The sequence below is a fragment of the Rattus norvegicus genome, chromosome 11 (assembly GCF_036323735.1).
Source record: "Rattus norvegicus strain BN/NHsdMcwi chromosome 11, GRCr8, whole genome shotgun sequence".
NCBI lineage: Eukaryota > Metazoa > Chordata > Mammalia > Rodentia > Muridae > Rattus > Rattus norvegicus.
Window position 1 is genome coordinate 88,484,709 of NC_086029.1, and position 288,358 is coordinate 88,773,066.

Consider the following 288,358-nt stretch of genomic DNA (forward strand, 5'->3'; position numbering starts at 1 on the left):
TAATTGCTGCTGCCAGGTTTTCTGACTCTAAGCACTCTTGACCAGGTCTCAATGACTTTGTTGGGAAGACGAGCAGCTCTTCCAGGACCCTCCTCTCCAGCTAGAATCACACTGGAACTGACATAGGGTGAAGGATGTGCTGATGCCAAGTCCTGGCTATGAAGGATGTGTAGTCTGTCAGGTTCATCTCCCCTCAATAATGTCACAGGACAGGTGAGGTTCCTACAGCATCAGCTTCCTCAAGATCTATCACTGTGCTGCTCTGTGGGCTTTTGAAAGCAGGAGGTTAAACTCCTGGGACTTTCCAAGCTTAATCACTTCCCAGCTATCATTCGAACTAATCATTATGAAATAAGTTGAAAAATGAATCACACTAAATTACTAAATACACTACAATAAATATTGAACACCCATCTCTCCTTAATTGTTTTGCTATCTATCATCAGTGTTCTTGAAATATGGTAGAATGGCTTAAAAGATAAAATTCTCTGTGAATTCAGTGCCATCCCTCTGAAGGAATGAACATTCCTTGGAGAATGTCTTGGAGAAATGTTTGATGGGCAACCATATACTGAGACTCCAGGCTGTGGAAAGCCAGGCTGAAGAGTTAATGAATGAATAAGTCATATTGCTTTTTCAGAAGTTTTTCCCATAGATGTGATTAATAAAGTAACTAAATTTTCCCCATTTTTACCCTTTATCACAGCATTTTGTACACAAATTTCTAATTTCCCCACTGGACTATGACCTTCTGAGGGGCAGAAAAACCAACACAGGTCGTTCCTTTGGGTTTAAGCTCTGCTTGTCTGCTGGTTGGCAGCAGAGCCTTGGTGTGGATTAAGGTGCACTGTGTATGGGGCCTGCTTTTCCAGTTTTGCAGAGGCCCTGTAGCCTCAGAGAGGAGAAGCAGGTTATTCTAGTTCACTCAGGCAGTAAATGATAAAACTGGGACTTAATGCGAGATTGTGTTGCTTCAAAGTCATGCCTTACTAAATTACACATATAATGTCTAGTTTTCATTCCCCATAAAACTTTGGAATCATGGAACTTTAATATTTAGGATATTATCATTAATGTTTTTAAAAACATAATGAATCTATTTTATCATAATAAGCATTCCTTATCACAATAAGCTTGCCAGCAAGATGGACATGAAATAGCATTGAAAAGTAGTAATGATAAGTGAATAATATTTCTAGATTGTTGGCCCACTTGTAGTCTCTTGATGCCACAGTAACTGCCATCCAAGACCCAACACAGAAGTCCTGGTGGAAGAAATATAACCTCTGTCATCTATCAGACTACAATCAAGGTATATTTAATAGGCTCAGAGGAGTCTGAGCTGAAGCTGGCCTACCAAGAAAAGATAAGAACAGTCCAAACCCTTCAGAGAAATGGACCTGGAGATAAAGAACTCTGCCAGGCACAGTGTGGGTGGAATTTCACTGCCAATAAAATCAGAATTATTACTTTCAAGGGGTTTAGGAGAAGAACTTGAACTCCATCTTTTCTCAGCTTGTTTTTAGGCACAAACAAAACAAAAGTCCCTGTGTCTGTAACAGAGCACAGGGAGAATCTTGAGTTCAGGTCCTCTTTCAGAATCTATTAGATATGTATTTTCTGGTCTTGTTTTGTCTTCTTTTTTTTTTTGTAATAAGTTTCCTTTATTAACTTGAGTATTTCTTATATACATTTCGAGTGTTATTCCCTTTCCCGGTTTCCGGGCAAACATCCCCCTCCCCCCTCCCCTTCCTTATGGGTTGTTTTGTCTTCTTACATAAAAAAAAATGAAATATATCTGGATACAGAGAAATCTATAACCTTTCTGTTCCAAGTCTGGTTATGTAGTAAATAAATTTATTTTCCAGTTTGGTTCCTAAGTTTTTTATAAATACAGGGAAGCCAAGTTTATAAACCCTGTGACATCACCAGCAGGAGTTGACATTCAAATGCACGGAGAGGGTCTCTGGATGGAGCTCTGCCCTGAGAGTATTCCAAAGGCCTCAGCATCATTCCAAAGGCCTCAGCATCAGTGGGAGAAAGCATGGTGAGGAATGGGAGTCTACAAAAATGCAGTCACCTTCTTTACTACTCAAGAGATTTTGATCACTCAAATTCTTGGGGAGTCTCCCCAACTCTCAGGTAAAAGTTGATCAAATTCTTAGGTTGACTTCTCATTCTAATATCTATGTATCATCTATCTATCTATCTATCTATCTATCTATCTATCTATCTATCTATCTATCCATCCATCCATCCATCCACCCATCCAATTCATTAAATTATTGGTTGATAGTTTCTTACCAACCTCTCTAGATCTTCTGTAAGATAGCCTTCTGGTTGGCCTCTTAAGCATTTGAGATCACAGAATTCCTTTTACGTTTTTTAATCATAAACCCTTTGAGTTTAAAATAAAATAAAATCTTTGAGTTCCTCTGTTATGATCATAATAGCACTATGAATATTAATGATAGTAATTATTAATATTTAGCTTTAAGGAGGCCAAAGAATACCTTGAAGCCTTCTGGGGCATTGTCTCTTTACTCTACCCACCAGACTCTAAAGGCCCCAAATGAATAAATTTATCCTTAGGATTGTACAAAATCAGTCTCTTTGAGCTAAGCTACTCTAAGTAAGTCCCATAAACATATTTGCTTCCTTAGAGGGCAATGTTTCTCTATCATCATGTCAAACAATGACCATGTGTCTCTTCTCACGCCATTTGTGATGGTGACTTTTGATTGTCACCTGAGCGGCTTAATAAACACTTAGGGGATTAGTGAAAGATATCTCAAAGTGTGGCTGAGATAGTATGTCTGAAGAGTCTTCAGGAGGCCTCTGGTCAATCCAATGGGTTAATATATTTTATATACATAAAGTTATATATATATATATATATATGATTTGTAATATAATTGCTTTATTGAGAGTCAATGTAAAGTATGAAGTGGGACATAGGTGAAAGGAGTAGGTTACTTCAGTATGTCCTAGAGCTAAATCTTGCTTTTTTTCTGTATAGTTATTTATTCTATGTGTATGTGCTATACATATATGTGTATACCTGTTCATATGTATGTAGTTATATGTGTGTAGTGTATGGGTATGTGTATCTACATGTGTGTGGAGGCTCAAGTCTGATGGTGGTGGTCTTCCCCAATAGTTCTTCACCTTGTGCTTTAACACAGTTCCTCTCTGTGAACCTGGAGTGCGTAGGTAATGCCTAGTCTAGTCACATTCTCTGTTCCTGTGACCTAGGAGCTGGGACGATATACATCCAGGCTGTAACTTTCACCTGACATGTACGTTCTGGGCATTTATTAGTCTTCCTATATGCCACTTGCTCAACCAGGCCTATCATCTGCTGAGCCATCATCCCAGTCCTGTATACCTAGTCCTGCCCACCAAGAAGAAAAGCCAGTCTCAGATGCTCCTGTTACCAGGGTACAATGCCAAGTAGCTTTAGAGAAAATGGCAACTCCATGACCTTCTTCCATAGGATTCTGATTCGAATGATTGATACACTGAGACTAAGTGCCAAATCAGTCACCTCTTGTCTCTGTCAGGTGTTCAGTCATGACATCAAGATGAGAATTTAACACATCATTTACTCTGAATCAGAATCCCACATCAGCTTTACTCTTACCAAACAAAACTAGAACACTAGAACAAAACTAGAACAGCAATTATAGCATGTCCTATGCCCCAATTTATTTCAACTTATCCTGATTTATGGAGCTTCATAATTGAAGGGATTCCTCCTACACGTAACCAAAGTGATTAATATTAGGAAGAATCCCCCATATGTCCATTTCTCCTCTAGTCAGTCATTCATCATAGCTGGTGGCTGCCTTTTCCTTTCAGAAGACTTGCCCTTTCCTAACACAAGCTTCCTTAAGGCATTTCTTCTCATTCCCTTCTTTCATGACCCTTCCCTGTGTACCCCAACCCTACATGTTTTTTTAGTTCTGTACACCAAAGGACAATTTGGAAACTGTTAATTTTAAGAGAGCACCCCTTTCTTCTCTCACGTTTCATAGCCTCTAACTTTCCCATTTTGGCTTCCCTTCCTGTCGTTGATGCTTCTACCTTGAAGATAACGTCTATTCCCTCTCTATAACTCCCCTTGTATACCATACCCATTAACACTTCTCTTTAATGTCATCTCACTTGCTGCCGTTCTCTCTCAAACTATGCACCTATGCGATGACCAGCCTTCCTAGCTCAGAGCCTGCAGTCATGGACTTAGTTCCCTCTTTGTCCTCATTCATTTAGGACTGGGGATATTCTTTGTCATTGTCACTAAGTCATTAGTGGGTTTTTCTTTTCTTTCCTGGTTAGAATGATACCTTATGCTGTAGAAGTTTTAGTAGGATTCAGGGATTGACCATTGGAGATGTTAGTGTTTCTGGTTGTACTTTTCAGTGAAGTAGCTGACAGAGAATAGGGGTCAAACTATTCTCTGTGCAAATTCTTGTCACATTTGATCAGTGGGCCGCAAGCATCAGTGCCAGGAGCTAGAGCCTAAAGAGCAGCTAACATCTCAGTGCTCCCATTAAAAAGGTGCCCATGGGGCTGGGGATTTAGCTCAGTGGTAGAGCGCTTACCTAGGAAGCACAAGGCCCTGGGTTCGGTCCCCAGCTCCGAAAAAAAAGAACCAAAAAAATAAAATAAAATAAAATAAAAAGGTGCCCACAATTTACCCAGAGAACATTGATCAATTTCATAATATCCTTTGAGGCAGATACCAACATTCTCAATCTTACAGATGACGCTGTGTGCCAGGTCATGTGAGTCCGGAGAATGAGGATGCTGTTTTCTAGGACACGGTTTCAGAGTCCCTCGACTGCCATTCTCATCACTTACTAACTGTGTGAGTCAGGGAGACTTTGGTCTTCATGAGCTAGGAAGGGCCCAACCCTAAGCTAAGAGGGTACTTAGCCTTTTCAGTAAGAAGCAGGGAGCTTCACATTTCAAAGGTAAAGAGAACCACTGAGAGTATGGTAAAAGCCAGTGTTTTGTCCTTCCCCTTGTAGCATTCTAATGCCAGTGATTACTGTAAGCCTGACCTGGCTCACAGGCCTGACAGGCAGGTTGAAGGCAGGAGGGCCTGAGGTTCAAGGGCGTCGTGAGCAATTTAGCAACACCTTTTCAGGAAATAAAAAGGAGAAATGGGACCGGAGCTGCATCACGAATGTAACTCAGCTCTGAAATGATTTGTAACAATAGATAAACAAACAAACAATACTTAGAAACATTGTAAAAAACAAAAGCTCATAGCTTGAGGAGTCAGCAAAAATTCAGACAAGTTCAGACTGCCTTGATAAAAATTAAGTTTTCTCTAAATGTCTATTCCAAAGTAGGCAGTGTGTCACAGCCATACTCGCTCAGCACTTTCCAAATGCTCTGGCAGCACTAGGGATTGAACCCTGAACCTCAGGCACGACTAAGCAAGTGCTCCACCACTGGGCTAAGCCCCAGTGCTCAGACACCAATTTAGCACTACACGGAGTAACAGAGTAGACCAGTTACAGTGGTGCATAGTAAGAGCTGCACGCTAAGCATCTTCTAAATATTTTTGGCTGTACTAGTTTGATCATTGCAACACACTATGATAACATTTCACTGTTCTAATCCCCACCTTAAGTTGAAGAAATGATGTCATGCTCAGCTGAGCAACTTTCATATAAGGATACCTGCATCATGATTGGGACAGATTCAAACTGAGTGAGCTAGCCTGTGGCCCAGGGCTCACAAACGCTGCTGACTCCTCCAGTCATGGGCCACGTAGAGGCTTAGACACAGGTCAGCTGCATGCCTACCCTTACTGCCCTCATGGAGGCTGTCACTGGTTGGGGGCTTGGGCAAGTGTCTCTGTCCTCTGGGCATCAAGCTCATCTTCAGTGATAGGAGTGAGTGCGCGACATAAGTTGGATTCCAAGATCCCTGGTCTGGAGACTCTAGGGTTCATTCTACTGTGCTATCAGGTCGACTAGAATCCAATGGTTCCTGCAGATATACACACACTAACACACTCACACAAACACACATACACACTCACACACTCAATCATACACACACAGTCACTCACACACACATACACACATATACATACACACGTAAACACACACATATACACACACAGTCATACACATAAACACACATACTCGTACACTCACACACACAATCATAAACACACATACATAAACACATATTATACACTTACATTCATACATACACTCACACAGTCATAAACACACACATATACACACTCATTCACACAACCACACACAAACACACATACAATCATACATACACAGTCACACACACAATCATACATACACACACACATATATATACAATCATACACACACATACATATACACACATGATCATACACATACTCACACAGTCACATACACACATGTTCACACATATACACACAACCATGCACACACTCACACACAATCATACACACATACTCACTCAAACACACATACTCACACACATATTCAGTCACACACACATACACACTCACATACAATCATACACACATAAAGACACACATATTCACATACATACACAGCCACACAGACATACACACGTACACACACAAACGCACACACACACATTACCCTATTAATTAATATCATTGCTATCTTCATCAGTCAATTCAAAGGACTCCTTTTGGAGTCATTTCACCTTGTCATCCCTTCTTGCTGAGAGAAACAAACATGTCATATACCCATAGCCTAGAGAGGGGGTTGATTTGTCTTCATGGAGTTCACTGTAACCTCTGCTGGTTTAATTTTGCCTGCCTCCCACACTGATTTTACCTGAGCTGACTGGAACCACCATGATCCCTGGAGCTCACCGGCCTCTGGCAGGCTCCTTTCCTCTCTTTAGCAACAGACACCCCACCACTAATTCATCCCTAGTATTCTCTTCTGCCTGTTCTTCTTACCTTCTGCCTTTTGCCATTATCCCACTCTAGGCAGAACCTCTCAGGCTTTCCTTACCCCTCATTTCTCAAACTGAGCAATACCTTACAACACTTAGGATGCATAAAAGAGCCTGACCCTGATCCAGTAAGTCCGTGTTTTGAAGAGTGGAATCTGGGGGAAAGGATCTTATTTACAAGTTTGGCATTCCTCAAGCAGTGCTAGGATGCGGGATGGTTGAGAAGCATTGTTCCTCAGCTGTGGTGATTTCAAACAGAGGGAATCAGACCAGAATCAGTCTGGCAGGTGGGCCAACCTTCCTCTGGAGAGGGGACTCTGGGCATGTGAAATAGACACACACAAGCTTCTCAGCCGCACAGAAGCAGCTTGAAGAAAAGAAGTCATAATTGAATGTCTAAGGCCTGTCACAGCACTGCCCTGTCTTTATCCTCTTCCCACCAACCTCTGGCTGCTCATGGGGACTGCCTCAAGTTCCTATCTAGGCACCACCCTGGACAGTGCCAGACCACGTTTTCTGTCTCAGTGTGCTCCGGCTGACGCGAGGATCATGGGAATCCCTGTGCCTCGTTAAAGGACATCGCCTCGTGTAAAGGTTATAGGATTAGTAAACAACGGCCATCTCTTCCCTATTCCATTATTCTGATATTTTAAGGCCTACAACCCATCATCCCTCACTATTCCAAAAGCTGTTTCTGATCTGCTAACAACAGGCAATTCCTAACACCTGCTGGACAAAAGCCTGGCAAGGTTTTCCCCTTGCCTGCTCTACCGAGAGCTAGCGCTCCTGTTTTGTGAGCAAAACCTGAGTCTCCACGAAAACCTTCCAGGGCACAGCAATGACAATTCCTTGTGACCGCAGCTCCTTTTTCAGTTTGGGGTATCTCACCTTCTGCAGACGAGTTTATGAATGGGCTCAAGGAGCCTGAGCTGTGCACTCCATCCTCTCCCTTCAGCCGCCCACTGACGCACACTGGGTAATTAACTGTGAAAACCTCAGCTGCGGAGAACTTTCTGTTTGCTTGCCTCTGTGAAGAGGTTCAGGTGGGGAGGTCTACAAGCCTGAGAGAGGCACTGCCCACATGAGACTGGAAACAGTGCGACCTCTCAGCCATGCAAACTGCACATGAATGCTTTTTCCCCCTACTTGCAAATAAATTAACAAAAGCCGACAGTGATAATAAAGACAGTATTCGATGGTATAAAAAGTTAAAGCCAGGGGTGTTTATGGGTTTTGATAGTCTTCCAGTGATCAAGATCCTTTGACTTCTGTATTGGAGAACAAAGGAGAGACCAGATGAAGGACACACTTAGTAAGGGGAAGTTTAGCTTAATGTCCTTCAACTGACATTAGGGCTCTGAGAAAACCGGTGGGGATAATATGAGAAATTGGTGGGGTTTGTATGCTGGGGAGTGGTGATTTGGATCAGAACTTTCTGAAGCAGTGAGGAATGTATCATGTCTGGCTGAATGGGAAGGAGAAAGAACAAAAGAAAGAAAAGCATTGTATGAGTCTCTAGTAGTCTCCAGACATAGAACACAGGAACATCCCAAAAGGTCTCCCCCCCGCCCCCCACAGCATAAATGCAATCCCAGTAATGTGACACGCTCGTTCCAGTCAAGGGCTCTCCACAGTTCAAAGCGTTTCAGTATTAAAGGCATTTATCTACATTTTGAGAAAGGTGTTGTGGTTGTTTTTGTTGCTTTTTTACTTTATGGGAAAAAAAAACTAGACACGTAGTACCATATAAAAAGACCGTCAGAGCAAATTTGCTGAAGAATGGAAGGCTGTCTTAAACAAGGGTCCACAAACTTATAGCTCCAGAAACTGCTCCTTGCTTAGGGAGCCACGGGTTAGAAGCTGTGACAGCCATGGATGGGGCAAGAAAACGAAACATATTTGTAGTCAGACTTTCAAAGAAATATATTAGCTCTAAAATAGAAGCATAACATTCATAGAATGGTTTAAAGTATAAAGGAGGGATTAGATATGTGGGCCGGTTGGTGTGCTATAATGCTAATAAATGGTATTTCATAGTATAAAAAGATTGCTGATAAGTAGATGTAAAAGTAGCCATAAGGGCTAGGAAAGGCAGGTCCATGACATCACTGGGATGTAGGGTAGACCTGGAATTCATTGAGGACAGAGTTCAGCTTCTCAGATGGCTGCGGGTCAGTCTGTAAACAGATGACATCCTTCTAGGGGTGACAGAAAGCTGTGCGGGTCAGAAGCGACCTAGATTCCTGAAGAACAAGTCCACTCACTTCCATAAAAAACAGCCCTGATTCTGGTTTCTGTGGACAGGTCACTCCCTCTGGTGCTTGGGGACTGCCACTTTTCTTGTTACCATTTGGGACTAGAGAAATCTTTATTGTGTTTTCACTTGGTCACAGGACTAGCTTCTCTAATTTCTAGTATCAGATTTATAGATCGTGGTAGCTGTCCCACAAACCACAGTTGTGGTTCCAGACTCACTAGCTGTGGCCTGGTTCTAACTATGCAGAGGCCTTTGGTATTAAGACCAGTGTGCAATTATACTCACAGTTTGCTGACGTGAATACACCTAATAGGTCTTGTGTTTATCAAAATGTATTTCCTCCAAGAAGAAAAACAGTCCTTTCATAGCGAAACAGGTAAGCCATTCCCAAGATCTTCATCCCGCAGAAGATCAGAAAAATGTTCACAGCCATCATCTTTCACACTTAGATTGCACTGCACTTAGTCATGTCTCAGTATTTTGATTAAGATCAAGTGTAAAACTCAATTACAAAACATAAGTGCTGTAACTCTAGCCCTGTCCCACCATCATACTCATGTATGTGTTAGTGCTAGACTTTGTTAGTCATTTATCTGACTTTTTCAACTTCTCCCAAGAAGTCAGGGAGTTCTAAGTTTTCAGAGATCCTTGGAAGCTGTGAAAATAAGTAGGGATGTTGTCCCACCAAGAGAACTCTCTTAAGACAGGTGCATCCCAGCAAGGGAGTTCTGGAGAGAGAAGCTGTTCAGACTCAACTCTTTGTCAAACATCTCAAAGATGTGCCGAGAGAAAATCTCCAGGCAGTGGACTATAAGCACTTCTTAACAAACTTTTACCAAACGTTATTTCTCTCCTGTTCATGTGGTGTTAATATTCCTGGATTGTTCTCTTCTATCTTCTATGCATGGCCAGTGAGACAGGACCACTTGAAGGAACTGCTTCTGGGACGATCCCAACCCTTTCCCAAAGTCTTGGCAGCTTTCAGGACAAAGACAGCACCAGCATTAGGAAGGAGTTCTGAGCACATGATCACCTTCCCACAGGTCACAAGTCAAGATAGCTGAAGGTGAAGCTTAAAGGCAGAAATCATTGGAACAGCATCTTCTCCAGATGTTCCGTGATGTAACATGCTACAACATCAGTGTCGCATACTAATACAATACTGGTTCTCTGGTGCCCTTAATTCACCTTCACATCATAACAAGGTGGTAATGCATGTAATTTGCAGATTTGGAAGCCCAAACTTATCTAAAATGTTGTTAGGTTTCACACATATTTATGTTAACCAGGAACTATTAATATGCAAAAATTATGCCTTGAAAACCATATAAAACCAAACTTTGACCACCTTTATCATCATTAACAAATGAGAAAAGATGTCTAATTGATCTGATATTATCTAATTTCAAATTTTCTTTTCTTTTTTTATTTAATTCTTTACATACATTACATCCTGACTAGTTTCCCCTAGCTTTACTCCTACCAGATCCCCTCTATCTCCCTGCTACCTTAGAACCACCGCCCCTCCATTTCTCCAAAATAAGTAAATGAATGGATAGATGATAGATAGATGATAGATAGATAGATAGATAGATAGATAGATAGATAGATAGATAGAAGCAGGCCTCCCAGGCCTAAAACTTGGCCTAAAAATTACAATAAGAAGAGGCAAACTCTCATAACAAGGCTGACTAAGGCAACTCAGTAGGAGGGAAAGGGTCCCAAGAGCAAGCAAAGGACTCAAAGACACCTCCATTCCTGCTTTTAGGAGTCACACAAGAACACCAAGCTATGCAACCATAATGAACATGGAACCTAGTTCAGATTCAGACTGCTTCTGTGATTGTCACTCTCTGTGAGCCCCTATGAGCCCTACTTGTTTGATTCTGTGGGACATGTACTCACGGCGTCTTCAACCCCTCTGGCTCCCAGAATCCTCCCTCCATTCTCTTTTGGGTTCCCCTGGTTTGCCTAGTGCTAACCACCAATTTTCAGTGTTATAAAAGATTAAGAGTTGGAATGGAACCTTTAGTGATATCTCAGTTGGTAAAGTGTTTGCTGACTAAGCGTGAGAACCAATTTGATCCCCAGAAGCTGTACAAAATATCTAAGTATAGTGGTATACATAACTAATCCCAGATCTATGGGACATAGAAATATGTGAAGGCACTCCATGGGCAGCCAGCCTGCTCTACTTGGCAAGCTTTAGACTAATGAGAGTCTATCTTAAGAAAGAAGATGGAAAGAAACTGAGCAATGGTTGAGTCTGACTTCCATATACATGTACGCATACCTAAAACATGTAGCCTCCCAACCATATATACGCATTTGAGTACACACACACACACACACACACGCACACGCACACACACCCAAACAATCAAAATAGCATAACTGATAATTACATTATTGGCTTGCTTGACACTATATAATATATATATGTATATATATATATATATATACATATCTGTAAATGCCTAACATTTCATAATCAATCACTTAACAATAAAAATTAAAATTACAAAAAGTATAAAAAATTCCAGAAAATATATACTCAGTAAACTGTTGGGGGGTAATTGATTGAGACTAGTAGTTATAAATGTTAATTTGTGATTCAATTATTCAACTGTAGCATTTGTAAGAAAACAATTTTTTTTGGCAAAGGTGTTTAAAAATTATTAGTCTTCAAGCTTCACTTACTGATTTTTTTTCTTCACACCTCAAAGAGCAAATAAATTAGGGAGGTGTGAAGATTCAGTTTCTGAAAGTGAAACCCAGATCAGAACAATCAGGATGTTTAACGCAGTTCCCCAAAGATTGGGTAAAGTGATCTTGAAGGAAACTCATTATTTATCAAGAATTGTATAATCAAAGGGAAGCCATCAAAGTTTGGCTTTCTCTCCTGCTGTGTGTGGATGACTCAAGCACTAAAACAGGTTCATCCCATTATTGAAACAACTTGATTTTTCATCTGATTATTCATCGAAACATTTACTGAATAGCCATTACTTGCTAGGCAGTGTGGTGAGTATCAGGAACACGGGACTAATAGACATCTCTATGTGGCCCAAAGGGGAGATGAAGGGAAGCTTGCTGGAGAAGCACGTACGGTCAGCTTTGCTCATCTCAGTTCATAGCTGATCCTTAAGTTCCATGCCCAGGATGTCTGATCCTCACATACTCTATCCTGTGGCAAAGCTATCTCTTTATTGAGCTTAAAGATACAAAGAGCCAACCCCCTGACAACCAGCATTTACGTAAGCCTATTCAGAGCAACCCTGTGCTTGAGATGTTTCTTTATTAAATTGGAAATCCAAACCTGTCGGTGTTACTGTGCAGACACTTGAAGAACTAATCTGAGCTCGTCAGGAACTCTTACTCCTATCCTTACCTTCATTTGTGAAGTAGTAGTTCAGTCTCTCCTTCAACTAAAAACAACCTTCCCCATTTAATTATTAGTGTGGTCTGAATGTCGATGCCCCTCTAAATTTATATTCTGAAATCTAACATCCAAGCTGATGGTGTGATGAGGGTGGGCTTTGGGGACGTAATGAAATCATGGAGACAGAGCACTATTGCATGATGTGTGTACTACTGCATGTATGTGTGGATGTGTATATGTTTGAGTGTGTGTGTGTGTGTGTGTGTGTGTGTGTGTGTGTGTGTGTGCGCGCGCACGCGCGTGTGGTGTACTCTCAAAAAGAGGTTGCAAAGAGCTGCCTTGTCTCTCCACTGTGAGGACATGTCAGAAAACTGCCATCTAAAAAAGGATATTGCTAACCAGGCTATTCTATGATTTTGACCTCAGTCTTCCCATGTTCCAAAACTGAGAGAAGGAAAATTGCCTTGCTGTATTTTGTGACAGTGCTCTGCATGGCAGAAGATGAGCAGCAATAACTTGGTTAAGTCTCATCTGACTTTAGAGTGTTCCAAGAATATTTCTTGTTCCTTTCCAGTCAAAAAATAGATCTTTCTCTACACTACTGTGGGGCTCATACTGTATTTTGTTTCACACAGTACTTGTATATTTATATGCTGGCCTTCCTCGTAGCTTGAAACAGAGGAAGCATGCTGTGCCCCAGGAACTGCCACTGCCTATGATGGTGTTTGTGGAGGGTATGTGCTGAATAAAACATGCCGGTTTGAACTACTCTGTTTTCCTTTTCCATACTGCTTCCTAAAACTCTCCAGAGGGGGCAGACCCTCCAGACACTCTCTCTTCATTGATTCTCCCATTACCTATGGATTCTCATGTCTATGGTTCTTCTGAAACCACTCTTCCATGTCCACCCACCAGCACCATCAGGAGAGCTTCCAACCACCTGGCTCTCACTTCCATTTTTCAAAATCAGTGTAAGAATCTAGCCAATGTCACCAAAGATATACCCAATGGGAGGGAAGCAAGCTATTTACTTTTTTAAATTTTACAAGTGAAAGAATGGTGGATGTCTAGTGATCACAGCACAATTTCAACACGAGGAACACACATTTTCAACGGTCTGTAGAACATCTTTTTTTCTTGGTACCTCTGTTTCATCTTCTCCTGCAGTCCCCATATATAGTTCTTTTCAACTACCCATCTTTCAAAGCCTGGACCCATGGTTATTTCCTTTTTGAACCTTCTCTCCTTCTCTCCTATCAGGAGTGATTCATTCTCTCTCTCTCTCTCTCTCTCTCTCTCTCTCTCTCTCTCTCTCTCTCTCTCTCTCCTGCATCCTTTTATTGTTGGATATTTTCTTTATTTATGTTTCAAATGTTACCCCCATTCCTGGTTTCTCCTCCAGAAACACCCTATGCCACCCTCCCTCCCACTGCTTTTATGAGGGTGCTGCCCCACCCATCCACGCACTCCTGCCTCTCTGCCCTGGCATTCCACTACACTGGGGCATTGAGCCTACACAGGACCAAGGACCTCTTCTCCCATTGATGTCTGACAAGGCCATCCTCTCCTACACATGTGACTGGACCCCTGGGTCCCTCCATATGTAATCTTTGCTTGGCTAAAGGTCCCTGGGAGCTCTGGGGGTCTGGTTGGTTGATATTGTTGTTCTTCCTATGGGTTGCAAACGCCATCAACTCCTTCAGTCCTTTCTCTTAACTCCTCTATTGGGGACACTATGCTCAGTTCAATGGTTGGCTATGAGCATTCACCTCTGTATTTGTCAGGCTCTGGCAGAGCCTCAGGAGACAGTTATATCAGGCTCCTGTCAGCAAACACTTCTTGGCATCTAAAATAGTGTCTGGGTTTGGTGTCTGTATATGGGATGGATGCCCAAGTGGGTCAGTCTCTGGATGGACTTTCCTTCAGTCTCTGCTCCACACTTTGTCTTCATATTTTCTCCCTGGAGTATTTTGTCTGCCCTTCTAAGGACTGAAGCATCCACACTTTGGTCTCCCTTCTTCTTGAGTTTTATATGATCTGTTGATTGTATCTTTGGTATTCTGAGCTTTTGGGCTAATTATCCACTTATCTGTGAGTGCATACTATATCTGTTCTTTTGTGACTGGGTTACCTCACTCGGAATGATATTTTCTAATTCCTTCCATTTGCCTAAGTATTTCATGAAGTCATTGTTTTTAATAGCTGAGCAGTACACCATTGTGTAAATTTACCACATTTTCTGCATCCATTCCTCCACTGAAGGACATCTGAGTTCTTTCCAGTTTCTGACTGACCGCAAGCTGTATTACAGAGTAATAGTGATAAAAACTTCATTGTATTCGTACAGAGACAGGCAGGTAGAGCAATAGAATAGAATTGAAGACCCAGAAATGAACCCATACACTTATGGTCACTTGATCTTTGACAAAGGAGCTAAAACCATCCAGTGGAAAAAAGACAGCATTGTCAACAAATGGTGCTTGTTGAACTAGAGGTCAGCATGAAGAAGAATGCAAATAGATCCAGTCTTACCTCCTTGTACAAATCTCAAGTGTATCAAGGACCTCCACATAAAAGCAGATACACTGAAACTAATAGAAGAGAAAATGGGGAAGAGCCTCGAACACATGGGCACAGGGGAAAATTTCCCGAACAGAACACCAATGGCTTATGCTATGCTCTTAGATCAACAAAAGACAAATGGGAACCTCATAAAATTACAAAGCTTCTATACAGCAAAGGACACTGTCAATAGGACAAAATGGCCACCAACAGATTGGGAAAAGATCTTTACCAATCTTACATCTGACAGAGGGCCAATATCTAATATATACAAAGAACTCAAAAAGTTAGACTCCAGAGAACCTAATAACCCCATTAAAAATGGGAAACAGAGCTAAACAGAGAATTCTCAGCTGAGGAATACCGAATGGCTGAGAAGCACCTAAAGAAATGTTCAATATCCTTAGTCATCAGGGAAATGCAAATCAAAACAACCCTGAGATTCCACCTCGCACCAGTCAGATGGCTAAGATCAAAAACTCAGGTGACAGCAGATGCTGCCAAGGATGTGGAGAAAGAGGAACACTCCTCCATTGTTGGTGGGATTGCAAGCTGGCACAACCACTCTGGAAAATAGTCTGAAGGTTCCTCAGAAAATCTGACATAGTACTACCTGAGGACCCAGCTATACCACTACTGGGCATATACCCAAAAAATGTTCCAACATATAACAAGGACACGTGGTTCAGTATGTTCACAGCAGCCTTATTTTATAATAGCCACTGCATCCCTATGTCAACTCGAGGATATCCTCTTCATAGCGGGCATCCCCCTGCCTCTGCTCATGACCATCAGTCTTGTCTCACTTCTCCTGACACTATTAATGCAGCCCTTGCACATAGAAATCCTCCATATGATGAATAAAATGCACATGCTGGTTGAATTACCCTGCCCAAGCAGAGAAGAAACTAGATCCTTGGTCCTAAATTCCACAGGACCATTTTTGAAAATCAAATCGGGGCGAGAAAAAAACAAAACAAACCTGTGTTTCTAGGATTAAGTGATGTTCTTCACCCCATGGAATGATCATTAGCTCTATCAATTCTATTATCTGATGACACGTGACACACACCGCAGTGCAGTAGAGAGGGGCACAGTCATTGGTCTTCATACATATTTCAAACTCTCCCAGTGAATGGGTAGACACAACAATTGATGAAAACACTCTTAATATTGGACTTATTTATAGTTTCCGAGGAGAAGCAGGCAGTCTGATCAGAGTGCTGTTAAAACTCCAGGAACTTGGCATCAGCCCGCCTTCAGGAATTCCCCCTGCTCTGCAGTTTAACGCAGATGTGATTTGTAGACATCACAATTTAATGAAGCCCACAGCTGTGCACAGAGAGCAGGAGGTGGAGCTTGGCAATTCAGAGCCAGCCAGAAATCTGGCAACCCCCATCCTCTGGAATTTCCCTAACTCTGTCAAGCCACCCTCCTTCCTTTACCTTCCTGCAGCCCAAGGAGAACCAGGCACTCTGAACATTTCAGTCAATCACATAAAAAAACCAGGCAAAGGCGGAAGTACGCCTTGCCCTTACACTCATCTTTAGCAAGTATATTTTTGCAAGTCCCAGAACTACAGTTGGATGGACCAGGAAGATAAAATAAGAAATGATACAAACCAGCAGCTAAAAGTGAAATGGAAACATTGCAAGGAGCTAAAAAGGATGCTCTTTGGTTAATGTTATAAATCATTTATCTTAATTAAATTAGCTCCACCCTTTCCTATTATAGCTGCAAACAGTAGTTTCCACAGCAGCAGATTGAAAGCTGAGAAACTTTTCTGGGGTCCTGTTCAGCTGAAGTTTGTAGCTTGATTCAGATCCTAGCTTGGTCATGAATTGGTCTCAGAATTCAAACGAGTTACTTCATTCCTTTAATAACATAGAGATAGTAACCACCCCAAATCTACATGCAAGGATACTCAGGGTGTATTTTCTCTTGTCAGTTAGCCCTTCCCCTAACACAGATCTCTATGAAACAAGTGTATATTCTAAATCTACTTTTCAAAAAGAAAAGAGAAAAAGAAAGGAAAGGAAAAAGAAAAGAAGAAAGAAAAGCTTACCTTGAAAAGTAGGACAAATACTCGATAACTGGATGTCCTATAACATGTGGGGTATTTTAGGGGACATCTATTACTAAGTAACTATCTTATTTTGTCTTTGTTTCAAGTGACTCAACACATTTACAGATACATATATGTGAGAAAGGAAGTGAGAACAAGGCTAAATTGTAAGACCTGCACCTAAAAGAGAACCACAGTACTTGGTATGCCATTCCTTAAAGTAGCTGTTCCTCTGGAAAATAGCTCACACAGGCACCTCCTCCTCTCTTAAGTGTGTCCATTTTAGAATTATAACTCAGAGGAGAGAACGATAATCCAGAGAAACATTCATTCGGGAAAACATGCTTTTAAAAGCGTCTGTATTTCTCAAAGAAAGCACACAGACATTTTCTTCACAACCCTTCCTAAGAACCAGTGGGGCTGGAGAGATGGCTCAGCTGTTGAAGAAAACTTATGATTCTAGAGGATCGAGGTTTGTCCAGCAGCTCATAAATATCTGTAAGTCCAGCTCTAGGCATTCTGATGCTTCTGCTGGCCTCAGACACACAAGCCTATACATAGTTTTTTAAAGGAGCATGACTCCTCATACTTGTAATTTTAGCATTCGGGAGTCTCAGAGCAAAGGGGACAAGTTTAGGCCAATCTGAGCTACATAGCAAGATCCCAGCTCAGAAATAAATAAGACTGATTCCTCTTCTTTTCAATCAAAGTAAGATTAATTATTGCCTTAAATATTTAGGAAATATGTTTCTGTTGACATAAATATAAACGTTAACATAAAACACATACATCATGCAGCAAGCTATTAGATCTTAAATGGAAAGGTGAAGTCTATATAACTACATGGGCAGGTTATAGTAACTTATTCCGAGGGTGCATGCAGATTGCTTTCTATAGGAACCGTAGACAAAAACATTGACCTGCTAAAGTCACTTACATACAATGTAAAGCTTTCTACTAGAAGGTCCAACATGAGCTGTCTGTGGTTATGAACATATCTATAAGGCGGAATTATATGTAAGAATTATGGAATTAGAAAGTTCTCCTTCTGTTTCTTTTTTTTTTCTAGTCTATAGAGCCTGAAGGAATAGTAAACAATGAAGGTTTCAGTAAGGGGATCCTGATTTTCAGAGCACCAGGTTCCTAGAGAATATAAGCCTCTGGTTATTCTATTCAAGTACACTTACAGAGCTGGCAAGATGGCTTAGAGGCAAAGACCCTTGGCACTAGGCCTGATCAATCCTCAGGTTCCACATGGTGAAGGAAGAGAGCTAAATGCCCCACATTTTCCTGTGGCCTCCCTACAGACACCATGACATGACACAGGCATCTACCCCACACAACCAATCACTCTAAATAAAACTTAGGACACTTCATTTACACGTGCGTCCATCCATGACTTGTTTGCTATGATAAGCCAACATATTTTCTGGGTTTCTTATGTGTTGCTAGAAATGCGGGCATGCCACACTTTTGAGATTTTACCTGTAAAGCGGAAGTTATTTGGGACAGAGGTGAAATTTACCGCCCACATCGAATGCTATTGTACGCCATCAGAGTTTACGTTTCAGAATAAAGCATATGGATGACAGAACAGTAACAAAAAAAAATCAAGCTTTAGCTGACAAAAGGAAAAAATTAAAAAGATAGATTGTGCCTTCTTGTATATTTTTGTTCAAAACAACAGGTTGTTTCCTGTAAGTGGATATATTCCTCATGAGAACGACAACTGGCAAAAAAAAAAAAAAAAATGTTTGCTCCAAATGTGAAGTGGAAAGATAGTACACAGTCATTTGAAGTCAATGTTGGTAAACACTTCCCAAGCACTAGATATTGTCACGCCTGCCTTAAGTCTATTTTCCAATCTGTTGATCCAGATCAGGAAAGCAACTTGGCAGCTCAGAAAACAAAGAGGAAAAACATGAAAACAGCCATGGATGCCTTTGAGACAGGATAAAACACAGTGTAACAGGACGACTAAACCAGAGCCCACTGCAAGGAGCACGGGTCTTTTTTACCTTATGAAACTCTGGGATTTATTCGTAGATAGACGCTTCTGTGTGCTTTGTTCCCGTGCAGCCAGAAAGTGTATTAGTTGAGCAAACATCATCTGTATTATAGCTAATATTAATATTAGAAACCTGAATTAAAAAACAGTTAAAATTTATTTTTGAATCAAGAGTACGCTTACATAAGCCCTTCTTATGTATTTATTTTTGAAACTTTTTAATGCATCTTCAAATTAAGCTCCAGGATATAGGAAATACTTAGGGGAGAGTCAACATGGAAGGTTCTTCCCAAATCTAACAACCTATACTGAAGGAAAGGTTAGTTGTACAATCTGATGCAAATATTACAGGTAAATCGATATGACAGAATAGAATTTAGTATACTGATCATATATTAAAATGATATTGCTTCCATACAAAACCCAATATGTAACTCAAATATAAGGAACACAGAGGAACAAAATTTTACTTTGCACATCTAAGAATCTGCTGTACGTTGGGCTTCTTCTTGGAACAACAGGATGTGGTCAATTTAGCTCACCAAGGGTCTTTTCTAAGATGGAAATTCGAAGTCAAGGGAGGTAAAATTAGCCTGAAGACACAGTTCTGCTTCTTCTCTTTCTACTAACATCTCACTCGCTAAACTAGATCACATGATCAAGAATATTGTAGCAGAGACCCACAACCCTCCATGCAGGAAAAAGAGCGTGAATATTTGCTAACCATAAAATAGGTTTCAGGAAGGATCAAAGGAAGGTTGTATAGATAGGCACATTGAGGAGACACGAAAAAGAGTTGCTATTGATTTTGATCTGACGCTTTCCCCAGATCAGTGAAGAGTTTCCAGGGTAGATACCTTGCCATTAAGAGAAAGATAATGGTAGTTATATCTGTTTGCTGTAGCTATAATTTAAACAATATGATAGACTGGTTGATAAACCCAACAGAAACTAGTTTTCTCCCCGCCGTGGAAGCTGGAGGTTCAATATCGAGGTGTCAGTGGAATATGCTTCCTCTGATGAAAACTGTGAGGTCTACAAATGTCCATCTCTCTAGCTACCTAGTTGGTCTGGTCCTTCTTTAAAAATACCAGTCATGTAGGTATTTCCCATTTTCATGTGTGCATTCCACCCAACTGGTGATTTCTGATTTCTACATATAATTCTTTGCCACCAGAAAGACGAGAAAATGAAACCTGGAATCGAACAGACCTAGGCTTTCCATCGATAGCTTACAAAGCACAGGAGTTGAAGGTACTCTGAGCAGTTTGCGTGGCTCTGCCTGGCCTTCCCTTCCCTCTCTCTGTCTCTCACCTCCTCTGCTTTGCTAAGAAACCATTAGATTCCATCCCTGAAGCTAGCCACCAACGTCTATTCCTTTGCTTGGCCATTTCTTCCTCCTGAGGTTGAGAGCCAAGGTCCAGCCATTAAAGTTTTGAAGTCCAGCAATCCAAAGCCTTCTTTGGCTCAACTATTAACTTACCCAATCGAATAGGCATTCGAGCCTATTTTAACACAGATCTCTCCCCCACCACCACCTTTTCACCTCTTAAAAATTACACCCACAAGGTCATTTGCTGCTGGGTTTTTTCCCTCCATCAGACAGCAGATATTTTAACTTTTCTTCCCTGCTTAATACAAGATCTCACTATGAAGACAGGTTTTTGAATATGATTTGTGTCTAATCTGAGGTGGTCTAGGAGGGAGCCCCCTACTCTATGAGGGCTCCCTTCATGAGTAGCACCTCCAGGTCCTCAAAAGCAACAATTTTATTTACAAAACTGGAGACTGGTAATATCAGCTTGGCAGAATATTTCGCAATGGCTTTTAGGAATGAACAAAACAATACACGGAAGAAACTTATCGCCTAAGACACAAATATTAAACAACCCACAGATAATTATCACCAATGTTTGTACTATTAAACATTTTAACACAGCAATTGTGCATACACACCAGATAATTCACAGTGGCTATTATAAAGCAGTGTGATGTGAAATTCACATAGAGGTACCAGGAAAACAACATAACATTGATTGGAAGCCAAGAGCAATGCCATGATGACTTTCAGAGCTACTCCTTTATGAATAAAAAAAAAAAAAAAAACAAGCTGAAAGACTTCCTTGGTCTTTCATTGAAAGAATCTTCTGGGCCATAATTTCATATTGCTAAACTGATTGGCAGCTGAAAAGCTGGGACACATGGAAATTTTGTGGTTTAACTGTCAACTTGGAGTCAAGATAAGCTATTGCTAGAACCCATCCTTTTTCCTAATAAACATGGCTCGCCTAATCAACTGACTTCACTCCTTTCTTTGATACGAGACCATTTTAAAATTTTAAATATAGGTTCTAAGTTTTTCTTCCTGATTTTAAATTTATTATGATAATGATTCTGGTACTTAAGGTATTAATATTAATATTTATATGTTAATTCAAAGGCAATTATTTCCTAGGATAACGAGCTAATTTCTTGCTAAATGAAATGTTATAAAATATGTAAAAGAGCAAAAATGTCATTATTATATAGTTATAAATACATTTTTATCCTCTGACACAGCAAACGTGGGATTATCTACAAAAGCAAATCTTTAAAAACCACAAAGTATACATTTGTACTTAGATGGCTATATATGTATTAACAATAACAAAATGGATTTAACTCTCTGAGACTGAACATCAAATATTGATTTTAGAATACTGGCTTAATATATTCAGATAAATCCATACAAGATGATATTAAATGTAGGATTAAAATGATCGCACTGGTAAATTCAGAAAATGTACTTGTAATGCACTTAAGCAATGTGCCCTTTTTTTCTGTCTCTGATTACAGATACACAGCATGACAGCATCTTGCTTTGGAGAGAAACAGGTAAATAGAAGTGTTTAATATGCCTGAATGAGAAAGTAGGTTTTTTTTTTTTAAAAAAAGCTACCTTTTTAGCTAATGTGGTATATCTATTACATATGATTACATACTTCTAAAATGCAATCAATGTTCGTAATAATTGTCAGTAAAGTTAAAACGTTTAATATGGATAAGTACTGTCAATGTCCTATGAAAGACCTAGCAAGAGAGCTACTTCAAGAACTGTGATTTGAAGAATAAAAGGGACAGTTACACATATGAAGGGTTCTATTCCCAGAGAGCACATTAAGCAGTTCAACTGAGATCTTTCCTTCTGGGTGTGTGGTGACTTCCATTTGTGGGTAAGGGTTTCGGAGTGAGCACTGCTGAGTTTAAGAATATTCCAAGTTCCTGTCTGGCTGTTGGTACCCAGCAAAGTTGCTCATAGCACATGGCCTTGTGGCTTCAGAGCTTGTCTTTCTGTTGTGTCTTTTTTTTTTGTTTTTTGTTTTTTTTTTTTGTTTGTTTGTTTGTTTTTTTTTTTTTGTCTTTTTTTTCAACCTAGCTAGGTATATAGGATCTAGTGACTATGGGAGCTGATTGACTGGAGAGACAGAGAAACCACAGGCGAAAGACAGAAGTCATGTTCAGAACACAACAAATTACGGACCACAGCAGAACAAAACAATATAATTATGAGCAGGCTACAAGGACAAGCTTTGTCCACTATTATTTTGATTTCTTTTGTGTTCTGCAAAGGATTAATGCTTTTTTATTATGGTTCCTTTGTGTGATAGTAGGTATAGGAGAAAGCATGGGGTTGGGGGTGCTGAGAGGAAAGAAAAGCCATTCATGGCATTTTATAGTTTGGCATGGAGACTTGAGGCTTTCTCAGTAGCTAAGATGTTGTGTGGGTAAGGGGGAAGAAGATGGTGCCTTTACAGAAAGTGGATCAAATGGCAGTCAGTTTTGATCACTATCTGGGCTCTTCCACTGCCATGAAGTATTCCAGCTTCTGTTAGAGAACTGCTTCCCAATCCACAGGGGACAACTATGTTCTTCTTAACATGATCAATTTCTGAGGACAGGGGGTCAGCTCTCCTTTCAGGTGTGAACTGGTGGTCTCTTCTATCAGTTGGGAACTAAAGGCTACATACCGATTACACCCACGAGACAATGCTTCTTCCAAGGAGAATTGTATCCTGCAATGAGCACGTGTTTAAGGACACTGCACCTTTTACTGCCCCCCTCAGTTTCTACCTTCACATGGGAATGTGAGCCATGCCCATGGTTGGCAAGCAGGATAGCTAGGAACCAAGATACAATTCCATGTACCAGAATAGCATGCATTACATATCATCCACCAAGTGGCCTAAAGAGGAAAAAAACCTGACTTTTTTCAATTGGAAAAAGAAGAAACATCCAGAAAGACATTTCTATGAAATTGGATACGGTATGGTATATGACTTTCTTTTAAATCTACATGTAAGTTTACATATTTCTAACCATTTTCCCAACTATAGTAGGCACTTAAAGTGTCAACCTTCAAATTTCCATGGCACAGACAGAAAAAGGGCTGTGGGTGAGAAATGACATAATTATTTATCTACTGTGCGTAATTATTTAATTCTTCTATTAGAATCACCTGGAAGGCCAAAGCAACTATTACCAGTGCAAGGGCTGTGCCCCAGACACACTGAATCAGAATGTGTATAGTTTGGGTAGGAATATAACTCTTTTTCACAAACATTGCTACACAATTCAAATGTTTTGTCAAAAATCAAATTGTTAGGTTCTTGGGTTCCCAGAGGTCAAGGGGCTTCAGTGTGCATCTTGTCTAATTCACCTGTGTTTCTTTAGCCACTGACGTCATGAATAGCATCTGCATGTACTCATTTAAGTTGTCCGCTTTCTAGTAGACAATTTAGTCCACTAGATGCAGTCCTAGTCTGCACTGGAAGCAAAAGCGGTCAAGCAAAGTAAAGGACAGATGTCATAGCCCAGATAACTGTCTCCCCATCGGAAGATGCAATGTCCAAGAGCCCAGTGTCAGCGATAAACAGAAGTCCCTGGTTTCTTTATCCTCTCTGTCCCATTCCCAGCCATGCATGGATGGCTGTTTCCAGATATAGGAATCCAACTGGAAGTGATTATGCCATTCATATAGTCTTTATATCTATACTTAAAATTAAGATTTTGTGGTATGTAATTAATTCAAGGAAAAATGAGATTTTTAGTGCAATTTTGATTAATGCATGCAGAAAGTAACACTTTAATGTTGGTCAAGACTTACAAATCTATGTCATAGCTTCTGCTTTTCTTTCATCACAGTATGAAAAAGCCCATAGTAATATTTTATCTTATTTGTTTATGTGGCTATTTATGGGTATTGGAAATTGAAGTATAGCCTTTTGCCTTCTGTGGACATGGTCTTCTGATGAGCCGTCTCCCAGCCATAAATCCTTTCATTAGTAAGAGTTGTGCTATTGTGAGAATATTTTATTGAGACCCTGAAATAACAAAATCCTCTTTGTTGTTGGTTTCTGTTCAAACTTAACACACACTGAAAACTACTCTATGCTATTCTAGTGACCGTTTCTGTTTACTCTCTGAGGTAGATTTCATTTTAAAACTACTTAACACATAGGGAAGCAGATTCTCAATTTTCCTGAAGGATCATTCTAGAAGAAGTTGCTGAGAAGGTAAGTCATTCTCAGGAAGCTCCAACCTTTTATGTCTACACCTCCTGTCTTCTCATAATACTAGGGCACTGGAATATCTTTCCCCAGACATTGAGTGAAGGATGATAGTGTGTAAAGAAACATTATGTGTGTCTGGACAATACGTGAGGGAAGTTATATGACTGAGTAGACATAATTTTAAAGTCATAACATTTTATAAATATGGAGCACTACATTTCTGGGAATTTATATTCTGCCTCTCGAGGAGAAAGAAGTGATAAGAAAATATGAATCTTTCTAGCTGGCTGACTGGATTTATTAGAATTTACAAAACTTCCATGGGTGAGAGATTTTACACTTTTTACTCATTCGAACTTTTTTTTTCTGGCACCTCCAAGTTTGCCAACAGTTTGCTAAACTCTAAAAGAGCGGAATTCAGCAGACATTTCAGCAGTGTGAGAGCCGCACAGAGCTCATAGCGACAGCTGCTCAGTCAGTGCAGGAATATAACCAAGGTTGGCTTTGTGCTGCACTAGGCCCCGAGTAAAGAAAGCTTGGACAAAGAGTCTTGTCTTTTCTTCAGCTTGAGGGAGACAGATTTCACGTCAGTCAAGCATAGCAATTACCATCGTGGAACTGTGACAAGTGCATGAAGAGAAAAATAGAAGGGACAAAGACAGCATCTATTAGGGGCCTAAACCTCGTATCAAAGTATGTTTCCCTGAGATGGTGACATTTAAACCGAGCTCTGAACAATAAGGAGATGTTATCTGAGTGGTAGGCTGTCTAGAAAGCTGGGGAACTACTTTGTAAGCTATGGGTGGCTTCGCAAGGGAAGCAGTGGAAACCGGAGGTTGAAAAGGTAATTCAATATTGTGTGGAGAACAAGAAAAAAAGAACATTCTTTTTTTTTTTTTTGGTTCTTTTTTTTCGGAGCTGGGGACCGAACCCAGGCCCTTGCGCTTCCTAGGCAAGCGCTCTACCACTGAGCTAAATCCCCAGCCCAAAAAAGAACATTCTTGCATGAAAAATAGCGTGCATCAATATGCCCTTAACACCCTTTGAGTATGAGCAGAACACACACAGAATCTTATAAACACATACGTACACACACACACACACACACACACACACACACAAATACACAACACATATGCAGCCTCTCATAAGTGCAAACACACATGCATGCACACACATGCAGACATATACAACTATTCCACCTTAGATATATTTCCCTAAATAAATGTCCTGCCAAATACTGTCCATATATGTATGATATTTCTAATATACCTGGGCTTTCTGATATTTCCATTTCTATCAATTATTTTAGATAGACAAGTAGGCTACTGGGAACATAAAATGTGGATAAAGAGTAGAATTGCTTCCCTGTAGGTTGGTGATCCATATGTGAACTCACTGTTCTCTGGGACAGGGACCAGGAAAGTCTTTGAATTCATATGTGAGATGGTGTCAGGTACCGGATGAGTGAGGTATTCTTAGAGATCTTCGGGGGGACAAAAGCAGTTGGCCAGTGTATAAGGGACTTGTGCTTGACCGCTCAGAAAGTGTGGCTCTGGATAAGTCAGTCTTAACCACTTCTGAGCTCTGGTTTCTTCTCATTACAGGAAGGGCAGTGCTCTAAATTCCTTCACGAAGCCCTGGCAATGATTCGCACACCTATTGAGTGTTGGTGTGCCTCACAGCCATTCTCTGAGTCAGTACAAAGATCCCGGAGTATGAGAGCTACTTTTTTGAAAATCCTCAAGGTCTCTGCCTCTCTCTCTTCTTTCAGGCACATCTCCATTCCTTTACTCGTGCCTCAGCCTCACTGGCAGCTATTTGCATCTTCTTTTACTGTTCCTGTGGGCAGACTTTGGTCTGACATCCAAAACTCCACACCAGCAAGCTGAGTTTCTGGATGCAGGTTATGGATGCTGGTATGCTACTTCTGCTGTAGCCCTCACCAGCGGTCTGGGAGTAAGAGTTCACCTAACCTAAGTTTCCCTTCAAATTGGAAGTGATGATGGCATCTACTCTAGAGGTATGAATGGATGTGAACTGTGCATGTAGCACAATGGTCAACGCATGCTGCCTGCTGATAGTGTATGCTTTAGTTTCTTGCTCTTCAACAGGTATCATTTCTTACAGTGTTAACAATAGTCCAAGGTAGAATTCGTTTCAGTCACTTTGTGGAAGAGAACACCGGAAAGCGCTACTAATTCCAAAGATTAGCTTTCAAATAATAGAGGCAAGATTTTCTCTCTTGTCCTCCTTCTTGCTTCATCGCCGTGTTTAAAACAGTCCAGTAGCTATGGCAACCAGCTGCAGGGCTTGCCCCATGGAAAGGCTCACACTTCTTTCTTGTGGCACATGCCTTACCCATCAAATCCTTGGCTGGTAGCCTTGAGAACCAGGCAGAGAATACTTTGAATAATGAACTGAGATTCTTAGTCTTTGAATGAGGGAAGAATTCCAGGCCTCAGGGAAGAGGTGACTTACCAATCAACGTCACCCCAAACTGGTCAAGAAACAATGGAGGGGGAATCCGTGAGGGCAAGTAAAACCCTTCTTAAAGCCTTGAAGTTGCAGAGAACATCTACCACGGTTACCACCAAGAATTTCAAGTCTCAATCATTTGAGCTTTAAAGGGAAGCTGGTTTCAAATTAACTTTGGAAAGTTGAGATTAATTCAATAAATATCCCCTGTCATTTCTGTCTGATGGGTCACATTCAACTAAAATATGGAACAACCCCCCCCACCCCAAGATATTTCCAAAACAGCAAAAGCTACCTAGAAGCTTAGTCACTAAGCCACTGATGCAGTTCACTCCAGAACCAAGAACCCTACAGTGGGACTAATAGTCAAAATGGCCCCCAGAGTGAATCCATTGTTCTTTATAAAGGATGTCTTAGGCGATTGGAGGTAATACACATGCCTTTGGAAATTCCAGACTTCCGTAAAAGCTACAAACTCAGCTTGCTAAGAATATGCTGTGTATGGAGGGTGGGGTATGTCTTCATTTACCTGGGAAAAGAAATAAAAGCTAGAAAACTGAATCAAAGCAATGTTACCTCCAATCGAGAAGTACCTCCAACCAGCCTTCCTGGAAGCAACATGTGGCATGCGTTATCATCCTGCTTGTACAAAGCAGAACACAGAACAAGGCGTCACCCAGCCAAAGCTGCGTTAAGACTAGAAATGGGGGATAGAGTTCAACGTGGGCAATTGCAGGTCTAGCTCTCCTTCTTTGCCCTTGGGGCTTAGCTCTGCGTCTGGCTCCAATGTCTTTCAAGCTTTAAAAGAACATCTCACTCTGGCCTCCCTTCAACTCTGCTCTCCAGCATCCTCACCTCTAGGCTCTTGAAGGAGGGTTTTGAATGCTCAGGCAGTTCCTCTGGCTTCTTACTCATGACGTTTATGTCTCACTTCCATTTCCTCCGTAATTTTTTCCATCTATTGTGGCACTCCAGAATTCCCACAGAGGAATCTCTACAAGCCTCATAGCCTGACAGAAATAGATTTTTTAAAAACATTTTTGGGTATTAAAGATTACAAATTGGGCAGACAACTCTGAAGTCAATGGTTTTCTTGGAATGTGATCTAAGAAAAACTGTAAAAATTATAATGATGGCCAATAAGAAGAGCTAGCAACATCATTGACTAAGACTTATTGTATGCTTGCCTCAAAAGGCTCCATCAATACTTGATTGGTTAATATTGACACTGACTACAAGGTCGGTATAATGCGCCTTCTCCTTTTCCTACTTAGGAACAGGGTCCTAGAAAGTTTGGAAAACTTGCTGGAGTAGCAGGCTGGTAGCAGGAGAGAAAGGGAGTTAAACTTAAAGTTATTAATAATAAGAACTTAGTTATGTGACTTCTATCAGCTAATGTGAAAAGAGAATAGTCTCTACGTTTATCTTGTTATTAAAGATAATTCTAATTCTTTATTTTTAAAATATTTTGTTTTAGGAAGCATGGAAGTCCCTCATAGGCCACAAAGTTCCTGTTTGCGCAGGTCATAATAATCAGACATATTACATATTACATATTAATCTTACATATTGACAGCATTTCTGTGAAGTGTCTGTCAAGATTTGACAGAGATGGATATGACCAAGGCTTCCTATGTTCCCAGCACAGAATATTTTGATTTACCCTCATTTTAATCATTCCAAAATTTACCCATGGAGAATTCTGAGAATTTAGAGGAGCACACAATCTCAACTTTAAGAAGTAGGGACCCAAACAACTAGCCACTTGTTTCTAGTTCTGCACCTCACTTCTCTCTGGTAGAGCGCATGTCAGTACAGGATAAAAATGGAAGATTTCACCTGAACATGTAAGGAGAGATTGACATCTGTTTTTTTTTTATTTCAGTTTCCAAATATAGTTTTTATTTTTATTTTTCACAATAATATTGCTTTCAGTTTGTACCAACAGTCCAATATTTACTTTTCACATTGTGATGTATAGTTTTTAATTATTTATTTATTTAAATTCCAAATGTTATCCTACCCCCTTCCTGGTCCACCCCTCCAGAGTTCTTTACCTCCTCCGTCCTCCCCTTTGCCTCTGAGAGGGTGTTCCCCAACCCCCACACCCTACCTCACCTCATCTCAAACCCTCCACATTCCCTGGGGCATTAAGTCTCTATAGGATTAGACACATCCTCTCCCACTGAGGTCAAAGCAGTCCTCTGCTACAAATGTGTTGGGGGAGAAAGGATAGGGACCAGCCCATGTATGCTTTTTAGTTCCTGGCTCAGAGCTCCCAGGGATCTCTGTTAGTTGACACTGTTGGTCTTCCTGTGGGGTTGCCATCCCCTTCAGTTCCTTCAATTCTTCCCCTAAGTCTTCCATACCGGTCTCCAACCTCTGTTCAGTGTTTGGCCTTACATATACCTGCAGCTGTCTCAGTCAGCTCCTGGTACAGCCTCTCAGAGGACAGCCAGGCTAGGCTCCTGTCAGAGGCATTGTCAACTTACTGTACCATAACTGCCCAGGTCCAGGAGTCCATGGTTTTGAATGTCAGTGGCACATTCTTGTACGGCGTCTGTCTATCTACCTATCTGATTTTGGAGTTACTGAACTTCAGTTGGAAATATGCTCTGTGCTGTGTTTTCTTTCGTCATGTTTGTTTCTGTTTCTTAAATATATTCTGGGCCAACAATTAGTGCTTAGGAGACAGTACTATGGTGAGAACCCAGATGAGGCAGTAATATTGGCCTTCTTCATAGAGAGACATTCAGTAAAGACCAGTTGAACTACATCTCCAAAGAAAGGCACCATATTTTCATATTTGAGTTACTCCACATGGGGCCATATGAAAAGAAAGCAACCCATCCTGTTACTCTTCCTGCTCAGCACAGGCTGCCTTACCAGCATGATTTAACAACCTCAATTAAAAAAAAAAATCAAAAGAATCCTACTTCGAAGCCTCTGGGAAGGCATTTCCCCTCCAGCTATTGCACAACCCATGGATTCACCAATTACCAGGCTCTCTGCAGGCACTTCAAGTGTCCAACGCAGATTAAACGGTGAAGGCCTCTAAAATGTACAGGATAATTTATCTACCAGTGCTGCAATCCAATCGGACAAGTGAATCCTCACCACCACACATAAGCTTTGTTTCTCAAACAAAACGGAGTCAAAGCCTACCTAACTTTAGTAACTAAAAGTCTGAGTTGGTAAACGTTCGTGTAAATAATTACTAGCAATATCATGTTACTATTTAAATGGGAAGGCTTCCTTTATACTTTTTAAGTCCAAGAAATAATTAATTCAAAATAATACAGAAACTACTTTCAACAAAAATCAAAGTTGCTATGAATAGTTTGATATCAGAACACTCATGATTACAGTTTCACAAATGCTGGGGTCTTGTTTTTTTATACATACATTCGTGCTCTCATTTTGTACCAGCTATCAATTTATTGAGTACAGGTGAGTCTGATTTTCTTAATGTTAATTCATTCTGGACTCTTTGCCTTTTAACTTTGTAGAGACATTTGACAATTAATAATAAACTGATAGTACTTGTATTAAACTCCAATACATTAGAGTCATCTGAATCTTGCCTCTTGGTGCATCTCTAACTCGAACACAAAATAGTAAGGATATGTCTCTCTTCCTTGTCACTGAACCCAGAGCCTCAGACATACCAAACATATGCCCTAGCAAGCAGTTAAGTACTCAGCTCTAGGTATGAACTTATTATTTTGATTTTTAATTCAAACTGTTTACAGAAAATTAATAAAATATTGTACCAGGTAGCATACTAACACGTAGAAGGTGACTGGTTGATTTGGTAATACAAAGCAAATTTGAAATGGTCTTAGGATTTTCATCAGCAAAATAAATGGATTAAGAGCAGCTCCGAGGGGTTACTGGAGTCTTAAAATGAGGAAGTAACTGGGCTCGCTTTGGCTAGAGGAGAGGCTTATCGTGTTACATGAAGAGTTGACAGCACTACTGGCTTCTCATATTCACAAGAGTAGGCTCTGTGTAAGCAGGGGTCATGATGTCCATTGTACTGTTGTGTGCCTACAGCTATATGGTAAGCATGGCATCATGATGCAAGGCAGCTCACATTGCTTTGTCCAGGAAGCAGAGTGAGAATGTCTGTGCTGATGAGCTCTCTCCCTTTCTATGTCTGGGCACCTTGCCTATGACATGCTGCTGCCCACCAAGTATGGCTGCTCTTACAAGTGCGCTCGCAAACATACACAGAGGTAAGCTTTCTTAATCGAGCTATTTTTCATTCCGGTCAACTTGGCAATCAAGAGGAACTCATCACTGTGTGTATCAGTCATTCCTCTTTATTCTGATATAATTTATGTGAGATAGGCATGGTAGCTACTACTTTACATTTCATAATATGATGGTCCTCTAAGTAAAAATGGAAATAAGTATTCATTTATGTCTAAAAACTACTTTAAGTGATAATTTCAATGAAAATCAGTAGACTTTTATTGCACTGTAAAAAATAAAGTACAAAGAAATATGAAGCTATAAATAATAACATTTATATAATTTACTACATGCTGATACTCTTTTAAGAACATCACATACATTAGCATACTTAGTCCTCAAAGAACGCAATCTATTATTAGCCTCTTTATAGATACAGAAAATGAAAGAGTAATCAGTATATGGTCTCATAGCTCATTAAAGAGTACAGCTGGCTTGGAAAGTCAGACATATCAAGCTTTGAAAATGTAACAAGATAGCTGGTGAGATGGTTCTGTGTATAAAAGTGCTTGCTTTGCAAGTCGGAAGGCCTGAGTTTGGATTGCCAGAACTCCCATAGAAGCTGAATACAATGACATCTCTAATCCCCACACATCCCTGTGAGAAGAGGAGTGTGAAGTCAGAAGAATGTGTAGAAGTTCATGGGCCAGCCAGCCTGGGTTATGTAGCTACAGAGAGACCCTGAAGGTTGTCCTCTGACATCCCAACATGTACCTTGCCATGCCCATGTTGGCATTCATACACATAACAAGCATTCACATCACACACACACACACACACACACACACACACACGCACGCACACACTCACGCACACATGTATGCACGCACGCATGCACGCAATCACCCTACATATATACCAATAAATAAAAAGATATCATTAACTACTCTGTAATGTCTCCTTTGGAGTATTAACCCATAACTGCTGTCTTAAAGGAAGGATTGACCATTCCCTCTGATTGAGTTAAAAGAAAGTAAGGAAATAGGATGAAAAGAGGAAAGAATGGGTTATTGAACCCCAAAAGATATTACATTATATATTCATTTAAAATGAAGGTTCTGCTGCTTCAAAGCCAGGTCATAGGCCAGTCCCTCTCAAAGATGCATTCTACTCTGAGATGGAATCTCAGTCTACGCTCTCCGAATTGCCTTGCTGCCTCTGCCTCCGCTGCTCTGAGGTGACAAGTGTCTTCTGCATGGCTGGGTTTCCAGCTCTGATTCCACTCTTACAGCCTGGTCAGAGTCTATTGAGTGACAAGGTACATCACGCCCCTTTCCAAAGTGAAACCTTCATTGAAATGGAACGGAAGGAGAGGAAGAGGAGGAACGATGATGAGGGAGAAATGATGAAAGGACCTGGAAGGGAAAGAAGGGACAAAGAAACAAACCAGAAAGAGAAACAGTGATGTCAATGTGCAAAGGAAAACACATAAGCACACAAACAAAATGCAAAATCCATCTTCCCAAAGCATTATGCGTTTGTAGAGGTCCCTACAAGATGGTGCTCATGCAGAAAGGAATTCAGGGGAGCTCATGAGGTAGTCACTGCTACTACACCCCCATTAGATGATAAGCCTTGGAGTTAGTCCACGGTGAGACAACAGCTGCTTTCAAAGCCAATACTAACAGCGTAACGTGCGTGAGATGAGGCAGAAAAGGAAGGGTTGGAGATCCCATACTTTAAGCTCAGTCATTATCCAAGGTAACCTTAACTGCCCACACTCTGTGCCACCTTGAATCCAAGCATGTCCGGCTAGGTGATGTAATGACCTATTCAAATGGTTCTGTTCTTGGTACAGTGCTGCATTGTTTCTCAGACATCTAATTGAGACATCGACTTGTTTATACAGCAAATGGCAATAAAAGCCCAGAGGACAAGGGCAGCAGCACACAGGGAGATGCCCCAAGCAGAAATGACTGCCGCTCTACACACTGGGGAGGCAGGACGGATACTCAGCCTTCTCAGTGAGAGGCATGCTTTCCTCTTACAGATGGTGACTAAGACGCACGCATGAAGAAACTATAATTTCCAGCCATTTGCAAATCTACAGCTATGTCTCTGCTTGACACAGCGAACACAATTTTCATTAGGGGAATATATTTTTTAAGAACATTCAAACTGCAGAAAACCATAAAAGGATCTTTCCTAACCCCCTCTTCTGAGTTAGAGATGAACAATCTGAGACCCAGAAAAGGATTTAAATTAACTCAGGTCCCAGGATGTACCCAACTGGCGTACACTTTGGGGATGTCACCACACACATCTGATCCACAAACACCTAGGAATTATTGACAGAACAAGTGCAGATAGAGAGATTTTTGTGGCAGAACAGGTTGATATTACTTCATGCATGTTCTTGGCCAAGTGAGATGCCTGGTGTTGTGATTTAAAGGATCTATTCCACTATTTAACACTTAGTGTCTGTAGTTAAAAGCGAGCGAGAAGCAGATTGTCAGTCAACACCCATTAGCTCTGGTGTATGAAGATTCTTAAGTCAAGGAAGAGTAAGATGTGTAATTCAATGTCAGCCTCTGCAATAAGCAGTCAGAAGTAGACTGACTTTTTTGAAGCGGAACTCTCCTACTCAACATACCTACATAGGCAGGAGAGCCTAGCGCTCAGGACTAAGTCCTAGGGCGTAGCATGTGAGGATGCACACACTGTAATTCTTTGGCTATCAGGTTTTCCATCAGTTTCCTTCCCAAGGCCACTGGCCATAAACCTTTGAGGCCTGAACCCTATCAGCAGTCACATCTCTTCTTGCAGTAAAGCAGACTGATAAGGTCTCAGAGATTCTGAAAAAGAATGAGGCAGGAAGTAGTTTCAGAGCCGGAGGACAAGGAACAGCTGTTTTCAGGACAGGGGCGGGGTGGCCAAGGCTGTCAAGTGTCAGAAGTGCTGGTGAACTGCATCCTCTTAAGGAAGAAGCATCTGTTTGTCCTGGAGGACCTTTCTCCAGGCACAAAAGCACTGGAATAAATCTGCCAGATCTTAGGGAAGAATCACAGCCTCTACTCACTTTTGCCTGTAGCAATGAAGTTTGGGACCTGACAGTGGAAGACTGGGTCAAATTATATCTTCTTTAAGGTCTCAAGTTACTCACTGCCCACATGTGTCTGTGAGAGAGGGGACATGGACAGGCTCAGTAGGATTCTGATTCTGAAGACTTTACTTTTAGTGCAGCTTTCTTTCTTTCTTTCTTTCTTCTTTTTTTTTTTTTTATTAACTTGAGTGTTTCTTATATACATTTTGAGTGTTATTCCCTTTCCCGGTTTCCGGGCAAACATCCCCCTCCCCACTCCCCTTTCTTATCGGTGTTCCCCTCCCCATCCTCCCCCCATTGCCGCCCTCTCCCCAACAATCTAGTTCACTGGGGGTTCAGTCTTAGCAGGACCCAGGGCTTCCCCTTCCACTGGTGCTCTTACTAGGATATTCATTGCTACCTATGAGGTCAGAGTCCAGGGTCAGTCCATGTATAGTCTTTAGGTAGTGGCTTAGTCCCTGGAAGCTCTGGTTGCTTGGCATTGTTGTTCATATGGGGTCTCGAGCCCCTTCAAACTCTTCCAGTTCTTTCTCTGATTCCTTCAACGGGGGTCCTGTTCTCAGTTCAGTGGTTTGCTGCTGGCACACGCCCCTGTGTTTGCTGTATTCTGGCTGTGTCTCTCAGGAGCTATCTACATCCGGCTCCTGTCGGCCTGCACTTCTTTGCTTCATCCATCTTGTCTAATTGGATGGCTGTATATGTATGGGCCACATGTGAGGCAGGCTCTGAATGGGTGTTCCTTCTGTGTCTGTTTTAATCTTTGTCTCTCTATTCCCTGCCAAGGGTATTCTTGCTCCCCTTTTAAAGAAAGAGTGAAGCATTCACATTTTGATCATCCGTCTTGAGTTTCATTTGTTCTAGGCATCTAGGGTAATTCAAGCATTTGGGCTAATAGCCACTTATCAATGAGTACATACCATGTGTGTTTTTCTGTGATTGGGTTACCTTACTCAGGATGATATTTTCCAGTTCCAACCATTTGCCTACGAATTTCATAAAGTCATTGTTTTTGATAGCTGAGTAATATTCCATTGTGTAGATGTACCACATTTTCTGTATCCATTCCTCTGTTGAAGGGCATCTGGGTTCTTTCTAGCTTCTGGCTATTATAAATAAGGCTTAGTGCAGCTTTCTTAACTCAAAGATCCCTCTTGAAATACAGCTCTCCTGATCTTTAGTTTTCCTTTCTGGGATGCAGTTAGTAACTTTATTGATGGTATTCAAAAGATTAGGGCTCCTTAAAACCCTCTCCTTATTCAGGGGTTCTGAGCTGAAAATTCAAGGGAGATGCTCAGTGTCTTGGGACAAGGACTCCTCAGCAACTCTCTCTCTCTCTCTCTCTCTCTCTCTCTCTCTCTCTCTCTCTCTCTTTCATGTCCTTGTTGCAGTAGGTGGTCCAGCTTCTTATTCCTTGGAGGCCACAGAGGCCATGACGTCCACCACCCTGTTGCTATAGGCATATACATTGTCATAGCTGGAAATGAGATTTGCAAAGTTGTCAAGTGTAATACCAGCCCCAGTATGAAAGGTAGAAGAGTGCTTGTTACTGTTAAAGTCCCAGGAGACAATCGGGTCTTCAGTGTAGCCCACGATACTCTTCAGTGGGCTGGCTGAAGCCTGATTCACTACCTTTCTGACGTGGCTATATTTCTCCAGGTGGCATGTCAGATCCACAACAAACACATTGGGGCAAGGAACATGGAAGGCCATGCCAGTGAGCTCTCTGTTCAACTCTCAGATGATCTTGCCCACAGCCTAGGTAGCACCAGCGGATGGAGAGATAATGTCTCCTTGTCATCATATCAGAGGGGCCAACCACAGTCTTCTGGGTGGCAGTGATAGCATGGACTGTGGTCATGAATCTTTCCTCAATGCCAATGCTGTCATGGTTGACCTTGGCCACAGAGACTAAGCAGTTGATTGTTCAGGAAGCATTGCTGATAATCTTCAGTGAACTGTCATACTTTTCATAGTTCATGCCCATCACAAACATGGGGGCATCAGCGGAGGGACTGAGATAATGACACCTTTGGTTCGACCTTTCAAGTGGACTCTGGTCTTCTCCACAGTGGTAAAGAGATCAATAGACTCCAAAACACACTTGGCACCACCATCAGCCCATTTGATATTCGCAGGATCTTGCTTCTGGAAGATGGAGGTGAGCTTTCCATTCTCAGCCTTGACTGTGCCATTGAACTTGTCATGGTTAGAGTCATACTGGAACATGTAGACAATGTCTTTGAGGTTATGGAAAGGTGATCAGTGGCATCAATACCCATTTTGCCAGACACGAAGGAAGCCCTGGTAACTAATTCCTTTCATTCCAACCTATACCATTGTACTTTGAGGTGAGGCTGGCTCACCCCAACAGGAGATGTGGCTGTTTCTGGAACTGCTTCTGTTTGAGGAGAGAAGCTCTCTGATCTAGTTAAATAGCCTGACTGAGCTTCCTTGCTATATCTTTGGAATAACTGCCTTGCCTTAACTCCATTGGAATTACTGAACTATATAGCACATGAGGCAAACTGACAGTGGAGATTTTTTGTTGTTTGTTTGTTTTGATTTATTTGGCTTCTCTAGAGATAATAAGGGTTTCTTTGAAACAAAAAAGAAGTACAGAACCTCATCAGAATCTTGCCTTGTTAATGACCCTTCTTAGTAGATATCCAACTGTTTTTCATCCTCATTGAGTTTTTAAACTTGTATTGTTTTACATGTATGCTACATTCACAAGCACTGCTGGTCAAAGACTGGTCTTAAGATGTTTGTGGTGAAGAAGCTAGGGGTAGCAGGAGCACAAAACTCAGGGTTTGTCTCTAGTATGATTTTAGCATTAGATGCCAATCAAAGGGCATCTCATTCAGGGGTTTCCTCATAGTGACCTCACTAACAGATTTCTTTGCTATTCTATAATAGCATCAATAATTATGAATCAGTATTTCTCAGAAGAGACATTGTGACCTTCGTTTAAAATATGCATTTCTTTTACAAGTATAAGTAGAAAATACATAAAGGCTTCATCCAGGGGGCTATCCGGGAGGTGGTCATTCACTCATGCAACAGACTGGAGTCAGTGATAAACTAGGAGTTGATTTCTGATACAGGAATTAGATTGATCAGATCAGGCAAGAGCTTTTGAACTCCTTGTTTAACTTTCACATCTTTGAAAGAAAACACTTGTACTAGTCCAAGAAAAGCTTTGCTCTTGTGTGAACACTAGCCTTGGAAATAGGAACTCTCCATTGTTTCATAAAGGTTGAGTCCAAGTAAATTACACCCATAAAGGATCATTGCTTCCTCTTTGCAAGATTCTAGCACTCCAGATTTTCCTGATCCGAACTCCTTCCTGACCATATGCAAGAGACACAGCTCAACTGTGCTCACATTCATACACAAACTTCTTTATTGTTCTATTGTCCTTGTACCTTCCCTTTCTACTACTTAAAAACCCAACTCAACTCTTCCCCTGAGTAAACTTCTCAGCAATATTGTTCACATATGTTGTGCCCTCTTATCTAGAAAGTCAGTAAACTCTGGTGTCAGGCTTTCTGAAGAACAAATATTTCAGCAGTTCTCAACTTGTGGGTCTTGATCCCTTTGGGGATGAATGACCTTTTCACAGGGTTTCTCTAATACATCTGGTTTTTATGTTATGATTCATAACAGTAGCAGAATTACTATGAAGTAGAAACAAAAATAAGTTTATGTTTGGGAGACACTGCAATAATAAGAACTATATTCAGGGTTCTTAGCATTATGAAGAGTGAGAACCACTGAACTATTTGAAGGTTGAGTCCACTTTCTGCCCTTTAAGGATGAGGTGAATGCAAAGATATAGCTTAAAACATTTGCACCATATTTCCTATTCTGTAGAAAAGCTATCTGAGAAAGCACTTTCTTTTCCTGTATTTTCCTTCCTACCCTTCTTTTCTTCCATTGAATACATGTTTATGGAGACTGACTGTAAGCCAGTTGTAGAAGTCTGTAAGATACCCATACTCCATAGAATTTCATAGGAAGTGGGCACTCTGGCAGAGCAACTCCTACAGGATTGCAAAGGAGCTAAGAAACCAGCCTGGCCTTAGGAAACAGAGTGTGTGATCCAGGAAGCCTGGGGAGCCAGGGAACCTGGAAGTCAGGCCTGAGGGAACAAAACCTGGGGCAAGAGCAAATATCAAGAACACTCCTTCTTGATGACCGAAAAAGAAAATCATGGAACTTTTCAAAACAGAGTGAGGCAAAAACAAGAAGTTAATCCTACAAAGAAACTGAAAATCAGTTATCTCTCGCTCATTGACTGGGTCTTTCCAATATCAACTCTTCTAAGCATGAACACCTCCCATCCAACCATTCCTCTGTTCATTTCCTTATAATCTACTCACCTTTAAAAAGGGTCCTAAGTAATGGGATAATCAACTGCTGATTCTGTTAGTTTTTTAATTGGCCACATCTAAAATAATGACATATGTTTAGGGGGAAATGTCAGAATTTTCACCAGAGCCCATTTGGATATTCCTGTTTCTACTTTCCCTGGGATCTGTCACACTTTTGGTGTCATGCTTTTGTTTACTATATTAGTCTATGTCACATTTGTTTGTCTAGTTCTCTCTTTCTCTCTCTCTCTCTCTCTCTCTCTCTCTCTCTCAGAAAATATATGTAAAAATGTAAAAGGCACAAATTACAGTGTGGAACATGAGTTACACTTTTATCTATGCCTCTATCCTTCTCAGAATTAGCATTATTAAGTTTTTTTTTACATACACGTATAGATTTCTTCTTCCTGAAAGGAGATAATAGTGAATACCAAGAAATTCATAGTTTAATACTTCATCCATATGATGCCAGTTTAATCTTGTCTCACATTTTACCCTTACTTCCAGACACATTAGTGGACCCACAGTTCTCGAATAGTCTGCTTTGTTCACATCACTATATCTGCATGAAATGGTTCATTTCTAATATTCTCTTTCTAAGTTCTTAAACCTTTGCAATGTAGAATCAGTACCTCTATAAGCTTTACCCTCAGAGTATTCTGTCTATCTGGTCATTACAATATTTATTGCATGCTTTGGAATCCATCATCTCTTCTCCCGGTAGGATCATAAGTATTTTGATACAATGAACTTATCAAGATGAACTCACTATTTCTGCATATAAGACAGCACCTGGCCTACTGGAGTTCTCGAGCGAATACTGACTTATTGCAGAAAAGAATAAAGGATGCAAGAAAAGTTTCTTCTGGGAAATCAAGTAACACAAACTTTACACGGTCTCTGTGATGCCGTGCATTTTTGTTTGTTGGTTACACCCATATTGTCGTCATAGTGATATTTCCTCCAACTGTCTCCAGGCGATTGCTGAGGCTATAAATGACTGAGATGCAATCGAACCTTCCAGTTTTGAATGTAAAACGTTGTGTGGCCCATTTTTCATCCTAGGTAACATGTCTGCATTCTGCAGATACCCTTCTGGTGAGAGCACTGTACCCTCTACCACGTTGAGAACAGGTGCTGAGCTGTTGGTACTCCGGGTCATTCAAGAGAGAAATTCTACAAATTCAAAAGCAGTGAGCAGGGGTCAAGCTGGCAGGCTACCACAATGACGTCATGTGTAAGCCTAAAGAGGAGACCAGTGCCCAACAAAGGAACAGCAGGTGAGGTCATCATGTTGGCTTTGTCTGGAAACGCAGATCTTTCTGCTCTGTAGTGAGACATTCAATATGTGGAATACGATAGGGGCTGGGACTGACTCACCGGAAACTCAGAAAGAAATAGAGCCCTTGGGTTTTAGAAATGGCATTTGTTCCTGATGCCTACTGTGTGTCTGCTGCTCTGGTATCTTGTACTTCAGCAACTGGGCTAACAAAGGTTTGTTTCCAAAAAGGAATGAATAAATGAAGTACATGTTATAACATGCTACAAAACCATCACATCTGCCGTGAAGGTGCCACATGTCAGAAAAAGAATAATTGTTATGGCTTCATTTGTTCTCTAACACTTATAGGACTTAGGCCTTGGGTGTCTTATATAGGGGTTCCATACCTGTCTCCTCTTTGTGCATGGGGAGAGTAATGGTGTCTTCCTCATGAAATTGTTGCTAGGCTTACCTGAGGAGATACATATAAAACACTGCTGACTCTAGCACAGGGTCTTCTAATACAAGTTAGGCACTGTTCTTCTTTTAGGCACTATCCTTGTGATCATTAAGTGTTTTATTCATAGACTAATACAAATCTGGCCTAATATTTCATATTTACCATTTACTAGTATACTGGCTGATTTTGTGTGTCAACTTGATACAAAGGAGCCTCCCTTGAGGAAATGTCTCCATGAGATGTAGCTGTAAGACATTTTCTCAATGAGTGATCATGGTTGGGTGGTGCTAACCCTGGTCTGGTAGCCCTGCGTTCTATAAGAAAGCAAGCTGAGCAAGCCAGGGAAGCAATCCAGTAAGCAGGACCCCTCCATGGCCTCTGTATTAGCTCCTGACTCCAGGTTCCTGCCCTGTGTGAGTTCCTGTCCTGACTTCCTTTGGTGATGAACAGCAATGTGGAAGAGTGAATAAACTCTTTCCTCTGAACTTGCTTCTTGGTCATGATGCTTTGTGCAGGAATACAAACCCTGACTAAGACAATCTACATAGGCAATTAAAATGTTAATTCAATGTTCACATCTGGACAGTAGGGACTATATTTTTGCGAAGCTAAATGGAAAATGGTACATGGAAAGGGCCTAATGTGGTGAATTTAATTGCGCCATAGTATCATTTACCGAAGGGTCATTCAGTCTCCAGGCTTGCAAAGACTCCAGCTTACTCCTTTAAAGAGGCTTAGTCAAAGCAGGACATAGTTTCAGGGTCTTCATCTTGAGGTAAGGGAGTAAAGGGCCACTCCCAAGTAGAGACCATCTGCACAAAGGTAGGATTGTTGTCTGCGGATATTTTGAATAGGAGATTTCAGAGTAGAAGAGTCAAACGGGTTGACTAAAAGCCACAGATGTTACTTTAACATTGATTTTCTTGGGTCGTCCTTGTCTTTATAAATAATGCTTCCGTGAACAACACTGCAAACAGTCTAAACCATTTTCCATCTTTAAGGCAGATTCCAGGAAATAAAACTTCTAAACAATCAATTTGTTGGGGGAGGAGCAACTCAAGGCTGGGTATGTGCCAAGAAAGTTCATCCCTCACCCCATGAGTGAATGTTTTTCCTTTTGCAAAATGTTACCACCCTATTTCTATTTGGGATGATGTAACAATTTAAAATTCTATAACTCTACACAGCAGTGGCTATTAACAGTACAAAGAGAAAATAAAGGTACCAATTTATCTATCAGAAAATGACAGGTTGCTTTTAATTTTGCTCTCTTCAATTATTGGCAAAATTGAGTGTTCTGTATATGCTTTTGACAACTGCATTCTTTCTTGGAGGAATTACTCATTAAGGGTCTTTGTGAATTTTCTTGGGACCTGAGATCTTATGCTTTACATTGGTGTGTTCCAATATATGTTGGAACATATTGGCCCTCTATCATGGACTGAGATATTTTTCCAGTATGCTTTTTAATTTCTACATGATGGTATTATTTCAAATTCTAGGCTGTTTGGGTACATTGTGTGAACATGTGTTTCTATCTGTCCTCGCCATCCTAAGGCATTCTTTGATTGGCTTTAATAAAAACAATGATGGCCAATTAGCCTCCAGGAAGTGAAGGGTGGGACTTTTTGAGAGGGAGAATGGAATATGGGGAAGAAGAAAGAGAAAATGCCTTTTGCTTGGAGTTGTGAGAGAAGACAGACATGGCTACAGACCTGGGAAGTCTAGCTGTCCACCTGGCTGGATGGGACTAACTTAGATGAGCTTGCTGTGAGTCTGCCTAGCTAAGGAAGACCTAAGACTTTGAAATACTAAAAGTCTCTGATTTGGGGAGGGGGAGCTAGTTAAGGAATAATTGTTGCCATATTAATTTCCAGCATTAATTAATATATAGAGAATTTTAATAATCCATAATCTACAGGAGGCAGAGAGAATTTTTCAAACCAAACCTATTGGTCTCATTTTTATGGCTTGCCCATTTCTCTTTCTGCTTAGTGAACATTTCAAGTTTGATAAAAGTCTACACAGAGCTACTAGGCTTTATTTTCTTCCTTTGGTTTTTTTCTTCTCATTGACACTGAGCACTAATTATCCCTCCTCAGCCCTCAGGCAGCACCAAGGTTAAGAATTCACTCTTTGGGTTCCTATGGTATCTCACTAATTTGGGGGATTATCTATTCTTGTACTCAGACTACTTTACAATTTTTATTATCATAAAATGTAATATGTTTTACTATCCAATAAGCAGATATCTCACTTTTCCTTTTCAGTTGTTTTCTAGGCCATTTATTTCTCCTGTTCTTTTTTAAACCCTAAAATTCTAGGAACAAAATAAAAAAAGTATTTCTTACCAAATATTTAGTATTTTCTTACCTAATTACAAACTTTAAAATTCATGTTAATAAACATAACATCAGCAAAGTGCCAAAACAGGAGAGTCCAGGTCTCACTCTTTCACAATGCAAACAGCTATTCACATAGAAAAGCATTTTCCAAGAGAGAAAAAGATCCAGGTAAGGGAGTATAGAAGCTAAATGCAGAACAAAAGCTAGAACAAGGCACCTGAGAGCGCAAAGGGGAATTTCATCAATACCAGTGTCACCCATTTTTCAGACACAGGCAGGCCATTGTGGAAAGTTCTACCATGCACATAAGGGAAAGGGAATCTTCAATTGGTTTGGGGACCTAAGTATTAGACCTGTCCTAACACATCCTAGGTTTACATAGCTCCTGGATCTTAGAACATGGGCTCTTGAAAGAGAGGTTCCAATCCTAACTTGGTACTATGTTGGCTATACAAGTTATGCTAGAGGACTAACTGTAGGCTGAATGCCCTTGAACTCATGCCTCAGTATAGCACATATTCACAGACATCACCAGTCCTCTCCAGTGAACGAAAGCTCCAGACCAGGCATTATAAAATTAAGATAGAAGTCTTGCTGTGGGGTCTAAGCCTCTAGATCTGCCAGTGAAAAGTCAGAATCTAGCAGAATGCCTGTAGACATCATAACAAGCCTGGTCCTTTCATCACACAAGCATCAGGCACATCTACTGAAGATCTCAGTAACAAGCCCAACACAGAACTGTGTGTACCTGCCTACTTACACTCCCTGGATAGACTGAATAGTAAAACGATTTTCTAGCTAAAGATAATGCATAAACTTTATACGTAAGAGGGGCTTACTTGTGCAACAGTATATCCACCCATAAGAATTCCAGGGCTCATAAACCATCCCAAAACTTGATACTATGTAAGGAATCCAACAATATGCCGGCATCTGATGAAGGAAGGGTGGGAGGAGGGAAGGGAGAGACGGCGAGAGAGGAGGAGGGGAAAAGAGGACGGATAGATATGTACTGCTTAAAATGAGTTAAAAATTCTCAGTAAAACTTAAAAAAAGTAAATACAAGAGCACATTAAAAAAATACCACACATGACCATAAAATAAAAATGTCAACGAGTTTGTTATGGACAGAAAGCTCTTCAGCAGAATAGAAACCCAGATGCAGCTGGAGCACGAATCCTAAAGTCCTACGACAGAAGCGACAGGACAGTTCAAAGCTTGAGGGACGTCTCAGCAGTTAAGACTGCTAGCGCCTTTTCCAGAGGACCTGGGTTTATTACCCAGCATCCACAAGGCAGCCTACTAATCTTTGTCACTCTACTTCAAGGGAATCCAACACTCTCACACAGACATACCTTCAGGAAAGAGGCACATTAAAAAAACACATAAAAATAAAATTTAAAAACACAGAATAGTTCTTATTCGTGAAGAAAACATGGCTGTCCAGAGGAAGCTGAAATAAATTCGAGTTCACGACCTATGAGATGCTCACTGATGTACATGATGATCAAATTCTTAATCGGCAAAGGACTGAAGAGACATCTGAAGGATGGAGAAGAAAATTCAAATAGACCTAGAAAGGTTATCCTCCTTCTCCGGTTCCAATCTTAAAGAAAAAGATTTCAATGTGTTGCCAACATGTCACGTAAAAAGTGCACGTACTTGCATAATTATGAGTCTTTATTAGGTTGAAGAGCTTTCCCTCTCTAACGAATGTGTCGACATTTGTATCATCAGAAGATAGTCTACTGTCAAATGCTCTTCTTCTCTTGGTCACGGGTATTACGCCTTTCATGATCTTATATTTGTTTCACTAGATTTTTTGCAGCATTTATGTAATTCTACTCCAAAATATCAAGTTCTCACTATATTTACTTATTTTTTAAATATCTTTGGAATTATTAGCATAATGCTAATATCTTAAAAAAATAAATGGTTTTATTTATTCCTTTCAGATTCAAGCTTCTTTTATTTCTTTGCATTTTTAAGGAGCGTGGCTGGGGCCTTCCTGCATTTTTAACCCACAGTGGGACATTATGCCAATTCAGTCTGGGGAGATGGCTCAGTGGGTAAGTGCTTGCTATGCAAGGATGAGGACCTGAGTTTGAATTCTCATAATATAAAAGCTTGGCATAAGATGCTGCGTCTCCAATCCCAGTGCTCTTATGGGGAGTTGGGAGGAGATAATATGCCATTGCCATGCCATGCCATGTTCACAGGCCCGTGGAACAGCTAGCCTGTCATGTACTGCAGTGACAAACAACAGATGCTGTGCCACATGGAGAAAGGTGAAAACCAACATCTCCAGTTGTCCTCTGACACATCCTTATGCTCGACCACACTCATACAAATGAACAAATGCACACACACACACACACACACACACACACACACACACACCACATCACACACTCGGGTAAAATAATTCAATAGCAAAGAACAAAACAAAATGAAATGAAAAAAATAACTGGTTGAAAATATGGACACAGGTCTTAAATAAACATTTCTCAGTAGAAAATTTACAAGTGTTCCTTAACCAAAATCTCCTCACCCAGCTGACAGCCTAACAGGGAAAATGCACAATAGTAAATTTTGGAAAAGATATGTAAAAAAGAGAAGGCCTGCACACAGGGAGATGTAAATTATGACAGCCATTCTGGACACCAGGGCGGAGGTGCCCCAAGAAGTGACACATTAAACTAGCATGGGATGGAGGTCTAGCAACTGAGGTCTGGTTATGTATGCAAAGTAAAAAGGAACCACAGATGCATCTGTGGGGACTTCTGCGCTCTGGTATTCAGTACCTATCAATAGCTATGGAATCAAGATAAGTCTCTGTCCATTAGGGGAGAATCAATGAGAAAGACGCTATGCACATATTGTTATAAATATGTTAGCCACCATTAAAAAGGACTCAGAACTTGAAACAATGTGCAGAAAGTTGGGAAATAAAGATGCTAACTCAGGGTTGCATATCACATAGCCTACATGGTGGATATCAACATTACAATTCATGATCGTAGCAAATTTACAATTATGAAGTGCAAGGAAAGAATTTTATCACTGGGGGTCACCAAAACCCGAGGAACTGTATCTGAGGGTCCCAGCATTAGGAAGGTTGAGCTCCACTGTGAGGGAAGGAAGATAAAAATGTTAACAGTCAGAAATGGAGGAATGGGCAGAAGTGGGGCAAAGATTCAGTCAACACACATGTTATCAGTTAGCCTTCAAAAATGACTTTTTCTTATCATTTTCCATTTTCAGTTACTTTTCAATTTTCTGTCACAAAATATCTGACAGCAGTAGGTTATCGTCGGTTTTATTTGTTTCATAGAATAGTGGGGCAGGCAAGCAGAATGATTTCATTGTGTGTGTTGGGGGCTGGGGTAGTGAGAGGTGGCAGCTGTTACATCTCACTGTTTGATAGACCACGGGACAGAGACTGCACTGGAAGCCTGAGACAAGGCTGTAACCCTCAGTGATCTGTCCTCAGTGGCATATGCCTGTCAGTTAGACCCCATGTCCCCAAACCTCCCAAAAGAATGCCACCAACTGGATTATTCAAATACACGAGCACGTGGGGACATTTAGAATCAAATCATAGGAGTTGTTTTGGATGAGTATATTCATGGCTCCAGAAATGTTGGAGAAAAGTGACTGTGGAAAGACATTCGATTTCTATTCCTTCAAAGTGGCTAACAGGCAGTGAACGCATCCTGCCTTAAATTGTGTGATATGATCTGGGCACGGTGGTAAAAGCCTGTAATCTCAGCACTTCCGAGGCAAAGAGGCAGAAAGAGCTCAAGTTCCAGGAGACTCCCTAACCTCTAAGTAAAAGAAGGAGGCAGTGAGACCAGGGACTTTGTCAGATGTTAGACTTCTGCCTTCAAGGGCAGCAAGCTGGGTTTGATCTCCAAAGTCACATGGTAAAGCCAGTTCCTGAAAGTTGCCCTCTTGACCATCATACTTTCCAGACCCACCTCATCTACCAGTTCTGGTTCTCAAGTCTGTGTGTGTCTGTGTGTGCGTGTGTGCGTGTGTGCGTGTGTGCGTGTGTGTGTTTGTCTCCTTGACACAACCTCTACATATCTGTGCAGAGGAATCGGCTTATAGGCAAATCTACAAGAGTATTTTCTTAATTAATGACTAATGTGGGAGACTTCAGCTCACTATGGGTCCTACCCATGAGCAAGCTATGAGGAACAAGCCAGCAAGCAGTTTTTCTTCCTGGAGTTGCAATTTCCTGCCTCAAGTTCCTGACTCCCCTCTAGGGTTGACTGGGACTGGGGCCTGTAAGCTGAAATAAACCTTTTCCTCTACAACTTCCTTGGTCAGTAATTGATGCTGGAGAGTCCAGCCTGCTGTGGGTGGTCCTCCTCCTAGGCTGGTTGTCCTGACAGATATTAGAAAGCGAGCTGAGCAAACCCTGAGGAACGATCCAAGGAGCAGCTCTCCACTATGGTCTCTGCCCCGGGTTGCTTCCTAGAGCTCCTGCCTGATTTCCCCAGATAATCTAAACTAAACCCTTCCCTCTCCAACGGGCTTCTGGCCCCAGTGGTTATACACAGCAGGAGAAAGCAAGAAGGAATAGCACGCTACTTTTGGAATCGGGGCCTCACTGGCTTACGAAAATGAGTTGGTGAATGTTCTTTCTTGTATATTTTGAAACGATTCACATAAACTTGACACGCCAGTTCTTGATTAAGGTTTCCAATAGAAGTACTAATGTATCGGGGCCTGATGTTTTCTGGGTCAAAAGGTTTTATTAAGAAATAAATGCATTTAGTAAATTTAGATAATTTTTTTTCTTTTTTCTTTTTTCTTTTTTCGGAGCTGGGGACCGAACCCAGGGCCTTGCGCTTGCTAGGCAAGCGCTCTACCACTGAGCTAAACCCCCAGCCCCATAATTCTAACTTTTACTTCTCTGTGTGACTTTTGGTAAGTTGTATTTTGTAAGTTACCTTTTCATGAGTGCCTATTTTATGTAGATTGTTTGCTTTCATGACATAAAGGTTTTCATGATGTCACAGAATTATCATCTGGCTGATATGTTCTGTCAGTATTATATGTAGTTCATATTAGTTCTACTCTTACCCTGATGCTCAATTTTATATTTTTCCCATTAATTAGTTTTAACCAATTTTCTTAATTCTACTTAAAAGCTCAGACACTGATTGTTTGATTTCTCTAACATCCATTTTCCTTATCATTTAATTTTGCTTATTTTGCTTATTGAATCCTTAATTTGCTCTTAGCAGTATTCTAATGTCAGAATTTACAACTTTTTACAAGCCTTCCTTTTCCTTGTACAGATATTTAACATGGCCCTGTCCTCACTGTTATATGGGCCACACCCTCAAATATCTGTCCCCTTCCATCTTCTGTTTCTTCAACATATTTTCTTTCATGATTTCTTTCTTCATCCACATTATTTATAAAACTATTGTTACAGTCCAAATATTTGGGGAGCTTTAAAAAAATCACATCATTCTACTGTATAACATAGAGCATTTTGTCAAAGAACATAATTTTTATGATTTCAATATTTGCAAGTATAGTGAAGCTTTTATAGCCCAGAATGTAATCAATCGTTAATGAACATTAAATGAATATTTGACAATAACATGTATTTTTCATGTTAGCTTTCAAAACACAAGACTGAGAAAATGCTCAGTAGTTAAGAGCATGTGTTGCTCTTCCAGGAACAGATTTTGGTTCGTAGCACCCATATACAGTGAGTTACCATAGCCAGAGTTTGTCCTAAGGTCTTAACTGATTCAAGTTAAGTGTCTTTATATGAGCTGAACTTGCTGATCACAAGAAAAAAATATTAGAATCAGGGGTTGGGGATTTAGCTCAGCGGTAGAGCGCTTGCCTAGCAAGTGCAAGGCCCTGGGTTCGGTCCCCAGCTCCGGAAAAAAAAAAAAAGAAAAGAAAAAAATATTAGAATCAAATAATAAGCATACATTAGAGACTTGAGAAAATAGAGACAAGATTCCACAGTTCTGGGAGACCATGATGTTCCAATGCAGCCAGAGTAGAAAAATTTAGTATGCCCAAGCATTCAGCAGAGTCCTGAAGAAGATCAGGACCTTATAATTGAGCAGAGGCCAGCATGTTTGTTTTATTTTCTCTAAAGAGTCGTAAGAAATATTTTGTATTCTTCTATCCATATACACCCTTGCATCTCCCTGCTCTGTCTTTGCAGTGCCAAACACTGTGTAGACAGTTCATAAATGAATGGGCATGAGTATGCTCTAATAAAGCTTTAATTACCAAAACACCAGGTGTCTGTCTAGTTTTGACCCACAGGCCATGGTTTGCTGACTCTGGTTCTAGAGTGAGGGCCATGCTACAGGTAATCATTAAAGCTTAAAGCTTGCCTTTGAGAATTTCCACAAGAGGAGTTGGTGCTCCCCATGTTAAAGATAGCCAAGAAAATTTAGCACCCTGCAGTAATGCTAACGTGTCCCAATGAAGTTCTCATTTTTTGAAGTAACGTTAGTGTTTATGTTGAGCTCTGTGTGTATTCTGACTTTCTTTCTCACAGCTTAGGGAACTTAGTCAGGATGTTGGAAATAATCTTGAGACTCACCCCTAGGTTGCCTTATTTTTAAGATTCAGAATCTTCTGCAAGATGTAAAAACAGCTTCTAAAATAATTGAGTCCAATATTAAATGACTAATTAAATTATGGTCATAAACATATATCCCTCTATTGTCCTTCAAACACAGTGAATCCCTGTCTTTGCAAATGTACATGATTTTTTGAAGATGTGGGTACATGAAAACACTTTACAGAGACCAAAGATGGTACCATGCTCATGTCATTGGGAAGGGTCCCATCTAGGTTTCATTAACACAGAACAATTCATAATTCAGTTGTACCAAGAAGTTTTTCGTCTGTGAGCTAGCATCTCATCAGCCAAATGAGCCAATATATCAGCTAATATCATGCTATTTTTATAGTTTACTTAATCATTGAACAATATTCATATATATGAATATATATATGATACATATATTAATTTTTTGATCATAATATAGTTACATCATTTTAATTCCCATTTCATTCATCCAAGCCAACCTATACACCCCTTCCTGTTACCTTTCAAATTCATGACACCTTTTATTCATTGTTGTTATATGCATATATACATATATATACACTCATATGTATATATATTCATATATATGAATGTTGTTCAGTGATATATATCCATCTCTCTCACCTATATTATATGTTATTAATACACATGATAATGTATGATATATAACCAGCCTCACCTATATTTTCTTGCCTCTTATCATTAGAATAGTACTTAAATTCAGGATGGAGGTTGACTTTGAACACTTCAAATGTTGTATATTTTGCTAGAATGTACAACCTCATGTTTGCAACAATCATCTCCCCCACAGTTCTCAGTTCCTCAAGAATAGCACCAACAGTTACTGTTTTTGACCTAGTTGCTGTAAGCCTCCTGTAACACTCTTCAGGGTCATGGACTTGCAGTCCATGACTCTTTCTCCTCAACAGCGTGACGTTTCTGTGTTAAAGAATCGTATGATAATAATATATTAAGGTATTTTACATTGCTTCTATAACTTCTAGAATTTCCAAGGAATTATAGTGATAATGTTTAATTAAATGTGACTCATCTGTTTCTAACTGGATATATACTTACTGATGATATATTTTATAAATATGGTATTAACAACCTCCAAAATTAATGGACTCTGCACACATTTCCAAGGCCGAATTGTAGCATAACTTCCTCTGCTAAAGAGAGTTCTATTTATTTTATGTTCTATATTAAGTATTCAACATGGTCTTCAGTGTCCATAATTATATGAACACACAGTCAGATTGTTCATACTCTTTAAAGAGTTCCTTTCTAGTTGCATTTCACATAAAGGACTTAGGTTCAAATAACACTTTCATATACTGGAAGCTATAATTAATTCAAAGTTGTACTTAAGATTAAAAATAAAAGAGCAGCTTTGAAAATAGAAGTGCTAATAAGACCTTATGTGAACTTTCCTAACTGCCCTGGCTGTAGAAATTATCTGACTTTTATCTATAAAAGGGTAATTGGGATATTAGTCAGGTTACCTTCAGCTACAAGAAATATACACCCCAATTAAATGTGGCTTTAAAATATGTCTTTCACATGACAAAATGCCTGAAGTGTGATTCTAGAGTTAGTTAATTCAGTCGCATGACCAGGAGCCCGAGTTCTTTCTTTTCAGCTTCCTCCTCCACCATCCTCAGCATGTTGACTTTGTTCCTCAGGAAGGCCTGCCAGTTGCAAAAACCCAAAAATTACAATGGCTGTCACAGGACATTTGCTTCACCTTTCAATTACTGAGACTGTACCCCACTTGAGAGTTCACACACAGTATCCCAAGCTCAAACCGGACCAGTACAGAATCAGCCTTCTAATCATAAATGGAAGGCAATAGCCTCCAACCAAGGCAGGCTGTGGGTAGTTCTCACAGATCAACACCCATTGTGTTCTCCTTTTCTGGAGGTCACCCTTAACAACTTCATCCCTAGGGGAAAGATCTCTGAATTGTGTCATTTGCAAGCATCTAGCTTATAAATATCCCAACCGTGGCCAATTTTAAATCATGAAAATGTTATCATTGAATGCAGAGTATAAAAGACATAAGTTTGGATTATAAATACTTTGTTTTATTATTTTAAGTCAAATATAGCTTATTTTTAAAATAATGACTAGATTTCAAAACTGATTTTGAACTGTAGTGCTAAGCTACATATCCTAGCACCAGAGCACCTGTATCTCCACCAGTTAACCCCTTCTGCTCTAGAGAAATGTATATTTTTAAGCTATATACACATGTAAAGGATTAAAGTTTCTTTAGGCATTGGAAAAATAAATACATCGCATTCACTATAAAAGGCCATGAAATATTGGTATACTTAATGTTTAAATAAAAACTAAACAACCTAGAATTGTCAAATTATTTCATGAAATAAAAATAAGGAATAAATGTTCTTCTTATTGTATTTTATTAAAACTTGAACACGAGAGAGGAAATTTATATGAAAAAATGGCATTGTCAGTAAGACATAGGATCAGAATTTTTCATTATTGGTCAATGATTTTTATCTTTCAAAACTGGTTTTGGAGAGAGAAAGAGAGAAAAAGTGGGAGAAAAAGAAAGAAAGAGAGAGATTGAGAAGGAATGAAAGGAAAAAGAATAATGAGGGTTGCGCATTTCATAAGTCTAACTTTAAAAGGGCCTATTAATGACATCATCCTTCAATAATTGGTGTCAGGCTGCATGACCAGTAATTCTGAGTACTTGACCATGGTTGCTGTTTACATGCCCTCAACCCTATATCTTCTAAGGCCAAATGTTATGGTAGGGTAGAGAAGTCTTAGAAGTTAGTTAGGTCTAAGTAAGTTTGAAGTTCAAAGCTATACAGAGTGTTAGCCTGTGTCTTGACCTCTCCTTTAGTTGAATCTTTGTTTTAGGTCATTTAACTGTTCTGAAGATGAATTAAGCTGTAAACAAACAAGACATTCAAAAGATGATCACTAATGTTTGTTTTTATAGCCAAAGAATCTAATATTGTATTTGAAAAATACAGGAATCTTATTATTGAAGTAAGTTATGGGTGAAAGAAAGAATAAAATAAAATACCCAGGCCTGGTAAAGACACTTAGCTCATTCTAATGCAGCTGGGCTCTATGACTTCAGAGGATAACATCAACACTAGAAGTTCAGGTTGTGGCCTCTACGATGTGCTGGGATTGTATTTCTCTAAATCTACTCTTCGGGGATATCCTCTGTTGATGAACCAGGATGAAGGTAGTATGAACTCTGTGTTTCACAGCTGCTTTGCACACCTTCTGGACTCCACTTTTAACTAGGGTTACTGTGAAACAGAGCTGGAAAGAAGTTTTCAAATACAGATACTTATATTTGCAAACATTAGTCAGAGGCACTAACTTTGGCTCCAAATAATGAATACTTCAAATACAAAAGTCGGTAGTTGCTGGGTCTAAGAAAAGCTGATGATTATTTTTCTACTTGTTTCTTTTTGTAAGACAGAGAAGAACAACCTGGAGGCTAAACTGCTACTGTCTCTAAATGACTTCCAAAGATTTTTACACTGCATCCATTTACACTTTGTTCCTATAAGCTAAAAGTACTTAAAAGAGAATCAGAAACATCCTTTTCAGTGTCCCAAACCTGTGGGACACTAAGCATTGTCTCCTGTTCTTATGCAGGGACTGATATCACTACAGAAGAGACTAATGGATTATAGCTTTTAGAACCACAAGAATGCATACATGATCTCCCCACTCAAGCATTACAAATAAAATGTGAAAGCTAAAATCTGGCTCCTTCACACTGACTCTTAGATTAAAATCCCTTCCAGCTGGCGAAGATGAACATGGAATTCACTGAGGGCATGACAGTGAGAAGTAGGATGGTCTGTCTTGGGAGAGAGGGATTGAGCCCAGGGATGTTGTATGGAAAGCCCAGGGAAGGATATTTTGGTTTACAGGAAGTCACAAGATTTCTAAGTCAAAGGTCAGCAGTAGATACAGGAAAGACTGTGGCGCACCCTATCTTTCAGTTTACTCTGCTGATCATTTATTTAACTTGTTTTACTGATACTAAGAGATTTCTAGAACATACCTTTTATGACATTGGAATACCCAAGAAACGCAAGGTAATCAATAGTGTATCTCTTCTACCAAAAAGCATTTTCGAAATGAATTTATGCAGAGATATTTTTTAAAATAAATTAAAAGTTTTTATAGCTTCTATCTTTTATTGAATTTTTGGCATAGTGAGACAAAATTGTTAGCACTCTAACAGCAAAGCCAGAGAACAAAATATTTATTTAAGCTAAAATTAAACTGATTTTATTGAACTATAACACATAGAAGAAAACACACTATTCTCTTTCACATCCATTTCAGTTTACTAATCTGTATTTTTCATTTTGCCACATCACCTGTCATTTTGAGTGTTTGGAAGGAAGACTATAAAGAAATATAATGTTAATATTATTTTAGCCAAGTATTTATTTTCCATAGTTTAGGAGTTAACTCTAAGTTTCATACTTAAAATATGTTACTGGAAAATAGGACACAATTTCCCAGTTTTAGCTAATAGGAACAAAATTCTGTCACAACTCAATAGGATGACTGGGTAGATAGCATTTACTCTGAAGAGCATAAACACGCAGCAGAGGAGCCACTGGTTCGAGTCTTTAATCTCTTCCACCCTTTTGGAAGAATCATTGAAATTCAAGAATTTCTCTCTCAAGCACAAAGAACTACAGGAAAAGCTTGAGATGCTTCTCCTTAACAAAATGTTCTGGTGGCAAAATGACAAAGCATAAGAAGTTACTGATATCTAGTCCCATAAAAATATAAAGATATTAGAGCAACAACAATAAAAGATTTTAGAACAACAAACAAGAAACTAAACATGCTTGGACAAAACAAAACAAAACTAAAAAGATATTAAACCTGGAAAGAGTTTTGTTTCATTATTAGAGCTTACAAAAGCTTGGCTGGCATACAAGGCCAAAAGGTATAGTTTCATGGCGGGGAAACAGAAACATTCCGAACGCTGGAGTGCTGTGATGCAAAAGTAGAGTGGTGGACAGTGACGTGACTTTAAAGAAAAAATATCTTGTTCTGATTCTGTCAGTCTAAATTAAGCAGTTTTGTGGATTAGAATTTAATGAAGATTTTAGAAGAGAGCTCATCATGATGATATATATAATTATGGTAACTTAGGACCAACGATAAGATTGGTTGTCCTTTTTAAGTGATTCTTTGTGGATCTGACTAAGACATCAAAGAGACAGAATGACAACAGTTCATATCTAGGATCAAGTCTGCAAATATATTAATCCAGCAAAAAGAAGGAAGTGCTAGTTGAGTTAATGGAAATATTGATAACCAGTCATGGTAGAACAATACCAAAAAGGCCGTAGATTCAGATTATAGGGTCTCTACTGCAGATCCAGTTTGTATATGTAAGGCTATGGCCTGCTTCAGAGTATCAGCTCTAGTTAGATCAGTGAACAAGATCAAAATACATAGCTGTCAGACATATTTGCATTGTGCCATATTCAGCCAGTATTATTTGGAATCAGATTTTGTCCCTTAAAAGGGCCTCCTGAGATAGACATCATAATACACAATGACCAGCTAGATTGGAAGATGATGTAAATGAAATGAAAGGTGTTAAAATTCCAGAGAGATATCCCCCGTGCCCATAAGAATAAGTTATATAGTGTTTTCAAAGGTTTTCCAAGAAAATGGTCCAAGGCCTCTAGACCATAGTGTGTAACATGTGTACCATAGGAAGGCCTGCTGAGTTGGGCTGTCTCCAGGTAAAGTTACTAACGTATGGCTTTTGTTAATAACTTTGGAAAACTGTTCCTCATCAAAATCAGAAACGTAAAATATGTATTACCTTCACACAGATTTTTCACAATTTTAGAAATACCTGGTGTTTCAGTGAAGCCTACAGTTTTAAGACTTGACTCAGCAAAGCAAAGACAGGAATAACAGGAAAGCCATTGTGAGTCTAACACCTTAAACTGAAGGACTCAAACCTTGATGTTACTGTCTGGGTCACAGTCATTACCATTGTGTGTGTGATAATACCCACCTGAAGGGTAGCAAAGAAATTGGAATCTATTTGTCAGAGCTCTTTGAGTTCTTGAAGGTGAGAAAGCTTCAGATAAAGACTATTATGTACACACTGCCTCTATTCAGCAAAGGAATCTATAAGATGATTCTGTCAAAGTCACATTAGTTACTTAGCCTGGCAGTTTCATTTCAAGATTATCAGTGGTTAAAACTGAATAACATTATTTGGGCAGTGACAACCATGGCATTCCCTTGTGACTGGAGAAGCCCATTTCGAACTCAAGCTTTCCCCAGTGTTCAACATTCCTACTATACTCTTACTACTTATTTTGATGTGGCAACCTAACTATACCAAAAATAAATAAATAAACAAATAAATAAATAAATAAACACCAAGATACCATGTCTAATCTCAAAAACAGATTCATTCACCTTTCTCACTTCCATGTTAAACTATATTTCACAAGATTTATTTTTGTTATTATGCAGAAACTAATGTCAATAGATCAGGGCCCAACTTTCTTACATTTTACATTTGTTATTTTAATGTGATATGCAGCAATATGTCATGGGTAAAAAAATGCCTGAGGGAACAATGGTAGAAAAATAAAAAAAAGTCATTCCAATGCAACTAAACAGTTAAGACTGGAAAATAATTTCCTCATATTATATTATAATTAAAAATGCTAAATATACCAAACAAAAAAAACATATTGACAGATACAGGAGTAACATCAAGTCACATACAAAGGCAAGCTCACCAGAATAACAGTTGATATCTTAACAGAAACTTTAAAAGCCAGTGCGACTTGGGAAGTTATAGTTCATACTCTGAAAGATAGTACTTACCAATCTACACCACTGTATAGAGAAAAACTGCCTGTCCCAATTAAAGAAAGACAACCTGTTTCCATGCTAAAAAGAGGTTGGAGAAATTTTTCGTTACTAAGACAGCTCAAAAGACAATCCTTGAAGGGAAACTTCAGTCAGAGAGAACCACACCCAGGAGAATACAGGAACTAATAATCAATATTAGAAGAGCAGTTAAGGAAAAGAAAAAAAAAAGAAAATACCAAACACTATAGAATCGGGAAAATAATAGAAACTAATATATATTTTTCATTACTAACCCAGAATATTAATTATCTCAACGTACCAATCAATAGACATAGACCAGCAGATAATTTTTAAAAACAGAGTGCCTCCATGCATTTTCTCTGAGCAACATACCACATCAAGAAAGAGGGATGTAGGCTGAGAATAAAAAATACAAATGGTATCGCAGTGCGTGGAACCAGGAGCTCAGCAGATGTCTTCTCCTAGTACCTGATAAACTTCACTTTGTGCAAATTCACTAGTGACCATTACGGAAGAAACAACACAGTAAGAAGATATTATGATTTTAAACATATAAGCACTGAACACGAGGGTTCCTGCTTCCTAAAGTAATGATGGCTATATGTAAAGGCAGAGATTAATTCTCCATAATCGTATTGGCTTATCTCAGTGCCCGGATTCCTAACCACTACTAACAACAAGGTAAAAACAGAAGAAAAATAGTGGCACATTTGAGATAAATTATATCATAGATCAAATGGACCTATCAGACACCTATAGGACATTTCAGCCAAACACTCAAGAAACACATTCTTCTCAGTAACTCATTTGACATTTTGTAAAACAGATCATATAACCATGTGCAGCATAAACCTTAAATACAGGAAAACTGAAATAATTTATGTTCTGTAGGACAATTATATAGCAGATTCATACGTCACATAGGAGATTCAACAAGATGCCACTCAGTGACGAAAAAGTCAAAGAAATCAAGAAGTAAATAAACACAGACTCCTAGAGTTCAATGAAAATGAAAACACAACAACCCCAAACATATGAAATATTATGAGAATAGAGCCACGAGGGGTGTTTATAACCATAAGCCCCTTTACTAAAAAATCTGAGGTATCTCAAATAATAACTCCATATTCTAAGGCATTGGGAAAACAAAGACAAACCAAAACCTTAATTAGTAGATGGAAAGAAATAATTAATTTCAGGACCAAAATTGATGTAATAGAAACAAACAGACAAGAACAAAACAATACAAAGAATCAACAAAACAAAGGCCTGGTTTTTGTCATTGTTGTTGTTGCTGCTGTGTTTTCAAAAGACATACAGGCCCTTAGCCAAACTCCTAAAAAGGGAAGGCTCAACCAAATTAGTGGCACAGGGGAAACATAATCCATACCAGTGGAATTCAGAAAACCATGAGGACATACCTTAAAATCTTTGATTCCACTAAGCTGGAAAGTCTAAAAGAAATGTTTGAGTTTCTAGATGCATATCAAAATTAAACCATCATGAGAAAAACAACTTAAAGAGATCTAAAACAGGCAAGATTCTTGAAGCGGTGATAATAATAATCTGCTAAAAGGCGCAGGCCCAGACATGTAAAGAGGTAACAACACGAATTCTTTTCAGACTATTCCATAAAATAAGGATATTGGAAGACTACTGAACTCCTTTGTGAAGCCTTGGTTTCAAAAGTATAGAAAGTCACACACAAGATGAAAATTATTGATTTATTTTATGCATATGAAGGCAAATATTCTTAATAAAAGACTTTTAAGCTAAATTCAAGAATGCATCCAAAAGATAATTCACCCAATGCAACACTCTTCATTCCAAAGATACCAGTATATGTGTAATTCAATAAATGTTCTGTCATACAAGTGGACTAAAAGACAGTAATTGCTTAACACTTTACCAGATTTAGGAAAAGCTATTAGCAAAACCAGCATACCTTCATGGAAATAGTCCCAACCTACAGACTTTACACAGCACAACTCTAACCAAAATTATAATAAGTGGTAGAAAGCTGAATATTTTCACTAAAATCTGGAATAATTCTGAGTATCTTCTCCCTTTATTTCTAATCAGTATGGTCCTTGAGGTCTTAGCTAAAAGCCATACCCCCTGAGAGGAAAATAAAAGGGATACAAATTGACAAAAAAAAAAGGGAGACAAAGTATCCTTATTTGAAATTGATATGATTTTATAAGTAAGAGATGCTTCCCACAGTAGAAAACTTGTATATCTAATATACACTTGAGGCAAAGTGATTTAATACTAAAGTAATATGCAAGTCTGCATTTTTTTTGAATCGAGTTCTTGTTGCTTAGAAAGTGAAGGCAGAAATTGACAAATGGGATTTTGTAAAATAAAAAGCTTCTCTCAAAACATAGTTTATTTAGTAAAGAGTTAATCTATAGCCTATGAGGAAATCTTTGATATCTATATATCTACCAGAAGATTAATACCTAGCACATTCAATGAACTAAAATAACCAAATAACAAGAAATCAAATAATGCACCAGAAGCAGAAGGATGAAATAACACATTGTGAAAGACAGAACACGGGTGGGGGATAACTCCATGATAAAACGTTCAACCTCACTGTCCATGAAAGAAATTCAAACTAAAAGTAATTCAGGTTTCCCTTCCATAAGAACACCTATGTTCAGTGTGTATGCAAAGCTGTTGGAAAGGAATACAATTTTGCCTCTAAAGGCTCATATCAGCTTGGCTGTATTTAATGTCCAGAATACGCTATAAGGATCCCAAGTCTTGGGGCAACATGTTCTCTTCCCGCAAAGCACACCGTTCTTATTATTTTAATTGATTTGAAAGCCTCCCTAACTTTCCCTCTATACTTTACTCATCCATCACCTGGGGAGGAGTCCAGCCTTGTCTGTTTCATTGAGATGAAGGTGTTTTTCCGGGTTGCCGGAAAAGCTGGATCTTACAGTAGTAGGAATGGAATAGGGATAAGACCTTTGGAGCTGAAGAAGCAGTAGAATGGTTAAAAAGTGTTGGGGGGGTGTTATCAGAAGAAAAAGTTTGAAAAGGGAAAAAAGCCTCAACACAGAAAAATGCTTTTTAAAGTTTCTTATTTTGCCATAAGCTTCAGTACGAGAATGTGATTTGTGAGATCCAGAAAACGTGCAGTTTTTCTGGAATAAACCTGAAACCACTTTTTTCTGGTTGTTGGGCTCAGTTAAATTATTATACTGGGGGGGGGGACAGCATATTGATAAGGAGAAAATGGGGGAGTGAAATTAACCTGATAGGGTTTAGAGTATGTAGAACTCAGCATATTTCAGAGGCTGAAGTAAGGATTTGGGGATTGATAGGGAGAAAAATTATTGCATTAAAATCAATTAAAAGAAGGGCCTCTAATGTAATCAGCCCCATGCTTCCAAACTAAGTAATTCCTGGCTTTGAAAATTGAAGCCCTGTGTGGGAGGTCTCTCTTATTCAGATAAAAACTTTTATTCTCTAGGCAGAAATAATTTCCCTCAATTTTGGCTCTGTGGTATTAAGTGAAAATTATTCCTTAAAATTCATAGTCTCTGGGGGTGTGGGCCACGTCCTCCAGCTTAGTATTAGAGTGCTTACCCAGCATGCACAAGGTCCTGGTTTCAATTCCTAGCACTGTGCGGAGCAATCTTAAAAGTCTATCTCCTCTCAAAAGATAGAAGAGTTATTAGATTTTCAGGTAACTGTCATAAGTTTATATAGACAAGTCAACCCTACTCAGCCTCTTTCCCATTTCACAGTGGATTCATCCAAGTCTTTCGAACTACAATTTCCTTCATTTGATGATCATCCTGAAATACTTTTTAAAAACAGCTCTCTTGCTTCTCCAGCTCCAAGAGATCTCATTTGTACACCATACCGATTCCTCACACATCTAGCTGTTACCAGCACACTGAAAACATGCCTCCATCTTTAAGTGAATAGACAAGTCTGGGACTCCACCAGGCCTTGGGTAAGTAGAGTCTAGAGGAAAAGTTAGGCAGGAGCACTGACCACACAAAATATAAAGTAGTAGAGATCAGGAGAATACATATATATGTCCAACTGGTCTACCCTAAGCAGGTTACATTGTGAGTAAAATCAAAATATATAATAAAATTTAAATCAGTAGTAATGTTATAAAATAATAACAATAAAAGTATCAAGCTGCATTGATAGGAAGGATCCTGAGGCAGGATCTTAAATTAGAAGTGTAAAGTTAACTACCAAGTAGAAAGTATTCGTAATGTTTCTAATCAATAAGAAATAAGATTCTGAGCTCTTAAAGTCTTCCTATTTTATGAATCTAGCACTTACTACATACTTACTAAACATTATTAAATACCTTTGTACTTTGTAATGAAATTGAGGTGTTCATGGTATCTTGTGTTTCCTTCGTTCCATTTCTTACAACCTCACAAGGTTTATCAGCCCACTTAAATATTTATTATTTACAAATCTCCTTGAAAATGTAGTTAGCAATCCAGAGTTGAAAAAAATCCTTTATAAAAACCAAAGAACATATAATTATTTTAGTTTCATTTCTCCATTTTTAGTTTTGATATGTTCTTATAATTCTTTTCTTTAGCTTAAGAAATGGGTGCAGTTTTATATTTGCAAATTAGAGCTTGAACTGATTAAACATTATTATGACATTATAAGCTATTTAATATACTTCTTGTATCATCAAAGTAATTTTAAAAAAATCATTAACTTAAGCAAAGGTCATAAAGGAGAAATGAGGGCAAATAGAAAAGGTTTTAGTCTTCTCTTTTGTAGAGTTTAAGGTATATCTATATCTATATATGTGTGTGTATGCATGTATGTATATATATATCTTAAAGTATTTAAGTATTAAGTATTAAAGTTTAAGGTATTTATATATATATAAAACTTAAGTAAGACCTCATCTACCAGAAGTACTCAACGGCAGAGAAGCACAGGAGGTTTTCACTCTAACTGTACAATACTGGATAGTGTCAGTGTATATGTCAGTCCCAACTGACGGCAAGCCATTTATTCATAACCCTAGGTAATGAGAAATCACAACAGAACTCACAACAGCCTCTATAGGATACAAAAGAAAAGCACACTCAACCACAACAATTCATTCATTTAGATTCTTCAGTCAAGATGTTATTCATTCTTCATTTTTACTAGCAGTCTTGTGGTTGCTAACAGTTTAGTTGGAAAAAAAGAAATACTATCAGATAATGCATTTTCATTCATTGGCTGAAGAAAAACAAGTTATAAAAAGAACCATGCTTCTTACTGTTTTCATATTAAGAGATGGGCACAATGTCCTAGAAAAACTGGAAGAAAGCAGGGCCTCTCTCTGAAAACTTATTTGTATACTCTAACTTGTAATTAAGAAGTACATGACACTGTTCAACTTGGTCAGGAAAATAGAAAAGTATCTGTGAACTAGGATAAGATGAGAAGAAAGAAATGCCAATGCTTATTTTAAAATAAAGGATTTTACATTTGCTATTTTAAATGATGGTCTAAAACCTGACCACACTGATGAAATTCCAAGCTAATTAAAAATAATCAACAAATTACAGGTGCAGCACACTATGTAGTATTAAAAACTAATATCTGTATCGCAATGTTCCTTCATGATCAATTTGTATTGTTTGATCATTTATTGCACCCCATGTTATTAAACATGTAATAAGAAGCTTATGTTAAAAAACTACTGTGGGTAAATATGGGGCCGATTAAATTATCACGCTTCTTTCTCTTCCATAGTTCTTGACTTAAGAGGCTTTCTCAGACTTACTATTTTAGTGCCACTAATTTTGCCTTCAATTATAAGAGATGCAACGAGTTAATGGAATTTGAGAATGGGAGTTTGCTGTTGGACCTGGCAAATTGTATTTGGTCATTTGAAATAAAAATTCCAAGAGGTAATGGAGATTTGAAAGTGGCAGGAAAACGTGGGTCCTCAGATTCTTGTTTCTCAGCATTACTGGCTTCAGGTCTCATCTTCAGAAAGTCAAATTTATAATTAAAAAGAGAGATAACTGAGAATGGAGAAGGTAAATAATACCAGTAAACATTAGAATGAAATCATAATTAGTTTTTCCCATCTAAATTATTACCCCAATTCTTATGGCTTAAGGTAAAAAAAATTTAATAACTGTCATTTCCAAAACCTTGACTAACCAATAAGCACACATCACTTGTGTCCGTTTCTCATCTTCTTTTGAATGGAACAAAGTGACTCTCAGAAGCCGGGAAATGCGTAATTACCCAGGCAGGAGCTGGTGGCCTTTGATCATAATTACAGTGCTTTATCCATCCATCACTGTTGCTGGAGGACTATCCTTGTGAACCCTTTAAAGGAGCTGGAAGCCCTGTCGAGACAAATTTGAGCTTCAAAACAGCTAATCAGAAACTCTGCTTTCTTGTCCTGCCTCACAGACTGCAATAGTCACTTTAATCTTACATCCATTTTTGCCTTTTAAGTAAAGTAAGACCATGCAGTACTGCTCGGGGAAGATTTATCCCAGGCTATATGCATCTTCAGGGGGAACTGGGTCTCAGGTTCTTTCACTAAGGTCGTGGTGCGCAAACAAGAGAGGCATCTGAAGTACTTGATAGAAATTCCGATTTTGCATTCCTTTAATGCTTGCTCAATTTCTCTATCTCAAATCTCAAACGAGTGAGGAGCCTCAGAACACAGGAAGCGCTAGAGCTGTGACTTCAAGGGTGACCCGATAACTAGGCAAGTCAAATCATTTTGGCATATTAACCAATTTCAAGACTCCAGCCAAACCTAGCCATCACAGCCACCAATTATGGATGGGACGTTTCTCTCCATACTTGGGAAAATTAGAAGTAAGCATATAACATCCCCATGTCTCCTGAATCTACATGGGGGCCTCAGACAATGGTACTGTCAAAAAGTCAATTCTGACTTCACATAAAACAAATTGGGAACTCTTAACCAACACGGTTAACAAAAGTCACTACTCCAGTTTGGTGGTTCTCTCAGATGGCTGCTTCCAGTTCTGACCCCCGACAGCCACTCATCTGCCCTTAAGCACATGTTTAACTGTTGTTATTAATAATGCAAGAATAACGAGGTTATTCTTGTGCTGTTTCCACACAGGTACCCCGAAATCTGGGAATGGGACGCATCTCATTTAGCTTCTACCTCCCCGACTCTGCAGCATAAACACTGACATAAGGAGACTGACTACTTATTGGTCAAATATACCAAACCAAGACAAAGGTTTTTTTGTTTGTTTGTTTTTTTGTTTCTATTTTTTGAGGATAAATATCTGGCAGTTGGTAGATTCATTTCTTACAGCTGTTGTAACGAGTTACCCCAAACTTAGTGCTGGAAAGCAACACAAATTTTATATGTTCTAGTTTGGGGGGTCAGAAGCCTTATATATCGGCTGAAATCCACAGTGTTGGCAGAGCTCAGTCCCCTCTGCAGAAGAATTTGTTTCTTTATGTTTCTAGCCTGCAGAAGCTGCCCGTCTATCTTGCCCCATGACTCATCCATCTTCAAAGCCGTAAGGTAGCTGTGCTATGTTATCTTTTTCATATTGTATCACTTTCACTTTTCTACTTTAAAGACTCTCATGATCACACTGTATGCCCATAGGTAATCCAAATTAGGCTCTCTTTCAAAGTTGGCTAATTGGAATCCTTAATTAGTAGCTGTCTTATTCCCTTTGGTCATATAATATAGTCTATTCACATAAGATGTAGCTTCTTATAGATGCCATCATACTGCCACCTTCCAAGTGGATCAGATACACTGAGAGACCAGTCTTATAAGGTCTTATATGAATCTAATAATATGACCTTGTTATTGATAAATGTGATTTTTGATCCGGAGCCTTGAATTTGAATGGGAGCTTTTTACATTTCCATCTTGTCTTTGCTAGTGTGTTGCTGGGGACGGGCAACTCAGCCCCTTTAAGGTCCGTAGTACTTAATTCTAAAGTGTAAACCTTCAGAGAGATGAGACAATGTTGAGACCTGTAATGATTCTTGTTTTAATTTACACACGATAAGGAGGAGAATGGTATGTAAAGTAGAATGTCCTTGTTTGTTACTGTACATTGAATAGTGTCCACGGTGAAAACACACATGTTTGTGGGACAAGAGCAGTCTAGCTCACTAGACACAAAAAAGCAGAAGAGAGCCGAGCAGGAAGGAGGTGCATTTTCAAGTCGAAGTGGCTTATGTGCGAACTATAGATTAGAGGTGTCAGCTTAAGAAATTCATGACAATCATATAATAAGATGCTCTTAAAGGTGAAACTGTGAACCAGATCTTTCATGCACTTTGTTGATAAATTTCCATGTCCCCAGAACATTCAAATGTGCCAGAAGTAACACAGAGAATTATATTAGCATTGGGTTAGGAACCTGAAGTACTTCATGATTACACCTGATGTGTATATTAGGCCATATAGATAAATTCTAAGTTGATATTCCTTTAATTGAAGGGATGTAATCTATTTGTTCCTGTCCTAGGGCTCGCTTCGTATAAGAACTGAACGTGGACAATATGAGCTCACTTCGATGTGTTGTACTTCTTACAGACCGTCAGCAAGATAAACATAGTCATTAGAGAAGCCCAAGTCTGATTTCCCCATCAAAAGATACACATACATTTGTTATCCAACACTAGAAATTGTATTATGTACTATTTATTTAGGCAGTCTTCCTAACACACAAAGAGTTTTTAATCTGTGTTTTTAATTCTAGCTGTAATTAGAAATAATGGCACTGTTGTGACTCCTTGGAATTAGCAATGTCTACAAGTGCTCATTATAGGGAACATTAAAGAAAAAGGCGACGGCAGTTGCTTCAAAACGTGAGTCTGTGGGAAGCTCTTCTTACTAGGCCTGCATGCCTTAGTAGGAAGCTCGACAAGAAGTCCACCAGAGAAAGTATAGTCTAAGTTCACTCTCGGTGAGCTGACTCTCTTCCTGATGTTCCCATTATCTGACATCAATACAAAAGCAGAGGGCAGAGGAACGGTCAGTGCCATCCTTGGAAGCCAGCTTTCCTGGTCACAGAGTAAGAAGGGTGCCAGTGCGGGAACAGACCAGATGATGATGGCCGTGTGAGACATGTTTCTGCTTTTTATGTGAGTTTTCTCACACAAAAGAAATGGTCTTCCTCTGTATGTGTTCTGTCACCACCCTTCCACTTACGATCTATTAATAAAGCAGAGTTAACAAAACCGACCTTTAAGCAAAAACAAACAAATAAACCAAAAACTCACTTATATGAGAAACAGTCTATTGATGTTCCAGCACCATGAACTGCCTTTAAAGAGAGGCTGACAGAAAGAATATAAATATTGTATAAATGGATCACATTGTAATGTTATCCACTTTTAGTTTTTTTACTTCAATTATCACATTATTTCAAAATGACATCTTTTTATTTATTTTAATTTTTCACAGGCTTATATTTTGAAATGGTATTTCAAAAGAATCGAATGCATCCCAGAATGGATTCAAAGTGTGCTTAGCAAACCAGATGCTAAGAGAAACTCGTGTAAAGGACACAATTTATATCATAAATATCAACTTTGAGTTTACATATTGATTACTACATTTGCTTTGAGTATTTGGCTAAATAGAGCAAATAGACTTACTGTGCATACGCTTTGTTTATTAGGAAATTAACCCACTGACTTCTTTGCTGATTTTGCACCATTTATTCTTGCTCTATTATCTTTGTTAGAATTGGATTGGGAATCGAATGACGGAGTTTGTAACTTTTAGCCATCCTTTCTTGTTTTGTGTAATTGCGAATTTCGCCAAACACAAAGCTGCATGGACATAAATGCCTTTCTTCTTTTCTGAAGAGCTTTTGCAAAGACTGAAGTAAATTAGTATTGATTCAGAACACAATCACATCCATAATATGTCAATATGTTCAGGTGGAAGGAAAGAAAAAGTGGGTGAAATCTTTATACTTCAAAGTACTATAGATTATAGTATAGGTTACTTTGAAATGTATATTTCAACTGTCCCTTTTTGGCTGGCATTAGTATTCATCAGTTAGCCATAATACATGCTGTTGACTCTATTCTATATAAGAAAAGGAAATTCATGAGTTATCATAGCAGAGTGTGAAAAATATCAACCTATCCTGTCCTTCTTTAATACAACACTAACAACTAAAGTCTTCTTTGAGCTTCTCTCAAAGACAAGGTCAGGAAAGACAAGTGTAAGTATGTAGATGACGATGATTGTGGAATGATTAAATTTGGTCTTTCTTAAAATAGATTCTGTAAACTGAGAACTACCAGAGTTGTCTGCTTAGAATAATCAACTCACACTATTCACCCATTGGACAGCGAAGCGAGCAGTGCTGGGCTCTTGTGTTCATATACAGTTTTCTTCTTTTTATTGAAGAAACATATTCATGCAATATAGTTTTATTTTATTTTCCCCTCCCCCATTTCCTCTCACCCCTGTAACATTTCACTTCCTTGTTTATTCATTAAGAAGAGTAACCTGTGGGAAACTAATCTAGTGTAAAAGTTAAGATATTTAAGGACTCATTGAATATCAAATACGTAAGTGTTATAGAGTTAATCAGATTTCAATAATGAACGCAATGGAATTTTTTTCTTCTCAGACAGGATCTCTGTAGCTGGCCCAGAATATGCAATCCTCCTGCCTCAGCCTCTTGAGTGCTGGGATTACAAGCATGATCCACCACACATGTATTCTCATAAACTTTTGTACACATATACCTTACAAGAGGAGGCTTAGTATACATAGTCCTTTCTATGTTATTTTATGGTTGTTTTTATAATAAATGAGGAAACATTTTAGCCTAAGAAAAATATTCTTATAAATCTTCCAAGACTGTGTCAATCGAGTCTCACAGCTCTATACACATTCTTGCGCCTTCTCCCAAGTTGGGAAAGCTATTGAAATAAAGGCACTCTAAAATTTCAAATCGTTTAAAGAGACTTTGATTATTTTGAATCTCTCAGTGTTCTGAGAACTTAGGTTCTGTTTAACCATGTGCGACAGGTCTTTAGGGATACATGAAAAACCATTTCTTTGCTTGTATGTATGGATGTGCCCCACCCACCAGCACACATGCCTGCAGAAGGATGTGTGAAGGAGGGAAGGGGCTCACTAGTCCATACTCTGAATCCAGCACAGCCTTCAGAAGAGGCCCAGGAGGGAACATGGTAAAGGCGACTGCTGACTCACAGCTCCGTTCTTAGATACATGAGTCTAGAAGCTACTGAATGGAATGAGTGATTTCTCTGATTGCTGGACGGTCTTTGAGAACTCAAAGTTGGGCATTCTGCTTTGTTGTCATTCCTGTCTCCAGCTCCAGATAAATTTAATGTTTAGGTCATCCGAGAAGATAGATTCTGGGTCCATTTGTTTTTGCTAAGACTGATGCTTGTAGAGAAAACAACTGAGGAGTTAAGAGACTATTTACATTTCACATTTCAACCTGGGAGATATTAACAATCTCTCTGTCTCTGGCTGGGTCTCTCTCCTTTGAGGTTGTAGTCTATCTTCTCTTTCTGTATTCCCCATTTCATGTATCTTTTCTCTTCTGTTTTTCCAACCAGAAAACCTCACAAAAAGAGAAAGAGTCATCCCGACAAGAGGGTGAATTATACTGATAGAAATAAATAGCCTTTCACAATCCAAGGCAATGCTATGGTAACCCGGTCCTGCCCAGCACTGGGACTCAGATTTTAGTGTGAGCCTCCAACAGGCACAGGTGGCAAGCGTCAGTTTAACCCCTTTCTCACCCTGCCGTTTTCAACACTCTAGATCTCTCTCATAAGTCTTACAAAGTACCAAATTCCACCTTCAAATCTCATGCCATTAAATTAACAACATCACAGTGCTTTGTGTGGTGTGAATGTTTCCCATAACTTTACACGGGAAACACTCTTCAGATTTCATTTACCAGTTTAAAAATAGCAAACTCTAATTTGAAACAGTCTCTTCCCCTGACAGAGGCACACTATTGTGAACTCTCGCTAATATTCCTTCTCAGTGCTAGGTAAATATTTTTCTACAAACACAAAAAAAAAAATCCAGTTTCATCACAGGTTTTAGAAGTCGTATTTGTCAAAAGATGATGTTTGTTTTGAAACAAATCAAAAAGAAAATATTCTTTAGAGCTAAAATGACAAGCCACAATCTGTTGCACATAACAATGGCTATCTAGTTTTAAGATATAAATCAAAATTTCCAGTGTTCGTTGACTTGAAGATTGCTCAATACATTATTATATCCCTGCCCAATGAAATTTCTTTTTTCTTGGGTGGGTGGGGACTGAGCATGGCAACTGGTACATTTTAATACTTTTTAACATCTTAAAATGGTGTGACATATTTTAAGTACCGTTTTAATTAATTCTCTGATAATGATTAATCTCATCCCCCCCTCCTCCAACCTACATCTCCCAACTCCTATCTCATCTTCTCTCTCTCTCTCTCTCTCTCTCTCTCTCTCTCTCTCTCTCTCTCTCGTCCAGTAGTGTGACAAATTTTTAAAAATGGATGCCTTCAAACTTTGTCACTTAGTAACTCAATAAAGTATAAGGTAACTGTAGAAAAGATGTCTATAAACCACTTTAAGTCCACACAAAGTCCAAAGTAGTATCATTATGCCCACTAAACAAGGAGGGCTTCTTTAGTAAACAGCAGAAACACTCAGAATACACAGGCACACCAGTTCAGTTTTGACAGACGTCAGGTCTGATTTAAACTCACCGCTGGATGTAAGGGTCAGGGCAGTACTGTAGGGTAGCACACCGTGAAGTTTCAAAATTCATTTCCTTCAACTCTCTTTGATACCAACAGATGGGGAACAATTCTATAAAATATACATATACACCTGAGAATATCTAGGTATATAGCCAGGAGGCTGAAAGCAATAGGGTCAAATGCCATCAGACATAGAAGTTTAGACACTTCCCCCCTTTACACAGATTTGCTAAGAGGCGGAGCATTTCTTCCTTTCAGCCAATCAGCGTCTTCAAGTGACCGGAGCATCATAAACAGTCAGCTCTTACCAGCTGGGCATCCTCTGTAAAGCTGTTCTTCCTCTCTGCCACAGTTTTAGAGCCCTTGACATAGAGTGGCCACACTTGTTGGCAATTTGTAGGCATCTCTGAACTTCTGGTCTTGTCCGTGATTGGGTGCTGGCATGAATGGCATCAGAGTTTAATCACGGGAGCCAGGACTTGTCACTGAGTTAATAAATGTCCCCCTTGTTCCAACTGAATAACATCTCCTTGTATCTGTATTCTGATTTGATTTGAGAGCTCCTGTCAGTGCTGCTGTGGCTAGACTGTTTGGCAGAGACGCTTAGGAGAGTATTTTTTCCCCCTCTTCTTCCCCTCCCAACCCCCCTTCAGCCTCCCTTTCAGCCAACCGCCTGTTGTGGTCACAATCTCAAATAGCAAAGACAGGGAAATTCCTTGATTATATTTAACCTAGAACTCACTCTTGGTTTCGACGAGAGAGAGAGAGAGAGAGAGAGAGAGAGAGAGAGAGAGAGAGAGAGAGAGAGAGAGAGAGAGAATGCCTATGTATTTAGAAATATTTTCTTCTCCAAATTAAAAAAAAATAGCCTGTGGTGATTTTTATCCATACAGATGTAAGTTATAGTATTTTAATGTGATATTAAAATAGGAGTTAATACGTTAATGTTTTCTTTCATAATGCTTCTTAATTGTTTTATTATTTGGATATTTATTTAGAATTATTTCAGATAGCCCGTCAATGGGAAAAATAAAGTTGACCTCAAACTCTATCAGTCTGTCTTATTCTCTTACGTCTCACTTTTAGTTGCTCTTAGTCTCCCTTGACTTACTCTACTCTAAAATCTGGCATTTGTTTATATAGTGAAGAATTAATATATTATCAGGCAAAGTCTCCATGATGATGAATTTGTTTCCTTTCTGAATGTAGGCCGTAAACCAATCCTGGTTCTGTGGATTTAGAAATTGAATGAAATATGATTCAGAAGCTAAATTAGAATAGAGTCCAAGAGGGAAATAGAGCCGTGTGCCCAAATGTCGCTGACATGCTAAGTACATATCTCCATTCATGCCGTAGTCATAGACACCTGCAAACTAGTGACATCAGAAAATGTCAAAGTTGTGAGACAAGCTGAAGAGAAATCTGACATTTTCTTGTAAGAAATTCTGGTTCAAAATGTGTTCATAAAGATGTTTTATTTGTTGTTCTAGCCAGGGAGAAGCTATTTAAAACTTGACATTCTCTTCCTTTCCTCAGACTGAGCGTGTCTAACATCTGTGAATTGTGAAACTCACACACATGGGGGCCTGAGCCCCAGCCAAATCAGAGAGCTTTTTCTAAAAAATGTGAAGCTTGAAGCAAAGATCATTTCACTAATTAATTATAGATTTGCTTCATTGGAATTGAAGTGTTTGACTTTCTTCTCTGAGCAAATACAGATGACCCGATTGCAAAGTTCTTAAATTGAGAATAACTAATGTCCTGTAGCTATGGCCTTGGAGGAGTTTCATTCCACAGGACCTGCCTGCTTCCAGTTGTAAGAGGAACCTCCTGAGGCACAGGAAGGATGCTCTCCTAGACACAGGCAGCCTAAGCTGTCCCCAAAAACACAAGAATAAGGGTAGAGTTTGTGGCAAAGCACATGTTTAGTATACAAAAGGTCCTGGGTTCAGTCCTCAGTCGTGAAAAATTAAGAACTGGGACTATGGTTTCACATGGAGAGTGTCTTACATTTTCATAAACCCGAGAGTCACTTGGAATTCTTGTCCATGCAGAATCTGGTTCTTTATTTCCAGAGAGGGGTTTGAGGTTACATTTCTTTTCTTTCCCACTCTCCATCACTTCTATTATGAAGTTCAAAATCTTTCACAGAAAGTGCATCTGCTTCCTGCCTAGCTCCTCAGTCTCAAAGTTCACCATTTTCCTTTCCTTCACAGTCCTGAAGTAAATTCTACGGAACCTTTCCCTGTTCCTTCAATGGACCATGAATTCTAAGTACAAAGCTGGAAGATTCTTTTCTCCTTTTCTGCTTGATGATTGCCCATTTTTGTTATTGCTATTTTTGTTTTGTTTTGTTTTGTTTTTTTGGTGGGTTGATGGGGGAGGTTACATTTCTAATCCTGTCATGACCATGCCACGGTGGTTGGCCCAAGGACCAGATCTGAAGTGGTAAGATCTATGCTCACCTCTCCTCTGGTATTTATAATTAAATGCTTGCTGAAAGGAAGAAAGAACTTGTGAAAGTATTTTACATCATGCTCCAAAGTCATAGAAGTCCACATAATCAATTCTCAAGCACTCTTCATGCATATTTTCATTTAAAAGTTAAATTAAGTAGAACTTAATTTAAAAGGTTTAAGTTTAAACTAATTTACAGCATATGCCATTACATCAACAGTTATTATAAAAAATAATATATTGGTTTGGGTACCGAAGGCAGATTATCAGGGGACTTGATTTTACAGAAATAATTATACAGGATATTGGTTCCTACTACTTAGTGGGAATAAACAGTTAACTTGACTTAGAGGAGAAAAGCAAACTCCTCAGGATCACAAAAGACATCATAGCGTATGAACATATGTGACCTGGGAACATGAGTGGCGATTACCCTGCAATCACTATACCTCTTCATAACTGGATTTCACCACTTCTAGACACTCCAGTTACTTCCTCAATGCATACATTTGTTTTTGAGATACAGTTGGAAAGCATTCTGAGAGTTTTAGTCTCTTAGAATGCATAGTGCAGTCGCTTACATGTATACAAAGGACTTTTCCAACCTACAAGTCTGAAAGATGCTTGTGAATGTACTTGATTCATATGAAGCCAGAATTAAAAACTTCAGAGAAATGGCAATGTTTTATATGTACAGTTCTTGACATAATGTCCCAGGAAGAAATATGCCTTCCTTCTCCACTTCAAGCAGCCAAGAATGTGCCCAGCCTGCCTCAGACATTCAGCACAGAAATTCTCTCTGAAATCTACGATGTTTATCGCACAACAACTAATAACTATGCACTTTCTGGCCTAGGCTGCAAACTTTTATCATTATTCTTCCGCTTCGGATCATATTTTGTTTATCACCATAGGTGTTTTCAAACCTCATCTGTGTGACCTTCAAAAATCACACGACTCCCTTGTGCCTTTAGATAACAGGAACTGACTTTTATCTCCTATCCTAAACCATTACATTCAACTGCTGTGGTATAAATTGTCGCTCACAGGCTCATGTGTTTGAAGACACATTTTGAGAGGTCTTAGGGCCTTTGGGAGGTGAGGCCTAGTAGAAGGAAATGATTCTCTGGACCACTGGCTTTAAGATTCATCACCTAACTCCATTTGCCTGTTGTCATACCTTTGGCTCCCACCCGATTCACCAAGATGCTAACAAGCAGGCCCACATTCCTGCCCCCTCAGGTCAAACAATTCTTTCTACCACACCTTAGTGCCTTGATTGTGAATCTCATTAAAAAAAGGAAAAGAGTTCTACCACTTGAGGAAAGAACTCTAAGTGTAGGGTGGTGTAAAACAGATGTTACTACGAGCAGCTTATGACCTTGTGTGTTCCCCCAGCCATGGTAGTTTGTGATTGTAGTCACTGTTTATCAGAGAAGCTGAGTTCAGAGCAACTGGATCTAAGCCTCTATCCTACTAGACAGTTCAATATGACCTATACCACTTCAGATTATGGGGATCAAAATGGAACCTTCTAGAATATAAGGTGGCCAACGTACCAAATGTCACACACCACAAAGCAACAGTTGAGTTTAACATTCTTTAGCACCAAATTCATTCAGACCACAGTCTCTACTTATTGAGGGACAAACTAAAGCTTGCCTTGGAAGAGGGACTTACTATCAGTATACGTAAGTTCTGGTTCTCCTTTTATTCTACTTAGATATCAGACTCTAATAATTATAAGGAATATGGAACGCAAGGTGCTGACATCTGAGTAGAGTAAAGGTACAACCAGAATCCATGTGTGCTGATAATGAGGAAATGCTAATTCACTGAAGAAGCATATACATTACTAATAGCTATGGTCTCTTGATCTGACCTTGAGCTTCTTACAGGCCCTACAATCCATTGCATGGAAATATTTATAGCTAAGCTAATGACTGGGGTCTATTTAGAAGAGAAAGCATTTCTGGGGTCTATCCCAATAAATGGGGATGTTTTGACTCAGGGGAATGCAAGGAAACACAGAAGCCAATTAGGCAGGGAAGAGATTGGCAGGTTCCCTAACAGACAAACCTGATACCCTCGAAGTCACACCCAGTGTCCAAAAGCAATGTGGGTGGGCTTCTCTTCCAGACATACCCGAACAGCTGTGTGGGGGATGCTCTTCCCTCCCACCGGTCCTTTGCTTAAAGTCCACGTGAGTGGAAGATAAATAAAGAAACACAGGAAGTCCTTATTTGGTACTGCCCAGATTTGTTTTCCGGAAGCATCTGTTAGATCCAAAGCAAGATGTGCCTTTCCTCTACACGTTTCACTGTGTTTCCCAAAGGAAGAAATCTCTTACATAATCACACTTCAGCCATAGAAACCACAAAATGCACATCCATAAAATATCTACTCTGCGTCCATTTCAAGTTGCCTGTTGAGCCAATTATGCCTGCGTAGTGACAGAAAATCCTGATTCACGCATTTCCCTGTTTAGTCTTTTTCTCACTGAGAACAGGTCCTTCAGTTGCTTCACGACACGGTTATTTGGAAAGATGACAGGCCAGTTGCTTAGTTTAGTTTTTGTGGATATTTTCTCCTGAGTAGATTCACTTACTTGATTTGGCAGAAACAGTATGAAAGCAAGGTTCAATACACCACTTCCGTCATGAATTGTGTGGCTTTTAAAATCCCTCCAGTGAATTTTCTCCAAATTTAAAGCTTTGAGCAGTAGACCATTTTAAAACTTTCACAGTAACTTCCAAGACCTCGGGAAATTCCCCTCTGGTTTATTTATAATATCATATATTTCTGTGTGATCTGAACTTGCGAAATATTTGTCGCTTTCTACTCTGTTTTCACATCTTCACCTCTCCAGCCACATGACCCTGAGAAGGGGCAGGGGATGGGTTTGAAGAGTCACACAAGGGCAATTTGAAGAGGCTGCATTTTAGATTGTGGTCAAAAAGACCCATTCAAGTGGCTTTCAGTTTTGCTTGTGAATAGTTAAATACTACATTTCATCCTCGAGTAATGAGTCGCTGCTGACCATGTTCCTCCAGCGTGCTGTGTGCTGTCACTGTAGGCTCAGGCTGGTGTTCACTTTAGGGATTGGCAGGGACATCTGAGGGCTACTTTATCAGGACTACGAAATGGTACAGGAAAATCAGTGACTTCAATATTTACTTACAGCTCGAAATGTTTTCTATTATCATATATGTATATTTATCTTTCTATCTAATACACATATATTCAGTATATGTGTATTATATGAATCAATATATGTATGTATAATAAAAATAAACAACTATACATATATTATACATGATATAGTGTTTTGAGAAGAATACGTGAAATAGAGATTATCTTAATTTGGATTGACATAGACAGAGAAACCTGTGAGGAGTCACAAACATTAGGTTTGTCTGTCAAATTTCTAGTTGCCACAATAGAAGAAAAGCTTATGAAAGATTCTTTTCAACTTCAGGAGTCCAAGACTCTATGGCTATTAACTTCTTAAAAGTCTATTTATATGTTTGATCCATGTGTGTATATACTGATATAAAGTCACTGCCTTACATAAATGAGATTATAAAATGCTTAGAGATTACAAAATACATTTGCGGTGTTACCAGAGTCTGGGGAGGAGGGGTGGTTTGGAAGTGGTTGATTAACATGTATTGGGTTTCAGTTTTGCAAGATGAAAACCTTGAGATCAGTTACATGACACTGTGTCTATATTTAGCTCTACTGAACTGTACATGTAAAAATGATTAAGGCAGTAAACAGTCTATATAATTTTGCATATCATATTTGAAAAAATAAAAATATGCATAGGTAAGTACTTAAATCAACTCAGCATAAACATCAAAGGTAAAAAACATAAAAGAAAATCAGAGAATTTCTTCTGAAATATTCAACATGTCTGTATGTTGCCTTGAATTTGTGATCTCCTAAGTAGGTTTTACAAGACTTTGTATCAAAGTAATATATTAGGCTTTTGTTATGTATAGCATTTGCTAGGCTAGGCAAAATCTGATTGCAGGCCTATAGCCTGCATGTCTCAGTCAGGTAGTAATGAAGTCCTGAGTTTGGTCCTCAGAACCAAGGTAAAAGGTTGAGCATGGATGTAGACGTTTCTAACCCCGATAAGAGAGAGATGGAGTCAAGATGATCTGTAGGGCTCACTGGCAGCCAGCCTAGTCTACTGGGTGAGTTTAAGGCCAGAGATCCAGTATAAAAAGGAGGAGTAGGGGTGGGGATGAACAGCACTTATGGTAGTGATGCCTAAGCCTCCAAACACATGTGCATACACATAGACAAGTAGAGAGAGAGAGAGAGATTGAGAGAGAGAGAGAGAGAGAGAGAGAGAGAGAGAGAGAGAGAGAGAGAGAATGAATCTGGTCGAAAGACTTTGAAAGGGATCATTCCTTTTGTGTAAGCAAGGAGCTTAAACGTCTAGTTTCTGAGTCTAACATATTTATCAGTTTGCACGACATGACATGAATTTCAGTGTTCTTAAGTGATTCTCTCAGACTGAGTGCTCATTTACTTAACAGCCAGTTCATAAACACTTCTTAAAGGTCTCCTTTATTATGCATCAATGTGTTAGAAGCTGCTAATATCAGCCAGATCACTAAGAGCCAATCTTGTGTCTAAGTGTCTCCCAAAGCACCCGAGAAGGACTTTCCCCCCTTTATATATGTTAAGCTTTGTAGCCAAAAGAACGGAGCTTAATACCTTACTAAGTTGGTATTCTCCATGTCCCATTTACACAGAGATAAACTATCCAAATGTTGTATGTGGTGCTCCTGTTTTTGTCACTGCATTTGTGGTACATCTCCCTCACAAAATTTTGTCCTAATAGATGTTCATGAAAGAAAAAACAATTGAAAAGGGCCAGAGAGAGATGTCTCAGTGAAATGATTAAGATCACTAGTGTGCTCTTCCAGAGGGTCTTGGTTGAGTTTCCGGCATCCACATAGCAACTTACTATTGTCTGTATCTGCAGTTCTAAGGGATCCAATGCCCTCATACAGACATACATGTAGGCATAACAGCAACGCATATAAATTAAAAATAAGTAAATCCTTAAGAGTGAGCAAATAAGGAGGGACAGCTATGGCACCGTCCTCTGATTTAATGATGGCCACTTGGCCTGCTGGAATTTTTTTCTGGGCCAAATGGTACCTGACAGGTACTTATGAGGTATGAAGATGTTTGCTAGGAAGAGAATGCAGAAATCTTAATTGTCTTTGTGAGACCAAGAGACCACCAGGGCAAGTCTTCACTCCAGATGGACATTCATTTATACCTGCTGCTTCAGTATTGTTCTTGGCGTGCATGGGGGTTGGGGAAGAATCATCAAGGCTGTGATTTCTACCCAGAAGAAAGATAGATATAAGCTACAATCTGTATATTACGAAGCCCATGGTAATATTATGTCTCGAGTATATGGAGTCCTGTCAAACAATATGTGTCTATAGAGACAACTATCAAAAAAGGGACAAGTCCTGAAGAGAACACCAACAACTCAGGATCTAAGATCAACAACTGATAAATATGACCTCATGAAACTGAAAAGTTTCTGGAAGACAAAGGAAACTGTCAATAGGATAAATCAGCAGCCTACAGATTAGGAAAAGATCTTCACTAGCCCTACATCTGATAGCGGGCTAATATCCAAAATATATAAAGAACTCAAAGTTAGACACCAACAAACTAAATAACTTAATTGAATGGGTACAGAGCTCAACAGAGTATTCTCAACTGAGGAGTCTCGAATGTCCAAGAAGCACTTAGAGAAATGTTCAACATTCTTAGTCATCAGGGAAATGTAAATCAAGAAGACTCCGAGATTTCGCCTTACACCAATCATAATGGCTAAGATCAAAAACTCAAGTGACAGCATCTGCTGGCAAGGACGTGGAGAAAGAGGACTATTTCCCCATTTTGGGTGGGATTGCAAACTGTTATGACCCCTCTAGAAATCAATCTGGTGGTTCCTCAGAAAATTGGAAATAGTTCTACTTGAAGACTCAGCCATATTGCTCCTAGACATATACCCAAAAGATGGCCCACCATACCACAAGGACAAATGCTCCACTATATTCATAGGAACCTTATTCACAATAGCCAGAAACTGGAAGCAAACCAGATATCCCTCAATTGAAGAATGGATATAGAAAATGTGGTTCATTTACACAGTGGAATACTATTCAGCTATTAAAAATGGGGACATCATGCATTCGGCAGCCAAAATGATGGAACTAGAAAATATTATATTGAGATAACTCAGACTCGGAAAGCATGCATGCTATGTATTCACTGATATGTGGACATTAGCCACAAAGTACAGAATAGCCAGGCTACAATCCACAGACCATAAGAAATTAAACAAGAAGGAAAGTCCAAATAAGGATGCTTCAGTCTCACTCAGAAGGGGGATAATCACCAGAGGCAGATGGAAGGAGGGACCTGAGTGGGAGAGAAGAGGGGAAGAGGGGGGTAGGATCAGATATGGGGCAGAGAGCAGAGAAGGCCAGAGGACCAAGAGAATTAATGGAAACATGCAGTTGCCAGGGCTTGGGTTTGGGAGGGGAGGGAACATCTAGAAAGTCCTAGAGACCTGGGATGTGAGAGCAGCCCAGAACTCAAGGTTGGTGACCTTCATTGAAATGCCCAACAACACAGAGATGGAATTTGAAGAGCCCCCCTCTAGTAGTTAGGCAGGGCCCACAGTAGAGGGATGGGATCACCAACCAATCTTCAAAATTTTGACCCGGAATTGTTCTTATCTAAAAGAAATGCAGGTACAAAAACGAAACAAAACAAAACAAAAAAACAGAGACTGAAGGAATGGCTCACCAGTAACTGGGCCAACTTGAGATCTATCCCATAGGTGGGCACCAAACCCTAACACTATTACTAATGCTATGTTGGACAGACAGGAGCCTAGCATGACTGTCCTCTAAGAGGCTCTACCAGCAGCTGACTGAGACAGATGCACATACTTACAGCCAGCTATTAACTAAGTTCGGGGACCCCTATGGGGGAAGAGTTAGGGGAAGGGTAGAAGGAGCTGAGGGAGATGGCAACCCCATAGAAAAACTAACAGTGTAAACTAAACTGGACTCTGGAGCTCCCGGAGGCTAATACAGGAACCAAAGAGCATGCAGGGGCTGGTCTTAGCACCCTTCCCCCCACATATGAGCAGAGGACTGACTGACTTATATTGCCCTAGTGGGAGAGAATTTACCTAATCCTATAGAGACTTGATACCCTAGAGAAGGCAGATTGGTTAGGGGGGTGGTGCAGGTTAGCCTCTCAGAGGCAAAGGGGAGAGGGATGGGATAAGAAGGTTGGAAGTGGGGACAGTGGTAGGGGACAACATTTGAGATGTAAATAAGTAAATCAAAATAACAAAGGACAAGAAACATTTATAAATTCCTATTTTTGAAAATTACTTGTATTCAAAGTTTAAAAGAATTTAGAGATAGGTAACATAAAGAGACATAAAATTTCTAGAAAGCAGAATAATTTTAAAATAATAAAACACTCTACTGTAGTTTATATTTTACAGGATACTCTCGAGGATGTTAGCTCATTTTACCCTTGTGACTCTTAGTGAAGTTGTGGCCAAGACAAGCGGGAGAATCAATTCCCTTTCGCTTGAGAAAACCAAGAATCAGAGTAGGAATCAATCTCAAAAGCATATCCTCTAATAACCATCAGTAATCCTGACCTATAATAAACCCAGACTTAAGACCATTTACTCAGGAAAATAATATTAATTAAATGGCCATGGTAGTCCTGATAGTATACAGTTCTTTTATATTTGCAAAATAAAGGTAAACAAAAACAGTGTCATTTACTAAATACTGTATGTTCATTGCCTACTAAAGGGAATGCTAAGAACCCCTGGGGATACTGTCACCACTTGAAAAGTGGGATGGAAAGGCTGGGGAGTGTGCATTAATTATTCTGTTCCCCCCAGATAGCAATGGAGCTGGAATCTGAACTCAAGTACAGCTGTTTCCCTAACATCACCACTACACTGCCATGCCCCTGGCAAGGTTCCAAATGCTTCCATATACATTTCACATCTTAGGGCCCTAATAAATGGATCTAGCACATGTCTTTTTCTGATCCACAGATCCTACAATACCCTAAGCCCCACAAATACCAGCCTCCAAATGAAGGCATGAGCTCATAGTGAGCACCCACATTTGGGCTGAGAGTCAAGAATGTTAACTCTGCTTATTTTGAAATTGGGCTGTGCACACTGTTCAAAGACGCGGAGGTGGGTGGACTGATAAACCACTTCTGTGGGGTGGAAATGATTCTCAGGGCATCCTTACAGGGATCCCATGCAATGACCCCAGGTTGGGTCTTGTTTACAGGAATAACTGCCAAGTTTCTTCCTGTTTTTTTGTTTTGTTTTGTTTTATTGTTTTTGTTTGGTTTGGCTTTTGCTGTCTGCTTTCTACTTTCCACACATTTTATTAAAGGGGGAAAAGCAGTGGTGGCAAATCTCTAGAACATTTCCTCATATTCCTTTCTTATAATGTGATATTTGATTTCCAAACACACGCCGGGATGGGATGCACCATCCTAACCAGGTAAGAAGCTGAAACCCTGAAGTATTTGTCTTCCAACTTCCTCCACTCTGTGGCCTTTGGATCAACTACAATTATCTGATGACTCTTATGGCTTTATTATGTTTTGTTTGTAGCTCCCTGAGCTCTTCTATATGCAAGAACTACAGAATCTGAACAGCTTCATTAAGAATCACATTCCCCATGCCAAAGGAAGAATATCATTGTCTAAAGCAAGAGGCAAGCCCTCTCTTGTTCAATTTGCCTTAGAAACTACATCTTGAACCAATTTGTGAATTGCCTTAAGCATTAACAAGCAATCATTACGACACCAAATCTAAAAGAAGTTAGCCAGAGTCATTACCTCAGCCTTAATATCTGCATCATTTACGTCCTGGTTGATCACTGGCTCTGCTCTTTCAGCTGCATTTTCAGTATTTCTCCTGTTATCAGGTACTAACTCCTTGTGGTTTTCAGCATAAGCTCCATATTCAAGTCCAGCAGCTAAAACAAGAAGCCAGGCAACTGCTTCTTGCTCATTCTGAATCTTGAAAAGACAATCAACATGTCTGAGATTAGAAGACCATGGGCCAGTCACTGCTGTGGTTGCTTCTCAAGTTAACCTTTCTTCGGTTTTGTAGTGTCTAATATTCTGATCTTCAAGCTAAGCAATCGTCTTTGCAATTGAAGTCAGCCAAGGGGTTGTGGTATTCTAACGCCATGACCTTGCGTTCAAAGACAGACCACCCACCACCAACCTCCAATCATGCTAGCATCCTGGATCTCTACATAGTAAATTATAAATCACCAAGGTAAGACCCTGTCTCCAAAAAATGTAGACTGTTTATTGAGGTATATAGAATATAGATAGAACCTAGATCTAGTTGAAGTGGAGAGCATAATTGCTGTGTATTTTACTGGTATTGACTTGGAAGACATCTATTGAAGAGGTAGACTCTCATAAGGTCTAAGTTCAGACACAGGTAAAACAATAGGGTTGTGGGGTTATTACGAAGGTGTAGGGGGGAGAGAGAGAGAGAGAGAGAGAGAGAGAGAGAGAGAGAGAGAGAGAGAGAGAGAGACCAAGTATTCCTATATGTCTAGTATGCAATTAAAAGTTGGAGTATAGTGGACAAATGGTCTCTTCGTCACTTACGAAGAGTCAAGAGCCTCTTCACAAAACCAAACAAAATGAAGCTGCAGGCTGAGTACCTAGTGTTTAAAGTCACAGAGACGTGTGAGCTCAGTGCAGAGCACACCTGTTACTCTGAAATAAAGGGAGAGTTGAGTAGACTCCAATGGTACTTGTTTGTTTAGAATAGAATCTCCTAACTCTCAGAGATTGTTAGAGGATCACTCTGCCCTTGTGGTAACTAAGACTTCCTCAGGCTGAAGGGTACTGCAGAAGTATCTCTGAATACTGCAGTGGATATCCACACCACGAGTGTCTTTGTTTCCTCCATTGGGTCCTAGCCTCCTACCTAAAGTTAAATTACAAAAGAACAAAGAGTGAACGAGTCTCTCTCTCTCTCTCTCTCTCTCTCTCTCTCTCTGTGTGTGTGTGTGTGTGTGTGTGTGTGTGTTTGTGTGTGTGTGAGAGAGAGAGACACAGAGAGAGACAGAGAGAAAGACAGACAGACAGAGACAGACAGACAGAAAGAGAGAGACAGAGAGACAGAGATAGAGACAGAGACAGAGAGATAGAGAGAGACAGACAGAGAGACAGACAGAGAGAGTGAGAGAGAGACAGAGACAGAGAGAGAGACAGACAGAGAGAGAGAGATAGAGAGAGAGAGAGATTTAGTCAGAATAAAGGGAATCAAAGTAACCTAAGGAGTTGGCAGTATTTAGTAGCATGTACCAATTGAAGATATGAAAATCACAAAAGTTGCATCCTGAGGTTACTTCACAGAAGGGACTGGAAAATAAGGAGTATATACACCTCACTGACTTGAGTACATTTTCTCATGGGCTCCAAGACCCTGGTAAGGACAGTCATGGACAGGTCAAGTCAACTGTCCAGATACCTTGCTCAAAGAAGTCTAAAGGAGATGGTAACCAATTTTGAGTAAAGATGAATTTCGTGAGTTTTGATAGAAGATAGAAAAAGAGCAATAAAGAAACGAGGTGAACTGAACATTCCAAAATTGATCTGTGAAGCCAAGAGATCCAACGGGAGTAGGGAGGATGTCAGAAGGGTGGGCCATCAAAGCCATCAGGAATACAGAAGGTAGAGTCGCAGTATCACTAAGACCTTCAGTATTACCTCTTTCCTTTAGGTCAGGCCCAATGATATGAGACATGATCAAAGTGGGGCTTCTTCCTATCTATCCATAGGAGTTGCACATTTCTACTCTCAAACGGTAAGGATTAAATGATAGTCTTTAGCTGCCAGAGAGCAGAAAGCTATAATTATAATAGTGACAAGCAAGAAAGGTGAGAGATGCAGCCAATGGGTTTGACCCACAAGGGGTTGTAGACATGTCCAGCCAAGACACGTCATTCTTAAAGATATCATAAATGATTATCAGTAAAGACTCCATCTTAACATGTAATGCCAGATAGAAGAAAGTGGACTATGTGAGGCCGTGAGATGTAGAATAAAAATAAACACACAATTTCTTGCTTCAATTCTTGGCCTAAGCCCATTCTTTTAGACCCACAATCTAAAAAAAAAAGTATTCTCTTGATCTCTAGAAAAAGGAAAATAAATGTGTAATAAATGTGTAGCAGGCATTTTTTACTTGACATTGCAAAACAATGATCTCAACCACAAAGTTCACACCAGGAACAGTAAAACTATATTACAAAAATATTTTCCCAAAACTCCCTCATAATGCTTTAAGTAAGCTTATAGCTTGCTTAAGTTGGAGGGTTTCAGTAGGGCATACATTTGTGCTCTACAAATGTATGCCATAATGATTGATCAAGACTTCTCTAAAGAAATCTATATGTAAGGATACTCAGAGATATGCACTGGGATCTATTCTTAAAAACTATTTTTAATACATAAATGGCTCCATATTCAATGTCTTGAAATATTTAAAATGAAATCCGTAAACGAGGTGCTTTACATTTTCTGTAAATGCAAATTATGTCATTATACTTGTTTATAGCATTTACTTGAAGTATGACATCGAATACAGAGGGTCTAAGGCAAGAAAGGGCTTCCTTGGGAGTCGAAGACGATGTGGCTACACAATAAAAAGAATGTTGATTAAAGTCTAACTAGTTCACTATATCTAGAGACCCACCCAGTGGTCATTTTCTGGTTTCCAAGTATCCTGTTAGAATAGTAAAATTAGCAGTGTTAATGCCACACTACAATCTTGGTTTTTAAAGTAAGAGCTTTCAGATAGGAAGAGACCATGCAGAAACCTCTTTATTTGTCCCCACTTGTAATCCTCTAGAGTTGAAAAGCAATACCATATTCTAGTGATGGTAGATATTAGCTCTTCCATAACAATAGCTGAGGAAGGTAGAAAAGATGCACAGAAAGCATCCTTGTTATGCCTCTGTTGACCCCCAAATACATCAGATGGATCGTATATAGGGTTTTATATTTCCACCTCGGCAGTTCAATAATACCAAAGCTGAGTAAAACTTCTGTGAGGAATAGTTTTGTTGTTTTGTTTTGTTTGGTCTGTTTTTTGTTTTTTGTTGTTGTTGTTGTTGTTCTCTAATTTGACAGAGAAGACTGACAAGTTTTCAAATTTATGTAGCCATTGACTTGAGGAATGCAATTTTGTTTAATCTTACAATAAAGGAAGATCATAACTAATTCACACTCATGTGGGATTGTGTAACAGAACTTATTTATAGTTTTACCTGAGGGTTATGTGAACTCCTCTCTTCTTTGTTATATTACACATTCAAAATATCTGAGTTGCTCATTCAACCCACAGGATGGCACACCATATGTACTGATGTTACTTCACACCAACAGCATGCTGATCACTCATAATGAAAAATAGATGTTTTTTTATGCCTGAAGTTTCAATAAGACATCTATAGGTCTATTTTCTTCAAAGGACAGAGTTGTGGTTTTCAAACTTCCTGATGCTCTGACCCTTTAATACAGTCTTCATGATGTGCTGACCTTAACCATAAAATTATTTTTGTTACTACTTCAAAGCTGTAATTTTGATACTGTTATAAATCATGATGTATTTGTGTTTTCCAATGGTCTTAGGAGACTCCTGTGAAAGGGTAATTAAATCCCCAAAGGGGTTGAGAACCACTGAAAAGAAGATAACTCCTTAAGAAGATTCAGAACCTGGAACTTTAATAAAACCTTTAGAAATTCGTGCTATAGGACTTTGTAGAATATGCCTCCTGAAGGAGGAGGAAAAGGGACCCTTGAATCCTGCATTAGCAGTATTAAGGAAATAGAGCCTAGCATCTGACCTCTGGAGATGGCATAACCAATTGCTATTTATTGCATTCTGGATCAAATGTGAAGTGAGAGTTTGATTCAGGTGCAGTGTGGCAAAAGAAACAGCATGGAGCCAAAGGAAACCCATTGGCATAGTCAAGATATAGACCTTGGCACACCAAGCAATATATACCAAAAAATGTAGTCTTCTGTTTAAGCTGTTTGTGGTGACACTGAAAAGTTGATTGTGAAGCAGTAAATGTGTGGAAATGCACATCACCAGAAGTTACTTTAGTTCTTCTGAACAATAATGATGCTACAGTGTCAGTCAACCAAAAGACAAATAGTATACCCAGATTGACTGAGCCTGTCAGGACCAGAGCCAGGTGCTTGGGCAGTCACCCATGTGTCCGCTATGCAATCAAGTTCACCAGGAATCCTATTCCACTGTCTACCCAAATTCAAATGAAGTAGATGGAGAAAGCTCTTCTATACGCTTCTACCAAAGATGACCAACTACGTGTATGGCAGTTTGGGCATTCCTGGATTTATCTTTTTAATATTTATCTACTTATCAGTACTGGGGATTGAATTCATGGCTTTGTATATGATAGGCAAGTGCCCTGCCACTGATTTATACTCTCTGAGAGTTTTACTTGTTACAGTGAGTAAGGATATAACCATGTAACTCCCATGGAGTATCTCAGTAGGACAATGTTACAAGGGGGTTACTTGTGTTTGTACTAAGTTATTTTGGGAAGAGTTCAATGGAATAATTGTTTTCTTTGTCCTGCTGCTCTGTGACTCGGTATCATAATCTAAATTATAAGACAGGATAGCAATCAAAGCTCAAATTATGGGCACAGGATGTAGTTTAGGGTGGAAAGTACTTACATAGCATATATGAATCTTGGGGATTGATCTTGTACATCCCATAAATGAGATGTGGTGTCACATGCCTATCATCCTAGTACTTGGGAAGTAGAGGCAGGAGAACCATATGCTCAAGATCACTCTCGGCTAAACAGTGAGTCTGAGATAAACAAGATTGTTTCAAAAACCAAACAAGCAAAAAACAAAACAAAAACAAAAAAACCCTAAAAATTGTATTATCCAGAGGTAAAGAGGCATCAGAAATAACCTTAGCTGAGGTAAGGAGGTTGAGGTAGCACCGCTGTTGTAAGTATTCATAAGAATTATAAACTGACATTATTTCATCTAGAGCCATCCCAGACCAGAGGGACCTTGATTGATGCTGACTAGTTTACTGTCATATCCATATATGATATGAACCATATCACATTAGTTCACTAGAATGACAAAAAGCTGGTCTGAGACTCTCACTCCAGCTCCTAGAACACCAGACTCGGCTGCAGGCACAGACCACTGCGGCTATCAGGAGCTGGTGGTTATCTCTTGGAAGGTTAGACTTGTCTGTGCCTGGACTGCCTTAGCATGTGTATGGAGGTGTCAAATGTCCAGCAGGAGTTTGGGACTTCTCAGGGTGGATCAATACAACAGAAAAAACATCTTCTAGAAACTATAAATAGTGAATCCGGTCATGTACTTTGTGAGGAAGAAAAATATCTCCCAAAGTAATAAAATCAACATAGTCCTAACAGTGACCAATGGCATGAATATGCTGTCAGTGGCTAAGACAGGAAGCAGGGTGGCTGGATCCAGAAACTAGATATAAAAACACAGAAATTCAATGTGGAGGTTTTAGTGTCAGTGACAAAGTAAATACATAAAATTATGTCAGCATGATATTTTCAGAACCTGGAGTGAGACAGAAATTATGTGAAATGAGAGGGAAGGGAGGAAATATGAGAATTTCTTGTCAAATAGCTAGGAAAAGCTTTTTATAACTTTATTTTCATTTTTATTTTATGTATATTAGAGTTTTGTCTGTGTACCACATGCATGCCTGGTACCCAGACAGGCCAGAAAAGGACATCAGCTTCCCTGGACCTATAGTTACGGGCACTTGTAAGCTTCCATGTCGGTGCTGGGAACTGAACCCACAACCTCTGGAAGAACTCTGAACCACTGAGCCACCATTCCAGCCTTTCTCCAAAGGTGATCTTGACAATGAGAAAGAGGGATTCATCTGAAGAGTAGGAGAAAGAGCATGATGGGAGAATGGAATCAGATAGGGCAGGGCTGGGTTAATGAGTTGAAAGCAGAGTTCACATGGGCCAAGGTGACTGAAGGAAGATGGCACCAGAGGAAGAACTTCTTCAGGAGACAGAATACACCAGGCTGAGAGCTTAGTCAAAGACCAATGGAAACAGTTTGGAATGCTCTAAGCAGATGTGTGACAGGATCCAATTTACGTATTTTTTAATAAAGATTTTGGCTTGCTTATACATCAGGAACAGGGGTAGGAGGATGAGGTAGGATAGCATCTGTGATAGCATTTGGGCAACAATTCAAGTCCTACAAGACCTCACCTGCTTTGTCAATGGGTTACATTGTCTGTCCCCGTGTAGGTAGTATCTGAGGAGGTGGATGACACATCCTTTCTCTTGCAGCTGGCATTTCACTGTCTGACACTGTGTGACCTACCCTTTCCCAAACACATGTGATTTAGAATGCTTCTAGTTCATCAAGATCAGTACTGGAGTAACATTTCTAGCCTATGCCTCTGCTGACATGACTACTATCGCACCCCCCCATCACATGTTTTGAAAGTCAAGTTCTATTAACTGCTATTTGTTTCTAACCTGAGACTGGAGTAAGGTCAGAGATGAAAGCAAGCAGGGGAGATTAGACTTCTACATTCACACGTAACCTATGCATTGGGTTTCCTACACTAGGTGAAACAAAGGACAAAAGAGAAGGAAGTCCTCAGTTGCCCTTGATCGGTAGACTTGCCCATGTACTATTAGCACAGGATAATATATGCCAAAGGAACACAGATGGTTAAAAGCCATCAGTGGGTGGCATTGACACACGATTTAGTGACCTTACTTTGGGAGGCATGAGCAAACATCTACTCATCCCAGATAGGACACCTATGGCAGAACAAAGAAATGAAGTTGTCCAACTCTGGCTGACTGAATCAGTGAGTTTATTGGGGTTACTGAAAGGAGTCTGAAGGTCTCGGCAGCAGCTGGGATAGAGAAAGTCACTCTACTTGGATGATCGCTCATGCGAGCTGAGTGGGTGCATGGGGGGCGTCCAACATCATGTATACACAGTGCATAGGCAACCTGCATGGAGGCAGCTTGGCTAAGCAGAGTCTCTTTCCATCCATACTTTGTTACTATTTATATGGCCTTGAAGAGCAACCATGTAAATCATGTAAGTTTCAGGAGCTTCATACTTCTTGTAAGTTTCATTATTTCTAAACATCATTAGTTTTACTTACTCCTGAGCCTTTCTGTGGCCTGTCTTTTCTGTTGCATGGAGAAGGAAGGGGATTTTTTTTCAATTTGGAAGAATTAGCTACACAAAGGATGCTTATCCTACTGGTGACATTATACCTTGAATTTTTCTTGTGCTTTACTAAGCTGCCAAGATATTAAATATTACCATTTTCCAAAAAGAGAAAAGCATTTAATTATGAACACTTGAGTCGCTATTTTCCTCATGCTACACGAAAGGTATTTGCCATTTATGTACAGAAAGACACCCAAAGGGAGTTTTAAAGCAATAATGGAAACAGAACAACGTGACTTCTCTTTTACAACTAGTGCTTTTGTCAGAGATTTTTTTCCCAGTTTTTAAATCAGAAAAGATAATAAATCTGAGGTATCAACCATCCTAGCAGGATCTCAACTAGATAATACAGAAAAGGAGCAAAGGAAAAAGCAGTAGTTACGTGGAGCCACCACACTTGTTCCCTGAACTATAGTTTCTCAAATGAATACCTCCTCGGTTAAGGGAATAGTTTAACCACCGAGCGCTTGCTTTCCAGCAAATACAAAGAAATGCATGAATAAATTTGTACTAATGGTTCAAACCTCAGAAGGAAGACTATTCAACAGACCAAGAGGCAGAAAATTTGGGACATCTTTAAAACACATTTTGGCTCAAGTTGAAGATTTTATTAAAAGTATCTTAATGTAGGCTTAAGCATGAGGGTTAGCAGAAGAATGGCTCTCAGAAGAAAGTCATAAAGACTCCTCCAGTAGCAGTTGTCCTTTTTTATTTTCTTGTAGATGTGCTACAACTTTGTTTCTAGGTAAAGGTGTTCTAATATGCTTAGGGACAATTCTGAAAGGTTGATGAAGGCTTGTGGTTTGGCAAACACATTTGGTTAGACCATAGCTTAAAGTCTGAATACAGAATATTAAAAAGACCTCAGGGACAATAATTTATGGCAGTGATTGATAATGTAGTTAAGCTACTGTTGTGTTAAATTTCTTTGGAAATAGGGAGCAAATGAATTCACTGAACAGCCAAACTATAGATGTATATAAATTTTAGGTCATTATGCTTGGTAAAACTTTGATTCATTGTGATTTAATGGCAATGTTCTGTTCTGTTTCTGATTGAAGGAGATATTCTGGGCTTAGAAACTCCAGTTTATTATATCTTCATGATTCCACACAGAAAACTCCTTTCTGTTACTCAAGTGGCAGTGGCCTTGGGGCAGGCAGGCACTGCCTGAAGACTCCAGCCAGTACTCAGGAGCCGCAGGAACCACTAGCCTGAGGCCATTCTATCAAGTCCAGCCTCAAGATTGCCAAGAGGCGCATAAAAGAATCCCCATGACGCATATCTAAGGGACATATATATGGGCCGCCACACAGAAACAGAACATCATAAACTCTGTAATCAGTAACTAAGATCTGATCACCTTGATAAGTGGTTTTCATTAATAGGTCAAGTGATTGCCTTTGATATCATAATCTATGAATTTTATGTATTGAATAAGTCGAGATCCTCTTTTGATCGAAGCACCAAATGTATTACCTTTTCTTTGAAAACAGATGAAGCTCTGAGTTCTATTTTCAAGCCATCGAATAAGTTCCACCACCAAACATTTTATGAATTTTGTGAGACTCTCTGTGGCATCAAATATACTTTGTGTTTGCCCTGGGAACCATATATCCAAGATGGAAACCACTGTGCTACTGAAGTAGATGTTGAGAATCCAATAGCATTTCCTTCTGAATTTTGTCAAAGGACATATGAATTATCTCAAATATACATATATACATACTTGTATATATATATATATTTGTATGTATATTATATTTATAGATATATCTTGCTACTTTTGAACTTTGTGGTTCAAAGTATACAAAATAGCTCTGTATCCTAGCAACAGATTATTACTTTTGAATACTTCATGCCTATTTTTTGAAAGTCCTGCTTAGTCATTTTACTGGAGTAAACTTCATTTTTAAATTCCCATAGTTGGAGAATTTATTATTTGTAGCAATAGAGAAGTTACAATGGATACTGTCTTACAAATACACATTTTGTGTTTTGCTAACCTCTCAAAAATAAGCTTCCAGAAATCTTTCAAACGGTTTTGATTTAGGAAAAGGTCCTGAATCCTACTGATCCATTTCCCATGGTAAATTTGAGAGAGCATTTTCTTTGTGTCTTGAATGACTGTTGTCATTTGTTTTGGCTTTGTGTTAGTGTGTTAGTCACTGTGGCTCTCTGATTGGTAGTACAGTGTCTCAATGGACGGCAGCTTATGATCCTCCTGTCTTACTCTTCTGAGAATAGAGAACACCACAAGACTTTCACATTTGATATGAAGTTTTAAAAAGAACATGAAGTGTACTGCAGACTATGGATGTCACTAGGTCTTACAGTGGCTAATGCCCTTCTTTCTGCTTTAGTCTAAGAAGGCAGGGTGTCACAATCAGGTCCTAGGTCCCTTTATTGGTTGTGAGGTGAATTAGCATCTCAGACTCTTACACTCCAGATATCAGATATTTAGATATTCAAGAAAAATATCCAGAAATGATACAGCCTGTTTGCAATTTATCAAAGGCAATTGAGAATACCATGCCCAATGATGTCAACCTTGTATTTTTTTTCAGAATGACATATGAATTATTCCTCCTGTTTCTGTATTACTTTGACAACAACAGAAAGGGTTTAGGTTCACAGTTCAAAATACATGTATCACGCTGAAGGGAGAACTTAAGATAACTAGGGAAACTCTCTGGGAAAAGCCTTCCTCTGTATCTGGTCATCTCATGACTAAGCGAAAAGGAAATGAGACCCCCAAGGAGATGTACAGATAAGAAAGGGCTATCCAGTTCCTTCTCAAGCGGCTCAGGATTTACTTCTCTTGAGTCTTAGGTAATGGTGTGTAAAACCTTGAGTTATTTACTTTCAGGGAAAGAATCTCATAAAACTCATCTGAATATTTTGCAGTTTTAAACACTATAATGGTGGTAGGACATTTTCTCACCACCCCCCAAATTGGGCAACATAGTTACATATTGTTATTTCCCAAACTTAATTTCACCACACCCCACTCAATCAGCTCAAACAGTCTGAACCTATTGTTATGTTTTTGGAGTCAAATCCTGGCCCTTAGCACTTGCAGCTTGAGATGTGAATGTCAAGACCTTGTTTGCATTGTCTCCAGAGATCATCTTCAGTTAAGTATCTAAACGAAGTTTAAAGAGCCACAAGTTTCTCCCTTATTCATCAGAACTTGTGTGGGAAATATCAGGACCTCATTTTATTTTATAATTTGTTCCAACGAGACATTCAGATGTGTTGGGTATGTAAAGATTTAGACGGAGAAGGGAGGGAAGAAAAATGAGGGACTAGTAGAATGAACAGACAGCAATTAGATCAACAGAGCTAAAGAGAAGATTGAACTTAGCAAAGGCCTCTATTTTAAACATTATGTTCTTAGTTCTAATTCCTTTCCCCACCTTGACATCTAGGCCTTAGTTTTTACTCATCATTTCACAGATGAAGAAGTAGAAACTCAGGGAGGTAAATTGACATCCAAGGACAGCCCAGGGGAGTAGAGATCTCTGCCCCTGAACTGTGTGACATCACCCAGCTTAACTAGAAATTCTTTCTTGGAGGAAAATGGCCTTGTTTCTTTCTAGTGTTCTGCTACCCTATTATTCAGCTGCCAGCCTTTTTGAATGAGGCGTCAATAGATGTTAGAAGAATGCTAGCATTGGGAGCTGATCATTGCAAGAAAAACAACTTTTACTTGTGTTTTCTTTTTCCTAATAAAGAATATGAAAGAAAATACTTCATTTCCAGAGTGTACTGGGATTTCAAGTGCCAGTGTGCATTTTTTTTTCTTTCAGGGACAAAGTGAGTTTTATGTACTAAAGGGGTGAGGGATAGATACATGTAATATGATGAATTAGAAAAATAAGGTCTATGACTGGAGAACTGTGATTCTTTGGACCTGTGACAGCGTCCACGACAATAAAATTCCAAGACAATAAAAGCACCTGGTGCACTTGTGGAGAGTCCAGCGGGTTCTGTAGAAGGAAAGCAGAACCCATGTGAGCCATCCATTTCTCTCCTCCTTTGACAAGCAAATTAGAGCAGAGGCTTAAAAGGAAGAAATCCCATGCTCCTTATGATCATTATAAGAATTATAGTTATGGAAACAAGTCAAATACAAACCTCGAAGGAGGAGAGAGAGGAGTGGAAGGCGTTGAAGAAGGAAGACAGAGAGGAGGAGGAAGAAGACGAGCAGGCAAGAGCATTAGCAACAAGGACATAGAAAGGCCTAGATTAGCCTGTTGTTCTCCTTTGTCTCCTCACACTTGATCTTAGCCAAAAGGTTGAGAAAGACAGGCACAGAAAAGGAGCTGGCTGGCATAAGACATAGCCATCCTCTCAGAGCCTCATGCTGGTCCCACTGCTTTATTATTTAATTAGCAAAAAGAAAAAATGGACAGTTGCCATTATAGAAGCCAGTAAGTATGTGTATGACAATCCATAACTGGTTTTCAGCTTAACAATTGGTCCATGGATTTTTTGCATTTGCTATCTATCCTTTGATCTAGTTTGCTAGTGCAGCTGACAAGTTGTACTTGAATTGATAACCCAGGGGGATAAGTAATGCAGGACACCAGCTCTGTGCTCTTTAAAGAGAGCACGTGCCTCTGTTTTAACAATGCTGCTCCTTATTAAAGAAACTCCACGAGTTATTTACTTTAATATAGGACAGTCCAAAGTTTGCAGAGAGAACTGGTATGAAAAAGAGTATGTGAGATCAGTGTCATGATGCAATAGCTTTTCCCTGCAGCCCAAAGAAACAGCTTAAAGCACTTTCAAAGAGAGTTAATATTTCTGGCTTGGATGCATCATTGGCTGCACAAGGTGATTTTACTGTGCATTATACTTTAATTATAACTGCACGATCGCCATCTGCTCTACTCCATTCCCTAATTATAGATGCAAAAAGCATTTCACAACTCCCACCCATAAAAAAAGATCTGAGGGATTTCATGGCAGGCTTGCTCTGAGCACCTCCCGCCTCTTTTGGCCTGGGAATGCTCTCTTCAACGGTCCATCTAAAGAGACCCAGGAAACAGTTGGGAAACAGGGATCCCTGTTTCAGACCTGGAGTATCTGAGCTTCTTTCATCCATTAGACATTTTCTTCTTCCACAGTTGCATATGTGTCAGCCACCTTTTCATGTGCAGTGGTCACACGCAACTTCCTGTGCAACTACGTGTTGTCTCTATCATTTTAAAGCTAGTTCTGTTATGTACTGTACCATCGCCTCAAGCATCTTTCCAATTCTGGGGAGTTTTGTGTCCTGTGTTTTCAGTGGACAAAAGAGATTCTAAGAGTTTCTTAGTTCACTCTGAGGTGAAACAGTTGGTAGATTGAAGGTATCACTATGGATTTAGATCCAGAATCCCACCATCTTAAGGTTTTGGGTTTTTTTCTAAATAGAAATTAAGTAGCATAAATTGGCAAAAGAAAACAGGTTTCTTTAGAGTTTGGCCAAGTCATGGGAACAGTTCTGAATGCCATGCTTTGCCTACCACCATCTTCCAATTTATAGAAAGCCAAGAGACAAAAACTAGTGCACATGCACTTTTATCTATAGAGCCAATCCTTTCCTAGGGCAAAGAGGATCTGGGCCTGGCCTTTGTTATAGTGATAATTTTTGTTCAAGTCCCAGGCTAGGAAAACGGGGTTGGTAATGATCCGCCCCCACTGTTAAAAGAAAAAAGAAAATCAAATTTTTGTGAGATGTAATATTCCTCCCTGTTCCTGGTCTGGAAGAGTTCTTTGTCTCTAAAGGCATTCATCTGGCAGATGTAGAGTGTAAAGTCATTTGTAGTTTTCTTTGGGATGCAACTTTAATTCAGATTCCTGCATGATGGTTAAATACATTAATTTTATGAGGGAAAGCCTAACTGAAACAGAGGCACAAGTGTGTGTGTGTGCCTTCACATGACTTTGCCATGGTTGCAGGGATAAACAGCTATACCTGTAGATACTGAAGTTCACTTCCTCATGTGCCCTGCTTCCAGGTGTCATCTGAAATCCCCTCTTGGGTGCCAAGAGAGCTATAACTGGAACCAGCTCAACAACGTGTCACATGAGCTCCTCTTTACTATCCCACACACAGTGACTTCTGTGGTAGATTGAATCTTATCATGATAAGACTATTGAAGAGACACTCAGGGCAATTTCAAGTTTTGCGAGCTTCCTTACAGTGTGCCTGCCAATCATTTACAATATGCCACTGACGAAGAAGTCAAAGAAATGATTTTGAGCAGTATGACCCTTTCATTTCTGAACATGCACTATAAGAATTTGAACACAGTCTACAACAGGAAAAGCAGAATTAACTCAACTAAACAAGTTGCTCTAGCAACATTCTAAAGCTAGGTAATTAACCTTAAACTCTAACCCTCTATTCATGATACATTCCAGATCTTTCGTTATGTCTTTTAGCTTTGATATTTCTTCATGGTTTCTAAAGAAGTCTGTAAATTTCAAATGTGCCTGTTTATGGAAACGGTGATTTACTGTAGTCCCATTGCAGGAGACTGGAGGAAGACAAGCAGTTTGGGCCATGCCATTCTAACATGTGGGTCCTTGCCTTTTGGGAAGCCACATCTGGATATTCTCAAGAATGGATAAGTGTATCTGGCTTTTACCATTAGTCGAATAAGGAAATACATTCTAAATACAAGGGTTCCTTTTTCCTACCTTCCAAATTCTTGGACTTTCTATAAGCTACACATTCTAACTATTCATAAGATTATTGTTCAAGAATAATGACAAAATCTTTAAAAGCAGACAGTCAATTTGGACCACAGGAAGGCTTATAGCATCAAACACAGTAACAAAAATTAAAACAGTGGGTCTCTAGGTAGAAAATGAAGCATAAGCTTTTTTTCTTTTTTTCTTTTTTTTTTTTGGAGCTGGGGACCGAACCTAGGGCCTTGCGCTTGCCAGGCAAGTGCTCTACCACTGAGCTAAATCCCCAACCCCAAGCATAAGATTTTAATTAAAATATCTATTCACAAGGCGACAGATGCAAGATATCCTAAATTCCAGCACATGTTATATTGATTGGACCATCAATTAGACTTCTGGTATAGCAAAGACAGCTGTATCAGATGGCATATTTGATTCTTTATGTACATTCAAATTTGTATGTGTATTGAACTAAAAAAAATGTTATTTGTGGTGGTCCCAAAAGTAGCAGATTCTACAGATAACATTTTGCATCTTATTGAATCTACCTTTAGGAAGTCCCTAAAAGCTAATTCATTCAAAAGTCCATTAACATGTGTTGGAAGCTTTAACAGTCCTAGAGCTAACAATCAGACCATCTAGGAGAGTAGGGCAGAGTATAGAGAGACATGAATTGCAGGGACTAAGTAGATTTAGCATTCAGCTGCCTACTAGATCTCCATGCTGTCTCTTTGCAGTCAGAGCTCCAGAAGCTTTTTCTTTTTTTTCTTATCAAGTGATAGGTTCAATTATCAAACAGTATCTTTCAACCACACCTAACCTGATTGCAGTTCTCCAACCTGTTCAGTTATGTTTTTGTGAAGAGCTGAGTATTCATTATGAAGTAGGGAAAAGGTTGTAACAAAAGAAAAGTCTCAGAGAATTGTGGGAGTGTATTTGAAGTAGAGCTGCAGAGTGTCTAGAAGCACTTACTATCAACTTATAAGGTCCTAACCCATATCACCCATATAAAAGGCAACACTCCAGTAAGTCCAGCTCTGAGGAGTATCAGGGAGAAGCCAGGAAGACCTTGGGTATAATTAACCAATTGGCCTGGTTCAGTGAGAGAAACTTTCTCAAGGGAATAAGGCAAAGTGATAAGAGTAGGACACCAGATTTCCTCCTATGGTAAGTACACACACACACACACACACACACACACACACACACACACACACACGCACACACCACACACACACACACACATACACACACACACACACACACACACACACACAGAGAGAGAGAGAGAGAGAGAGAGAGAGAGAGAGAGAGAGAGAGAGAGTTTACAGTATTAGGGAAATGAAAAACCTTCAAACCATATAGTTAAGAAGTTGCTAAAGAAATAGATATTGGATTTAGTACTTTGTCCTTAGACTAGAAAACTTTCTTGAACAAATCAGAAACTAAAATTTGAATTAGCATTGTTGAATTGGCTAGAGGTTATTTCTTAATCAATTCCTTAATCTGTTTCACCTCAAGGTATCTTCTAAGGGGGAACCTGCCTGTCTGACTTCCTGAAAGGCACCATTATGACTGTGGTTGGTCTTCTTTCAACTTTATATGTTCCTCCCTCTGAAAACAAAGTGTAGTGATCTGTGTATTTCTACAGATCCTTTGGTTTCTACAGTAGGATAACTGTTGAGAATAGAGAGGTTTTTAAGAAATCAGGGTGTAGGCTCAAGGCCAATGTCATGGTAAAGCCATAGAGAAAATCTACAGACAATGAAGCTCAAAGGTATTGTTAAGCTGCCCATGCTCACTTAGATGCCAGTGTGTTATTAGGATTGTTAAATGGTTGGCAATAACAAGAAACTAATCAAAGAGAAGAAACGTGCAGGTAGATCCAAGAACAGAAAGCATAACAACAGAACAGAGGAAAGGTGTGGTCTACATTCAAAGACTAAAGTAAAGAAAGATAGGAGAAACTGATGTGGGAGGCAGCAGACAATGCTGAAGCAAATTTCAAAAAAAATTGGATGGCAGCAAATTCTGAGAATTGGGGCCAGAGAAACAGCCCAGCAGCTAAAAGCACTGCCTTCTACTCCACAGGGCCTGGGTTTGACTCCAGCACCCACATGACAGCTAATAACTGTCTATGACTCCAGTTCCAAAGTATATGCTGTTCTCCATGCCTGCACATAGGCCATAGACATTTATGCAGACAAAAAGCCAATGTACATAAATAATAATCAATAACTCTTTAAAAAATGCAGCCAAAACAAACAAGGATCTGAGAACTGGATGGACTTTCAGGTAAGTGTGGACTTTGCTTAACCTGTTTTATCCTTATTTTCTACTCCGCTATGGTCAGGCTTGTGACACCCAGAACAGTCCCTTATCAGTTTTGCATGAATACCTTGGGAAAGCTTTATAAGAGTGAAGTTAGTTAGTGAGTGAGTGAGTGAGTGAGTGAGTGAGTGAGTGAGTGAGTTTTGTTTTTTGAGACAGCATCTCACAATGTGGTGATGGCTGTTCTAACACTCATTGTGTAGAGCAGGCTGGTCTCATCTCACAGAGATCCACTTGCCTCTGTCTCCCAAGCACTGTAATTAAAAGCATGCCTCACTATGTCCAGATCAAAGGGGTTTTGTTTTTACTTGGAGCTCTGCAAGAACCAAACTGAGGGCTCCAAGTTTCATCTCCTAGATGCAAGAAGTTCTGTGTTTTTGTTTTGGGCTCTCAATCCAAAACATTCAGGTAACTTAAACCGTTTCCGAGGCTGGTTCTTCCAAATTCCTATTAATTTTATGACGTGGACCATAAACTACGCTAGATGGATCTATTCTACTGGATTTGGTAGTCCAGTTAAGCCCAATTCAGGTTCTCAGCAGACAAGATTTGGTATCTTATGAGAATTTGCTTTGGTATTGCTGCAAGTGATTATTGGCCAGGAAGTATCCATTCTCTCTCAAGGGTTGCAAGTTAAGATTTCCTACCATTGAAATAATCTTTTGTTGCATGAACTTGCTTTGATGGTTGGTCATCAGATATTTCTTTTATTGAGTTTGCTAGAGGTTTACAGCACTATTAAACCTACCACTTATTGTCTTTCAGCAGTTTGGGGAAATATTTGGCCAGAATGTCTTCAGATATTTCTTTGCATCGCATTTTTCTCCTTCTTTCCTCAAACCATACCTATGCCAGGTAGTAATTTTTTTATTGTGTCCCACATTCTTTTAATTCTTTTTTCATTACAGTTTTTTGCTTCTTCAGTTGGGATGTTTCTTACTAGCTAGCATTAAGTTTTCTACATCTCTACTGAAATTGTTTATTCTTCCCTTTATATTTTCAAAACAATAAGCCTTATTAAAATTTTAATATCCGATAATTCTACCATTTGGGGTACCTGTAAGTCTGTTTTCATCTACACACATACACATTTCCTTCCACCCTTTCTTTTGCCATGTATTGTCTTTTTAAATTTTTATCTTAGTTATTTTTGATTGAAAAAAAATGAGCTTGTAAAATGACGCTACCATCATCCTCTGTTGAGGCATCACTTTAACCCTGTGAAGGGCTGTTTTGAGACTTGGTCAAGTGAAGTCCCTTTCCTTGTCTCTATCCTGGAGGTCTTGCTCTTAGTACAAGGCCTTGATCGTTGAGGGTCTTTGTGAAAATCAGAGAATTAAAGAAGGCTTCTTTAGGATTAGGAGGGGTTGAGCTCCATTCTCTGTGACCACAGGACTTTATGGACGCTTAGCTTTTCAGTTGTATCTTCAGTCTCTGACCTTCTATTTCACATAAATTTTTGCTTGTATTTCTCACATTAACTTTAAACTCACATTTCAATAGAATGTTATTTGTAGGGCTCCACTTGGAGAAATGCTGCTTTCTGCTTGGCACATGTAGTGTCTCCAGTGTGCGAGCCGGAACGTCCTTCCATGAAGAATGCCAGCGTAAGGTTGGAGCTCAGGATTTGTTGTGCTTTTATTGCTTGAGACTTGGGGATCTCGAATTATGCGTGCATCATTCCATTTTAAATACCTCCAAATATTTGATTTATTTCTGAAACTCAGTCTTGATGTCCAGCCAATGCTGGCCTCAAATTCATATCCACATACCTTAGCCTTGAACATATACTTTCAATGGTTAAATTGTCTTCAGCAAGAAGGTTAACATGAAAAAAACTGTTGTGGAAAACAGACGTTAATTAAACAAGGTTAGATTAGTAAGCAGATGTTAATAATTCCTGTGGAATTTGACTTATTAATAATCTCTATAAAAATTTTACTTACCTTCCAAACTAATTATCCAACTATTAAATAGCTTAGAAAAGGGGTTATTTGTATGAATTGTTTATTAGATGGAAATTATGAATATGTTATCAAACAAAAATGAACTAATTGAACATAATAATTAAAGCTTTCATATGAATCTGTGAATTAACTTCATATTTGGATCTGAGTTTCTAAGCAACCTAGGTAAAAAATGATATATCAATGGATAAATTTCATTATCAAAAAAGAAGCAAAGTGTATGCCAGTTACACTTTCATAGTATGAAATTTCAAATACAAATATTTTTATTTTTTTAGTTTAATTTATTTAATAATAAATATAGTTATTTATTAATCACATATAGTTCATACTAATTACTATATTATCTCTCTCTTACTCTCGTATCTCTCTCCTATCACTGTCTACCTCTCCAATACTTCTTATAAATACCTCTCATATTCCTACTTACTTTGCTTTGTGACCATTGAATTCAACCTAGGTTGTCTGCAAGATCATCACTTGGGGCCTATCTACTTAAGTCTAATGCGCTTAGCAGTGAGAACAAAACTGATGACACCAACACATCCCTTTCCAACTCTCTCAATAGCAAATAGAACAACAGGAATGGGAAGGGTCCCAAGAGACTCACGCCATACATGTCTGCTTATCAACAGGGTCAGTTTTGTGCAGGCACAGTGCCAATAGCCTGAGCTATTATGATTTCATGATGACAATCCCCAGGTCATGTCTAGTGAATGGCATTTCATGGCCCTTTCTCACGTCTTCAGATCTTATACTTATTCCATCTTTTGAAATGTTCTTTGATACTTGCCAAAGGTGGTCTGAATGTATTGTTTCCCACGGAACCATCATACATCACTTACTGTCAGCATCATGGACAGCCTTAAGGCTCTGTATTCACTGTCTTTCGTTGCAAAGAGATGCTCCTAAGATTGAGGCTGAGGGTAGCTTTGTCAATTAGTCAAACATACATACTTTACAGGCAGTTTTATACCATATTCAATTACTTAAACAACAGCATCAAATTTTTAATTCTGGTCTATGTACTCTTTAGGTACCACTTATTGACTATATTTGCAGTTCAAGCATAGATTATCTCCCATGGATCAGGCTTCAAATCCAACTATAGAGTGGTTGGCTACCCTATAGTAGCACTTCCACTGTTGCACAAGTGGGTAGGTACATCTTGCCCAACAGGTTGGTTTTATGATTCATCAGATTCACAGTTGGGTAAGACCTTTAATGGCTTTTCTCTCCTAGAAGGTTTTATATCAGTTGCTAGAACTTTGAAAGCTAGTCAGCAGGGAAGAATCTTTCAAGTTTTACCCAGATTGCTCTTTCTGTATCTTCCAATCAATAGCAATAGCATCCTTTAATTTTTATTTATTTATTCACTTTAATCCCAGTTGCACAACCCCCTTCCTCCTCTCTGCCCAAATCCCTCCCCCTTTCCCCAGATAAGGGGAAGCTCCTCTTGGGTACCACCCTACACATGGACATCGAGTCTCAGGAAGACTAAGCAGATCCTCTCACACTGAGGCCTGACCAGTCAGTCCAGCTAGGGGAAGAGGATCCAATGGCAGGCAATGGAGTCAGGAGTCAGAGACAACCCCTGCTCTAATTGTTAGGGAACCCACATGAATATCAAGTGGACATCTGCTACAAGTGCATAGGGAACCAAGGTCTAGCACTTACATGCTCTTTGTTGGTTCTGTCTCTGTGAGTCCCCATTAGCCCAGGTTGTTTGATTCTGGAGGTCTTCGTGTGGTGTCATTGGCCCCTGTGGCTTATTCAATCCTATCCCCAACTCTTCTACACAACTCTCCCTGATGTTTAACGGTGGTCTCTGTGCCTGCTTCCATCTGCTGGATGAAGCTTCTTGGGAGACAGGTATGCTAGGCTCCTGTCCCCAAGAATAGCAGAGTATCATTAACAGTGTCAGAGGTTGGCTCTCTCATCGGATGGGTCTCAAGTTTGGCCAGTCCCTGGTTGACTGCCCCTCAATCTCTGCTCCAACTTTATCCTACACATGCTGTATACAGGGTGCATTTTGGGTCAAAGGTTTTATGAGTGAGTAGATCCCCTCCTCTCTTTAATGGAAGTCACTACTGGCTACAGGAGGTGTCCATTTCAGTCTCCATATCCCCTGGTGCTAGGCATCTCAGCTTGGGACACCCTCATAGACTCCCAGGAGCTTCCCCTTCCCAGGTCCCCTGCTAGTCCCAGAGATGGCCCCTCTTGTTTTTCCTCATCTCTTTCAGCCCTTTCCTTCCCCTCCTCTCTTAACACCTGATCTTTATCATTGGTCCCCTCCTCAACCCCTCTGTCACACAATTCCCTCCATCCCTCCACATCCAATGTCTATTTTATTTTCCATTCTGAGTGAGATTCACACTTCCCCAATTGGACCCTCATTAATAATTTGTTTCTTTGGGTCTAGAGATTGAAGCATAGTTACCCTGTACTTTGTGGCTAATGTTTACTTATGAGCACATACCATGTGAGTTTTTCTGGGTCAGGGTTACCTTACTTACAGTGGAATAGCTGAGTCTTAAGGTAGAACTGTTTCCACCTATCCGACAAACCACCAAATTGATTGCCGAAGTTGTACTAATTTGCATTCCCATCAGCAATAGAGGAGTGATCCCCTTGCTTCACATCCTCACCAGCATGTATTATCACTTGAAATTTTGATCTTAGCCATTCTGGAGTTGAATGGAATTTCAGAGTTGTTTTGATTTGCATTTCCCTGATGACTGATGATGTTGAACATTTCTTTAAGTGCTTCTTGGCCATTAGAGATTTCTCTGTTGAGAATTCTGTTTAGCTCTGTACCTCATTTTGAAAGTTGCTTTATTTGGTTTGTTTATGTCTAACTTGTTGAGTCATTTATATATTTTGGATATCAGTACTCTTTCAGATATAGAGTTGGTGAAGATCTTTTTGCATTCTGTAGGCTGCCATTTTCTCCTTATGATAGTATTCTTAGCCTTGCGGAATCTTCTCTGTTTCACAAGGTCCCATTTATTAATTGTTGATCTTAGTGCCTTCGGAATTTGTCTCCTGTGCAATGTGCTCAATGCAGTTTCCCACTTTCTCTTCTGCCATGTTTAATGTGTGTGTTTTTATATTGAGGTCTTTGATCCCTAGACTTGAGTTTTGAGCGGGACGATATGGCTCTAACTGCATTCTTCTACACGCAGGCATCGAGTTTGACCAGCACCATTTATTGAAAATACTCTTAATGTCTAACAGCAGCAAACTTAAAAAGCTAGTATTTAACTGCCACCTCCCTGTGTCCTTTTGACCTGTAACAATGAGGGGAAATGATTTCTGTTAATAAAGATGATCAAAGTGAGTGAAACTCATAATTTAAATAAAAGATGCATAAAATTGAAAAAAAAATACTCCCCCACCTTTGTTTGTTTTTGTTTTGTTTTGTCAAAAAGTAAGTGTTGCAGGTATTTGGGTTTATTTCAGGGTCTTTGATGCATTCCATTGATCAAACTGTCCTTTTGCAGGTCAGGACAATCCAGTTTTTATCACTATTACTCTGTAGTATACTTTAAAGTCAGGGATGGCAATTCCTACAGTAGTTCTTTTATTGTACAGGGTTGTTTTAGCTATCTTGTTTTTGTTGTTGTTGTTGTGGTTGTTGTTGTTCTTGTTTTTCTATATGAAGTTGAGAATTGCTCTTTTAAGGTCTATAAAGAATTGTGTTAGAATTTGTATGGGAATTGCATTGAATCCATAGATTGCTTTCATTCAGTAAGATGGCCATTTTTCCTCCATGAGCATGGGAGATCTTTTCATCTTCTGGTTTCATACTCAGTTTCTTTCTTCAGAGACTTGAAATTCTTGTCATACAGTTATTTCACTTAGTTAGAATTCCAAGATAATTTACTATTATTTATGGTTATGTGTTGTTTCCCTTACTTCCTTCTCAGACAGTGTATTGTTTTTTATGAAAGAGAGCTACTATTGTTTTTTAGTTAATTTTGTATCCAGCCACTTTACCACTTTGTTTAAGGTGTTTATCAGCTATAGGAGTGCTCTGGTGGAATGTTTGGGGTCCCTTAAGTATACTATCATATCATTTGCAAATAGTGATAATTTGAGATCTTCATTTTGAATGTGTATCCTCTTGGGCTCTTTTAGTTTTCTTATTGCTCTAGCTAGACCTTCAAGAACTGTGTTGAATAGATATGAAGAGAGTGGGAAGCCTTGTGTTACTCCTGATTTTAGTAGAATCTCTTTAAATTTCTCTCTACTTAATTTGATAATAACTATTGGTTTGTTCTATGTTGCTTTTAGTATGTTTAGATATGGGCCTTGTATCCCTGACATCTACAAGACTGTTAACATGAAGGGGTGTTGGATTTTGTTAAAAGCTTTTCTGTATCTAACAGGATGATTATGTGGTATTTTGTTTCAGTTCATTTATATGATGGGTTATCTTGCTAGTTATTTGTATACTGAGCACACACACCTCCGCCTGCATCCCTGGCATGAAGCCTATGTGATCATTGTGGATAATGGTTTTGTTGTATTTTTGAATTCAGTTTCACATCAATGATCATAAGAGATACTGGTCTGAAATTCTCTTCCTTTGTCAAGTCTCTGTGTGGTTTAGGTATCAGGGTGACTGTAGCCTCACAGAATGAGTTTGGCAGTGTTCCTTTTGTTTCTATTTTGTGGAATAGTTTAAGGAGTATTGGTATTATCTCTTCTTTGAAAGTCTTATATAATTCTGTGCTACAACCATCCGGCATTGGGCTTTTTTGGTTGGGAAATTTTAATGAGTTTGTATTTGTTGGGGGTTATAGAACTGTTTACATAGTGTACCTAATCTTGATTTAACTTTGATATATCTATCATGAAAAAATCATCCATTTGACTTAGATCTTCCAATTTTGTGGACTACGGGATTTTCAAATAAGACCAGATGAGCCTTTGAATTTTCTCAGGTCCATTGTAATATCCTCATTTTCATTTCTTATTTTGTTGATTTGGATACCATGTTTATCTTTTAATTAGTTTGGCTAAAAGTTTGTATATTTTATTAATTTTTCTCAAAGAACCAGCTGTTGGTTTTATTAATTCTTTGTATTGTTCTCTTTGTTTCTAATAGACTTATTTCAGTTATGGTTTTATTTCCTGCTCTGTACTCCTCTTGGGTGTCTTTGCTTCTTTTTGTTCTAGAATTTGCATATGTGCTTTTAAGTCAATAGTGTGAGATCTCTCCAGTTTCTCTAAGGAGCCACTTAGAGCTATGAACTTTTCTCTTAGCACTACTTTTATTGTAACCCATAAGTTTGAGTATGTTGTCCCTTTATTTTCTTTGAATTCTAGGGCATCTTCAATTGTTTTCTTTCTTTCTTCCTTGACACAGAGGTCATTCTCCAGATTGTTGCTCAATTTCCATGAGTTTGTAGATTTTCTGTTGTTTCTGCTAAAGTTAAATTTCAGTTTTAATCCATGGCGATTTGAAAAAATATAAGGAGATATTTCAATGTTATTATGTGTTGAGACTTGCTTTCTGATTGACAAAATAGTCAATTTTGAAGAGGTGCAGAGGTTCTGGGAGGAGCAGAGAAAAAGGTGTTCTGGTGAAAGTTTCTATAGATATTAGTTAGGTCTATTTGATTCATAACCTCTGTTAGCTTCATTATTTCTCTGTTTAGTTTCTGTCTTGATGAAGTTTCTCATTATTAATGTGTGGCATTTCATCTGTAAGTTAAGCTTTAATGATGCTTCCTTTATGAATGTGGGTGCCCTTGCTTTTATAAAACAGATGTTCAGAATTGAGATGTCCTTTTGGTGAATTTTTCCTTTAATGAATATTTTTCTTTCCCCATCTCTTTTGATTCCTTTTGTTTGAAAGCTTATTTTATTAGATATTATAATGGCTATTCCTGCTTGCTTCTTGGGTCAGTCTGCTCAAAAAAAAAACTTGTTCCCAGCTCTTTGATCTGAGATAACATCTATTCTTGTTGCTGAGATGTTTCTTGTAAGCAGCAAAATGAAGAATCTCATTCTTGAATCCATTCTCTAGCCTGTGTCTTCTTTTAGTTGAGGAATTAAGGTTATTGATGTTGAGAGTTATTAATAACCAGCAATTGTTATTTATTGTTATTTTGATGCTTTAGTGTGTGTGTGTGTGTGTGTGTGTGTGTGTGTGTGTGTGTGTGTTTCCCTTCCTTTGGCTTGGTAGTGTGAGTTTATTTATTCCTGTTTTCTTGGGTGTAGTCAGCCTCTTTGGGTTGCAGTTTTCCTTCTAGAATCTTATGTAGGGCTGGATTTGTGGATATATATTATTTAAATTTAGCTTGGTTATGGGATGTCTTTTTCTCTCCATATATCATGATTGAAAGTTTTGCTGGGTATAGTAGCCTGAGCTGATTTATATGGTCTCTTTGAGTCTTCAAGATATTTGTCCAGGCTTTCCTGGCTTTTAGAATCTATGTTGAGAAGTCAGATATAATTCTGATATGACTGCTTTTACATGTTGCTTTGTTTTTTCCCCTGAAGCTTTTCATATTCTATCTTTGTTCTGTATATTTTATGTTCTGATTATTTTGTGGCAGGAGGATTTTCCTTTCCGGTCAAATCTGTTTGGTACTCTGTAAGCTTCTTCTATGCATATAGGAACACCTTTCTTCAGTCTCTCGGATTCCATTGGTGATGATGCATCTCTTGCTCCCATTCTCTTCCCTAGGTTTCCTATCTCCAGGATTTCCTCAGTGTATGTTTTCTTTTGTGCTTCTATTTTCATTTTCTGTTTTCTGTACAGTTTTATTCATTTCCTTCACCTTTTCGATTGTATTTCCCTGTGTTTCTTTAAGATACTTGTTCATTTCCTGTTTGAAGGCCTCTATCATCTTTATAAGATTGGATTTGAACAATTTTCTTGTGATTTGGCTGTGTTAGGATATCCAGAGCTTGCTGTAGCAGGATGGCTAGACTCTGGTTGTGGCATATTGCTCTGGGAATTGTCTTCTTAAACTGTCCTTTAGCCATCTGGTTGTCCCTGCTGTAGGCTTGATGTCCCTTATGCCAGTTGGGGAGGCAGGAAGAGCCTGACAATCAATCTCTGGGAAAAGAAAACTACTCATGTCTGCTGTCTGTTCCCCAAGTGGACCAAGAAGGTAGAAGATTGGGTGGTATTGTCTAAGCTGGATGCTCCTGGGATCCCAAAAGTCTTCTGGGATGGCAGGGTAAGCTATGGGCCATATGTCAGAGGTCAGGGGCCACATGGAATTCAACTTGACTGCCTGTGCCCCAGGTGGACCTAACTGGTGGGGGGATTAGCAACAACATCTTATCCTTTAGCTCTCATAAGCAACCATTCCTCTCACTGAGAAAACTCTGTACCTTTTGGAGAGGATTTTTCCACCTAACAACTTCTACAGAGATATTTTATACCTGATACTTCTATGATACTTTTGGTAAAATATTTAGTATAAAATACTAAAGTGATTTCAGGTACATTGAAAACTAAGTTGATACCATTATAGAACAATAGAATACATATATACTACTTTTACTGGTACATATTGTAATGACCACATATTTACTTATGGATATTTGAGTGTCTAACTTTTCCTTCCAACCTAATCCCTTAAGTCATAATAAGTGATACGTTCACTTAAAGTATGTAACATGATGTTTCTGGTAAACATGTATGGTCTGGTAAACATATGGTAGAAAATGATCCTGATGATCAATTTACTGACTATGTATATCAACTTACCGAAATAGCTTTTTACTATGAGTCCTTGTATTAAGAACACATAAGATCTAGTTATTTAGCATGTTCTAAGCACAGAACATGTTATGAACTGCAGTCACCACATGCATATATGCATAGATCTTCATTTTGCATGACTAAACTTCTGTACCCTTCCTCCATTGCTTCCCAATCTCCCTTAATTCTCCCTCAACATGTCAGACCTGAAAACTGTCCTTATCCTCTCTGCCTCTATGCATTCAGCTATGAAAATGTACATTACTCGTGCACATGAGATGGGACAGCATTTGTCCTTCTGTGCCTGGCTTATTCCACTTGGCATAATTTCCTCTAGGTTCATCTTCATTATGACAAATGACAAGTTTTCTTATTTCTTAAGTGTAGATGACATGCCATTCTACCTATATGTACCAAATTTTCTGTATATATTTATCCTCCTAAAGACACAGGTTGAGTCCATAAGTGTGAATATCACAGTGAGTATAAGTGTACAGATATTGCTTCAAATCATCAATTTAATTTCTTATTGCTATGTATCAGACTGAGTTGTCTTTTCTGGACCATATACTAATTTTGCTTTTCATATTTTAGGACACTGTACAATTTTTATAACAATTCCATTTCCCTCTTTAGGTATTCAAAGTTACCACCTTCACAATATCACCAACACTTATTATCATTTACATTTTAATAATAGCTATTCTATCTACCAGCTAGAAGCACTATATTATTGCAATTTCACATTACATTTCCCTTGTGACTGGTGATGTAGTTACACTATTTAATGTAACTATTAACCTATTGTTTGTCTTCTTCCCAAAAGTATCTATTTAGAGCCTTTGCCTCTATTATAGTCAGGCAATGTTGCCTTGCTATAAACTTGTTTGTGTTCTTTATGCATTTTGGGTAATTAACTCAGGAAACATGTGGCTTGGAAATGTGTTTTTCATGTCATATAAATGATCTATCTTTTATTTCCTTTTCTATGCAAAACCCTCTATCCCTTATGTTTATTTTTATTTTTGTTGGATGAGTTTTTGAATTCATATCCAAAACCTTATTACAAAAGCTATCAAGAAAACTTAGTAAGTTTTCTTCTTTCAGTTTTACAGTTTCAGATCTTCTGTCTAACTATTACCATAGTTTGGATTGGTACTACTCCCTAATGGTCCAAGAGCTTTTTCAAGAAAATGTGCTTGTTCTTTCTTCCTACCCAGTGACATTATGGCAAACTGTTTGTAGCTAAAACCTGTATGCCACCAGAATAGGAAATCCAAAGAAATTACATATATATATTTTTTTTTCACAATCTACAGACATTCAAAGAAGAATTAATGCCCACTGTCCTCACATTATTCCACAAAATAGAAACAGAAAGGATGGGCTGGGGATTTAGCTCAGTGGTAGAGCGCTTACCTAGGAAGCGCAAGGCCCTGGGTTCGGTCCCCAGCTCCGAAAAAAAGAACCAAAAAAAAAAAAAAAAAAGAAACACAAAGGACATTGCCCAATTCTTTCCAATGAGGCCATAATTACTATGATACCTAAACCAAAGAAAAACCAAAAAAAGAAAGAATTATAGACCAATTTTCTTTATGAACATAGATGGAAAAATTCTCAACAAAATACATGTAAAGCAAAGTCAAGAACACATCAAATAGGTCATCCACCCTGATCAGAGATTCAGGGATGATTCAACATATGAAAATTAATAAAGTATTATATGCACTCATTGATAAGTGGCTATTAGCCCAAATGCTTGAATTACCCTAGATCCCTAGAACAAACGAAACTCAAGACGGATGATCAAAATGTGAATGCTTCACTCCTTCTTTAAATGAGGAAAAAGAATACCCTTGGCTGGGAAGGGAGAGGCAAAGATTAAAACAGAGACTGAAGGAACACCCATTCAGAGCCTGCCCCACAGGTGGCCCATACATATACAGCCACCCAATTGGACAAGATGGATGAAGCAAAGAAGTGCAGACCGACAGGAGCCGGATGTAGATCGCTCCTGAGAGACACAGCCAGAATACAGCAAATACAGAGGCGAATGCCAGCAGCAAACCACTGAGCTGAGAATAGGTCCCCCGTTGAAGGAATCAGAGAAAGAACTGGAAGAGCTTGAAGGGGCTCGAGACCCCAAAAGTACAACAATGTCAAGCAACCAGAGCTTCCAGGGACTAAGCCACTACCTAAAGACTATATATGGACTGACCCTGGACTCTGACCCCATAGGTAGCAATGAATATCCTAGTAAGAGCACCAGTGGAAGGGGAAGCCCTGGGTCCTGCTAAGAACCCCCAGTGAACTAGACTATGGGGGGAGGGCGGCAATGGGGGGAGGGTTGGGAGGGGAACACCCATAAGGAAGGGGAGGGGGGAGGGGGATTTTGCCCGGAAACCGGGAAAGGGAATAACACTTGAAATGTATATAAGAAATACTCAAGTTAATAAAAAAAATAAATAAAATAAAAAAAAAAGTTAAAAAAAAACAAAAAAAAAGAAAATTAATAAAGTAATCCACTATATAAACAAATTGAAAGAAAAAAGAAGCATGCTCCTTTTATTGGAGGCAGAAAAGACCTTTGATGAATTATAGCACTCCCTCACAATAAAAGTACTAAAAATACTATGAGTAAAAAAGAGTTATACCTCAGAATAAGAGAAGCAATTTACACAAGCCCAGTCTACACAAGCGACATCAACGTAAATGGAAACTCAAAGCTTTCTCACTAAAAGCAGGAATAAGGAAAGGATTAGGACAATAAAAATGGGCATCTTACCAAAATGCAATACAATGCAATCCTCAAAATTCCAGCACAATTCTTTACAGATTGTGAAAGAACAATTTTCAGCTTCTTATTGAAAAAACTAACAAACTAAGAAAAAAGCCAAGAACAGTAAAAAAAAATTCCTGAATATTAAAACAACAAGGAAACTGAGCGAGGTAGCATTGGCTGCTAAGGCTACAGTAATAAGAACAACAATGGACTGGCACCAAAACGAACATACCCATCAGTGGAATCATAATGGAAGACCTGACATAAATCCACACACCTCTAGCCCCGGGTTGTTTTTTTATAAATAATCCAGAAATATATATTATAAAAAATAGAATCTCTAACAAATGGTGCTCATCAAAATGGTTGACTGTATGTAGAAGAATGGAACTAGATCCATACTTATTACATGCATAAAACTCAAATCCAAATGGATCAAAAACCTTCACATAAGGCTAGAAACAATGAGCCTCATAGAAGAGAAAGCAGGGAATAGTCTTGAATTCACTAGTATAGGAAAAGATGTTCTGAACAGAACTTAGCCAGAACAGGCACTGGAAACAATTCAGAAATGGAATCTCTCAAAACAGAAAAGCTTCTATATGGCAAAAGAGACCATCAATTGGACAAAGCAACAGCCTACAGAATGAGAAAAGTTTTTTATTAACTAAAACTGGTAAATATATATAGTATCTAAATAACTCAAAAAACTTAACACCAAAATAACAACAACAACAAAAACAACAAAAACCAAAAGCCGATCCAATGAAAATAGGCTATGAACTTTTAAACAGAGTACTCTGAAAGGGGGAAATGCTTCTGTATACTTAGCCAGCAAGGAAAGGCAAATCAAAACTACTTTGATATTACATGCTATTAAGTCAGGCTGACCAAGATAAATAAAACAAATGATAGCTCATGCCGATGAGGATGTGAATAAGGAAAAGACTCTCCCATTGCTGGTGGGAGTGCAAACTTGTACAGCCACTATGGAAGTCAGTGGTGCAGTTCCTCAGGAAGTTGAGAATAAATGCACCCTAAAATCCAGCTGTACCCTCTTGGGTCTATATCCAAAGGATGATCCATCCGCTACAGAGTGACTTGTTCAACGATTTCTATTGTTACTCTATTTACAGTAAATAACATGAATTTGGAAGCAACCTAGATGTCTATCAATGGATGAAGGGATAAAGAAACATGGTTCTTCATGCACTGGAATACTACTTAGCAGTTAATAAAAAAAATCCTGAATATTGTGGGTAAATTGCTGAAGATATACTTACCAAAAAACCTTCCTGAGAGAAAGGTGACCTAGACCTAGAAAGAAAAATATGGTATAAATTTGCTTATATGTGGCTATTACCTGTTAAGTCTTTGATAAGATAGCTAATATCTGTATAAGTACAGAGGTTAGGTATAAAGGAAGGAGATAGAGGGGGAAATGCATCTGATAATGAAGGGGAAATAGAACACATGGTTATAAATGGACAAGATGGGAACTGGAATGGGATGAGCAAAAAGGGAAGGAGGGATAAACAAGGGAATACAGGGAGTGATGACTAAAGCTAAGAGCCATGTGAGGGGCATATAGAAACTTAATTCTGTAGATGCTTCCCATAATAATACACATCTGAAGGCAATCTAAATGAAATCATCAAAGAATGGGGGAGATGGAGCCCCAAGTGGACATCTCATCAGCAAGCAAAGTTTCCAGTACTGGAAATGGATTACATCTATTAGAGTTGTTGGCCAAAAGGCCCTATGGAAATTCACAAATAACCCAGTTTATTTTCAAGAATATTTGTCTCTCCCTACAAACAATAGTAGGGTGATGTTGCTAAAGCAAATACCTACCTAACCCATTAAATAGGCAGAAATCAAACTGGTACTTACCTAGAGTCCTCCAACCTGCAGACAATGGTTCATGATACTAGAAGTTATTCTGCCTGCTCCCAAAAATAAGTATAAGCACCAACCCAACTACAAACCCTTCAATCCACAGTGGTGACCTCCCTGCAACATGCACTATTACAACAGTGGCACAAAGCTTATGGGAGTAACCAACAAACATGTGATTTGAATTAAGGTCTTCTCCATGAGATAGAGCCTATCCATACCAGTGATGGGTTGTCAAGAACCTAAGACTTGGTAGGCCAGAGACCTAGGTAAAACCTAAGGAAATTGTATTATCTTGCTAAGATATATAGCAATAACATATCTCCTAATGACATTCTGCTATACTAATAAATCAATTCCTCAATCAACCATCATCAGAGAAGCAGCACCCTCCTTCAGTTTGTGGGAAAAAGGGACTGATAGACAACAGGCAGAGCGCAAGAGAACTTAGAATACTCAGTTAAATGAGATGTCTTAAATTGCTCCCCTCAAGTCTCAGGGAACCTTATGAAAGAGGACAGAGAAAAACATTTAAGACCCAGATGGGATAGAGGAAACCAGGAAATATGTCCTCTAAACACAGCAGCACTAATGCACATATGAACTCACAGGGACTCCAGAAGCATGCATAGGGATAACATAGGTGTGGGCCAGATGGGTCACAACCCCAAGAGAAATGGACACATTCCCAACCCCTACCTCATAAGCTAGATGCAATTGATTCCACTGGCAAATGAAAAATTATTTTTCTCTAGTCAAGTCTCACTAAGGAAAGAAACCACTTTGAAGGGACGGTCCCATGCTCAGCATGGGATGGCCAATAGAAAACTATCTCGAAGGCCTAATTGGAGGTTAATAATGGAACTACGGTCATGGTTTTTGTTTGTGAGTATGTTTGTTTGTTTGTTTGTTTGTTTGTTTGTTTTTAATCTTACAGGTCCTTTTCAGATATATAATGGCTTCTGGTTTTATATTTTTATGGGGTTCTTGTGTGTGAATGTGTGTGTCTCTGAGTCTACAGTGCTACTTGCTTTTTAGGGGGGAGGGGCTCTTTTTCTTCTTTTCATTTGTTTCATTCCATTCTAATTTGTCTGATTTTGTTTCGCCTCATGTTATTTTATTATTATTTTCCAGATGCCTCTTTGTTCTCTAAAGAAAGACAGAAAGGGTGTGGGTTCAGATAAAAGAGGAGGGGAGATTTCAGAGGAGTTAGGGAAAGGGAAAACTATAATAGGAATAAATTATAAATACCAGAACATTTTAAAAAATCAGAATATATGAAAAATCTATCTTCAATCAAAAAATAGAAAAGAATAAAAACCATTTAATGAAAAAGGGAGGGTGATAAGGACTGGTGCAAGGGAACCTACAAGTACATCCCTCAGAAAGGGATGGCTGTGCAGGTGTCACCTGCCTGTTAAAAGGTGGGCATGGAAAATTCCTCCCGACCTGTGCAGGGAATTTGGCTGGCTTATCTTGTGCAGGACACTAAAGCTATCATGAGTTCGCGAGTGCTGTAACCAACAAGGTCATATGCAGAAGACAGCTTTTCACAGCTCTCTGTCCCATCGTGTACCTTTTACAGTTTTTTTCTCCCTCCTCTTCTATCAATGGTCTTGGAGCCATGAGAAGGAGAGTGAGTACTCTGGCTGGGTGGCATTGAGTGAACTTAGTGAGTTATCAAAAAAAAATCATAAAGTTGGTAGGAGCACATGTTGTATAAGAGAAATTGGAGGTGGGTATGAGAAGTAGGCATGATTGTATTTCATTTTGATACATGTATGAAGTTCTCAAAATTATAAAAAGTTAAATTTAAAACTTAGCGGCTGATAAAAAATCTTAGCTTATGAAGGATCTGCCATCAGAGGGATTGAGAAATTCTGTTTTCTCCTCTTTTTTTGGTTCTGTGCTATGAGGTCAACCGTCTTAACTGATACTCTTGCTTTGATGTACTATGGCAAGTCAAGCCCAAAGCATCAAGCCAACGAGCCATGACTAGGTATCTCCACAACCGGAGTCAAAGCAACTTTCCATTTTGATGCCTTTATTGATTTCTGACATTGCTGTTCTGTATCTCAGTTTGACACCAGTGAAATGCGATTTTGGTTTCTGGGTCTGGGTAGCATATCTCGAAGTCAGGAAATACAGTCACTTGCTTAGGTTGGTTGAAGGGGTGTGGCTTCATATACATTTTAAAGATGGTTGTCCATCTGTGAAAATGCTATTGGAATTCGATGGCGCTTCTGTTGAATCTAGACATTTCTTTCACCGTGAAAGCATTTTAGCATTCCTACTTCCTTGAGTCTGTTTACTTTACAATGTTCTGGTTCAATACCATGACCAAAGGCAATTGGAACAGAGAGGATTCACTCCACCTCAAACCTCCACATCACTGTCCATCACTGAAAGAGGTTAGGGCAAGAACTCAGGTAGGAACCTAGAGGCAGGAACCAAAGCCTAACCACAGAGGAGTGCTGCTTACTGTCTTGCTCTCCATGGCTTGCTGAACCTGCTTTCTTATACAAGAACCACCTTCCCAAGGGTGACCCCTCCCACAGTGGACTGGCCATTCCCACATTAATCATAAATCAAGAACTGACATGCCTACAGGTCAATCTGGTGGAGACATTTTCTCAGCTAAGATTCCCCCTTCCCAGAAAACTGTAGCTTCTGGAAATCAAAGTGACAAAAATAACAACAACAAAAACAAAACAAAACAAAAACAAAAACAAAAAAAGACCAGCACAAGACAGCACAGTTATACTGCCATCCATCCATCCATCCATCCATCCATCCATCCATCCATCCATTCATTCATTTGATTGTTTATTTACCTATAGACAATGTTTCATCAAGTAACCCTAGCTGACTTGAAAACTGGACATATAGGCCAGGCTGGTCTTGAAACCACAGAGATCTGAATGCTATTATTAAGGGCATATACCATCATACCTAGGACATTCAATTTTATTATTGATATTTTAGAATTTTATTGTTTAGCTTTTTAGCTTCCTCCTCGCTAACATTTGTCAAGTAGTTTCTGATACTATTGGGAATGAGATGATTGTTATTATTTATTGTATTGTTTAACATATAGAAATGTAACATTTTGCATGCTAAATTTTTTATTTTGCAATTTCACTGAATTAATAGTAACAGACTTTTGGTGAGGTCCTAACTTGTTTTTATGTCTAGATCACAAGCATATTTTCATCTCTTGCCAATTGCTCTCAATTGATGAGAACCTATGGATGGAATTTCCAGTACTAGACTGAAAAGAATTGATGAGTATACAAATCCTTATTTTATTCTTCATATAAGAACAAAAGTCTAAAGCTTTTAGCATTAGCCCATCTTAACTGAGCCTTCTACAATTGACTTTCATTACATTGAATTACATGTTTTTCCGTGCTGAACTCTTCCAGTGTGGTTGTTATGAAGAATGCTGTGTGCTCTAAAATGCTGTTTTTATGGATATTGAGATTATCATATTATCCTATTCATCAGTATGTTAATACTGTTTATTGCATTAATTAATTCCATGTGCTGAGCAATCCTCGACTGTCAGTGATGAATCCCACTCGTTTATGGTGAAAAATCTGCTTAAAGGGGATGTTGTGTTGCATCTACTAATAGTTTTTTTTATATTATTTTGAAGAAATCAAATGAAATAGGTGTGCTGGCTTGAAAGTTTACTTGAAACTGGTACTGGTTTTGGATTTAGCATGTCTGTCCTTTTCTCAATCCCTGGGTTTTAATGTTGGGTTTCTTTTCCAGCATCTTTTGTCCAAGGAAACATTTTCCCTATAGTCTCACTAATTGGACAAGGTCTTCTTGTAGTCCAGACATTCACATATTTTGTATTATCTTTCATACATATCTTTTATCATTCTTTCATTTTTATTTCCTCCTTTATCAACTGAGAGTGTTGAAGAACATATTGTGTAATTTTTCACTTATTTGTCAGCTCCATAATATCCATTTTTCTTCCTTATTATTTCATATGGTGTTGTAGAAAAGTTGGTGACATTATTACAATCTTATATTTGTTTAAACTCATTTTATAGCCTACATATGGCGTTTCTAGTGGGCAGCATGGAGTATAGTAAATGCTGCTCCTAGCTAGAATGTCTTGTGTTATATTTGTTATAGCATTTATTGTGTTGTATAAACTTGTAGTATATCATGTTATAATCTCCTGTCATTGATTTTACCCTTTGGGTGACTTATTAATTACTGAAAGTAAGCTGTTCAGAACTGGAGAGATGGAATAGTGGTTGAGAGCACTTGCTATTCTGAAGAAGACCTGGCTTTACTTCCTAGCTCCAATATGGCATCTCACAAAAAAATACTGCCCACCCAGTAACTCCAGTTACACAAGAGCCAGCAGTCTCTCTGTCCTCCACACTAGCAGACATGCACATGGTTTACATACATGTATGCAACTCTTAAACATATAAAATACTAACAATAAATATTTTAAGAAGTAGGCTACTGGACTCCTTTACTGTTACTGTATTGTTGTGTTTTCTTCTTTGCATTTATATTAACATTCCTGTTGGCTTGGATTGTTCAAAACCTACTTTAGTAAGGGTTTTCAAATACTTTGATTCCCCTTGTAGCCTGCCATACAAAGGTAGATGAGAAAGGATGGTAAATAGGACAAGACAATCTTAGAAGCTGTTCTTTAGGGGGGAATCCATTCTCCATTGTCAGGATTCCAGAAGTCTAGTTCAGTCCTGTCAGGACACGAAACACGAATCAGCAGTGATGGCACAATCCAGCAGAAACAGCCAGGTCTCTGGCAAATCAGCACAAGTCAGCGGGAGTGACCAGAACCAGGAGAGACATCAGGAGAAGTTCTCTGACATGCCTCTCTCAACAAAGTGAAGATCAGTGAAGACAGGAAACCAAGGCAACATTGCAATGCTAGCTATGCAAGGGATCCATCACTATCTTTTGAGTCCTATTTCTATTCTCTCCAAACATCAAGTGTCCTCCCATGGGTCTTGCTGCTGCAAATCATCAATGTGAGTCTGTGTCACATGACACATCCCGAAATTATATTTTGCTTTCACAATATCATTCACATGCATAATTTTAATTTTAAAGGCATTTGACATATTTGTGCCTATATATAATTATCTTATTTGGTTTTTTATTTAATTTATTTATTTGTTATTTATTTATTCTATTTGGCTTAAACTCTGTGATGTCTGATAGAAATATAGCCATGCTTGCTCACTTTTGATTACCATTTGTGTGGTAATTTTTGCTTCCATCTCACCTTTAAAATTAAAGTGAGTCAGTCTGTTGAAGCCAGTGTGCTTTGAATTTATTTTCATTCTTTTTTAATTTAGCCAATCTATAGCTTTGATTTGATAAAATAATCTATTTATATTAATATAGTTATTGATAGAAGGAGTTACTATTTTTGTTTTGCTAATTATTTCTGATAACCATTTCTTTTCTCCTTTCTTCCATACATTTACGTGTCTTCCTACTTTAGGAACTTATTTTGCATATTTATGTGATTTTATTCCATTTTCTTCTTATGTTATCCCTTTTACTGTGTATTTGTGTGTTTGAAAAAGTAACTACCTTATTGCCTTTCCAGAGGGGAATAAATAAAGGAGACCCATGACAAATTAGCAGATTCAAAGATTATGGGGGCATGGCCGTGGATGCTATGCATAGTTTTGTTGCTCGTATCCTCAGTGGCAGGCAGGTCTACTTCTTAGGTTCATATGGCTGCTATGGTACCTTGCTCTGTGGTATATCTTAGCTTTTGAGTGGCTATAGAATCTGCGTATACATGATCTGGTTTTGCCTTTAAGTTTGCAGAAACTAGTCTGTAATCAAACTTGTGTTTGAAGCAAGTCAGGTACTAGAGTCCATGACCAGATGGGTGCTCACTTTTCTTCTCTACATTGGAATGTAGAAGTCGGTTTTCCATTGCTATAACAAAGCCCTACTGCTTTGGTGCCTATGGCATATCATGGTTATAATAACCATGTGGTGTGGGAAGCTGCTCCCATGCCGGTCAACAATGAGAAGAAATAGGGAAAGATAATGGTGTCCTCCTACCTCCTTTAAGGGCACACTCTTGGTGACCTAGGACCTCCCCAACCAGTCTCCTTTTTTGTAAGTGCTACCTTCAGTGACCCAACCCTGGAAACTAAAGTCTCAGGGCTGTTTGAGGAGACCTAGATTGAAATTATGGCTTGAAAGTGTCTTTTGTTGAACTATAGTGCAAACGTTTGAGGAATGAGTGGGAAAGGTTATAGGAGACGGTCACTCTGACCCTAGACTCCTTTCACTTCTGCATTCCACAGGCGTGTCACCACTCAGCTGGTTCTTTCGCTCTTCAAAGTTCTTTTTACAGGTAAGTGGCTTTCAAATTGATGGGTTTTTTTTTGTGAGAAATGTATATTGCAACTAACTCTATTATCCTGTTTAGATCACCTCTATCTCTACCATGGCTATATCATTCGTATTTCCCTGTTATGTTTTCAGAAGTATCAACAAAGTGAAAACAATCTCTTGTAGTCTAGGCTTACTTTACTATGCACTTCACTTTTATTAATCTTTCAGCTATTTTACCTACAAATATGTATGAATACCATGTGCATGCCTAATGCCTGCAGATGACAGAACAAGTGGAGTTGCAGATGATTGCGAGCTAACACATGGGCACTGGGAATTGAACCCAGGATCTCTGTAAGAGCAGGTATTGCTCTTAGCAGATGAATCCATGCATTTACTTTCAACAACAATATTTCATGGTATTTGGGGATATTGTATCAATCTTATTCACATTCATATTTAAGCATATAGTATATATTATATATACATATATACATCCATGTGTGTATGTATGTATATGTGCATACATTCTAAGCAGTAGTTTGATAATTCTAGAACTATGGGTGTGGACAGCATGTCTATAAATCGTCTAGTCAAACTTATGTTATTATAAGACTATTTTATCAGTAGATGCAACTGCCTTTATGAAAGAAGACCGTTTCATTTGCCTCAGGTAGTTATGAATGAAATAGGTGCAAAGCCAATGGATTTTAGTCACAGATATTAGGATAGTACACCCTTCACAGGCAGATTCAAAAGGAAAAAGAAAAAGGAAAAAGCCATGGAATAGGAAGGGTTTGGTGGGTGATGAGCCAACATCTCAAGAAACTGCTTTCCAATTTCATGAACATTTTTATAAGCCATCTGTAACACTGCAGTGACACCTCAATTAACGTCATCTTTGAAACAAAGCACCTTTATAATCCAGTTGGCTGCACTAACAATAGCTCACAAACATGAGAAGCATGCTACCAATGTGGCCTTCCACTCATGACAAGGTTTCAGTTAAGCGGCATGTATGCACATGGCAAACACCAGAAGACATAACTACCATTGGCATTTGCTCAAGAGATCAGTCTCGGAATACCCATGGAGGAGGTGAGCTTTTTCTTTCCTCTTGACTTTTTTCCGATATTTGTTTTACATCTAATGGTCATACCCTCCCACAGGAATTTCTGGTGACCTCTGTTGTGTAACTACATATCTGACACTATGAAAAAAATTTAAAGGCCTGTCTGTGGTTGGCTCCTCATATTTGTGGCTTGCCCAGATGACCAGGTTAATTCTGATGCACACATTTGTATACTTGGGGGTACTGAGTGTAAACCTGCAAGTGCTAGTCATATTGGTGATAGGAAACAAATATCTTAGCAAAGACACTGGAAAGGATTTTGCACAATTTGCATCATAATGGACATATCCCTGAATCACCACAAATTCTCAAGCATCCTTTCTCCTAAATCAGATAAACTCTTAAGGACCTTTTCAGCCTTAAGTTCCTTAAATTCAATTCAAAGTTGGAAACTCAAAACATGAGAAAAAAGTTGTCTCTCTCCTCTCTCTCCTCTCTCTCCTCTCTCCTCTCTTCTCTCTTCTCTCTCTTCTTCTTCTTCTTCTTCTTCTTCTTCTTCTTCTTCTTCTTCTTCTTCTTCTTCTTCTTCTTCTTCTTCTTCTTCTTCCTTCCCTCTCTCTCTCTCTCTCTCTCTCTCTCTCTCTCTCTCTCTCTCTCTCTCTCTCTCTCTCCCGTCTCCCTTTTCCTTTTCCTTCCTCCACCCTCTCTCCCTCTCTTAGGAGGAGAATGGAAGATGTAAATAAATGAGGGCTGATCTGCTTTGTGATCTGATTCACCAAGGAAGACAAATTAACTTGAAAATATGTTATTATTAGTGGGATTCTTAGTAATGTCTTCAGGGGGAGTGTGGAAAATTGCAAAACCAATTAATGAGCAATACTTCTGCAATTCCCCCTGAGTTTTAGGTCTTAAGGCACGACTCACTGTGCAGTTTTCCTCAACAGAGAGAGAGAGAGAGAGAGAGAGAGAGAGAGAGAGAGAGAGGTATCACAAAGCAGCTGCATCCTTTGTGCTAGAGTTTCTGCGATGAATATAGTTCTCTATTGTCTCACTTTGGGTACCTACTAAGTGAGAGGGGGAAACGAAGTATGGAGCATCTGAAAAGAAAAGACCAAAATGAATCTTTAGCATCAAACATTGGCATCCTAGTTTCCTGCCGCTTGTATTCACCTGGCATTTGGGGGTGGAAGGAAGAATTCAGCCTACAGGATTTGGTAGGACTGAATTCTACCTTACTGCTAAAGCAGCACTGGCCATTTTGCCTGTGCCTCATCAGAAAGAGTTTATCAGGGACTTTTTCCAAACTTGGGATTTTGCTCTCATGATATCATGATCACTGGTGCCCAAAACATATAAAGATGTTTTTTTTTTGTTTTACTGTTATTCTATAATCTCAAATTATTGAGTCTATTACTGGACAATGTTAGCCATTTACCAGGCTCAGATGCTCTCATACTCACTTTAAGTGATGTCCAACTTCTGTCTGACCATTGCCATCATGGAGGAACATACTTCCTCACAAGATACCTAGTACAGAGACTGAGTTCTCACTCTCTCATGAGTAGTTGCACTCCCCTGTAATTTCTCCTACAGGTTCATCCTTCCAGTCCTTGAGAGCCCTCGTAACATTTGAAGGAAGTTGGCATAGTCTTTCTTCAAACGTTCTTGAATTCTTTTCTCAGAGGAGGAACATGAGGCTCAAAATTAGTTTGGAGAAGTGATAATTGTGAGTGCACAACATGATTGCCACCTGCTCTTATTGTTCTTATGAGTGTTGCTGGTCCCGATGGAGTGAAAATTGGGTGGTAGAAAAGTAGCGTTACCTTCAGGTCCTAGTTCCAGTGGGCCAATACGTCAGGCCGACTTATCAATTACATCATGAACACATGAAGCTGGCAACAGCTGATCTGAGACAGGGAAGCTCAGTTTCACGAAGCTCATTTTTATTTCTGTCCTTGCTCCCTTGGTTGTAAATTATCTAAAATAAAAGCTTTTCTACATACTTACTGATGACTTGAAAGAAACTTGGGAGATGAACTGGTGAAATTATAGAAAGCAATCACAGATACATACAGAGGATAATATACTTTGTACCAAGGTCATTTTCCAAGTAGGAAAAACCCCACATTGTATACTTCCAAAGATGAAAGGAAAAAATAATCATGTCTGCATTTCATCACTAAGGAAGAGAGAATGGCAAAGTGAGAGGAAGAGAAACAAAACACAGATTAGAGACATTGGTTGTTGGTTTTTAAAGCAAAATGGTATGGCTAAATTAAAAACAAATGAATAACTAATGTACAAATAAAAACTTCATACTGGCAGGATGGTTGCAAACAGATGACTTTGGCTTTCAGATCAAGATAAAGCTGTCAAGCACTGTGAACTTGGGGAAGAAGTATGACTGTAGAAAGAGGCTTTGACAATGTTGACCTTAGATTAGAAAGAGCTCAGGAGGAAAGAGGGGTGAGTGACTCAGAGAGCAACGAGAAATTACAGGTGCTGCGAACTGGAGAAATATTCAGCAGGGACCAGGTTCACTTTATGGAGTAAGAATGACTAAATAGACTGGGAATCTCAGGAGACAGGAGCATGAGTACACAGCCTTGTTGTGAAGGGCAACCCAAAAAGCTGCTGAACACTGCAATTCCTTGGGTCTGTAAGACAAAGGAAGCAAAGGGAGGAAGAAAATGGAAGAGGGATGGATGAAGGAAGGACGGTTGCAAGGAAAAAGGAAGGCATAGGGAGAGTATAGGTATAACCTCCTATGTACTGTGGGGAAGCACCACGTGTCAATATAAAGCTAGTGGCCAATAAGCTGAGGCAGGATTAGAAGACTGGACTTCTGTCTAGGACTTGCCACTGAGAGAGAGTCAGTCAGGGAATTTTCTACAGGGGCTTCGGTATAAGAAGACGAGGAGAGAAAAGAAGTCACATAGCTGAACTAGGGTTAGAATAAAAAGGATAATAAGAGTCAGTTGGGCAACTAGCTGACTTAAGCCTCTGGGTTTTTATTCATGTACTTTGGTAGAGGTGAAAAAGCCCCCACAAAAGGAGAGGGAGGGGAAGGAAGGGAAAGGAGAGAATAGCAAAGAGAAAATGAATGGAAAGAAAGCCCAGAACAAGATGTAATCCTGAGATTTGTTCTAAATCTCAAGTCAAATATTGAAATGGGAGAAAGTGCTCTGTACTAGACGCCCCAGCACTATGTGAGCTTTCAAGAAAAATATTTTATAACTTACAGCAAATTATTTTCTTCTTTGGCCTTTTCTTTAAAAAAAATAGTAAGTGGTCTATCCTTAGACCAGAAGTTTTCAAACAAGAAATCTTACTTAGACACAAAAATTGACTATATATGATATTGTTCAGCTCCAATGGTACAGATCTGTTATTTGTTCCAAGGCTCTAGGACTGTTGCAGGAGAGTGGAAAAACCCAAAAGGACCAAGGTCAGGCAGTCATGCAGCAAAAGGTGCCTTCTGGACACGGCAGATTTGAGGCTCTCATGAACTCACTACAATTCTGATTGTTGGCACAAGGCTCTTACAAGACTGGGCCCATCAACAGTTTATCATGGATGACAGTTGGCTCAGAAGTCTCCACCTTTTCCGGAGGAACTACTGGCAGTTAAAACTTGTTGGATGAAGATGTGTCTCTTTTTTTTTTTATTCATCGGTGTATCCACTGAGAAGTTGCTGTCAATCCAGAGAATAACCTCTTATATTTGCTCAGGCACAATAGGCCACACACAAAACGATGACACAAGAAGGAGGAAGGAAATGTAAAGTGTGTCAGTAGGAGAAAAATAAGGAAGGGAAATGGTACATGAATATGCATAAATGCACACACACACACACACACACAGAGAGAGAGAGAGAGAGAGAGAGAGAGAGAGAGAGAGAGAGAGAGAGAAGACCAGAAATATGTTTTAGCAGGTTAAAGTACTTGCCACCAAGCCTGACAGTCTAACTTGATCAGCATGGCACAAGGACAAAACCAAATCCTGCAACTTTCCCTCTGACCTCCACATGAATGCTGCGGAGTTCCTATTAGTTAACTGTTAGTTAGTGTTTTACTGTTGTGAATAGACACCATGACCAAGCCAACTCTTATAAGGTCAGTATTTAATTGGTGCTGGCTTACAGGTTCAGAGGTTCAGTCTATTATCATTAAGGTGGGAGCAGGGCAGCATCCAGGCAGGCATGGTTCAGTAGGATCTGAGAGTTCTACATCTTCATCTGAAGGCCGCTATGGAAGACTAGCTTCCAGGCAGCTAAGTCCACACTCAGATTGACAGACCAACAAGGCCACATCTACTGCAACAAGGCCAAACCTCCATTCCCTGAGCCAAGCACATACAAACAAGCCGTCACACTGTGCGATACATACATACATACATACATACATACATACATACATACATACACACATACACACATACACACATACACACATACATACATACATACACACATAAAATAAATAAATGTAACTAGATATTATGTTTTCTTTCCTATGAGAAATATAGATTTTAGTATAGAAACATAATGTTAGTATGTAGATAGGGAACTATGAGAAAAGGAAAGAGAGGAATATTTAAAGAAAGGGAAGTTGTAGGAATAAGATAATGAAATATAGTGTTATGAAGGCAAAGGGGCTGCTGGGAGGAAGGAAGAGGACCAACAAGAAGCAAACTCAAGGGAAAATGGAGAGCAGATGAGGGCTCCTTTTAAGAATTCCAAGTCAGACACTAACGGGTCTCCACCCATTCGTTATCTGTATCTAAGGAGTGTGAGTTGTGTAGAACACTGTCATTGGTAATTGGGAGTTCTGGGTTTAATATATGTTTCATTCAGCATTTTCTATACTACCAAATCATGGTGGAAAACCCCAGGCTTTGAAAACAAACAGGACAGCTATTTATTACTAACAATATTAAGCCTAACATCTGGGAAACAGCTCAGTCGGGGAAGTACCTGGTGAACAAACAGGATGCCCATGAATTCTGATACTTACAGCCTGATTATCACAATGAACACTCTGCCGCCATGCTGGAGAACAATTTTCCCTAAATGTTTGCACTGCCTCTAAGAGGAAGAGGGAGCCTCCTAGGAATGAGGAAGTGAACAAATGCACATGTGCTGGACAGTTGAACTTTCCAAGACTCGCAGGACCCCTTCCTTAGGCTGTAACAGTGCAGAACAACTGTAGGATCCCCGATAAGCCATGTTCCAGCGAGAAGGTTCTTAGACCTGTAGATCTGCCTGGCAGTCATGCAAAGAGCTCAAGGGTTGTGGCTTCTGTACGTCACCAACTATGCTGTTGGGGTTGGTTTTACACTAATGTAGTTGATTTGAATTGTCCCTTCTCCTGTAAGTAATCTCTCATCCCATACTCTTGCTAGTCAACCCAATAAAACCCCTTGTTTTATTAAGCTGGACTTTGGTAAAACTGTTAAATTGCTCTGAATAAAATGTGTTGCATTCTCAGTGGAAACATCTCTTACATAACAAAACCCAGAACTGAGAAGGAACACAATAGAAGCAGGTAGGTCCCTGAGGGTCATTGATGAGCTAACATAACTTACTAGATGACCTACTGATTCAGTGAGAGACTCTGCTCTATGAAGAACAGTCTAGAAAGACATTCTGATAGACCTTTGTCTTTCACATACATACATAGATTCTGTCACACATCTCCATACATACTTATAGACACATGTACAGACACACTAACAGGAATATGTGTTGGACAGATATAAGGCAACATTATACCACACCTGCTCCTGTCCCACATTTCCCACATATTGTCAGAGGCAATTTCCTTATTGTGCTCTACATCTTGATGAAATTTTGCCAATTCTACTTCTTATGTCTGTAATAGCTTCGCACATTCTTACTTGGCCCGAAACCCTACATGTGTTTCAAAATCAAGTTCAACTTCTCCTCCACAAAGACTTCCTAAATCACCCCTCACTCACCACTCTTTGCCACCTCCTGGGAATTACATCCTTAGGAATCTCAGAACTGCTTCACTTAACACATCGAGAAGGTGTTTGTTGTTAAGAGTAATAGGCTTTCTCACCTATTAATGGTGTCTGCCTGGAAAGTAAGTACTGAATCTGAGTCTTCACTTGTAAAATGTGAGCAAATATACCATTCAACAGAGGTCTATGGGAGACCAAATGAGATAACTCATGAAGAGCACATGGTCTGAGGAGGTGCTATTGGTCATTAAGTCCATCAGTGCTTACTTTGGTCCAGAGGAAAGGAAATGTATCTCTATGAGAAGACCTTCCTGTGAGGGTGGGGGAACTGCTGTCTTCTGTCCTTTGACGTCAGTCACCGTTCAATATCCGTAAATGCTAACATGACAAAAAATAGTCAGAGAATGAAGGAACTGTGAGAGTTTTTCATGCTATGTCAGGGGTTGTGCCCTCTCAGAGCATGGGTCCAAAGCTAGACCACTCATTGCTGGGCAGTCCTACAATTTCTGTGCCATGTTTCCCCCAACCTATCATGCTGGCATGACAAATTGTAGGTTGAAGGGTTTGTGTCTGGGTTGGTGTACCAAAGCCTCTACTGGAAGTCTTGCCTTGTAGAAGATGGCCAGCTCAGGCTCTGTAGCCCCTTTTTCTGGGACTTTTAGCTAAGGTTACTCACCAGTAGATTCCTGTGAGTTTCAATTGCACCAGGTTTGAAATCAGAGGCCAAATGACCCAGAGACCTATGATAGAATCAAACAGGATTGACGAAAATATAAAATTAAATTTTAAAAATAAATAAATAAACAAATAAATAAAATTATGCCTTATTATATTCTGCTTTGCTCATAGATTGGTGCCCAACAGAATTGTCATCAAGAGGCTTCACTCAGTAACTGATGGAAATGAATGTAAAGGTGCATAGCCAGACATTAGGTGGAGCTTGAAGAATCCTGGGGAGGAGGGAGAAAAAGGATTGAAGAGGATAGAGGGATCAAGGGTACCACAAGAAAACTCACAGAATCAACTCACTAATTTATACCCACAGGAACTCAATGAGACTAAACTGACAGTCCTGCATTGGTCTAACATAGGCCCTCTGTATATATGTTATAGTTGTGTAGTTGGATGATTTTGTAGGACTCCTAATAGAGGGAATAGGGGCTCTTTTGACACTTTTTTCTTGCTTCTGGGACCCTTGCCCTGCTACTTGGTTGCCTAAGTCAGCCTTACTATGAGAAATCTTATTGCAACTTGATATACCACATTTGGTTGATATCAGGAAAAGAGAGTGTATGGGAGGGGATGATGTAGGGAACAGAGAGACAGAGGATAAACTGGAAAAAACTGCAGTGAGGATGTAATATGTGAGAGAATAAATTAATATTAAAAAATAGAGTTCTTTTATGAGTAGCCCTTATAGCAATGGTTCTCAGCCTTCCCAATGCTGTGACCTTTTAATACAGTTCCTCATGTTGTGGTGACCCCTCCCCCACCATAAAATTATTTTTTGTTTCAACTTCTTAATTTTAATTTTGCTAGTGCTGTGAATTATAATGTAAATATCTGATATGCAGGATATCTGAAATAGAAAAACCTCAAGGGAGGTCATAACCCACAGGTAAAGAATCAGTGCCGTATATTGTGTTTAAATATCTAAGCAATACCCTGAAGTTGATACCAAGTGTCTTTTATTTATAATGAGAAAAATGAGGATCAAGGTTGAGTGATTCTTTTGACTGAAAGGGTCTGAGACTCCAAATAGGTTCTTCTTCCGATCAGAAAGTCTGAGACTCTCCCATTTAGTGTAACAGCTTACATGGATTCCGTTGATCTCTGCACATGGGGAAGAAAAAGGAAGAGCTTAAACCACTCATTCTACTTCAGAGGAGCCAAAGAAACTGAGGGCTTCCCTATCCCTATATGACACAGTGTTGTGTACCCTGGCTTCATCTCATGGAAGCTTTCCTAATACAGTTGCTCAGAAACACAAGTTTCATAGCCTCATTCCACCACAATAAGTGTTTTCCTCACAAAGCTGTGTCTATCTGAGGCTAAACTACTCCATAGAACTGTTCTTGCCTTCTCAACTTTGTCCCTGCTTGTCTAAAGACAGACCCAGGACTCACTCTCTGATGCCCAGCCCGGGGTTTTGCAATTAATCACCCTTGGGTCTTTTGGGGAGTCATACTTCCTCCTGGGGCTGTCCCTGAAATTCATCAAAATCTGTTTCCCCTGCCAGAGCAGTAACAGAGTCCCCTGAGCTTTAGGCTAAAACTGATACATTCAAGGAGATTATTGAAATAAGTCTCAGAAAATCACCACATGGGAGGCTTGGTATAGGAAAAATCCATAAAACTCTTGATGCAACCATTATCAACACATTTCACCCACCTTCATTTTCCACATGCCAATTGCCCAATACGCATGCATTTCATTTTGGAGACACGCATGTACCAAGGGGAAAATTTGGCACTCCCCTTTCATTCCCCAGGGCATGGCAGGGTTTATGAACAACCTATAATTCATTCACTGTTCAGAATACATTACACTGAGACAGCCATTTCGGGAGAGGGATGGTTTCTTCACCTTGGCTGAGTTCATGACAAGAGAAGAGAATGCTGGCTCTGAGCTAGCCTCAACAGGAACACACTGGCCTCCCTTCCTTTATGGATTAATAGAGATATTTCTAGAAGCTTTTAACAACAGCTCATCATTGGTTTCTTCAGGGCCTTAGTTCAGAAAGAAAAAAAAAAGTGACAATCTAAATTAGAATTCAGTCAGATTTGTAGGGTTAGAACCAGACCCTTTCTTAATAGAAAAAACCAAGGGCAAAACAAAACAAACTCTAAGAATGCACAGCAAGAAAACATTTCAGAAGAGGAGCATGCAAAAGAGAACCATCAAGCATGATTCCTACCTGTCTTTACCTTCAGTAAAGTGGAAAAAAAACTAAAAATATCATCAGGAGTGACTGGACCATTGTCCTTTTGTAAAACAGAAGGTTGGGTTGAATTTTTGTCTCTATTCTAAAGAGACGTGGAAACTGGGATGTGTTAATATCTTTTTTTCTAGCTATAATCTATGTCACCCTTCATTGCTTGAGAAACATTAGTTAAAGTCAAGATCTCCAATCCTTGTGAATTAGTCAAATTTCAGGGCCTTTGGAAATCATGGTAGTCATATTGAAACACCGAATATGTGAGTAGACTTCATAAGAAATAGTTGAAGTGCTGTTTTTAGAATGTTTCTAAATTGAATCCAGAAAGTCCATTTATGAAGTATGTTGAGAGATTAAAGTTCTGTTGGGAAGTAGAGACCATACATGACTGAAAAGGGGATAGTCTGAAATGATGAACTTCACTTAGAACAGAGTGTACTCATCAGAAGGATTGAAGGTCAACCTTTTGCAATAGTCAACCTTTCCCCAATTGTAGAAAAAAATTCTTCATAATATTTAACATCAATGAAACATAATGTTTCAGAAACATCATGACTTTTCAATACAAAAGGTTCACATAAACCCTGGGACTTGAAGTTTGGCCCGTGGTATAGTAAAGAGATTATAGGGGTGAATCTATAACTTTGGTCTGGTCAATTGTCTGCTTTACTGGTTCTGTTGCTTCCGGTAGTCTGGGTATAGGACTCACAGAGCTCTCATGTTTCTGAGAACAGAAGGATGAGCACAGGAATGGGTGAGGGATCCTGGGTAACTGCTTCTGGTTGCCTGTGTTTCATTTTCCCACTTACAGAATGAACAAACTTGGATGAGTTGTCCAAAGACTCTCCAGGACAGCATTTAATGAATCTAAACATTTTAGTTTAAGTTATTTCTAGTAAAACTATCCATTTAGATATGAAAATAAAAGAGACCTCCTACAGGCACCAAATTGAATATTAGATATTCAGTTAAATTGGTTTTGAGTGGAATTTAGCATCTTTTGCACAAACAATGACTCGGAAAATTAATTAGCCTTTGCTTTAATTAAATAGTAGTTCTATTTAATAGCAATTAAAATACCACATCTGAGTGCATTTGTTGTAGCAAAGTATTCTTAATACAGGAAATGGCCTGATTTCCTGTGTGGAGCTGGACGGGTGACTGAGGCACTGAGGTTCTTGATTTCCAGATATGTACCCGGGCCTTGGATAGACAGAAAGAAAGTTCCCAGAGGCCCTGGGCACAGCTCATTGTGATGAAATCTTGCATACCTTAGCTTTCTTCATCAGATTGTTCTGCTGCTCTTCTTATTAACATTAAAGGCACACAGGATTAGTAACAGTTTTGGGGTTTCCAGATGTACTTTCAACAGCCACTTTACCTGTTGTTCCCCAAACTCTAGTTACTTCTAAACAGAAAATACTTCTTGACCTCTCAACTTTAGTGTGATACCACCCATTGAATTCTTGACTGCCTGAGGCAGGCCACTGAGAAGTTAAATAAAAATATCCTTGGTGCTGCACCAGATTCAGTCTTTGGTTTGAGTGGACTTGACTTTTCTTTATAATTACTCTAGGTTGGTGATCATGATCATGTTAATCTTTAGTGTCATGTATGTATAATTACTTTATATCTGATTCTATAATGTCCTATAATCTTGACTTTAATAAATGCATTTAATAAAGATGGTCTGGTGTGTACACGGAGGGGGTTACATATGTACAAATGCATGTTGGAGGCCATAGTATAATCTTAGGTGTTCTTCAGGTGTAGTCTACTTGGGTTTATGGAACAGGGTCTCACATAAACAGTGTAATGACAATTGGGCTAGGCTGTATAACCAAGGAGCTCCAGATTCATGTGTCTCCACACTGCGATTATAGAAGCACATGACCACTCCAGACTTGTGTATGTGTCCTGCGAATTGAATTCAATCTTCATGTTTGCAAAGTAAGCAGTTTATTTACCAATTAACCAAGCAAGCAACCCACCAACCGACAAGAGCCAAACCCTGTTACTTTCTTCAACTTCCCCTTGGGTTTGTACTGTAGAGGCAGGCCATGTGCTGATACTTTATGTCTCCTAAATGTGCAAATATTAAAACCATGCTACTGCAAACTACAGTATAGAAGATGAGTCCTTTCTAGAAGTTACTAGGTCATGAAAGGAGATACTACAGGGACTGAATTAGTGAAATTATAAAATGGTACTGTGATGTTTTACATATGTTTGACCCAGGGAGTGGCACTATTAAAAGGTGTGGCCTTGTTGGAGGAAATGTGTCACTGTGGGATAGGCTTGGAGACCCTCCTCCTAGCTGCCTGAGGATGCTTAGTCTGTTCCTGACTTCCTTCAGATGAAGATGTAGAACTCAGCTCCTCCTGCACCATGCCTGCCGGGATGCTTCGATGCTGCCATGCTCTCACCTGATGATAATGGACTGAACCTCTGAACCTGTAAGCCAGCCCCAGTTAAATGTTGTTGTTTATAAAACTTGCATTGATCATGGTGTCTGTTCACAGCAATAAAACCCTAACTAAGACAGATACCAAGAGAGCTTTCATGTGTTATTGTATCGTGTGGGTATAGTAGAAGATGCCATTTCTTAAGCTGGAAATAGGTACTCACCAGACATCAAATTTGTCAGTAATCTCACCATAGTCTTCCTCTTTTCCAAACTTGTAGGAAATAAATTTGTTGGGCATAAGTTACTCTGTCCATAATATTTTGTTATGGTCTGAAAAAAAGGTAATTTTCACTGTAACAAAGTGAAAATTACATGAGAAGAAACATTTACTTTGAATTCAACACTGTAGAGTGTACATGTGAATTGAACTACCATGTGGTATGCACTAATAACTAATAAATATTAGTTATACGTTTTTATGCATAAGTAAAAAAACAAATTATGCTTGAAAATAAAGCTTCTGAAGATTATTGGTCCCTTTTATGAGATACGAACCCTGTTTTGGCCAGCATCACAGGTATGACCTTCCCTTTGCTTGACTCGGGACACTTCTCCATTGTTGAGCCCATGCATAGCCTTCAGCTCAGTCAGAATTGCCACTTGAGTCATGTGCATTTTGTCCCCAACTAAAACTAACTGTGATGCTTCATAAAGCTGCTTGGCCGGACAGCATTTTGTCTAGTGGTAAGTGATTTCTAATGGATGTCAGAACTCAACACAAAGATATTCATATTTGTATTCATCCCCATATTGTTTATGTCTGGTTTTCTTGAGCAGACATCAAGGGCTGTTAACCAGGCCTCTACCTAACCTCACATTTTAGTTCCTTTCCTCAAATTTCTTTCCCTATAAAAGAAATAAAAAATGTTTTTTACTCAGATCCATATACTGAGAATATTTCTCTTCTGATTTGCCTTCTAGGTTATTGCTGATTAACACATCATATATTTGGGGCTTTTACTTAAAATTTAAGTCATCACACTTAAGTGATGTGTCAAGATGGGTTGGTATGGTACCTAAGGGTCCCTCCCCTTTATTAGAGCAGAAGAGGAGAGAGTATTGAGGATAGTCTTTGTAAGGGAGAGACTGGCAGGAGAGGTGGGGACTTGGGGATTGGACCAGAATATAACATGAGAAGATAATTAATTAATTAATTAATTAATTGGAAAAATTATTAATAATAAATCATCTATAATCCACACTTGAGGTTTTTCATCATCTTTCAGATCCCTGTATTATCATAGACGCAGCCAGGGGAAGGTCACTAGTGGAGGTGAGGTGGATGGTGTAAGAGTTACGGTTACATACTGATATAGTATGCCATACCCCCCATCCCTCCTCATGTTCAATCCTGTTTTCTTCAGGCCATCATGGCCTCAGAGTCTTCTCAGCCTCAAGTATCCTTCGAATCTCCTAATGAACAACTACCATGGCTTTGGGGTCCTTCTGACATTATTTCACAAGTGTCTCAGAATACAGATAATAATGAATAGGTCCACAATCACAGCAAGTTCCTTTGTGAAGCACTTTGCTTCACTAAAGACCACTGGAATGTCAAGATGTCTTTATTAAGCTTGTATAACTTTCTGAGTTTATGGATTGGGAGTCCTCTAAAAGTTTCATACTGTGTATCTCGCACATTATAGAGCCTAATGGATCATTTGACATAAAAGGCAGAGCAGAGTGAATTGAGGCTAGATTGGCTGTCCCCTGGTTGAGGCCCTATGCAATACTGACAGTGCTCTATGTCACTTAATAAATATATTATTATTACTAAGTCCGTCTTTGGGGTCTAAAAAATTCCCACAAGGCGCCCTGCTTTCTCTTATGTAGTACAAGGACTAAAGCAAGTTGTTCATTTCCTTGGAAAGATTATCATGCATAAGTTTAGCCAATCACAAATGAAAAGCTCCTGAATTTATGGCTCAGGGAACATGGCAGAATCTGGAGTAGAAAGATATTAAGGGCCAGATTGCAAAAGTGTGCTTTAAAACGATACTTTAAAGTGCTGACTGACGCTTCATTGTTCTTAAATGTGGAACTAATTGTTTTCTTCCGTTAGGGCTGGGCTATTTGACAGAGTTAGAGTATCTGAGAGGTAAAACATGGTGCCGATCATCAGAGAAATACTAATTGGATTCAGAACATTCCTGATTGACTTCATCATAGCAGACTTAACAACATCAGTATCCCTCTACATTTCTTATTACAAAAGGCCCTATAACACTTAACACGCATCATGTAACTGAATCATATATTCGATCCTTGAGAAACTCATTAGTGGTATAACACCAAGACAAGAAATTGCTACAAATGACTGTGTTGGGATTTCATGGAGTTTCATAGGATGGATGAGGTATTTTACCAGGGAGGTGAGGCTTGACCTCGGTCTAATGAAAATCAAGAGAGTAAGTAAAGGTTACCATGGAGGGCAAATACCAAGAGAATAGCCTAAAAATGAAGGGTAAGGGGATGCAATTTATTCCTGTGAAGGTATCCTTCTTTCTACTGTATGAGTCATAAACTACCTCAGCTTATTGTCTGTCCTCTGCACTGACTGCATTTTAGCATGTATCTAGAAGTCAGATTTTAACTCTCTGATGAGTTGTACACTTGTTCACTGGTTGTACACAGTATGATTCAACTGAAGCATTGAGAGAATGCTTAGACAATCAATCATGAAACCAAGTGTGTAACCATTTGGTGCTTTCTAACTACTTCAGCCCCACTACAGAGACCAAAGGACTGCTGCAATCACTTGCTCTTTAGACTAAAGTAGACACTCTTGCCTGGCAAGAGTCTTGTACTTACCTCATGTTACCAGAAAATCTGGGTTGTGGCGGACATTGTACAAGTTCCTGGACAAGGTTGATGTTACTCCGGGGAACAAACTTTTATAACACACTGTTCCGAAGCACTGGCCGTCAGGCAGTTTATAAGCCTACATCTTACGTCTTAGGTTGGTTGGTTGGTTTGTTGTGGATATCTGCTTGCTTGTTTGTTTTAGGGTTTTTTGTTTTGTGTATTTGGGGTGTGTTTGTTTTTTGTCTTTGTATTTTTGCTGTTGTTTTGGTTTGATTTTATTTTTTTGAGACTAGGTCCCTCCATGTACGGGCTATACACAGAGGCCAAAATAACAAGAACAATAATATTCATAGGAACTTGGAATGGTTGAAATTGTCATAATAGTATAAATTATTATAAATTATAAATTAGTATAAAATTTCATAATAGTATAAATATTGACGTTGTCCTACTTGGTTGTCAACTTGATTGTATATGTGGTATTAACCAAAACCCACACTACTCTGTATACCTGTGAGGGGTATTCTTTTGATTGGGAAGACTTAACTTAAATCTGGGCCACATGTCTGGTGGCAGCCAATGTAAAAGTCATGGAAGGAGCAAGTTCTTGCTCTTTGCCTGCTCTCTCTCTCTCTCTCTCTCTCTCTCTCTCTCTCTCTCTCTCTTTCTTTGTCATTCTCTCTGTGTGTCTTTCTGGCAAGTTAATTCCTTTACTAGCATTAGAGTTTACTTCTTCTGGATTCCAGTATATGTTGAAGACTATCTGAGACACCCAACCTCGTGGACAAAAAAAGATTAAATTCTTGGATTTCCCATTGGGTGACAGCCATTATTTGAGGCGTTTGAAAACTGTCTGTAAGCTATCATAGTAAAGCATATTTTGACAACTGTTCATCGTATTGTTTCTGTTCTTTTGGGTTTTGTTTTGTTTTGTTTTTTGTTCTTAGTAAATTGACTAATATGGTTGACATTGACTAATATGGTTGACATTAAATTAACAATTCTGGGTCTAATAGACTGCAAAAGCAATAGTAACGTGACATGGTAAAATCATTCTTTAAAAATAAATAAGAAACCACTTCAATCTTTAGAAATATTACACATTTTCTCCTCTCAATTATATATTCTTTTCATTTCCTCAATACTATTTTATCTTATGGCATTATTCTTTATTTAGGAGAGTCATGCTATATGATCACACATCCCTATGTTTATGAATTAAGCATATAAATAAATTTGAGCTTATTTTCAGCATACTCAATTTATTCCTCTTAAAAATACTTTAATTGGGGGCTGGGGATTTAGCTCAGTGGTAGAGCGCTTACCTAGGAAGCACAAGGCCCTGGGTTCGGTCCCCAGCTCCGAAAAAAAAAAAAGAACCAAAAAAAAATACTTTAATTGGTTAAGATGCATTATTCTATATCAACATTTTAAATTATTCACTTCTTAAAGAATTTTACAGCCTAGGATCTTGTGTATAAAGTGAAATTGGCATAGAAATAGTCCAAATAGATCAAGGACCTCCACATAAAACCAGATACACTGATACTGATAGAAGAAAAAGTAGGGAAGAGTCTCGAGCACATGGACACTGGGGAAAATTTCCTGAACAGAACACCAATGGGCTTATGCTCTAAAATCAAAAATCAACAAGGGGACTTCATAAAATTGCAAAGTTTCTGTAAGGCAAAGGACACTATCATTAGGACAAAACGGCAACCAATAGATTGGGAAAAGATCTTTACCAATCCTACATCAGATAGAGGGCTAATATCTGATATATACAAAGAACTCAAGAAGTCAGACTCCACAGAAACAAATAATCCTATTTAAAAATGGGGTACAGAACTAAATAAAGAATTCTCAGCTGAGGAATATCAAATGGCTGAGAAGCACCTAAAGAAATGTTCAACATTCTTAGTCATCAGGGAAATGCAAATCAAAACAACCCTGAGATTCCACCTCACACCAGTCAGCATGGCTAAGATCAAAAACTCTGGTGACAACAGATGTTGGTGAGGATGTGGAGAAAGAGGCACACTCCTCCATTGTTGGTGGGATTGTAAGCTGATACAACCACTCTGGGAATCCATCTGGAGGTTCTTCAGAAAATTGGAGATAACACTCCCTGAGCACCCAGTTATACCACTATGCCCAAAAGATGTTCCAACATATAACAAGTACACATGCTCTACTATGTTCATAGCAGCCTTATTTTTAGTAGCCAGAAGCTGGAAAGAACCCAGATGCCCTTCAACAGAGGAATGGATACAGAAACTGTGGTACATCTACACAATGGAGTACTACTCAGCTATTAAAAACAATGACCTCATGAAATTCATAGGCAAATGGATGAAACTAGAAAATATCATCCCGAGTGAGGTAACACACACACACACACACACACACACACACACACACACACACACAAAACAAACCGCACATGGTACACACTCACTGATAAGTGGATATTAGCCTAAAAGCTCAGATTACCCAATGATACAATCCACAGGCCACACGAAGCTCAAGAAGAAGGATGACCAAAGTATAAATACCTCAATCCTTCTTAGAAGGGAGAAGAAAAGTATTCACAGAAGGAAATACAGAGACAAAATTTAGAGCAGAGATTGAATGAAAGGTCATCCAGAGATTTCCCCACTTGGGGATCCAGCCCATATACATACAGCCACCAAACCTACACAATATTGCTGATACCAAGAAGTGCAAGTTAACAATAAATAGTCTGATATAGCTGTCTCCTGAGAGGCTTTGCCAAAGGATGACAAATACAGAGGCAGACGCTGGCCGCCAACCATTGAACTGAGAGCGGGGTCCCCATTGGGGGAATTAGAGAAAGGATTAAAGGAGCTGAAGGGGTTTGCAACCCCATAAGAACAATAATACCAAAGAACCAGAGCTCCCAGGGAATAAACCACCATCCAAAGAGTACACATGGACATACCCATGACTCCAGCTGCAAATGTAGCAGAGAATGGCCTTGTTGGTCACCAATGGGCAGAGAATCCCATGGTCTGCCAAGACTAGATGTCCCAGGAAGGGGAGGATTGGTGGGAGGGGGAACACCCTCATAGAAACAGGGGGAGGACAGATTGGGTAGGGGCTATATGAATGGAAAACCAATAAAATAGATTCCCCTTTGATGTTATAAAGGGAGACAATGCCACAGTGTGGCCTGCAAATTCATAGAAGAAAGTATGGGCTGGGTTGATGCTTTTTTATGAGGGTCTCCTCTCATTCCAAAATGATAAAAGCCATGTCATACACAAGAGGACAGTGTTCTGTAATTATTTCTGTACAATTTCTTCAGTGATTTGATTTCATTTTGTGACCAACTTTTGTAGCACGGGTCACTTAAGCAAACATGATCTCAGGAAGGCTGATCTACTGTCAGTGTGAAGATGAATCTGGATGCCACTGATTAAAAGTACACAAGAGACAAACCGGCCTTACCTGAGGAAGAAGAAACTTCATGCCAGTTGTTCAGTGAGGATCACTACATAGAACTTCTCACTGAAAAGTACTATAGTGTCTCGTGTGTACAGATGGCCAAGTTAGAGTTTGAATTTACTTCTCTTTACTGCTTTTATTTGAAATGAGGCGATGTATGTCTTCAGAGAGGGCTGAGGAATTCTTCCCATTTTGTTTCTGTCTTGTATCTCAGACATCTTTGTATCCTCCCCCGTCCTAGAGTCAGGGAAGAGTGCCAGTCCACACTCTGTGCATGGACCACTCTCTAGTGTGCATGCAAACACGTACAGATGAGCAGAATGGCCTCTCATGCACTAGGATTCATGACTTTATAACAATGCAGCATGTAGTGCCTAGTGTCACTATAACTGACTCACACAGTGACAGTTAAGGTGAAAGGAGATAACTGGGATTGCAAGGATATGCAAGGTATTGTGTGTTACATGCCTATTATAACCTTTATGGCTTATTTAACCTTTTCTTTAGCAAGCAGCACAGAAACCTTGACAGAAAACAAAATAACCAACAACAACACTAGATTTGACTGTAAGGAAGGAAAGTGGAACTTTGCTGGTGAATATGTCTTGATAGGTTACTCGTGAGCTCAACAGATATATTCCTCCTAAGATTAAAACATGTTTCCTGATTTAGGCTTCTGCAAGGGAAGTTTATTCAGGATTGCAACATGACAAACTTAACAGCCCTGCTTTGAAGGATGCCGACAGCATCACTGATGCCTTCAAATCAGGACTGCCATGGACAAGCCTTCCCTGTCATTGCCTTTTCACAGAGTGCTTTTCTTTGCCTACCAAGAGTCAAAACAGTGGTAACTGAGAAGCGGGCATCAGTGTGAGTGACAGTAAGTGTTCCAAGACAGCCAGTTGATTGATTGATGAATGACAATAGATGTTGTCTAGGAGAACAGAAAGCTGTGTTTCCTTTTTGAAACCATGCAGATTTGGACAACAGAGGCCAACAATCAGGCATTTCTAAATTTAATGTGAATACCATTTCCAAATAAAACAGCAGTGATCAAAAACACCGCCCACCAGGAATCACAAAGTAACTCAAACATCAAAAGCTTTCTCACCTGCACAGATGCCAAAGTCCCAGTTGATGAAATGACAGTGACAAGCACAGGTATGCAAATTGTAGCAAACGATCATCCTGGCAAAACCTTGCATGTCTACAGGACTTTTTGGTACCTTTTATTATTATGACCTTCAGATGGTGGCTGTTGAAGGGAGCCCAATCAAAAACTTCCACTTTATTTTAGGTATGGAAGACAGAAGCCTTAATGGAGACAGCCTCATGGCATATTATAGACAGAAACATGAATATTTACATGATACAAATCCAGTTTTTGTTGTTATTGCTTTTTAGCTCATGCCACTATTTAAGCAATATTTCAACAGTGTACAGCTGTCCCATTGAAAGCAGGACAATTCAGTTTAGTTTTTCCATAGTTTGTGTACATATAGAGGGAATAGAAATACACAAATATATATGCAATGTGGGAATATAGATTAGGGGAGAGAAACAACATGAACCTGGGAAAGCTGGGACTTTCAGAGCAGCTACTTTAAGAAAGAGCCAGTGAGCTTGGGGCTATGTATTAGCAAGAGCTAAAGAACCAAAGACGTAAGAACTTCACTCCTCTTTCACTGAATTCTGACTTCATGTTGGAGCCACTCATGGACCAACCAGATCTGGAAATCACAGAACATGCTGATACGGTCTGCCAAGTGATGACAGAGAGCTGATTAGAAGAGGAAACGGATGATATCTGTCATAACAGCACAGGTTATGGGTTATCTCTGCATGTGTATGTGTATAAAGGCAAGAGAGGAAGTGAGGGAGGCAACAGGAGTCTCTTAAGACATGCTTTCTGAAAAAAAGCCATGCAGAGAATTTATGGAAATTTTTCCTCAGTGTGTTGCTCTTAGATGTGTGGGATGGAATTTTATGGGCCTCTGAGGTGTAGGAGCTCAAGTCAAGAGTGATCTTTAACATTGAAGCCATGGCTTATTTTCATAGGAGTATTTGATAGACAGTGTCAGCCAATGACTTCCTTGCTGGTGCTGCCAAGGTTTGAGGAGCTTCTAAAACACAGTCTTTAGCTTTTGCTCAACTATTGACTTAAAGACTTTGCAGTAAAGAGAGAAAGGTAAGTGTCAAAAATAAATATCTATTCTATTTAAACAAAATTTAAAATATAAAACATTTCAGTATTTTTCACCTCCCACCAAATAACTGAGTCAAGAATTTTGCTTTTTAATTTATATTTTAAAGATAAGGATATGGAGTCTGGCAAAGGAAATAATACAAAAACCATTAACTGGACCTATTAACTGATAAGGCATCTACCTGAAAATTGGCTGTGCTCTGATGTGTTTGGTGACCATCAGATGGTGACAGAAGAATGGTCTTGCTGGGCCATGGTCTCGCTTGTTAAAAGTATCCCAGGCCCCAGATTCCCCCGAAAATACTCACCTAGACTTTGTAGAAACCTCTTATGATTTCTAGTTTCAAGCAAAATTGAAGTATATTCCCTTTTCCAGTTTAGATTGTCTTTTGTGAAATAGCCTTCTACAAACCTTTCAATATATGAAGTCTATCTGTCTTCTTAACATTTACATTACACATAAATCTATGTTCACTGGGTATGAAGTCTTGTTTTGTACCATTGCTACAGTACTTACCATTTTATACTACATGGGGTTTATGTAAAAATATGGAGACTTGGATGATACTGCAGTCTCAATGTTGTAAACTATAGTCATTCCTGACACTCTATGTGTGTTATAATGCATATATACCCCCATTTCCAGACTTTACACTCAGTCATGGTTACTCAGACGCTACCATCTGTAGGCTCTGCTATCAGCAACCTAGTTCCTGTTTGTATTCTCGTCACAGTCCTCGGCTCATTTGGAGTTGGTGATAGGTGGTCAGATTGAGACTTGGGGGGATTGCCTTGAATAATGCCTTTGTCAGTAGTCACTTGAAGGAAGAATGATGGTCTTATTCATAGTAGAGAGTACAGTCCAGCCAAATCTTTACACCTAAATCTGAATGTAAAAGAAGCCTCCTCATTTTGCCATGCAGCAAGATTCAATCCCTGAACCCCAGAAATAGCCACTGTGTTGGCAGTGGCTTTGAAGGCAGAAGGCTGGAAGCTTCTTTAGGAAATTCTCAGAGGCAGAGGCATGGACATAATGAAATACGAGACAGTGTCAAAGTCAAAATTCCACCTTGGAAGTCAGAAGATTTGAACCTTTCCCACAAAGATGCCAAATAAGAAGATTAAGTTCTAGAGGCCAGGATATCCCAAGCCTTCTGAAAGGCAAGGTAAAATGAGAAGCTGTGGTCTTGCCCCTGACTTCCACAGCCTGACAAAGCCAATGTTCTTATGTTAAAATACAGCTTCCACAGAGGTTTCCAGTCACAGCAGTTCTTCTAGTGGGAGTGAGGTGGCATGTGCAAGACACCCTTGTGAAAGCAAACCCAGCAGCAGTCAAGTGAGTAAGTCCCTCCTCATTTCCATGTCAAGGCAGAAGGGAGCAGCCACCTGCAGGCTGCTGGAGTTTTGAATTGGCAGGAAAAATGCAAACACAAGAAATTCACCTCCCTCCAGGAGAGCCTACTCCTTATTCTTATCCTGTTGAGCTGCTTCCAAATCTTCTCTAAGCAAAGAAACAGCAATTCCAGAAAATCTGTGTCCTCCTGAGTCTTTGAGTCGCTTTGCTGTGGAACTCACAAAGCACTGAGTCCATCTCTGCTGTTCTTTCAAATTCTACTGTGCAGGTTAAGGAGCACTCGGTATGGAATAAGGGGATGCAAATGAGCAAAAACATTTAAAATACTAGAAACAATATTCGTTAGCATTATATTCTTCAAGATCTTATCAATGATACATGTACATCCATATACATGTATATATGTATAAACATATGCATGTATATATGCATGTTTATGTGTATATGTACATGCATATACATATACATAGCTGATGTTGCCATGGTTAGAGGATATGTATGTACATACATATATATCTACATATACGTACATACACATACCCATACATACACATCTGGTGAGATAATATAGTTTCTATTCTACCATTTTTCACACCATTATTTCATATGATTAAAGGCATTTCATGATGATTTAGGATGCTTTTTTTGTGGTTGCTTAGTATTGTGCATATATACATACATACGTACACACACATACATATAGTCTACCCAATTCAATTCTGTTAGGTATACAACATATTTAACTGCCTCAATATTATAAAGAAAATGATATCAGGGCAGGGAGACAGGAAGGGGTGGGTGGTTTTGGGGGAACAGCCTCATAGAAGAAGGGGGAAAGGGATGGGATGGGGGTTTAATGGATAGGAAACTGGAAAAGGGTATAACATTTGAAATGTAAATAAAAACATCCAATAAAAAAGGAAAATATGGCGAGCATCCATTTAGCTGTTTCCACACACTCTTAAGTACTATTTTAAGTACTTGAAGTGGAACAGTGAGGTCAAGAGACGAGTGGGACGCCTCTGAAGATCACTCCAGAGAATGCGTGCCACTTCATTCCCACAAGAAGAACTTGAAATCCCTTCAATTTCTAATGTCTTGTTCAATATTGTCACTTTCAAATCTCCAAAGTGAAGTCGATGTCTGTTTTTATTGGAATTGCTCTGGTTTCTGTTAGGATTATTTCACTGCCAATTTAGACTTCCTTCAGAAATTGCCCTTCATGACTTTTGCCCAAGTAGTGTTGCTATTATTATATCTATTTCCTATTGATACGCACATACCCTTTACAGGTTAAAGCAACAAGCTCCTTGGACTATTAATTCCATGCCATTGTTTTTCTAATTTGTCTTTAGCACTTGAACTTTGACCATGATGTTTAGATAGCCAAATCCTGTTGAAGGGAAGTAAACTGGCATTTGCAAGCAAGTTATAGAAGACAAAGAAGATGCCCAGAATGAGGACTCCTGAGTAGATTGAATCATGACTCGGGAAACATGGATGTACATTTACAGGTACCAATGTTAACAGCAGCGTATCATCATAGTACTTCTGCAGCACAAAGTCCCAACCCATGTTTATGACTGATAGAAAATATACTATCAGTGTGAATCTTGCTTGGTATTTTTATATATTTATAATTAGAAATCATAAATACTCTTCAGAACTTTGGTTTGTGAAGAATTAAGTGATTTGCTTGTGTTATCGAGCAATAGTTTTAAATGTTTCTTCCCAGTTTTGTGATATCCACCATAGATGTCTTTAGACACTGCAATTTTATTTTGCATTGCTAGATTTTATGCTACCTGCGTAAAGATCTTGGTGTTCTCTGAGATTTGAGTTCAGGGCAGCTTTTCCTCTTTAGTCTTATTCTGCTCCCCCCTTTGCTATATTTTTTTAACCAAGAGTTATTCAAGTTCATGTATTTATTTAAAATGACATATGTATCTGTTGCTAATCTAATCTACTATAGTTCTCACTTCAGGTACTGTAGCTTCCATCTCGAGAAGTTTCTATCTTTCTATCATCCGTACCTCTGCCAAGGAGTTCTACAACTCTAATTTCCACAATACATCGAACACAACCATAATACATGTGGAAATGTTTTGAAATAATGATTCTACAGCCTAGGCCATCCTTGATCATTTTTGATTGACTTTTCTTCCTATGATAAGTGTTTTGTTTTACATTTTTGCTTTCCTCTTATTTTTGATTGAAAATATTAATAAATGGCAAGGTAGGTAGTTTTATATTTCTGAAATACTTCCTTTGGATCTCTTCTGTTATGTTGCTTAGACGTGGTTCTTATCTCCTTGGTTTGTATTATTAACCTTTATTAAGGTAGCTCAATATGACATTTAGTAGGTATCTTCCCTGCTCCTTTCCATTCCCCTGACCCAAGAAGTGAGTTCATGCAGGGATTAGAAATCTGGGGGGGGGGGGATAGTATGCTAATATAACCTTTTCGTTATCCAGATGTTTATGGAAGTTTCTTAAAAATGGAAAATATTATGGTTTCATTTTTCTAGGACTCTCTAGAAGTGACATCAACATATCATAGGCTGCAAGGTTCTGTCGATTTCTTTAGATAAGAAGGAGATACTAGCAGCTTTCATCTAAACTTTGCTTTGCCATAGAAAGTGTTCAGCATTTCAGAACTCTCTTGCCTTTGGGTTGCAAATCTGAAATGGCTACACTTTAAAGTTCAACCAACCCTTCAGGTTTCATATGTAACCATCCAGTAAAATGGTTGACTCTAACAGTCATCTCAATTTCATTTCCTGTTTAGTTTGTTATATTTCAACACAGTCCTATCTACAGGAAGAAATGAACACAATATTCAAATGGATACAAAGTGTGCAGTAGAAAAATTACTAACATTCTATCAAGTTCTACTAGAATGTGGGATGTGTGAAAACTGACATCTACAAAGTATTCAGCTGAACAACAATTCTTTGAAAACAGAGCATATTTTTATTATTTTCATTTTTATTCTAATAATAAGGCTGCTTTCCCTTTTTCTTAAGAGATGAAAACACTTTGGGAGATACTTTTGGTGTTGAATACCACTGGCCCTTTTCTGAAGGTTGAATTTTACTTAAAGATTTGTAAAAGAGGTTAAAATGCTTTAGAAAATACCTTTAACTTAAGACGTAAACAAAGTAAGGCAGTGTGATTTCAAAGTGGAATGCTAAGGTAAATAAATACTGAAACCATTTTATTGATTGCCAACTCAGTTTGGAAAACAATGGGCTATGGAAACCTCTGCTAAATCAAGGAATAGTATTTCAGCAACTTTTATCAATCAGGGATTATGTTCCCTATCAAATGCAAGTTTGATTTTGTAGGCTTGATCCTCTAATCATATTATTAAGCTTATTTTGGGGTTTAGACAAATAACAATAAGAATGTTAAGTTGTGTGACAACTTAGCCACAGATGCAGAGGTAGATTATCGGAGCTTTCTAGAAAGTCACACTGTACTTGGAAAATCAAAAGTTGATATTAATTTTGTGGGGTCTACATATTATTTCCAGAAGATAAAAATTCTAAAAATGAAAGTAATCAATAAAAGTAACCACTTGCTGCATATCGAAGTAAAGTATAGCCTTAGGACTTAACTCCCCGTCCAAGCAATGAACTTCCTCCAGGCCCATTGGGTTGTTCTGTAACTATCATTTGACCCCAGCTTAACATTGCTGACCTACTGAATAGCAAGAGATGACGAACAATATCAAAACAGAATCAATTTCAAAGCCATAAAGGCTTAGATTAGAATTTGTTCTTTGCATTTATTAGATGTTTGGCTTAAATTATTTTGCTTCTTAGTCTTAGCCTCTGAGTTATAAACACCTTCCTTTGGGAATAGCAAATATTAAGGCATTTTGTAAAGATTAATTTAGAGAACGTAGATAGTGCTCTGAACATTGGTTAGTACTTAATAGGCTTTCAATAAACAGTGAGTCTCTTTTGCAAACAAAACAGTAGTATTCTTAACTCATAAAAATTAATGTCTAGGGGTTGGGGATTTAGCTCAGTGGTAGAGCGCTTGCCCTGGGTTCGGTCCCCAGCTCTGAAAAAAAAAAAAAAGAAAAGAAAAAAAATAATGTCTAGCGACAGATATCCAGCACAAACACAGAAGGATATGAAAGAATATGTATTGCTCAAAGTGTCATTGCAGGAGTGATAGACTGCCTCAATTTGGAAGGGGAGACTTGAGAACTTCTAGTATGGTCTTTACCTCCCATCTCCGCTTCTTTCTGATTGCTTCCTTATTTCTTCAGATCATACTCAATTCTTCCTTGCTGAAAATAGGAGTGCTGGCAAATTTGTCACCATAGAAGGACTGTGACTATTGGTTTTTTTTGGTGTGTGTGTGCGTGTGTGTGTGATACTGAAACATCTGAGTGTAATTGGTCAAATCAATTCTAGAGCAGTATTTCAGGAAGAAAAGACATCATTATTTGTTACAACAGTTATTGTACCCTGTCCCTCTCCCATCTCTGATACATAAATCTGGAGGCTGATGAAAATTTCCACTATGAATATACAAACATGCATAATGCTGGTAAAGGAGAAAAGTGCCAAAAGATAGAGAAAACACAGAGCAATTACATAAGCTTTCAGTATACAAAGCAGCAGCACCTTCTTTTCTCTAGAGACACCGGTAGTAAGATGGGGAAACATATATACGAACCAGGCACAAAGATTCACACAGTAATTTCCTGGAGGAGGGAAGATGGGAAAGATAGACAAAGAAGAAATCTAAACATATTCCTAATGTTTTAATTAAAAGATAAAATAAGAAAAGACACTGAGGAAAGAAAAAGGAGGTAAAACCGGCAATGGCCAAAACATAAATGCTGGAAAATATGTAGAAGCTTCAAGAGTTGGACTTCCTCTTTAGAGCTCACTGGGAGAGGATATGCTTAGTCCGACTATGACTATGTCCCAAGATGGGATAGTACCCAAGGGGGATGCTTTTCTTTCTCTCAAGAAAAACAGAGGGTATAATGGGGTGGAAGATTTGTAAGGGTGCGACTGGACGGAGAAGAGGGAGGTGAACTGTGATTGGGATATAAAGTGAATAAATAAATAAATTAATTAATGAGAAAACCTTCTTTATAAAAATGATTCGTGGGTTGGGGATTTAGCTCAGTGGTAGAGCACTTGCCTAGCAAGCACAAGGCCCTGGGTTCGGTATCGAGCTCCAAAAAAAAAAAAAAAAAAAAAAAAAAAAAAGAGAAGTAAACAAACATGATTCGTGTGTACATATACATGCATATTCTGCACATGTCCATTTGAGGGTACATCCATGTGAGTACAGACTGTGAGCTGCCCTATATGGATGCTGATGGTGGGAAGTGAAGAGCTCCTCTTCCAGAGTTGTACCCAGTAGTCACAGCCAGCACTCCAGACCCAGCAACAATGCTCGATACTGAACTCAAAGCTTTGAATTAGGGGAGAGAAGAAAACTTCAGTGCATCTCTTCATTTAAAATATACCCAGTGGCACTTTCACGGCTGATTCTTAGAAAGGGTCAGAGAAATGTCTGAAGCTGACTATATTTCAACTCGCGTTTACATTCTAACAACTCCTGATCCTTTCGGAAGTTCAGTCCATGTGTGGAACAAGGTCACCTTGCCTTACTTGACTTTATTTTAAAAATCTTAATATGGTTTTACATCTTATTCAACCAGGAGACTCTGAGAATTTTTACCTGATAGAGTACTCTAATAATATTGAGGTTAAGTTTCCAATAAAATGTTGAGAGAACTAGTGATTTCTTAAGACAACAAAAATTGAGTAGTGTGTCCATAATTTCTGGAAGACTATAAACAATGTCTCTGTGAAAAAAGATCTGAAGCCAGGTAGTATAAGAAAAGAACAGCTATCAGCTTATCTTATTTTTTTGTTCTTCTTATAATTGCCGAGGGAGGCTAACAACAAATAGGATACTTGTTTTCGCAGAAAGCTGTGGAAGGACATCAGAAGAAAGGATTTTAAATACATTACATATCAACATCCATGTTTTACATGTTTCAACAGAACACAGAGTGAATAACTGGTCGATGGCAAACTTTGTGCTTTTAATTTGCATGAGAGAATCAGTGTTCATTCTTTATTTTTATTAATTCTTTGATAATTCACATATTCTGTTCCAACCTCATTGCCCCTGACTCCTAAAAAGACTCTAGCTTGTGAGGCAGGTTTCATGCCTCACACTCGATAATATTGAAAAAACTTTCTCCCCTGATAGCAAGTATGGCTATCCGCACTCTGAAAGCTACCCAGTAGGTGTGGAGCTTCTGACCAAGGCCAGGTTGACTGTCTCGTGTTCTGTGACTCATGGATACAGTCTCTGAAGAATCTTAACATCGAGTTCTGGAGGGTACAAGACAATTAGGAATGAATTACAATGTTTGAGGCTCTACAGGCCTCATGTGACAAGAATTCTAAGAACCCAATTTTTATATAATTCACATAAAAATCCCAACACAATTATTCACAGAAATTTATAAAACAAATATTACACTTTGTTTGTAAATACTAAAGAAATGAGATAATCAAAACAATCTAAACAGTAACGAGAAGCAATACTATCAACACTAACATATCATCACCCCAGAGTTAAAGTTACTTTAAAAGACTATAGTAATAAAAATATCATGGGAGATGTAGAGATGGCTCAGCAGTTCAGAGCACTGACTGATGTTCCATGGGACCTGGGCTCTATCTACACCAACATGGTGACTCACAGACTCTATAACTCCAGTTCTAGAAAATTCAATGCCATTCTTATGGCCTCTCATGATACCAGGAACATATTTGATGTACAGCCATGCATGTAGACTAGACCATCACACACACTAAATACAATAAGTTTTTTTCCCAAAAAGTTTCATGCTACTGGCATAAAAAGAGAGTCATTGATAAGTGGAATGAGGTCCCTGTAGAAGCCCACACTCATAGGGTCACCTGATTTTTAACAAAGGTTGTCAACAATATACATTGGCAAAAAGAGGGAAGTTTCAAATGGTGCTGGACTGGATAGCTACATCAAAAAGAAGGAAACTGGACACTTAGCTCACACACAACATTACTCCAAATGGATCATCAAGCTCAGCATGAATCCTGATACTCAGCCTACACACAGAGCTGACCCTGTTCCCACAGCTCTTTGTACCCAGATTCTGTGGGGGAGAGAATAGGACTCTCAGAAGTGCAGACAATCCCGAGAGCACCAGGGAAACCACAACTTTTGCTCACATTCCTGGCAGAACATTGATGAGAGTTGAATGAGGTGTTGAAGTCTCCCTCTATTATCGTGTGATGTGAACCTGCCTGGAGCACTCTGGACACAGGAACCTAGGAGCAGACTGGAACAGGATCCTTCCAGTTTCTGCCTGCTTTCAGAGCTGATGCTGTGACACAACCCTCTATACCTAGATCATGCTAGGAGAAAGCTGGTCTCCAGGAGTGCTGACACAAGGCTTACAAAAAAGTCAAGCCTCTATCAGAGACAGCAAGACCAGCTAATACCAGAGACAAGCTGATGGCGAGAGGCAAGCACAGGCACCTAAGCAAGACAAACCAAGACTATTTGGCATCATCAAAGTTCATTTCTCCCACCAAAGCAAATACTGGATATCCCAACACACAAGGAAAGCAAGATTTGGATTTGGATTTAAAGTCGCATCTCAGGATGAAGATAGAGGACTTTAAGATGGACATGAATAACTCCCTTAAAGAAACACACATAAACAGGTAAAGGCCCTTAAAGATAAAACACAAAAATCCCTTTAAAAATTACAGAAAAACATAACCAAACAGATGAAGGAATTGAACAAAATAATCCCAGATCTAAAAATGTAAATAGAAACAATAAAGAAATCACAAAAGGAGACAAGCCTGAGATAGAAAACCTAGGAAAAAGATCAGGAGCCATAGTCACATGCATCACCAACAGAATATGAAAGACAGAAGGGAGAATATGAGGGGCAGAAGATACCATAGAAAACATTGAGATAACCATCAAAGAAAATGTAAAACACAAAAAGCTCCTAATCCAAAACATCCAGGAAATCCAGGACACAATGAGAAGATCAAACCTAAGGATAATAGATATAGAAGAGAACGAAGACTCCCAACTTAAAGGGCCAGTAAATATCTTCAACAAAATTATAAAAGAAAACTTCCCTAACCTAAATAAAGAGATGTCCATAAACATAAAAGAAGCCTACAGAACTCCAAACAGATTGGACCAAAAAGAAATTTCTCCTGTCAATAATAGTCAAAACACCAAATGCACAAAACAAAGAAAGAATATTAAAAGCAGCAAGGAAAAAAGGTAAAGTAACATATAAAGGCAGACCTATCAGAATTACACCAGATTTTTCACCAGAGTCTATGAAAGCCAGAAGATCCTGGGCAGATGTCATCCACACACTAAAAGAACACAAATGCCAGCCCAGGCTACTATATCCAGCAAAACTTTCAATTAACATAGATGAAGAAAACAAGATAAATGCATGACGAAACCAAATTTACACAATATTTTTCCACAAATCTAGCCCTACAAAGGATAATTCATGGAAAACTCTAACACAAGGAGGGAAACTATACAATAGAAAAGCAAGAAAGCAATTATCTTGCAACAAACCCAAAAGAAGAGAGCCACACAAAAAATTCTACTCCTAACAACAAAAATAACAGGAAACAACAATAACTATTCCTTAATATCTCTTAAGATCAATGGACTCAATTCCCCAATATAAAGACATAGACTAACAGACAGGATATGTAAACAAGACCCAGCATTTTGCTGCATACAAGAAACACACCTAGGTGACAGAGACAAATACTACCTCAAAGTAAATGACTGGAATATAATTTTCCAAGCAAATGTTCTCAAGAAACAAGCTGGAATGGACATTCTAATAACAAATACATTTGACTTTCAACCAAAAATTATCAAACTAGATAAGGAAGGACACTTCATATTCATCAAAGGAAAAATCCACCAAGATGGACTCTTAATCCTGAATATCTATGCTCTAAATGCAAGGGCACCTACATTCATAAAAAGAAACCTTACTAAAGCTCAAAGCACACATTGCACCTCACACAATAATAATGGGAGACTTCAACACCCCACTCTCATCAGTGTTCAGATCATGGAAACAGGAACTAAACAGAAACATAGAGAAAATAACAGAAGTTATGATCCAAATGAATTTAACAGGTATCTATAGAACATTTCATCCTAAAACAAAAGAATATACCTTCTTTTCAGCAACTTATGGTATCTTTTCCAAAATTGACCATATAATCGGCCACAAAACAGGTCTCAAAAGATAAAAGAAGATTGGAATAATCTCCATGCATCCTATCAGATCACCACGGACTAAGGCTAGTCTTCAATAACAACAACAACAAAAAACACAGAAAGCTCACATACACATTGAAGTTGAACAATGCTCTATTGTCAACGAAGAAATAAAGAAAGAAATTAAAGGCTTTTTAGAATTTAATGAAAATGAAGGCACAATATACCCAAATTTATAGGGCACAATGAAAGCAATGCTAAGAGGAAAACTCATAGTACTGAGTGCCTCCAAAAAGAAACTGGAGAAAGCATACACTAGGAACTTGACAGCACACTGAAAAGCTCTAGTATAAAAAGAAGCAAATACACCCAATAGGAGTAGAAGCCAGGAAATAATTAAACTCAGGGCTGAAATCAAGAAGTAGAAACAAAAAGAACTACATGAAGAATCAACAAAACCACAGGCTGTTTCTTTGAGAAAATCAACAAGACTAATCAGAGGGCACACAGAGAGTATCCAAATTAATAAAATCAGAAATGAAAAGGGACACATTACAACAGAATTTGAGGAAATTCAAAAAGTCATCAGATCCTACTACAAAAGCCTATACTCAACAAAACTGGATAGTTACCAAGTATCAAAGTTAACTCAGAATCAGAGAAACCATTTAAACAGTCCCATAATACCTAAAGAAATAGAAGCAGTTATTAGAAGTCTCCCAAACAAAAAATATTCCCAGTTCCAGATGGGTTTAGTGGAGAATTCTATCAGATCTTCATAGAAGACCTAATACCAATACTCTCCAAACTATTCCACAAAATAGAAACAGAAAGACCACTACCCAATTCCTTCTATGAAGCCACAATTACACTTATACCTAAACTGCACAGAAACCTAACAAAGAAAGAAAACTTCAGACCAATTTGCCTTATGATTATCAACAGAAAAATACTCAATAAAATTCTTGCAAACTGAACACAAGAGCACATCAAATGATCATCCATCATGATCAAGTAGGCTTAATCTCAAGGATGCAGAGATGGTTCAATATATCGTAATCCATCACCATAAACCACTATATAAACAAACTCAAAGAAAAAAACCACATGATCATCTCATTAGATGCCGAGAAAACCTTTGACAAAATTCAACACCCCTTCATGCTAAAAGTCTTAGAAAGATCAGGAATTCAAGGCCCATACCTAAATACAGTAAAGGCAATACACAGCAAACCGGTAGCATTTTTCAAACTAAATGGAGAGAAACCTGAAGTAATCCGACTAAAATTAGGGACTAAATAAGGTTGACCGCTTTCTCCCTACCTATTCAGTCTAGTACTCATGTTCCTAGACAGAGCAATTAGACAACAAAAGGACGCCAAAGGGATACACATTAGAAAGGAAGAAGTCAAAATATCACAATTTGCAGATTATATGATAGTATACTTAAGTGACCCCAAAAAATCCACCAGAGAACTACAAAGCCTGATAAACAACTTTAACAAAGTGGCTGTGTAAAAATTAATTCAAACAAATCAATTGCCTTCCTCTACTCAAAGGATAAACAGACTGAGAAAGAAATTAGGGTATGACACCCCTCACAATAGTCACAAATAATATAAAATCCTTTGGTCTGACTCTAACCAACCAAGTGAAATATCTGTATGACAAGAACTTCAAGTTTTTGAAGAAAGAAACAGAAGATGATTTCAGAAAATGCAAAGATCTCCCATGTTCATGGATGGGCAGAATTAATATAGTAAAAATGGCCATCTTGCCGAAAGCAATTTACAGATTCAATGCAATCCCCATCAAAACTCCAACTCAATTCTTCATAGAGTTAGAAAGATCAATTTGGAAATTCATGTGGAATAACAAAAGAACCAGAAGAGCAAAAACCATTCTCAACAATAAAAGAACTTCTTGAGGAATCACTATCCCTGACCTCAAGCTGTATTATAGAACAATTGTGATAAAAAAAAAAAAACATGCATTGTATTGGTTCAGAGACAGGCAGGCTAATCTATGGAATAGAATTGAAGACCCAGAAATAAACCCACACACCTATGTTCACTTGATCTTTGAAAAGGAGCTAAAACCCTCCAGTGGAAAAAAAGACAACACTATCAACAAATGGTGCTAGTGCCACTGTAAGTCAGCAAAGACCTCCACATAAAATCAGATAAACTGAAACTAATAGAAGAGAAAGTGTGGAAGACCTTCAAACACATAGGTACTACAGAATTTTTCCTGAACAGAATATCAATGGCGTATCTTCTAAGATCAAAAATAGACAAATGGAACCTCATAAAACTGCAAAGTTTATGTAAGGCAAAAACACTGTCATTAAGATAAAATGACCACAAAAATATTGGGAAAAGATCTTTACTAATATTTCAACTGATATCTAAAATATATAAAGAACTCAAGAACTTTGTCTCAAGAGAACAAAATAACTCTATTAAAAATGGGGTACAGAACTAAACAAAAAATTCTCAAATGAGGAATGTTGAATGGCTAAAGAGCTCCTAAAAATGTTCAACATCCTTAGTCATCAGGGAAATGCAATTCAAAAGAAATCTGAGATTCTACCTCACACCAGACAGAATGACTAGGATAAAAACTCAGGTGACAACAGATGCTGGGAAGGATGAGGAGAAAGAGGAACACTCCTCCATTGTTGCTGGGATCACAAGCTGGTACATCCACTCTGGAAATTAGTTTGGAGATTCCTCAGAAAATTGGATATAGTACTACCTGAGGACCCAGCTATACCACTCCTCAGCATATACCCAAAAGATGCTCCAACATATAACAAGGACACATGATCCACTATGTTCATAGCAGCCTTATTTATAATAGCCAGAAGCTGGAAAAAACAGATGCCCTTCAACTGAGGAATGAATACAGAAAATATGGTACATTTACAAATTGGAGTACTACTCAGCTAGTAAAAACAATGACTTCATGAAATTCATAGGTAAATGGATGGAACTAGAAAATATCTTCCTGAGTGAGGTAACCCAATCACAAAAACTACACATGGTATGCACCCACTGATAAGTGGATATTAGCCTAAAAGTTCAAATTACCCAATGATAAAATCCACAGACCACATGAAGCTCAAAAAGAAGATCAACCAAAGTGCGGATGCTTCAGTCCTTCTTACAAGTGGGAACAATAATATTCATAGGAGGAAATATGAAGAAAAAGTTTGGAGCAGAGACTGAAGGAAAGGCCATCCAGAGACTACCCTACCTGGGGATCCAGCCCATGTACATACAGCTACCAAACCCAGACAATATTGCTGATGCCAAGAAGGTAAGCTGACAGGAACCTGATATAGCTGTCTCCTGAGATGCTCTTTCAGAGGATGACAAATACAGAGGTGGACACTCACAGCCAACCATTGAACTGAGAATGGGGTCCCCAATTGAAAGGTTAGAGAAAGGATTGAAGGAGCTGAAGGAGTTTGCAACCCCATAAGAACAGCAATATCAATGAACCAGAGCTCCCAAGGACTAAACCACTATCCAAAGAGTACACATGGACAGACCCATGGATACAACTGCATATGTAGCAGCAGATGCTCTTGTTGGGTACCAACAGGAACAAAAGCCCTAGGTCCTGCCAATGCTTGATCCCCTTGTGTAAGGGAGTGTTAAAGTGGGGAGGCAGGAAGGGCTGGGTGGATAGGTAGAGGAACACCCTCAAAGAAGAAGGGGGAGGAGGGATATGTTAGGGGTTTTGGGATGTGAAAAAGGGAAAGGGGAAAACATTTGAAATGGATATAAAAATATTTTTTTAAAAAAGCCTGATACTTTTAACCTGGTAGAGGAGAAAGTAGGGAATACACTTGAACTCATTTGCACAGGAAAACACTTTCTGACAGGACCCGCTAGTGAAGGCATGAGAGCCAACAGTTACTTCATGGGACTACATGAAACTAAACACCTCTACAGCGAAGGATATCCTTGTCTGAATGACAAGGCCACCCATATTACCACCTATATAACTGACAGAGTGTTCACATCTACGTTATGCAAGGAACTACAAAAAAATAAGATAAACAACAAGAAATTAAACAAGTCAGTTAAAAATAAGGCATAAAACTAAACAGAGACTTCAAAAATGAAACACAGGTGGATGAAAAAATGGAAATTGGAATTGAATATATGTTGAGGTTTGATCTTACTACTCATTTTATCTTGGCCATTCATAATGTCCAACATCATAAAAGCAAATAAAAACAAGTACAGACATGATGTGAGGACAAGGGAACGCTTATTTACTACTTGTGGAAAAGTAAATTGGTATGGCTGTTTTTTCAAGAACTAGAAATAGTGCTCACACGCGATACAGCTCTGCCATTCTTTTTTTTTTTTTTTTTTTTTTGGTTCTTTTTTTCGGAGCTGGGGACCGAACCCAGGGCCTTGCGCTTCCTAGGCAAGCGCTCTACCACTGAGCTAAATCCCCAACCCCAGCTCTGCCATTCTTGATGAACTTGTACCCAAATGGTTTTATATCCTAATGTAGTGATACCTGCTTAGTCATGTTCATTGCTGTTATGTTTACAATAGCCAGCAAGGGAAAAGAGCATAGAAGTCTACCAGCTGATTACTGGATAATGAAAAGGTGGTGTATTTATACAATGGAATATTTCCCCCTGATCTGAAAGAAAACTGAACTATGAAATTCACAGATAAATGGAGGTAACTTAAACTAAGTAAACCAATTATTACATTTTGTTTCTTGATTGTGAGTCTTAGCTTTGAGAAATGACTTTTATATGTAATATCCACCAAAGTAAAAAAACCTACCAAGGGGCCACGGGAGAATTTCAAAAAAGGAGAGATAGAAAGTAGTGGTGTAAAGAGTTAAGAATAAAGGCCCTGGGTTCGGTCCCCAGCTCCGAAAAAAAGAACCAAAAAAAAAAAAAAAGAGTTAAGAATAAATAACAAAACAGGTGGAGGCAAACTGGAATAAGATAGCAAGTTAGATGAGGAAACACCCATGAAAAGGAATAACTGCTAGTAAAGATATTGTAAAAGTCATATGGAAATCTACCACCATAGAAAGGTTCACACAAATACACACACACAACACACACACACACACACACACACACACACACACACACACTTACTTACCTTATAATGAAGCAATGATGATCCTATTAAATACCACAGAATGATTGAAATAACTGAGTATTCTTTATTTTAACCTACTATGAAATAACAGCAAATATATGATTGAATATTTCTTATTATTTGTTGTATAAAAAGATTTTTTTCTTAGTGCAATGAATGCTACCCCAGAACTTTATTTGGTCATTTATTATTGGCTCAGTACTACACATACATAACTTTTATAATTGCATTATTTGTAAAAGGGAAAAATTAAAAACAGTATGTGAAATAACAGATCCAGTAGATTCTTCAAAACCCTTACAGGTGAATTCTGTGAGTCTATGGTTAACGACTAGAAGAGACAATTAAGTGAAGACTGGATAGGGCATTTGTTGTCAATTTGACACCAGTGAGATCACCAGTGAAGAAGGGACTTCAGTTGGGAACTGCCTCCATCTGCCTGCTCCATGGACATGTCTGTGGGGAATATTTTTGATCAATGATTGACATGGAAGGGCCAGCCCACCGTGGGTGGTGCTACCACTTAGCAGATGTTCCTGTGTTGTTTATGAAAGAACCTGAGCAAGTCTTGGAAAGCAAGACAGTAACCAGTGTTTTTCATGAAGTCTATTTTTGCCCCTGTCTCTAGATTCCTGCTTGAGTTGCTGCTCTGATGTCTAGCCCTGATGGACTATGACATGGATGTATAAGATAGAATAAACCGTTTCTTCTCACATTACAGTAAATGAGACCACCAGAATAAAACAACCATACATGAGGGACAGAAAATGGTTGGGGACATCAGAGAGGAGTGAATAAAACAGCTGTTTGAAAGTATTCTAATGTATCTCTATTCTATTTATATAAATTATAGAGCTATATTTTGTCCTAAATTGAATTATCTTTCCTGCAATATTGATAAACACAATGAATAGGTTTAAAAGGTAAACAGGAAGCTACTGATCCCATTTCATGTTGTTTATGTGCTTTTTTTTTTTTTTTGGAAAGGGCATGAGAGGGATCATAACACATTCAAGAACATCTCTCTGGCTCTGTCAAAGGAGAACACTGCTTTTCCATTCTAACTTCAGAGCCATGTTCCCTTGAGACTCATAACATGCCTCACTCTCTATTGAGCATTTTCTGTCTGCTTAGTCCATGGACCTTATAATCTTCCTTGTCATCCTCAGAGACAGAGAGACGGTTACCTCTGACTTAGTTTGTTCTTTCTTTTCAGAGAGTGTTTAGCTTATGAAAGTGCTAAATCACCTTTCATAAAACAATCAATGGTTGAAGGAAAAGAGCACAGCTCATGATAGAGCCCTTTCAAGGCCTCTATTGAAAGAGATCACTTGGCATCTATAGCACATCCATTCAAGAAGGATCTCATTAATGGACACCACCTCTTGCCAAGGCACTCTGTAATATGATGAGGGGACTTTTGCTTCTGAGACACCTGTTTGAATTCATCCCAACTAGATAAAGGCTGGAAGTTACTGCTGCCAATGTGAAGGGAGCTCACAATGGATTAAGGTTTAGATCCCAAGGAACAGATGCTGTTGTCATAAAATTCCCCTATGAACCAGATGGGTTATGTTCCGAAAGAGCTGCTATACAGGTTTGCGTGTAAGGCAGACATCTTCTGAAGGAAGTGTTACTGTCTCAGTGTAACACAGCTACACAAAGTGCATGGGGATAGCAAGAAGGTCGATGGAATACTAAAATTCTAGATACAGTTCTGCTGTGTTTTTCTGTTTCATTATGACAAATTTTATTTTATTATTTATTATTTATTCTTTTCAACATTTTGGGCTACAACTCCAAAGTCACCTATTTCTACAAATGTGTTGGCCTTTAGTTCCAAACACTGTTTCAGCACCACAACCCAAATACCAGCAATTCTCAGTATTATCTCCTGTACACTGTTTCTGTTTATTCAAGAGAAAATACCAAAACTTTCATCCACTTAAACTTACATCCTAATGTTATACCAATAGTTCTAATTCTTCTCAAGATGACATATATTCTTACACCTCCTCCTATAGTGTATCTCTTACTTATTTACAGAAAGATGATTATAGTCCTTTGCCACACTGACCTGCCCAATATAAGTGCTATGCCCATCAGATGCTCATTTTTCATATGTCATACCTAGAAATCTTAAGTCTGCTGTGTCCAATATAAGGACACAGAATGTGACCAATGTAAGGACAAGTAAACATATTTTTTTAGGTTCTCCCCATTCTTTCCCATTCTGATTGTTGTGCTGTATCTGTCACCTAATCATATGACCATTATTTTGGATACTCTCATTTTTTTAAAGATTTATTTATTTATTACATATAAGTACACTGTAGCTGTCTTCAGACACACCAGAAGAGGGCATCAGATCCCATTACAGATGGCTGTGAGCCACCATGTGGTTGCTGGGATTTGAACTCAGGACCTCCGGAAGAGCAGTCAGTGCTCTTAATCACTGAGCCATCTCTCCAGCCCCAAGGATACTCTCATTTTTAACTTAATCTTCATGTTAGTAGCTTTCCATCACTGTGATAAAACATCTGGGGTTAGTCATTTAAAATGAAGAATGATTTATTTTTGCTCTCATTTTTAGAGATATTAGTCCATAGCTGCTATCTCGGTATATCATGACCAAAGACTATAGGTTCAAAGTTGGTCACCTTATGGTATCCAGAAAGAGGTGAATGTAGCATGCAGTTTTATCTACCCTGCTCTATGCTCCTGGGCAGGCTGTGCTTCCAGCCACTTGCCCAGGGAATCATTGAATTCATGGATGAATCACACACACACACACACACACACACACACACACACACACACACACACACACACTAGCTTATTTTTAGCATGCCTTACTAGCTCAATGGCTGGGCACGTCTAAGCCTCCTGCCTGCTACCCAAGGCTTAATTGAGGCAATAGCCAGTGGCCACTTACCCAAGATACCACATGGTTGGTTGGGTTTCTCTTCTATAGTTTTTATGTTCCACCTGTTTCCCCACAAACTATGGCTGTTGAGTCTTTATTGATGGATCAAGGATTTTTAGCTTATGGACACACAGATTTCCGATTAAGTCAAAGCATCAGAAGCACTCCTCTACAAGTGAAGAAGAGCCTTTGGACCAAGACATATAGCTCTTCCAAGTCATAACCCCGAACACACACTTCCAATAGCCAGACCTCATATCCTTATCACTTACCCATCTATGAATTCATCCATAAATACTTCCATAGATGGAGATAGCATCCTCATATCCAACATTCATCAAAAATATCACCAGCTGGGACCTCCTAGTCTTTCATATCCAACCCAGACTTGATGAGGACATTTCCCTAACAATTATGTCTTTCTACAACATATTCTCTAGCTTGAAGACTCAACTGGAAAATACTCCCCATGTTCCCACATATTGCTAATATCGTGGTTGCCTTTTCTAAAGAAAGGCACATTTACTGCTTAGAAAATCCCCAGCTTTTATTTTATTGAAAAGCATAAACATGCTGTGTACCACGTTTTGGCACAGAAGTTTACTGTTGGAATAGTTTGATAGTGGTCAAATATCCTGCTGTGTTCTTGTAATGCTAAGAAAAAAATCTGACTGTGTCAGTTTCTTAATTCCGATTACCTGTTCCAATTTCTCTGTCTCTTCTCTTCCTTTTGTCTACTAAGATCTTGATTCAGTTTTGGTTGTTCTTTGCATAAGGTCCTTTTGGGGAGGAAATGCTGAATTTCCACATCCTGCATTTATAGGCAGACCACTGCATAAGCTCATTCTGGTCCTACTTACCAGACCCTGAGTCAGGTGTATACATCAGTCTAGACAGATTCTGTAGTTGCAACTCTTGACCTTAAATGTTTTGCAGTGAATGCTCATTGTTGACATGGGTATTTCCCTCATACTTGGCATATAGACTATTCTCCTGCCAGTTGATACCATACTAATAGGAGTGCATTTTGACACCAGTGGACTCTTTTTGTCATCTAACTTAATTGTATATGTTGGTCATAGGCTTCTCTGTCTTGTGTTTTGCTATTAGCCTCCAGTTGTCCAAATTTTTATATAGAAGGTTCGTGTTACTGGAAAACTATGCTACTGCTATTGTTTTTCCATGGTCATATGAATCTTAAGTGCTTTAAGAAACTTAAGTCATACAGAATAATCAATCCTACTCCTTTTTTATAAAACTAGGTTGTAGGAGATAAACTGCCCCTTGCTTGAATCAAGGCAGAGCTAGAAAATGTCTCACACTACCAAGCTGGAGTTACAGAATAAGATTTGCACCATAGCAGGGATATCAGATCACTCTTGCCTTCACAGACAGTGTGACAGCTGGAGGAAAATGTTAAGTGATGCCACGTGGAACCTGCAAACAAGCTCAACATGAAGGACATTCTACAGGAGCCCTGACTCAGACAGTCTGAAGGAATGGATAAATACAGCAAATGGATGTCAGAGACATTACTCCACACAAGCACTGTACAAATGTGTACTTCAATGTGCTCTTTTGTCATAATGGTTGAAGAAAACCAGGGTAGCAACGAGGAAAAACTATCGATCCAACATGATTGACTAGGGTAAATTTCTCATTTTCTGCCTACTGGGAAGAGAAAGTTGCTTGTAGAATTCTGATAACTCCAAAAGAGCCTTTGCCACCTTTAGTGTTCAAGGAAACCTTTCTATGAGGTCTTAGAAATATGATCATCTTTGTCTCCTTTGGTCAAGGTCTAAAAATATAATTCTGAGCTATAAAATATTTTTAAAATGGTAAAATGAATATTTCTCCTGAACAATTACAAGGAATGTTTCCATAAGTTCACACCATCCTTGAATTAATTAGCAGGAAATACTGATGAAACGAGATATTCTATTGCATCTACTTATCCATCTATCTATCTATCTATCTATCTATCTATCTATCTACCTACCTATCATCTGTATATCTGTCATCTATTTACCTATTATCTATCTATCTTCTATCTACTTATCATTCATCTATATATGAATCATCTTTCATTTATCTGTCATTAAACTATCTATCCATCATTCAACCATCTATCAATAGTTATATATTTGCCCTAGTATGCAACCTATCCTTATATAAGAATGTGTAGGTAGACACACACGCACACACACACACACACACACACACAAACACAAACACACACACACACACACACAAATACACAAACACACATACACATGCCACAGAGGAAAAGACTTATTTAAAACAGATCATAACATAGTTATCAAAACAAGGAAAGAGGTGTTCGTTTATTACTACTACCTGATACTTGAAGTGGGTTTATAATTCACTTCTCAAATGTCCCTAGTTTTAAAATTATAGACGACAGTTTATGTTGCTTTCACTGACAATGTAGTGTCTCATAACCACAAGCATTTTCTCAGTCTCTCTTTCCCTCTTCTAACTTTGGTGCTTTTGAAATACATGGCACTATCTTGTCATTGACTAGCTATGCAGCTGTGAAGTGGGTAGGTTTCTTTGTCCTCAGTGATCTTTGTTGTAATTTTCAAGTAAGTTAAATATGATGACCTAAAAACTCTACCTTTAAATTATCTAGAATTTTTCATAGTTTACTCTGTCTGGGTGACTGATTTCTTATATGAACCAAGGGATTCTTGCTCCAACATAAGATCTTGTAGATTGTTACATGTATGCCTTTTAACACTAAGATAATGAAGCATCAGTCTCAGGTGAATAGCCTACTATGGAAAAAACAGTAACACATGCTTCTGAATATTTCTCAGCTTAAAAAAACCAATGCTAATGGCAGTGATGTTGCTCAGCTTTACACCAGACTCAGGTTCAAGCTCATAAAATCATGGGTTCTATTAAGAATCAGAATGCACAGACTGCAGCTTGGTATAGATAGATATTTGCTGTGGCATTAAACTCAGACCCAGGTTGCCTCTCACAGGAAATCTTCACAGCCACTGGGGGCATGACTTCTTATTACAATCAATCAGAAACTATCTACTTCTTCAAGTGTGCCACTATGCTAAGTTTTATATTAAACATTGCTCAAAGCAAACAAGACCAAATCCTTGTAGCTGCTTGGTTTTATTTTACCAAAGTAAGTAAGAAGCATGAGATCCTGATACAATTATAAAAGAAGAATCACTGTTCGGATGAATCAATTGGCAGCCCCCAGCACATGTCCTCAAACCCAAAAGAGTTAACACAATCCTGAGGTGGTCATGTGACTTAACTATAAATATCCTGGCAGCCATAGCATTTAATTTTAGTTTACAAAACTGAAATGGGATGTGGGTCTCCTGGTTAGCACAAGGAAGGAAAGAGACTGATGGACAGATGCCTGGCAGGGAGGGTCAAATACGATTGCATCCACTTTCACAACTGTATCCATGTCTCAGCAATAAACAAGAGAGAGAGAGAGAGAGAGAGAGAGAGAGAGAGAGAGAGAGAGAGAGAGGGAGAGGGAGAGGGAGAGGGAGAGGAAGAGGGAGAGAGAGAGAGAGAGAGAGAGAGAGAGAGAGAGAGAGAGAGAGAGAACTGGAGAAAATGTATTTGGTAAAATAACTAATGTACAATGGAAATTTTGGGGTTAAGAAAGGATAAGAAATGGGACAAAAATAGAAAATGAATAGACAATGATTGTTTCATTCTAGGTTGGCTGTGGCACAGAACGAAAACTGCTACATACAGCATAAAATAAAATCTATACTCTATGAAATAGGAAAAGAAAAAAATGACTGATGCTAGTGTACTATCAGTGCATTTACACCAAAGGGAAGCAAGGAGACTGGTCAGATGACTTAGTGGGTGAAAAAGTAATGGTTACACAAGCCCAAAGACCTGACTTCAGTCTCCAGAGCGAAAGAAGGAGATAACTGATTTAGCAACAGTGTCTTCTTATCTACATTGGTACCCTACAGCATGTGTGCACGTCTTCATACACCAAACATATGCTCACATATGTCTGTGCACATATACACACATATGCGTAAGTAATGCACGTATGTGCACAGTAACACACACACACACACACACACACACACACACACACACACACCAGATTCAATTAATTTTTTTAAGGAAAGAAAAAGAAGATGGGAGAAAAGGAAAAGAAAGTGCGGCAAATGAAAGGGGCTAGTTCTCCAAAGGGCAGATGCCTTCACATGGGAGAGGCTGAAAGCTTGATTTCATGGAGAAGAATAATCAGCATTGAGTGAAAAGACTAGGGAGAAAAAGTTGGAGGGAAATGAGGCAATACTACCACCATACAGTAAGAGCGGAGAGTTTTATATTACATTTACATTACAACCATTCAGTTCTCAGTTTTATATTAAATTTACATTGATCAAAATGTTTAGTAGCTAATCCATATAAAACTAATCCTCAGAACTGCTTGGCTTTATTTTACCAAAGTAGGTAAGAAGCATGAGATTCTGTAACAACTAGAAGGATAGTCAGTATTGAGTGGAGAGAATAAGGGGGGAAAGGTTAGAGGAAAATGAGGCGATACTACAACCATACAGTACAAATATCAAAGTCCTACGTGACTGCAGGGTAACTAGTTTCACACTATGTGTTACATTAGTCAGGAACTAGACACAGTTCAGATTCTCAATGTTAAGGCAGGATAGGAAGAAGGAGCTAGAAATACTACTTAGATTCCTTTATTTTATGTTTATGTATATGTATCACCTAATCACATTGCACTCCATATATATATATATATATGCATATATATATGCTAAGGCCTATGTTTAAGAAAAATACCTTTGTTACTTTCTTATTTAAAAATTATTTTATATTTATAAACATTTTTAAAATGTTGATTAACCTTCTCCCTTGAACCCTTCTACTCTCCATAGCTTCTTTTCTAGTTTCGTGTCACTTGTGTCTCTTGCCCACCCCTCTTCAACATTTCTTTCCTGCCATCCCTTTTCTCCCTTCTTGTTTTATAATGTATACATTAATCCCACTTACACGCATACTATAAACGTTAAAATTAGACTCTGAGTATGAAAGAGAACTGTAATTGCTGCCTCTGCAATTCTTTTTTTTTTTTTTGGTTCTTTTTTTCGGAGCTGGGGACCGAACCCAGGGCCTTGCGCTTCCTAGGCAAGCGCTCTACCACTGAGCTAAATCCCCAACCCCGCCTCTGCAATTCTTAAGTCACTCTACTCCAACACTTCCCAGTACCACCTTTCCTACAGACTTCATGATTTCATTCTTAGGTACAGTTAAGTACAAATCCATTGAGCAGATGCACCACAGTGCCCTGTGTTAATCTCTTGATGAGTATCTAGACAGTTTCATTTCCTTGCTATAGTGAGTTAAGCAGAAATAAACATGGAGATGCAGATGTCTCTTGTGACTGGATATAGAAACCTCTGTTTATATATGTCCAGGAGTAGAATAGCTAGATCATGAGGCAGTTCTATCATTGCTTTAGGAGCTTTCACATTTAGTTCCATAAACACTATACTGGCTGCCTTTTTCATCTACAATGAATAAAGAAGGATTTCTCTTGCCCACATCCTCATTAGCATTTGTCGGTACCCCTTTTCGGATGATTATCATTCTGACTTGGGGCAATATCGAATGTCAAAATAGTTTTAATTTTCATTTCCCTGATGGCTGAGGATGTTGAAATATATTTTTAAAGAACTTACTGGCCATGTGTGTTTTTTCCTTTGAGAGCTGTCTATTCATTTTGTTAGTTCATTTGTTGATCTGGCAGATTTTGCTTCTTTGTGCTTAATTTATAGATATTAACCTCTGTCTGACCTATGGCTGAGGTTCTCCAATTCTGTAGGCTTTCTGTTTGCTCTGCTCATAATTTCCTTTTAAGTGTAGAAATGTTTTAGCTTTGTCTATTCTAATTTTTAATTCTTGGGGCTATTTTCTAAGACATTGGAGTCCTATTCAAGGAATTATTGCCTATAACTGTGTCCTGAATTATATCTTTTTGGTTTTCTTCTATAAGTTACAGCATTATGGGTTTTTAAATAATGTATTTTATCCAGCTTGAACAAATTTTGAGTGAGAGATGTGGATCTATTTTCCTTCCATTGATGGGTATGCATTATTAAAGTTCATGTACAAATAAAATAACTGCTATGTCCAGTTCTGCTTTGTCGAAGGCTATTTACGGTGTGTGTGCGCGTGCATGCATGCATGCGTGCGTGTCTGTGTCTGTGTGTTTGACACTTTTGCTAATAATTGGTTGAACATAACAATTTTGGATCTTATATTATGTTCCATTATCTTGTATGTCTGTTTTTGTGCCAGTATCGGACTTCCTTTGTCACTCTTGTTCTGTAATATAATTTGAGGTCAGGTATTGTGATAGTGTTCTATGTAACAAAGACGGCCTTGGCTAGTCATGGACTTCTGTATTTCCATGTAAATTTTAGAACTATGATTTATAATTATGTGACGAACATCATAAGAAATTTGGTGGGGATTATAATGAATATGTAGGTTAGTTTTGATAGTATAGTAATTTCAACAAAATTAATTCTTCTAATACAGAAACATACAATAACTTTCCATAATTTCGTCTTTAATTTCTTTTTAACATCATAAAGATTTCAATTTAAAAGTTTTACTTTTTGTTTAGACTTGTTCCAGGAGCTTTCTTTTCTTTCGTTTAATTTCTTTTTCTTTACTTGGAGGTGTGAATAGGATGTTTTCCTGACTCTTTTTTTTTTTATGTTTATAAGTTCGTTGCTAGTACACATGAAAAGTATTTGTTCTGTTGATATTTTGTTCTGCCATATTCCTGGAAGTATTTACTAGCTCTTGACATTCTTCTCATAAAAATTGAGGGGCTTTTAGGAATAAGTCAGGTCATCTACTAACAGAAATCATTTGACTTCTTCCTTACCTATTTCTATTTTTCACATATTTATAACTTCCTATTTACACAAGCTAAGATTTCAAACCCAAGATGGAATAATAGCCAAGAGAGTAGGCACATCTGTTTCATTCCAGGTTTCAAAAGAAACAGCTTTAATTCTTCCATGTTTTATATAAGGTGGCTATAAATTTGTCATACAACTCCTGTTCAATTTTGAGATTTGCCCCTGTATTCCTAAATTCCCAGGACCTTTATGAGAAATGCACGTTGAGTTTTGACAAATGCAGGTTTTACATCTATCTATTGTATATGCCAATGTTGAACCAACCTCAAAACCTTAGGATGAATTCAACTTGGTTATTATTTGTGTATAATCCTCTTGATGTGGTCTTGGGTTCAACTTGTAAATATTTCTTCAGAACATTGTACCGGAGATTCATGAGCTTGTTCATGTTCTTCAGAGTTAGTTTTCATTTTTGCTGTGTTTTTGGTTCAGTTTTAGTAACAAAACTGTTTTTGTCCAGTTGTCTAGACAGAATGTGATAGTGTTCTTTCCCATACCTTTGGGGGGAGTGGTTTTAACAAGCGTTGGTAATTAGATCGTCCTTAACTTTTTGAGGGAATTCGGCAGCCACTACACTAGCCTCTCCTTTGATGGTCTGCTCTTTTCATGGAGTTCATGCTTTCGTTTAGTCTTGGGAATGAAGTGGCTTTTTTCCTTCCCTTCTTTGAAGGAGTTTCTGAAATCCTGACTTGATTGTCATGAGTTGCCTTAATTTGTTTTTGTCTTGAAAGGTCCTTCTTTCTCCACCACTTTTAGAGGATAATTTTGTTGGGTATGGCATTCTTGGTTGACAGTTGTTTCCTTAAAACCTTTCCATTCCATGATTTTCTTGCTTTTAGTTTTGCTGATGAAAGATCCAAAGTTATTCTGATATTCCTGTTTGGTTTCGTTAATAAGAATTTTCCCTTTGGAACTTCTAGTGCTATTTTTTTTTTTACTTTTTATTTCAGATACATTGATGATAGATATGGACTATGGAAAAATTCATGCTTTCTACATAGTTTGGGTCCTAGAACCCTTCTAAGGTTGGCAAAGGAATGAAGAAAAACACATATACAGAAAAATCAGCAGTGAACCTGAGTGCTGCTCCTACTAACCAGATTCTCAGCTTACCTATTAGTTACAGGGTGGCTACTCTCTGTGGAAGGCTTCTGTAGTCGTCTTAGACTCAAATCATGAACCACTGGAAGGAGCCAGCACCAGTTGCTAGTCTTTCCACACACTGGTAAATTGTTAATAAACACTCATACTTGGACTAGCTAGGAGAGCTTACCACTATTTTTGTCCCTGGCATATGTAGGTAATGACTCTGCCAAATTGTCCCATGGGTTCAAAGACCTTGGCTGTGTCAAATTAGGTTCTCTCTTGGTGCTTCTTCCATTCCTCCAGAGGTTCTCCTCTGGCCTTGAATATTTGGAGCTCAAGTGCCTCTTTCGTGTGTGAATATCTACGGTGTTCTCCATATTTGGGAAGTCTTCTGCTGTGCTCTTATTAAATACTCTGTCTATTCCTTTTCATTTTAAGTCAGCTCCTTCTATGTCATGAATTCTCTGGTTTTGTTTCTGTGCCCCAGACACTTTGAAATGTCTGAGTACATTGCTTCAAATTTCCCCTCCGTACCTATCGTTCATTCTTCGGCATATCTATTAATTATTTCTGTTATTGATGTGGTTTTTGATTTGATTTAATGTGTTGTTGTTATTTGTGGTGGGGGTGGTGGTGGTGGTGGTGGTGGTGTGTGTGTGTGTGTGTGTGTGTGTGTGTGTGTGTGTGTGTGTGTGTTTCTGTATTTGTTTGGTTTGCTCCAGTTTTGCAATTTTCTTGCTGAAAATTTTTATTGATGGTTTGGATTTTTCCTGCAATTACTGACTTTAGTTAATTTTACAGAAGACCCTCTTGTCAATGACTTAACAGATTTTCTTCATTAATGTATCTATTTATGTTCATTTGATTAAAATATATGAGACTCTGAATCTTTTCTCAGACATTTTGACATCTTGGAACAAAAGTTACAAATCATGAGAATTTGTTTTTACTACAAGTTTTTCATCTAAGAGAAATAAGTGTACAGAGATATTTTTTCCACGTGCTGGGAATTGAACTAATGTAATGTCTCCACCATAGAATATTCCCATCAAAATTTGTATTATAATAAGGTATATTAAAGAAGGAGTCTACAGCAATAGATCAACCATTATGTTTGCCATGTGAGCATGAGAATCTGAGTTAAACCCTCATTATCTATGTGAAAAGGTTCAGCATAGTGATTTGTGCTTGCAATCCCAGGAGACAGAGTCAAGCAGAGCCTTGGCCTTGCTGGCCAATCAACCTGGCCTACTCAGGCCAATGAGAGTAAGAACCTGCATCATAAAACAAAATAGATCACATCTGATAAAATACAACCAAGGCGACATTTGACCTCTGGTGTCACAACAGTCAGCCATCACACCCCCTACAAAACAAAGATTAAAGAATCTGCGAGGTCACTATATAAAGCACACTATGCTACTGGTAGAAATGGGGATGTTTTTCTTAAGGAATTAAGACATGAAATTCTAAGGGCACATCATATTTAATTTAAAAAGTCAATTGTTCATTAGTAACTGTGTATAGTCTATACCAGTAAACAATGGGTATGAATTTAAGAAAATGGAAGGTATTCTAATTGCTGTTACTGCATTAAACACCTTAGGCAAAAAGCGAGTTGGGGGAAGGTATATTTCTGCATATACTTTCAGGTCACAATCCATCACCGACACTAGGGCAGGACTATATGAAAGGCAGGACCTGATACAAAGACCATTGAGAAACACTGCTTAAGGAACAACTCCCAGACTCATTTTCATCTTGCTTTCTTATGCAGCCAAACCCACCTGCCCAGGGGTGGTATAGTTCACAGTGGGCTGGGCCTTACTACATCATTCAACAATCAAGACAATTCCCACAGACTTTGTCACAAGTCAGTCTGATCTGGGGAATCCCTCAGTGGAGATTCCATATTCCCAGCTGACTTTAAGTTGTGTCAAATTGACAATAAGAACTCACTAAACAGAAGAAAAGTTTATTCATGTATTTGTGATCCTTTGATAATACATGCGTATATGTGCATGTGTGTGTGTGTGTGTGTGTGTGTGTCTGTGTGTGTGTGTGTGTGTGTGTGTGAATAAAATACAGCCAAAACACTATGCTTGGTTTTGCTATTGACTTAGTAAGAAGTTGTTAAAATACTCCATACTCAAACACAAAAAATAGAGATTCCTGAGATTTATACCTATCCTATATTTTCATTCCAAATAAACATAATCATAGATAAATACTCATTTCTGCATAGAAGTGCGAGGAAACCAACATAGAAGATAGGTTGAAAGGAAGAAGAAAAGGGTGGTTAGTAAACAAGAAACTTTTCAGCTACACCCATGAGTCTTCGTATATATCTTAGAGAAGTCTGGAGGGCTAGTGTGGGTTTGCTCTGAAGAACTTGGTTTCCTACTGTAGAACTAATCAATCCCTAATATGCTTTTCCTAATATAGTTGGGAGAAATATCAAGGCTCATGACAGAATTCATGACAGAATAAAAGTGATGCTGGAGGACTAATTAACCTTGATCTCTAAGCTGTCTGAGGAGAATGATACAACATAGAACACAGCCCGATAGAAGACTAGCCTTGTTTGTTGGTTTGTTTGTTTGTTTGTTTGTTTGCTGTGCCAATTAGGCAAGCTTTTTTCAACACAGCCACTTTCCCAAGCCTATTATTTAGAAGAAAGCTTTAATAGTGATTATGTGAGAACCAAACTTGCAGGCCATTGGTTCCTCATCTCTTTAATGGTTACTCTTCTCACTCTATGCCTGGAAGGTCACAGCAGTAGGAAAGGGATTGGAGGGCAATGAATGAACTGACTTTTAAGCTAGAATAATGAAAACTGGGTGTACTGACTACACTACAAAGAGGCAGGCATTTGCACAGCAATGCAAGGATTGCTAATCTCAACCCTCTTGTACTTAGAGAATTATGTTAGTTATATGGTTTTAGTATATAATGTATGCATGCTTTGTCTGCATGAATGTCCATGCATTGCATGTATACAGTGTCTGAGAGAGGCCAAAAGAGGATCCATTAGGAAGGGAGTGACTAAATATTATGAGCTACTGTGTAGGTCCTGGGAATCAAACACTGCCCTTGAGAAGAGCAACCAGCAAAGGCATCTCCCAAGCCCCACCACATCTTTACTACTCCTCCTCCTCCCCCTCCTCCTCCTCCTCCTCCTCCTCCTCTCCCTCTCCTCCTCCTCCTCCTTCTCCTCTCCTTCCCCCTCCCCTTCCCCCTCTTCCTCTTCCTCTTCCTCATCCTCCACCTCCTCCTCCTCTTCCTCCTTTCAACTTTCAGAGTCTCACTAAGTTGTCCAGACTGGCCTTGACTTTGTGACCCTCCTGCCATAGTATTTCCAGGAGCTGGGAAGATAGGTCTGCCCCACACCTGCCACTACACTTATTTCTACATTGTTGAGATTCTCTGAAGAACTATTTTGTCAGGATGATTTTACAGCTTAAGCATAATTTTCACTGTTCTTAAATATTACCTGCAAATCTATTCTTCAGTTCAGAAATGAAGTAAAACAGATGCATGAGAAAATTTCTAATAGTCCATTATTTTTCTGATGCTGGATAACTGTATAAAGAGATAATGTTTACTCTAGTCACAGTGGTTCACGGTCATGACCCTGGCATCAGCTTGACTCTAGTGTAGACCTCAAGCCAGATGGATTCGCAGGGGCAGTAATGCATGCAGGAGGAAGGGGTGTAACAAGAAGGAAGCCCAGCTTGTTCTTTTCCATCAGGCCTCTTTTGAGAACTGATCAAGGATTCCGTGAGAAGTACTTAATTCATGTCAAGAACAGTTGCCACAAGGGACTCTTATAAGGGCATCTCTTAAGAGTCCTACTACCTCTTAGCATGACCACACTTGGGTAAACCTCTTGCTGCATAGGCCTTGGAGCATCAACAACCAAACACATGTAATAATCAAGCATATATAACAGGGCACCAGGGACTTTAGGACAGGGGATTTACTCCACTTTCCTTTCTAAAGATAGGCTGTTTAGGACCAGTGAAAGCACCAAGTCACAGGCATCCTTAAGAGGCTGAAGACAGTACCACCTCAAGCAAACACCTTTAAAATTATCGTATCTGAGCCATAAAAGTAACAGTTATAAGTTAGGGGTTTGAAATGTAGTTGTCACCTGCAGTATATCCATATAACCCAGGTACACACACACACACACACACACACACACACACACACACACACACGTATAGTCTAGTTTGTGGGTTCTTATCTTTTATAAACAATTTGATTTTTAAGTTGTGCTTTAAAAGTCTCAGGCTCCTATTAGGTATAGTGTAGATGCACAGCAATGAATTTAGAATACTGAATAGAGATGTCCCACAATGCATTTTTTACTGCTTATTCAGGGTGCCAGAGATAAAGTCGTACTCCCCTGAGAAAAATCTGAAAACTCTAAAGCAGGAGGTATAACTTTTTTTTCTTTCCCTTTACTAAAACCTTCCAAAGGGGGGAAACAACAAGAACAACAACAACAACAAAAAAAACAATCGAATAAAACACAACAAAACAAAACACTCCAAGAGAATAAAAAGAAAGAGTCCACGGCTGTTCTCTTGGCAGGAATGTCATAACTTCTGAGGCTTGTCAGTTATGCATTTCCATCTACCTCCACAAGATGAAGAATCCAATTTCTATCTGATCTCCCCTGTGTCTCACTGTGGTGGGTGAAAAGAATCTCCCAGGGGTAGACGATGCTTTTGATTGAAGTCACCAAAGAAAGAGTATTCATGAGATACTGTCCTGTGAGCCATTGCCTTTCTTTAGCTCTTATCCCATGTTCTCAGTTACAAATCAGCTATAAAGAAATACAAACTCATATAAGGTCGCCAGCAGTTTCTCAACCATATAGTTGTATTTCAACTCCATTTTCACTGTTTTAATATATATATAATATATCATATTTTATATTATAATATATATTTGTGAAAGTTTATGTTTGGCTGACAAAGTTCTTGGTCTAAAGTACATACATTTTCATATTTTAAACCATTTGCTCTTTATGGTTGGTGAATAGCCATCATTAACACAATCCAGAACACTCACAGAGATGCCTTGCTCCTGACATAGTAGTTGTATAAGCTTTAATATTGAATTAGAGGCACACAAAGGCTCTATATGACAAAGTCACTCATGTCTGTGCTATAGGAAGAGGCCAAATGTTTGAATAAATTTACCAGGTTAAGTGAACCCCAAAAAAGAAGATTTTTCCTTTCCTTATTTTTCAGAGAGCATTTTCAAATATTTTCATCTCTAATTTTTATTTATATGCTTGTTGTTTCGTCTGCACGCATGCGTGTTTACAATGTGTGTGCAGTACCTGTGAAGGCCAGAAGGTCTAAGACATTAGACCCTCTGGAGCTGGAGTTATAAATAGCCATGAACTGTCATTGGGTGCTAAGACTTGAACCTGGGTGTTTCTCAAAGAGAGCAGCCAGTACTCTTAACCACTATGCCATCTCTCTAGCCCCTGGAATTCTTTTAAACTATAACCATATGAAGGTTTGTGCATATACAAACATTATACACTATACATACTTATTACACACACACACACACACACACACACAATCTTTGTTAGTTTAAAGGTAGTTTAAGCATATGGTAATAGGCTATTTATAATACAAAAGATTTTTATTAAGTCTTCTATGTAAAAATTGGAGGTTGGTTAAAGAATCCAGAATGACTAATGGCCCAAACCCCTGATGCAAGAATAGTACATCAAGGCTGCTTTCCTTTTATGCTACCTTATATCATTCTGAAAGAGCATATTGATACGCAGTAGAAATCTATTGCATGTGATGTGGTAGGTACCAGGACTAGAATCAAAGTTCAAGCGACTGCCATGCTAAAATTAGTATGTTCTTTCAAAAATCATAATTCTTTCCAGAAAGATACTGTAATCACAAACACACGCACACACACACACACACACACACACACACACACACATACAACTTTCACCTGTTCCTTTGTTTGCATCTATCCACCCAAATCCATCTATCTCTAGTTAGTTTGCACTACATTTTATTTGCTTTAAGATAATTTCAAAATGGCTTTGGTGATTTTCTTTATTCGTTTTGCTAGAGAAACAATTCACACTGTGGTTGAATTCATGTCCCCAGACCCAGGGACCTGACCCATGCTGTCCTGTGCTAGAAATTTCCCTACTTCGCGCTATCACTTTGATGCATTCAACCCACCAGTGTTATGCAGAAAATTTAAATACAAGTCTTTAATTTAGCAGATCCGCCTACAAGGTTCCAGAAGCTGAAGTCAGCATGAGTCTTTGGGAAAATATCACCCTGGAAAAAAATAGTACATGTGAGAAAAATACTGTGAATTTAGAAGCATTTGTTTTACAAACTACAGATGCAGACTGAAAGAAAATGACATCTCGCTTTGATATTAAGCATCCCTCCATAACACATCCATCTGTAACATGTTTTGCAGTCAGTTACCCGCTAAACCTCGCCGCACACAGATTCGCACATGAGGCACAATACAGCTGACCCCGTTTTACAGATGGAGAGAATAGAAACACAGAGAGTAAATGAACTTCTCAAAGTTTCCAGTCGGGTTTTCAGACATCTGCCATAGGAAGGAGGGAACTCAGTAAACCACACTCCTTATGAAGTTGAAAGGGGAAATCACATTGGATTTCAGTTTTCCTTTCTGAGTAATTGTCACTGACTCAGGTCTAGTTAGAAGACTAGAGGAAGCATTAAGGCCCTTTAGGAAAAGCACAGGCTTGGGAGTGCATGTTCATATAGACTGCACAGAACACAGTAGGCCAAACTGATATGAGTAAAGTTACCAGTTCAGAAGGTTTAAGTAGTTGTGAAATGAGGGGCCCTGTGAGGAAGCCCTGTGGTGGCCCCTGCTTTGTTAGTTTTCTTCTTGATCAGATCTTCAGTGATTTTGTCCAGTGGTTCTCAACCTTCCTAATGCTATGACCCTATAATATAATTAGTTCCTCATATTGTGATGACCCCCCAATCATAAACTTTCGTTGCCATTTCATAACTGCAGTTTTGATACTGCTATGAATCATAATGTAAACATCTGATATGCCGGACATCTGGTATGTGAGCCCCAGAAAAGGGTGCTTGGAGCCCCCAAGAGGGTCACCGGAGTCACAGGATGAGAACCACTGACTTAGCAACACTTCTCAAAGAGTGCTTTCTGGGCCAGCAGCAGCAATAGCAGCAACTTGCTGGATGTTCAAATTTACAGGCTATCCAGATAAACACCACTGCCCACTGAAGGCAGGGCCTGAAACCAGCTCCTTGAAACCCTTCTGTTGTCTTTGACGCAAGGTGAAATCTGTGGACCTCTGGCCAGAGGTGCTAGTCCACTGAGCTTCTGAGACATGCTACTATAATGTTGAATTCTGTCTTTTCAGATAAATTTAAAAGTGTTGCTTGGCTAAGGAGCTGATATTAGTTCATTTTAATGCTTTGTGAACAAAGTAGTTGCTGATCTCTCCTATTTTACTGCCATTGAAGTTGAGGTAAAGGCTTAAAGAAATTACAGGAATTGAAATACTATATTAGAGCAACTCCCTTTTCTGGATACAAAAAGCAAGGTAAAGCTATTCTTTCTTTCTGGGGTCACATTTTGGAAACATACAAACACACACATGCATACACACATACCAACACACACATGTGCATGTTGGCAGGGTACAGGGGGAGTGGGGAGGAACAACCAAAGAGAACAGAATTCTGGGTTATTTCTCCTCCTCCTTACTGACTCTGTAGCTAGTCGTGTCCTGCAACTCTAACATAAAATATGATTCACCATGTTCTACTTATACAGAATATTTTAATCACGTAGGTTCTTCAAAAAAGCAAGATAAAAATTGAAAACCTGTCAAGGTGCAGCTCTTGCTGTGTGATGTCTGAAGTCAGGGCTTCTACAGATCCCTTTCTTGTTATAAACCATAGTCTGAAAGTTTAATAGGTGAGTGGTAAATTCTTATTGGCTCCAATAGCTCTATTTAGATTTCTGTAAGGGTTATAAGGTTAGTGATCTTTCAAAGTAGGAGACAACAAATAATATTGCCATCAGGGTAAAAATAAACAGAAAGGAAGATATTCCAATATTGAGGAAATTTAATAAAAGGCATGTTAGATGTCTAGTCAAAGTAGCAAATGAAATGAGTGGAAAGTGTCGGGCATCTCCAGATGGCAGGAGACCTTCGAAAGTGAAGACCTACAGCAGGGGCTCAGACAACTTTGGGAGCTTGCATGGCAGGCTCTTTCAGAAACACGTTCTAGCACAAAATCTGGGCAAGTTGACCAGATTTTGGAAGTAAACATCACGGAGTGACCAACGATTTCTGTTGACTGGCTGGAGGATGGGGGGATGCAGGAAGCTGTTTATATATTTTTACACTCTGTCACCTACATTTCTCTCCTACAAGTTCTTTGAACTTTCCTTCCCTGTTCTGTTCCATGAATCTACCCGATTTCACCACCTAGATGTTTTTGCATTTTTGCTTCTGATTGGGTTTATGGAGTGGAAATCAGGCGAAAGTTGGAAGGCTGGGAGAAGAGAACACTACATAATTGTTCATCTTCTAGTTTACTATGGTCTATCACTCTGAACAAGCCCAATCTCATGGATTCCACCCCTGTCAATCACTGTCTCCTGTGTTAGTGAGAAAAAGACAATGGCAACACCTGCAATAATCTCCTCTCTTGAACCTCGTTTCTTCCTAAGGGATCTTCCATCATTTCTTCCTGATGTCCTGCAGGGTCTTTGGTAGTAAGCACTTCCAGAGTTGCTAAGGCTAGTTCTTTACTCTTCATGCTGGTCCTCCTGACACTGTCCACAGGCAGGTCATTCTTAAATATCTTTTCAGGTACCACCTGGACCTGCTATCTGATTAAGTATTGGTTACCTCGTCAATGTAGCTTCCAAACGCTGATCTGCAATCTAACCTTGAAGGCTTGCTTGAAGTCCAAGATATGTCTGGTTCAGTGGATCTGAAACAAGGATGGCGAACTTGTCCTTCAGATAGAGTTTCTGGTGATGATCTGTTACCAGTTTGGGACCTCGTTCAGAGAATAAGGATGCAAAGGTAATCCGTAACAAAGATCACATGTCAAAAATCACTTAATTCTGTGAATATAGTTACAGATCACACAAATCTCTCTAGATATAGAGAGAGTATGAAAGCTTAAAACGCACATTCCCTCAGGTTTCTTATGCGATGAAGTTAGATTGCTTCTCTGGGGCTCTTCTATCTCTGAGACAATGAGAGGAAGATGCTAGCAATTCTGCACTGGTTTGAAGGTGATGAGAGGGCTACAGTGGTCTGAGAAAGGAGATGGCAGCTTCTGCTTACTCTTCCTTTAAGATGCAGTAGCTTTAACTTTGGGCGTAGTGTCTGCTTTCAACCCTGTGAGCCATGGCCTTCTCTTTCTATTGCTTCCCATCAGACGCCAGCACATGGCTTTCCAGTAACTGTCCATGACATTTAAGTGCATCTTTGTACCCTAAGGACATAAAGAGTCTGACACAGAGAGAGTATGGGGTAGGAAGACTATTGTCAAACGAGTGGAATGGTGGGATGAATGGGTGAATACTCTTCCATCGTACCTTTTATGACAGCTCAAAATAACAATAAACCTTTAGTTTGCCCTCACACATTGATTTCTAACAAAGCAATTTTCTCAGGCAGAAAAACTTGAGTGAGATGACCTCCTGGAGCTTCGCCATCTCTCTAACTTCTTGGTTCACCAAGTAATTGAAGGGAATCAATCTCATGCTGTCTGACAGTTTTGACAGCTGCTGTTCTCGGGATGTCAATGCATGCGCTGTCATTCTGCTTAACAATTTAAAAGTGAACAGAGACATATGTACTGCTAGGCGCATTCCTCTGATCTTGTGTCTGCCTCCAGCTCCCCGCTTCTGCCCTGTTTTGTCCCCCACCACTCAAATCGGTGACATGCTTTTAATGCCAGAACATTGCTTTGGTGCCTTTGCCTGGAGCTGGAGGGAGGGTCAGAGCCCATGGGAATCCGGACAGTGCTTTCGCAGTGCAGTTTCCAGCCACCTTGCAAACTAAAAGGGCTCCATAAATTTGAGTCTCTCCAAATAATAAATGAATCTTTTCTGTGTGTTTGGCCAAGGGAAGGGGATATGAAAGCGAAGGAGAATGATAATAAAAAGCAAGCGAACAGCATAGGTATAATTAAAGTGAATACTCACACATGAAAAATGAATCTGAACGTTGACTTCCTCTGGGACACACCCCATTACACCCAGACCTCGCCTCAGAAAGGTATGCACAGCTTGTCATACTAATGCAAAGCAAACACCTACACTCGTGGTACTCCCACGGACAGTAAGAAGATTGGATTTGCCTTCTGGAGCTGAAAGACTTTACAGATCACAGGGCTCAAAATACCTGTATTTCAAAATTTCAGTGCTCAGTATGAAAAATATATATTTCCTCAAATCAATGGGTCGATTGGCTTTAATGACAAATACCCGGGATCTTTGTTGTATTGTCAGACCACATTTTCATCTGTGCCCAAAAGAGTAGCCAGAAGCTTAGTAGGAATATTTGGATCCCAGATATGCTCTGTGGATTACATGAATGGTTTCCGCCAGAAGCATTCCCCATGAAGTGTGAGCTCTGAGAGACCTTGGCTGTTCCACTCTGGGTGGGGCAGATCAAATCAGCACTTGCTACCCTTGAGCCATGCTAAACACAAAAGCAGTTCTGCCGACAAGGATCTACTTTCTTTTCTTAGGAACAGTGAGTCCAAATCACTCCCTGGATGAAGATTGAGAACTCTTGCCTTATTGCTTTGATGAACAGAGTTTCAGAACATAGTCTCCAGGTTATTCATAAGCAGAAACAGTGCTTGTGACTCCTTTTTCCAAACAAGGCTATTTCTATGGAAGCCTGTCTTAAGATAGTAACTGCTCTTTAGGAAAATAAGATTCATCATAAGTTGATTATGAATATGATATGTACAGTTTTTAAATCTTGGTGACCACATTTCACTACTTTGATTTCTATACTTTTTTGTTTGGTTGGTTTCTTTTTTTTCTGTGAAACCTGTATATTTAAAAATAGGCAGCTGGACTCCGTATAGATGATACCAACTTTATTGTCAACATCCAAAGCATCATAATCAGGTGTCAGCTGAAATACAGTCTTCTCTCTCCATCAAACTTGAACAGATTTAGTTGACCATACCAATATCATTGAGTTTTTTTTTATCATCCTGTCGAATCTGGAGTTTGTTGGCCTTGACGCCCATACAAAACACAAATATATCATCTTCTATCTGCTTCTTGGCTGACTCAGAGGTCATTGAGCACTTGATGAAAGTACAGTGGCCAGGCTTGTTTCTCTTGGGGACATTCTTGTAGAAGAATCTGGGATGCTTCTGGAAAGGCAGTGTCTCAGGCCACAAGGAAGTAGGTAATGTATGGATCTTCAGTGGGTGGGGGGTTCTGAATGCCTTTCAAGTGCTATCTCCTTGGGTTTCAATGACCTCTACTTGGCTTTGGTACAGGGGGCTTCCTTCTTTGATTTGAGAGAAGTTTCCTGTCAGTGACATCATCCTTCTCTATAGAAACTGGGGTGGGGTCTTTATATTTACATAATGATTTATGAATACTAAGTTGTCTTTAAATATAGAACCTTTCTTAGCTTGAGGTGCTATGATCTCAAAAAACACTGGACCACCAAAGCAACCAAGAGCCAGTGACTTTAAGGTTCTTATCTTGCACATCCAAAGAATAAGTTTCACAGACAACAGAATATAAGTTTCAGAGAGACTTGTATTACCGATTTATAGGTGAGAGCTTTAAGAGAGAGAAAGAGCCATGGCATTTGAGGTAAACCAGCATGCAGCTCAGCCATATGGCAATAAACTGTCATAAAAAAGTATAAGTGGGCTCTGGCCAGCATCTAAAAGAAAGAAACAGAAGAGAAAAAAATAGCATTCATTCTACTCCTCTGAGTAAGGACTCTGAGAGGTAGGTATGTCTAGCAGAATGCATGACAGCTTCTGGCATTTATACTAGGGGTTGGGAATGCTAGGAAGGAAAAGGGCATCAGCTCATTAAAGGACTGATTAGTCCTATCTTTTTAGCATGGTTTAAGGTGAATCTGCCTTCCTAAGAGTAGTCTCTTGACCAGTTGATTGACATTCTCATCGGGATTAACTCTTGAGGGAGCCAACAGTGCCATGCATTCATCCAGAGGTACATTTCATCATTTTGTTCGGAGGTAACCATTTTCCCTTAATGGTCATTCAACGCTACTGTGACAATAGTTTTGCAGCATTTCTTATCCTGGGAAAAAAAGAATACCTCCTCTTAGCATTTAATACTAACAATCTGTCGACCCACCCATCCCCTATCTGCTACCTTCATATGGATAAATGTCTTTCAGAAAAAGACAGAAATTCTATGGTCTACTATTCTTGATACACTAGGTAAGAGATGGCTGGCAAACTAAAAAGGGAAGGCATGTATCTGAAGTCACTCAGAGTTCAACCCATTCTTTTTCAACAGCTTCTAAAGAGCTTTTTCCTTTTGTCTCTTATGTCATATTTAATATTTATAATGTTAACCATATTTATCATGGAATTCTGAAGATATGTTAAAATAAAACAAGATTAATAGCTCTCAGCAGTGAACCCTGTTTACATCTGAGTGATTCACTTGAATCTTGGAGCCCTATGTCCTTCTGTTGAGATAATGTTGAGGTAGTGTTATTGAATTGCGTTCGAGCTCAAATGTTCTTTGTTCTACTGCTCATGGTTGATGATTCACAGCATGACCACCTTTATTAAATTGGCGGTCGAGAGTTTCAAAAGAATTCCTTTGAACATAGGATTTGCATTCATGTATTATTAGAAATAATAACTGATCCCTAAAACCTACTGGAACTTTCTTGCCTTAACATCTAATAAATGTTATATTATTATTTCAATTGGTAGAGACGATGAATAAAAATCCTGCACTTAGGATTTTTTATTCTTCATCAGCTAGCCTTAATATTTTACTTAACTCTATAAACATAGTAAGTCATTTCATTTTCCTGGGCCTCGATGATGTCATATGTAAAATAGGAGCAGATGGTAGGGTAGGAAAAGAACAGAGATTTTTGTATGCCATTTTCTCAGAGTCCCCCTAAATTTATCATTCAATAAAATAAGAATCTAGAATAATTATCTAAGTATTAATATTTGCATATAGAGATCTATAAAGAGAGAAAGATGAGGACTAAAATCTTAGAACCAATTGCTATAAGAAATGAAATTGTAGTGGGTGCCCTGCTTTGCAGGTGAGGTGTCTCAGAGGAGAATAAACAGCAGAGTAGCAGGCAACAAATATCCAGGTTTTACACATATGTGTGTATACAGCTCCTCATATGAACTCTTCATTTCAACCCAATTAATTTCAACTAAATTCACTTCTATTGCATTAATAGTAACTGTCTAAATGTGAAAGTTTTAAAAAAAATTAAGAGAATCCAAGAATTTTCACTTAAAATTAAGTTATGATCTAAAGTGTTGAAAGAAATCTCTTGGTCGAAAAATCACTACAATATATTGGCAAGGTCAAGTCATTACTGAAAATGGTCTATTTCTCAGTGAATTCACACAGAAACTATGGCAAACAAAATCACATGTGTCCTTGTTTCTGAACTTATAACATACCCAAGCTCTCTGAACACAAGGGCAGCACTCAAGAAAACAATGTCTTCCACTTTATGACACATACATGCACCACACACACACACACACACACACACACACACACACACACACACACACGTACTTGCCTGTACCTTTGAGAAATGAAGACAGGACCACACATGTATAAGAGAGAATTTTCTTTGCCATGCCACAAGGAGAAGCCCATTAAAATTGGAACCCCATCATTGGAACAAGTAATCTTTCCACTATAAGAAAATGAAAAGCTATGATATGTCATAAAGTAGAAGTGTGATACGCCTCCTCCCTCAGATATAATTACATTCTCTATTATGAACTGGATGGTCCCTGTACTGTGTCAAGAATCAATGGACATTAGTGCCCTCTATTTCGGCAATCATCTGGCATACATAATGTAATTTCATCAGTGACTATCAGGAAGTGATTTAGATAATAACAGGCACAATTGAATAAACACGAGTTTGAATCAACTTCAAGTTGTGTGGTTGGAAGATAAACCATGTGCTTGCTACTTTGAAGAAGACTTCCTCTCTCAGGTGTCCAAGGACTGAAGAAGATCAATAGCATTTAATGCTGCTGCATATGAAAATACCTTGGAGGGAGGTCATTGACAATCATTGGTGTTCTTTTTTTTTTTTTTTTTTTTTTTTTTTTGGAGCTGGGGACCGAACCCAGGGCCTTGCGTTTGCTAGGCAAGCGCTCTACCACTGAGCTAAATTCCCAACCCCAATCATTGGTGTTTAAACATGGCCTCACACAGGTCTTTGCTGGTGAAATGTGGGCACTGGCGTTTTTTAAAGCTACCAGATAATTCCTATATGCACCTAAGACTGAGAGCCACAAGGCCTGCCAAGAAGCAAATGTGGAGAGTAGCAGTGATAGTGGGAAGTTGACCTTAAACTGAAACTTTGACCACCGCAATATTGGTAAGGAAGAATTAATTGATTAATGAGGGAACATGCGCATGTTGCTCCTATTTACTCCTACCTTTCGGCCTTAGGTAGGTGTCACACTGAACAATGTCACACTAAAGTCTTGTGGCATCATTCAATGTATTTGAGAAAACCTGTGAGTTCTTCCACATGTGGTGGAAGATTCCTCAGGTCCTGAAGCTTCTACAGCCTTCTATGTGGTTGCTTTAGGAAAAAAAAAAAAAAAACCATACCACCCAACAGAATAGCACCCAAAAAGTCCTATTGCGTCATTGTGGCAACGGAAACAGTGTTTTCCCTCAGGCTCTGCTTCGTAGGCTGGAGTTGCCCTGGGAAGCAAAGCTTTATTGGGACGCCAGAACAAACAGGCTCTGAAACCACTCCACAACTTACAGAGTTGCCTATAAATCAGAGAGCCCTAGGGGTAAAGCCACTTAGACACTACATTACACACACACACACACACACACACACACACACACAATTACAAAGAAGGTGTGTCAGTGTCATGAAAAGCCAACTAAAATGATTGCACAGAAGCAATAATGACAGAAATTTATGTGTGCCTTTCATCCACTGTTCCCAAAAAATACAGAATGTGCTAAGATTGCTTGTCTTTTGAAAGCTTTCCAATATTCAGCAGGATCAAAGAAGGGGGGATCTTCCCTAGAAAATAGTCAAGTGGAAGTAGTCACCAGGGGTCAAGGGCTCATCTACCCCATGCTCCTGACTTCAGGCATGATTGTGATGAAGCCAAGATTTTTCCTTATGCCTCTTGGCAAAGTCAGTTCCATCCTATAACAAAAAGGCTCTTCTTCCCAGTATACTCCATGATTTCACTAGGATGCCTCCTCCTCATGGCTCTCATTGACAAGACAGGATTTAAATTCTCACTTTTTATAGCACTTGAACCTGGAAACTTCAGTGTGTTACCTGTAGTAAGCTGCCCGTGTTTCTCCCCAATCCTTTCCACCCAGCTAGTTCCTTCTTCTATCAGAAATACTGTTTTCCACTAAAGGATGAACTCGTTGCACAAGTATAGAGAGTGAAGTGCTATGGGATTTAGAAAGCTGTCAAAATCTAGATAGCCTCGATATTTGCAAATATTTCTCAACACTATTTCTGCGAGTTGGTTTTAAGCCCATGTAACCTTGCTGTGTGCTCTATGGAAATAAAGAACAGCTGGTCGTCACTCACAGCTAGAAAGATGCAATAGTGCTTATTTCTCCGAGTTCTTCCCCTGATGCCGTCCTTTTTACTTTATTAATGCAAAGTTAAAGTGTAAGATCAAACTTGGAACACTTACGTGTCTTCGAACCACCATACCTTTCCGTCGAACGCACAACTGTTCCTATGTGTAAATTAGAAGGATGTTTGGAGAAGGGTGTGTCCTACAAAGGGAAGCCTGAATGGGTTTTACACACCTGTCTGCCTCTCCTGCCTCGAGTTAATATGGTAGACACCTCTAGCTGTAGTGTGTATACTCAGTCTTCCTCGGAGATCTAGGGCATGAAGATAATTTGGGTCCAGCTAAATGTTTCAGGGTAACACCTCAGGTGATACTCATTATCACTCTAATCTTGACATTGTGGCCCCGTGTTAACAATCCCCACTTCTTATCTTTGACACCCAAGTCACCTGTTCAGCTGGACTCTCTGACAGAATTCCTGTGTCTGGTTTATCTTATTTGCAACTTGCTTCGAATTCCAGCCTCTCGTAGACAGCCCCATTTGCCGTCTCTCCAGTTCACACCTTCTCCATTACATAGAGTGTCTGGGATGGAGAAAAGGAATGGAGAGCAAGCTAGAAATGACTCTTGCGTTGAATTCTAAATTCTTGTGTGCGCTTTTCCTCTGCTCTGATGACATGTGGTTTTTCATTGGCTATTGTTAATCAATTCAAACTTACGCAGAATGTCAACTTGTGAGATTAATATACTTTCTCCCTTTTGACTCCTCCACCCTTTCCTTGCGTGATCATGCCTGAGTCCGAGAGGCCTCAACCCTATTTGACTTTTCATCCAACCTCTCTGACTCAGCAAAAGAGTAAGTGTACAAAATAGCTATGTCGCAATGAGCAGTGTCCTAAAGCTGCCTGACTGAGTTCCAATCCATCTGCTCACTGGTAGATTTAACATTCATACCTTATCATTTTATTATCATTTCAGGCTGCTGAGGACCTTATGAATGGGAAACAAACACTGTAGCACTGAGTACCATCCTCAGGCTTTAGGTAAATCAGTTTAAGTGTCTTTGTTCCACACTTTTTAATGACATTTAGTGGGGATCAAATAAACTGTGAAAGCTCCACCATAGATATGTGGACTGCTCTCTCCTCTGTCTCTAACACTGGGAGTAGAGTAGTAACGCTCTAAAGCATATCTCCTCATACCATCAGAACAGTTTTAGTGCAATTTAGATGACGTTCATGATCAATATGGTCCTAGTTCAGTTTGGTCACTAAACCACAGTTTTACAGTTCTCACAGAGTACAGGCTGAGAGCCTGCCTCTCCTTCTTTAATGCACATTTCCCCCGTATCATTGCTAGAGCACTCTAACTAAAACAGAACTTCAAAGGCTCCCAGGCTATTAGGAAAACCTCCAAAGCTTCCTGCAGGGTCAATTAGCACCTATAAAAATTATCTCTGTTGTCACTAATGGCTATTAAAATAAAGTGAGGACTAATCAAGTCTGGTAACTACCACCTCCTGGGACTGTTACTGTTTAAGTGGAAAATAAGCCTTAACTCTCTACATTGACTCTTCAGGATGCTAGTTTAAGATTTATTAACCATTGAAGAGTTGACTTCTTTTCATGATTCTTATAAGGGGAGGTTCTGCTGTAGGCATGGCAACAGGCTCAGCTTGAGGCCTGCTTTGCCATTTGGCGTAAGATGGGATGAAATGGAATTGACCTCTGGGCATGCTCTCAAGGCTTCTAAGCACAGGTAAGTGTATAAAGAGCAGACAGCACTAGGCAGGGGGGTGGGCAGCTCACATCTGACTCTGTCCTCTTGTAGTGTCTGGAACACATTAACTAGCTCAATTACATCTGTTGTGTCCGTATTTGCAAAATGAAGTTAATGGACGTTCTTACTCATGCATTGTCTTGGTTAGGAAAAAGGAAGACAAAATACTTTGTGGGAAATAGTTGGTGAATATGTGAATTAAGTTTTGTGACTGTTATTTATTACTTCATTTATTAACTTTTAAAATCAAAAGTGTAAGTCTGGAGAGATGGGTCAGACATTAAGAGCATTTGCTATTTTTGCAGCGAATTCTGGTTGAATTCCCAGTATCCAAATAGCAGTTTACACACCATCTATATTTCATTTCCAGAGGATCTGGTGCCTTCGCCTGACCTCCGAAGATACCAAGTATACACATGCTGTATGTCACATATTCACAGCCATACACTTAAAATAGAATACATATATTTATATATTTATAATATATATAACATATGTAACAAAATAAGTGGCAACATTTTTAATTTTGATATTTTCTTATGTTAAAAACAATTCTTACCTGAATACTTTTCTGATGTTCCATCTAATAAATATATATTTCTATACAATAGTGATAAATTGATTCAATATGCAGATTCTCTTTCTTTTTATATATTCTGATTATAAAAGTAACACATTCTAAATTTATTTTCGAACAAAGCAAAAAATACACTGGAACAAGAAGACATACACGTACACATGTTACCTATGTGCAGTTACACGGAGACATCTGTTCTGTCACAGTCCTCTTTAAGCAAACTATCACCAGGACTACTACTAGAATAAAAATAAGCACAAGTAGTATTTCTGGTTCACACAGACATATTTGTTTTTCATGAAATCGCCTCTAAGAGCATCACTGGGTAACTGCTCACAGATATTTGGCTTTTTAACCTTCTAACATACTTTTGCTTCTTTTTATTCCTTTCGAGCTGCATTCGGAATCTTGAGTTCATGTTAGAATCACTTGAATGCTCAAAAGAGCCAAGGGTGATTGGGTGGGAAGTGGCCATGTGTGGCCAGCTGTTTTCCCTAGAGGACTAGAAGCTGAACACAGGGTGGAAAGCAAGAGTCCGAGGGACTTTTGTTCTTCAAACAAAGCAGTTACAGTTGTTCTTCCTCAGCTCTGCCAGCTCAGGAGAAAGGCTGAGAGGAGCGTTCAGAGGGATGGGCTTAAGCTCCTTGGGAAGTTTTATTTAATCCCTTTCCCCTGTTTGCACAATTCTTTTGAAAGTCACAAATTAGCACCTATCACACACACACACACACACACACACACACACACACACACACACACACAAACACACACACACACACCACAAGCAAATGCATAAACCACACACACACACACACACACACACACACAAGCAAACACACCACAGATACACAAACACACACTCACAGACCACACATGCACAACTGAGCACATCACAGCATCTTGTTTGTTGATAATACGTTTGTTACTCTTAAATTCTCCAGCCTCAGATTCTCGTTCCTCATACATGCCCTTGGTCATTAACTTGATACTTTGGGCATAACACTCATGCAAGAGGAAATAAATAAGCTGTCCTACAATAATGAGGGGAGGGGCTTGGGTCTCAGTCTTACTACCTCCCAATGGGCCAATTCTGGGCAGGTGTGTGAGCCCTGAAAGAGCTGCTCAGAGCATTTTAGGGGATCTACTACTCCCTCTCATCCCCCCTCCCTTTTCCTACAAAGTTGTATTCTTTTTTTTTTTTTGACAGTTTATCCTACGGCTATCCCCTCTGGAAAAAATTGCCACCCCAAAGAAGGAGGCTACTTACTCAGGGATTTGCAGCACAATCTCGGGAGTGCAGAAAAGATTCCGAATGAGGAAGACTCTGAAAATGTGTGTGGCAGGCTGCAGCAGTTCCTCTGTGGCCCTTTCAAAAATCCCTTTTAAAGGCATATTTACAAGTTTAAAATATGTTATATAAGATAAAACAAAAACACTTTAGAATTGGACAAAACAAATGAGCAGATGGAAAAGAGTCTAAAAGAAGGCATAACAATCAGAGACCCGTTTGTTCCCATGCTTAGGAATTCCATAAAAACACTGACCTGGAAGCCATATGCACAAAGGTCCAGGTAAAGGCTTTCTGCCTCAGGCTCTCTGAGTTCAGGTGAGCTTTGATCATGGTGATTTAGAGAGCCTTGCTTTCTTGGTGTCCTCCAGTCCCTTTGGCTCTTACACTCTTCCTGCCCCTATTTCTGCAAGGAAGTAGCAGCCTTGGGGGAGGAATTTGAAGGGGACATCCCATTTAGAACTGAGTGCTCAAAGATCTCTCACTCTCTATGTCATGTCTTGTTGTGAGTCTCTGTGTTTGTTCCCATCTGCGTCAGGAGGAAGCTTCTCTGATGATGGTTGAGCAAGGCACTGATCTATGAGTATAGCAGAATGTCATTAGGAGTCATGTTATTGCACCTTTTCTCCTCCTCCTCCTCCTCCTCCTCCTCCTCCTCTGTCTGTCTCTCTCTGTGTCTCTCTGTCTCTCTGTCTCTCTCTCTCTCTCTCTCTCTCTCTCTCTCTCTCTCTCTCTCTCTCTCTCTCTCTCTCTCTCTTATTTGCTTTTACCCTAAGCCCCTGAGCTATCTAGTCTCTGGTTCTTGGTCACCTAGCCAGTGTTGGCTATGGGTTCCACCTTCTGGAGTGGGCTTTAGGTCAAACTAAATATTACTCGGTTACTCCCACAGACTTTGTGTCACCATTGCCCTAGTATATCTTGTAGTCTAGATACTTTGCAGCTCAAAAGGTTTGTGGCTAGGTTAGTGTTTATACTTTTCTTTTGGTAACATACACAATGTTTCCCTGTACCAACGATGCTAAAACTAGAATGTAGGGCTGAAGACTTTGTAGACACTAGTTTGACTTCTCAGTGCTCAACCTGTTGTATAGGAATTATGTCCAGCAATGGGACCTTGGTGTCACTTGTGAAAAACAGCTGATGCATAGTCTTGGCAACAGCCTGGGTAATTTAGGAATTGCCCATTGGACCCCTTTGGTCAACAACTCTATTAGATGTAACCCAGTCTCAGGATTGGGAGTTTCATTCAATGACAAGACAAGGCCAGTCGCAGCTCTGTCTACCCTGATACCAGGAGATTTCTCTTAGACCACCTGCATATATGTATTTTAGGCAGTTTCAACAGAAACAGCTTTTCAACCTACCTCTCAAAGACCTTCAATTTTAGCTGTCTCTCCCCTCAAAGATGTCTTTGTCCCCTCTCGCCTGCCCCTCCCAATTTGATCCTCCTGGTCCAAACTCACCATTCATCCATTCTGATTCCCTTTACTAAAGGACATCTCTCTGCCCTGCCCTAGTTCTTTCTCTGTATCAAACCACTGTGGTTCTATTGAAAGACGCTGTAATTGAAAACTAATATCTACATGTAAGTACATACATACCGTATTTCTCTTTCTTTGTCTGCCTTACCTCACCGAGGAAGGTTTTGTTTTGTTTTTGTTTTTGTTTTGTTGCTGTTGGTTTTGTTTTGTTTTGTTTTCTAGTTCCATCTATTGGCTGCAAATTTCATGGTTTCATTTTTAATGGTTAAGTAAAATTCCACTGTGTAAATGCGCCACATTTTCTTTATCGAGTCTTCTGTTGGGGTTGTTTCATTCTTTAGGTTGCTTCCAATTTCTGGCTATTATGACTGGAGTAGAAGTCACATGACAGAACAAGTGTCTCTGTGGCTGGATGAAGTGTTCTCTAGGTATAGCTGGATCTTGAGGTATATGGATTCCCATCTTGCTGAGGAATTGCCACTCTGATTCCTACAGTGGTTGCATCAGTTTGCACTCCTACCAGAAATGTATGGGTCGTCCCCTTACTCCAAATCCTCATTAGGAAGATCTGTCTCTTTCTAATTAATCTTAGTCATTCTGACTGGTATAAGGTGAAATAACAAAGTAGTTTTGATTTGCAATTCCCCCCTGATAACTAAAGATATTGACAATGTAAATGTTTCTCACCCAGTAGAATTTCTTCTATTGAGAATTCTGTTTAGCTCTGTACCCTACTTTTAATTGGGTTATTTGTTTTGTTTTCAATGTATTTTCACTTCCTTGTATTTTAGATATTAGCCTTTTATTAGATGTGCAGTTGTTAAAAATCTTGTCCCATTCTATAGGCTGCTATTTTGTCCAAATCACAGTGCCCTTTGCCTTACTGAAAATTTAAGTTTCATGAGGTCCCATTTATTATTAATCTTGGCATGTGTGCTAACAGTGTTCTGCTCAGAAATTCTTTTCCTGTGTTAATGAATTCAAGAATATTCCTCTCTTTCTTTTCTATAAAATTCAGTGTATCTGGTTTATGTCAAGGTCTTTGATACATTGGGAGTTGAGTTTTGTATAGGGTGATTAGTATGGATCTATTTGAATTCTATTATATGGATCGGGCCAGATTGAAAGACCATTTTGAACAGTCATGTATCTATAAGTGCATACATTTATGTCTGGGTCTTCAATTTGATTTCATAGATCAGTGTGCCATTTTTATGCCAATACCATCAGGGTTTTATTAATACAGCTTTGTAGTACAGCTTGAAACGTTGAGATAATCATAACTCCTGCAGGTTCTTTTTTATTCAGGATTGTTTTAGTTTTGCGTGTGTGTGTGTGTGTGTGTGTGTGTGTGTGTGTGTGTGTGTTTCCCTATGAAACTGAATATCTGTAAAAAATTATGCTGGGATTTTAGTAGTGATTACCTGGAATTTGTACACTGGTTTTTATAAGATAGCCATTTTTATTTTGTTAATAATATCAACTCATGAACATCAGAGATCTCTGAACTACAAATTATTACTAGTTGATGGTGAAAGAATATGAATAAACGCAAAGACAGTAAACAATTGATTGCAGAAGAATAGTGACAGAAATGATTGTTTGCAGTTTCCTTTGTTCCTCAATCCTTTACTGACTTGGAATTTTGGGTTGTTTTTTCTTATTGGATATTTACATTTCAAATGTTATCCCCTTTCCCAGTTCCCCCCTCTCTCATTCCAACTCCCCCTGCTTCTATGAGGATGCTACACAACAACTCCTACCTCACTCTCCTGGCATTCCCCTACACTGGGGTATCCAGCCTTCACAGGTCCAAGGGTTTCTCCTATTGACACCAGACAATCCATCCTCTACTATATATTCTGTTGGAGCCATGGGTCTCTCCATTTGTACCCTTTGGTTGGTGGTTTAGTCCCTGGGAGCTCTGGGGGTGTGGTTGGTTGATATTGTTTTTTTTTAATTTTAATGCTCACATATTTTATTAACCTTTATTTTTTAATTTTTATTATATATTTCTTTACTTACATTTCAAAGGTTACTCCCCTTCCTGGTTTCCTGTCCATAAGCCTCCATTCCCTCCCCTCCCCATCCCCATCCCCCATATGGGTATTTCCCCTATACAACCCTTTATTGCTCTCCCCTGTATTCCCCTACACTGAGGGATCCAAACTTAGCAAGACCAAGGATTTTCCCTTCTACTGATGCCTCAACAAGGCTATTCTCTGCTACATATGCAGTTGGAGCCCTGGGTCAGCCCATGTATAGTCTTTCGGTAATGGTTTAGTCCCTGGAAGCTCTGGTTGGTTGGCATTGTTTATGGGGTTGCAAACTCCTTCAACTCTTTCAATACTTCCTCTAATTCCCCTCAAGGGGGTCCTATTCTCAGTTCGGTGGTTTGCTGCTAGCATTGACCTCTGTATTGGACATGCTCTGGATGTGTCTCTCAGGAGAGATCTATATCCAGTCCCTTTCAGCATGCATTTTTTAGCTTCATCAATCTTATCTAATTTTGGTGGTTGTATATATATGGGCCACATGTGTATCAGACTCTGAATGTCCATTCCTTGAGTCGTTGCTCTAAACTTTGCTTCCATATCCCCTCCTATGAATATGTTCCCCCTTTTAAAAAGGAGTGGGACCATCTGCATTTTGGTCATCCTTCTTTTTGAGCTTCCTGTGGTCTATAGATTGCATCTTGGGTAATTTGAGCTTTTTGGCTAATATCCACTTATCAATGAGTGATTACCAAGTGTGTTTTTCCATGATTGAGTAACCTCACTCAGGATGACATTTTCTAGTTCATTCCATTTGCCGATGGATTTCATGAAGTCATTGTTTTTGATAGCTGAGTAGTATTCCATTGTGTAGATGTACATTTTTTAAACCCATTCCTCTGTTGAAGGGCATCTAGGTTCTTTCCAGCTTCTGGCTATTATAAATAAAGCTGCTATGAACATAGTGGAGCATATGTCTTTGTTGTAAGTTGGAGTATCTTTTGGGTATATGCCCAAGAGAGGTATAGCTGGGTCCTCAGGTAGTGTAATGTCCAATTTTCTTTTTTTTTCTTTTCTTTTCTTTTAATCGGAGTTGGGGACCGAACCCAGGGCCTTGCGCTTGCTAGGCAAGCGCTCTACCACTGAGCTAAATCCCCAACCCAATGTCCAATTTTCTAAGGAACCTCCAGACTGATTTCCAGAGTGGTGGTACCAGTTTGCAATCCCACCAACAATGGAGGAGTGTTCCTCTTTCTCCACATCCTCGCCAGCATTTGCTGTCACCTGAGTTTTTGATCTTAGCCATTCTGACTGATATGAGGTGGAATCTCAGGGTTGTTTTGATTTGCATTTCCCTGATGACTAAGGATGTTGAACATTTCTTTAGGTGGTTTTAGGCCATTCAATAATCCTCAGCTGAGAATGTTTTGTTTATCTCTGTACTCCATTTTTTAATAGTGTGATTTGGCTCTCTGGAGTCTAACTTCTTGGGTATATTTGGATATTAGCCCTCTATCAGATGAAGGATTGTTCAAGAACTTTTCCCAATCTGTTGGTTGTGATTTTGTCCTAATGACAGAGTTTTTTGCTTTACAAAAGCTTTGCAGTTTTATGAGGTCCCATTTGTCGATTCTTGATCTTAGAGCATAAGCCATCGGTGTTTTGTTCAGGAAATTTTCCCCAGTGCTCATGTGTTCGAGACTCTTCCCCTTTTTCTTCTATTAGTTTAAATGTATCTGGTTTGATGTGAAGGTCCTTGATCCACTTGGACTTAAGCTTTGTACACAGTGATAAGAATGGATCAATTTGCATTCTTCTACATGCTGACCTCCAGTTGAACCAGCACCATTTTTTGAAAATGCTATCTTTCTTCCATTGGATGGTTTTAGCTCCTTTGTAAAAGATCAAGTGACCATAGGTGTGTGGGTTCATTTCTAGGTATTCAATTCTGTTCCACTGATCTACCTGTCTGTCTCTGTACCAATACTATACAATTTTTATGACTACTGCTCTGTAATACTGTTTGAAGTCAGGGATGGTGATTCCCCCAGAAGTTCTTTTATTGTTGAGAATAGTTTTTGCTAGCCTGGGTTTTTTGTTATTCCAAATGAATTTGCAAATTGCTCTTTCTATCTCTATAAAGGATTGAGTAGGAATTTTGATGGGGATTGCACTGGATCTGTAGATTGCTTTTGGCAAAATGGCCATCTTTACTATATTAATCCCGCCTATCCATGAGCATGGAAGATCTTTCCATCTTCTGAGGTCTTCCTCAATTTCTTTCTTCAGAGATTTGAAATTCTTGTCATACAGATCTTGCACTTGGTTGGTTAAAGTCATACCAAGATATTTTATGGTATTTGGGACTATTGTGAAGGGTGTCATTTCCTTAATTTCTTTCTCAGCCTGTTTATCCTTTGAGAAGAGGAAGGCTACTGATTTGTTTGAGTAATTTTATACCCCAACACTTTGCTGAAGTTGTTTATTAGGTTAAGTGGTTCTCTGGTGGAACTTTTGGGGTCACTTAAGAACACTATCATATCATCTGCAAATAGTGATATTTTGATTTCTTCCCTTCCAATTTGTATCCCTATGACCTCCTTTTGCTGTCTGAATGCTCTGGCTAGGACTTCAAGTACTATATTGAATAAGTAGGAATAGAGTGGGCAGCCTTGTCTAGTCCCTAATTTTAGCGGGATTGTTTCAACTTCCTCTCCATTTAGTTTGATGTTAGCTACTGGTTTGCTGTTTATTGCTTTTACTGTGTTTATATATGGGCCTTTAATTCCTGATCTTTCCAGGACTTTTATCATGAAGTGGTGTTGAATTTTGTCAAATGCCTTCTCAGCATCTAATGAAATGGCTATGTGGTTCTTATCTTTGAGTTTGTTTATACAGTGGATTACATTGATGAATTTTTGTATATTAAACCATCCCTGCATCCCGGGGTGAAGCCTACTTGATCATGACGGATGACCGTTTTGATGTGTTCTTGGATTCAGTTTGCAAGAATTTTATTGAGTATTTTTGCATTAATATTCATAAGGGAAATTAGTCTGAAGTTCTCTTTCTTTGTTGGGTCTTTGTGTGGTTTTTGGTATAAGAGTAATTGTGGCTTTATAGAAGGAATTTGGTAGTGCTCTGTTTCAATTTTGTGGAATAGTTTGGATAGTATTGGCATGAGGTGTTCTATGAAGGTCTGATAGAATTCTGCACTGAACCCATCTGGACCTGGGCTCCTTTTGGTTGGGAAACTTTTAATAACTACTTCTATTTCTTTAGGAGTTATGGGGTTGTTTAGATAATTTATTTGTTCCTGATTTAACTTTGGTACCCGGTATCTGTCTAGAAAATTGTCCATTTCCTCCAGATTTTCCAGTTTTGTTGAATATAGGCTTTTGTAGTAGGATCTGATGATTTTTTAACTTTGACATTGTTGTTCTTATGAGGTTACAAACCTCTTCAGCTCTTTCAGTCCTTTCTCTAACTCCTCCATTGGGGTCCTCATTCTTAGTCTGATGGTCAGTTGCAAGCATCCTCATCTGTATCAGTAAAGCTCTGGCAGAACATCTTAGTAAACATTCATATCAGGCTTCTGTCAGCAAGTACTTCTTGGCATCAGCAATAGTGACTGGGTTTGGTGGTTGCATATGGGATGAATCCCCATGTGGGAAAGTCTCTGGATGGACTTTAATTCAGTTTCTGCTTCACTCTTTTTCCTTTATTTCTTTTAGAAAGGAGCAATTCTGGGTTAAAATTTTGAGAAAGGAGGGTGACTAGCCCCTTGCCCCAACTGGGGACCTTGTCTAATCTCTGGATATGAACTCTACAGGTTTTCCATCACCTTTCTTGGGCTTTTCAACTACTCTCATCCCTGTTGGGTCCTGGGAGCCTCTTGCTTTCCTGGAATCTGGGACTTGCTGGTGGCTACCCCTAGTTTCCACCCCCCTTGCTACACACCTCTGTTCAAATTTCTGACCCTCTGTATGTCATCTCATCTCCTCTCATACCTGATTCTGACTCCCTTTACCCCTCCCTCTCCTTTCTTCCTCACAAGTCCTTCCCACCTTCTACCTCCCATGAATATTTTGTTCCCCCTTCTGAGAAGGACTGAAACATCCAAATTTTGGTCTTCCTTTTTCTTGAACTTCATATGATCTATGAATTGTACCCTCGGTATGGTATTCCGAGCTTTTGGGCTAATATCCACTTATTAGTGAGTGCATACCATGTCTGTTCTTTTGAAACTGGGTTACCTCACTCAGGATAATATTTTCTAATTCCATCTATTTGCCTAAGAATTTCATGAAGTCATTGTTTTTAATAGCTAAGTAGTACTTTGTTGTGTAAATGAGCCCCATTTTCTGTATCAACTTCTCTGTTGAAGGATATCTGGGTTCTTTCCAGTTTCTGATTATTAGAAATAAGGCTGCTATGAACATAGAAGAGCATGTGTCTTTGTTATATGTTGGAGAGTTTTGGGGTATATGCCCAGGAGTGGTATAGTTGGGCTCTCAGGTCCAATATTCTATGTCCAATATTTTGAGGAACTAACAGAGTGATTTCCAGAGTGGTTATACCAGCTTGCAATCCCACCATAATGAAAGGGTGTTCCTGTTTCTCCACATCCTCACCAGCATCTGCTGTCACCTGAGTTTTGGATCTTAGCCATTCTGATGAGTGTGGGGTAGAATCTCAGGGTTATTTTGATTTGAATTTGCATGATGACTAAGGATGTTGAACATTTCTTAAGGTGCTTTTTAGCCATTCAATATTCCTCAGTTGAAAATCCTTTGATTAACTCTGTACCCCATTTTAATAGGGTTGTTTGTTTCTCTGTAGTCTAACTTCTTGAGTTCTTTGTCTATATTGGATATTAGCCCTCTGTTGGATGTTCAATTGGTAAAGATCTTTTCCCAATCTGTTGGTTGCTATTTTTTCTATTGACAGTGTCCTTTGTTTACAGAATCTTGCAATTTTATGAGGTCCCATTTGTCGATTCTTGATCTTAGACCATAAGCCATTTGTGTTCTGTTCAGGAAATTTTCCCCTGTGCCCATGTGTTCGAGGTTTTGCCACACTTTCTCTTCTACTAGTTTCAGTTTATCTGGTTTTATGTAGAGACCTTTCATCAACTTGGAGTTAAGCTTTGTACAAGGAGATAAGAATGGATCAATTTGCATTCTTCTATATGCTGACCTCCAGTTGAACCAGTACCATTTATTGAAAATGCTGTCTTTTTTTTCTCCATTGTCAAAGATCAAGTGAGTATAGCTGTGAGGGTTCATTTCTGGATCTTCAATTCTATTCCATTGATTATTGCCTGTCTCTGTACCAATACCATGTTGTTTTTATCACACTTTCTCTGTAATATAGTTTGAGGACAGGAATAGTGCTTTCCCAAGAAGTTATTTTCTTGTTGAGAATAGTTTTCACTATGTGGGGTTTTTTAATTATTCCAAATGAATTTGCAAATTGCTCTCTCTAACTATATGAAGAATAGAGTTGGAATTTTGATGGGGATTGCATTGAATCTGTAGATTGCTTTTGGCAAGATGTCCATTTTTACTATATTAATTCTGCTCATCCATGACCATGAGAGATCTTTACATTTTCTGAATTCATCTTTGTTTTCTTTCTTCAGAGAATCGAAATTCTTGTCATACAGATATTTCACTTGCTTGGTTAGAGTCACACCAGGGTATTTTATATTATTTGTGACTATTGTGAAGGGCTGTTTATCAGATTTAGGAGTTTTGTGGTGGGATTTTTGGGATCCCTTAAATATATTATCATATCACCTGCAAATAGCGATATTTTAACTTCTTCCTTTCTACTTTGTATACTTTGACCTTTTGTTGCATAATTGCTCTGGCTAGGATTCTGAGTGGGTAGGGAAAGAGTGGTCAACCTAGTCTAGTCCCTGATTTTAGTGCAATTGCTTCAAGTTTCTCTCCATTTAGTTTGATGTAGGCTACTGATTTGCTGTATATTGCTATTACTATGTTTAGGTATGGGCCTTGAATTACTGATTTTTCCTAGACTTTTAACACGAAGCAGTATTGAATTTTGTCAAATGCTTTCTCAACATATAGTGAGATGGTCCTGTGGTTTGTTTTTTTTTTGAGTTTGTTTATATAGGTGATTATTTTGATAGATTTCCATATATTGAACCATCCCTGCATCTCTAGGATAAAGTCTACTTGATCATGGTGAATGATCATTTTGGTGTGTTCTTAGATTAGGTTTTTGAGAATTTTATTAAGTATCTTTGCATCGATACTCATAAGAGAAACTGGTCTGAAGTACTCTTTCTTTGTTGGGTATTTGTGTGGTTTAGATATAAGTGAAATTGTGGCTTCAAAGAAGAATTGGGTAGTGTTCCTTCTGTTTCTCTTTTATGGAATAGTTTGAAGAGTATTGGTATAAAGTCTTCTTTGAAGGTCTGATAGAATTCTGCATTAAACCCATCTGGTCCTGGGCTCTTTTTTTGTTTGGGAGACTTTTAATAACTGCTTCTATTTCATCAGGTATTATGAGACCATTTAAATGGTTTCTCTGATTCTGAGTTAACTTTGATACCTGGTAGCTGTCTACAAAATTGTCCATTTCATCCAGATTTTCCAGTTTTGTTGAGTATAGGCTTTTGTAGTAGGATCTGATGATTTTTTTAATTTCCACAGATTCTGTTGTAATGTCTCCCTTCTCATTTCTGATTTTGTTAATTTGAATACTCTCTCTGTGCCCTTTGATTAGTCTGGCTAAGGGTTTATCTATCTTGTTGCTTTTCTCAAAGAAACAGCTCCTGGTTTATTGACTTTTCATATAGTTCTTTTGTTTCTACATGATTCATTTCAGCCCTGACTCTGACTATTTCCTGTTGTCTACTCCTTTTGTGTGTATTTGCTTCTGTTTGTTCTAGATATTTTAGGTGTGCTGTCAAGCTGTTAGTATATGCTTTCTCCAGTTTCTTTTTGGAGGTACTCAGACCTATGAGTTTTCTTCCTAGCACGCTTTCATTGTATTCCATACGTTTGGGCACGTTCTGACTTCATTTTCATTAAGTTCTAAAAAGTCTTTACTTTTTTTTCTTTATTTCTTCCTTGACCAAGTTATCATTGAGTAGAACATTGTTCAGCTTCCATTTGCATGTTGGCTTTCTGTTTTTCTGTTGTTGTTATTGAAGTTAGTGTGTAGTGATCTGGGAGGATGTATGGCATTGTTTCAGTCTTCTTCTATTTCTTGATGCCTGTTTTATGATCGATTGATTACATGGTCAATTTTAGAGAAGTTACAATGAGGTGCTGAGAAGAAGGTATATTCTTTTGTTTTAGGATGAAATGTTACAGATATCAGTTAAATCCATTTGGTTTATAACTTCTGTTTGTTTCACTGTCTCTATTTAGTTTCTGTTTCCTTGATCTGTCTGTCCCTCGATGAGAGTGAGGTGTTGAAATCTCCCACTATTATTGTATGTGGTGCAATGTGTCCTTTGAGCTTTAGAAAAGTTTCTTTTATGAATGTGGTTGCCTTTGCATTTACAACATAGTGTTCAGAATTGAGAGTTCTTGATGCATTTTGTTTTTCATGAGTATGATGCGTCCTTCCTTATCTTTTTGGATAACTTTTGTTTGAAAAATGATTCTATTTAATATTAGAATTACTACTCTATCTTGCTTCTTTGCTTGGAAAATTGTTTTCCAGCCTTTTACTCTGAAGTAGTATCTATTGTTGTCACTGAAGTGAGTTTTCTGTATGGAAAAAATTCTGGGTCCTGTTTACATACCCAATCTGTTAGTCTATGTCTTTCTATTGGGGAATTGAGTCCATTGATTTTAAGAGATATTAAGGAATAGTGATTTTTGCTTCTTGTTATTTTGTTGTTAGAGGTGGAATTATGTTTGTGTCACTATCTTCTTCTCAGGTTTTTGAAAGATTACTTTCTTGCTTTTTCTAAGGTGTATTTTCCCTCCTTTTTTCAAGTTTTCCATCTATTATTTTTTGTAGAACTAGATTTGTGGATATTATGTAAATTTGGTTTTGTCATGCAGTTTCTTGTTTTCTACATCTATGTTAATAGAGAGTCTTTCTGGATATTTTAGACTGGGCTGTCATTTGTGTTCTCTTAGGGTCTATATGATATCTGTCCAGGATACTCTAACTTTCATAGTCTTTGTTGAGAAGTCTAGTGTAATTCTAATAGGTCTGTCTTTATATGTTACCTGACTTTTTTCCCCTTACTGCTTTTAATATCCTTTCTTTGTTTTGTGCCTTTGGTGTTTTGACTATTATGCAAGGAGAGGAATTTTTTCTAGTTCAATCTATTTGGAGTTCTGTAGGCTTCATGTTTGTTCATTGGCATCTCTTTGTTTATGTTAAAGAAGTTTTTTCTATAATTTTCTTGAAAAATTTTACTGGCCCTTTAAATTCGGAATTTTCACTCTTCTATACCTATTATCGTTAGATTTGGTCTTCCCATTGTGTTCTGGATTTCCTTGATATTTTGGGTTAGGATCTTTTTGCATTTTTAATTTTCTTTGACTATTGTGTTACTGTTTCCATGGTATCTTCTGCTCCTGAGATTCTTCTATCTCTTGTATTCCATTGGTGATGCCTGCATCTATGACTTCTAATCTCTTTCCTAGGTTTTCTACTTCCAGGATTGTCTCCCTTTGTTATTTCTTTTTGTTTCTATTCCCATTTTTAGATCCTGGATGGTTTTGTTCAATTCTTTCACCTGTTTTCTGTAATTCTTTAAGGGATTTTTGTGTTTCCTCTTTAAGGGCTTCTACCTGTTTACATGTGTTGTCATATATTTTTATGTCCTTCTTAAAGTCCTTTATCATCATCATGAGATGTGACTTTAAATCCAAGTCTTGCTTTCCAGTGTATTGTGTCATTCAGGACTTTCTGTGGTGGAAGAATTGGGTTCTGTTGATGCCAAGTAGCCTTGGTTTCTGTTGCTTAATTCTTCCCCTTGCCTCATGTCATCTGGTTTATCTCTGGTTCTATTTCTTCTTGCTGTCTATTACTGAAGCGTGTCCCTCCTCTGGGCCTATGAGCCTGTGATCTTAGGAGTGAGAGCACTCCTGGGAGACCAGCTCTCTCTGGGCAGGATTTGGGTATGAAGGGGACAACCTTAGCTCTGGGTGGCAGATGGAGACAGGAAGGGACTTGGAGTTTTAATGGACAAGCCTTTCATCTGTTTGGTAAGAGTTACCCCCTAGATATTTTAGATTATTTGAGGCTATTGTGAATGGTCTTGTTGCTCCCACTCTATACGTAGGAGGACACTGATTTTTTTTAATTATTTTTGCATCCAGCTAGTTTGTTAAATGTGTTTATCAGATGTACAAGATTTCCACTACAATTTATTATGTTCACTTATGTTTACTATCATATCATCTTTAAATAAAGGCACTTTTAATTCTTACCTTCCAATTTGTAGCCCTTGACCTCCTTCAGTTATTTAATTGCTTTGGATAAGAATTCAAGTTCTCTATTGAACAGGTATGAAGAGAGTGCCCAATCAAGTCTTGTTATCCTACTAAAATTCCAGCACAATTCTCCACAGATTTTGAAATAGCAATATTCAGTGTCATATGGAAACACACACACACACACACACACACACACACACACCAAGAAATAACTCTAAAATATATTTGCATTGTATTAATATATTTTATTAATATATTCCCAGATGAGGAGGAAGAACATAAGAATGTGGAAATGTGGCTTTGGCTTACTTTAACCAGCAGTCGAGTCCTCATGTTGGATTCAGAAACATTCATTTGTTTACTAGAACTGCCAACTATTGATAAGGAAATTCAAGAAATCAATTCATTGAAAAACTATTGAATACAAAAAAGAAACGAAAAGAAAAGGAGAAAATTATAAGGCTCGCATTTATGTAAGGGTGGATCTGGTTAGCTGTTTTCCATTTTAATATGTGTCAGAACCATCACAGGACCTTGGTAAATGGTAAAGGGTGGAGGTTGCTCAGACCACCACCCAAAGTTGAGAAGTTTCTTTGGAGTTCAATAAATTGTATCTCAATTCCCAGCTGTGCCAATTCTTAGGCCTGTGAGCCACTTCTGCCTCTCAGAAAATGGGAAGGGATTCTAAGATGCAGAAAATCGAAATACCGGGAAACAGAGTAAAAACAGAACTTTTGTCTAGAAAAGAACAGAAAGTGTTTGTTACTGGAATCTGTCCTCTTAAGTGCAAATACATCTTTGGGGAGTTATGAGTTATGTTTTTCTTGCTAATTCTATGGTTTATAGATAAAAGGACTTCCCTTTGATGTTCTAAGTCAAACCTTACTCTTTCTCATCTCCTAATTGTTTGGGTGCATTGAGATAAGAGAAATGTCCCAAGTTGTGTTGCTAACACTAAAATGAAACAAAGGAAAGTCCAAACTAGGTAGCACACATATGTACCAATTCCATTAATTATTCATCTCCAGTAAACATGGACGTAAGCTATGGAACACCTTGCCTTCCAAGATGGAAACATGTGGTCCTAGTCAACTTGTTTGGTTTATCGTTTGGATTTTTACCTCACAGATTTTTTTTATAGTTTTTGGTTTTGCTTTGGTTTTGTTTTGGGTTTACCATATGATGAACACTACTTAAGGTTAAGACTCTGGTTTACTTTGATGGATAAATTACTACTAAAGACATCAGTGACTGATAAAAATTTGGCTTTGTCTAAAACCCAACTTGCACCCAGTTCTCGTGTTATATATGTAGATAGCAAAGGAAAATAACATGATTTAGGTTACATAAATTCTCCTAGTAATTAGGCTGTGAGGGAGGAGCCACAGTGACATTTGGCTACTGAGAAGGAAGCAGGAAACAACGTGACAGGTGAAAGAAGATTGGAAAAAGTCTCTGTACTCAGTGGGTTTCACTTTAGGTCTTTGGATCATCTTGTGTGGTCCCAGGGGATGAATCTGAGTTCTAAACCTAAACACTACAAAGCATAAGAGGTGGAAGTAATGTTCACTAAACAGCCATTCATTACCTATGGGAAATGATTGGAGCTTGAAGCTACTGAGAGCGAGAGTCAGTTAAAAAGGGAGTTGCTGTAAAACCTAACACACTATCAGTGGATCCGGCCGCACTGATTCAATTTGCTTTAACCTTATTTCCTCTAACAAGCTTTCTGGTTACTCCTATTCTCAGCCTCTTGGACCTAATGTTTTTCTACCTCATCTTTCTGTCCAGCGTCCTCTTGAAGTCCCCTTTAGTTACAGTAAAAATATAAAGAGATGGCATGTTCTGAGCACATGAAAGATACTGGTCAACCCCTAATACCCTAATACTAGCACTTCAAATAGTTCAATTACTTTAGAACATGCTTGGAATAGCAGCCGAACTGAGCAGGAAGGGCAGCACTGCTCTGTGACCTGTCCTCAGGCTCTGGACCTCCATCCCTTTCTGCAGTGGGTGAGCTTTCCTCAGCCCCTTTGCACCTTCTGCTTTGGTCTCCCTCTGAACAAATGCTGGACTCCTGTCCTCATTCAGACCTTAGCAACACATTCTCTCCAGAGAAAAGCCCACCTTCCCCTCCTCCGTGTGATGACAAAGCTTGGTCTTCCAACCTGCCCTGCACTGCAGGGTACATCACATAACTGTATGCCGTTCATGAACCCCATCAACATTCATTTGCTCAAATGTTTGCTGCTGTCTTTCCGTCCTCTAAAGGAAAATGTCCTAATTATTTAATTCACAGCTCTATTCCCACTAACCAGAAGATATATGAGGGTAAAGAAGAAAAAAGAGAGGTGGGGGAGTAAAAAAAGAAGAGAGAATTTTAGTACTTATTTTAAGCAGTTCATCAGTCGGTAAATGTGCCTCAAGGATTGCACAAGTTGCTAATCCAAGGTTTCCGTCTACCAGCGGTTCTAATTCTTCCTACTGCTGGGACCCTTTAATACAGTACCTTATGTTGTGGTGACCCCCAACCATAAAATTACTGCATTGCTACTTCATAACTGTAAGTTTGCTGTTGGCATGAATTGGATTGTAAGTATTTGATATGCAGGATAATGGACCCCCCAAAGGACTTGAGACCCACAGGTTGAGAATCACTGATTTAGACAGTCTTAGGATGTTTGTTGTTTGTTTGTTTGTTTGTGTTTTATACTTGGTACAGACAAAGGAATCTGGGGCTCCCCTCATTCTACTGAAGCACTGTAGCGAGAATAGAAATTCAGGATCGATAAATATATGCATGCTTCTCCCCACCTACCCATTCCTGCTACAGATTGTGTGACTGACCTCTGTGTAAGAGATGGAGAACCGAAGGGCAGGTGAGGTTGGTTTGCTCAAGGTCAGGAGAAGAACTCACACTTGCTCTTTCCGCTGAACTGCCGGGGGAATTTCTTAAGTCCTCCAGTCAGACTTACACCTTTTAGCTAAAGAAAGCAAGAGAGCGCGCAGAGTCCTTATTTTTAAACTTGCCTTCCATGGAAACCTTTGGTCAAGCAGGTGGTGGTGATGCCGTGAACCTGGCTCCGCAAGGGAACACTGAGGTCATGGTATTTTTTCACATTTAGCAACATCAAAAATACAGAGATGATGTAAACTTCCTAAGACCTGTTGCCAGCCTAGTGATACTGGTAAATCTGAGTAGGAGGCAACATCATTGGTCACAGCAGGCATGTGTGGAGCCAATGAGCTTGCTCTAGCGAAGCGGGATGCTCAGATGGCTGCCTTGGATTCACCTCCTGCTTACAGTAATACTAGCAAGGCTGCTTGAATTTCCTATTAGATACATGACAAAAATATCCCATGATGTGAAGAAGCTGCTAAGACCAAATAGTAGCTCCTTCCCAGAGCTGAAAGATTTAATGAGTAAACGCACTTCACGCTCTTGCGTGTGTGCACAGGCACTCGGCAACACTGGTCAAACATCTCATTTGATCTTTTTTTAAATTTTAATTTAATTTTAGCTTTTTAACTTTTAGTCTGTTTTTATTTTATTTTTACTTTTAATTTTAATTTTATCTCACACTAATTAGAGTGAAATCATTTTAATTAATAAAACTAAAATTGATTTGGTTAAAATTAGAGCATCTGAATTTTTAATTTGCTGAGGCTGCTCGCACCACTCCGCTTTTCCTGTACTGTGTGCACAGCACAAACCACCACACTGTCTTTTAATGTAAGGGTCACAATATCGGCAGAGGCTGGGCATGGGGACACTGAAAGTCACTGCCCTGTTTTAAAGGAAAGAACGGAAGCCATCGAGAAAGAAAGAGCAACAGATGGTGAGACCTGACCCACACCAGAGACAGATTCGAACTCACGACCTCCTGACTGTGGTCGTATCACACCCTTGAAATCCCAGTGCTCAGAGGTGGGGTTAGGAGGACTAGAAGTTCAAGGACAGACATCTTCAGCTCCATAGCAATTCCAGACCTGAGTTCTCTGAGACTCGATCTCAAAGGCAAAAGAAAGGAGTTCAGATCTCTTCTTTCCCAGTCTCTTCCTTCTCTTCCTCAAAACAAGGCTCTTACTGAGCTTTACTTTGGGCTCATTTAAAAGACTGAGTCTATCAAAGGTGCACAATGTGCTGGTATGACACTAGTATGCATTAATGATTACAGAAATCAAATTACAGTAATTAAATTAAACCAGCAGCTTGCAACCCATGCGACGAATGTCCCTAGGACATGACAATTGCTGTACAGTAGCTTGACTGTCATCTGCCTATTTTCCATGCTTCAAGGAGCTGGCTATTTAAAAAAAAATATTTCCATGCACATTACATAATATTAGGATATAGGGAGAGAGAGAGAGAGAGAAAGAGAGAGAGACTGAAAAGAGAAAAAAGTGTTGCCCTCTAGAGGAAATAATACTCCCACAGAAGCCATAAAAGCCATTGCCTTGGGCAGGTATCTCAACTCCCAGTGAACTGTTGCTTAAGGAAGGACCCAGAACCACCCCCAAAACAATGCAGAGTATTGGCATTGAACTTGGTGGGCCACTAAAACTCCAAAGTTCCTATTACTGAAGACACTGTGTATGTTCATAGGTCACAGGACATAAGAAGTAAACTGAGTACTGACTGAAAACTTCCCCATGCTGGTGGCTTTCACAGGACCAGAGACTGCTATTTAAGCTTCTAAGAAAGAAAGGTCATCAGCAATTTTTTGGGAAACTGGGAAAACTGTGAGCTACAATAATCACCAGCTTCATATGCTGTGCCCTTTGGGCCAATACTGTCATAAACGTTATGGGGGTAGACAAGTTTCTCACTGGATGCAGACTGTATGCACAGTTCAGTACTCATGCCTGGTACTGTAACCTTGGCCAAGAATCTATGCTCAGGGGGTCATAGAGTTTAGTGAGAAAGTTAGTTTAGTTAGTATCAAACTTCCTTTTAAATATTTACTTTTATATCTGTATATAAATACACCTCTCAGCCATCATTAGAAAGCTGTTTATTTACAGCAGTGAGTGCTTAATATAGAGACCCGCAGCTTGTGTTTGGCTATAAACTGGATATCTATATGACACTTTCCCCCTTAATACTCAGAAATTGCTATGACAGGGTTGTAAGAACAAGAGTCAAGGAGGTGTGGTGCGGAAGAATCTCTCAGGGATGTGGTTTACTTAGGAATATGTGCACAGCAGCGGTTCCCTACACGAGTTCAAGCCAGTTAACATTCCAGCATGAATGGAAGGGTATTCATTAGGTCCCAGTGACCCTGGCCTCTGTAGCTATCGTCAGGTGATGGCACCTGGTGAGGGACAGTTTCCTTCAGTTGTCTGTATACTGACAGATTGTCAGAGCTCCAATGCATGGCCCTAAATCCGTGTGCATAAAGGGGCAGTATTAACTGGACTCAGTGAGTTTTTAAAAATGAGAAAGAAAACATGATGATGAGAGGGGTCATAGAAAGGGGGTATCCAGGTAGAGATGGACAGATGTTGGGCTGGATATGTATACAATTCTTAAACAATAAATTAACAATATTAAAAGGACATATAGTTTTAGTTTTACTTATGTAAAGTTTTATACACACACACACACACACACACACACACACACACACACACACACTGTAGCTGTCTTCTTTACAGATGGTTGTGAGCCAACATGTTGTTGCTGGGAATTGAACTCAGGACCTCTGGAAGAGCAGCCACTGCTCTTAACTACTGGGCCAGTTCTCCAGCCCCCTAGTTCTACTTTTAAATTAGTAGCTCAGGTAGCTTTGAATAGTTCTTCCTTTGAATATTCCTTTGAATAGTTCATTGGGAGAGGATCATTCATGTACATTTTATTACACAGGGACTCAAAAACTGTAGAATATATCTGTCTTAGTTAGGGTTTCCATTGCTATGAAGATATTCCATGACCAAGGCAATTTTTATAATGGGCAATATTTAATTGGGTCTGGCTTACAGTTTCAGAGGTTCAGTCCATTATCATCATAGCAGGATACATGGCAGCATCCAGGCAGGCATGGTGTTGGAGAAGGAGCTGAGAGTTCTGGATCTTGATTCCACAGCAACCAGGAGAGATTGCCCTCCAGGGAGCTAGAAGAGGGGTCTCAATGCCCACTTCCTCAGTGACACACTTCCTCCAACCAGGCCACACCTACTCCAAGGCCACACCTCCTAAAAGTGCCACTCCCTTATCCAAGTATCACCTAAGTAACCTCTAAGGACATCTCAGGGTCTAAACCTCTTTGATTTTTTTTCTTCGCAAAAACAATCTTCATCTAGATCTCCTGTAATCTATCCAAATATATAGTTGATAATTCTACACTCACCATGAAGATCAAGCTGTGCAGTTTCAGCAGGTCCATGATCTGCCCCAGACAGGGCAGGCTGGCCCTCAGGAAAGTTTTCCAGTTTGTTCATGCAAATGTGAATCTCCATTCCAAAAGGAATTTTCAGAGATAAGTTTCTGTAGAGGAAACCACCAAAATAGTAGAATCAAAAGAAATTCAAGAGAAAAGAATTTTAAAACTGTCAAATTCTAGCCGGTCATTACTGGGATATTTCTTGCTGATGTACTGGTTGAGAGATCCGAAAGCCGAAGTTAGGAAAGATCAAGGGCAGCATGCTATAGGGGTGCCAAGGAACGAGGTGTGGGGGAGAGAAGGTGAAGGAAAAGAAGGGAGGAAAGGGAAGGGAAAAGAAGGGAAGGGAAGGGAAAAGAAGGGAAGGGAAGGGAAGGGAAGGGAAAAGAAGGGAAGGGAAGGGAAAGGGAAAGGGAGAGGGAGAGGGAGAGGGAGAGGGAAAGGGAAAGGGAAGATAAGGGAAGGGAAGGGAAAGGGGAAAGGGAAAGGGGAAGGAAAGGGAAGGGAAGACAAGGGAAGGGAAGGGAAGGGAAGGGAAGGGAAGGGAAGGGAAGACAAGGGAAGGGAAGGGAAGACAAGGGAAGGGAAGGGAAGACAAGGGAAGGGGAAGGGGAAGGGAAAGGGAAAGTGAAAGGGGAAGGAAGGGAAGACAAGGGAAGGGAAGGGAAGGGAAGGGAAGGGAAAGGGAAAGGGAAAGGGAAAGGGAAAGGGAAGACAAGGGAAGGAAGGGGAAGGGAAGGGAAGGGGAAGGGGAAGGGAAGGGAAAGGGGAAGGGGAAGGGGAAGGGAAGACAAGGGAAGGAAAGGGAAGGGAGGGAAGACAAGGGAAGGGAAGAGAAGGGAGGGAAGGGAAGGGAAGGGAGGGAAGACAAGGGAAGGGAAGAGAAGGGAGGGAAGGGAAGGGAAGGGAAGGGAGGGAAGACAAGGGAAGGGAAGAGAAGGGAGGGAAGGGAAGGGAAGGGAAGGGAAGGGAAGGGAAGGGAAGGGAAGGGAAGGGAAGGGAGGGAAGACAAGGGAAGGGAAGAGAAGGGAGGGAAGGGAAGGGAAGGGAAGGGAAGGGAAGGGAAGGGAAGGGAAGGGAAGGGAAGAGAAAGGAAGGGAAGGCAAAACAAGACTAGACAAATGATTAAGCAGGCATCAAAGAAGACAGCAATGGCTGCTGCCAAGGACCCTGTAGAGGCAGCGCCTAAACAAACACTTGTGAAGCATGGGAGGATATCTGTCCCAGTGGAAACAGAACTTTGTAGATCTGCGTTTTAAGGAAAGATCCATCTCTAACTCTGAAAACGTTCTATGTATGTAAAGTTGTCACACACAACAATTCGTACCCAGAATGCTATTTGAATACTCAGTACAGATAATAATTTAAATGTTGCCCAGCACTTGTAATGCCAGCACCCAGAAAGGAGAAACAGAAGAATTTTGTTCCTACACAAAAGGATAAAGTCCAAGTCTCTGGAAACAGAGGATTATACATTTAAAGTATTTTTTTTACAAATAATAATTGTGCTGATAATTATATTTTAAATCGTGGGGAATTCATATTATCTCTTCAGCAGATTTATCCCTGAAGTATGTCCAGTAAGTGGCCATGGCTCAATGTTTTGTAAATAAGTCCTCATGAGTATGCAGTCAAAATTAGCCAAGCCAAACACCATCTTGCCTCACCTTGCTTTAGCAGTGTGCTCTTTCATAAATGCACTGTGCTTCTGTAGATTTACATAACACACTTCAGGATGGTTTGCCTACATTTCGTAGAAACATCACAGAAAGTTGAACATTAAAGAACATGCCAAACAACGTATATTTTTCTCCTTAAAGGAAGGTGGACAAAATACATGTTTTCTTCTTAGCTACTTGACACGATTTTGCAGAGAGAGAGGGAAGACGATGTGAGCTAAGTTCCTGAACGTCCGGGAGCTCTCACTGCTTAGATAGATCAGGGTTCATCTGTTTCTGGCTACAGTTCCTGGGTCTGTGACATAGGGAGGGAGTCTACTAGATGACACTTGATGACTCATATAACTAGTAAGAATTCAGAGATCTGTTAACAAATACCAAAGGTTCAGGAAATGGCACACATAAATTTCACTTCACCCACATATGCTGAGGAATGGCTTAGCGGCAGAAAATAGCGAGGCTCTTCTCTTAAGACTCGGCCTTCTCCAATGCCAAGCAGCTGGTGGTAGTCAGATGCACCCTGCTGCAGACGAGCATGAAATTGTGTGTGATTTCGGAAGCAGTGTTTCACTGAGAGATAATTTCAGGGTTTTCACTCTCACATTCCTGTAGACCCCAGACACTGCTAATTCTATTTTTCCATGGGACTTGCTATTTCTTATGAGCCATTTCTTGCTGGCCACAGTTAGCGACCTTCTGGTAAGTCTTTCAGGTCTGACTGGTTGCACGGCAGTGGTGCTTAGCTTTGTTTCCTTTCCGTCTAGTTCCCTCTTTTGTCCAGGCGAAATTCTCTAGAACACTCGATAAACCACAAAAGGCTCAGCTTCATTCGCACATGGTTTGCCCTACTCTCCCTTCCTGCCCTGCTGCCCTACACTACATACTTGTGCTCCTCTAGAATATTAGGCTATGTTACACCATTTATTTAATGAGAAAATAATACTTCAAGGAGGCAGTGTCAGTTTTCAAGCGAAAACTTAGGTGTCTTCCTAAGGCTCTTAATGTACTCAAGAGTGGAGCAGATCTCAACTCAGGACCACGCCTTCATGTTGTCTCTTCTCAGCCACGCTGCCCACAGAGAAACTACACTTTCTATTCCTTGTACCTGCAGGCTCTTTATTCTAGAATGTCCTTTACATGCCACCATTTGAAAATATTCTGTTTTTTGTTTGTTTATTTCTTTCTTTTTCCACCAAAATATTACTTTCTATATGAATTTTAAAAATCATTTCTTTTAAAATTTTGTGTTCATGTGTGAGTGTAAGCATGCATGCGTGGAGGTCAAAGGACAGCTCATATGTCATGTTGGTGCTCAATTTTCCTTTTTTGAGCAAGGACCCTTGCTTTTCATTGGGCTTCACAGGCTGGCTGACCCATAAGCTTCTGGGTTTCTCTTGTGTCTTGCTCCCATTTTGAAAACAGATCCTCGTGACTGAATGCTAAGTTTTCCTGTATCTACTCTTTGCTTGTTTGCTTCTCTGTTGCTGTCATAAACACCACGGACAGAGCCACTGGATAAAGAAAACTCTTCTTTTATGCCATCAGTGACCACCAGCAAAGGGATGGTGCCACACACAGTGGGCTGGACCCACACACGTCAATCATTAACCCAAAATATGCCCCATGGATTTGTCCACAGGGGAACTGATAGAGGCAGTTTCTCAACCGAGGTTCCCTCTTCCATGGTGACTGGAGCTTGTGTCAAGTGAACAGAAACTAACCATCACATGTATCATGCCAGCTTCCCATTCCCAACACCCCTGTTAGTGGGATTAATAGTGTCTTATCAATTAGAGTAGAAACAGTTTCTACTCTATGTGCATGCCTGACACTCCTCTAAAACTGGACATGTACACATGGCACTTAGTGTCATTCCTCAGATGTCCTGGCTGTTCATTAAATGTCTCTTAGAATGGATAAATATGCAATCCTAAGTCTTCCATTTTATCTTCATGATGCTCATTTTGGAATTTAAATCTTACAGAAAAATATCAAATCCAACCACTGAATAGTCCACAGTCCTGGAAGCTGGCACAGAAAGAAACTCTCAAAAGAGCACAGCTCAAACTTCAAAAATAACTAATTTGTGCTCAGAAACACTATACTACGCATAACAAAATGAATTACTTCTAAAATAAACTGCAAACATTTTTGTGTAAATGACTAAATTATTCTCCCAAATGAGATTGTGCTTAAAAATAGACGTCTTCTCCTCCTATCTTCTCTAGCAGCAGTCGCTACCAAGCTTGAAGTAAAATAAGTCTCTGTATTTCTCTGGGTATAGGGCAGTTTGTTTCCCAAAGTGGTCCTTAGCTATGAAGAGGGCTGGGTGGGCATAAATAATCATCACAATTTTCAGTTCAGGTGTCAAGGATAACAATCATAATGGTGCCAGGAAAGGGCCCAACTTATGGTTTTTGAGAGATGCATCCTCACAGTCAGTGAGACTCCCAGGCTGGGCTCAACATAACAGTTTCCTTTAGGAAGAAAGCAAGTGTCTCAGTGTATACAACAGCGGGGCCCTATTTTACAGAAACAGACGCTGTTTCTAAAGAAGGTAAATTAAGGTGGCATCTTGGTGGCAAGTTGCTCTGTGTCTGTGAACCAGCAGTATTACTTTTGGTAGTGACTGCGAACAACACTGGCCTCTCCTTTGGTTTGTAAGTCACTGCCCTCTAGGCTGCTCCTCTCCTAGTCCTTGCCATGTACCATGAACTTCCTACCTCTCAACTCAGCTTAGGACCGTGATACTATTCCTAAGGTGCATTGTCTCTGCTACACATGTTTACATGAATCTAAGGCATCTTTGTTGCCGAGAGTAATGGAAAAGAATCTGTGACAGATTTCACTTCAAGCTGAAAAGCCTTGTCTTGTCCTACGGAGCCTCTACCACCACACGCTCATTCTTCAGGGCGTAGCTCCATTATTACCCCTCCCCCCAAAGTACCTCTGTCCAGTTCTGAAAAATGTCTTCTCTATCTTAGCATGGTGGCTGGTCAAGCAAGTGCTTCTGTTCACTGAATGAATGGCTAAAGAACAAGTTTGTTTGGGTTTGATTTTTTTGCTTGTTTGCCTTTTGCCATAGAACATAGGAATTATCTACACATGGCTATTTTCTTCTGAAAATACCTGATAATAAAAAGCAATCAGTAATTCTACTAAAATCAGGAGCAAGACAACGATGTCTACTCTCTCCATTCATGTTCACTATAATGCTTGAAGTCTTAGATAAATCAATAAGACAATGAAGGGGGATAAAGGGATATTAATAGGAAGCCAAAGAATTCTTATATGCAGATTATACTTTTTATATAAAATTACTCCAAAGACCCCATAAGAAAGTTCTACAACTGATAAATAAATTCTGCAAAATGTCAACACACAAATGAACACATAGAAATCAGTAGCCTTCTGAATTACAAATGACAAACATACCGAGAAAGAAACCAGGGAAACAATCTTATTTAAATGTTTGGGAGATAGAGTCATGAACAGAGAGAGTAGACATCTTGTCATGTTCCAGATTTTGGTAGAAACACTGAAGCTCTTCCACTTAGCTTTAAAAAAATACTAAATTGATAAAATATCTTGAAATAATTCTAGGGAAAGAGAACATTATGTAATAAAAACTTTAATACATCAAAGAAACTGAAAAAATACAGAAGATGGAAAGACCACCCATGGTGTTCATGGACTGGTAGGATTCATATTCTGAAAATGAATTTTGCCATTCTGCCAAAAGCAATTTACAGATTTAATTTAATCCCTTTCAAATTCCAATGCAATTCTTCCCAGAAACTGAAAAAAAAATCTTAAATTTACTAACAAAAAAGACTCTAAAGATCCCACTAAACATATTTTTTGAAACACACACACACACACACACACACACACACACATAATATCCCAGGGTGGTTAAAAACAATTCTGAACAATGGAAGAACTGGCGGAGGTGTCACTATTCATGATTTTGAGTTATACTGTGGAGTTATAACAAAAACAGCAGGAAGCTGGCTAACAACCAGGCACGTTGGTGCATCAAATAGAACACAGACCTGGATATAAATTCACTCATACTCACACACTGTCACCTGATTCTTGACAATGGGGGCAAAGATACAGAGAAAACACATCTACATGAAAATGACACTGGTCCAACTGGATAGCTCCCTATAAAAGAATGAAACTAGAACATAATTTATCCCACAGTACTCAACTCCAACTACATCAAGGAAGGTCTGCAACATAGCACCCAGTACCCTGGCTATGAAAGCAGAAACGAGAGAATAAAATTGATCTTACAGTCACAGCAAAATTCTTATCCTGGGGACAGCTCTGGTAAAACAAAAAAAACAAAAAAACAAAAAAACAAAAAACAAAACAAAACAAAACAACAACAACAAAAAAAACAAGATATAAATTCCTGGAACTAAAATAAAATGAAAATACAATATAACAAATCTTTAGGACACATTAAAATTAGTAGTCCTGCAAGGAAATTTTATACTTCTAAGTGCCTATTATTAATGTTAAAAAGAACACAAATTAAGGACTTAGTATTGTGACTCAAAAAGTTTAGAAAAGCAATCAAGCCCAGATCCATTAGATGGAAAGAAAATATAAAAATCAAAGCTCCAATTAACAGAATAAAGGCAAAGAAAATGATACCAAAATTAATGATACTAATAGCTTATTATTTGAGGTGGGGGAAACCAAGATTCATAGGCCCTTGGCTCAACTACCAAAGGAAAAAACAGGACACAAATTAAAAGAATCAGACATAAATAAGAAAAGATTACAATAGAAACCAAAGAAATTTAGAATATTGTAAGGGAAAATTTAAAAACCTATACTCCATTAAACTGGAACCCCTGAAGGAAATGGAAGAATTTATAGGTTTAACCATACCACCAAGATTAAACCAAGAAAGCAATAACCTAAATAGATCTATAATAAATAAAGACACTGAAATATTGAAATGGTAAAAGGAAAAATCCTCCCTTACCCTGTAAAAAATTCCAGGTCCAGTTCAATTCATAACAGAATTCTACCAAACTTCTTCAGAAGTTTTATAGTCAATCTTCTTTAAACTATTAAGGAAATGGAAACAGAAAGAGTGCGTCAAAACCCCTCTTAACAAGCCAGTATCACATTCACTGGGAGTTCAGTCTCAGCAGGACCAAGGGCTTCCCCTTCCACTGGTTATCTTACTAGGATATTCATTGCTACCTATGAGGTCAGAGTTCAGGGTCAGTCCATGTATAGTCTTTAGTTAGTGGCTTAGTCCCTGGAAGCTCTGGTTACTTGGCATTATTGTTCATATGGTGTCTCAAGCCCCTTTAAGCTCTTCCAGTTCTTTCTCTGATTCCTTCAACGTTGGTACTATTCTCAGTTCAGTGGTTTACTGCTGGCATTCGCCTCTGTATTTGCTGTATTCTGGCTGTGTCTCTCAGGAGAGATCTACATCCGGCTCCTGTCGCCTGCACTTCTTTGCTTCATCCATCTTGTCTAATTGGGGGGCTGTATATGTATGGGCCACATGTGGGGCAGGCTCTGGATGGGTGTTTCTTCTGTGTCTGTTTTAATCTTTGCCTTTCTATTCCCTGCCAAGGGTATTCTTGTTCCCCTTTTAAAGAAGGAGTGAAGCATTCACATTTTGATCATCCGTCTTGAGTTTCATGTGATTGTTGGGGGAGGCCGGCAATGGGGGGAGGGTGGGGAGGGGAACACCCATAAAGAAGGGGAGGGGAGGGGTTAGGGGGATGTTGGCCCGGAAACCGGGAAAAGGAATAACACTTGAAATGTAAATAAGAAGATCGATCCATGCTTATCACCCTGTACAAAGCTTAAGTCCAAGTGGATCAAGGACCTCCACATCAAACCAGACACACTCAAACTAATAGAAGAAAAACTAGGGAAGCATCTGGAACACATGGGCACTGGAAAAAATTTCCTGAACAAAACACCAATGGCTTATGCTCTAAGATCAAGAATCGACAAATGGGATCTCATAAAACTGCAAAGCTTCTGTAAGGCAAAGGACACGGTGGTTAGGACAAAACGGCAACCAACAGATTGGGAAAAGATCTTTACCAATCCTACAACAGATAGAGGCCTTATATCCAAAATATACAAAGAACTCAAGAAGTTAGACCGCAGGGAAACAAATAACCCTATTAAAAAATGGGGTTCAGAGCTAAACAAAGAATTCACAGCTGAGGAATGCCGAATGGCTGAGAAACACCTAAAGAAATGTTCAACATCTTTAGTCATAAGGGAAATGCAAATCAAAACAACCCTGAGATTTCACCTCACACCAGTGAGAATGGCTAAGATCAAAAACTCAAGTGACAGCAGATGCTGGTGAGGATGTGGAGAAAGAGGAACACTCCTCCATTGTTGGTGGGATTGCAGACTGGTAAAACCATTCTGGAAATCAGTCTGGAGGTTCCTCAGAAAATTGGACATTGAACTGCCTGAGGATCCAGCTATACCTCTCTTGGGCATATACCCAAAAGATGCCTCAACATATAAAAGAGACACGTGCTCCACTATGTTCATCGCAGCCTTATTTATAATAGCCAGAAAATGGAAAGAACCGAGATGCCCTTCAACAGAGGAATGGATACAGAAAATGTGGTACATCTACACAATGGAATATTACTCAGCTATCAAAAACAACGAGTCTATGAAATTCGTAGGCAAATGGTTGGAACTGGAAAATATCATCCTGAGTGAGCTAACCCAATCACAGAAAGACATACATGGTATGCACTCATTGATAAGTGGCTATTAGCCCAAATGCTTGAATTACCCTAGATCCCTAGAACAAACGAAACTCAAGACGGATGATCAAAATGTGAATGCTTCACTCCTTCTTTAAATGAGGAAAAAGAATACCCTTGGCTGGGAAGGGAGAGGCAAAGATTAAAACAGAGACTGAAGGAACACCCATTCAGAGCCTGCCCCACAGGTGGCCCATACATATACAGCCACCCAATTGGACAAGATGGATGAAGCAAAGAAGTGCAGACCGACAGGAGCCGGATGTAGATCGCTCCTGAGAGACACAGCCAGAATACAGCAAATACAGAGGCGAATGCCAGCAGCAAACCACTGAGCTGAGAATAGGTCCCCCGTTGAAGGAATCAGAGAAAGAACTGGAAGAGCTTGAAGGGGCTCGAGACCCCAAAAGTACAACAATGTCAAGCAACCAGAGCTTCCAGGGACTAAGCCACTACCTAAAGACTATACATGGACTGACCCTGGACTCTGACCTCATAGGTAGCAATGAATATCCTAGTAAGAGCACCAGTGGAAGGGGAAGCCCTGGGTCCTGCTAAGACTGAACCCCCAGTGAACTAGACTATGGGGGGAGGGCGGCAATGGGGGGAGGGTTGGGAGGGGAACACCCATAAGGAAGGGGAGGGGGAGGGGGATTTTGCCCGGAAACCGGGAAAGGGAATAACACTTGAAATGTATATAAGAAATACTCAAGTTAATAAAAAAAAATAAATAAATAAAAAAAAAAGAAAGAAATACTTAAGTTAATTTAAAAAAGTAATAAATAAAAAGAGCAATTTGCAAATTCAAAAAAAAAAAGCCAGTATCACACTCATACCGAAACCACATAAAGACACACACATGCACACACACTACCACAACCAGCACCACTGTCATCACCAATAACAATCAATAGGCCAATATTCTGAAGAATATAGCTTCAAAACCTTCAATCAAATACTTGCAAACCAAAGATTGCCAACATTTGGAACACTGTCCACCATGTCCAAGTTGGCTTTACCCCAGAAATACAGGATTTGTTCAGTATGTGTAAGTCAATAAATATAGGTCACATAAATAAACTTAAGGACAAAACTGGCAAGGCCATCACAATAGTTGCAGATAAACCTTCAAGAAAACACAACACACCTTCAAGATAAAAGTTCTCCAGAAAGAGGGAACATACCTCCACACAGTAAAAGCTATGTCTGAGAAACCCTCAGCCAACACCGTCCTATACGGAGAAAATACTTGAAAACCATCTCACTGAAATCAGGAGCAAGACAGGGCTGAGCACTATCTCCGTTCCTTTTTAATATTGTGTGTGCAGTGTTGCCTGGAGCAGTAAAGCAAGAGAAGGAATTTAAAGAGATAGAAAGTAGGAAAAAAAGTCAAATTATCTTGCAGATTACACGCTATTATAAATAAGAGATTTCAAATGCTCTACTGATAAAATCTTCTAGAAATTTCAAGAATTTCAGCAATGTGACAGGATATAGAATGAACTTGCAAAATTTTGTATTGTTTTAATGTACTGTGGACAAAGATACAGGGAAGTAGATTACAGACTTACCTCACCTACCATGGCCTCAAAACAAAGAAATAAAGAAATAAAATACCTTGCAGTAAACCTAACCAAGAAGTGAAAGACCCTGAAATAAAAACTTTAAATATGTGAAAAGAAAGACAAAGGCACCAGAAAACAGAAAAGCATACTGTGCTCATGAGGGAGTAGAATATTGTGAGAATGGCCATTCTCCCAGAAGCCAAAATCTCTATGTCCTTCTTCACCGGAGTAGGAAAAAAAAAAACTATTCTAAAATCCATGTGGAACCACAAAAGTACCTGATAACCAAAGCAATATTGAGCAAAAAGAACAATGATGGAGGGAATTCCTACCACATGCTTCAAGATACAGAACCCGAGAAATAAAAACAATATGGTGCAAGCAAAAAACAAAACAAAACAAAACCAAACAAACAAACACTGAAGCAAGCAAACAAACAAAACTAACCAGACAATTTAGAACCCAAGTTGAAACCCAAAGGTGAATATGCATAGCTACACCCATCTAAAGTCTGACAAATATGCTGAACAGATGGGGCAAAAACAATGTCTAGGAAAGCCAGATGTGCAAATTGAGAAGAATGAAATTAGACCCCTACCTGTCCCTTTGCTTAAAAACTAACTCCAAATGGGTCAAAGAGCTAAACACGAAACTGGAAATAGTCAAGTTGCTAGAAGACAGCAGGCAGTTTCGGACATGATACAGGTCCAGGAAAGGACTTTCTGAATAGGACTTTATTGGCCCAAAAAGCGAGGCCAACTGACATGTGAGACCTTACAAAATTCAAAGTCGTAGGCACAGTTGGACAAAGAGCCGAGTGAGGAGCAAGTCCACAAAATGGGCGAGCATCTTTGCCAGCTGTATATGTGACAGAGGCTTAGTATCCAGAACATACAGACATAGCCAAAAAAAGTGACTGTTAACAGTGGGGACACACATGCGGAGGCCAGAGGTGGATGTCAGCAATCACCCTTCATCATGCTTTTGCTTTACTTTTGGGAGACAGAGTCTCTTATTCAACCTGTGTTGTGGCTTGGCCTGGAGTTATCTGCATTTTGATGCTAATTCAACTGCCCCAAGGACAGCTGCCTAGTCACTACTCAGGACTCACATGACATGACCGAACCATCTCCCCATTTAAATTGTAAAATACAGGTGAGGGCAGGTACAGGATAGAAGGAGGCCTGTCATTGGAGGAGAAGGAAGGATGGGCGGGGGAGAAGTTTGAAGGAAGAGAAGACTGGAACAGAAAGGAGAAGAGACAGGAGGGAGAGGGAGAGAAGCCATGGCAGGTGATGTTAAGATTCCGCTATTTACAGGTTATTAATATTCTTAAGGGATGGATGGTACTGGGCTTTGTATGTTTAAGTGGCAACTATGTCTTGTCAATTGGGTCAAAGATTATTGTGTTGTGTGTTCTTTTATGTGACAGTTTGAGTAAAGGAAAGTGAGCGGCGGCAGAAGACATTGGGCCGCTGTGGAGCTGGGATGTGTTTCTGCCAAGATATTTAGCAGATATCTTGGGGCACCGTGGTGCGGGACCTAGCAAGGTAAAAACAACCATACTTTTTTTTTATTTTTATATTTTTACAACAACAAACCTGAAATTCACTAATGCTGCTAGACTTGTTACCCAGGGAGAGCCCCAAAATCTGCCTCTTCATGCTGCCCCCAGTGCCTAGCACTATGTCTGCCATTTATCAACATAAATGGCACTGGAGATCTTAACTCAGCAAGTACTTTACCTAGTGAGCCATGTCTCTTGTCACCGATTTTATGAACATCACTTAATGCTTACAATATATTTGTAGAACATTCTCCCACATTTTAGCTAAATTTCGTGAATGTTTTCTCCATTCCTTTATATTTCCCAGTTTCAAAAGTATGATCTACTGGGGCCGGAGAGATGTCTCAGTGGTTAAGAACATGGACTGCTCTTCCAGAGGTCCTGAGTTCAATTCCCAACAACCACATGTTTGCTCACAATAGTCTGTAATGGGATCCGATGATCTCTTCTGGTGTGTCTAAAGAGAGGGACAGTGTAGTCACATATATAAAATTCATTGATTTTGAAAAATAAAAAAATATATGGTTTACTATTATAGTTAATTAAGAGAAATTTGCATGTATGGAAATGCTTATGATATGATATTCAACCTAAAATACTATTAAATGTGAGATATAATTTTTCTCCACAAAGATACAACTACTCATATATATATATCCTGTGATTTTAAAAAGTGAGGGGTAAATAGATTTAAAAAATAAGGGCTGCATTCTAATTCTAGGAATACAAATTGGGGTTTCATAAGAACTAAACTTTAATAGACATTCATCAGAAGGTTGAACACTGCGAATGTCATTCATGTCCACACCATGGGCTGATCAAAGAGTTTCTACTTCCCTTTGCTGAGCTCTTCTCCACATCACTGCTGGGGCTCTGAGAATCACTTTGTGGTCATAGAGGCCACCAGATCAATGGTTCTTCTTCAAAAGACCCTGCTTCTGAAGTGGAGTTTGAAACCACTGACATGAGCTACCCAGTTCTCCACTTCTGACCCTGAGGAGACATCTGAGTTCCACAGCTACTTTTTCTCTACCAAAGTTTCACATGTAGGTCAAATTCAACTTGCTACTTGCAAGGATTTGAGTCCTGCCTCTTCTCCCTGTGAACCCGGCATGATATAATTCTCTACTTGTCAAGTGTCAAAATGTCTCAAATTTCCCACAGTCTCTTGCCTCTGCTAAGGTGAATAGCTTCACTTCTTCTTATGACCCTCAGATCACACTGGATTTCAACCCGAGTTACTGTTGTTATTAGTACATATAAATTAGCAAAATAAATGACTCCCTTACAGAATTCAACAAAGGTGCTGTCTCCTGCTTTGTGAAATGCCGCCCTTTCCAGCTCTCTGTTCTCACTACCACACTACTTGTTGAAGAGCTGGCATAGAGTAGGTGTGTAACAGGAGCAGAAGATGAAATAAATCATAAAATTGTTAGGTTTTGAAGTCTAGTTGCTTTGATATCCTGATAGACTTTATACTTGTGGAGTGTGTGTGTGTGTGTGTGTGTGTGTGTGTGCATGCACGCACATGCATGTGTAGCTATGTGTGCGTGCACATGTATGTACACGTGGAGGCCAATGCTTGGTTATTGGGCTTCAGGAACTATTCATCTCGTCTTTTGTTTCCCTCTGGGTTTTGTTTGTTTGGTGTCTTTGTTTGATGGTTGGTTGGTTTTTGATTTTAAGACAGAGCCTCTTGTCTAGATTAAGAATGAAGAATGCCAAGTCAGCACTCTGGCCACTGAAGCTCATTTCCTAGGCCTGTGATTGTGATCAGGTATTTGACCTTCCAGAACTCCAATTTCTTCCTCTATAAATAACAAGAACACACCCCATACCCATGTGGATTCTTGTGTTCCTTGGTCCGTAGCAAGGGACACTAATTCCTTCCTTTAATCACACTGTACCATCTATTTGGCCTGACCACATCCTTTCCAGGGAGCAAGAATATCAATCTCGTTGGTTGGAACCTAGTTTTCTTTGGCCATAGTGGCAATATCTCTAAGTCATGTTTCTATATGTGTTTTTGCTTATGCTCCCCTGCTTGAAAAGCTGGCCTCTGTGCTCTGGTTAAGCTAAAGGTAGCCAAGTAAACACCAAGTCCTCCCTTCCTAAAAACTTTGAGTCTTAGGGGCCTGTGTTGATGTCTGTGGCCTGTGTTGCCACCAAAGATCATTTGAATGTCCATTATTGGTGCTGTAGCCTCAAGTTATGTTGTTGTCTGTGGGCTGTGCTACTTCTGGGAGGCCATATTGACATGAGTGACCTTCGCTGCCACCTGGGGCCACAAGGATGTCCAGGTCCATAGTGTCAACAAGGGCCATGTCTGGCCCATGGTCCTATTGTGCCTGTGTTAACATAGAAGGCTATGTGGATGTCTTTAGCCTGTACTGCCACCAAGGACAGTGAAGCTGTCCATAGTTTTTGCAACAGCAGAGGGCCTGGCTGATGTCTGTGGTCTGTACTGCCGCAGAATACCATATTGAGGGCAATGGCATGTTCATCCTCCATACTGTCACCAGAACCCAAATGTAAGTTCCCACTGACTGTGATGGAAGCTACTTTTGCCATGGTATTGACAACTTGCAGACTCACAATTGAGGAGGAGGGTCATAAAAGGCCTCTTGTGACAACCCTTATTCCCACCCAACCTCCAAAAAGTAAAAACCTAGACAGAAAGAAATTGAAGAGAACTCTTAAAAATTGTGATACCAATGTTCAAGTATTTATGGCTTCTAGTGTATGGGTAGGAAAGGACTCAATTTTTCTTAAGCATCTGGCCACTGGGAGTTTGACCATGCTACAGTGAACCTTAGCAGAGCAAATGGGACCACCTTCTTCTCCTTCTCCTTCTCCTTCTCCTTCTCCTTCTCCTTCTCCTTCTCCTTCTCCTTCTCCTTCTCCTTCTCCTCCTCCTCCTCCTCTTCCTCCTCCTCCTCCTTCTTCTTCTTTCCTCCTCCTCCCCCCTCCTCCTTCTCCCCCTCCTCCCCCCTCCTCCTTCTCCTCCCCCTCCTCCTCTTCCTCCTTTCCTTCCTCCTCCTCCTCTTCCTCCTTTCCTTCCTCCTCCTTCTTCTTCTTCTTGGGGTGGGGTGGTTGGGACTAGGAAGCAGATCTGGCATAACTGAGAAGAAGTGATGGTGCTCAAGGATCACAATGTGAAATTCCCAAACAATCAATAAAAATATTATGGGAAAAAACTCTCCATCCCCTACTGTCCCTAAGGCCTCAGGTCTATCTCACAGGAGACTGAGCTGTTGGATTGGGTTGATATCAGCACTTTCTTTTCCAATTGGCTGATGGCTCTTTGGTGCTTGTGCTTTTAGCTAAAAACTCTGAAAAGGAGAAGAAATCAATGATCACAGTCTCATTTGGGCACCAAATCTGACACGTCCTAAGCCATACCCAGAATGTACCACTTGCTAACTCACTGAATCTTGGGACAATACCTATAACAGCCATATCATTAAACTCAATGGTAGTTGATGTTTGTAATATACAAGATCATAAATTAAATGATCTTTGACTCTGCGTGCTTTCTCCTACATGTAGGGGGAAATATTTTATGGCTGAACATCTGAATGTTTGAAAAACAAAATAAAATACAATAAAACACATTAAAGAATCTGTTCTTAATAAACATCTTCCTGTTATTCAGAAGGAAATAATAATAAATGAAGCGATGCTGATATCTCCTCTGGGAAGAGCCACTCTGTGAAAAGTTCTGTTTATACACTTAAAATGGCTGATTCTTTGACCTTCAAGATGCTAATTTTGGTGAATAAAAGAAAAGTAGTCTTTTAGTCTTTTATGGACAGAGTTCTCCACCTTCACTCACAGTCTTTCTTAATGAGTTACAGGATGGGGAATGGAAGGTATTTATCTCCCCAAACCTTTCTTTCTGAATTGTGTGCCTTTTAGATTTCCTGAGCAGGACTGAGTTCAAGGTATGAAGAGCAGACTTAGCTAAGTGTCAAGTGTGGCACTGTGGAGGGACTTGAGCAATCACATGGCCCTGCTGGTATGGTGTGACAGAAAGGCTCCAGGAGACATGGTTGTCTAACACAGAGAATTCCATGCTGACATTCCACTGCCTTTCCTACTATCCTGTCCTGAACTTTCAGACTGATGCTGGAGCACTGGCAAAGGAGTCATGTTCATGAAAGGGACACGTAAAAAGAGCTGTGTGATCCCAGATGAACTACAGTGCTGGCTTCTCCAATAATTTGAAGGAAGGAAACACTGGGATGGCCCCTGTTGTGATATAGTTACTGACCTGTCTTAAAAAGTTCCAATGTCACAGAGCAATGGAATTTGGAAGGACGTAGAAGTGAGTAAAGATGTCCTGAATATTACTTTTTGCACTTGACTACATCATGTTCACTCCAAGTTTACTTATTTGATATGTGATCTACCTTTCCTCAGTTTCAAAAAAAGAAACACCTGGAAAGAGGTCATTTCCTACTAGCCTTCCTAACACAAATTTCAAACAAGAAGCAATCGCTAATTGGCAGTTGCCACAGAAATATACCTTTCTGGTACAAACCCTGCCTGGTCAACAGCACTAGGCTAGTTCTTAGTGAACTACAGAGCTCATGTGTTTGTGGAAGATGGGATCAGCCATGGGTGAAAGACAAGGAGAAGGAAAGTCAGCGTCAGCAAAGGTCTTGCTGCTACTTGTCATTCATGATAACAGCTGCCTGGTCTCAGAAGTCTATAGAGCCTGAGGACAGCAGTGACCTGCATTTGAGCACATTCCCAAGGCTTTGCATCACACACCCAAGATGGTGGTCCTGACTCATTTGTGTTCTCTGCCCTCCACAGCTCCAGTGAATGTGTGCTTCCCTGGTTACTTTATCTGCTTTCCTCCCAGGAAGATTGTTCATGTGGACCCTCTGGCCATGCCAATAATACCACAGAGAGCCTCTGCTGGCCTCGCAGAACGGATGATCTCCACCCAAGGGTCTTGAGAGGCACCCACTCCTTAGCAAATCCCTGGAAAATGGGCATGGCACGGTCTTCACACATCTTGAGTACCTAATACCCACATCTTGTATATGCAAAATTATAGGGAGAGAAAAACCAAGGAAAGGAGGGCTAGATGATTTTTTAGTTACCCTCAGGGCACTGATGATGGCAGGTACTTTTGACATTATATTTCAGGTGGAAGACGCTCACAGTATCAGGTAACTTGACTGCAGTGTCACTGCAGTTGAATGTAGGCAGAAATCCTCCATGTTGGCCCAGGCCTTCAACCGAAGCATTAAGGAGGCAGAGAGAGGTAGATAGCTCAAGTGTACACATTAAAGCTCTGGGCAACACATTTAGTAAGACTGTCTCAAAAGAGATGAGGGAGAGAGAAAGAGAGTGAGGGAGGGAGAAACTAATCTGGTGTTTTGAATTGATAGACGTAGAGTGCCTGCCTATCAATTTAAAATGCTTATTTTTTTTTTCATGGTTTATGTTATATGACCTTAGTTTCTTGTATTGGGTGACTATTTTTGAAAGCTGAGGGAATTTACTTTAATGTGTATGCATATTTATGTCTAAGTTGGCTCTCTGTCCTTTCTCACTTTCCTTCAATTTCAATTTACAAAGTTTCTATTTCCCTTTCTTGAGGATGACGAATACAAAATCCTCTACTTTGCTGCAATACTTTTCACTTCTAGAATTTCCTTTTGAATCTCACATCTCTTTTCTTCTATCACCCAACTGCCCCATATATAGCACACAGTACCATGAGTATTCTAAGTTCCCTGCATGATAATGCCGGTGTCTTTATCAGGATACAGGATAGATTTGAAGATGGCTTGATTCTTCAGGCTGTGTTATCTTTTCCCATGCTCTGAGAGGTAGACACATTATATTGTCTAAAAAAGACTGAGATAAATAGGCCCTTAATGTGAAGATTTGTTTTGCGTGAACTCCTAGTTAGGCTCTATTTAATGGTCTTTCCCCTGTCAGTGTCAAGTGATGCTGAAACTCAACTGCTTTTGTTACTGTCTCACTTTTAGACTTTGGGCTTCCTTAAAAATTTCTCTTTAAAAAAAGGTCTGTCTTGTAGGGGTTTCACTGTTATTACCTTGAAGCCCCAATGGCAGGGGGCTTAGATGTGGGCCATGAGACCGTGTTCACTAATCACCTGACTACATCCTTTAAACCTAGTGAGCTTGTATCTCTGACCTGTGAACTTCACAGGGGAGAAAGCATTATTTTTTAATTAATTGATTAATTTATCATGTGCATAGTGTTCTGTCTGCTTATATGCCTGCACACCAAAATGGGGTGCCAGATCTCATTATAGATGGTTGCGAGCTACCATGTAGCTGCTGTCGATTGACCTCAGAACCTCTGGAAGAGCAGTCAGTCCTGGCAACTTCTGAGTCATCTCTCCAGCCCCAAGAAAGCATTCTTCATTTTGGTTCATTTCTCACTGACTTCCATATTCCCTTCCCTGGAATTTTGAATCTACTTAAATTTCTTGCACTCCACTATTACTTTAATACAATTTATTGGCCTTTTTTCTGTTTGTTTTGTTTGTTGATTTTCTGTTAGATAAGACAAAAGAGTGGAAGGAGCTAGGCCAAGTGGAATACGCTTGACTCAGCTAGAGTAAGGGCGTGGAGGCTCCTTTTCTACTGAGTACTTGCATTTATCAATTCTCTTAGTAATTATTGTTATGACTGGAGAGACACATAGCAGACTTTACCCTCTGTCCGGGTAAGTATAGCCTCATTTGCAACAAGCCTCTGGCACACTTAATCAAGTGAAGAAACGTCTTAATGCCATCCTTACCAAAAGCTAAGTGAAAGCTAAATGGAAGTCAAACAGGGAGGTTTAGATACACTCACAGGAGTTAAGTGACACAGAAGATCGAAGACCATGAGAGGACTGGAGGAGACAAAGCAATAACAAAAACAAAAAAACAGAAACAAAAACAAACAAAAAAATTCAATTCTCTCGATAGAATTGATGATGAGAAATGATGATAGAATTCAGAGATGATGAGAAATCCTGACACTGCTTTCTACTAGCAAGCATGGATTTCTAAAGCTTTAGAAATGTGTTTGTAAATACATACAGACACATAGACACAGACACAGACACAGACACACACACACACACACACACACACACACACACACACACACGCCCTACCTTTAGGTTCCTAAACTTCCTCTGAGTCTTTCTCAGTCTCTAGATGTAGAGAACCACAAAACTGTGTGTTCCTCTGACTGTTTGCCACACTTCTTTCCTCTCCTGTTGACTCATAGCCCACCTCCAATTCATTAAATGACCACTAAAGGCTCTACCTTTAGCATTCCTGTTACAGGCTTGCAGATCTTAGCTCTGTCTCTGGATACACCAGCCTCTTCTTGTATCAAAGTGGTGGTTTGTCCTGTGACCTATATTCTCTGATGGGCCTGAGGAGTCATGGGATTTCTGATTGTTATATATAGCTTTTCTTTGTTGTGTGACAAGTGGAGAAACTTGTTTAGAAACCACGATCTGAGTACCATGGAGATTCATTGCTGATCAGGTGTCATTTACCTAGGTTATCCTTAATGGCTAGAGTAGGGACTATATCCATATGCATCTATATGAGAGTCCTGGGAAGCTTGTGGGCAGCTATCCTATGTAAAAAGCAACCCAAAATAAAGGAGAACCAATGTAGCCACCCAAATGTAATCTGCACAAAGATTTGTGGATCAACACTTCTGACATTCATAATACATGCACCCTGACACATGCATGCTCCTTCCCCTACACTCCCAGACTACTTTATTAACCCTCACACACATCAGAAGAGTTTTCAGTATAAAATGGAAATGATTGTCTTTTCACCTGGCATAGGAGGAGGCTTGGTGAATAAATCAGAGAAAAAGATAGGGAAAGGCAGAAATCTCTGAAGAAAATGAATTTTGCAAAAAAAAAAAAAATAAGTGAGATAGCTGAAAATGTATAAGACTGGGGTATGGAAGCTTCTGGAATTTGCCTTTTACAGACATATAGAAGATAAAGACTCAAGAAAAACTTATAAGGCTCAAGAACCTAAATTTAGAGGCTTAACGATCCCATGAAGCATACAAGATTCAGAAAGTTGGGAAAGTTGCAAGACACTTAATGCCACTCTCCCCAGAAGGGAATACAAATAATAAGCAATTGTTAGGACATGGAGACTCTTCAGAGGAACTGCTTCCAAGTAGGGCAGCTTTTGTCAATCATGGCCAATCCTATGGTAGAGCATGCCATGAAGCAGCCATATTTGGGTCGTCAGGCTTGCTACATGTACATAAAACCTCCTCCGTGCTAACACACACCTTTAAGTAACCATAACAATCATTAGCTCATCAAGGTAGAATCATTCTTAGGTTTGTTGTCAATGCCCTGTCTGAAGTGAACAAATATTTGTTCATGTGTCTCTAGCACACGTCACTGAACAGCAGTATTTGACCTCATAATTCATCTGAGTTCAATAGTAGTTGTCAAAAGTCAACACGCTGTGCAGCCAGGGCATACAAACTCGTAAGCTCTAGCCCTGCAAGCTTTATTAGGGAAATAACCCAGTGTCTCTCGCACTTGGCACAACTTTGGGCAAAATGCAGGAAATATATTTTATACAAGAGAACTGTTGAAAGATCTTTTCAATTTGGATATTTTTAGATGAGCCATAAACAACACGAAGATTTACCACTAGCTGTAGGAGAAATGAGATCACAAGCAAAGTACAGCATCCATGGCAATGGGGTTAAGAATGGCCACTTCATAGGAAATACCCTGATCACAGATTTACCCTGGAAGGGTTCCAGCAGGTAGCCTTTATGTGGCTTCCTCTAGGAGACATTTGTCGAATAATAAGAAGGCAGAATTACATGGGTGACTCCTCAGAAAAGTGTACCGGTTGCGAGTACCCAGGCATTAGTTGGCACATATCCTCAGGCACTAAGTCTGCAACCCAAATGGATGTGCACGGCATCCCTGGCAACACGGATAAGCAAATAGCACTTTCTAAATATTGACAACGAGGGCACTGGCCAAACCCAGAGCAATATCTGTCTGTGGTGATGCGAAATGGAAACCAAAGCAACATGGTCCTTCAGAAGGCACGTGGCAGCCAAGGCAGACAGTTGAGGCATGATTTGCTTAGAATAAAAGATCATGTGTAGTAAACACAAGCAAGATAATGCGTAAGTTTCAGCTCTCTGAATAGCAAACTGGAAGCTTGTGACTTCAGAGAATAAAATATCTTATTTTAGTACCTACAAACTTAGGACTTGGTCCTGGCTAACACGTCCCAGGTTATTATAGCCCTAAACTCTTCAGATCAATCTTCTGTCCTGAATTTACCTTCTCTTGCTGGGTTGCTTGGTATTTCATCACAATGAGAACCCAGTCTCCCTACGGGGCAGCTAAGGACATTTCTTTATAGCTGTTTACATCAACCACAACAGAATAACTCAACTCAAGCAGGCTTGAGAAAAACAAGAAATAGTGAATTGGTACCAATGAAGATTCATAGAGAAAGCTTGGGAACACCTGGACTTACGAGATGGTTTAATTTGCCTTTTCTCTTTTTCATTTCTCAGTTTTGTGCTGCTTTCCCTTCCCACCCCCCCCCCAGGGAAATTCTTTCCCTGTAGGAAAAACAAGGAGATAGTTGTTCTTTAGTGTATGCAAGTTCCCAATAATGTCAGTCACAGGTTAAAGCCATTAATGACTGCTTCCAATAGTTTGCACATGTGGTGTCTTAGGGTTTCCATTTCTGTGAAGAGATGCCTTGACCAAGGCAACTCTTAGAAAGGCACAACATTTAATTGGTGCTGGCTGACAGATTTAGAGGTTCATTCCATTACCATCAAGGCAGTGTCAAAGCAGGTATGGTATTGAAGACAGACTGAGAGAGTTCTACATCTTGTTCCAAAGGGAACTAGGATAAGACTGTCTGCAAAGCAGCTAGGAGAAGGGTCTCAAAGTCAACCCCAACAGTGACATAATTCCTCCAAAAAGGCCATACCTCCTAATAGTGGCCCTCTCCTAGGCCAAGCATATTTAAACCACCACAGGTGAGAATCCATGACAGAAGAATGAGTAAAGCCTCAAAGTCTTAAATACAGTATGGATCAAATGTTGATAATTTGATTATAAGTAAATAATAAGCTTTGGCTTTTGGGTAGGACATGGAAAGATAGATCTTAAAGCTGCCTTACTGACAACATGAGCTACAGAATCATAGCTTCAGTTTGTAGGATGAAGATACTTTTCCTGAGTTTTGTGCCTGGCTGGGTGGAAGGGATGGGCGATATTGTCACAATGGAGTTAGCTTGTGTTTGCCCTTTTAGAGGTTAGTCTCATTGTAAGCTGTCAAGTCTGAGTTCATTGTTGTTAGCCAGGAGTCATCCAAACACATGTAAATACAAATGAGTATATAACAAAAATATAGTCTTACTATTTCCCCTAAATATACACTTTTCTGATGCTTCATTTCTTCTCAAGATTTGGACTTCCCTCTGATAACATTTCCTTTTCTCCTGCATACTTTATTATCATTTCTTAAAATGTCAAGGTAGTAATGCACTGTAGGCTTTATTTCAGATAGCTCACTTACTTATTAGAAAGTATGGTTAATAAGAAATAAATAAACCATAAAATCAAAAAATCAAATCATACAGTATGAAAGCATTGCGAGGACAAGAGACTGAAGAAGAAGGTAGGATTCATCAAATTACTGATAATTACACTAACTGTAGTGGAGTAAACATTAAATTTAATAAGCAGCTGACTCTCAGGTTGAATTTAAAGGTGCAAGTTGGTAAGATGCAACTGGTTCTTTTTATAAGACTGATAAAATGATAAACACATTTCAAGTGTAAAGTTGAAAAATAATAAAAATGTTTTATATGAAAACTGCAAGCTCCTCCTACAAGTCACACATAAGAAAGGGGGGTTTCTAAAAGGCCAAACAGTGTTAAAAATAAAAAGGGTGGTTTGTGACAAACTCCATCTTGACTTTCATTTTCCTCTAAGATGAGGAGTAGGTCAGGAGGAAGGGCTTTTTGAGGTGCACTTGTAAGCGATGTAAGTGGCAATCATTTGATGATAAACGTGAGAAAGGTCAAATGACATGTTAGGATACTATAACTGGAAGGTGGCCGAGTCAGATTTTATTGATTTATGATCTGCTCAAGCATCCTAGACTTCACTATGAGAAAAAGCTATTACAATTATGTAGCCTTCATTCCTACGTATTTTTTAATTGGCATCATACTTATTCCTAGCTATTCTCATTTCTGAAAATAAGGAGCTTCAAATTAAAATAATAAGCATGTTGACTTTCTATACCATCACATCAATAACACCAACAAGTTTCAGACATATAAGAAGAGGCAGCAAGGATGTGTATTACAAGTTTTCTCTCAAGGATGACTAACTGTAATCCTGAATATCCATCAACTAAATAGGTATATCAACCAATCTTGGACTAGGCTTGTGAGTATCAAATAGGTGTATGTGTGGTAATGTGGGTGGACCTTGAGGACACAATTTTGAATGAAAATGTGGTATTTGGAGAAGTAGACCTTATAGAGATCGTACCAATCACAGGAAATCCGTCTGAAGGCATGTGTGCATTGTACAGCTTTTATGGACACACACTTTGCATTGAAATACTAGCCTTTCCCAGAGATTTATCTTCGCTTCGTTGTGGTGAGGTTTACTTTAATATGGGAGTATTACAAATCTATATATTTACTTTAAAATAAATCAATATTTATAGTAAAATGGCCTTTTTTGCTAAAAGTCTTAAAACAAAATCTAGTTGAAGAGCAATAATATCTTAATTTTGGGCACATCTTTTTAATGTCTGATTTTGTTTGAGACAGGTGGAGTTTGATATTTCTGCCTTTCATCTATAGTGGTGTTGTTTTCACTGAAAAATAAGAAATTTTCTTTTATATGTGTTTGGTGGAAGAAATGTAAGGATGCTAAAGACACCGGAGTTGTTAATAAGAGTTCCAAGACCTCTAACTCTGCGTTCAAAAAACTGTTACCATTGGAAAGTCTGAGATGGCAAAAGCTCACAGAGTTGACTCCCTCCCCTGAGGCTCCCGTCCACAGGAACCTACACCCCAGGCTTCTTTAGCCATTATGCTTGGAAGACTGTAGAACATAAAGATTATTTTATACCCCAAGCAACACAAACACTCGATAAGGTGTGTGTGTGTGTGTGTGTGTGTGTGTGTGTGTGTGTGTGTGTGTATTATGCTATATATGAGATAGATAGATAGATAGATAGATAGATAGATAGATAGATAGATAGATAGATAGATGGATGGATGGATGGATGGATGGATGGGTGGGTGGGTGGGTGGGTGGGTGGATGGATGGATGGATGGATGGATGGATGAATGGTTAGATGGATAGATGGGTAGATAGATGACATGGGTATAAATGTAGATTATAATATTTATGATAATTATACTCTCTTAGGGTTAAGGGAACAACTGTGTTTTCTTAGGATAGTACACTACTACCTATTTTCATTATATTACTTATTGTGATATCGGTTTGTAAATGCAAGCTTTTGAAATAATGCTTATTAGTAATCATTTACATACTACATATACTTACAATTCAAAATTGGTGTGACAATCCATTATTTTTGCATCATTATGGATAATAATATTCCTATTTATTAGCTATTAATCATGTTACTAATATACTATAACATTATAGGGAAACAGAGGTGCAGAGAATTTAAGCAGTGTGCTCAAGGCCACATAACAATTTCTGCTATTCGTTTAGATGTCAAATAAATTTTGCATTTTAATCAAATTCTAGAGCTTTATTTGAATCTTTTTCAACATGTAGGAAGTGAGGGATCACTTTCATTGGCCTGAATATAAGGATTACCAGTCATTCCAAGCCACAAGCGTATGTCCGGGGCTGGGAGGATGAGCAGCGAGCGCCCATGCACTTGCACAGGTATGCCTATGAGTACCTGTAGTGAAACCTTGCCACTCTCTCAGACTGTGGGGTGCCCTCTTTCCTAAGTGCTTTACACACTTCAGACCAAAGGAAGCACGTTCTGTTGACAAAGTATGTTCCAATGGCCACAGGGCAGACAGTCAGTCTATTCCATAGCAACCAATATGCTTCTGTAATTTGTATGAAACTTTTCTTTGTGCTAGATGACATCAAATAAGTTAAACACCAGTATGTGATGGTGTGTGATGTAGATATTTTCCTCCACAAGCAGTAGACTAGAGGACACACATAGTCCCCTCAGGCCCTGAATTGACACAACTTTCTTTAGCTCCTGGAAACACAAAAGCTATCTGTCTACACACACACACACACACACACACACACACACACACATACACACACACACACATGCACAAACATGTAATATATATATTGATCTCTCACAATTGTGCAGCAGGGTTTGGATCAAACACCATCCTACCCATTTAACTTAGTTAAATTTTATTCATCTGTTTTCAAATTGAAGGCAGTGGAGTTAATAGTTTTCTCATGATTCTGTTACTTGAAACCCTATATATTGATAAGATGCATTCTAAATTGTTAAGTTTTAGTATTTTATAGCATCTGTCCTCATCTATGGGCTCTGCTTGCTTCTCCCCATGGAACAATGCCTTGTTTCCAGGTATAGCATCAGAGAAAACCAGTATGTGTGAAACAGTGATTATGTATCAAACTGTTGTCTGAATGCTTTATTGAATATATACATACACATACACATACACACACACACACACACACACACACACACATATATCCTCTAGTTGAATTAATCAGGATAGGCATCCATAAATGCCAAGCTTGAACTCACATATTTGGTTTGTCTTCAAACATGGAGCCAGCGGTAACACAGACAACAAAACAAAACTCTGTGCCAAAAATCCCTGCATATGTTACTTTTGTATTAACCAAATAGTACATAACAGAGAAAGGTGTTAGTGTTCATGAGATATCTGGGGGCCTAGCACTTCCCCTGGTGGTTTGTTTAGAGAACTCTCTGGGCCAGACAGAGTTACCTCACAGTAGACACAGGATACTCACGGCTGTGGAAAGTCCCCGATGTCACTGGAACATACACCGGAGTGTGTGTGTCCATGGATATAAATATAAAATGCTTCACTCACTTCAACCCCTGAGCCTGACCTCATTTGTCAGTGCTACCTTGGCTGGGCGCAGAGGTTAAGGAAGAGGAGCATCTTGCCCAGCTGATGCTTTGACAGGTGTGGGTGGGGCATGAGTACCCAAGGCAGGCACAAAGCCCTGGTAAAGACAAACCGTCTTCTGAGGCCTCAAGAGCAAGTTCCAGGCTCTTCTGTCTCTGGATTTTCTCCAACATAATAACTACTTATAAAAATATGACATTTCAATATTTGCATTATGAAAATGAAAAAAAAGAAATTTATAATTCTTATCAAGTAGCATAATCACTTTAGAACTTTGGTTAAGGTCTCCATGTGGTCTTTCCCCTCACATTTAACTATGTTTTACTTTTACTCCTGATATTTGTTTCATAAACATCATGGCAAGGGAAAATGGCTGTGCTATTTCTAGAGTGGTCATATGAGTTCCATCAGGACAATTTTGAGAAATTAAGGATAACTATAAGTTTGAATTTTTATGTACTAATGAAAGGAATTGGGGTATCAGAAGTAAGAAATTCAAAGTTGACTTTCCAAACTTAAAAGTTCATTCAATAAATTAATTTTGTTTATCAAAGTAGAAAAGTTATTTCTTTAAGGTTGCATTCTATAATCAATTTGAAAGATTTGAGAGTTTGCACTTATCCTCCTAGTAGATATTAAATTATGAATGAAATTTAGTCATTGAAACAGTTGATAACCTCAACCAAATCTATACCAAATAAACTTCTGTCCTAATATTTTATATGAAATACATATCTTAGCCCAAAATTCCTCACAAGCATTATTTCTTCATTTTGTCTCAATGAATCTTCAGTAAATATTTTTAGAAGTCAAAACTAAGGATGCAAATTTTCCATATTTGAAAGCTTCCTAATATTACAAAATAGAGGGATTATTTTATATTGGGTTTACTATAAAATAGAGTATAAAGTGATCTAATGCAAGTAGGAAGTTCATTAAACATCTTAGCAGTCTTACATAATCTAAAACAGCATTCCACAATCTCAAATGAGGTATTTGAGAGTTTGTTTTTTCATCTATTTATTTGTTTGGTTTACTTTTCTATTTCTAGGAATATAATGCCACACCTCTTATTTGTAAATTTTATTTTCAATTACCACTTGTGTATTCATTGAATACATAGATTTGACTCTCCAATTAATAACAGATGAAAGGCAAATAAAATGTCCGGGACTTCACTGAAAAACGCCTTCCATTAAAGGACAGTTAGTTCTCCTTGTTTAGTAATGCTTTCATTCTGCGTTTACAAGGTAGCATAAGTTACCATACAAGCACTGAAGGAGGGGCCGTGACGGGAAGCTCCAAGACAACCTGGTCTAGAAACTGCGACAAGAAATTGAAATATTTCAAAAGCCAATGGCTAGGAGTTTGACAATCTTATTGGTTTGTTTGTTTGTTTGTTTTTCAAAAACCAACTCTAGTCAATGAAAGGAAACAGAAGAGAAAAAAAGGAATAGGGGTGTGAACAATAGGACACGTGAGCCAGGAAATGGGAGCCATAGAATACATAGTCCAGGGAAGCAGAATGGAGGCTGTAGAGAAGCCCAAGGTCAGCAAACTGGGCAGAGAAGTAGGGAAAGGAGAGTCAACTGAAGTCATTTTTGTAAGGTGCCATAATAAAGCTACGCATATTGATTTTGAAAAAAGTAATCTCTTTGACAAGCATTAATGAAGACAAGAGGTACAAAATGAAGTAGGTAGCACGTCCATGCTGTATTTATGTATTTATGGTTTTATGTATTTTTTTTCTTTTTTTCGGAGCTGGGGACCGAACCCAGGGCCTTGCGCTTGCTAGGCAAGCACTCTACCACTGAGCCAAATCCCCAACCCTGGTTTTATATATTTTATTATGTATTTATGGTTTTAGTATTGGCCTGTTGTTCCATCATAAGCAAGAGGACGATGGCTCTGGCTATTGCTTGTGGTGCACTTTTCTGCTAGGCCATCAAATGCTAAGTGCTTGGGTACAGCCTTGGAGGCAGCGCTGGGCACGAGTTAGTTTTCTAACTTTGAGCTCCTTCATGCTTGGAGTTTGAGAGCAGGCTGTTATCTTGTTTGTCTTTGGGTTTCCCCATGCTTAGCAAAATAGTTGTAGAGTAATCTCTCTGTCTCTTCTCACAGAACAGCACAGCGAGTCTCCAGGAAGAGGAAGTAACGTTTGATATCTCATCTCCTCTGTTCTTTGTCTCACAGTTAATGAGCTGAACGAAGCAGGCTCTGCCCTCCTTCTCTTCCTGGGAGGTCACTGTCCTCCTCGCACAAAATACTACAGCCAAATCAGACTTTGTTAAAGCAGGAGATAGGAGAATTGAAGACATTTGTCTCCTAGTTAGCCAGCCTTATTTTTTAATTTGATTATCTTCTTGTGACAATAAAGTGATGGTTTTGCTCATGAAAATCAAAATTAACTTTCTGCCTTCTGCATTCCTATTATAACAGTCACAACTGTGGTTTCCATCTCTGATGCCCCAAGCTGAGTAGGGTGAAATTCAGGTAGAGATAAGTGTAAAAGAGATAAGTATTTTCACATATTTCCAAAAACATTACTATGTCACATAATATATTAGTAGGGGAGTAATTGCTGCTCAAAATGTTTTCATATGATTATTGTTATCTGATAATATTTACAGGTTGAATTATAAGAGATTTTCCAATCTCTTCAGAAGATACGTGGGAACACACAGATTTTCATGACATCTTTGTGAAGACCACCACTTTCAAAGTCCTGTTGATTTAATAATCAAAGACTAACCAAGGAACAATATGTAGATTGCCTTTTGTGTCCTGGTGTCTCTAATCCTTCAGATGGCTAAGCCTGAACTGCTGAGATACACAGCTTAACAACCTGACTGTTATTAAGTCTGGAGCACAATGTGACAAAGCAACGTGTACAAGAAGACTGAAATTTTAAGCCATGAGATTGAGACACATCCATTTCGTCTTATATTCCAGGGTAAAGTTTAGGTACCAGGGTTCTATCTCAGCTATTTTATAATATAGCAATCTTTGAGCTTTATTTAGCTCTGAAAGTTTCAATTGTTTTCTGTTTTACATTTTAATTTTCTGTAAATACTTAAAGCTTTATTAGTCACATTTCCTAGGGAGAGTAAATAAGCAGTATTAGTCTAAATTGGTATTCCGCCTCTACATAGGTTCTTTCTGAGATGGTCTAAGAATTTCCTTACATCCTTAAGTTGATGTTTTCCTCTGCCAATGAAAAAACGTAAATACAAGCTCTTGTGCTTATATTGATAGATAGTAATTCCATTATCCCATTGGCTTCTTGGCGGTTCACCTGAACTGAAGGATCGTACCCTGTCCCTGAAAACACCGGGCATCTCAGTTGGGACATGTAAAGAAAAGTAGATAAGGCAGAGTTGGTTGCTTCCCCCTTGCTGTCTGGTTTCAAAGTGCCATAAGGTACTGGGAAGGTTGCTGCGGGGGAGAAGCCATCAGTGGCCTTACTTGTCTGTGAACCTGGAAATGTAGAAACCCAACGCCAGACAAGATAAACCCCCTTGAGCCCACCAAGCTGCCAAAGACATCTGTATGCATAGAGTGCCAGGGGCAGACATGATTAAATGCAACGGGTCACGAAACAAGACGAAAGACACAGATGTGAAAGGTAGATTTGTAGAGAAGGTCAGAAGTAGATAGAGGAAGGAAAAAGATGGGAAAGAATAAACGATAACAGCAGCTAACACACATAATGTGCGTGTGGAAAATTGTCGGAGAACAAAGTAGTTAAAACGTTCAAGTCTTAAATAGATTGCTAAGGACTGTAAAGAAGGGAGAAGAGAATGTCCTGCTACTTATAAAAGACTCTTTATCTAGTGATTAGAAGGTGGCAACCAGTTAATGGGTTGATGATTCTCATTTAACAATGGTGCCAGGCTTCCTCTTTTCCACTGTGATATCTTTTTAATAAATCTGTTTAAATTTAGAACATGATATAATGCCGTTCTATTAAGGATCATAGTAAATCCAGTAAAATTGGGTAAGAAGGATTTTTGAACTTACAATGCAAAAATAATAAAAAGGAAAGTCTGGAAGTGTGAGATTTTTATATGTTAACATCTCAAACCACCCACAGAAAAATGAGTGTGAAATGGATTAGACTAGTCAGGGTTGTGTGGACAGGGTTCTACAGAAAGGAAAATCCGGTTCTATTTTCCTTTAGAGTCAGGGTCTCCAAAATCAGATCCAGGTTTTCTAATACAAAATGTCTTATCCTTTGCAAACCAGGCAAGAAGACCCATGGGGCTTACCCATGAGAAGCAGGAAGCCCTGCCAAAATTCCAACGAGCTCTGCACACTTTCTGGGCATCTGCCGAGGACTAGGGCCGATGCCAAGTGTTCTGGGGCACAGAGTTGAGTAAGTCATGGTCAGTGCTCTCATAGTCAGTGCTGAAAGCAGGAGCACATACAAGCAACCGGATCCCGAAGCCGGCTGTGATAAGTGTTATCTTAGATCCCTGGAGGAGACAGGTCACACGACTGGAATAGCATGAAGTCAGGCCTGCAGCTGAGGGCAAGCTGTTATTTAGAAGCCCTATCGGGTTCATCTCACACTTGGCAACGACCCCCAGTCCCTGCAGCTTCTTGTCCTGAGTGTGCTGGGTCAAGACACTTCTATCTCCCTCTCCTGGAGTCTACTGTTAGGGCTACTGGTGTGTGAGGGTGCTGAATGAGAGGCGAGGAAAGACTTGTCCCACTTTCTTTTCAGAGGAATATTTTCTAAGCTCATGGGCACTATGGAGAAATGGCCTATTTAGAGGTATCTCTCTTCTCTCCCAGCATGTCATGAAAGGTGCCAAATTCTGGAGGCCCAGCATTTTATCCATCCAGAAAGTGAATGAAGCCGAAAACGTCTTCTTAATCTCATTTGGTTTTACTCTAGTTGCTTGCCTGTCCTTTGTCCTATCTGGAACTGGGTGGTACCAGCAGACAAGGACCCCCTGATTTAACACTTGATCTCTTAGAATACCTACCAGAAGGTTCAGCAAATGAAACAGCCCGGTTCCCTTGTACTTCATTCAGCCCTGTGCCATGCCTTAAGTTCACTCACACCCATTTCCAAAGTTACTGCCAAGTTTCACAAAGGTCCTTTAAGCCTGGATTTAAAACTGAAAGGAAAGAAATAAGACCTTTCTCTACCAGATATTATATCATTTTTGATTTAAAGTATGACGCTTAAAGGAGAAATTAATTTGGATGGTAAATGAAATGAAGGCTTAACAGGAGGTCAGAGGTCTGACCTACACACTGTGTCTGTAACCTCTGAAAGCGTCGGCTTGTTCTGAGATCTATTCTTTCTGAGGGACCTATCCCCCTCTTTACTTATTCTGTGCACTCTCTAGAGTAAGAACAATAATGATCTACCAGTTTGTAGTTTATAAAGGATTGATTCTGTACGACACAAAGATAAGCTCACCCTTTCAATGTCACGGTGCCATGACCAAGACCGATTTAAACAGAAGGCAAACTGAAGCCGAGGAGTGCTCCACCCCAGACTTGCTTTAAGGAAGGACTGACCTCTATGGCTGACTATCCTATGAGTCAGATGCCTGTGGTGAAACTCAGATGCAAAAGAAGTGCTGTGGCTTTGGAATGGGCAGCTCTCTGATCTGAAGAGAGCTCCAAGAAAGCCACAAGTTTGGGCTTCTGCTCAGGTTTTCACCGCAAGCAGAGTTCAAGTAAAGCTTCCTGCCTTTTGCCCTTCAGTCTTCCCTGCAAACTGCTCCTGTTCATCCGTGGCTCCAGTCACCTTTCAATAGCGATAGTGAATCATCAAGTCAGGAAGAAAATACCGAGTTGGAGTTGCAGCTCCTGTCTCCCTAGTCCAACCAACTCTCCGCTCTGTCCATGAAGGTCAATGTGATCCACACCTTAGATCACAGTAACCTCTCTGGCTCTCTAACCCTGGCAACACATGCCTTTATAATTTGATGCTACCATTCCATTGTCCCTTCATGACTGCTAACACTAATCAGTAATCAAGCCCAAGAGACATCTGTTCTTGTGATAGATAAAACCCGATGAAATTTATATCTTCAAGTAAATTATGTCATTTACTTGAACAAGGACATTAACATTTTTCACTGCGTTGGAAAGACACTGGCTCTCACAGAGCTCAGGCTAACCTTGAACTCACTGTCTATCTAAGGTCGACCTTCGGTTCCAAATGCTTCTGCCTTTACCTCCTAAATGCTGGGACTAAAAGTGCGTTCCAGCATACCTGGCATCCTTTGTTATGTGCCTTCTGAACTATTTCATAGGTTTTCTACTCACCTGACATTTCTGAAGTTCATACACACTCTGGCTCCTGTTGCCTCTCTGCTTAAACACCTGTGCCGAAGGTGCTCTGCCATCTGCCGTCATCAACTGTTCTGGGTATATTGTTGTCCCACTGTGTGAACTGTGTTATTATTATCCAAAACTGCCCCACATGCACACGTGCCTTTCAAACACTGCTAACTTAGAGCTTTCATCCAAACATAACTCCATTTTCACAGACACCACTTAATGAGAGCCCCCCTCCCCTGTAACACATTGACTAGGCTTAGATATCAGTTCATTTTCTGACCACCACAGGCTCTTGTAGTTTCCTCCTGGGGAAAGGCACTTGTATTATGTTACCTAATTTGGTCAGTTCTATAGTTCTGGTAGACTCTCAGAAAGGAGGATTCAATCATGCTCACGGGCTTGGCCATTGGTGGATGAGAGACAACTGAGGTAGTCCAGGAGAAAATTATCAACAACAATCAGCCAGATTTTGAGAGAAAATGGGCAGATGAGTGGCCAAGCAGCTCTGTCGAGCTTTTATTTAAGCTTTGCATTCATGTGTGGAAGCACATTGCTGGTATTATATTTCCCATCCTGGCTTGCCTGTCAACGTGTATCACTGCAGAGCTCAACACAAGGAAAATAAGAAAACCTCAATAGCAACGTGGGTACAGTGACGTGACAGAGGGGCATCTTAAAGAAAATCAGTCACAGTGGAAAAGGCAGAATTCCACAGCTACATTAGACATTGTATGTGGTTTTCATTCTTTCATCTAAGCAGCTGCCACTAGAGCAGGGCTACCCTTGACTGACTTTCACAGAAAAGCTGTTTCATGGTAATCTCAAAAGTCCATACCTAGGTGGAGCTTTAGGAAACAAACAAACAAAAAAAAAAACATACAATTCAGAGTAAGGAAGCAGTTTCTACCAAAGTACAAATTTCAGTTAGCCAATGAACCATTATAAAATCTCTTTATTCTGATATTTAGCGTGCCCCTAGTCTTCTGATATCTTAAACATCATTATTGACTTAGTCAAGGACTCGTCAGGCTTAGTTACCTATGTTTGAATAGAATTAACCTTAGAATGATAAAGGATGATTGGTTCTCTCCAAACCTAATCCCAGCCCTTGCTTGCCTAAGATAGAGTAATGCCAGATAAAGTAATAAGATAAAGTAATACACATAGGACTTGTGTATCTGTCACCCAAGTATGAACTCTGTCCAGAGGATATAGTCCCTCAAACTTGCCTGATTGTGACACAACACATAGCTAAAATCAACTTAAGATTTTCAGTCTGTGGCTAAATTGAATTGAACGAATGCAACCTCTTGGTGTTTTAAAGCTCTTCCCCATGTGTGAGCTCTCATTAGAGTCCCACGGGCTTTCAGACCTGACCTTGCCAGGTAAGATTCTTCTTGCAAAGGAATTAATTTGCTCCATGCATTCCTAATAATCATTCAACCCCCACAGCCCAAGAAACTGGATTCCCAGTCCAAATACCCAGGCTTTTGGACACAAAGTGAGCACACTGTGCCCAGCCAGCCCTCAGAGCAGGGACAGTGCGTGCCTCGGGCCAAAGCCTGGCCCTCTGTCCCACCAGCTGCACGCTGAGGAAGAGGAGCAAGGACATGGCCACCTGGTGCTTACCCAGCCCTTCCACCTGACAGGAAGATGGTTTAGACTTTCCCTTGCACAATGTGCTGGAGGTGGAAGAGGGAAGGAGACAAAGAATCAGGCAGGTTGATTTCATCAGCCTTGCCGTAGCACCCCGGTATTTCTTTGAGAAAAGATGTTTGGCAGCTTAAGCCCAGCATGCTCAGACAGATTCCACTTAACAGGACATCTGAGCGGACCTCACGCTTCTCCTCCCTACCTCACCTCTCCTTTCTCCTACCCTCCGGAAAGAAGTTTGTTAATCTGATGCTAAAAGAGTTTTATGGGTTTAATTTCAGCAAACATGTACTTTTCTTCAATAGTAAGCTCTCAGCAGCTATTGGGAAATAAGCACGCAGTACATCCCTGTTTAAAAATAACTGGGATCTGTTTCTCGTTGTTCCCTACATATAAGAGCAAAATGCTCATGTTAGGAATTTGGAGAATTTTATTATATATACATACATATGAACCACATATTCATCAAAAGCATATTTTGACATAAGCAAATTTACTTATATATTACTTGAATATGTATATATACTTAAATATTTATCATCTTTAGTATACATATTGTATATGTCTGAAGGCATATATTTATGTATGTGTAAGGGGTACATGCATGTATGTGTGTGCAGACCATAGACTGCTGACAAGTATTGTTTCTTAAGAGTCTTGGTGTTTTTAGAAACAGCCTTTCACTTCGATCTGAAGCTTCCCAGTTAGGCTGGCTGGCCTAGAGGTCTACCCATTTCTGGTCCTCTGTACTGGGATTACATGTTCATGTTATTCTGTGTGTTCTGAAGAATCAAACTGAAATTCTCATAGTTGTACAGTGAGAAATTTACCAACTGAGCTACCTCCTATCACCTCAACTATATATTTAAGCCTTTAAAAGCATCAGTACACAGAAGAACTCTGGTTATATATGTTCCTATTATAGTGTCCTGACTAAAAATATTGACTTAACTCTATATTTGTGGACACTCATAATCTATTTCTTGATTGCTATATACATATCGTGGTATATTTCTTGCTCACCATCTTTTGATGTAGGTATTCATATGGGAGATATGAGAGCCAAAGCAAAGGATATTCTTTCTATTGTGTGACCAATGGCTGCACTTGGATTCACAGACATAGTGAATGGATCCAAGATTCGACTGCATGGGAAGTTTGGGGTTTGTAGAGATTAAGGAAGGAAAGGTAAATTCTGAGGCTAAAATTGGCTCACTACAGACCACAATTTACCATTGCCAAAATCTCTCTTTATTAAACCAACTTTCCCAAGAATCACAGACTTTAATTGAGCTGCAGCTTCTTAATTTTCTCATTTTTTAAATTACAATCCTAAAGCACCCAGAGATCCATGTGTCTATGAACCACAGATCAATTGGTGTAGTTTCAAGAGGTGAGGGTATATTACAGGAAGTTCACTCTTTGCTTTTAACCATGTAAGGACTTCGAGGTGGATCCAACTAAGCAGGCTATAGCAATGGTAACAGAATTTTAGAAGATACTTAATTACGTGACAACTACGACACCATTGTCTTAGCCCCTTTATCTTGTATACCATTTCTCTCTCCTCAGCAATCAGAACCTTTCCTCATTAGAACAGAAAAAAAAATGGCAAAGAAAGTAGAGGATTCAGCTGTCCGGGATGACTACCAGAAATTAGTACTTTCATAATCTAGAGCAGTTAGTTACTGCTGCTCTGTACCATGGATGTCCCTCAATGCCTGCTGATCAGACAAGGAAGATGGCATTACAAAAACCTCTCTCATTCAGAAAGCTGGAAGTTTGAATGGTGAACTGTTTGAGAAGAGACCCTGTTTCCCATCACAAGACCTCAAGTTCTGTATTATGGGTTCCTAGTTCCTTGTTTCTGTTGCATCATGGGAAGGATACACACCCAGATTGTGTATGCTTAGTTAAAAGCTTAGCTAAAAGATACAGGCCAGAGAAGCCCTATCCAAATACATCTCACACCTAGCTTAACCACCGGGACTTTGTATTTAGTTAGACTACTAACAGCCATTCTCGTGGGATGGCGGCTAAACAATTATTAAAGGAATTATATGAAAGGTAAGTAGCAGCACATTTTAAAGTAGAAATAACATGTCCAACTGGTCAGAAAGGGTTAAGGAAAGGAACAGAGGCTACAAGACTAGGAAGGGGCTGTCCTTTCTTGTAGAAGCAAGTATATCCAGTTAGCAACACTTACTATAATGGGCCTGGGCTCCGCTGCTACCTGATGGGAGTTTACCATGAGCTACATGATATGTCATCGCATTCTGGATATATGAATATTAACCAAACATGGAACCCCACTAGAGTTACTGTGGGGAAAACTCAATCACATTTGTGGTGTAGGCTCCGGACTTTATTCGAAGCTACTAGACATTCAGTGGTAAATTTCTACAGTAGGCATTATTAACTCTACCAGCTATGAAAGCACACACAGTCAGGCAAACAACAGGCAAAGGAAACAGGAAATGTGCCTCGGAGCCTGCACTTGCCTCACAGGTTTATCCTGCACTCTACCTGCGTGTCTGGATTTTGTATAAATGAAAAATGATCTTTAGCCCTTTCCTCCAGGATTATTCAGTTAAACAATTGCACTGATCATTTGTAATTTGTTTCTTAGATATTTGTCTGTTTCTTATTTTAGAGCTTTAATATTCTAACAATTGGGTGCGATAGCTCCTGGCATCTGGGACTAAATTGTCTGCTTTCTATGACATTTACTGAGAGCCAAGGAGTTGGCTGGGTTTATTAGTCAGCTATGCATAATTTCCATGTGTTTTTCTCAAATTTTATGTTGAAACATTTAATTTTCCAGTCTCCTATAACTTTATGTAAGTTTTAATCTCCCATGTCATATTATCTGTTCTAACATACAACATGAGTCATTTTCTGCATTTTAATTTTATAAAATTGATAGAAAATAAGTTAATATCATATAATACATTAATTTAATTTCTATCAATACTATAAAATTAAAATGCAGAAAAAGACTCATGTTGCATATTTGAATAGATAATATGACATAATATTAATATATAATCTATATACATAATATATATACATATTATATATATATATATATATAATATATATATATATAAAAGTTTAAAGTTTGGAAGTAGTTCCAGCCTTCTAAGCTGTTGAAACTTAGTTCCCAATGTTCCATGAGGTGTCATGGAAAGGTGAGGTGTTGGCTGCTGGCAGCTATAAGAGATACTGGACTGAGAGGTCGGTGCCCTCAAGAGGAGTCAATGCTCCCATCAAGGGACATAAAAAGTCTCAAAGCAGTTAGCATCTCTTGTTCTTACAAAATCAAGTAATTGCCAAGGGATGATGTGGTTATAATGCCCAGTGTCACCTATGAGTCTCTTGCTCAGTGGCCTACCTTCCTAATTCTATTTTGTGGTGTCATGATGACACATGACACCTGGTTAAGATAGAGTCATTGGATCTTATACTTCTATCTTCCAGATCTATAATGAAGAACACTTAGTCTTTTCGTCTATATTACTCAGTCTTGGGTGTTTTTTATAACCGAAAATGAACTGATATAAATACGATATCAGAAAATAATCATTACCTAAGCGTTCTAGTGATCTGGCAATTGCAGTGACTATAAAGAAGCCTTTCATGCAAACTTTAGGAAACACTAAAAAATAATTGTGTGACAGCCTTGTTCTCAAGACTTTGCACTTTTATGTCTCTTTTTCTCAAAACAAACATGTAAATTGAAGAACTACTTTACAGATGAATAAAAACTCTCAGAATACCATGTATGCTACCCTAATATCACATGCCTAGCTAGTGAAAACAAAGCGAAAACCAATCAAAGAAACAAACAAAAACCAGACCAATGAATGCCCCCCCCCAGGATTAAAACATGGCAACGGAAGTGTCACTGGCATTCACTAAATTCTTGTTTTGCTGAAATTGGTGTTTTTGGTACCTAGAATCAAATGCTGGCTATTTCTACTCACTGTTGTCCTATTCATATGTTTGTGGCAGACTCAGATTTTGAAGCTTTATCTTTAACAGTAAAACAATAAGTCCATCGCTACTATAACACGTCATTTCTCTTCCTTATGGATTTGCTTTTGCTTGGCAATTTCTCTCAGTGTTCTTATGCAAATGTGTAATCTGATCATCTCAGGGTCCCCTCCTTCCCAATATCCACCCCCACAATGTACTTACTTTCAAGGGAAGCAGTCTCCCTAACAGAAGGTCCTGAAGAGAATTCTATCTCAATACTGCCAAATGATAAAATGACACCTTTCTTCTGGTGACTGTGAAGGGCTCTTGAAAATAGTCTCATTGGCAATATGGTCTCACATAATACTTGGAGAATGTGGCACTTACTGTGATTCATCTTTTGCAGTGCTTGGTTTCCCACTTTGGAGCAAGGACATCAGAACCGAAGACAAGACAGTTAATGAAGAGACATGAAATATTTACCATTTACTTATTTGAGAAATTTTACATTCTTTCCTTAGGTTAAAACCTTCAGGCTTGTCTTAGTTTAAGTTTCTATTGCTGTCATAAAATACTACAGCCAACAGCATCTTTTGAGGACTAAAGTGCTAATTTCATCTAGCACTATTCAGATCCTGTCCCACCAGTGAGGAAAGACAGAGCAGGAAGTCAAGGCAGGAACCTGGAGGCAGGAACTGAGGCAGAAGCAATGCCTGGTTCCTGTTGGTTTCCTTAGCCTTCTTTCTTATATAACTCAGGACTACCTGCCTATGGGTAGAACTTACCACAGTGGGCTAGGTCCTTCCTCTTCAATCATTAATCAAGTAAATGCCCACAGCAATACTGTGATGATTTGAATATGCTTGGCCCAGGGAGTGGTACTATTAGGAGCATTGTTGGAGGATGTGTGGCCTCGTTGGAAGAAGTGTGTCACTGTGGGAGTCAGCTTTAAGACCTTTCTCTTAGCTGCCTGAAGTCAATCTGCTACTGGCTTCCTCTGGATGCAGATGTAGAAATTTTAGCTCTCACAGTACCATACCTGCCTGCATGCTGCTGTGTTTCCTGTCTTGGTGATAACGAACTGAAATTCTGAACCTGTAAACCAGAAGCAATTAGATGTTGCCTTGCCCAACTAAGACACTGACCCATAGTCTGGTGGGGACACTTTTCTCAATTGATGTTCCTTCTTTCTAAATGACTTCAGCTTGTATTATTTAACAAACATTAACCAGCACAAGACTTTTGTCACACTGACACATCTGTTTTCTAATTTGGCTTCAGCTTAATAGGGTTTGATTTTGCTTTGATACAGTGACTTACCTGCTAAAGCAGCATCAAGACTGCAATGTGTTTTCAAAATTGCTAGTACTAAGATTATTCCAGTCAGGTTCAGTGTGCCTAAAAGACCTATCCAGCACCATGCAGAGTAGTTAATCATGAGTCAGGTGAGGATGGTTCCAGACCAAAATACCCAGTGCCTTCCTAGACGTTAGTTTTTCTGCATACACTCAACATTATCTTCATATGAGGTAGTCGTTTAGGGAAACACTTCTTGCATAATTTAGATGTGGCAAGAAGTGCACTAGTAAATGCCTAAATACAATTCTACATGTGGATGTGCCTCAGAGTAGTTGTAGATGCTTACATCTATCTTTTGGGGCCCTTTTTTCCATCTTATATCTGTAAAATGAAAAGATTGACATGTTCTATTTAGCAAGGATTAGTGGGAGCCTCCCATATATCATGACGCATTCTTGAAACTATGAATACAGATGTGTGTAGATATGCTTCTTGATTCCAGGTATGGAGCAACTGGTGGGGAAGGTAGAATTAAACCAATGACAGTAATTGAATGAACAATCTCTTAAGACTCTTCTCGTTTGGGATTAAAGTGGGTTTCTCCATCTTCATTATTATATGTGGATCTCAAATATACACATTACCATGAGCAAACTGGTGGTTGAAAACAGATAGACACCAAAAGAAAACTGTCAATTAAAAATTCCCTATCTTGTCTATTAATCCTATCCACAGACAACATGGCACAATAATGCCATGGGTACAGTAGTGGCACATGGACCTTGGTGGTAACCAACTGCTCTCTAATAGAACTTAAGACCCACTAAACAAAAGGAGTACCATGCTTGTTCTTGAAGACCTAGTTAACTACTCAGTGCTCATAAAACCATGATTAGTGGAGGAGAATCTATAAGCGCTAATTTACATAAACCAGCATAATCCATAATTACAATCTATAAAAAAGTTGTTCTCATACCTACACATAACTGTAGTCTTCACTGGATATCAAAGAAACTTGTAACAGATAGATAACATTATAGAAAACTACAACCTATCAATATATAGAGCTTCGAAGCATCATCTTAGTGAATATATATATGAAATACTCCTATACATAGAAGAGCATTATAGAAGGAGTAGACTGTAAGAACCAGAGGACTGAAGATGTCTCTGCGAGACTTAGTCTCCATGTAACATCAGAAACTATACCCTTAAATTCTCCAACATGATCAACATAACCACCAAAATGTGAGCTGAGCGAGAAGAACACCAAAGAACATGTCAAATTTGACAGAGAAAATTCTGAGGCCTCAACCCTACACAAGGAACAACAGGCAGTAATATATGTGTACATACAAATGCATATAGATATACACAATCAGTTTATGCAAGAAGAGGTTATAAATTTGAAGGGAAGCAGGGAAGGATATATGGGAAGATTTGGAGGGAGAAAATGGAAGGGAAAATGTAACTAAAATACCATCTCAAAAATAATAAAAAAGTAATACAGGTAATTTGGTATATAAGTATACATATATAGTTTTAATGAACTTTTTCATCTGGACAAACAATGATTCCTCCAAGAGCCAAAGACTAGTTAATAAAAATCCCAATGTCTTAATTCACTGAACAGTTTCTTTCTAGATGGAATTTTCTATTTACAAAGTAGATTTTCTTAGGAGAAACTTTCTCTAAGGGCACTGAGATATATTAAGAAACAATGTGAAAAGTTTTTAGTCAGATATCTGAATTCCTATCTTCAGATGCCCCATGCTCCTTTCAGTGTTTATCCTGGAATCAAATTTCATTACACTTATTGTTTGTGGAGCTTGGAGTCAGACTCAGGGCCTAATGGTGCTAGGCAAGAACTCAGCACACTGCTCCACACTGTTCTGTGAACCTTGCCTCTTTGGCCTTCCTTAGGAGAGAACGTCATCCAAACCCTCTTGTATTTCCAGCCAGCCTTCATTCACTCTCTGACTCACAGACAACCTGAAGCTATCAAAGTCACAGTGACCATCAGGAAAAGAATTATGCACAGGCCTTGCCACAAGCTTTTCCTTCATTTAAAAATTTTAATTAGTTTTGTAAATAAAATATAGAATAATACACTTGATTATGCTTTCTCTTGTATCTTTTTAGTTTCTAAATTATATATATATATGTATATATATCCCTATCTTCCCCTGAGTCTGCCCCCCCAATTCCCAGAACTAATCCCCCTCCCTTAGACAATTTCACTTTTATCTTCATTTAGTGCATACATATGCAATTTGTTATTATATAAACTCTAGGAGCCACAAAAGAGTAAGCAATATCAGATAAGGTTTGGTTGATAGGTTGGTTTGTATGAAAGTGGACCCCATAGGTCCACAGGGAGTGGCACTATTAGGAAGTATGGCCTTGTTACAATAGGTGTGGCTTTGTTGGAGGAAGTGTGTCACTTGGGGGTGAGCTTACAATTCTCAATCTACCCACAGTGTGGTACACTGTCTCCTTCTGCTGCCTAAGAATGAAGACGAAGAACTCTCGGCTCCTCCAGCGCCACGGCATACTGTCATGATTAATAACGGACTTATCCTCTGAAAGTATAAACCAACCCCAATTAAACGTTTTCCATTATAAGAGTGGTCATGGTGTCTCTTCACAGCAATAAAATCTCTAAGACAGTTTGTTTGCTTTTTCTTTTTTCTTTTGAGCAGAACCATGAAATGCTCTTTGTCCTTCCTGTATCTACGATGAGTCTGGTACACAGTTTTGATATATACTTAGGCCATATCTCCCTAAGCAAAGGGAATCACTTAACATTTCAAAACCCAGTAGACCCCTGAGCCTATATTTGTGCCCTTCTATGTGCTGACATCTCCCCGACCCTTAGCAGGGTATAAAACTGCTTCCACAGTCCAGAGGGATTGTCCTCACCTGTGCTGTACCAAACCAAGGCCTTGTGCCAGCATGCACAAAAACATAGCCTTTCAACTTACCAATCGTTGACTGAACTTTAGCTCCTACCCAGCTTTGCTAGTGAGTATGTTGCCATTTATTTATCATCCCCTTGATCACAGAGAATTAATTTTATTTCTACTTCAGAAGATGTCTTAGGATGTTCTATGAAGAGAACCATAACCACAAAGCAAGTTTGAGAGGAAAGGATTTACACTTCCATATCACAATCAATTATTGGAGGAAGTCGGGACAGAAAGTTAAGCAGGGTAGGAGCCTGGAAGCAGAAGCTGATGCCGAGGACATTTAGGGATGCTGCTTAATGACTTGCTTTCCCAGGATTGCTCAGCCTAATTTCTTATAGAACTCAGGATCATCAGCCCAGGAATAACACCATCCACAATGGGCTGGGTCCTCCCCCTTTGATCACTAATTGAGATAATGCTTTCCTGCTGGATCTCATAGAGGCATTTCCTTAACCGAGGCTTTTTCCTGTCTAATTATACTAGCTAGTGTCAAATTGACGCACAAAACCAGCCAAGACAAAAGGGATGGTTGACAAAGATGCCAATATGTCAAGGTAAAGGGGTCAACAGACTTGGAACAATGGAGCTGGTGTCTAGGTCTTTTAAAATCAGAGGAGGAAAAACTTTTTAGCTCTCATGGGGTGATGCCATGAGTCCCCAGGAAGAACAATACCTAGCGAAATTTCAGCTTTCTTGCTACAGCCCTGGAGATGACATACCCAGACACAGGGAAGCCAGAGATCAAATAATTGATTCTGATTTCTAACCTGAAACTGTCACAGACAGCTACTGTGTGGGACAATGAGTTTCTCTTTGTCCCTCTTTGTCTCTTTGGAGGCTTCTGTCTATTTTCATCTATGTGTTCATGACATAACAGTATAGCCTATATATTTACCACACATTTTTTATTGTCCCATTACAGGGAGACTTCTGTTCCCCCTATAATGATGTCATTGATCACTAATTACTCATTTGTTGTTGCTACAATATACACAGAAAAGGTATGATAAATATTGTAACTAAATTTTAATATTTCTGCAGTTAGTGTAGTCAGTATTATGTTTTATTACACTACATTTGAAAGAAAAACTTGTGTCATTGATTCACCTTCCCTGATCTTTTCTAGATATCCGTAACATCGTCTTGTACTATCCCACCATCCCCATAGACCATTTTCTGATTTCATGTCCCATGTATCCTCTCCATCCCCTTTTTGCTTCCTCTTCTCCCCCTTACTCCCCCCTATTCTGGCCTCCTTTCTAGTTCCATAGCCCATACTCACCCCAACTTATATTCATATACATAATGATTATGAACTAGGATCTACATGTGAGAGAGAACATGAAATTTTTGTCTCTCTGAATCTAAGTTATCTCACTTTATATAAATCTCTTTAGCTTCTGAAGGGGGCAATTCTGATGCTAAGGTCCTGTTCCCCAGTTGGTTCTTGATTTGTCAGTAATGAAAGCTGGGGGCTAATTACTGGGCAGAAGGTACAGGTGGGACTTCTGGCTTCCAGGAGTAAAAGGCGGACACAAGAAAGAAAAGAGTAGTTTTTCTGCCACAAGAAGAACACAGCAATGTGTGCGAGGTCTCAGGGGAATCTGGGGCCTGTGGCCACCACAACAGTCAGGTGTTCATGAATGTTTGTCAGGGGCTGGGTAGGACTAGCCACTGAAGTTTAGGGCAGGTAGAGAGACAGAAATAAAAATAATAAGGGTATGCCTTTCCATGTGGGAGATAGTAACGCCCAGCAATTTTGCCAAGAAGACAAGTTGTAAAGGAACAAACTGTGTGTGAGTCTTTTATCCACAGATTGAAGGGAAGCAGGGAAGGGGCTGGCAGTGTGGACACCTCTCAGAGCTAAAGGCAGGTAGAGCAAAGAGGAAGCTGTATGAGGCTTGTAGCTCAGTCACTCCGAGAGCAAGGCTATAACATAAACTACACACACCACGCTCCATTCATTTTCTTACAAATTTTATTCTGTTCTCTCCTTTACACAAGAATATGATTCTATTGCATGTACATATCTGTTAATGGATAGCTAGCTTTTCTCCACTTCCCTGATACTGCATATGTAATGCACTGATAAACATAAATGAACATATCTCTGTAGTAAGATATAGTGTTCTTGGTGATGTGTCCAGGGGATGTGTTATCTGGAAGTTCTACTCTTAAGCTTTTAAGTTGTGAATTTTTCTGGTAACTTCTCCACTGATTTTCAGAACAGCTAAACTAGATTATCTTTCTTCCAGCCATGAATCAGGACTCCTCTTTGCCTGTATCTTCACCATCTCTTTCGTCATTGGAAATTTTGACGTGAGCTCTTCTAACCAGACTGAGATGCAATATATAAAAGTTTGCATATCTTTCAAGGTTGGTATGTTGAAAATTTTTTAAAAAATATTTAATGGTCATCTGTGTTTCCTTAGAGAACTGTCCATTTGATTGGCCCATCTGTGACCTGGCAGTTTTGAGTCCCTGCTTTTTAACTTTTCCCACTCTTTATGTAGTCTAGATATCAACCACCTGTCTGAGATGAAGTTCGCAGCAGTTTTCTCCCACTCCATGGACTGTCTGTTTTCTCTATGGCTGCTTCCCTTTGCCATACAGAAAGTTTTTACTTTTGCATAGTCCCATTTATTGATTTTTGGAAATAATTACTATGTTGTTGGAATACTGATCAGAAAGTTTTGTTCCTATATATCTAAGCATATTGTGCATGTTCTTTTTCCCTGGAAGTCTCAACGTTTCAGGTCTGAAATTAAGGTCTTTGATTCACTATGATCTCAAGTTTTACATTTTGAAATACAGCCAGACCTCAATTACCACTCTATTAAGTAGTCGAATATTGGGGGCACAGCAGAAGGTCCCTCGTATGGCCCTCATACCAACAGCCCTCACTCTCCCCCTAGACACACCAGCTATCTAAAGTTCTGGTATAGCCACTAGCATCTTTTCTTCAGCATTTGTTCCTCGAACATTCCACCAATCAATATAGGTCAGCTCTTGAACTATCTATAAACAGAATGCTACTCTTTATATTGATTTTATATTTAGCAGTATCTTTGCTTTTCATCTTTTTTAATGTTTTGAGACAGGATCTTGCTTTGTGGTCTTAGAGAATTGGCCAATTGCTTTGTAGCTAGGCCGGCCTTAATCTGGGCACACTTATTCTGCCTCAGCCCTCACAGTGCCAGTATTAAAGGTCTTTGCCACCATGCACATCTTCTTTATAGTGTATGCATGAGTGCTGTCTAAAATCATCCGTGTTTGCATCATTGAGTACTATTTTATTGTATGATTATGTTACCATTTATCCATGCCACAGTGGGTGGACATTCGGGTGATTTTTCATTTGAGACAAGGAATAAAATCTTGACACCCACGGCCTTGAAAATAAATCTCAGTTGATATCTGCAAGATGTTTTTTCTAGATTATATACCTAGAGGAGGAATTTCTGGATAATAAGTTATGAATGTTTTCAATTTTACTGGAAAATGCCAAACATGTTTTTTTCAAAATGCCAACAAATTTATACTCCCACTAAAAATATGTGAGATTATTCCTCATACCACACTCTCAGCAAAGTATTGCTTGACTTTACACATTTTTTTCCAAAGCATTTAAGAAGGTAATTTCATTGTTCTTTTCTTTTGCATTTTTCTGATTACTAATTAACTGGATAATCTATTATATGCTAATGAACATTTGGTTACATCCTGTTGAGATTTGCATATATAAACAGTTAATACATTTCTTTATCATGTTGTCTTCCATTTTTAAGATTATTTTAAGAGCTCGTTGTATAGACAGGTATTGTGTCCAGGTATTTTGCTGCAAATAGAATCCGCTATTGTTTGTGGGTTTCTTTAATTTATGATAATTTAGATAATACAAGTTCAAATACGCATTGTTGTATATTACCAAATCCTTTCTGTTTACTGTGTTTTCAGACTAGCTAAGCAAGTCCTTCCTTAAACAGAGGCAATGAGGATACTATACATTAATTTTTCAAATGTTTGGGTGTAATCGACATTAAATTTATTGTGCACACATTCTATGACAAATATCTTAGCACTGCTTCTGTCAAAAGCTAACAGTAAAGTGCCTCCTCTGTCAGAAACAAGTGTCCAATGCCTGTTTCTAAATTCCCCATGATATTAAGGAGAGGAGTGATATGTCCATCACACAATGTAAAATAATACGGCTGACATGTGTGCAGTGTTCAAAAAGACAAAGGGAAAAGGGCTCCTTCCCTGCAGTCTCTAAGAACAGACATGTGATTGTATTTGCTTGAGAGAGTTGATTGTGTCTCAGAATATGAATGGATCCCCACAATCCGGAACTGGGTGTTTAGTTCAAACCCATCTTTACTGATGAGTTAGAACTCAGAGGTGGGTATATGGCCATAAGTGATTTTTTTTTGACTCTCAAAAAAGAGGTGTGACACAAGTCAGAACACTATTTTTTCTCAAGGCAAATTTTACCACTCAAACAGATTTAAAAATGTTCAGATAATCACCATAACAAGAGCAACGCGTTTTTTTTCATATTTTTGAGAACTTTTTTAAACTAGGTCTGAATTTATAAATAAATGTTAAAATTATCTTTAAAATTATGTACACACACTTTTTAATTTGTTTATATTGTTATTAGACAATGTTCTCTAAAGGAATATAAATGATACAATCAATACATCTCTGCGTGTTTCTCTGTGTTTGTGTGTGTGTGTGGTATATGCATGCATGTACTCACACATACACATACATGTGCAAGTTTGTGAGTTTATAAAGTGGTACATAGGTTGGATGTGGATGCTGCCTGTGTGGGACAAGTATGCCCATTCACATTGGAGTGACCCACTTTCTCCAAAGTAGAAATGAACTGAATAGAATCAAGCAGAACAGAGGTAAACTAAAGCAAGCAAATGAAACAGAATTGAATAGATCTGAACTGTACCAAAATAGAACTGTCTAGAGCCATGTAAATCTGAACAGAGGAGACACTCACAGTACCTAACTGTACTAGATAGAACAGAACATCACACTGTGTTGTCACAATCATGGTAATTGTCCCACCTAGAGAGAACAATTTTTCTTTGATCACTGGTAGGTCGTCCATGCCCGTACAGATAGATTCCATACTCATGTGCGCCTGGGGAGTTTAGATTGATCTAGATGAGTTATCAGTAAGAAGAGGGCATGAAGTTGTGACGGAGGTATATAAGCAGGGTCCAAGGGAGTTGAAATGAGTGCGAAGTGAATATGACCAAGGTTCACTGTATAGATAGATATACAACATTGTCAAAGAATTCATTTTGCCAGCACTCACCATGTGGCACCTACCACAGCAAAGCCAGTGAGTCAATGGATGAGATTTCCTTGCAAGCACAAACACACACACACACACACACACACACACACACACATACACAAACACACACACACAAACATGGAGAGAGAGAGAGAGAGAGAGAGAGAGAGAGAGAGAGAGAGACTAACATGCAAAATAAATTTTTAGAGAATCAGCAGAACAGACTTCCAGAACAAAACAAAGTGGATCTGTGATGGAGAAGAGTAGTTAGTCATGTTGATATGAAGGAGGAGGAAGCCATCTGTGTGAAGATAGGGATATGTTGAGATTTCAATAATCAGATTGAGAAAGAGTGAGAAGGAAAGCGATGGGCTAGAATCACTGCAGAGCAGACAGAAGACAAGGCCAAGTCCTTTGAGCCAAGGCCACTGGGGCCAGCAGGAAGTCATTAGAAAGCTCTGCTGGGAAAGAGGGGAATCCAGTACCCTGAGCAAAGAAAAGCCTTGCTTTACACAATATAATTGTATATTTTAAAAAATGTATAGCTCAGAACCAAATGTTCTTTTGACTGACGAAGATAATATTTAATAATAATGGCCATTTTCCTCCCTAGTGTGTGTGTATGTGTCCCTTGTTTTTGTTGATGGAAGAAGGGATAACATTTGATTTCTAGAAAAATCAGGCAGCAGATCAGATAATTGGGTTAGAATACAATTACTTCCTTAACATGCTGGCCAAGAGACTAGAGTTTCACTTAGAGAACCTACTACAGAATCCTCTGGAGCCTGACTGCTGAGTCCCTTCGGTGATGTATTACAATTGGTTAGACATGAGAGGCTGGAGTAAGAAAAAATATATATAAATTGAGACACCAGTTGCTTTCTCCTTTACTGTAGTGTCTGTATCCCTGGCAATCTTGAGGAACATTTACTCCTGGGTAGTACTCTCTCCTCAAGTGAACAGCTCACGATGCATTAGGAACCTTGCTTCATTGATTATATGAATCCTTTTCTACTGCCTCAGTTCTCTTTTACCATTTACAATTATCATTAATGAACCATCTATCTTCAGGATTCAGTTTTTTGCATTTGGTTTTTGTGCCCATCTCATGGGATTACCACTGCTCCAGTTGGTAGAGGCTGTGGGTTGCACAGAATCATGGTATTTCAGTCAGCAGGATCTTTAGTTTAGTCAGAGGGATCCTGCCATTTGCCGGAGGCCTGGGCTAGCTAACTTCACTAGGTATCCAATAGTACGGCTGTCAATGGAGCCACAAGGTATCTAATGCAATCCTAATATTGAGCCTTTGCCAAATGTTTCTTGTCAAGATATTCATAAATAAGTATTATATAAGAACTTTCTTAAAAGCCTATACCAGTTTCCATTCTTGATGATATAGTTTAATAGACCGAGGGATTTGGTTTATTTTGTTAAATTTTATGACAAAATTTTTAATGTATAGACAAAGTCGTAAACTATAGTGCTTAAAAAAATTCATCCCACTACAACCCATGGAAAGAATACCGAACAGAAAGTCATCAGGCCACAGTGCTGCTCTTCCCTCAGCTAGCGGGCAAATCACAGAGGCAGACGAGAGGCAATTTCTGCGGACAGAAGACTCTCAGGCTTCTCTCCTGCTGAAATGAGAAGGGCTAAGCAGGGAAGCCAAAGATTCTGCACTTCACTTACTCAGCCCAAACCTTCTTTCAACAACTCAGACCTTGACATTTTCCAGGAAGCTTTGTGCTCTGCTGATAGGCCTTGGAAAAGCCTGGGGAGGTAAGAGTATAAACTGATGCTTCGGGGAGTCTTTGCCAGCAGTGCAAACCTCCGTCCCGCTAGTACACAGCACCTAGCTCTCTGATGTCAGTCTACAGAGGAGACTCTGCCGACTTCAATGAGCCTCAGAGACTATGAAGGTGAGAAGGATTATAGAACAGATGTATTTCTCTCTGCCATGCACAGCTCTCCCTGCCACCAGACTTCTTGCAAGCAGCGGGTCTCAAACTTTACTATGGACCAGAAATATCAGAAGTTTAGAAGGGGTACATACAAGAATCAAAGATGAGTTGAATAACTTAAGAATATATAAACCAAATAAATGGTATTAACAAACATAGAAATGTAAGAGTGTGGATAAGCAAACACTGTTCATTTAGTGAAAGCCGCTCCCAGGGCCTAACACTGGTTTCTCAGTATCTTCAGTGAGGTTCTTCACAGTCAGACGTTCCTTTGCCAGGCTGATGGATCCAGAGCTAACCTACCCTCACTGTTCTAGGGTAATCCCAACACAAAACTCCTCAGATAGACCTGTTCAGACTTGGAATAAAGAATTTCTTATTCTGCTCCTTTTAGTGGAGTTTGATTATATATCTATAGCTAACTAACATAAGTGTAAATAAAGGACTCTTTTTCATTCTGAAAAGCAAGTCAGATATTTGAAAACACCATGTGAAGAGTGCTGGGTTTCGTTTTATTTTTCTACGAGAAGTGATATAAGATTAGTAGCCGACTCAGATAGAAGACTGGGCAGTGGGGATCCTGGAGGGACGAAAGGGAACGCTAATTTCAGCAACAAAGGTGCTTTGTCAGGAGTTTACTGCATTTACTCTTCTCTCCATATTGAACCTGGGAAAGTGACATGTGCCATGTCAAGATATCACTGATTTACCTGTGTATTTACATACCTAAAATTCTTCATTTTTTTCCCAGAAGCCCTTCTAGTGAAGTGACTATTTTTACTCTGCAATTTATATACTTTTCTTCCGTTGTCATTGTTCTTCCTTTTTATTTAATGAATGAATCAATGGAATAACCATACACGCCTCTACTGTACTTGGAATGCACTGATTATTTTCTCTCTTCATTTTAAATTCTAACATACAGAAAACAACTTGTGGAGATATGAAAACATTGTGTAGTAGAGAAGGAAAGACTGCTTTGCTCTGGGTTCTTTGGTAGAACATTTGCTTATTATCAGAAATACTATTCTACGTGCATTTTGGTAAATTTTCTCTGCCTCCTTTGTTTAGTTCTTAATTAGGAGAGGGATTTTTTTTTCTTTTTTTTTTTTCTTTTTTTTTTTTTTCGGAGCTGGGGACCGAACCCAGGGCCTTACTCTTGCTAGGCAAGCACTCTACCACTGAGCTAAATCCCCAACCCCGAGATTTTTTGCTTGTTTGTTTGTTTGTTTTATTTTTTTTTCTTTTACTTTTTTTTAACCCCGAGATTTTTAATTATTCTAGAGACTGTCATTTTGTATTTTAGTGTAACACAATTCTTCCTCAAAGACGTCTTATTCTTTCAATTATTATGAATAATACCTGGAAATTTATTTCTTATAAACTGTGTTGAATGTGTTTATAATATAATAACTGATTAATGTTTGGTTATCCCCATCTCTAAGACAGTATCCTTCAATGTATGCCAGATTGACCTTGAATTCTCATCTTCTTGCCTCACCCTCCTAAGTAAGGTCATTTTTTAAAAGCTGTTTCAAACCCTTTAACCCAATTCCCCATGTTGCGATGGCCCCATAACCACAAAATTAATTTTGTTGCTATTAAATAATATTGCTTTTATATTTTGCTTATAATTTTGCTACTATTATTAATTGTAATGTAAATATCTGTGTTTTCTTATGGTCTTAGGGAAACAATGTGAAACCTTGTTTGACTCTCAAAAGGGTCATGACCCACAGGCTGAGAACCTCTCTTCTAGGGCAATATTAGTTTATTCTATATTGTAAAAGTGTGTGTGTGTGTGTGTGTGTGTGTGTGTGTGTGTGTGTTATAGAAAACAAAGCACTATGTCTTATTTTGGAAAACATTTCCCTAACATTTATTTAGAAAGAATATTCCAAGTATATTATAAGAAACTAGGGCTGTCAGTTCCACAGTTATTATTAAGTAGCTATGGGAAGCTTCACTATGTAGGAGAGCACTTTGAAAGCCACAGTATGATCATAATACAAGAATACAGATTTTATTTTTAAAGTAACATTAGAAATTAAAATAGAGCAAGGCCAGCATTTGAGATGTAGATGAAGGTGGATCTCTGTGAGTTCAAGTCCAGCCAGGACTACATGATGAAACTGTCTTCATCACACAAAAAAAGTGAAATCAAATTCAAACTGTTACATTTATGTAAAATAATTTGGATTTTTACCAATTTCTAAATCTCACTAATATGAAAACACTTGCAACCACATTAAAGTCATTCTAATGAGAGATATGGACAACAGAGCATACTCAAAACTTATCAGTGATGGGCAGCAAATTTGCAAGAACCCATGTAGGAAAATATATTATCAAATAAAAATTGAAATTTTCATTAAATTTTATAAAATGTTATTAAAATTGTATAAACATCATTAATATTTTCATAAGCTCTATTTAATAATAATAACACTGACAAAATAAAATAGCAGGGCAAGAGTTTTTAAAAACTTGCCACAGTTTGTCCCCAGAGACTCATGGAAATCAGTGGAGGAAAAATTCTCCTAAAATTGGACAAAAATCTTAGAACAAAGAGAAAATAAAGATTGCTTATAAATGTTAAAATATGTTTCCTTACTAGGAAAATGCAAATAAAATAAAAAAATGTTCAATACAAAATAAAAGGTCAAAGGCAATCCAAGTTACTCTACAGGTTTAATAAAAGAGACAGTGTTGACAGGTGTATTAACTACCACACCTTGCTTTGCCTTTACTTTTTTCTTAGAATTCTACATTTGAGTGCTGTAGTTAAGCCATTTTTACTCCTCCTTGTCTTCCCTTCAACTCCTGAGTTCCCTCAGCCCCTGTCAATTCCGTCTCTCTTCTTTCATTACCTATATGTATATGGCACATGTAAATGTATAATGAGTACACATATGTATGTATGCATGCATGCATGGGTGTACCCTACTGCATGTATTTGGTGTTGCTTATCTATAAACTCGTGTAGAGATGACCAGCTGTGGTTTGCTAACCTATCAAGAGGTTCATCCCTCGGGGAACAGATGCTGGTACCCTTCATTTGGAAAAGCAGCCTTGTGAGATTTTCCCATCCACGTTGGCATATCAGTCAGTGTTGTCACTGTGCAGGTCTTGTTTAAGTGACAATATTTTGAGACTTTGTGAGTTCAACTGCTGTGAGATAGCATTCTGTAGATAAGAGAGGGAAGCTTAGGTTTAGTAACTGCATAGTACATGATTCACAGGGGCTGGGCACACCACTGTCATTTATTTTCTGCATTTTGACCCGTTCTAGATCACTGTAATAACTTCTGGCTGGGTGAGAGCTGAACATCTCTGTGGGTACAGTGATAGGTATTTAAAGTGGCATTAGGAAGGACATTTGTTTAGGAAAATGGCAGCAGTAGGCTCTCATTCTAGAGTCTATGGAGTCTAGAATCTAGGGAGTGGAGTAAGTTTACAGTGCCAGGTCTGTATTTCTTCTGACTTTACTGCTCGAAAGTCCAATTAAGCAGCTGTTGGTTATCCCCAAGACAGAAAGACATTTCTTACACCATCTTTTCGGGCTGGTTACTACTGTGACGAGACCTTCCAACTGGGTAGGCTATTGATTGCTTTTCTCCCTTGGCAGCTTGCATGGCAACTCTCAGTATTGTGAGAACTAGTCCTCAGGGAGGTGGCACTGAGGTAGTTCCATCTCTATTCTTCTAAATCTTGTGTCACAATTCTACCCATGCACCAAAAGTGTATATGCCTGCCCCTCAGGGTGCAGCTTTCACTGGGAAGTGCTGTTTCATTCAGAGTGAACCACAGCCATGGAAGAGAAGGAAAATTATGTAAGGCATCCTCGTCACTGAACAGATTCTTTAGGTTCAAACTTAGTTTTGAGATAACCTTAAGCAAGTTATACAACATTGGCTTCTCTGCCTACCTTAGAAAGATTAGTAAATTTACATGAGTTAATACATTATCATGTATTAGCAACACCAATTCCAGCCAGGATATCAGCATAGGGTTCATTCCAAAGCATGTTTTTTCATTCTCTGAAATGTAAACCAGCAGAGAGTTGGGGAATCTCAGGGATACCATCCACACTTCTGAGAGTCAGGAGAGTAATCTTCAGCTCAGAGGTGTTCTGAGTGGCATAGATCCAAAGCTTTGGTCCAGCAGCCCGTACCAGGGTCATTTGGTTATCATGAACGTGGGGAGATTTATTACTGTGAGTTCAACAGCACCATCCCACCCAGCTAAGAAAAACCCAACCACAACCAAACAAAAGTCAGGGCATGCTTGTCTAGAGATGTCCAGAGAATTTTCCCAGAAAGTATCTGAAGGAGAGCTGGCACATGTAGAAGAAATATTTGTGGCAAAAAAAATTGAAATAGGAAGGCAGCTCAGATGTAACCTTAAAGAATACCTACCTTATCCTTTTGCCTTGAAATAGTTAGTTTCTTGCAGCCATTATGTCCTTACCAAGTACGTATAATGCTTACTACTCAGAAGGTATGAGTAGTCTCATTTACACAAGAAAACAAATTGAGGATCATAGATTTTAAAGTAGCAATGTGGCTGACATTCAGGTCTTGGCTACTTAACTACCACACCACTGGTCTTTTCTTCAATTTACTCTCCTCAACTCTTTTATTTTCTCTTAAGAATGATTTAAAATATGTTTTCTCTCAATGTTGGTAGAGTGATAATATCAAAGAGAAAGACTTTTTTAAAAAAGTAGAGAGTTGAGCAATTCTGACAATTACCAAGAATGTTTGATTTCAATCTTTCAGGTAAGCTATTTACTTATTAAAAGCCATGCAACCTTTTGAAGCTCGACACAATTGTACAGGATGACTGGGTAGAGCATGGAAGTCCTACTTCCCCTTCATCTTTAGCCAGAACACTGGATTGCGGCCTTGCCAGCTAGTGAGTCGGGCATGTTGGGACATTGTTAGGCAGGAACCTAGAGGTCTGGTAGAAGAGACCTTAAGACTGTAGTAAGATGATCTGAAGTCAAACACTACATGAATTCTAACTTACTATTGGCAGCCGTAAACCTTTGTCTCTTTACACATCACCCTCCCATGTGTTGAGTAGAGAGATGGGAGTCAGTGGCTAAGAAAATCCCACCTGACTTCTTACTCCTTCACTCGTCTGACTTCTTCCTCTGTGACTGTGGACAAGTTGAACCTCTGTTTCCTCACCAGTTATTTATAATAATTTTTGTCCTGGTCACCCATCTCTCTGGAAGGATGAATGCATAAATAGGAAACTAAATACAAATTTAACTATAAAATATGGTATGTCTTGTAATTAACTGCTAGTAACTAATTTTTTTAATTACAGTGTTAGCGTGTAGAAAAAAATGAGTGATCTTCACAGGGCTCTTGATGGGTTAAAAGTTTGGGCATCTGGTGAAATACTGGCCTCAGCTGTCTAAGTGACATCTCAGTGGGTCAAGTTTCTCTTCTCTTTCCAGACCATCTGCTCACAGCTTGTCGTGATAAACACTTCTGAGTTACAAAGCAGAGAGTACACAGCAACCAGAGAGGGACAGTGTCTTGGATCTTGACTAGACAATAATATTAGAACAAAACAACATTCAGGCATCCACCCTTCACCCAACCCCACCCCACCCTGCTTGTCTGCCCTGGCTCTACCTTCCCTGCCTGTGCCTTGCCTGTGTTTCTAAGCTGTCTGTTGGACTACAGGCTTCATTCAGGTAAGATATAAAGTTAACAGAAGCGACTGGAGCAGGAGCAGAGACATTCCTTTTGGGTCAAAACAATACCAGGTGGAGCATCTAAGTGTCACTTAACCATAGCTCAAGAAAGTAGAGTATGCCATGTGGTTACACTTGCTAGAATAGAATTCTCTCACCACAGTGTCCTGAGGACAAGGACACTTGGTTTATCTGGACCCTGCAATTTGTTCTCAGACTTCTGCAGAACTACTGATCCCCACTCAGTATCCTCCCTTTTCACATCACTGTTGTCTTTAAGTCTGTGATCAGATTAATGGCAAATGATATGCATAAGACAGGCCTCAAAAGAAGCACAAACAGACAATGAATGCATGAAATATGTTTGATTTCTTCATCTCTCAAAGAAATGGAATAAATATGATATTTAAATTCCATTTGACACTAGCCAGAACAGCTACCATTTTAAAAGTAACAAATGCTGGAGTGGTTTGGTAAAAATAAGAAAAACAATTTTAAAAGAATCTTTCTATACTGTTGGTAGAAATATCCAAGTCTAGGCATTATGGAAATTGATACAGAGGTTCCACATAAAAGCTAAATATACGAGTAGTACATCATTCAGCTATAAGAGACCTGAGCATAAAATCAAAGGAAATGAGGTCCAAGTTGAGAGTACATACCTGCACACACAGGTATTATAGAGCAAGTAGTCACCGTAGCCAAGATACTGAATCAGCACTATTGACGACTGCCAAGCTATTCAACTAGAGCCCTGAAAATGTGAAATAAAGGGCACAATACATTGTTATTCAACCAGGAAGAAAAAATGAAATCTTGTCATTTGAAGAAAAAATAGATACAATAGATTAAACTTGTAGATCAAATAGATTAAACTGGAAGCCAGCATGTTAAGTACAATTTAGTATAAAATGTTTTCTCACCTAGGTGAAAACAAAACCGGATGGGGAGAAAGGAGAGGAAGAGAGCAAGGCTGAGGAGAAGGCAAGGTTGTGAACTGGGGAGGGATCCAGAGAGTTGGGAGTAAAGGGGAATGGGTGTGACTAATGCACGGTCACACATGCTTTTGGAATGTCACAATGAATCTCACTTGTTTGTACAGTTATTGCTAATAATTATAATGACAAGCATCTTAGAATGTGGCACACAGGGGATAGCAATATGTATTTTTCTAGTCTTTCAAAAGAACATCTTGGTGAGAAGCTCTTGGTTGGACAACTGAGGATTGCATTCTTTAAATTTTATAGCCACGATCCTTGTTGCAGAACAAGGGAGGCCAGTCATCAAGGTTGGGGCTCAGACTCCTCACTTGTGTGCCCTTATGAAGAGTCAGGAATTCTACAGGAGCTCTCCATGTTTCTTCCTTCAGCTCCTGATGCTCTGTGTCTTAAACACTTGGCTACATTGATTGTCAAGATCTGTTGCCATTCTACTGGAGCTATAATAAACCAAACCACCTCCCAAACCATGTAAGTTATAACATCAAAATGACCTTGACTAAACCCAGAGTCCTATTAGTGATTATTTTCTAACTGTGCGATGTCAGAGGATATTTTTTAAAATTATCCTTGACTAGAGTTTCTCATTAACTTCTCATAAATATAAATTCTTTATGCAATAAAAATCATAGAGGAGGAAGTTTTACTAAGGAATAAAGGAAGGGATGATATCAGAGGAAGGGCAGAATGTAACAGCATTTCCCATTTTATGCAGAAAAATGATATTCTTGTCTAATAGTCTCCTTTGTATCAGTAAATTCATCTATATGCTTCCCACTGGAAGAAATAAAATTATGTTTATTTCTCCCTAAAATACACTATACCCCCTGTCTCCTTCTCTCTCTCTCTCTCTCTCTCTCTCTCTCTCTCTCTCTCTCTCTCTCTCTCTTTCTCTCTGACTTTGCTTAGGTAACACATTTCAAACATTTGCCTGAAGAACAGAAATTACAGAAAACACTCATGTGCCAAGTACTGTGTGTTATGGGATTCAGGCCATAAATAAATGATATAAACTCTGTTTTTCCAGATGTGGCATAACCAAATTTTTATACTTGTGGGGAAGGGTAGATTGCAGACCTACTATTATAGGACACCAGTTCAACTCCTAGTTAGTTACCAGCATGATAACTTGTGTTAGGACTAAGCATTTCAACACCTAGAAGGAAATAGTGAACATAGCCAAATGTTGGGAGAGTGAACCCCAAAGTGATATACACACATGCTCAGGTGACCAGAATTTACAGTAGAAATTGATAAAGCAACAACAGCTCAAATATACAGGTAAATGAATAGCTACATGGATCAGTACAGATAGATTGCAAACACAGCCATGATTTGAAAGCATGCTTCAAATCCCTACATGTAATATGGCTTCGAATCCCTACATGTAATATGGCTGGTCTTATGTGCATAGAGATTGAAACAATCTGTTAAGCAATATAGTGCTTGGAGACATCAACTGAAAACTAAGCAAAAATAAATAAAAATTGACACTGAGAATGCTATTAAGAGTTAACATTCAGAATACTATGGCCTTTGGAAAAGGGGGAAAGATGATTTAAAAGATTCAGACCACCTGGTGACCAACAAAGATGTTTCAGTATACTGAGGAAAGCAGAAGTAGTTGTATCACCATGCTTCGGGTCCCCAGAAATGTGTGCAGATAATGACACTTCAAATAAAAGAATTAATGTAATGTATACCAAATGGAACAATATTCATACCAAAACTAAATTGATCTCATCTTCCAAACCTGTTCAATATTTCCTCCCAAATTTGAGGAGTTATATCTGGGTCTTATCATCTCTGATCACAATGGGAGGTTTTATTCCTTTCAATTTCTGTTCTATGTTGCCATGCTTGTTCTTTGCGCTATATAGCTGTTTTCAGTATCTTGACGTGGACTTCCTAGGTATTTGGTGCCTTGCCCCAGGCCCTTTCTCAACAGCATCTTATATTTGAGAAATAATAGAAGTGAAATCCCCACCCATATTTTCAGTGGACCCAGGGGTCTTGAGTGGCACCTTCCATAGCATTTCAATCCTCTCCCTTTCTGTAGCAAGTCCTTGCTCCCTTTGTCCCTTGAGAGGCTCTGCCAGAGCCTAACCAATACAGATGCAGATGCTTGCAGCCAGCTATCAGAGTGAGCACAGAGGCTCCAATGGAGGAGTTAAGGGGAGGACTGAAGGAGCTGAAGGGGTTTGCAACCCCATAAAAAGAACAACAATATCAACCAACCAGAACTCCCCAAAGCTCCAAGGGACTAAACCACCAACCAAAGAGTACACATGGAAGGACTGATGGTTTCAGCCGCATATGTAGCAGAGGATGGCCTTGTCTGGCATCAGTGGGAGGGGAGGCCCTTGGTTCTGTGAAAGTTCGATGCCCAGTGTAGGGGAAGGCTAGGGAGGAGTGGGTGGATAGATGGGGGAACACCATCATAGAGCAGGGGAAGAAGGATGAGATAGGGGGGTTGTGGAGAGGAAATTGGGACGGGGAACAACATTTGAAAGGTTAATAAATAAAATAACCAATAAAAAGTCCTTATGCCTCTACACTAATTATAGGCATGATGAGGTAAGATACAGTCAAAACCACCCAACAATTTTTTTTGAGGATTCACCACATTCACAGGCCAAAATTGATGTATACACAGAATGCTTAGTCATAAGTGTGGACTCTCAGAAAAATCTAGAATTTTTGATTCTGGTAGATTGAGGTTACTAGCATTTCCTAGAGCTAGAGAATATCTGCTGGAGATCTCATTAGATCGAAGTCATAATATCAAGATCAGAAATGAAAGTTCTTGACAGAAAAGCCTAATATTCATCACTATGGGTATTTCAAGCCTACAAGACAGCACAGGGACACGAATTGTGTAAGCAATGTGAAGCAAAATGTACTCTTATTGTCATGCCTGTTTCTAAAAAGTCCAGCAGGAAGATAATTTGGGTTTGTGAAAGCAGAAGAAATTTAACAAGTATGGGAGTCAAATTTATATGAATCAAAGTAGTGACAGACACAAGAAGGCACAGAAACCAAAGGTTAAGTTTTCATATTTTATTTTTATCCGCAGAGCATGTAAAAGATATTTCACCTGTAAAGATAAATCAAAATAAATAAGCAATTAAATAATTTGAAAGATCAGTATTAAAACTGATTCATTCAAAAATAACATTTAGGAAGCATTAAGAATGCAAAGTAAAACAAAAAGAAATAGAAAATATAAGAATAAATGTGGGAGTTGTGATCAAAATAAACAGAAAATATGGCAGCCACCAAACAGTAGCACAGGAATCATCATAATAAAACATAACACAATTCTCATTGAAATAAAAGTAAATACTAGTTCACTTATTGGGAGAACTTACTGCCAGAGCAAGAATAAATGAATTTATATACCATCAACATTTGCCTTCATAGCTTAAAATACCAGACTAAAGGACAAAAGGTGTATAGTCTCCACAGTGGAGGAGACTGAGGAAGAAAAGACAAACCATGGGAGGATGCAGTGGGGTTGGAAGTCAGCTTTACACTTATTCTTCCAAACACTAACCAAAGCCTTTAAGGAAACCACACGCCTGGGGACAAAAGCGAGCCAACATCACTGAATCCTGCTGCCCCCTAAGCTGCAATGCATTCCTCGAAGGTTCTATCTCCTCTGCTAATCATGTGCATTCCTCGAAGGTTCTATCTCCTCTGCTAATCATGTGCATCCCTCTTAGCCTATGTGTCAGAATGCTAAATACCTACTTGCATGCATAAAAAGTTCTATGTGCTAATTTTTACAAATTGAAATGGCGCTACACTATTTGCGCCAACCACTGTGGTTGAAACTCTAGTACCTTCTGCAGAATCCCGCTGCATTAACCACTGCTGTCATTCACAGTTGTTGCCGCTGAGTCGGACTACTGATCCTCTTCATCCTTAAGAGCTTGCACAGTATCTCCCAGTAATGTAAACACTAGTCCTCAAAGAGAAGGCTTTCATGTCAAATCCAGCTCAGTTCAGCAGAGTCCTGTGTGCAAAGTGGGTATGGTCTTCAGTAATAAGGACTTATCTCCAACTTCTGGGAGGCAGTCAAGGTCAAGAGCTATTATCTATACAGTTTGGGGAGGTCCTGGACACCTTTGACGAATAATTCTAAAGGAGATATATTTGTTAGTCTATGACTCTTGAGGGAATCATCCAACTTCGTTTATACACCAGACACCACACACACACACACACACACACACACACACACGTGCGCACAACTTAAAGTATATATAAAATGATATGATTGCTTTGTCTTTTTTAAAATGACTGTAGTGTTATTTATACACCTCCTCTGTATTGTTCTCCCTCCTGCCTTCGTATTGTTCTCCTCACTCTGCTTTTCCACTGAACCGTGAGTTACTCTAGGCAGGAGCACCTAAGTGTTGCACAATTTCACCCTAGCCAAGAGTAAAGGCACAAAAAACATTAAAAGGTAGTGACGTGAGCATTGAAGAGGCAGAACCCAGAGCTGTATACCAGGTCTCCAAGTTTATCTTGGCAAATGTCCTGTAATACTCTGTCTTACATTTCTGAAAACTAAGAAGAGACTAGAAGACCAGGGTACTTTCTTCCTCTTCTGACATTCTCAACCATAATTCTCCAAAGACATATATTTTCTTAGAGCTCATGAATACACTCTAAGATATTTCTATTTCACAATCCTGACAAGTAGGATTTTTTTGTTTAATAATCTATGATGTTTAATACTAACAGGCATTCACTTAAATTCTAATGGAAATTATTACCCCAAACTGATAATTTTTGATAGGGATGTTCTTACAGATTTGGACAGGTAGCTGTTTTCTGGTAAGCCACTGCACCAGGGAGTAAGACTGATGCTCTTGCCACCGTCCTCTGCCAGGATATGCCATCATGTCAATCCAGGCTTAGCTGCTCTTCCACCCACCCCATGGATACCAACTTGTGATTATACCTCTTGGGCTGGAGAGATGGCTCAGCGGTTAAGAGCACTGACTGCTCCAGAGGTCCTGAGTTCAATTCCCAGCAACCACATGGTGGCCGATAACCATCTTTAATGGTAAGTGATGCCCTCTTCTGGTGTGTCTGAAGACAGCTACACTGTACTCCTATATATTAAAAATAAATAAATCTTAAAGAAAAAAGATTTTCCCACTGGCCCATCTCCCATATTACATGAGCAAGAATATTTGGCTAGAAGCATGCCTTTAAAGATAAATTATTTTCCCTGTGATGGTTCAAGTAATATCTGTCACCATTTCTCAGAGATAAAAGGAAAGTTCATCACATGTCTTATTGCCGCATGTATTTTGCATTTTAATATTTGTCTGCCCAGGGTACTAAACTCAGAAAATATGTAGGAAGTTGGACCCCTACACATGGTACACTACAACTACAATTTTAAGAAGCCTCAAGTGAAATAGGGTCATCTTCAGTGTAAACACCAAAATAGCCTAATACTCTTTCAGATAAGAATTTCATATATTAGATTTGATTGCATGAGTTGTGTATATGTTTGTTAAGGAAAACATATGGAGCAAAATAGTTTAATCTATTAATATACATTCAAAATAGACATTAATATAATAATGGCCAAAGAAACTAAAAATGTTTAAGAAGGAAGCAATATAGACCACAGAGATGATACTCATTTTTGATACCTTTGACTTCTCCTCAAGAATCCTGGTGAAATGCCACTATGCCTATTCCTGGCATTACTCTATCCTTCCTTCAGCAAAGTTCAACATAGTTCATGTCAAAATACTAGGCAAAAATAATTGGCTTTTGGTCTAGGACTTGTGACAAAACAAGGAAACTCATCATAATCATTAGCCCAGTTTAAGGCCTCATATTAAGGGTCCAAGCTGACTGTGTGATCTTAAGACTCAAACTACGGGAGGATCCCTTCTCAATGTGTTTGTTGTTATCAAATTCTCTCCTTCCCTCAATTCCTCACCGACCTGGATGATGTATTCTTCTACTGTATGGTCAACCTACCAAGGACAACACTCTTTAAGACCTTACTCTCCCTCTCCCAGTAACTGTCAAATGCCAGTAGGTTCTCAGCCTGGGGTGTGACTTCATTCTCATGATCATCTCTCTGTTGTCACTGGGATTTGGTCCAGTTTGAGTTTGCACAGTGCTTGTAGAGAACATTGCCTTTCTCACAAAGACATTTTCATGTCCTATACAACTACAGGACAGGTGCTTGGGTATCTTGGACCTTAACAGTAATGCTTGCAATGACAGACCAGTTCATCTACACGGCCTGTTTTGCATTACAACTATCATAACTAGAATAGAAGCTAGTAACTGAACTTTGGGGAAGCCGGGCCTTCACTAGCTCTCTGAAAAGTCCCTGTGGTTTCTCATCTTTATTTCTCAGTTCCCTTCATGGAGCTTGTGATGCAGCTGACCATATCCTTTCAGAACAATAGAGATAGATTGCTTTCACCTATGACCTATGACCTAGACTGAAAGAGTTCTATCCATTCACACAGTGAATTTCTACTACTTGGTGTTGTTCATGCTGCATGTTTAGAAGTCTTATGTTTACACTTGCCTAGAAATCAGGTTATTAAGACATGCCACATGAGAAAAAAGCACTATAGGGCTTAAGCTTATTCTGGAAAAAAAGAAAATATATTTAAGTCACCAAGGGACACTTAATGAATGTTCTTTAGCAAAAGCAGTGAGACCAGGTTACCCAAGATTATTTCGTGTTTCTTGGTCTTTTATTCTGTTTGTGGAGCTTTTCCTGTGGATTCAAATATTTTATTAAAATTGGGTAAGCTTAAAATACTTTCAAATATCTTTTTCTGCATATTAACTACACAAAGTGAGACATAGGCTTATAGTTCTATCTGATCCCCTATTCTCTCAGGAATAAGAATAAAATCTCTACTTTTGGTAAATTATCCTTGGCAAGACTGGAAGTAAAAGACTGGAAAATTGCTTCAGTGGGTAGAGGTTCCTGCCACCAAGCCTGGGGATCAGAGTTCAATCCCTGTGTCCCACAAGGTGGAAGACAGAAGTCCTAGACATTATTATCTGACTTCCATATGCACATAACACATATACTAACACCGCCACCTACCCCTGATGCACAGACACAAAATAAATGAATAAAAAATGTAGTATTTATTTTGAGATTGAAAATTAGTCCTGGAGGTAATCATTAGAAGTATTCAGTGTTGTGGCATTTAATAAAAGTCTAAAACCACATCTTAAACCTTGAGATTAGTGAACATGGATAGTGAACAATGTTCTGACAGTTGTCTAGCTATAGAACATTATTTTTCCTTAGAAAACATACTTGGAACATTACCCTTCTTTGAGATTCCTACTATACCTTCCATTAAATACAATTTGTTTATTTTTAACCAAGAATCAAGAGCTGCTTTCATTAAATCTTACCCTGACAAGAAAGAGTGGATTCGGGTGAGGGAGCTTGTCTTTCATGCTGGTTCTGCCCCTTTGCCTATCCTGATAAAGCCCTCCACTTAGGCTTCTTATGAATATACTAGGATATTAAAATGAATGTGACTATTTGAGGCTGGTCAAGCAAAGACAGGAGAATCAGGACAGAACAATACAGCGCAGTTTGTTGGTATAAAAAACATTATTTTTGACCCCTGACCCCAGGCAGTAACACTCTGCACTCGGGTGAGGCAAAGTGAGCTGATGCTTTGCACTGCGTCCCTGAGGTGCAGCTCCTACACTCTTACCTGCCCATCCCCATCCCCACCCCCAGGCCCGAATCAATGTCATTCTTTCTGCCCACACACAAGTCTCCTTCCTTTCAAGTCTCCAAAATGGCAATGTTTCCTTCCCCACCCCTCCCATTTATACAAATCTATGACTTTTGAGCTCATAAACCCCATTCAACCACAGAAGGGCTTTCAAACCTCAAAATCTAAGGGCCAGTAATATTTTCCACTTTATTCTTGCCGTGACATCATTTCTTCTTTGGCACAGGTGAAGAGTGCTTACCAGCTGAAAGGAAGAAGATTCTAACTTGAAGCATCATAAGTAAAAAGCTACAGAATCAATGTTTCCAAAAATGTTATCTCAGGATAACTTCTAAATGCCCTGGAGAGAGGAGAAAGGATACAAGTTCAAAGGAGTATATTAGTACTTTGTTATTTTAGGACTTTGAGAACAAGTAGAGATCAATTAGATTTTTTTCACCCTTCATGAGAGACACCTCCATCCAGATAGAGAAAATATCCCACTCAATGTGAAATCATGAATTATTGCAAGATAATGGAATTCTAGACCAACTATTGATCTTTTTAATTTGTTTTAGAGTAAATGAAATTGTTTTTTAATACCTTATTGTTCTTTGGAGTGTCTGTGTGAGTGTGTGTATGTGAGTGTGTGTGTGAGTGTGTGTGTGTGAGTGTGTGAGTGAGTGTGTGTGTGTGAGTGTGTGAGTGTGTGTGTGAGTGTGTGTGAGTGTGTCTATGTGTGTGAGTGTGTGTCTGTGTGTGACTGTGTGTCTGTGTGTGTGTCTGTGTGTGTCTGTGTGTGTGAGTGTGTGTCTGTGTGTGAGTGTGTGTGAGTGTGTCTATGTGTGTGAGTTTGTGTCTGTGTGTGACTGTGTGTCTGTGTGTGTGTCTGTGTGTGTGTTTGAGTGTGTGTGTGTGAGTGTGTGTGTGTGTGAGTGTGTCTGTGTGTGTGAGTGTGTGTCTGTGTGTGTGTCTGTGTGTGTGTTTGAGTGTGTCTGTGTGTGAGTGTGTGTGTGAGTGTGTGTGTGACTGTGTGTGTGACTGTGTCTGTGTGTGTGAGTGTGTCTGTGTGTGTGTCTGTGTGTGTGTTTGAGTGTGTCTGTGTGTGTGAGTGTGTGTGTGTCTGTGTGTATGTCTGTGTATGTGTGAGTGTGTGTGTGTCTGTGTGTGTGAGTGTGTATGTGTGTATGAGTGTGTGTGTGTGATTGTGTGAGTGTGTGTGTGTGAGTGTGTGTGTGTGTGTGTGTGTGTGCGTGTGTGTGTCCTCACTGTCATCCAGTCATAGGCCAGTATTCTGGAGTTGGTTCTTCTACCATGTGTGCCCAGGGATCAAACTCAGGTAACCAGGTTTGGCAGGAAATGTCTCCTACCTCTGAGAAATTTTATTGGCAATATTAGTAAAAAAAATATATATATATATCCGAAATTAAAAAAAACAACTAAATGTTAAAGCAAACATTTTCTCCATTTATTAGTTCATTTGACCGTAGGCAACCCCCAAAACCTCTCCCATGCTAGCTGTTAAGTGGAGATAATACTCATTGGAAGGCTTGCTATAACTAACATGTTCTGTAAGCCAACTGGGATGGCTTGTGACACGATGGTCTCCTGTAATCAAAGTTCATACACATAGTGATCAATGGCCATCTGAACGTGTCAATAAAAGATGCTACTTAGCTGTTCAACTACGAAAGTATTTAGTGGCAAGCTATGGTAAAGGCCTGAATATCCCTTAGAAGGCATGGCTAAATCAAAGAACTCTTTAACTTTCATTATCCCATTCTAGAGAAAACCATGTGAGCAGTTAGGAAGCATCTGCAAATACAACTGTAATTGAGACAGTTCAGACTGACAGGAAAAAGAAAAGAATGAAGGAATTCTAGGTAGATTTCTAATATAGTTTCAACCAAACAATAACAACAACAGCAACAACAGCAGCAGCAACAACAACTGAGCCCTCTGTGAGGTAAGAGTATACTTTCAAGGTGGCAAAACCATTTCATTGTTTAGCAATGTTTACATTTCCAATTTAGGTGTCTAGAGTGAGTCACATGACCATCTCCAGGGTACTTGAGGGGCAGGAGACATCCATCTCAGCCTTGTTCAGATTCTTTCTCCACCTTAGCAAAGCATCATGCAGCAACCATTGTTTACGTGGCAAATTGCCTTCCGTAATTGTAGGACACGTTGACACCAAGGGAAAGAGATCAAAACGGACAGGTCTGAGCACCCAATACTCTTGTTTCTGTCTCTCTTATTTCTCTGAGCTCCCTTTTCTTGCTTCCAGTGCCTTCTAAACTGGTACAGCTGCTACATACTGTTTTTAATCTTTCAAGATCATTTGTTGACTTACTGAATTTTCTCACAAAGCCATTTCTTTTGGAATTTGCTCCTTTTTAATTATCCATATCTTCAAATTAAGAGTAAAAGCCCGCTGATAGTTATATCAAAGTGTATCATGTTTATAAAATAAAGGTGAATGGGTTTTTTTTTTTTACTTATTCTCTTTATTTAAATACATGAAAACTATCAATAAAGAGATTCAGGAATGACTGAGGCTTAACAAAATGACTTTCTCCAAAGCACCTCTACCACAAAGACACAGAAATTCAGACAACTTAAATACAGAAATACTTCCCTGTCATGCTCAATCTATCAATAGCAAGTGACACCAATGCTAAGAGATAGTTTACCAAGACTCTTTCATGAACCTTGTCTGATTTAAAATCTATGACAATAGACTTATGGATAAAGTAGAGACCACTTAGATCAGAATTCTGTAAACACAGTGAAATAACAAGTATGACCACCAAGAGCTAAGCTCATAGATTGAGACACAACAGACTCAGGGATGCAGACCACAAGAAATATGTGCTATGCCTAGGAAAGGGAGAATTTTAATTGTCTTATAAATGTGGAAATAATGTTTATTGTCATGAAGATGTTTTAATCAACATGAAATATTTTAAATCCTTCCCTTTCCTACTTGTACTACTGAGAGTTCAAAGGCCACACAAGGTCTGCCCTTAGCCCACAAGTGTTTTAATATGGTGTTACTGAAAAATGTCATCTGTGTGAGCAAATATTTTCCTGTTCCTATCTAATTTTTCCTGACTATACTGGGGTGGTGTGAATTTGTTTATCATTTAACATTTTTGAATCTCTCTCTTCTTGACATTATAAAATCATCAAAATATCTGCTGTCCTCTTACATGACATAAATAACAAAAAGCAAATGGCATTTCTTTTCATTGCACTTATCTAATTTTGTGAATAATCCTTTGAGGTATTAATCTGATTACAAATGTCTCTTTTTCAAGTAATTAGTCAGAGAAGAATCTTCCCACATTTACACAGCATGTTAATGGTAAGAACTGAGATTCGAACACAAATCTTCCTGTATACTCAAGAGTTTTCAATCTTTAGACTAACATACAAATTCATGAGCCTATCCCCAGGCCTACTGTGGTTATCCCAGCACCTCTGCTCAGAGCTTCCTGTGCCTGCCACACTGTTTTCAGCTCTCCCTCCTCTTCACACATGCTTTTGTGTATGTGTGTATGAATGAAGTGATGGAGTTCAACTTTCCAGGTCCAGCTCAAATGTTTTGGCCCTGGAGATACTGTGCAGGTCCAACCCAGTAGTACAATGTGACTCCTCTAGGTACCAGCAAAGGTGAACCATTCATACCTCATGGTCCACTCTAGCAGATGACCTGCAGACAAGAGAACACCTCTGTCCTCCCCATGACGTTGGCAAACTTTGGAAATGAGAGGCTATCTTCCTTAAGCAAGCTTCCAACTTCAGACAGATGGACTCTGTCATGATAACAAAGGTATGGCAGCAAGAATGTGAGCTGGCCTGAGAGTCAGGAAGCAAGATTACATTTCATCTGCATGAAAGACACACACACACACACACACACACACACTGAGAGAGAGAGAAACAGAGACAGAGACAGAGAGACAGAGACAGAGAAACAAGGAGACACAGAGAGAGAAAGACAGATGAAGAAAGGGAGGAGGTCGAAGACACAAATAGAATATTTTAAAGGACAGGATGTAGGCATGACAGAGGGATGTCAGGAATAGGAGGCTAAGTCTCCTCTAGGGACCAAGCTCTCTGATAAGTTACCCAATCCCAAATGGTCAGCCCTAAATACATATGTATACAAGTAACAACACAGGATCTCAGCAGCTTGTATTTGTGTATCTGTGTGTTTGTGTCTGTGTGTATGTATTGTTTGTGTGTGTGTCTTTGTGTGCAAGTATGTATGTGTGTATGTGTGTATATATTTAACACAATTGTTTTTAAAAATAGGTCATGAATTGCGGGATTGGAGGGAGGTAGAAAGGGTATGTAAGTGCAGTAATCCCGTACGCAATTCTCAAAATAAATAACTTTGTAAGTAATACAAGAATAACTTGAAGGGGTTTGCCATGGGGGTGGAGTTGGAGAGGTCTATGAGGGAGCAGATCAGAGACACAGAGCTTGCCAACACTAGTGTTCCCTCAAAATCCCCAGAATTGAAAGAAGTCACAGTTCTATAGTCAATTTTTATCTCAAGTCTGACACATGGACTTCGGTTTGGTGGGTACCATAGCAATCATTTCTGTATGTGGCTGCTGTAGGTATTTCAATACGAGAAAGAAATCTCTTCTAGTTCTTTGCCCCAAATAAGTTTCCTTACATCATTGTGGCTGTAGTCATCTAAGGGATAATTCTCTAAAGGAATCTTCGTTTTATTGTAATAGCATTCCACAGAACTTTTATTATCTAGCACATTTTGTGTTTGCATGGGAGGAAAAAAGCTTTTAATGTGTACTAGAAATTATACTCAAAATAACATTTTAATACTATAGATATTTCTATGTAATCCAGATAAAATCTCAGTCACAGTGGAGAGTATATTGATGAAAACCCAAGGTCGAAATCAGTTTCAACCGGAGGATTTTCTATTAATAATTGCCTGCCTGCTTCTCTTTGTCTGATTGACAAACGCTTTCTCATAGAAACTGTAGGGGTGCTAAATTATTCATCTTCCCTACTGGGAAGTCACGACATATCAAAAGTGTATACATGAATAAATAGAAGTCGAAGTCGATTGCCAGCCTATCTAGCAGGGCAGTAAGAAAAGTCACACTCTACAAAGCTTGGGTTCAACGTTGAGAGGAAGTGTAATTTTCCTTTCAAAGGAGTCATTAGGTTCCATGTCAGCCAGAGTCTAAGCAGAAAACAGATGGCTCACTGTTGCTAAAGAACGTTCAGTAGAAAACAAGTTGTAAAGTTGAGAACAAGATTGAGGTTAAACAAAGTGGGGTGTTGAAGTATCAAATCCTGCTAAGGGGAACAGACAGTTCCAGTACCTGGAGACCTGGTGCGGCAGACGACAGTCCTGTTGCTCCAGTTGCTGTGGCCCACGTGAAAGCCATTGCTAACTGGGACAGAACAGAAGGTTGCACCAGAAAACATTCTTGCCCTGTTTTCCCTAGGCCCAGGCCACTCAGCAATCAGCCCTGTAGGTCCCAGTGGAGGGTAAATAATGATGGCAAATGGATTTGAAGAAGCATAAGGGCTATCTGGTATAGATATTGTCTTGTTGGAAAGGCTGAGCATATTAATGTTGACTAGGTAAATGCTATCTTACAAACATACATACTACTAAAACTTGGGATACAAAAACACTTATCAGCGAGTCCTTAGACTCCATTTGAGGTCCATGCTAGCTATCTTAAGTTGCACTCTCTGCAGTACATTATGTTTAGTACCATATAAAATTGTGACTATAACATTTAAAATTACTTCAATTATTCTGTCCACCTACATTGGATTTTGTTTTGATTACCTACCTGTCTTTTGAGATCTAAAATGACATGTAAATAATTTCAAAATAATGGTTGTTTCTGAGTTGTGGCAATTCTTTTAAATTTTATCCTTTGAACGTCCCTGCATTGATTGAATAATAATGATTATATGCAATTTCAATGACATAATAAAAATTAGAAGCTAAAATATGTATTCCTTTGAGGAGAGAAAATGCACCCTGTGCTTTGGGGATTTTTTTTTTCAGTTTCTTTTCTGTGAGACCTTTATAAACAACCATGGTTATAATTTTTCCTCTTCTTCATTATTTCTATGAAAAAAAATGGGAATGGCCATTGTCAACAGAAGAAAGGTGAATTATGATTGCTCATCTGACAAGGTCACTCTCAAGGTTTGAATCTGGACTACCCCCTAAGGAGATAGTCATCTAGTTTGTGGAAGTGGGTCAGTCAGGGCCTGTATTGTGCCCTGCACTCTCCTCTCTCTCCTTCTATTTCCTGAGTGTCACATGGTGACAGTGCTCCTGTATTACAATGTTCCAACTCACCACAGGCCTACTGCAATGGATTTGAGGCAAGTGGAGTCAAACCTCTCAATCCAGTAGCCCAAACCAATCTTTCCTCATTTAAACTACTTCCCATAGCCATGAAAATTCTGAGTAACACAACCAATACCATCAAAAACATTGTGCCTTCAAAGAACATGCCAGGTTCTGTGGGTTTCAAGTAATTCAGCATGACCAAAGACCCACAGGACAGACTGGCGGCAGCAAGGGACTAGAAGAAGGAAAGGAAGTGTTTGGAAAATGGCCCTGAAATTACAGAAGCATGGAAGCTTTCACGTGTCCTGGTCATTTGTTTTATAATTTGTAATGCTTCACTAGCCTGGTTTGTGTTGGAGCAGGATGCTAAGTTAAAAAAAAAAGTAAATCTATTGCAAGCATTGGTAGAAAAGAGGACGGGGGGCATAGAAGTAAGATTGAAAGGGAAGTTGAATTTGAGGACATTTGTAAGGCTGAATCGGTAGAGATTAACAGGTGCTCAGAGGCTGATAGAGAAGGCTGCCACTGCGGAGGTTGCTGCCTGAGCACAGGCCTTGATAAGAAACAACTAACTTAATTGTCTGCTCAATTACTGGCATTTGGAATTAAACTGCGGGGGAAAGCAAAAGTTGAGTTATACTTCCTTCATGGGCTGGTTTATGTACACACACACACACACACACACACACACACACACACACACACACACACACTTTTCTGAGTTGATGTTTGGCATTGAGCTTGTTTTCCAGGTCTTGACCTTTAGCTGATGACAAAAGGACTGCTGTCACTTTCAACCATCCCAGCTTTACTCAGAGTCTGAGGCATCAGGATTTTAGGTTTGTTTGTACGTTAGTTTGGGGTTTTTCTCCTTAAGACTCACATGTGTAACTCCTTCGTAAACTCTGTGAACGATTTACTCTGTGTGAGGACTTGACATTAATACTAAGAGAAGAGCAGAGCTTGAGGTGGGACCCAGAGAGGAGAGGCCCTGCAAACACCTGCTGCTCCTCACAGAGGGAATTAGCTTTGAGGTTTCAGACTGAATGACTGACTGAATGAATGAATGACAGGGCACAAAAGTCCCTGAGGGAATCCCCACCCCAGTGTCATCTCCTCCTCTACCACTTCTGAAATGAGCTAAGCACAGACGAGACTCTGCACAGTTATCACGATTCACCCACAATCCTTCACCTCTTGGTCATCATAACGATGGCTGCTCGCTTGTCCACCTCTGTCTTTCCATTTGTTCAAACGCTGCGCTTTGCCCTGTTCCACCTAGAGTCACCACCCATTCATATTCACACCCTGTGATTCACCACAAGATTAGTTTTCTGGAGTAGTCATGAATTCAGCTACGCTTGAACCGTGACAAATCCAGTGCACGATGTCAGCTTGTTCAGAAAGGCCCAGATCAAGTGATGTGATGTACCCTCGATTCATTTCATTCCTTGAGCGGGAACTTCAAGAAAGTCATTACTCAACTGCCACATCATAATGAAAACCACACAGAATGAGGTTGCAAGATTCTTCATGTGTTTGAAATCCTGCACAAAGGTGACGGATTATGACTGTCCTCTTTTATTCAGCCCGCTCACGAATTCTTTCTGAATTCTGTCTGAGTGACATTATAATGTTGCTATACTTTTGTTTTCTTAATGTAAGGATGGAAATACTGCTTTAGCAGAATGGTTATGAGAACAGAATGAATTTTGAAAGCTCATCTTTATTTGAAGCAGTGCACGTTGACTATCACGTGGTAGTATTCTTGGTGTGTTCCTAGTTCTTATTCTTGATGACCCATTCCACAGTAACTGCTGTCTGTTTTGGGCTTAGCCTACAGCATAGAAACCATAGTCATTGAATACTCTCCAGTCAGACTGCTGAAAAGCTGTGCAACTTTGTATTCTATTCAAGAGCAGAATCTGCTGCTCATTTAAGGAATAGGCATGGTGCAGGTCATGCCTCTTCCTTACTCCAAAGAATACACTTTGCTGAGATGGTGAAGCCAAGTAAGCCTGGGTGGGAAGAGTACCAAGGCAATGGCTCATACACATTTCCATCCTTTCTAGCAGTGAGCCTAAGCTATCCCTATTCTTCTAGGGACAGGGGTATCACAAGCAAGTAAATCACATTGCTCTTTAAGGGTCCTGAAATGGTTAGTCTGCCCTTCCTTTCCCATTCTGGAGAATTAGAGAGGACTCTAAGGTCATTTGGCTAAACCTCTCACTTCCAGGATGATGAGAGGAGAGGCAGAGACGATGAATGCTTTGCCAAATATTACACAGCCGATCTCTGCAGACACTAGGCTGATGACTCTGGCTCCCAGAGGGGTCTTGCCTCCTTCATTCTATGCTACGTGAGTTTGGGCTCAGCTCGCCAAGACCACCATGTTGCTGGCTTTCTGACGCACAGCACCTGGGTGGTTTCTTATTGTAGCCTTGGACAGCCGCCAAGCATGTAAATGGGCAGGGAGGGCTGACTCAGACTTTGGAACACTTTGTGCCTAAGGGGCCAAGAACAGTCTGAAGAAGGGTGTGGACTCTGGGTGCTTCACTGAAGCACCTACATTTTGTCAGGATGACTATGTGAAGAAGGAGGAAAGACATGGCTTCTCCCTGCTGGGCTTCTGTTTGTGTGTGTCCCAGGACTTGAAGTAGCTTTGCTTAGTCAGTCTCCTCAGGATAGCTTTGGCTCAGGTAGACAGTAGTAAACTAAGGGAGACTCATAATTGTAGAAATGGTAAAAAGAACTTTGCTCAATCAGGCCAATGTTTTATCATTCAAGACACATTGATTTTACAAGTACGTGTGTCTACAAAGGCAAGGAAGATGGCTTCTGTTCTTGGAATGATTATAGTAAAATGTATGAGGACTACAAGAAAGGGGCCATTTTATACAATGTTGTAACAGAGGTAAAGAGAATTAGGAAAAGTCCTGTGGGGGAAAGCATGTTGTGTGTTCATGTTGTATACATGTGATATGTTTGCCTTTGTCACTGTTTACTAACAGAAAGGCCCCAGTTCACCTAATTACTGGGAAAATGGAATATCAAGTAGACTAAAGTCATTCTCGAAAGACTATAGAGATATTAAGCAATAAGGCTCACCGTGCAACTTTTATGTCTCTTTTACCCAAGACTCTTAGGGGCACTTTTGAAGACACTACTCTCCAGCCACATACTACCCCAAAGACAGGGCAGGAGGTCAGAACTGAAATCCCAAAGTCTAGTAGCAAAAGGTTGGAGATCATGATGTATATGCAGGGCACAACTCAGGCTTATACTCCACAGAGCTTGTTATTGCTAACATGCTAGCAATGCTGTAGCAGAGCAAAGGCAGAACTGACTGGGATAAAAACCAGTGTGTCTAGGGAAATGACCCTCCATCGGGAGTGCTTGGGAAGTCGCAGCTTAGGCTCTCAGAAGCGTACTTCTCAGCAGCTTTTGCCCAAGATGTCCTCCGACGCTATGGTTGTGAAGAGCTTAGGAACAAAATTGGAAGAATAGAGACAAAACAAAGAATCATAACATATCCAGATATCACTCCCCTTTCACCAATCTTATCTTTCTACTCTAACAACCATGAAAAATATTTATCTTATTCTGTGATGTTTCCAAAAACTATTTAAACAATTGAAATTTTAAGGTAGACATGTTTAAATGTGAAAAATAGGGAGTAATCTCTCAAATCCAGCATTTTCATTTCACACATGAGGTAACTGAGGATCACCCCAAATGAGGACCCTTTTCATTTCTAAAATTTAAAAAAAAATGCTCTGATTTGTCTTCACAGAGTATTTCAAATTTAACATGCAAACAGAGGCTGGGCTTTTCGGATTCAAATTCTATGACCTATAAATGATTCAGTACAGATGACTGGGTGAGACTTTCCCCCAAGAAGTAGCTGACTCGTGGAATAAGCTGAGAACTGAAAAATAAGCGAGCCCTTGAAGATATAGTCTCCTTTGGTAAGAGTGCACAGTAAGAACAAAAGTCCCTTAGTCAAATCTATAAACAGAACACTTCTCAGAACAAATGTGAAGAGATCCATGTGTGTCCCCTCTAAATGGGCAATATTCTCCTAAGCCCAGCACACAATCTGAATAAGTTGTTCTTTAGACTTCCTGTATTAGCATGGGTCGCCTGTTTATAGACTATGGAGCGGCGTACACGCCACTGCATACGATGAACTGCGCTTCTATGATGTTTGCTTTGTATTCATAGGAATCTGGGATAATACCACTAGAAATTCTTTTATTTTTAATCACACAGATTCTGGAATTACTTTATTAAAAAGGAACACTCAGAATGAAGTCCTTCAGTTGGGGCTTTTGCATGTTACCTGTGCTCTTGTTCTTCTGGGAAATAAGAAAATGAAAGTCACAAACCTGCCAGCTAATATGAGTTATGAAATAAGCCTGGACTGCTCTGTGATTTTAACCGAGGAAATCAAACACTGCTTCTCACATACTCGCTTACGTTCTCTTTCTCTAGGGAGAGGCGAACTGTGTCAGACATTTCTCCAAATGATACTCAACAGAGTTGATGTCTGTTTGTACCTGGGAAACAATGCCCCGTGTAGTTCGGAGTAATTTGAAAATAAAAGTATTTGCTTTAAATAATACTACTTAAGAATTGATGTTCCAAATGTATTCATATGATACTCTTCCTAAACATGTTTCTGGTTAGATATTGAATTTCATCATTTTAATGAAATATTTAAACAAAAAATTTTTTAACTTCTATGCATATTTCACACTACTCACCCTAGTCCCACCATTTCCTGGCCCTTTTGTTTGTATTCTCTCTCCTGCCTTGTAATCTCCCCCCACCAAAAGAAAATAAACACACACACACACTCTCTCTCTCTCTCTCTCTCTCTCACACACACACACACACACACACACACACACACACACACAACTAAATAATACTGAATCTCACCGTGGAAGATGTAGTCCCACAGTATACCCTTTTGTTCACTTATCTTTACTTCCAAATGTTCATTGCAATGAGTCATTGGTATGGTTTGAGGCCTCTCTGGCTTTTGCTAAAGTATTACTACTGAATCCTCACCAGGACACCTCAGGGTGTCCTGTTGTTTCCCTGTCATGGAGATCCTGCAGCTTTGGATCTGCAGGACTGGCCCCTTCACTAATTCCCACAGTTCATAGATGGAGTAGATGTTGAAATGGGCCAACTCACAACCCTGGATTTGGGCCTGGGTGGTAGCTGAGTTGGTTAATCCACCAACTCTCCCACACTCACACTTCCAAGGCAAGCTCTCCTGCACTTCCCTGGCTAACTCACCCAATGCCATGTCTGGCAAGGGGGCAAGGCCAACTCTCCTGCTCTCAGACCTTGCAGCTGACTTACCTTCACCCAGGCCACCAGAACCAGTTGTATTATGTGGCCCAGACAAGGTGCCTGACATAAGGGGCAAGGGGAAAGGGCGGGCATCTCATCTATGCCCAGGCCGCTGCAGGGCAGATAAGGGGCAGAGCAGGCTCACTCATGCTCACAAATCCACCCTTTCCCTCCCAGTGGAGGTGTGGAGCCCTCCCCTAACTGTAATAGCTGGAGAGGAATAGGGCCAAGTTGTTGCAAAGGAGGGGTAGGGCCAGCTAAGCACAGGGCTTGGACTTCAACACAGCCTCAAATGACAGCACAGACCAAGAACATGGACATGATTTTTGGTGGTAACATGGGCCTTGGAGGTCAACACAGACCCTAGCTCCAATAGTACCATGGACCTAGACATGGCTCTAGTAGCAGCATATGCCCAGATGTCACCGTGGCCTCAGGTGGCATGCAGGCTAACAGATCAGTTTGGTCCCCTGTGTCTACAACATGCCCCCAGACATCAACATGGTCTCCGGCAGCAGCCCAGACCACTGCTATCTATCCAGATGTCCTTCAGTGGCAACACAGGTCACAGCCATCAGCACAGACACCAACTGTGTTAATGCTCAATCCCAGACACCACCATGACTCCAGGCGGTTGGGCAGGCTCCTCATAGCTGTCTGTCCCCACCACCTTTGAATGTCAAGTTTCACCTCTTTCCACAGGGCACATATTACTCAGCCTCATTTTCTCTCCCATGTCTATATCATGTGCTTTCTCCTTCCCATCTCTCCATCCCACGTTTGTTCATCGGAGTGGACCTGGGACATGCCTTGGGTTTCTCTCTTCCAGCTGCCCCACGGCCATGGGGTTAATACTTGCTCTTAAAATTGCATCTGATGCATAGCAAAATGACAAACCAACGTTACTATTCCTTCAAAGGCAGTGAAATACACCACAGAAACAAGCTGAGTACACAATTAGTTTGCTTTCTGATACAAATCTTAAAGACTCAATAACAGTAAACCTACAAGATAGGCTCTGCATATTCTGGGGGACATTGATTATCAGTTGAATTCTCGTGAACATTATTCTTTTAATTGCTACTTACTTTTTGTGACAATTTACAATGTTTTCCTAAAAAAATATCTATTTGCAGTATCTCTCCCTACTACCCATTGAATGTTTATTATTGTTTATTAAATGCTTAACACTTACTACACCTACATCTGTTCACTTTCTTCCTTTTTCTAGAGTAGATTTGGCAGACATGTCCACTCTGGTTGTGTAGGAATGACCCTGATTTTTTTGTCTAGTTTTCTGCTTCTGTGTTTAGCTTTTAAAATTTGTATTCCATTCCTCTCGGGCTTTCTTTGCTTTTACATGATCTCATCTTTCTTCCTCTTTTATCTTTCTTCTTTTCTTTATTTTTCTTCCTTTCTTTGTAAAGCTTGTGTGTGCTTTGCTCATGAGCTCACAAATTGAAATCTGTTTTTTTTTTCAGTTTTTTCTGTGTACTATTGTAATGTATGGAGGAGTAAGTTCTCTTGTGCATGTGATTTTTAATTTAATACTTCTCTGGCTTATAATTCTAATTTGTTTATAATTTACAAAGTGCAGAATTGCCCAAAACATGATCTAGATGGCCGTGACTTTTTACAACTTCTTTTGTGTTCAATTGTTTATTTAGTTTCATAGCCATCCTTGTTAACCTTATCTTCAAGTATTTAGCGATGCATTGCTAATAGGTCAGTTTATGCCATGTGAATGTGTAAAAGCCCCCACCATCATTAGGAATTTGTGCAATCTCCTTCTATAGTAAACACTGTGAAGCAATATGGATTAGGAATGCAATTGTAGATCCCGGCCCGCAGCAGCTCTCTGCTCCCAAACCCTGTGAGAGAGAGACCCAACCACCTGGTCAGGTGGGCACTCCTGAGGCTGCAGAGCGGAAGAGACCGCCAACACTGCCCACCCCTGCCCACATCCCTGGCCCAAGAGGAAACTGTATAAGGCCTCTGGGCTCCCGTGTGGGAGGGCCCAGGAGCGGCAGGACACCTGCCTGAGACACCGCCAGAACCTGAGGGAAACAGACCGGATAAACAGTTCTCTGCACCCAAACCCCGTGGGAGGGAGAGCTAAACCTTCAGAGAGGCAGACAAGCCTGGGAAACCAGAAGAGACTGATCTCTGTACACAGATCTCGGACGCCAGAGGAAAAAGCCAAAGGCCATCTGGAACCCTGGTGCACTGAAGCTCCCGGAAGGGGCGGCACAGGTCTTCCTGGTTGCTGCCGCTGCAGAGAGCCCGTGGGCAGCACCCCATGAGCGAACTTGAGCCTCGGGACCACAGGTAAGACCAACTTTTCTGCTGCAAGAAAGCTGCCTGGTGAGCTTGGGACACACGGAAGCAGAATTCCTCTAGGACCGGGCACGTTCTGTGTTTACCGGAAGTCCCACACCCGCGGATCCCGGCCCGCAGCAGCTCTCTGCTCCCAGACCCGGTGAGAGAGAGACCCAACCGCCTGATCAGGTGGGCACTCCTGAGGCTGCAGAGCGGAAGAGACCACCAATACTGCTCACCCCTGCCCACATCCCTGGCCCAAGAGGAAACCGTATAAGGCCTCTGGGCTCCCGTGGGGGAGGGCCCAGGAGCGGCAGGACCCCTGCCAGAGACAGCGCCGGACCCTGAAGGAAACAGACCGGATAAACAGTTCTCTGCACCCAAATCCCGTGGGAGGGAGAGCTAAACCTTCAGAGAGGCAGACAAGCCTGGGAAACCAGAAGAGACTGATCTCTGTACATACATCTCGGACGCCAGAGGAAAAAGCCAAAGACCATCTGGAACCCTGGTGCACTGAAGCTCCCGGAAGAGGCGGCACAGGTATTCCTGGTTGCTGCCGCCGCAGAGAGCCCGTGGGCAGCACCCCACGAGCGAACTTGAGCCTCGGGACCACAGGTAAGACCAACTTTTCTGCTGCAAGAAAGCTGCCTGGTGAACTCAAGACACAGGCCCACAGGAACAGCTGAAGACCTGTAGAGAGGAAATCTACACGCCCGAAAGCAGAACACTCTGTTCCCATAACTGGCTGAAAGAAAACAGGAAAACAGGTCTACAGCACTCCTGACACACAGGCTTATAGGACAGTCTAGCCACTGTCAGAAATAGCAGAACAAAGTAACACTAGAGATAATCTGATGGCGAGAGGCAAGCGCAGGAACCCAAGCAACAGAAACCAAGACTACTTGGCATCATCGGAGCCCAATTCTCCCACCAAAACAAACATGGAATATCCAAACACACCAGAAAAGCAAGATCTAGTTTCAAAATCATATTTGATCATGATGCTGGAGGACTTCAAGAAAGATGTGAAGAACTCCCTTAGGGAAACACAAGAAAACATTAATAAACAAGTAGAAGCCTACAGAGAGGAATCGCAAAAATCCCTGAAAGAATTCCAGGAAAACACAATCAAACAGTTGAAGGAATTAAAAATGGAAATAGAAGCAATCAGGACAGAACACATGGAAACAACCCTGGATATAGAAAACCAAAAGAAGAGACAAGGAGCTGTAGATACAAGCTTCACCAACAGAATACAAGAGATGGAAGAGAGAATATCAGGAGCAGAAGATTCCATAGAAATCATTGACTCAACTGTCAAAGATAATGTAAAGCAGAAAAAGCTACTGGTCCAAAACATACAGGAAATCCAGGACTCAATGAGAAGATCAAACCTAAGGATAATAGGTATAGAAGAGAGTGAAGACTCCCAGCTCAAAGGACCAGTAAATATCTTCAACAAAATCATAGAAGAAAACTTCCCTAATCTAAAAAAAGAGATACCCATAGGCATACAAGAAGCCTACAGAACTCCAAATAGATTGGACCAGAAAAGAAACACCTCCCGTCACATAATATTCAAAACACCAAACGCACAAAATAAAGAAAGAATATTAAAAGCAGTAAGGGAAAAAGGTCAAGTAACATATAAAGGCAGACCTATCAGAATCACACCAGACTTCTCGCCAGAAACTATGAAGGCCAGAAGATCCTGGACTGATGTCATACAGACCCTAAGAGAACACAAATGCCAGCCCAGGTTACTGTATCCTGCAAAACTCTCAATTAACATAGATGGAGAAACCAAGATATTCCATGACAAAACCAAATTTACACAATATCTTTCTACAAATCCAGCACTACAAAGGATAATAAATGGTAAAGCCCAACATAAGGAGGCAAGCTATAACCTAGAAGAAGCAAGAAACTAATCGTCTTGGCAACAAAACAAAGAGAATGAAAGCACACAAACATAACCTCACATCCAAATATGAATATAACGGGAAGCAATAATCACTATTCCTTAATATCTCTCAACATCAATGGCCTCAACTCCCTAATAAAAAGACATAGATTAACAAACTGGATACGCAACGAGGACTCTGCATTCTGCTGCCTACAGGAAACACACCTCAGAGACAAAGACAGACATTACCTCAGAGTGAAAGGCTGGAAAACAATTTTCCAAGCAAATGGTCAGAAGAAACAAGCTGGAGTAGCCATTCTAATATCAAATAAAATCAATTTTCAATTAAAAGTCATCAAAAAAGATAAGGAAGGACACTTCATATTCATCAAAGGAAAAATCCACCAAGATGAACTCTCAATCCTAAATATCTATGCCCCAAATACAAGGGCACCTACATACATAAAAGAAACCTTACTAAAGCTCAAAACACACATTGCACCTCACACAATAATAGTGGGAGATTTCAACACCCCACTCTCATCAATGGACAGATCATGGAAACAGAAATTGAACAGAGATGTAGACAGACTAAGAGAAGTCATGAGCCAAATGGACTTAACGGATATTTATAGAACATTCTATCCTAAAGCAAAAGGATATACCTTCTTCTCAGCTCCTCATGGTACTTTCTCCAAAATTGACCATATAATTGGTCAAAAAACGGGCCTCAACAGGTACAGAAAGATAGAAATAATCCCATGCGTGCTATCGGACCACCACGACCTAAAATTGGTCTTCAATAACAATCAAGGAAGAATGCCCACATACACTTGGAAATTGAACAATGCTCTACTCAATGATAACCTGGTCAAGGAAGAAATAAAGAAAGAAATTAAAAACTTTTTAGAATTTAATGAAAATGAAGGTACAACATACCCAAACTTATGGGACACAATGAAAGCTGTGCTAAGAGGAAAACTCATAGCGCTGAGTGCCTGCAGAAAGAAACAGGAAAGAGCATATGTCAGCAGCTTGACAGCACACCTAAAAGCTCTAGAACAAAACGAAGCACATACACCCAGGAGGAGTAGAAGGCAGGAAATAATCAAACTCAGAGCTGAAATCAACCAAGTAGAAACAAAAAGGACCATAGAAAGACTCAACAGAACCAAAAGTTGGTTCTTTGAGAAAATCAACAAGATAGATAAACCCTTAGCCAGACTAACGAGAGGACACAGAGAGTGCGTCCAAATTAACAAAATCAGAAATGAAAAGGGAGACATAACAACAGATTCAGAGGAAATTCAAAAAATCATCAGATCTTAGTATAAAAACCTATATTCAACAAAACTTGAAAATCTTCAGGAAATGGATAATTTCCTAGACAGATACCAGGTACCGAAGTTAAATCAGGAACAGATAAACCAGTTAAACAACCCCATAACTCCTAAGGAAATAGAAGCAGTCATTAAAGGTCTCCCAACCAAAAAGAGTCCAGTTCCAGACGGGTTTAGTGCAGAATTCTACCAAACCTTCATAGAAGACCTCATACAAATATTATCCAAACTATTCCACAAAATTGAAACAGATGGATCACTACCGAATACCTTCTACGAAGCCACAATTACTCTTATACCTAAACCACACAAAGACACAACAAAGAAAGAGAACTTCAGACCAATTTCCCTTATGAATATCGATGCAAAAATAGTCAACAAAATTCTGGCAAACCGAATCCAAGAGCACATCAAAACAATCATCCACCATGACCAAGTAGGCTTCATCCCAGGCATGCAGGGATGGTTTAATATACGGAAAACCATCAACGTGATCCATTATATAAACAAACTGAAAGAACAAAACCACATGATCATTTCATTAGACGCTGAGAAAGCATTTGACAAAATTCAACACCCCTTCATGATAAAAGTCCTGGAGAGAATAGGAATTCAAGGCCCATACCTGAACATAGTAAAAGCCATATACAGAAAACCAGTTGCTAACATTAAACTAAATGGAGAGAAACTCGAAGCAATCCCACTAAAATCAGGGACTAGACAAGGCTGCCCACTCTCTCCCTACTTATTCAATATAGTTCTTGAAGTTCTAGCCAGAGCAATCAGACAACAAAAGGAGGTCAAGGGGATACAGATCGGAAAAGAAGAAGTCAAAATATCACTGTTGGCAGATGATATGATAGTGTATTTAAGTGATCCCAAAAGTTCCACCAGAGAACTACTAAAGCTGATAAACAACTTCAGCAAAGTGGCTGGGTATAAAATTAACTCAAATAAATCAGTAGCCTTCCTCTACACAAAAGAGAAACAAGCCGAGAAAGAAATTAGGGAAATGACACCCTTCATAATAGACCCAAATAATATAAAGTACCTCGGTGTGACTTTAACCAAGCAAGGAAAAGATCTGTACAATAAGAACTTCAAGACACTGAGGAAAGAAATTGAAGAAGACCTCAGAAGATGGAAAGATCTCCCATGCTCATGGATTGGCAGGATTAATATAGTAAAAATGGCCATTTTACCAAAAGCAATCTACAGATTCAATGCAATCCCCATCAAAATACCAATCCAATTCTTCAAAGAGTTAGACAGAACAATTTGCAAATTCATCTGGAATAACAAAAAACCCAGGATAGCTAAAGCTATCCTCAACAATAAAAGGACTTCAGGGGGAATCACTATCCCTGAACTCAAGCGGTATTACAGAGCAATAGTGATAAAAACTGCATGGTATTGGTACAGAGACAGACAGATAGACCAATGGAATAGAATTGAAGACCCAGAAATGAACCCACACACCTATGGTCACTTGATTTTTGACAAAGGAGCCAAAACCATCAAATGGAAAAAAGATAGCATTTTCAGCAAATGGTGCTGGTTCAACTGGAGGTCAACATGTAGAAGAATGCAGATCGATCCATGCTTATCACCCTGTACAAAGCTTAAGTCCAAGTGGATCAAGGACCTCCACATCAAACCAGACACACTCAAACTAATAGAAGAAAAACTAGGGAAGCATCTGGAACACATGGGCACTGGAAAAAATTTCCTAAACAAAACACCAATGGCTTACGCTCTAAGATCAAGAATCGACAAATGGGATCTCATAAAACTACAAAGCTTCTGTAAGGCAAAGGACACGGTGGTTAGGACAAAACGGCAACCAACAGATTGGGAAAAGATCTTTACCAATCCTACAACAGATAGAGGCCTTATATCCAAAATATACAAAGAACTCAAGAAGTTAGACCGCAGGGAAACAAATAACCCTATTAAAAAATGGGGTTCAGAGCTAAACAAAGAATTCACAGCTGAGGAATGCCGAATGGCTGAGAAACACCTAAAGAAATGTTCAACATCTTTAGTCATAAGGGAAATGCAAATCAAAACAACCCTGAGATTTCACCTCACACCAGTGAGAATGGCTAAGATCAAAAACTCCGGGGACAACAGATGCTGGCGAGGATGTGGAGGAAGAGTAACACTCCTCCATTGTTGGTGGGATTGCAAACTGGTACAACCATTCTGGAAATCAGTCTGGAGAATCCTCAGAAAATTGGACATTGAACTGCCTGAGGATCCAGCTATACCTCTCTTGGGCATATACCCAAAAGATGCCCCAACATATAAAAAAGACACGTGCTCCACTATGTTCATTGCAGCCTTATTTATAATAGCCAGAAGCTGGAAAGAACCCAGATGCCCTTCAACAGAGGAATGGATACAGAAAATGTGGTACATCTACACAATGGAATATTACTCAGCTATCAAAAACAACGACTTTATGAAATTCGTAGGCAAATGGTTGGAACTGGAAAACATCATCCTGAGTGAGCTAACCCAATCACAGAAAGACATACATGGTATGCACTCATTGATAAGTGGCTATTAGCCCAAATGCTTGAATTACCCTAGATGCCTAGAGCAAATGAAACTCAAGACGGATGATCAAAATGTGAATGCTTCACTCCTTCTTTAAAAGGAGAACAAGAATACCCTTGGCAGGGAAGAGAGAGGCAAAGATTAAAACAGAGACTGAAGGAACACCCATTCAGAGTCTGCCCCACATGTGGCCCATACATATACAGCCACCCAATTAGACAAGATGGATGAAGCAAAGAAGTGCAGACCGACAGGAGCCGGATGTAGATCGCTCCTAAGAGACACAGCCAGAATA

General features: G+C 39.3%; 1 protein-coding gene and 1 pseudogene across 5 annotated transcripts in view; both read right to left on the bottom strand.

The window, feature by feature from the left end:
- Positions 1-69,835, bottom strand: part of Tp63 (tumor protein p63) — a 210,897-nt gene extending 141,062 nt beyond the window's left edge. For 3 of the 5 annotated variants that reach the window (NM_001127339.2, NM_019221.4, NM_001127341.1), the window contains exon 1: positions 69,261-69,469. In NM_001127339.2, coding sequence (NP_001120811.1) covers positions 69,261-69,322 — 62 coding nt within the window. In that variant the 5' untranslated portion in view covers positions 69,323-69,469. Of the gene's footprint in view, positions 1-69,260 lie in introns of all 5 variants that reach the window. The other 2 variants (XM_017597881.3, XM_006248500.5) reach the window with 2 other exon arrangements.
- A 10,559-nt stretch (positions 69,836-80,394) lies between these two features.
- Positions 80,395-236,644, bottom strand: Rtraf-ps1 (RNA transcription, translation and transport factor, pseudogene 1; annotated as a pseudogene).
- Between the last annotated feature and the right edge of the window lie 51,714 nt (positions 236,645-288,358).